Here is a 269003-nt window from a genome sequence, read left to right as displayed (position 1 = left end):
GTTGGTGGGCGGGGTCAGTTGATGGGTAGAATCAGATGGTGGTGGGATCAGTTTGTGGGTAGAATTAATAGGTGGTTGGGATCAGTTGGTGGGTGGGGTCAGTTGATGGGTAGGATTAGTTGGTGGGTGGGGTCAGTTGATGGGTAGGATCAGTTGGTGGGTGGGGTCAGTTGATGGGTAGGATCAGTTGGTGGGTGGGGTCAGTTGATGGGTAGCATTTGCTGGATGGGGTCAGTTGAAGGGTAGCATCAGTTGGTGGGTGGAGTCAGTTGATGGGTAGCATCAGTTGGTGGGTGGGGTCAGTTGATGGGTAGCATCAGTTGGTGGATAGGGTCAGTTGGTGGGTATGGTCAGTTGATGGGTAGATAAAGTCAGTGGGTTGGAAATGAATCCTGTGGTGATAATACATTTCTGCAGCAGGTTGTAATAAGAGGATTTATTGTGATACTTCTTGGAATTAGCTAGGCCTGGTTTATACTCTGAATGCCAGGAAAAGGAAAGAAAAGTAAACAAAAATGTGAACAAAGATTGATTAATGGGACAATGTATGTGACTCTATTTATATTACCTTCATGACAGAAAAGGATTTCCTTAAAATTGAGAGAAAAACACTTCTTATCACAAAATAATTGTTCAGTAGATGGGACTAACTGGAACAGTTTACAGATAAGTTGTCAAATTGTTCTGGAAGGAACACTAGCATAATGTGTAAATTACTCCACTGATGATTAACATAATTCATAAAATTCTGTTTTCATTTCATCTGCACTGTCCTAACATGCAGCAGAAAGGTGATCACACTAACTATTTAAATCATAACACCTTGTTTACTGCACTACCCACACAGGGGATGTTTTCCTAATTGGGAGGGGGGCGAGAGTGGAATTCAACCCTCAGAAGACACTTCTTGCAAACTAGGACTTTCAGCAATTAGAAAGAATGGTCCTAATACAGGAAAGATATTATAACAATTAAATTTGAGTATTTATAGGTCTCTTTTTGTGAAATTTAAACTAGCTCATATTTCTTTTGCTATAAAGATGATGGGGATAAAAGTAGAAGGGGGGTGGGGGTGAGCTTTAGCTTGTCACTTGGACAACTATGACCCAACATCACTACAGTACCGCCATTCCTAATGTTTTAATATTTACCACAATCACAAGTTCACAACATTAGGTGGGAGCTTTACAGCTGTACCAGTTACTGCACATAGCGCGTGTGATTCTGTTTGGTTTAAGTTGCGCAACTTCTATTAAACTAAAGTAAGTAATCAATCATACAACAGTTACTGCCTTTTACTTTAAATAAGCTGAGAAATAAAACAGGAAAAAGATATTAGGCTACATTTCCTTAGATTACTTAAAAATTGAATAAATCATAGAATATAAAACACAGAAACACTGCAAGTTCCGTTGTCATTCTAGCACACATCAAACTGGACGGAATGGCACTGAATAAGGCAAGGTGCATATTAAAATAAAAAGGAACAACTTTGGTGAATTTACGAGGCAACATATAAGGCAGAAAACATACATTTATAAACAAATAAAAACAGATCAAACGTGCATCTACATATTATTACATCTTTGGTAACAATCCTCTTATTAACCAAATTAATTACTATTTCAAACAATTCCATAATGACCACAAACTTCTCAAGACTGAATTTTTTATTTACAATTCAACTATAAATTGTATTAATTTTTCAATAAATAAACAAGCTTTATATGGCAAAAGATATATTAAAGATAACACAATGGATCTTAAATACAAACAGATCTTAATTTATGGAGAATGCTTTGATCCATAACAGCAGATACCAGACTTAATTGCTGTACAGTAAGGATACAATCAAAGAGAAAATATTACCAATAAAAGCAGGGTTCCAGGCCAATGTGCATTAAGAGACATTTTGCTGATTTGTGCAAACTATTCATGCAATTTTCTTTCCCCATTCTGTTCTTCATAACATGTTGGCATTTTAGTTCCTTGTTTATTGTTTACATATGATGGCTAACAGCAGGCTTTTCTGTGTAACTTACAACTAGGCTAAAGTTGAGAGAAATGCATTTAAAATAATTTGTATAGCTAAGAATTTCTTCCATTAAAGTTTTTTTCTATTGCTGAGGTATAAAACGGAAGAACAATTATTTAAATATGGAATTATAGGTTCAGTATTCTTGATGTTAGAAGTACAAAAGTAAGCACCATCTTGTTTCAAACTTTTACCTGATATGCTTATAGTTTGAAAACTTGATATCAAAGTTTTGAGGATTGATTTTGCTAATGAGATATATGATGGGAAAGGAACTTTTTTCCTTACAGACACCGTACAAGCAGACAAGTTCTAATTGGCAGATAACTAATTAATACATTTGAGGACACAATTAGTAAAGTGAATGAAGCAGACAAAATGAAAAATTTAATTGAGAATTATTTTTCATTATGAAAACTAGTTGACTCAACCCATGACTGGTTAATACAGCACTGTAATGAATGTTCCTCTTTAAGAACAAGCTACATTCAGGCCACATACTGGCTAAATACCAGCAGACTTTGCTATTTCTCTTCAAGAACGAGCTACATTCAGGCCATCTACTGGCTAAATACCAGTAGACTTTGCTATTTCTCTTCAAGAACGAGCTACATTCAGGCCATCTACTGTCTAAATACCAGCAGACTTTGCTATTTCTCTTCGAGATTGAGCTACATTCAGGCTATCTACTGGCTGAATACCAGTAGACCTTTCTATTTCTCTTCAAGAACGAGCTACATTCAGGCCATCTACTGTCTAAATACCAGTAGACTTTGCTATTTCTCTTCGAGATTGAGCTACATTCAGGCTATCTACTGGCTAAATACCAGTAGACTTTGCTATTTCTCTTCAAGAACGAGCTACATTCAGGCTATCTACTGGCTAAATTCCAGTGGACTTTTCTATTTTTCTTCAAGAACGAGCTGCATTCAGGCCATCTACTGTCTAAATACCAGTAGACTTTGCTATTTCTCTTCGAGATTGAGCTACATTCAGGCTATCTACTGGCTGAATACCAGTAGACCATTCTATTTCTCTTCAAGAACGAGCTACATTCAGGCCATCTAGTGTCTAAATACCAGTAGACTTTGCTATTTCTCTTCAAGAACGAGCTACATTCAGGCTATCTACTGGCTAAATTCCAGTGGACTTTTCTATTTTTCTTCAAGAACGAGCTGCATTCAGGCCATCTACTGTCTAAATACCAGTAGACTTTGCTATTTATCTTCGAGATTGAGCTACATTCAGACTATCTACTGGGTAAATACCAGTAGACCTTTCTATTTCTCTTCGAGAACGAACTACACTCAGGCCATCTGCTGAATACCAGTAGACTTTTCTATTTTTCTTCAAGAACAAGCTACATTCAGGCTATCTACTGGCTAAATACCAGTAGACTTTGCTATTTGCGATTTCATTTTTTCTGCAGTAGACATTAATAACATGAATAAAAGATAAGTTAGGTAACAATTGTTAGTAAAAGAATTGCATGATTTCCATCCTTAAAATAAGCCCTGTTTTACTGCATATTTATCCGAAAATATTATTGGGCAGCTCCCAGAGGCCTGACAGTGTACAGTAACTGACAGCTCGGTTAAAGTATCAAAGGTAAAACACCTTTATCATCCTATACAAGAACTGATTTACCCTGATCAATGTTTGGCATTTCAGTCTCATTATTAAACCATTTACCATAACAGTGTAGGTTTATAACACAGGTCGAATGGTGAATAATTCCCCTTCTGTTAAACTTAATCTGAATATTTGCATACCATTTTATACTACTAACAAGCACAACTGAGAAACACTGTGTAGGTTATGTGTAATTTTTTATGAATATTATAACTAATAACCAGATGAAGCTAGTATGGAGCATTGTCTTCTGTACAAGAGACAAACATGCTAAGCATATATCATAAACAGACTAAATGATCTTTACTTGGTTATTGCAGTAATTCAGGTACAATCATTGTCTATTCGAAATATAAAAATACCCTCTGCACAAAAAGCAGAGAAAATGATTATTTTGAATGGCAGAAAAATATAACTTTTGGTTTCTAGAAGTCCATTGTGAGAATAAAATAAAAATGTTTGTACTTCATGATCATATCAAAATAACTGCTCTGTTAACAAGGCTAGATATGACAACACTAAAAAATTACATCAAAGTACAAAAATAGGATATCATAGCTAGATGAAACACTAACATGTGATATCATCATATCAAAGCTATAAGTAAAATATGATATAAAAGTGAGGTATAAAACATTAAAAGAAGATATCATATTTGGGTATAAAATAGATATATGATATCAAAGCTAGGTACAAAACACTAACTGATGATGTCACAGTGAAATAAACACTAAAATATGAGACATAAAACACAAAAATAGGATATACAAGAGTGGTCAAAACTAGTTAACATATGATATCAAAGCTAGGTATAAACTACTGACAAGTGATCGCTAGGCTAGGTACAAAATGCTACTTGATATCACAGCTTTGAATAAAACCCTAACATATGATATCAAAGCTAGGTATAATATACTTACAAGTGATAGCTAGGCTAGGTACGAAATGCTACATGATATCAGAGCTTTGAATAATAACCCTAACATAAGATACCAAAGCTCCATAACTCTAAATAGCCTCTGAACATATACCCTGATTGTAAAAAAAATATCAAACTTCATAAAAATGATCAACCTCCAGTTTGACCTGGATGGAGACACAACTGAATATTTTATTATTTTCATCCAAATTTTATTATTTTATTATTTTTTTCCACGATCAACAAAGCAAAATTTATTTGCTAAATCAAAGTTGTAAAAAAAATTGAAAACTTGTTTTTAAAGCTTGCATGTCCTATGAAGTATTAGCAGGACTAACGCTGACATACATGTTGAATTAAAATTTCTTGATTAAAATTGAAAAGTGCTTTTTTCTTTACAACTATCCAATGAAAGACAGTGGAATAGGTTTTAGACATCAAATAAAGCAGAAGCACAAATTCATGTTACCTCCTCTTTGAAGTTGATGGTCGGGAGACATTCCTAACACCACCATTCTGTCCTCTCTGTTTACTGTTGGCAGCTGAGCTCACTCGACCTGTTCCCTTCTTAGAACCTCTCCCAATCCCTGATCCATTTTGTTGATCTGTCGGGCCACTCACCTTCTCCTTTCCTGGCTCAATCAGCGTCACTCTCTTCTTGGTTTTGGGAGGATGAGGATCAACTCCTTCGGATGTTTGACTGACGGAGACGATATCTTCTTCTGTCTTGAAGGAGACGTTGCCTTTAGCTTTAATCTTACCTATAATATCAAAGACATAAAGCATGTCTAAAACTATGAGCAAAGATAACAAGCAAAAAAAAGCTGTTGTCGCCACCCGACGCCCCTGACCTCATACGTACATGTGCAGCTTAAGCTTATCACTGGCTGAAATCATTAATCCAAAATATCTAGACTTTACATTTGGTAATTTTGCTGACACTACTACCCCAGTAACCCCACCCAGCCTTGTCATAGCTCCTTCCACACATTATCAAGTTTCTAATTCTTCTTTAATTTTAACAATTTTATTCAATATGCCTCACTTCAGTCCACACTATTACATCAGTTTAGTGTGTCTAGTTTTGTCCACACTATTACATCCATGTATTGTGTCTAGTTTAGTCCATGCTATTACATCTATGTGGTTTTTCTCAGTTTTATCCACATTACAATATCCATGTAGTGTGTCTAGTTTTGTCCACACTTTCACATCCTTACAGTTTTTATTTTAGTTTTGTGAACGCTATTAACTCCATTTATATGATTGCCTTCACTTTTCCAAACTACCATGATGTCTATGTATAATTTATTCTTTCCCACACCTTCCCATTATGTCTATGTATAATTTATATTTCCCACGCCTTCCCATGATGTCTATGTATCATTTATTTTTTCCTATTCCTTCCCATCCATGATTAAGTTGTTTTAATCTGTTTCTAATCCTCACCATTTACATCCTTCCTGTCTTGTCCCTGTTCCTTTTCGATGACTGAATCCTCTTCTTTCTCATCCATTAGATTGGTAATAGCTAAAACAGATAAGACATGCTGTCATTGAAACAAATCTCAAATCATAATCTAATCAGTCTGTCATTGAAACAAATCTCAAATCATCATCTACCAGCCTGTCATTGAAACAAATCTAAATCATCATCTAACCAGTCTGTCATTGAAACAAATCTCAAATCATCATCTAACCAGTCTGTCATTGAAACAAATCTCAAATCATCATCTAACCAGTCTGTCATTGAAACAAATCTAAATCATCATCTAACCAGTCTGTCATTGAAACAAATCTCAAATCATCATCTAACCAGTCTGTCATTGAAACAAATCTAAATCATCATCTAACCAGTCTGTCATTGAAACAAATCTAAGTCATCATCTAACCAGTCTGTCATTGAAACAAATCTCAAATCATCATCTAAGCAGTCTGTCATTGATACAAATCTCAAATCATCATCTAACCAGTCTGTCATTGATACAAATCTCAAATTATCATCTAACCAGTCTGTCATTGAAACAAATCTAAATCATCATCTAACCAGTCTGTCATTGAAACAAATCTAAATCATCATCTAACCAGTCTGTCATTGAAACAAATCTAAATCATCATCTAACCAGTCTGTCATTGAAACAAATCTCAAATCATCATCTAACCAGTCTGTCATTGATACAAATCTCAAATCATCATCTAACCAGTCTGTCATTGATACAAATCTCAAATTATCATCTAACCAGTCTGTCATTGAAACAAATCTAAATCATCATCTAACCAGTCTGTCATTGAAACAAATCTCAAGTCATCATCTAACCAGTCTGTCATTGAAACAAATCTCAAATCATCATCTAACCAGTCTGTCATTGAAACAAATCTCAAATCATCATCTAACCAGTCTGTCATTGAAACAAATCTAAATCATCATCTAACCAGTCTGTCATTGAAACAAATCTAAATCATCATCTAACCAGTCTGTCATTGAAACAAATCTCAAATCATCATCTAACCAGTCTGTCATTGATACAAATCTCAAATCATCATCTAACCAGTCTGTCATTGATACAAATCTCAAATCATCATCTAAACAGTCTGTCATTGAAACAAATCTAAATCATCATCTAACCAGTCTGTCATTGAAACAAATCTAAATCATCATCTAACCAGCCTGTCATTGAAACAAATCTCAAATCATCATCTAACCAGTCTGTCATTGATACAAATCTCAAATCATCATCTAACCAGTCTGTCATTGATACAAATCTCAAATCATCATCTAACCAGTATGTTATTGAAACAAATCTCAAATCATCATCTACACCATGCATTCATAAACAAGAAACAAACATACAGAAAAATCAGGAAGGATAAGAGAGAAAAAGATAAAAACATTCAACACTGTTAGTTAGTTAGCGAGTTAGCTAGAATTCATCAGAATGCAACTATTTGCTGCAAATATTAAGTTTTCTATCCAGATAAATGATTTAATTATTGACAAGGAAACATTCCAGCAATTTTGTTCATGTGGAATCAATAACAGCTGATGGCCGATAGTAGTACTCACATGACATGATACTGGAGGCTCTGTCATCTCCATTCAGCAGCTGCTGTTCTCTTTCCAAGCCGTTAACGTATTCCGAATATTTCCACTGGACCTTTTCTTCGTCTTCCTCTTCTTCTAAGAAATCTACAAATAAACCTGATATTCGGGACATCCTCCTGGAGCTGATGCTCATACGATCATCCTCCATCCTGACAGATGCTTTCAGCTCCTGAAAATAGAAACAAATTACTTTATCATGTTATAATAGTCATAATGTAAGGAACTAACAGAGTTAAGGCACAGATGGTGGACATACTGGGGTATGCAGGTTAATATGCCTGAAATATAGACAAATAGGACCAACATTATCCATCAGCTCAGTAGCCAACAGAGCTGGGCCAGGGTAAAGACTGCCATTAATAGATTCATCTCTCGTTTTTATTGTCGTTGAAGGAATCAATTGACTAAAATATTCCTTTCTTGACATTGTGGAGTGACCATTATGTCACATTTCCTTTCTTTAATTAATAATAAAAATGAATAAATTTTAATTAATACCTTTTCTTCATCAAGTCTCCTCTGTTCAGCCTCTTTCTTCTTCTGCCTCCTCTTCTTCCTCTCCAAATCCTCTAAAACTTTATCTTCAGCAATTGTATTTCTGTATTTCAGGAATTCATTCCAGTGAGAGAACAAGACTCTGAACACAGTCAACTGAAAGAAAGAATAATCATAATAATAATAATAATAATAATAATAATAATTAAAATAATAATCAACATTTATATAGCTCTTTGAGTAAGGTGTATCTCAAAGTGCTTTACAAAGAATGCAGAAAAACTATTACTAATAAAAGTACTTAGCAAAGAGAAAGGTTTTGAGATGAAAATTGAAAGTTTGAAAATGATTACGTGCAAGAAGAGACTGTGGTAAGGTATTCCACAGACTTGGCGCGCAAACATGGAACGCCCTATCACCGTAGAACTTAGTATTTCTGATAGGTTGGTGGAGACAATATCCATTTGAGGGGAGGGAACACAAACACCATTTACATTATATCGTGCTTCCTTGAAAAGAATATCTGAATACCATCAATATAACGACTATAAACAACAAGACAGGGATCTGAATCTACTGGAGGTATTGACTAGTGGGCTTACTTAAGACTGGTCATGATGAATATATAGAGGGGGTGTGGGGGGGTAGGGGAGGGGCAGGAGGAGGAGGCGACTTACTTGAGAATCTCTAAAGACGTAAGGCCCCATCTCCTTAGGTCGCTTATCAAGTATTTTATCAGCTTGTTCTGGGGTGATGTCGATATGTAGAGAGGGCTGGATCTCTGAATCAATGAAACATCGGATGATAGCTGTGATCTTCTGGTGGATCAGAGACTCCTCTGTGTGACTATGGTACATTTCCTGAAAACGAGGAATTAATGAGCAAATTTTATACTTCATTCAAGCTACTGTTACTTGATTTTGGGTAGTTAATCTTTTCCAGGGCCCTGTTGAGATATGCATCTGACATAAAGCAGTGAAAGAGCAAAAAACACAAGAGCGCATAAAACTGATTCAAAAACACTAAGAAAATATCTCAAGAATATAAACTGAAGTTAAATACAACAATGACTTAAAATAATATATAATTATTAATGATAATTAAATCAGCAATTGGACAAATATGCCACCTAAAATTATGACAATGTGAAAATAAACAAAAAAGCCATTCAGGTATACACATTATGAGGATGGTATATTGTAGGCCAGGTCTCTGTCAGATACAGCAAGCAGGGAGGTCTACTGATGGCCCAAATGTCAAACTTGGGCCCTAGCTGGAAGAAAGGGTTCGTTGGGAAGGGTTTCCCTCCCCATTTGGCAAAATCTTATTTAATTGAAATTTCTCATAATAAAGGTTTATTAGATTATTCTTATACCATTTTAATAATGAGTAACTTAATGAGAAATGGCAGGTGGAAAGCCGTGTGCAGATCCAACAGTTAGCATCTAAAGAAGTTCCTGCTATAGAAACGATCTTCGGGCCATTTAACTGTCATTTATTTATAGGGGCAAGGAAACTAAGAAAGAAAGAGAGGGCAGTAGTTTATTTTAATACTGGCTTGAATTACTTAAGGATACGGAAAACAACAGATGGGATTCATAAGGAAGGTTGGAGCAAACTATTATTGCTTTTTGTCTCTTTATCATAATACCACTTTAACAGGAGAACACAGGTGTACAAACCTTAAATTTCTGAACCTCCAACCAGAAAAGAACGTTGTTTTCTAGGTTCTCACCCTTGACGGAAACAAACTTTCGAAATTGTTGGCAAGTGAAAGGATTCTGTAAGGCTTGCCTGAAGGATATGATCTCTTTGGATGAAGATACCCATCGACTCTCTAATATCTGCGAGAAAGAGGAAATAAACACATCTTCACTGACACATTAGGGGTAAGAGATTAGTTCTATTAAGTATCTTCTGACCTTGGGTATAACAACACCTAGCCACTGTGTGAAAGCAAAATTAAACTCATCTTCACTCACACATTAGGGGTAAAAGACTAGTTCTATTAAGTATCTTCTGACCCTGGGTATAACAACACCCAGCCGCTGTGTGAAAGAGGAATTAAACTCATCTTCACTCACATTAGAGAGAGGTAAGAGATATTGTGTAGCATATTCTGGTCTAACATGTTACACTCAACAGCAGAAAGATTTGAAGATATTTTTGTGCACTCAAGATTTAACTCTATTAAACTTTGGAGAACTACAGTATCGTCTCAGCCTGGGGGGAACAACTAGCGAATCTCTTACAACTGTGCAAAAGAGCAGCTAAGACCATTCCACCGATGTATTAAGGTTAAGATGGTGTTGCATATTTTATATAAGTGTAGCATCTTGCACTTAGATACAAGACAGGGACTTCCAAATTTATTCTCTCAAATTAGTTTTGTTCCAGATTTGTAGAACTATCATCTATGCGTTTGATGGTACGGAGGATCATTCAAAGCCAAAAACTGTCATACTCAGTGAATTTTAAGCCACTGCTTCTGTTTGCAACAAACATAACATTGCGAGACAAAATTCAGTAAACAATACATTGTTAGTTAAGCTAATATTTTCATAAATGGATGTTTTAAAGTTTCAAAACCTCCGGAATCTTTCAAGAGTATGTAGCAAATCTTAAACCGAGCCTAATTGGCATATCAGATTCTGGGTGGTGGAGTTCTTGCAATTTAATGATAAGAATGCTGTGTTTCTTTGAACTTTTCACAATTTTATTTATTCAATGTTTCTCGCATATTAAATTCTGTCATGTAACATACAATGTGTCAACATATTCATTACACTTCATCGCAAAAATAGCAGAGAAATACATTAGGTACCTGAATGCTACCATAAGAAGCAAAATACTGCTTTGATCAGACAAGTGCAATTTAAAATTCTGATTCTTAATAAATTTACAGACATTTATTGTTTACTTTAATTATAACGATCACTTCCTTCATGACAAGCATTCTTTAATTTCACAGTGACATCTCTCCATCTCCAACCTTTCAGAAGCTGGCAGGTTTTTCGAAATTCCCTCTTGCAGCCTTCCCCTTTAACAAACTATCACGGTTCTACTACTTATTTGAAATACTTTTAAATTAAATATCCTTCTAAGAAAACAGAGATATTTATAAAAAAAAAATTAAATACTTCCCCAAGTTTGGCTACAAAAAAATCACAGTATTTATATCACAAGATATTTAACCTTCTGTGACTTGATTTTGATAAAATTATCGATGAACTGACCTACAAATAGCTGTCTAGCTGTGACTTAAGTTTGAGAGATTTATTTATAAACTGACCTTGTAAATAGCTTGTGATCTCTTCCTTCGATTAAAGAGTAGATCATCCATTAAATCACTCAGCTTCATGTTTGGACTCTGTCGGCTCTGAAATCCTTCCGTACAGATGAAGATTGGCAGCCATTTTCTTTCTAGTCTTTCTCTGACATGTTTCTGTACCTCTAGTAAGATTGGGGTCGGAGTTCTCTCCAGGAGTAACTTACCCCACCCTCCTCCTGCCATCATAGCCTACAAGAAAAGATATGAAAGCTCATTTCTAAATTGATTGCTGATGTACGTCCCAATGACATCTGCATGATAATGTTCCCGAGGGAAAAAATCACACATTTTGAACAAATGACTCAAGTTTGGGGGGGGGGGGAAATAAATCAAATTGCAGACATTTAATTGGGAAAAATGTGGGAAATGTTCAGAACGTAGTTTCCATTGATAAGGATTTTTTGCTATTTATATGTTAATTGTATTAATTAGCATATAATGTTTATTCATTTAATATAAAAGCCAAGCATGCTACCTTCCAAAGCAGACGAAGAATATAATTTACGTGATACAGTTCTCTTTGTGTTTGTCTGTTAATTGAGGTACTTTGAAGTGGTTAGGTTTGTTCCTGGGGACCGACACTACAGGGAAGTTCTGTACTTTACATCATTTGTTAAACCATTGTTCAGCCACAGCAATATTTTTCCTCATTCTAATTTTGATTTACAATATTTTTTTAAATATCTGAATATATATATCTGAATATCTGAAATTCAAGTAAAACTGTTCACAAACAATTTAAAAATAGAAAATTATGCTGAAACCTTTCTTATCAAAGGGGAACTATTTGGAATAATTGACTTTTTGCAAATAAACAACTTTCCAGAAAATATGATTCTCATTGCAAAGAAAAAACAGGAAAGGGGGGGGGGACAATACGTGCAGGCAAATATTGGGATGCAAACAAAAATGCAATTTTTACCTCATTTTGTTGTTTTCTTGTTGCTGGAGATTTCGATCCAAAATAGTACTTTTTATTCAGGTACTTTGTCTTGATGTCCTTGGCCTTCCCATCTCTCTTAACAGATTCTAGGTGAGGAGTCCGGCGGAAAGACTCGATGTCCAGCCAACAGAGTAGGTCCATCAGGGCATAATTGTCATCTGGCAAAATAGAAATGTTCATTAATAAAACGCATATTCATAGATATCTTTCATATTCATTCATAAAATAATGACACTACATGATTGAATAGACAACAAAACGAAAGCAATGACAACTGCAGTCCGATAACATGGAAGGCCGTTTGTGCAGGGTATTCAACAGTCACATGGAAATGTGGAACGCAAAACAAAAGGTCTATACATTACATCAGGATGGACAGTTTGGAAATAAAAGGATTTGTTTGGTTTTTACAATTTGGAAGAATATATCAGATGATTTAACACCATTGATTATCCTTGGAAAATAAAACATTTGTTACTTTGAAACAATCCAGACTCCAATTCTTGACCCCTAGATGGCATTTTTGTGGGTTTCATAGCTTGAAATTCCACCCGCTTTAACACTTAAAACCACTGGGCCTAAGTTGAAGTTAGCTGTGGGGAAGAGTAAGTTTAATAGTCCTCTTTGAATACAATCCAATTTTCCTTTACAAACCACAGTGCCCTCCTCAACTTTAGCAAAATAAATGTCTTATTGAAGATGCCTGTAACTAGATATCTGTTCAATAAGGAAGTAAACTCATATGCTACTTTGGTGTTAAGACAAAAAGAGTCTCTTTAATTTGTTTTATCTATGATTTAATATATTTTGTGAACTGTGATCAAACATTTTTTCCATGTTTTTTTTTTACATTGTGAAATTGTATGTTAAAGCCAACAGTATTTATCCTTTCACTGTGGAAATGTATGGGTGTATGTATGTATGTATTTTAGATCCTCCTGCAAGCAGGAACTCGTGAAGAAGCCTCATTGGCTTATCAAACCCGCAAGCTGACCGAAGTCAGTCTCTTACATTCATATTTAACGTCCATGATTATGAATTGTTAACAACTCTGTGACTAAATATCTTTTCTATTTTGCTGTTACTTTGTGATAGCAACTTATATAAGTTTGTCAATAGTTATTTTAAGCAAAGAAGGGTATTATTCATTCTAGATGACAGCAAATATTTAGATTTATAGTTTCATTCTGAAGTAATAGTATTGTTTGAGAAAACCATGATCCACCATAAATTACGAAAGTTGTTAGAGATTATGACCATATTCATCAAATATCTTACCAAGGAAGTTCCTGAAATTTTCCAATTCTAATCGATTGTGGATGAGCTTGTTAAAATCAAAATCACTGTACTCTGGAGGAATTTTATCTGCGAGAGCAGTGTAATACGCTTCTCGTTTTGCTTCCTCATCCTCTGAATCGACCTGGAAGTCTGGTGTGAACATCCTCTGAAAAGAGACGAGAGAAAAAACAAACATAAGATATGAGACCAAAATATTCTGAACTTGAAACTGGATAAGGATTCTAACCCAGTTTACACAAGATATTAAGGTCTGGAAAGAAGTACAGTAAGTATAATGACAAACAGATTTTACAAATGGATTTCACTTTATTAACACAAGCTCAAAACATAAGAACAGAAAGAATTAGGACTTCCATGTTATAGGCTATAGTGCTGTGTGAAGAGCATGAGATAAGCATGTGCTCTTACTTATAAATTGAATAATCAAAGACATAATTTGCATGATGCATATTCACATTGTAATATTACAATAAGGGTCACTTAATATATTACATTTGTCAAATTTAAGTTTTATAATATCCAGTAGCTAAATTTACATACATTTTATGAGTATTATTATTAAATTGACACATATTATACTATGGAAAACAGTACTCCTAAGTATTTGTGTAGAGTATACTTCAGTGTTTTTGCATAAAAATGAATATTCATAGACCACGCCTACCTCTCTGTTTAGACGTCTCTGTAACTTTTGGAGATGACGAGACGTCACACCCTCTAACTGTCTCTCTTCCTCTGTTAGTTGAATCTGCGTCACACAAAAATATGAGTACAATTTGAAACCAAAAAGAAAAGTAATAGCAAGTATAAGGAGAGGTGATAGGTGAAGGGGAGAAGTGGGGGGGTAGAAGGGTATTGAGGTACTCATTGAAGGTAATAGAAAACAGCTACAAATTAATTGATAGAAACAAATGCTATGACTGATTCAACATTTTAATGAAATTAATTTTTGCTACTAAAGTAGATTTTTAAATTTATTTTGGTATTATTTGATATGATGGTTCATTAACCCACACTTTCCCAGATAGTAGAGTTAATTTCTTCTTCAATACCACTGATTTAACCATTGCATGATCATTTAAATCTTGTGCTTTCCCTTCACAATTTCTTTGTTCATGCTTACTGTGTACGTCTTCCTTATTAGAAATAGTATTAGTTTATCATAATCTTTGCGTCACACTCTCTGACTCTCCCACTTATCAAGGTAAGGTCTCACTTAGCTATCATCTGCATCTTTTCTCTCAGCGAAGAGCTTTCCCCCTCTCCGTTCCTTGACCTTAGAACGAATGCACCAAATTACTTACAAACAAACGAACAAACCAACTAACCATCCAACTAAACGAACTAACCATCCAACGAATAAAACAAATTCTTTACCTTATCATAAAGCCCTTTATCTAGTTCTTTCATTGTCGACCAGGGCGTAACTAACACCTGAAAGATATGTTCTTCTGCCCCATCAAACAGCTCTTCAAAGGGTGGTATTGCTTCTCTGTAAACCTGAGATTTGATGCTTTGAGGACAGTTGATGGAATAGAAACAACCTTCTACTATAAACTTGGAGTGAATTTCCTGCAGAATGAGTAACATTGAAGACAAAAGACTCAGAGTTAAGATCAGAAGAACACAGAGAAATAGCTACAAAAATGAGTCAAAAGGAATGAAATATGTTGTCATTAGAAATAACTTTTTGTCAGACTTTAATTAGCACAGCAACCTTCAGTTGGTAAGGTTTATTATGTCATTTTTTATATATATTTTGTATGGAGGCAAACTACTCACTTTTTATTAGATGGCTGACTTAAGTCACTATGCTTGCTGTCCTTTGAAGCGGTTTTCCTGTTCTTTTGAATTTGTCTTTCAAATAGATGCATGGCTTTCCCAGAAAGAACAGTGTATAAAATATAACCATGTGACATCTTTCTAGTTTGTTCTTGGTGCAGTTCCACATGGGAGGTATACAGACCAATCATCATTAAAAAAAGTGTATCACTTTATGAATATGCATATCCAAATAAACAAGTCTTTGGCAGATAAAGTTTATCTTTCAATTTGTCCAATGTTATCAGGGTCAATTCATATTATGGGCTGTAGCCATGGGTGAATATAAAAGATACAAGGGTCTGATCAGCGCCCATGAGTTGCCAAAAAATCCCCTTAGTTCCATCAGATAATATGTCAGAGGTTACTTTCTTGAAGTGATATTGTGGTCGTTAAAATTGATTGCTGAATTAAATTGTGGGAAATTCTCTGAAAAGTTTGACCGGTGCTGTATTTAAGTGGATAAAGGCGGTGGCATTTGATAAAATTAGGCTTAGCAATCCGGTGATTGGGGGTTTGATACCGGGCCATTTCATTGTAAGGTAGGCTTATCATCCAAGAGCAATCTAGGGTTTACCCATCTGATAAGACTTTCTAACTTAAAAAGTTTCCAAATTTGAGTTTAAATATTTTATTGGAAGCCACCCCACGTGTAATTTGTAATCCATAAGCCCTTGCGGGCTTCTCCCATATTCGTGGTCGCTCAAGCGTCGTAAAAGTACCTGCCAGCGTTTTATATGGAGAAGATACAAATTATTCAGACTTAGTGATAGTTTATGAATAAATCAGGGAACAGCAGAGTGAGTGGTGTCATATCATGGCAATTCTGCTAAAGTTGGTCTTGTTTTACTTTGTAATAATTAACTCACTAAGTAAATATTTTTTTATTAAATTCATCATTCCCTTACCTGGGCTTTCCTTGCTAGAGCATACGTACTGAATGCATCAGTATAGAATAATGTGTGATACTCTTGTAACTCGTGCCAACAGCTGAGACAATTAATATAAACCTGGAGACCAATGAAAAGAAAAGCACTTTGAAGCTATAGTTAATTAACAAGTCATTCATATTTCAAGTTTTAGCCACCACAATATGACATTTTCGCCCAGATGCTAGACATATAGAAAAAAATATCAATGTTAAACTATACATCATGCTGCTTTCAAAACTTTTCACACGAAAGCCAAAAAAAAATATTCTTGAGTGTAGTACCATAGAAAGCAAGAAATATTTTGAACGTTACAATATTTATGATATCTGTGTCAGTTTCACGAGAATAAAATTAGTTCTGAAAATAGTATATTACTGATATATCATTACAACAAAAGGAGAGATGATCAAAGTATGAAACAACATTTCAAATTTCACCATGGACACAAAATCAAAAGTATTGAGAAAATAACAATGCAGGGAATTAAATCAACACTCTCAACAAGTAGAGAGGGAACATCATATTTCAATCAACGGCAACATTATATTGAGGAGTAATTGGTACTCAAAAGTTACCTCATTTCCAATTTTTTCTAGATATTTCATAAAGAAGCCCCCTGCTTTCTTCTCATGGTACAATCCGTCTAAGAGGCTCTCCATCCTCCGTCCACCGAGAAATTCACTCTCCTGCGAGGTCGTGCTCTCTGCAGCAGAAGATGGTCTCTTCTTATCAGATTTATTTTCATCTGCATTTCTGAAAGATGGATGGAAGAACCGTTAGATAAACTGGGAGTATTTTTTCTCAACAAAAAAACAGAAAACAAAGGAAAAAGACACAAAAAAAAGGAAGACTCCAAAAAAATCTTTATGAACACATAACATTATCTTGCTAGTTCCATTGATGTCAATTCACCTTTGTTACAACTCAAAGAAATTTTCTACATTTCAAGACACTACTCCCACAAAGTTTAACCCATCAGCCCAGAGAATGAACAAGATGAATTGATGAAGAACCCTAAAGGGTTGCAGTTGTTATTATCACTTTGATATTAATTAATGTGATGACCAGCTGATCAAATATTACTGTGGGGGTAAGGGATAGGGGTAGGGATAGGAAGTGTTCAGGGAAGATACTCATTAGCATTGGTACCATCTGTCCAATGCCCTACTTATTTAGATTCAGTGGGTAGTGAACTAAAATGTCAGTAATGTAATGTAAGAAATAGAAGACATAATTGATACCAAAGAACATGAACTCGAATTGAAAAGGTTACCAGGACAGAGATCAGAATTGATTAATACAGGCCTTAGAGGTACAAAGGAGTAGTTTTTTTCAAATTGTTTCCTTGCATCACTTTTGCATACTTGTTCAATACATCACTAGTACAATAGTTTTATAACTAATGTCTCCAAAATTTGATTACTGCTTAGTTACATCAAACGACCTTTGGTGTCTTTCTTTACAATGAGAGCCAGCTCTTGGTTTGACGTTATCCAGATCTACAGAAAATGTAATCTCTTGCCTTCATGAAATCAAATCGTGCCGAGAGTTGATAGATTTCTTTGCAATCACAGAATCCGAACAATCCTTTTAAAAACTGATGAATAAGATGTGTTTGATTTGTCTCGTCTGTATCACAGACAGTCAAAGATGCTGCTGATATTTATTGATCGATTAAACAACAAATCAATCAATCATTTCTTCAAACAGCGTGACATGTACTGAACGCAAACATCACCTTGACTCTTTCACAATGACTCAGAATAGCAAATATTGAGCTATGAACAATTATTGTTGTTTCAAAATTGAGTGACGGTGTCTTTGTTAGTCAGGATTAGAGCTAATCTGTTGCTTAGAGTACTTACTTTTGAGTCTGGTATTGTCAATGGTGAGTGATAACTTATCAAACATTTAATGTTTTTCTCTAAGAAGACAATGGTGTCTTATGTAAACTAAATATATTCTGATGAAAATGCCTGTTATGTGCAATACAGGTCTTTTATATTGTTAATATACATTGCAACCTTTGACCACGTAAGGATTCATCACATTAGCCATCTACTTAGAAGAGATAGACAGCGTTATTGTCCAGCTGTCAATGGAATGGACTTGCGATACCAGGATTGCTGGTTCCAGTCGTGGCCATATCGTAAGTCCTGTCCTTGGGCAAGGTACTTGATTCTCATGTGTATCTCTTCACCAATGTGGATAAATGGATATAACTTAAACGGCAAACTTGTAAATATACTCCAATGTGCAAGATATGGGCTGCACCCTATAGGCTGTCCCCTATGGACTGTGCTGATGTGTCGCAGGGTAGGGCCCCAGGTTTGACCTATTAAATTGTCCACATCCGGGTGTTAGGGTGTCACAAGTTACCAGTGACCGGGGATGGTGGGGGGTTAAAATTGTGCAGCCCCTGAGTATATTACCAACAAAGTATCCAAATTTAAATGAGATTTCTAACATACCTCAATTCTTTTTCTGCATTTCCCACCTCACTGCTTCCACTATTCTGGACATCTCTGACACTGAGAGGAGGCTTTAACTTTTCGGGGGCGTTCATAACCAACTTCCTACCTACCACTGGACCCAGAGTTTGGGTGTTCCCGTGCTTAGGTGAGGGGTTTACATCTTCACTATTGGCGAGAGAATTCAAGGCTTTTCTGGGTGGGTCTGCTGTGGGGGGTGCTGGTGATTTGGGCACCAAAGCAGTTGAAGCACTTCCTAGGGGTATGAAAGGAAGGCTCCTTCTACCTCCAGTCTGTATTTGTGGTTTGTTGATAGATGATCGTGGGGACTGGTTGGCTTGTTTGGAAGTAATCTAAGGAGGAACAGAAGCAAAGCCTTAGATAAACACATCCAGTACATCATATGCCCCTACCCCTCCCCCAAACCAAAAGATTATAAGTAATAGAATTTTGTATTGTGTAATAAAATATTTTCGGAATGTTTTCATGGTTATAGCATATATCAGAGGGTCCCAACTCAGCCCAACTCTTTCTCTCTCAATTAAAAGATTTCTGTACAGATATTGTAAAATGAATCTGAATGGGGCGTTTGCTTTAATAAGTTTCCTGAATTCAACCTACTGCCCTGCATCTGTTCAATAGATGCATTCTTTAATTCCTACAAAGACTGTTCTGACATTTTTAAAACCTAGATTGAATTTCAGAAACCTCAAGGTTATAAATGAATTTAAAATTTAAACTCCAACACACAATATACACTTCCATACCTCACTAGGGCTGGAAGGACCTCTCAAACGAGGCATACATGTTTTGGGTCTGAGAGGTAACAGGGTAAATGAACGAGGTTCTTGATATGCCTCTGGTTTGTGTTGAGCCTGTAACCTCCGCTGATGATAGGCATAGTGGCTTCCAGGACGACACTGGTAGGCTTCCTTCATCAAAAATCTGGGCGCCCTTGAGAAACAGACACCAAGATAAGCAGAAAAGTAACCATCAGAAATTATCTTAACAAAATATCTTGCTTTTCACTATATGCCAAAATCTTAGTTGTACAATAGAAACCATGGATATAGGAACTTCATTTGTACTTTCAAGCCAGGGAGGTACTAAACATTTGAACATTAATGTTTAGGAAAATGCTGACAGTAATAATTACCTTAGCCAACATATCCAACACAGCCAATATAGGGCTGGCTGCTTATATCAAATCTGGTGTTTGCTTAACTTAAGTTTCCATCTCAAATTTGAATGACAGAATTTTGAACTTTGTTCTTACAATTACAGTATCACAATTTAATTCTCATACCATTACACAACAAGGCTGCTGGATTAAATATAACATAGGTTCACATCATTGAGAGAGGTATTTGCATTTATACAAACACGAACATGATAAGCCTGTCAGCAATAGAAATCTGTTTATTTATTTACAATCTATCAGTCAGATGTTTGTCTCTGTTAAACATTGCACTAACATTAGGCAGTCAGAAACATCCAGTCCAGATTCATTCTCAAGAGGTAAAATGACAGAAGTTTAAAATGTGTGCAAGTCACAAAACACAGAAGGAAAGGCAATTATCACATAAATATATGTAGGAACATAAACCTAGATATGGTTGACAGTTTTAGAATTATTGTACCAACTGAGAAATTTATAGACCAATACAGGAAATATACAAAACAGCAACATAATGGTTACAGGAGGTGGTGAAAAATATGAAGTGAAGAAATACATAACAAAGAAAGTTTTTATCTAACGATGGACAACAGGATGGGCAACACCGGTGCATGGACAACAGGATGGGCAACACCGGTGCATGGACAACAGGATGGGCAACACCGGTGCATGGACAACAGGATGGGCAACACCGGTGCATGGACAACCCCGGTGCATGGACAACAGGATGGACAACAATGGTGGATGGACAACAGCATAAGAGAAATGTAAAACTATGGTTGATTGTGGTTAAAGCAATAAGTCAGAGCTGGGTCACTCAAATCCACTTTTACTCTGGACTCAAGACTTGATTCTGACTCCAGAGTAACATGGACTTAGACTTGGCTTGGACTCTGTAGCAGCTTTATTCGGACTCTGGTTTTGATCAGAAAAAGACAGTAGAAAGAAAGAAACAGGTAAAGCTGAAACTTACCAATACAAAAGTAAAGGTTTGGCAATCTTTGCTTGTATCCGTCCCAGTTTGGTAATGGATGTCAAGCGAGATGGAATCGCTAATCCAAGGGTATCTTTGAGCTCCACTGGAAGTTCACACAGACCTCCTGAGTTTAAGTACTTCTCCCTCAGTTGAGACAGATAGCTAATCAAGTGAAAATGGAGACGGCGTGTGTGTTAATAAACAAAGAATAGAAAAACGATGTAAACCTCCCACAGAGCACAGACCCAGACCAACATTTATGCATTTACTCTTTGGCACAATATGAGTTAGCTGCATGATGTTAGAAAGACATGTATGATGATAGCTTTTGTTGGAGTCAAAGAACAAGCTGGTGATACTGAAGAAGAAATGATATTAATACTTGTTTCTTACAATTTATGACTGAAAACTTAAAACTCACATTTGTTGGACTTGCGGGTCTTTGATTGTCTTCCCTTTATCTACGTCTAACCACAGATTCCAGCATTTTTCTCCCGCGGTACCCCATAGAAATTTCTTGAAGGCCTCAATTCCCTTTAAGGTGGTCAGGTCGTAAGACGGTGGAGGGCGACTGAAAAAGGTGTCTGGTTCTGCGGCATCATCTTCATTATCGCTGTCGAAGAGAGAATCGGTATCGCCCTGGTCTTTGCCTCCGACGGAAGATATCGTCATGGATATCTTGCTCACAGATCGTTCCATTTCGACAGCGGGTACTTCGATCCGTACGCTCTTAATATCTGGTGGATCGTCCCCGAAATCAGAGGCGAGCTCGAGCCGTTCCATCCAACCCTCATCGAGATGTTTGGTTTTAATATCGGACGTCCGTAAGATGTTTTCATCGACGATTCTCTCTAGTTCGTCCAGACTTGGATTGTAGAGTACTACAAGAGCCCCTTTCACAGCCTGAGAAATAATGAGCATAGCTAAATCATCCAGGCTGTGAACTCTCAGGGCATTGGTCTCTGACAGATTTAATTCTTCATCTTCTTCTTCTTCTTCTTCTTCCTGGTCATCTCCGAAGACTTGACTTCCAACGTCACACCCACTCTCTGCCTCTTCCTCATCTTCGTCCTTGGAATGTCCTCCTAATTGTTTGTGGCTTGCAGCATCATCTTCACCTAATTCCATCAGTATTGCTTCATCTCCAGATATCCCCTTACCAGAGTAACGTCTTCCCCCGGCACCATCAGCTACCACGCAGACATCTTCCCCTATGGGAGGTCTCCAAACAGGCGGAGTTCTTGTTCTCAACGGACTCCGGAGTAGACGATCCCTATTGGGCAGGTCATCCTCAAAGGTCACAGAGTAGCTGGAGTCCCCAGTGGCAGATATTCTACCCGTGGAACCAACTCCACTGTCTGCCAAAGTCTCCCTACCGCTGAGTTCACTCAAAGGTCGTGACCCACTCCTCACCCCCGCTGATGCTGTCGAGGGTCTTGTACCAGTCGAGGTGGTAAGGTTGGTAGTGGAGGACATCTTGACCTGGCTGAACCAATCATCTGTTTGGGTAGTAACAGCATCACCCATACAAACATACATATTCCTCATCGCCAGTTGCTTTTCATCTACCACCTCCTCCACCTCCACAAAGGGTTTCTCGATGGCAAATGGTTTGTACTCCGGGTCAATGTAAAGGTTCAACGGACAATCGGTTTCTTTGGATGCAATCTAATGAGCAAATAAATAAAAGAATATTTTAAAATATAGTAAGAGAGAATAAAATCTTCATCACAGCACCTGAGATAGAATGCTTGATTGCAATCACCACTTGTTTTGTCGTCAAATTTCCTGGAAATAACGATCAAATTTTTGGAACATATTTTATATAAATTTAAATGACAAATAAGTTAGAATGTTGATACTGGAATATTTCAGTTAACTTGCTCCTTTGGTGAAACTAACTTTGCAGATAAAAAGAACTTACATTAGCTACATTGATTATTACAAAAGTTATTGTTAATTTTCTGCACAGTAGCTTAAGAGAGTATAAGTCTATTTCTTGTAGTGAAAATTCAGCATCTCAGTAAGGATTGATATATTTAATCTGGTAAGAGGATAATTAAGTAAAAACATGTTGGGAGATTTAGTGCCTTGAATTTCCCTCAAAATGCACAAACCATTTCTTCACAGACAAATACAACATGTCATCAAAAATAGTGAAGGTCGTGTTTCTGTAGACATCAAAAGGTAAGTGAACATCACAACTGTATCATATGAAAACAATGAAATCCAAAAAAAAAATGTCACAAATTAAAGCGTTTGTGCCAAGATGGCACCACAAACCTACCATTGGACATTTTGTGGTGTAAGTTAGGATTCAAATATATCAAATTTTGAGATTTTTCTTGAGATTTACCTCTGTTTGAGATATCAACCTGGCAAGTCTATACTCTAAGTAACAATCACTCTGAAGGAACGCTGGCAGCCTCTCCTCTTTGATCCATTGTATACCCTGGTCTTTATTCAAACACTGGTGACAGAGGAGGAGGAGAAAATTACAAGAACAACAAAATACTAAAACAAGTTGGTACTCAAAAAAACAGATCAAGCCAAAGAAAACGTGACTGACTTGACAACGTTTTGCTTGAAGTCTGAATTTTATGGTATATCACAATAAATTTACTTATGCTAAACAAATGTAAACCGACTGTGAAATTATGAATGATTGAAAAGAGCAACAACTTTACGGCTAGAACAGGATTCAAACTAAATTCACGGTTAGAGTGCAATGGGATAGAATGGGATTGCAAACCCAGTTCTCCACTAACTGAGCAATCCAGTCCTTGGTTAGTGGCTTCCGACCTCCCCCCTTCCCCCGGAGGAAAGGAACAGCTATATAAGGATTGCCACCAACTGGGGAATGGAGAGCTCAGTTGGTACCACACTGGGCTAGTAATCCAGAGGTCACTGGTTCGAACCCTGGTCTCGCCATTAAACTTCTTTTACCCTTTGTCCACAATAAAATTGATGATAGATACAACAAACTATGTTTCTATACTTTGATAAGTCTTATCTGCATGTCATACCTGGACCTTGAAGCTTGTCTTCAGGTCTGGTACTTTGATAAGTCTTATCTGCATGTCATACCTGGACCTTGAAGCTTGTCTTCAGGTCTGGTACTTTGATAAGTCTTATCTGCATGTCATACCTGGACCTTGAAGCTTGTCTTCAGGTCTAGTACTTTGATAAGTCCTATCTGCATATCATACCTGGACCTTGAAGCTTGTCTTCATGTCTGGTTCTTCCTCCTCTGTGTAGTGCCAGGGCATCTTTGGGGGGCTCTGCTCTGTGATGACCTGGTGAGGGGCCTTGTATATCGACTTTCTCTTCTGCTGTGAACGGACCATGGCCCGCAGTCTGGATTTGAGATCAGTCTTGGCATCGCTGATGACTTCAAACCCTCCTCTGTCCTTGTTGAAAAATAATGGTTCAGGAAATGTCTGCAAAATAAAAACAAAACAAACGAAGATGTGGCAAGTTAAACTAAATCTTGAATTCTGAATTTGCTTCGAACGGTGCAATGGATTACTGGTTTCAAAGGAGTTAAAAGGTAAAGAACAGAGGATCCAAGAATTGTTGTCACATCTCATAGAACACTTCATATCATGTTGATCTTTGTTGGCTGATTGTTTTCTTGTGACCTTATGAATGAACTTAGTTAATAACCTTTAGATTAATTACCCAACTCTAAAGCTCAAGCACTTATGTAGTATTCATTTCAATCTTAACGTCTAATCCAGCAGGTTTCTCAAAACATTAAGTAGAGCTACAAAGGACCAATTTAATGACAGAAACTTCCCTGAGATTTTGCAGTAATTTGCTCTCCATGTGAGCCAGAGCAAATAGCCTTATCAATTTAGCTCATTGATCAGCAAAGGAGCCCATTTTGTTATATTGGGGGGGGGAGGTAGGAGGAGGGACACGGGGAGGAGAGAAGACACTGGATGCCGCCCGACAAAGGAATCACACATACTTCAACGATCAGCCAAAGTGGCCAAACTGTCCGAACACTTAAGGTGGTGGGGAATAGTCACCTCCCCCACTCCCATTTTCAGTAAGTTAATGATCTATGTTGCCATGGAAACACATGTGCATTATGAGAGGCTAAATATCGATGAATTAGAACAGCGTTCAAATGAAGGAAAGAGCAGTCAGCAACTGTTAATTAGTCATTTATGACAAGTAAAATATGATTGAAAAGAAATAAAAAAAACCTTTGATGATGACATATGTAGATGCAATGTGGATGGTACTTACCGGCAATTGAAGAAATGCATTAAAATAGTCGATAAATAAATCATCTGTAGCCAAAAAGTCCTCCTGGAAGGAGAAAGAGAGACAAGGTTTATTTTTTTCCATCAATTAAACTGCCCGAGTCATAAAGCAATGTCTTGCTCTCAGAGTAGGCAGTATGAATGCTTGGAATGATTGAAACTTCATTTTGTTAATACCATAGCTATTGACATTTTGAATAATATCAACAGGTTTGTCTTTGAGACATCTGTCCTGAATTCATGTAAACCCTGGAATGGTTTGATCAGTTATACAATTTCTTCATTCTTTCAAATCCATCCCCTTCCCCTCCCCTGACCCAACAGATACCCCACCCTCCTCATTCCTCTTGGACACACACACAGGCAGGCACTTAAGTTCTAGTCTTTACCAAATAAATGAACAATTCTGGGAGCAATGAAACATGGAAAGAGACAATTCATCTCAGGTGAATGGCTGTGAGACTCTGAAAACTTACCAGATCATCAAGAGTAACTTCTGGGGGAACTGTGGAGATGAAAAAGAGCAAGAAAATGATGTTAAATTATTTCTACAGCTCTTCATTAGCTATTTCATGATCAAAGTAATTTACAAAGCATTTAAAAGTAAGCAAGTGTGCAACCATCAATTTTCAAAGGGTAGGCGATGCAGGGGTGAGGGCTAAGGCGGTGCGGGGGTGAGGGTTAAGGGGGTGAGGGCTAATGGGGTTTTGAGGTGAGGGCTAAGACTCTTATGTCGTCTAAGTCAGGCTAAGAGAATCTGTAAAGTAATTAACACAGTAAGTAAATTGCAAAAGTGGCCCAATGAAAATTTTCATTAATAGCTAGTTGCTGAGACACAAGTAATTTAGTGTCCTAACAACATACAAGCTCTGAACAACCAGAAATTTGACCATAAACAACTTTTCTCTATCATAATATATATATAAATGGGAGGCCCGGGTTTGAATCCCGGTGGAGGCTGGAAGTTTTTCCACTGTTTTGGATTTTCCAACTCACTACTATTTCAATTGCATATATATTCATTTGTGGTTCACCTACTGTACATTTCATTAACAAAGTCTGTTCAAAGTATCTCTTTCGAGATCTGGCTTTAGGAATCACAAATGATTTCGAGTTAGTTAGCATTATGTTTTATCTATTATGTCACCATTAACAGAACTAGTATTGTTCGATACAGGTGTCAAACGCCTACAGTGGAATGACGACCTTCCTTACCCATTTCGAACCTCTAGACATACAATCAGCATCCATAGCCTAGTGGTAAGGTTGTCCGCATATAAAGAGAGAGGCCCGGGTTCGAATCCCGGTGGCGGCTGGAAGTCTTTTCACTATTCTGGATTTCCTACTAACTACGATTTCAATTATATATTATGCTTATTGCTATTGCAATTACTGCTTATTATCAGCAAATATTAGGCTGCTCTTCAAAAGCCTGTACAGTAACTGATGCGTGTTGTAAATTCAGGGAAATGCAAATGAGAAATTGATTTTAACCAGTAGATATTTTAATCAACGTTTTTTTTTGTTAGTTTTTTTTGGTGGCTAAAATAATAAAAATTCTATATCTGTAAGTTACTTCACTAGAATTTAATATGACTTTCATCTGAAATCTAAATACAGAACTATTAAAACATAAAAGCCTTTCTCTAACTTATACTCACCTATGGATAATTTTTTCTCCGGCATTTTGAATTCTCCTAATACTTTTTCTTGTATCCCTTAAAGGTTTCCTCTTTATTGCACATCTTGTCTGCAGCTCCGGCGACTCAGCTTCGTCTCATTTCCATCCATGTAAACATCTCACGCTGTGAAAGAGACGGATTCGTGAAGAAGATATTGAATTAAATCCTCGTCTTTAATTGTCCTGATGAAAGGCCCGTGCACCAAGATCCACAAGATTAGGGCCATGATGTAAATCTTTTTATCCTTTATGTAAATTTATGTCAGTCCTTGCTAAGTACCATAGTTAGTAGTCCATTGTTAATTGAGTACTTCTAGCACAGTGTCGTAAAACAATATAAATTAAAACTTGACTTAACCAAATATCAAAACATCACATTAAATCTGTTATCATTTAATATGTCTCATACCTGTATTTCTGCATTCAGCAGCATGTATCAAATCACTAATCATTCTCTTTCATTCTCTTTCTACAAAATGGCACATGTTGAAAACCTCATCATACTTTAAGTCGAGTGTGGCATATATTTGTAGCTAATTCATCATTATTCCTCATCCAGAATATTGTTCTGTTTCATGAAAACTATATTATGTAACTAGCAACCCAAGGTACTGTAGACAATGATATGTCACTACAATGACTTCATTGTTAGCATGACACAACTGTATCTCATTAAGCCCAATTAACTCAATTAGCAAATTTCTGCTCCTTGTTAGCTTTCTGTTAATTGGCATAGGCTACTAATTATTCTTTCATTAAGTTGGAAGTTGGACAAACTATAAGCTGACTGCATATTGTACATTATGTAAACAGGCTTCTAAGTGGTTTCTGCTGTTGCTAGGAGACGTACGGGTGTCACTTAATTGGCAACGCACAATTTAAGCTATCAGCTGTTTGCTTACCAAATTATTTACAAATGAGCTCTACGGAATCTCTAAAACTTTGTAACAATGTTAATTAAAGGAGTTTATTACGACTACCAAATTCTACTAAAACTGGTGTAAAGTTTTCAAAAGTACGTTTCTGCTACGTTCCGATACCATAAATCCCCCCCCCCCACATCCCTCCCCCCTGTAATAAGAGCTAGGTCACCTATACATGATACATGATACCTAGTTAACAGATCATAAACAGTTACAATTCCTCATATAACAAACACTATCGACCAAGCAGCAGTTAGTGGAAAATAAATAAACAGATTCATGCTTTTTAGTAGTATGTAGTATGTAGTACCTCAACATATGTTTGAAAGACTGAACTACCTTAGAGGAATTGACATTCAGAAAATTGTTGATCAAAGAAAAGACATGAAACACATAGGATGGAAGAAACAGAAAAAGATTTTATCATAAATTCACAAATTATTACCAGTATATCCCTCTGGTGTCATCACAAGGGTATAATGCATATATTTATTTGATTAGCTCAATGGTTTGAGCCCAAAATTTGCATGTGACCATAACTAGGCCTATGGTAGGCTAGAGGTAGCATGCAGTAGAATCTGTAGGGTTACTGTTGTGCAGGTTAACATTAACTGTAAAATTGATAAACTGATGTTGAATGTGGAGTTTTACGTTAACTCGATAACAAAAGACGAGGTTTGCTGAGTATTTTCTTGGTTTACATGTGGCATTGCCAATTTTTTGGATTGTTTTAGCCTTTCACTTTCTAAACAGCTTTCATATTGGGTTACCAATTTCTTTAATTGATAACAATTGGGACACTCCGAGAAATCAGATGGGCTAGTAACCCCACTAGATGGTGTCAGGGGGTGGGGGGAAAGCCTACTGTTAAAGCTGCAAACACTCTTTTCAACCTTTGAATGAAGAACATTTATGTTCTTCTTTCATTGGATTTAAATCGAAGTTCAGGAACTCGATCAGTTATCAGTTAACTCGATCAGTTATCAGTATAACTTTTCGTTTTGACACAGGAATGTCACTCATGCATTCACAACGATTTTGACCCCAAAACTATCAATACTTGGCATAAAATGAACCCTGTGGTATGGCTACCGCTACTGTTAGACTAACTTAACATGTAATCAAGCTTTAAATGTTACTTCAGCAGTTCTAGGCTACACAAGTAGCAAACTGTGTCTCAGTCAATGGTTCCCGTGTTAGCCCTATGTGTCACAACGATTAACATTAGCCTAACGTGTAACGTTAGGCAGTAACACGTTAGGCTAGAAAAAAAAAGGTAAATGTGAAGCACGGAATGGATTATTTCTGTTCAACTTACTTCTGCGATCGCACACAAAAGCATACAATAAAGAAAGAAGGTTACTTACATTACACGTATATGCCTTCCTGTCTACGACCATTCATTAGGCTAACTGTGTTGCGTTGTCATGTACTGTTTATGTGTGCTGAATGGTTAGCGTTTCAGCTCAAACTTGCAAGCACCCCAGGGCAATATAGCTCTACATAAAACGACTTGAACAAGTTAAAAGTTTCTGTTGCTAAGTTACTGCAGTAATGGAATGTTGTCGCACTTCCTCTTCCGTTTGACCGTCGAACGGTTTGGGAACGGGTTGCACACACTGATCTGTACACTAACGTTAGTGTACAGATCAGTGGTTGCACATTATTTGATAGCTACCAGTGCGGTATATAGACATAGTTACGAAAGAAGCATATACCCTAAAATGCATTAAAAACTATGAAACATATTCATGTGTGTAGATTGCCGCACGATTTATGCTAGTGGACTATTTTATCACAAAATGGAGCCGTGTTAATGTCGGCGGAAAGTCCAAGTAGCAGCTCCATTGGCAAACACATAATATTAAATCCAATTTGTCCAAGCAATAACGATGTCATGCCTTGGCAACGCATGCAGATTCGTCGTGAGCTAGATTAGAATCAGGGGCGAATCCAGGATTTAAACAGAAGCGATGAGCCTGGAAGCCATCGCAGCAGACTCCCTTGTTTGAGGAGGGGCGGGGGGGGCGGGGGATGGTTTCTCCAACATACAAAAGTTTGCCGTGGAAATGGTGATTCTGAGGCATTAATTAGGTTTAAATTAGGTGTATAAATGTATCCACAAACAAGGTTGTTCTAACAGCACTCTTCATTTTTCTTATGCGGTTCGAGTGGGAGGGAGGGGGGGAGGGGGAACTACCTAGTCATGATCAAATATGGCCATATTTTGTTCCTATTTTTTTACACCTTAATATTATTGGCTGCTAACCACATCTCACAGTTTTTATTCCAATATTCAGTGGCGGAGCTAGGGGTATTGGTCAGGGGGGTCGAGAATGGTCTGTAGGGGCGCTTTGGACACTATCTAAGCGGAGCGCCACCACAGGTTGGCGCGGAGCGTACAGAATTTTTTGAGTAAAGATACTCTCTAGATCGCCGGAAATGACCCTTTCCGGGCCTTGCTAATTTGCAGATAAACGAAGAATAAATAGGTGTCATCGCCAACAAAATGTGACAAATGTCAATAGGTAGATGAGAGCGCAATAAAAAAAGTCAATAATTGCGAATAAGTAAAAAGTGGTAAAAAGCTGAAAAGGGCGCCAGCAGTCCATTTGAGTCCGTCAGGGGGGCATGCGCCCCCCCCCCCATGACTGTATGGACGCTCCGCCACTGCCAATATTCCACTTAATGTTCTTAATGGACACTATAAAGTGTCTGGATGCAAGGGCAATAGTAAACACTTTCCATTGGAAGACTCTTGCTGGCCATTGTGTTAAACTTTGCCGTCTAAGGCATATGCAACTGCTGCCTTTGTAATGCCTGTATAGAAGTGCATGTTTGCTATGCAAATATTATGAAGAACTTAGCTAATGTTCTTTTTTTGGGGGGGAGGGGAGGTGGAGGGGGGCATATTGAACTACTCTTAGACGTGATGCAGCATATGACGAATATATCACATGACCACGTATGCTATTACATGCCTAACCAACGGACTTACGTGATACCTATATGTATCTTATATCACCGTATCAAAATGTGAATGATACTTGTTGTGTGAAGACTCGCGCAAAAACGTCTAATGCCGGTAATCTGACCTAGTTTCAAATGAGGTGTAACAGAAGTGTTAGACACCACCATCTATCCCAGAAAATAAACACACAGCTTGCTACCGTCGGTAATTAGACACTATAGTGTACAGTCAGTACATACAGCTGCGGTCAATACCCACAGCACAGTGTATAAACGATACAGCGATGGACATCTCAGGTCTAGATAAAAGATAACAAGGTATCACGTTTCATTACTGTCTGCATTTTGTAGCGACACTTACAAAACGTGACTTGCAAGCAACAGCAAGTTAACCTTTTCAGATGGCCGCACGCGGGTTGGGGTGAGTCTTCAATGACTTTACCAGTTTTATTTGCTGAAGCTGGTATCATGACGTCACATGTTAACCAACATACGTTAGTCTCCTGTCGTTTGGCCGTGGTGGGTTTCAACTTCACAAATTTCCCAGACCAAACTTTAAACTTTTCTCAGTTTATTGAAAGAGTTATTCAACATAATTATTTATGATGTATATATATAAATATATGTAATTAAAGATTTTTATTGGTTTTACTACTTCTTTTCATCTGCATAACTTAGGTCCTCTAACAACCATGATCGTAGTCTATGAACAAACACCTATACATGATCCACCCACCATTCAATTACTTGCACTGCTGTATACAGTCAAACTTGATAGTGCATTTCATGAACAACTAGATAAGGGTGCATGTTCTAGTTGCTTTAGTACCATAGGCCTACTTAGAGAGCATTGCACTGCGCATGCGTGCTTCTGTCAACGATTGATTTATTGTATCAATCTCTCTTTCAATGACTGATCACAGATAAAGGTGTTGACCTCTAGAATCCATTTTAATAAAATATAGAATCCATTTTAATACGTGTAACGTCCATATACAGTAATTTTCGGTATAAATATCGGAAAATATTGAAACTATAAATATTCGAACTTGTGATATATCGATGTATGACTGCCGTGACAAAAAACTGCTATATCACATATTCATATATATTTTCTACGTATTTAATATCATATCAAAATTAAAAAGGAATGTATTTTTTTCGTAATTTTAGGTGAACAAAAAATTAAACAGTACGTCTAGTAAAAATCCGAATAAATGAAATCAATGTATACTATATTGCAATCGAAACGTAGATAATAATTTTTTTAAATATATATTGACATTTCATAATATATGGTAATATTTAATAATATATATTAATATTTAATAATATTTAATAATATTTGATACATTGTAAATTTCAGTTTCTTCAAGACTCCGTAAAAACCACATTTCGAATCATATCGTGAACAATAACATTATGATTTGTTTTACATACTTGTGTTTTTTAAACAAATCTTTAGCACTTTTATACTAAGAAAACATATTTGTTGAAATTTATTCCTTAAAGATATCGGTTTTGACACCCTTAACACCGAGTCCTCTCACAGTAAATAGTGCTCCGGCGTTAGGTTGGGCTTTTGATTCATCATCGCTAAGAAAATGTTTGGCGGAAGTGACGTATAAAATATCAAGGTTTGGTCCACCCCAGCAGCAAGAAGTGACGTTTAAAGTTGGAAACTTTAACTCTAATAGCTTCTTCCCTGAGATATGAAGAAGAAAAAACAATAAAGAAACGTATATAGAGGTACAACCTCAAACAAACAAATTCAAAATTAGACAAGCAATAATATTTGTGACTATAATACGAGTCTTAATAACTGCTAGACTTAGGGATGAATAAACTTACTCTCAATTCATGTATATATAGATTGCTATATAAATACGGTTTATAATGGAGACCGTTCATTTAATAATTAATAAATGGAATCTTACCTGTACGTGGATTGTACCGAATCACTTTTCCTCCGTTGAAAATGGCGACCCAGAGCATATCCTCTGCATCGATGCACATGCCATCTGGCAACCCCTCTGGTTTGGTGTCTACGGCGAGGCGGCGCTTACCTGTATCGTTAAGAGTAGGTAAGCAATGGTTGGTATATATACACACTCATGAAATGTCAATCCCATTACAGGCATTCGGTCAGTCACTCATGTCATTGGTAAGTTGTTAGGGGAGACGACATCATCTCTCTTGCCCCATCCCACACCCCTCACCCACCACCGCCCAACCCCAAAATGTCCCTTACAGTTATTGAGGCAATTTATATGGCGATAAGACCGGATGAAGTATTTGATTGGTTGTAGATTAAATATCATTCCCGCTACTGGATCGAACTAGCTCCAGTCACTCATACAATTGGTAAAAGTTTAAGGGGAACGGTATCATATCTCCCTATCACCACCCCCCCACCCACTACCCCAATTGTTGACACTTTTCATGGTAAGACAGGAACCCACACAGGTTGATGTGGCGGAGGTGGGGGAGGTGGGGGTGGGGAGATGGGGGAGGTGGGTTGAGCAGGATTCAGTCACATTTTTAAGGGTATTGAAAATTGCCGCCGCGTGAAAATAATTGCTGAGATCATTTTGGGGGCCATGACACAACCCCCCCGCCCCCACCCTACGACTCACTCGTCGCCGGTTCTATATAATTTAGCTGATGTTTTGATATCTTACTCGTTTTTCCTGTCGTTATATCGTAATCGAAACAGTCCACGGAATACTTCATTGTGTCAATGTAGTACATATATTTCCTACAGGAGCTCCAAGCTAGACCGTTGGAGATGCTGATGTCATCAGCGTGGCGGGTGACAGTCTTGTCCTGATGTAAACAATATAGGCTACCTTCTCCTCGAGCGACCCCACCTATGACCTCCTCTGGACCCATGGAACCTGTCGAGATGACCACAAGGAAACAGTGAAATGTGTAGCCTTCAGTCTCACTGCTGGTAGAGATGAAAACATAACCAAAACAGCATCCACTGTTCAGTAAGAAAATCAGTAAGAAATAATTTCATGATGAACGGGAACTTGAAAAAATTCAAAAAGTTAAAGGATTTGATACGCATGTGATTCATATTATGTAAAGAAAATCTTTTGTAAATACAATAGGAATCAATAATATTTCTTAATTATTTGTCTTCATTTTGTGAAAGACAATTGATGTTTAAAGTTAGTCAGACAGTTAGTGGTAATTTCTGTTACCATAAGTAAACACTGAATGCAAACCGTGAATGCAAAACCTGAATGCAAAACACTGAATGCAAAACCTGAATGCAAACCCTTTATGCCAATTCGTGAATGCAAAACATTAAATACAAAGTACTGAATGCATACCTGCCCATAGTCTTCCAGCTGGATCGCATTTGCCATCGTTAAATCTATTCTTTGGTTTAGTTTTGCCTTCGACATCAACAATCTCTGTAAGTTGTTTGGTCTTTGGATCAAGTAAAGCGAATCTGTTGTGGACTGCGACTAATAGATTTCCTTTATCAGTTAAAACAGCAGCCCCAATGGATCCTTCTCCTGTTATATCGAAAGATGGGAGAAGACACGGTGTTCACATAACATAAACTAGTGCAAGAAAAGATTGCAGGTTAGTGTTCCGCTTCTCCGACCTCCCTCACCTCCCCGTCTCTCCGCCCACCCTCCCCTGAGTCTCTCATCCCCTCTCCTAGCACGCCAGGTACCCGTGAAGGGGGAAGCCATGATAAATCGAGATGGTTACATGGGATGGAGATTGGCATTTTTTAGTGGTTAAGAATTGTTATCACACTATATTTCCACTAAGTTGGGGGTGGGGGTACCAACGAGGGGAGGGGAGGGGAGGAGAGATGACACCCATACCCCATCCGGCACAGAATAAGATTTGACGATAGTGTCGAACAATTTAAGTGAATGACAGAAGAACATCTTATTAATTATCCTTGGCAACCCATACAAGTATTGCACTCGCCGCGCAGGAGGGCGCGGGTGTGGGGCGGGGGGGGGGGAGTTTGACCCATGGGATTTTTGTCGCGTTAATGGTAGACTGATACCCAGATTATAACTGACTTACCAAGCTCTGTCTTCTCCACTTTATTAGAGGTAGGATCCCATTTCATGACGTGTGCATCAAAAATATCGACAAAGTATAGGACTTGGTTACGGTCATCCCAATGTGGTCCTTCCAATAGGTACCCCTTGTGGGGGCATTCGACAGTAATAGACATGGTTACACAGTACAGGTTCCGGTAAAATGTTACGCTTTACCAGGGTGTCGGTTTTACTCGGCTGTTACAGCTCCACAGTCGTTCTTGATTCTGATTTTGTCATTCGACATTCATCATGTTTATATAGGATTCCATAAAGATATATAAATCGAGTCCAATCGGATGACACTCGGAACGTACGCGGTCAGCTCAGCTGTTGCCATGTGTAGCAGGCACAGAGAACAATACTTATCTGTTGTTTATTGGTTTACCAGGTACACATTCATGCTATTGTGTCTAGGCAATCGGAAGGCTATCAGAATGTAAATATGAGAGGGTGAAGGTGAAACAAAGGTCGTTGTTTCAAGCTAAGACTTAGAAACAATGAAGATAGAGTATTAGTCTATTAAGGTCACGTAGCCCTCAACTTTTAAGGAACTAGAGTCCGAATGAAGGGTAATAAATGGTGTTTGTACATGAGCTCCAATTATTCGTGGAGCTTGATGTAATGTCACCAGGGATAATGGCCTTACAATTTTAGCGCAGTTGAAAACAAACTGGTGCCAGTGATTCGAGGAATGTGATTCTTCAAGTTCCCTACGCGAGTGGGTGTACCAGGACGATGCGAACGCACCCACTAACATCCATCTTTAAAAGGTGCTGCAGATGTTCCTGAATAACGAATGGTCTTTCGAGCTGCGGGTGTGGGTGGGGGGGGGGGGATGCTTCACTTACGCTAGCTTCGTCACCGTGGTTATATGTCACAGAACCATTTAACATGGTTGCGAAATATAGCACAATTTTGCAGCTTATTGCCCTTAACTTGACAAATATAGACACCCCCTCCCCTAGGGACGGGGTTCAATACAAAGTGCTGCCGGTAAACGCAACATCTCATAGAAAATCATTTGTATATATACTTGTGACTCACCTTACTAGGTATATAGTGCGTTGCTTAGGCCAATATATCACATTTTTAAATAACTTTGATGGGTTCCTATACTGATGTGTCAAGTTGATGAGTTAAATATTGATATCGTAATCAGTCGTACGAACTTAAAGGTATGCTGTATGGGTCAAAGTTTGCTAGATATTCAAATATGGTCACCTTTGGTCAAAATTCTTAAACTGTTTTTATTACAACCTTCGAGAAAATTTTCCTCACTGGGACATTCGATAATCTTGTGTGTTCCTTAAAAATGTCTGAGAACAATTTGGAGAGTGAAGACCTCCAGGAAAGTACTTTTTGAAAACTTGTAGCAAATATAGCATACTATAATTTGGGCCTATATATAATGATTACCTTTAATTTGAAAATGGTATAGACGATCGGCTGTTAGTAGGTCCTGTAATCTTCGAGCCTATAGTAAATATGTTGATGTAATATTGACTATAGTATTCAATGGACGTGTTTGATCATGGAATGGTTACTGTTATTCATCTTAAGAGATTGAGAATCATTCTAACGCATGCACAATGTGTTCCTTCATTTTCTGTAAATCACTTGGATATAACATCACTGACTGTTACAAGTTTGACTAACCTTCGTGTCCGGCTTGAGTTCAACAGACATGTGACAAACAACGTATATACGTACCTAGTACATAGTCCACATGTATATTGACTTAGTGGCACATAAACCGCTATAGCAAAAATAATTCGGGTAGGGTTCTAAAAAGGTTCCACAGTAGCATTAAATTCGCTGGACACACGGAGATAATTTCCAAACTGTTGAGAGACCTTTCGATAAAGCCAATCATTCTAATTTACTTCTTAAACTTGTCATTTAATTTAGTTTTCTATGCATTAGACTGTTATAAAGTGAGTTTTGTATTTATTAAACTAAAGAAATGCATTCTGCCCTCGCGAACATGTTGCGTTGTGGTTACAACGTTATCGGTCTATTGTAGTTTTTCTTCGGGACTGGTGTAGGGGGTCGAAGGTCTTGTCAAATGAGACACAAACACAAACAAGATATAATAGAGATAACTGTCATTAACAATTTCCCTAAACATCCAAGAAAAATCTGATTTCATTTGGGAGATATCGCATATTTAATGTTCCATCAAGCACCGAGGCTGAAGGTTTGGTCAAGTCTATAAATATGACATCATCTGTTCATGTGTGCTACCTTTTTTTTCTATTTATTGCAATGTATATATACGTTATGTTATGGAGATTTGGTTTTGCGAATCTTGAATCTAACATAATGAACATTATAATTCTGACATGACATAATGGAATGGTATGGTGGCACTCTACACCTACCTTAATGTTCTAATGTACTTTTTTTTAAATATGAAGAGAAAACAAAAAGAAGGTACAATGTTTTAATTGTTTAATTGTGACAATGATGTGACATAATATACAAGAGCATGCAAAGCTCCAGAAGTCCAGCTAAGCTTCTATTGGAGAAATATATTTTGATGGGGAAATGTGTTTGAACTGAAATGAATTTCCTAAATGGCGCCGCTGCGTATCCTGAAATCCGGTGACTATTTCCGGAAATGGACTGATATCAACGGTTGTTAGTCCTAATTATTGTGGGGTTTTACGAACCGTGCCCTATGTTATTCACCGAAAAATTTCCGATATTGTCGTATTCGGGGAAATTTCCTTCAAAGTGGAAACACTTTCTCGAACTCACTGCATTCAATAGATCGATGTACTTATTACTAGGGATAAAATATGGCCATTGTAAAAACAAAGAACTAACATTATATCCACTTCGTAGTGTTCATTCATGCAATAATAGAACGAAAACGTAAACAAGTATTCCTCTGTTATATCTACTAAAATGTTGTGGATATCGCGTTTAAATTGTGCTAACCCAAAATTGCTCACGAAAGTTGCACCAATACAAATTATAGAATGATCTGCAACTTGTTTACAATCGACAAACCACAGAGAAACGTTTAAGAGCAGAAATCGAAAACATGTCGTATTCCACACACAAACTGTTGAAAAGTTCAAATTGCAAATCTGCCAAGTAGTCCTTTACAGAGAATGACATCGAACTAGATAGGAAGCCTGAATAAGAAGTAGATATTTGACTTGATCAAGTCTCCCGCCGGTCGAATTATTTATTTATTAGATGGAAGACAATTTGCTACTCACACCATGAAGGTAAAACAACTCCATGCTCACACCATGGAGGTAAACCTCCATGCTCACACCAAAACACATACTGGTTATGATTTCTAAAAAATTGAAAAACAACTTTCATGGTCATTGCATATTATGATCTGTGGCCTATATTTCATCATAACTGAAAAATCTACAGAACCCCTGTTTTGAACTCTCACATGACGACAAAAGTATTTCTTCCTGAACAACTTTTGTTCACCACTATTCAAACGTTATATCCACAACATTTCAGCAAATTTGGACAAGGAGTAGCATTTTTTTACGTTTTCAGAAAATGACCTGAGTTGACACACAATGACCTTCAAATTTATAAAATATGATGGCATATATGAAAACCTCACTCACACAAACCACTTACGAAATTTCAGCCAAATCGAACGAAAAAAATACGAAACGGCAGTCAATCAAACACGGTGGATAAAATTTAAAAGAATTTAGGGAGTGTCGCACGATCGCAATAGCTCACCTGAAAGCTTTCAGCTGAGCTAAAAATGACATCTCGCAGACACGGTTTATAAACTACAATATCTCCCAAACGGACCGCACAGTTTTCTCCAGCTGTTTGGGGGTTAGGGATTTGGGGTGGGGTTGGTGGGGGGGGGGGCTGGAGCTTTCTTCACAAAGATCGCCGCCATAGACGTTAAATTGAGGGCTGAGTTTTTGTCCCCTTAAAGTGTGTGAGTGGAGTTATGACTTCTTGTATATGGCAAGGAGAAGTACTAAACATACTCCGTAATGATCCAATGTTTGACTATTATTGTAAGTACTTGTTCAGATGTTCCAGGGAGTGGTCGACAGTTCCCTGGATGATCGGTCTGGTCAATTAATTCGGTGTGTGGTGGGAGGGTGATAGGAGGGGTATATAGTCCATATGCTGACCTATCCAGAAAGTCGGTGTCAATTGCCCTGTTTCAGGATTCTTACAAGGTGACTTCCACTGGGAGGGAGGCTGAACTGAGAAGGGTGAAAGTGAAGGTTGTTGTGTAGGGGTGGAGAGGGGGAGGTGAAGGGTGAAAGTGAAGGTTGTTGTGAAGGGTTAGAGTGGGGGTGAATGGGGGAGACGGTTGCGGCGGAGGTACAAGTATTACATATATATATATATATATATATATATATATATATATATATATATAAACGACTCACAGATAGGCTTATCTGAATAATGAGATACGCCCCTGATTGAGGGTTACATGGAGAGAGAGGGAGGTGAGGTTGGGTGTTAGTTGAATTATTTGTACACAAATCTGAAAGCCAAATTTGTAATGAGTTGCTTCAGTAACTATAGGCGTGTATATATATATATATCTTAACTTTAAAGTATACATTTATGGGATAAGTTGCGAGGTTAAGATTAACGTTAAATACACCGGGTTGCTGCTAATACAAACTATAATAATAACGATTTTGATACATAAAAATACACGAAAACTAATAATCACCATTCCTTAGTTATATATCCAGCCACTAACAGAGAGACAAATAGGGCAGAATAGCCAAACTCAAATCAACCATCAAGTTACATGTACGTAAGGTCTTACTGTAATTAGGATTGGCGCCATCATTTTGAAAGTATTTGTGTGAGTAAGCCAATTTTACTTTCGCTTGGGCTTATTCCTCATTGCATTCGTGTTGAAATATGGTGCTATGGAGTGTATGATGGCGCCATACTATATTATACCTGCAATCTTACAACTACCACCTGGCGGTTGAGATGATTGGAAAGGTTACAAACATTCCTCTCATAGCTTCAGTTTTGAAGTTGAATGTTACGAGGCTGATCAAAGAAATATAGTATTCATACATAATAAATACACCCCCTAAATCATAAGCATACGGTTAACGTCTAGATATAAGGGGACTGGGGTTAGGGAGTGGATCAAGCTGTTTGGTTTTTCGAGTCCAGACCCTTTCTTGACTTTTCTTTCAAAAGTATCTCCAAATGTAACAAGGTACATCCAGTTGCTTTTACAAATGACACTCTTGGACGTGTCTAACTGTGCTAAAGCATGAAGTGATGGCGGTATACATGTAAGAATATTTATCAGTGGGATATTAAAAAATGAAGTTTGTAAAGAGCCAATCTTCACAAGCGATAAAGTATCCAGTTAAGATTTCAGCTAAAAACATCGTTTTATTTCTGCCTCCGTCTATAATATTTATTTGTGTTAAAAAAAGCTTTTTTAAATGTTGCCGTGAGAGTCATTTTCATGTTAGTGTAATGGGTCCAGTCAAAGTATATATGCATCTTTCAAAAATATGAAAAATTAGTTGACTGGGACAAAAATTCATAGCCTATATAAAGCCCTTTTTTCATCTTTTAGAAATTCTTAAGTAGTCATTCTCTTACTTACATATAGCTGATGATATGGAAAAACCGCATAACCGTTGGCTAAGCCAAAATACAACCGCAATGGTTATTCGTATATGTTAGCGGTGCAGGCGTGGGTTATTACCCTACGAGTTATTATCGCATTGCTAGGAACTTCTTAGAAAGATAAAAAAAAATAAGTAAAATATTCAAAATTATAATTGCACTTTTATCATCTTGTTAATAATCGATAACTGGTGTATTTGTCTTAAAGCATTTAGCGGTTGAACTTTCTTACTTTCTGGACCCAGTTTTTCAAAGAGACATCTTGGTTTAAATGGAACTTGCGTGACAGTCGCGTGGTTTAGACAGTTCGTGTTGAATAGATGCATCATTTTAGGATTATGTGTTGTATGTATGCAGGCGAATACTGTATATGGATATTATATAAGGTTTTGTATTGGGACATGCATGTTGGAAGATATTTTGGTCGAAATTTTGAATATTAAAGGGAAAAATATGGAAATAGGAAAATACTAAAAAGGTAAAAATATTCAGTATGTAGAACTAAGTACAACGGAAGGACGTAAAAGTGTGAAATTAAGAAAGAAACACTCACTTGTTTATTATAATGTTACATTCTGTGTCTGGCTCTCTGATATTGATGAATTCATACAGAGCACCGTTTTTGATAAATTGTTAAAACAAAATGCAAATAACCATGATTAGAATACTGCGTTGCCTTATTACCCCTTCTCCTAAAACAAACATTTTGTGCTCACCATAAATTACTCTTGAATTGTACGATCATATTTTAGACTTGTCGCTGATCCATGATCAAAAATAATTCTCTGCTATATTTGTTTTTCTCATTTCTTTAAATTTACTTCGCCGTAAAAATTGGTAAACGATATAAATGAAAATATTTTGGTATTTAGTTGTATAATGTTTAGTAGATTGAATTACATTATGGTGTAAAAGGTTACCGTAGACTTACTCTAAGTCCATGACTTTGGATTACGTTGGGAGATGCCAATTTCGTTCATTTTGGTAACACCCATTGTAAATTTGTAAAGTTATGGAAATATTTATTTCTACCTTTCATGTATAAATTTTGCAATGTATCCCAAATTAATATATCGAGTTCTCATGGTTACATAATGTTATGACTTTTGGGTTTGAGTAGGGTTGGTTACAATCTTTCATAAAACTGAAATATAGAAATAACTTGATCTTGAAGTTAACAAACAAATTATAAGAAAACGTAAGGAATAAATAAGAAATGTTAATGTTACTCTTTCATATTTAGTTTCTAAAACTTAGCTTTGCTATATAACTGTAGCCTTGCTATATAACTGTGTTTTAAGCCCCCAAAAAATCATATTTTCTGTTTAAGTTTATCAAATTATATATTCAACTACGGCATTATACTTAAGAAGCGTTAATATTTTTTCCTACTCATTATGAATTTATGCAAATCCCCGGAAGGCATAAAACACCATCCTTAGTTTGTATGTTCGTGAAGATTTAATTAAAAAAAAAATCGGATTGTAAAGGAATCGCTTATCCTGGAATTGATACAGAAGGGATATATATATATATATATATATATATATATATATATAAATATCTGTATGAACCAAACAGTAGAATATCAGTCCATAATGAGATTCTTGTTTTCAAAAGATTCAAGGTCACGTGAATATAAACAGCTGACGTAACACATTTTGTTTTAGAAAACATATGTAAATTATGTGTTTTGGTTTATGAGTGATTTACTCTTTTTCTTAATTCAACACGTTTCTATGAATTTTGAAGGAGTTTGTAGTCGCAAGCGTGAAGATTTATCTGAGAAGAGATATGACAAAACCAAAGAGGTGTGAGTAACAATATCGAGGCCCTGAGGGTAGAGGTTTTTCATCTTCAACCCGGCGAAGGCAGTCCAAAAATTAATTTTTGTGTGATTAAAAGAAAGACTGTACTTATTAACGCTAAGGTGATTTCCAAAACTAAAAAAAAGAAAAGAAAAAAAAGGTTGCGAAAATTTTTGGAAGTAAATTACCAAAACCTTACGAATCTATCTCGCTATTTGACTTTAGTGAGTCACTTTCAAAGTGTAAAGAAAATAGAAATAAATCAAGGTTGCCAAAAAATTCCAACAGTCTGTGTATTTTTGTCCTAAACTTTATGAATAAATGAAAAGTACACGTTTTCTTATGTGATAAAAAAAGACAATGCTGTTGAACATGACATCTTACGACAAACGGATACATATAATGATAGAGAGACCCCACCAAAACTCACAAACACATAAACTCTATCAAAGACAATACGCGTCTTAACCCAATTTGTGAAGCTGAGTATATGTTTTGTTTTTGGTCTACCTAAAAATAACCATCCGTGTCTCCCATTCCATTCCCTGTTTTTATATAATTTTAAAATAAAACAAAACTGTTAAGTGTTAGCAAACTGCTTATCCACTAAATAGCCTGTGTAAGAGAATCTGTAAAAGTAAGTGGGCCTGACGTTTCGATCCGAGCAGGATCCACTTGTTGTTCAGCCTCTGAAGAAGATCCTGAAGCTAGGATCGAAACGTCAGGCCCACTAACTTTTACACATTTATATAATTTTCAGTAACGCGTTTTTTCTTCTTTGTCTTTGGTCGCAAGGTTATGATATTTAATTACCAAACCAATCGAACGTTGTTTAAGATAATATTAATCAGGTAAAGATACCTATAAACATATGTTATTGTTATCATTATTATCATTATTTATTTTCCCAAAATGATCGGTGTATATCGAAATCTGAAAATTTCGTTGCCCAAAAATATATTCCATATTCGTACTAAGCAAATACAGAAGGGGCAAAAAATTCCCAACCCTTTACAATGTGATAAACAAATAATATTGGATACTACTGCAACAGGAATTGTCACAAAACCACGGAACGGTTGAAAGTTGCATTTATAACTTTAAATTAACCTTTGGAGTTGAAGAAATCATCTCAATTAGTCACAAGGACACCATAGCAAGAGATTAAGAGTAAATTGACTAGGTCTTTAGGAAGTCTTTCGTTTCTGTCCAAGTTATATTAACAAATGAAATTGACGGGACTAAGTTTGCCGCCACTGCAACTTGTTTTGATCTTTGTTGCCATAGTAACGACTGTTACCTACGCAGTTTCCTAAGTTACTTTATATCATCTGAATTCAAAATGTATAGGGTTTTGTTAACAAAACATGAACACAATAAATGTGGGGTGGGTGAGAGATATGATTTATCATAACAACATTACTGATCGTAGCTTCATTTAGTATAAGTTTGAATACGTTATACGCATTGCTTTACCTTGAAAATGTTTTAGGTTACAGATAACTACAGAGATAATTCGTTATTTCTGATCAATGTTTAACAAAACGAAGAAGAAATGATGTTACTTTTCACTTCCACATATTAGTGATTTTTGAACATAGTCTTGATCAGTTAATCATGAAAATATCATATTTTAAGAGTATTTTGTTTTATAATCCTTTGTGTTTTTCATATTGTTGCGTTCCACTATATATTAGGTATACCATCTACACGATGGCAATTGGTCCATGGATGCAGGGAGTTGTTATGGTCCGTGACCATGCTAAATAATTCGACGTTTTTCAAACACACTTCGTACCTATGAGTTTTGTTTGTTTGGCCTTGTTCTACTCACTCTCATTAGGTCAATAAAATTCTCATTAATCCCTCCTCTTTGAGGTGGGCGTGAAATTATAGATCGTATTAGTTGCCTTCAAGTTAGCTTACAAAAACTTTTTTTTTATCGAATCTTTTAAAAGGAAACAAAGGCTGAAAAGGGCATAGGTGAGTGGGTTGTCAAACGGAAATCGAAGGCTAACAGTCAGTTGTGCTTTTGGGGCGGCGGTGCGTTTGTTATGCCAGTTGTTCTAAGCAGATGAAAAGATTTAGCAGTATGAATCAAAACCGTTTATCGATTTTTGTGTTTTGAATTTAGACTAAACCGATTTTTGTTTCATTGTAGCGAATTTAAAATGCTAAGGTAGACAATAACGTAAGAACAGTTTGGCTAAGGTCATGATAAGAAAGGAATATTCGAAAATCCTTTCTCAAAGATATAGGAGTTTGTTTGATATTCTGAGATTTCAGTACTGTTATACACCACTTGTGATATCCGCAGAAGAATGGCTGACTTGTAGCAAGTGAAAAGTGATATCAATTATATACAGTTATACACCAGTTTGTGTTAAAGGTCGTTTATCGGTGCCCCCACCAACCCAAACCCCTCCCGCCCCTCAATATGCTTAAACCATCAAAAGTGTTCAGCTTATGACAAAATGTGTTCCAAACAATAATCCTGACTGAGGCATTAGAAGTGTCTATTTTTCACGAAATAGCAATGAATGTAAATTGTGTGGACATATATAGATTTATATATATATATATATATGTATGTATATATATATATATATATGTATAAATCTATATAACAAGGAAGGGTCAGGACTGCAAGAAGAGTGCTCTATGCTATAAAAGCAGAGCCTAACCATATAAGTAAATGCCTTGGTAAGTACAGCTGTTACTCGGAGTTTCACGCCCTTAGGGTGGCGATCGTCAGACAATGTATAAATCTATATATAAATCTCTCTCTATATATATATAGGCCTATATATATATTTATATATGTATATATGTTATATATATATATATATATATATATATATATATATATATATAGATTTATATATGTATATATGTTATATATATATATGTCATGATAGTATACTCACTTGTATCAATGAAATAACATGTGGGCACGGTGATCTAACGCTTGAACTCTCAGCCATGTTTTATCCAACATAGTTTATCCAAAGGGAGTTTACTAAACTAGGGAGGAAATGATTTCTAGCTTGTATCTGTTTATTTTTCATTTGAGGCGGGAAATATTTCTCTTTTATATATGTATATATATATATATCTTTATATAAATATTAAGTAACAAATAAATATATGTCATCACTTTAATTCCCTAATGGTATTTGCATATTTGTCGACAACTCATAATCTACAAATATTTGTATTTCTTCAGTTCTTTACCTTCGGCATATATTTATATTTATTAATATATCCACTCAGCTAGTTACCTTGCTCTGACTTCATGTCCGTAGCAAGGGGCATTGTCCTGTCAATTCATTTCTTTGGCTTCTGTTTTTTGCTTCAATCAAGCGAATAAACTGAATGCTCCAGCGCCCAGACTATCCCGATGACGGAAGTCTCTGGACCCTTTTGCGCTGGCCCTCGGGCCATTTTGTAGCGCTTTTCGTATCATTGCAGATGTTTTTGAAATAAGCATCACCTGTAGCAGAAGCAAGCTATCCAAGGCAACGGCTTCGTTTGAACTTCAAATTCTAGAAAACTGGTTAATAAAAAAAGACTGTATATTGATTAGGTGATAAGCCAAGTAGTACCGTTGAGGACGAGAGATGTGAATCAAAGCTAGGCAACTTTTAATGGATGCCAACAATATAATAAGATCATAAATTGTGATATTTGAGACAAAACAACATGTTTCTTTTCGGAATAAAACGAAGAAAATAAAGAAACAGGCTTTAACGGCACGCACGTATTACAATATCATCTTGTGCTAAAATCTGTCTGCAACGTATAAAGTACCCCGGTATATAAGGATTAGACAATTAGATACTTAAAACTGTGTAGATAAACATCATAACTGACATTTTTAGTAAATAAGTACTGAACCGTTTTGTAAACAAAATGTCCATATAAGGAATCATAATAGATCGGATTTAAAATACAAAGAAAAATGGGAATAAGGAATGTGAAAGAAAGAAAGCGATATATATATATATATATATATATATATATATATATATATATATATATATATATATGTATATATGTATATATGTATATATGTATATATATATATATATATATATATATATATATATATATATATATATATATATATATATATATATATATATATATAGATAGATAGATAAATAGATAGATAGATAAAGCTTTTAAATCTCTCGTTGATGTATAGTCCTATGTATCAAAGGATGTAATAGGAAATCGAGTTGCATTTATATACAAAGACAATGGATTGAAGTAATATGAGGGCGTTTACTTATAAATATATGCACAGCTGATGCAGTGTCCATTAAAGACGATGCAATAACTTTTAATTCAAAACAATAGGTAAGGACACAGTAATGGAAAGCCGATTAAATTCTTTTGAAGTCAGCATATTGCATTTAAATTCAAGAAAACGTTAAGCACTGTGAGTTTTTTATTCTTGGTAATAAGTTTGAATTAAAAGGACGATGAATTCTTTTCATAAAGATAAACACAACTGTTCGGATGTTGTTTTCTTGCCTTAGAATTGTGTTTATGAAACAGGAATTAGTTATCTACACAAAACTTCGATGAGAAGCTGAAATATTGTGAAAAATAGTGATACGAACAGTCAATTTTGCCCCCCACCCCCCCCCCCCAGAAAAAATTCGATACTTCTATGAAAACGAAATATTATTCGTATTACAGATTAGTCCTTATTTGCTTTAAAAAAAACATATACAAAAAAAAAAAAATAAAATAATAAATGTAGATGATTTATCATGAAGATAAACAATAAACACTAAGAAACAAAGGCAATGTTTACTTTTTCGTTTTTAATAATAATAATAATAAATGTTAAATTATAACATACATTAGATAGTCATTTATCTCTTTCTGTTTGCTACTCAGCAAAACGTTATCCGTTATCTTGCTTGTTTCTTGGAAATCATGCGATGTGTTCCATTCCTTTCCATCTACATTCTTTCGGATTCTGTGCTATGGTATTTTAACTGTCTATTGATATTGTTGTCGCTATGTTATTTTGAATTACATTAGAAAATTTTCATTAATGTTACTTGAATGATATGATCATATTTATAACATGTTTTTCCCAGAAATAAAAAATAGACGTAAAAATTGTGCATTCTGCCACATGTTAAGGCTATAATATCTGTCTATGGGGGGGGGGGGGGGAGGTTACACCACCATAAATCCCTGGATCGGCGCCGGAGTATTCTACTTCGCTTATATATATATATATATATATATATATATATATATATATATATATATATATATATATATATATATATTGTGGCACTTAAAACAGTTTTAGTATTTTAACAAAGGCAGGGATGGGATGGGTACATAGTTCTAGTCATTGTAACACAATGCGTGACCTAATATATTTTTTCCCATATTTTTGTAATAAATTTACTCAAGTTAGAATGATTTCTGTGAATAATGTACTTGTTCGCGTGATAATTAGTGAGTTAATATCCAAGTTAAAATCATCTAATAATTAGGAATAAGCGGAAATGAATAATTGGCAAGAACTGGATATATATATATATATATATATATATATATATATATAAATGTCCCTGCTCAAAAGTAGTGACGTTGTAATGACGTCAAAGTTTCAATATACATTACGTAAATATCATGTACGTAAGTAAATCATGTATATGACGGATATTCTCATTCTTTTATATATATATATATATATATATATATATATATATATTTACACACAACATAAGAATCCTGTAAATTATGAAACAAAAGGTGAGTCATTACCGGAAAAAAGTTATTGTGAATTTAAAAATTGATTTACGTATGCATGTTGAACGACTTCGTAAAATGTCTATTTTTGAATTTTATTACGGTTACAAATTTGTAAAAAAAAAGAAGAAGAATACTATCCGTATGAGTTTCATGCTATTTTCAAGGATAAATACTTGCTTCTGTTTCATAGAACGAAAATTTGTTACACTCCACGTGGGTGTGAAACTAAGTGAAATTATTCATAAAGTTTGAAACGCCATTAGGCTTGGTAAAATTTCAAACGAACGAGTACCAAAGCCAAATAAAGAAACAAAAAAAAAAGAATATTTGTAGTTCATTGATTTGCTTCTTTCCTTTTATTAATTCCAAGATCGATATCCTAATTTTTGTCAAGTTTTGTTACTTTTTTTTGACTGATTACTAATGTATTAGTTGACACCAAATAACTTAAGACTAACATAGGCTTACGTCATTTCATTAACAGAAAGTGTAGTTTGTGCCACTTCTGTATATTCTGTGTGGGCTTTAAATAATTCAGTTCCCATGATGTCTAACCATACACTTATAAAAGGAAACCTTAGAAATATTTTACGAACAGGATCCCGAGAGGACCCGACCAAACCCAGAGCGCGTCAATTAACCTAAGGGCTTAACCCGACACTATATGTACAACACAAAAAGAGTTTATTGGCAGAACTTGTAAGTGTAACCTGTTTACTACTTGTAAGTTTTCCCTAATTTCTCCCTTTTTTTTATTATTTTCTTCCGTGATGTGAATTTTCAATCCGCATAGAAATAGGTTTTATCTTCCAATTTAGTACTTATCCCCTTCTTTTCTTTTTTTTCAATTTCTGTTATGCCTTTAGGGTCCTTAGGTCCAAAAAACAAGATGGACGCGTCTACCTTATGACTAATTGCCTTCTTAGATCTTTCCTCTTCTCAAAGTACTATTTATTTTTCCCCCCATTCTATTCTTCTCTCTCTATCTATTATGATCTGAAGCTTTTGTTGTCGAGTTGAGGAGATTTAAACCATACAATAATTAATAAGCGCATCATCTTCTCTCAAAAAAAGGGGACTTAAATGGACCAGGGTGTTGTTATCTCTCAAGAATGGCAAAGCTCAAAGATTGCTATCAATGGCGTCTACAGGTCTGCGATGAAAGTGCAAATACTATAGGGCAACGAGAATAGACTTTACGATAGACTAATCTGTAGTTAAGAGGTTGCGCATCCTCCAGCCCTGTTTGTTTACCTGCTGATCAGGGATGAGTATACAAATGTTTGTTCTTTAGTTACATTGGAAAAGGCTTCCTCCCCCCCCCCCCCCATCACCCGACCCCGTTCTGTGACAGGTTTCTCCATCAATAGAGGATACCAAAACAAAAATCCAAATCAGATTTGAGAGGCAGACAATAGATAAAACCTGGAAGAGGATATCTTCAGTTATAAGGTAAATCCGGAGAAGATGAGAGGGTTATCTGGTTATCCTTCGATAAAAGAGTTTTCAAATTCCTTTTTGAAAGCCTACTGAGTAGTTCTCAACACTTCTTTTATAGCAGTACTAATGGGTGTTAAGCTACTAAATTTAGCATGGACAAGAAAAACGTTTTACAATAGAAAACCTTCAAAGTTAGTCAATTAAAACGGGTTTTTTTAAATAGGTTCCCTACCACTAAGAGAGCTCCCTTTTCTATTATTGTTATAAGTCTAAGCTTATTTGTTAATTATAAGTTGGGAGTAAGTTGTGTCTGGAGTTTTTATTTTTTACTTTTTAAAATCACCTACATCAGCTATTTTCTGTTTGGCAGCAGATAAGAAGTTTGTTAACATGTGTGGTGTCTGCTCCCGTTTGATTTTGAATGAAATGTTGAATGAAATGTTGAATGAAATGTTGAATGGAATTTTGAATGCAATCGTGAATGAAATCTTGAATGAAATCTTGAATGAAATCTTGAACAGTTTCAAGGTTTAATGAATCTTCTTCAGCTTTTAACGGACATCGATATTATCTCAGATTTTAAGCTCGATGAAATTGGTGAAAGTTTCTCAAAGCAAAAACCTGATCAGACCTGTCTGGATATAGCAAACCAGGCCTATAATCGAGTGGATAAAGGTAGTGGCATTAGAAGCATTGAAACCTAACATACAGGAGCTTATCCTATCCCCCCCCCCCCCACCCCTCCTTCCCTTTCAGTTTCAACCGTCGACATGGACCACATTAAAGTTTATGTCTAAGTTGTGTGTTTTTCTTTCACAGTGATTTTATGTGCTTCAATTGACCAATTATGCCGCAATTCTATTTATAGCCGGTAGAAGTCTCGTATTTGAGTTCTACCAAGTAAAAAACTTTTCAAATAGAAAAGCCAGCTCCCGGAAGCTTGCTTCTTCGCTTTTATGAGAATTACAATCATTCAACCATTCACTGACACCTTAAGTGTATGCTGTACATTCCAAGAAAAGACCGCAAAATATAAACGGAACAAAATATATGGACAACAACATTCTGTAGGCTACATGCATTAGACAGACAGGACGGAGTAGTTTATGGAACGCAAAGATGCTAACACATATTTTGTCCAGAAAGATTAAAATAATAAAAAATACAGTATGAAATTTCCCCACGAAAGGAACTAAGGGCGGTATTGAAGAACTTAACATGGTCAGCATAGACTCCGGATAAGTGACCTGATTAATTCGAAGATGACATTGCAAGGGTCCTACCCGCACCGCGTAAGATTTGACACAGGGGTTGTACTCGTAATGCGTAAGGTTGGTACTTAATATACATTTTAGAGTAGTCGAATGAGAACTTTATTTCAGAATACATAACGAATACGTGTGTTCCTTATACGTCATCTGCCGTGCAAGCAGTTTTTTTTTTGCGTTATAGCTTACGTTACCCCTATCAACATAATGGACTACAAAGCTACTTTGATCATTTCATTGTACCTGCTGTGTTGCAGACCTTTAGATTTTAGTAATAGCAACCTCTTTGAGAAATGCTGGTCAAAGGATATGTACCAACGAAGTCCTCGGCTTTGAGTACAGCGTTTCTGCATGTTGCCGTGTTGGACGAATCTAACCGTAATAGTAAGTACCGACTTTGCAAGGTCGGCAAAAGCGACTCCATATTTTTCCCTGTCTGAAATCCAAAAATTGTTATGCGAGATCTCGACACCGGGCACGGATCCAGTATTTAAAACTAAAGGGTTGGGGTTGTCTGATGACTTACTTAAAATCGTCACAATGAGCGACGAACATGTTCACTATACCAATGCCGATGGTACAGAAACAATAACAGATGATGATTATCGTGGGGGCGTTGTAGTTGTTACGTAGCTGGCAAAGTCATCCTATAGCAAATCTCATCTATGAAGTCATTAAGAAGATCTCTCTAACGATGCCATTCATTACTGCATGTAATATGTCGTCTTCATGATCAACATTTGACCTTTCCGCGTTCCATAATGCCTGTCCAAAGATCCCTTGCGTAGAAGTGCGGGCTATGGTATTGACTGAAGACGAAATGTATGGTGCGCATCATGTTCTGAGATATGATGACGTCATATATTAGAACCATGAGTCGGTTACGTAATCTACAAATGGCCCGGCGATCTGTGTGAACTTGAATTATATAGTAAATTGTAACAAATTGTGTTTCTTACTGAAGTGCCGAGATAATACATGTATTTAAAAAAAAAAGATTTATAAAAGGAGAAAAATTGATGCATAATGATACATCGATGCATTTTGTGATTTTCACGTCTGACCTTTGACACTATAGATCTTTATGACGTCAGAAGAAGGTAACGCAAACTTCCATCGTTGTAAACGTTGTAATTTAGCAAAAAGCGTTCTTTTTTCCCCTATATTTGAGTGAAAATTAGGGCAAATGTCTTGATTCGAGTCTTGGGTCATGTTACTTTTTTACTATACATCACACAGAGTTTGACTTAAGAGCTTTTAAACTGGTTATCTGTTTCTTGATCTGGATTAATTGTAGTAGTTGGTCTACAAACCTAAATAAATTGGAATTCTTAGTTAAAACAGACAAAAAAGAAAAACAAGTTTAAATTAGATTGCTTTGATACAAACCTCTCATTTACTCTATGTCCGTATATCAAGTCATTTAAACCACTGCGTGGGATTTTTGCGTTGTCGTTGAAACAATGCAGTGAACTTTAAAAAAAAAAAAAAAAAAACTATTGGCTTTACTTTACTAAAGTGAACTAAAACACATGCTGTTTCGAGCGATGCTCCTTAATGTTTAATTATAGCCGGAAGCACATGTGTAAAACATTCAAAAATAGTAAAATATCCGGGACGAAACTAAAGGTGTATAACCTTAATACAGTACTCATGAAAGAAGGCCAAGTAAATGATAACTTACATTAAAGGGTAATAATTAATTAAAAAATTAAAGTTGTCTATATCAAATAAATTGGTTTAACAGTTATTGTATTCCTCTTCATCTACTCATGTGAAATGTTATAGATAATATTTAGTCAACAAGAAATCAAGAGAGACAGAGAAAGGGAGGGGTGGAGGGGCTGGGGTGGGAGGGGTGGGGTGATGTTACATTTACGATGTTATCATTTGAAAAGATGAAGAAAGTATCAGACTTTTTAACGTCGTATGTATTGTTTATTACATGCAAATTAAAGTAGATAAATTGAGTACATAGTTGTGACTGATTTAATTATTTTTCAATAATTAAAGAAAAACAGAGCCTATTTTTTTCCCATCAATTTGAGAGTATTTAAATAAATTCATATTCACAATAAAAGCTATTAATTTTTAAGTACTTTGCCCCACCCCCACCCGTCCCGGTCCCAAAGACACGTACTAGTGCCCCAATTAAACATATAAGGTTATGCATGTGCTCCAACTTGACCAAGTATTGTTCTGCTGGAGCATTTTGGCAAAATAGACTTTCGCGTAGAATCGAAAACATTCCGAAATAACTATTCATAAATAATAATAATAATAAAAATAATGTAATAATAAGCGCTGCTAACGAGGTTTGCTGATTTTAGGCGTCATTATTTAATCCATGTATACCAAATACATTTTCATGATTTTAAGGGGGCAAAAAATTATCCGAATTTATAGCCGCGATGTATGAAATATGATATAACTGATAAGCTGGCTTTGTGCACATCAGTTGATACCGCAGCTGACTCGGGGACTAATTTAACAGCAGCGAAGTAATAATATATATTAGTACTTTGTCACGAGTTTGACAGAAGGCTCAACTTGAACCTCTAAAACCGGTCTATTTGTGGTCAGTCGCGCAAACATGCTGTGGGTGCATATAACAACAAACAAACTCACTAATCCATGAAAGTATGTCCTTCAATCAGGACACGAAACTTGACCTCATATTTAAGGGTTAAAGCTACATTTTGTGTTACAAGATTAAGGTCACAATTTTATTGTACCATGTACATACAATAGTTAAATCATGCAGTTGTTGAAATTGGTCGGATATTTTTTTTACAAACAAAAAATGAGTATTTCTTCAAAGTCTTAAAATGAGATTACAATTAACAAATCTATGAATTCTTTCCATAGATTTGATGTTCCCAAATGAAGAAATTGAGTCATTAATTCATGAATTTGATATAATCCCCAATATTTCGTCGATCAGTTGCTTTTTCGTACTTTCACTTTAAAGTATAAAACAGGTGTAACATTAATTTTTTTCCCCTTCAAATTTCAAATTTCAAAAACTTCGACATTTGCTTCACCAAACTTGAAATGAAAGTAGACCATTGAAACGAATTAATGACTTAAAACAAAAAAACAATTGATATACTTTGTTATGAAATATTAATATGGGCTAGCATTGAAATATTGATTGATTTCATTAAAAAGCTACTTGAAATGCAAGATAAGTTACAAAAGAAGAAGCGTTGTCTGTTGTAAGGGTCTCCAACAAAATAATAACAATCTATGGAAGGCCGCTTTAAATTAATGATAACCTCAGCTCCTCGGTTTAGGTCTACATGTTGATATTATTATTTTATAATTTTAATAACAATAACTTAACCAAAACATGTTCTTTTAACTTCCCATGAGTATTAAAGCATATTCGCCGATTGACAATCAACAACCAGTGGTCCTTGACCGACTTGTATAAATGCACGATAAACATGTAATTTTAGTCTATCGTTGTACCTATAATTAATCCTTTCACAAAGTACTTAGTAATTGTGACTGCAATTCAAATCAACTCTTGCATGTTTTGCACATTTATAGGTTTCTCTTCTGGTTTGACGTCAACAGGCTCAAATGTGAAAACGTTGTAACCATCATAGCTAAGGAAATGTAAAATTAACAAAATCTCCTACTTCCATGAGAAGTTTTCACTTATAGAGTATAAAATGTGCTCATTTTTGTGACTGGTCAAAATTCATCAAAGGTCAACAATATCTGCAGAAATTATATAAACATAACCTTCGTCATGATATCTGACAAGGATACTAACATTGGCTCACTCCTGTTACGATGACGTCATCAATCAAACATCAACACAGTTTTGCATTATATAGTGTATAAAGATACTACGACGGTAGCTATTTATTTAAGTATTCAAGAACTCAACTTAGCCGTTAATTATAGTTTGACTTTTCAAAATTTATTCCACATTTTATAGTTGATTATTTCAATCGAAATTTAAAAAAAAAATACATTTATGTTTGTGTCTTTTCGTTTCAAAACAAACGTTTACAACTTTCTAACAAACTGTCTGCGAAGAGGAGCATAAACCGAGAGGAAAGGAGACGAAAGGAAACGACACTCTTATTCCGAGTATGTCTTATATTTATCGCCCATAAAAATGGATGAAATTCTCAGAAATATTGCCAATGAAACGAATTTCTCAAGTAGAAACTTAGCTGAGCTTCTGTAGCGTTGCTGAAGCCCTTGTGTTTTATTGTTGTCAATAATCCCACTAACACCCACACAACCCCACTAACACCCACACTTCACCCCACTAACACCCACACTCCACCCCCACTCCATGAAAAGAATAACATATATTTATAACAGAAAGTATCTTGTGTGCAAGGTCCTTGCGTTGATATACTGAAATATTTTGAATAAATATTTAACGAGACATGCATATTTGAAATGTTGTTGTGGCATTTTCATTGCATAAATAACGAATGAATCAAAACAGAAAATGATTCCCTTTTCATGAGAACATTTTATGGAATATCAATTTTAACTATATTTAGCATCTGGCCTGATATCACAAACGATGATATATATATATATATATATATATATATATATATATATATATTAATATATATATACATATATATATATATATATATATATATATATATATATATATAAATATATATATACATATATATCGCTTGTACGTCCACATTTTCTATGAAACATAACTAGTACACAGAACGACTTCACACTTGGAATTCAGAGAGGGGAATAAGAACGGCTAATCCTGTTGTAGGAGGGAAGATTAAGTTATGATGGAAGCTCATATTAATTCCGCTGGTTGCGTTTTAACAATACCCAATCTTAGTGGAGCAACTCGGCTACATTCACAATCTCTATTAATATAAACAAGCCAGCCCTGCGCATGAAACTCGAGTCACCCCGTCTCTGTGCACGCTTTTATTTGTACTTACAAGAGAAAGTGAGAGAGAGAGGTGGAGAGAGAGAAAAAAGGTGAACAAAATTGAAGGAACAAAATGGAGGGGGGGGGGGGGGGATTGAGAAATGAAAACTCGAAAATGTCAAAGACTTTTAAGTGAAATATTTTCTGGATGGATTATTTCGCTTCAGAGGACACGATTTCGAACAATATTTTGAAGTCTTTTCTTTTTCTTTTCATTTTGAGTGTGTAGAATGAAAGAAAATGTCTATATCTCTTTTTGGATGCCTTCGGGTTGGTCTGTATTTAGGCAGACAGGGCATTGCTCCTGTATCTATCGGTCATCGCCCCGGAAGGCTGTACGGGGAACTCTTGTGTTGTTATTGGCAATGACTCGATCCTTCCTTATATACAAGTTCAAAATAATATCCAATGATAAAACGTAATTAGATTTAGGCATGTTCAGTGTTGTAATTTGGAAGAAGACATTTCTTGACGGAGAGGGGGGATAATGATCTCTCTAAAGAGGGGTGGACTTACAAGGTGGAGCATTTCATGATTATTCATTCGTAAATGGAAAATGGTTTAATGAATGGAGATGCTAACTGATGGGTGCACAGAAGCCAAATCTTCTGTCAAAACCGATGTTTTTCTCATTCATCAAGGGGCACCGATAAGGGTTCATATATATATATATATATATATATATATATATATATATATATATATATATATATATATATATATATATATATATATATATAAACATTTATATATATATATATATATATATATATATATATATATATATATATAATTGAAATCGTAGTGAGTTGGAAATTCCAGAACAGTGATTAAACTTCCAGCCTCCCACCGAGACTTGAACCCGGGCCTCCCGCTTTATATGCGGACGACCTCACCACTAGGCTATGGACGCTGATTGTATGTCTAGAGGTTCGAAACCGGTAAGGAAGGTCGTAATTCCACTGTAGGCGCCCATCATCTGTATCGAACAATACTAGTTATGTTTTGGTTGCATATTTGCCTTACTCCAGAGAACAAACATGATGCTAACCAACTCGAAATCATTTGTGATTCCTAAAGCCAGATCTCGAAAGAGATACTTTGAACAGACTTTGTTAGTATATATGTAAACGGAGGACAACAGTATTATCCAGTGTTAATTGATATCTCCATCTCAATATTATGTAAGTAGAGGGCGGTTGTTAAATGTCAACTTATTCTGGAAGATAGACGTTTCCCGCCAAGAAAATGGATCACTTGTCTGTGACGTAATCATGGCTTATAATGTTCAAACAGTTTTACTTTCCTATAACAATCTTCTCGTTGATTTTATACGTGGAAAGTTTTCTTCGTTATTCTCCTCGTTCAATGTCATTTCATCACAATGCAACATGCTTTTAAGAGAGTCAGTTTACAATTTCGATAGATGTAGAGTAAACGTAAAAAAACCCAACAAATTTCCAGTTTCTATTGCCATGGTTACATCAGGTAGCTCTACTGTTGCCAAATCCATATATCTGCGTCACGACACAAATTATTATAGGGATGTAGTTTTGACCTAAAGATGCTGGAAAATATCAGTAAGTTTTTTTTTTTTCAATTAGTCGAATTTCTCCACCGAAATATCCCTTTTGCGTACAACAAGCTACAGGTTTCGTTGAGAATTGTGTGCATCCGCAGACTGCGCCGACACTATCGCAATAAATAAAACTTGTACTTGTATTGTATTTGTATTTGAATCTGTATCTGTATTTGTATTTGTATTTGAATCTGTATCTGTATTTGTATTTGTATGTGTGTATTGGTGTACAACGTTTGTACTGTTTGTTATGTTTAATGTAGACTAGGATAAGCCATATATACTATAAGAAAAATATGTTAGAAGCTTAACTTAACCACCAACTAGCTCCTTTAAAAGGGTGAAATAATTTTAGTCTTAATATTTTATAGTTCACATTATATTTTTATGGAACTGAAGAAAGAGTATAATGACTTCTACTAACATATCTATATCTATTCAACAGACTTCTAGAGAACTTTAAAAGATGTTAAATCTGTTGAATGCTCCTTTAATGATGCATTGGCGAGGTCTCTCGCCTTAAAGCGGGCGCATCTGATAAATTGAGACTGACCGATGAGAAGTCCAAGCAAAGGAAGTGTTGAGTTTCGCCACATTTGTCAACGTTTTCTGTAAGTACTTTACTCGACTTTCAACGTATAGGTCTGTTCAGTCATTTATTCTTATGTTGGTTGTATTTAAGTCTATACGTAACTGCATGAAGGCTTTTGCTTCTTTTCTTATTCAAATATTAGACTCTTTTTTTTCTTCTTATCTTACTTGTTTGTTAAAATGAACTTCTTAAGTGCATCTGTGAAATCAAAGAGATTAACTAACCTAATGATAGATTAGTTTCACGGCACGAAATGACATATTTTATTATCGTTCAATTTTCTTGGCAACCAGGTATATTGATGAGGCTTACGCTATTAACGTTAATTCTTACCAATGAATAAGATATGTAGATTCCTCTCGAGAATAATTGCCATATGCATGCTGTGCTATACTGTATCAAGTGAATTTTAAATCCACTATAATAGCGAAGGAAAAATGCGGTAAAAATGCTTCAAAATAGGAAAACAGAGAAGAAACAAAAGGATGTATGATTATCCCTAAAGGCCATTTGCATGTGAAAAGGAATTTAATAGGATTATGAGCTTAAGAGCCATAATTATGATAGTTTGTTCGTTATAAACACATAAACCCTGTGGTGTTAAGAAGTGAGCGTGCGTCCCAAAGCGATAATGTATAAGACATTTGAGAAGGACAACAAAAGAAATCCCGCGATATTTATCCTTTTCTTAGTGTTTTCTGAATGAATGATTTCTGTTAAAGTTTATTACATAATTCAAAACCAAAAGAAACAAAACGAAATAGCAACCTACATTTTTTTTTCGATTGACTTAAGGTATTTTCTTCTTTCTCAAAGCCACAGTATAACTTCTTCCCGACCTAGAATATGACATATATGAGTATATAACTATATACGGTAATGAGTCAGAAAATACAAAGAAGTGAAAAAAGTTCAAGCCTTCACCGGGATTCGAACCCAGGCCTCCCCGCGCTTTACATGTGGTCAACCTAATAAACTAAGCGATACAGGTGGCAAAATCCTACAGTGGAATTACGACCTTCCTTACCGGTTTCGAACCTCTTAACATACAATCAGAGTCCATAGCCTTGTTGGTAGGCCCGGGTTCGATTCCCGGTTGGAGGCTGTTATTGTTTCCACTGTTCTGGATTTTCCTAACTCATTGTCATTTATAAATAAATAAATAAAGACATTATTAAATATATATATATATATATATGTATTTATATATATAAATATATATATATATATATATATATATATATATATATATATATATATATATATATTCTTAATCGTTGTCAAGAATTTGAGGACCACGTGGTTAAGGAATGCGTCACAAAAAAAAACAAGCTATAAATCATGTAAAAATATGCATTGAATTGTTGACATGTTTGTAACTGGAACCCGCAATCCATGGAGGGTAATTTCCCCCCTCAGTCACACCTGGGCCATTCTACCACCCAAACGTAGATACAATGTACCCCGCTGATTTAGCTTGAATCCCCACGATCAGACTGTATTCTCTCTTGAATGGTTGTTGTGAGGTTGAATCCATCTCCATAGCAACGAATCAGTTACTCACCGTGGGGTTACCGAGCTTTCAATACACAGCCCGACAGCACGGTGTCCCCAGGCCGACCCTCGGGCCAAAACAGCCCATCTCACGTATCTAGGCTACCATATCGCAGGCGCGTGACATAGCGGACTTTCCCCGGTGTCTTCTAGTAACTTCTAACCGAACACACCTGCAAATCTGATTGACTTAATTGAACTCTAGCAGGCTCTAACGCTTAAAGGGATAGCAGCTGCTTGGTGTATCGACAGGCTTTAAAGACATAGGGAAAGAAGATGAGGAAGAATTAACAAAAAATGTATTCATTGAACAGAAATCTTTCAATCAGTAAACCCTACCTGGCAGACTCACTGATCCGTTGAAAAAAATGCGGTTGCAAACTTACCTTAATGTTTCAAAGTATTAATTGAGAATGGTTTTTGGTAGTTTATCGTGGTGTCACGTTTAGCAGATATAAAACAGAAGTTTACATGATAGCTAATATTTAGTAACATATATATATATATTCTATTGTATGATGTAGAAAATGAATATAGTTACTCGAACAAATATGGTTATAAGTTAACTGTAAACTGGATGTAAGCGCGCCGATCTTTGTTGGAATGGAAAGAATTGCTGTAAGAGTTAGCCGGGGTTTTTTTTGTTGAATTCTTTTTTTCTATTTTATTTTAGCTAAAACAATAAAGTATAGAATTCAATGACTTGAAATTGAACGAAGTACATAGTCAATTCCTTTGCATGTCTTTCTGCGCATGCGTAATTGATAGGCCTCGTCAACTATGTTATTTTGAACTCACACAAAGCGTCTGTTATTTTAAATTAGTCGATATATTTTTGTTCTTTCGATTGATGTTTGTAGGACTGCCTCTGTCACAGTAAGTGTATCACACAGTAAGACGACAACCATAATATTGCGCTTCTTTTGTAAATGTTTGAATTATTTCGTTAATATTTAATGAAAAATCGTTTAGTTGTCCAAAAAATATTAGTACAACATGTGTGATATTTTTAACTTTCTTACATTAGAGTTATATTCGTGAAAAATTCTGATGAGCCTCATTAATGTGGAAGAAAAAAGAAAAAAAAACAACAGACGCACCACAAAAAAAAATAATATGATAAATGTTGAAATATAAATGAAAAAACCCTTTTTTTTGCATGTATAGAAAATGAACAGTTGTTATAATATGTGCGACATTATCATACGTTTAGGTTTATTTATAAAAACCGCATTTGGTCCACTATAGTGAATTTGACGTCAAACAAAAAAATCGACGTCTAAATTTGATCGAATTTCAATCGAAAGTTAGGTTTAAGTTTTAATAATTTTGAGAGCGCTCGTATTTAGCAAATATACTAACAAATGAGACAGACGAGACGAATCCGATAGACTCTTTAAAGATGATTATTTCAAAGAAAACAATTTATATCAAGTTCCTCTCCTTTTTGAAGGAAATTCAAATGTCTTTTGAAAACTTGGTTAACGTCATCACTGTTCACTGTTTCTTTTTCAGTAATGATATTATTTTTGGTATAATTTGAGAGTTTTAATCCTCACCGATTGAAAAAGTCAATTTCTTATGCGTTTCGTAAAGTTGATTATGCGCACACTATTTTTAATGACGTCAGTTTTCAAAAAAATATTTCTTAATAGCTGAACTAAGATTTTGTCTTTTTAAAAATAAATAAAAACAAATATCAATAATCATGCATTGTTTATAATATTTATCTTTCATTTGTAAGTTTCGTAAAAGAAAAGGAGAATTCTTGGTACAAAGGCATAATGTTTTTCCCAGTCCCACACATATGATTTATATATGCGTTATTGTTATGTCTTCTACTCTCCGTCGTAACAATAAAATCAAAATAAGAAATAAGACAGAATTTAAACCTAAACTTGAGAATTCCGACTGCAATTCCTGCACTCTTTCGTGCTAACCTCTTTAAGAACGTCTCTGAAACAAGGCAGAAAGTGGATGGCTCGCAGGCTTGACAACAAAATGGAGAAATACGTTGACAACGTTAATTGTGCCTCATGGAGACTCTTCGCTGACATAAAGTTGGCAGATTATATCTTCACGCACTAATTTTTCACGTCCATGAAGCTACAACGGTAAGACCCCCACGGTAGGGTAGTTGAAAAAAAGTTAAAGTGTGAGCACCTGGCCACAAATTTCGCGGAATTGGTATATCAAATTACTATGACTTTATTTCTCTCATAAACAAATGTGAACATTTTCCCTGTCTTTGAGTCTCGCGCCAGTTCTGATATATTTTCAAATAAAGTCATCCCATTAAGATATTAAACCTGGATCGAAGTTATCAAAGAGAAGATATACTTCTGGTGTGGTTTAAATTCAAGATTGTCAAAATGTGTAACCGCGGAGGGTAAACCCTTTAAAGAGAGCGACTTTGCGAGAGGGGCGCAGCGTACAGAACAAGAACAAACCAGTTGGCATTTTGCTTAATTTGTTATAGTGTACTATATCAGGGTACGACCCGATTCTAGTCTGTGTGTGTGGGTTTTTTTTCCTGCTTTTTTCTTCTTCTTCGAAGCGTTAAATGTACGGGGTCAATGACATACAAGTTATTGAGCTTGCCATCATTCAGGACCAATCAGATGCAGGAATGCGGAACCTGGGCTTCAGTTGACTTCACCAAAATGATTGGAGAAGAAAGTATAAGAAGGCTTATTTACCTGAATCATTCACTTGATGTAAATTGCTCTAATGTCAAAACGGCTCTCCTTAAATAAGTTATAGCGAACGCGAAGCAACTGACAAGTTTAAAATGGACCCCTTAGGTAAACCATTGCGCAAAGCGTCGATCAGAAACTTAATTTTAGTTGATAATTCTAAAAAGCTCGGCTCTATGATCCGTGTAAGAGGGTGGGTTTTCCCCTCTATTAAACCGACAAGCTTGAGGGGGTAAGAAGGAATGGCTAAAAGTATCAAAAAAGAAAGAATGAGAGAAAGAAAGAAATAAGGAAAGAGAGAAAAGAGGGAGTAGTCCCAGGGGTAGAATTTAGGTGTTGAATAAAATGACTTTAAGAAAATAGACAATTAAGTGTAGATGATTTAACAGCTGGTATCAGTAATGGAAGAAATTCCTTCGATTAAGATGATTAACAGCTTTTAAAAGAACTAAAGAAAAAGGGCAAACGTTTCCAGTGCTTTATACAGTTTCGTTTGTTTCGAAAGTTATCTCATTTTACAATCACATGTATGTTACGGATGATTAGAGCAATGCAACACATATATCAACGATGACATTTACATAAGTTTACATGGCCTTCGGAATAGTCGTTATTTGTGACTGCCTATGCTTATGACAAGTCGATAAACTGAACAAATTATGAGATAATGATATCAAATGAAATGATAATGATATGTTAATGATTATTTCACGATGGTAAGTAGCCTCATGAATATGTAGAAGAAGCCCAATGTCTTATGACTTACACGTCACGTCGGGGGCTCAATCCAACATAGTTTTATATCTCTTGTTTCTACAATTTGGAAGAACATTTTATATTAAGAACACCGTTACTTTGGCCGACCAGGGCTCGAAACCACGTTACTTTGGTCGGCCAGAGCGCGAATCATCAGAGTACTTACTATTTTATTAATTGAACACTTTGAAGTACAACGGTGTGTGTTTATGTGGCACATGATTTCGTCATGATAATGTGATTATGTGATCATGTGATAATGTCATCATTGCATTGATTATCTAACAAATTATCTAATTAATGTAAATAAACTATCGTCACTTTTTATCATGCTTTGAATTCATGTTCATAACATTTCTGCCAAAAACAAACACGTTGTCTATTTACTGGGTTTTGCAGTTATTTTGTATTTCTTTTATACAAAGTAACGTCCAAACTTATCATCAAACAGAGCGGCGGAATATATATTCTCTGTATTCTTGAAAAACAAACCCCGGGAACTTTCTCTAGTATGTAAACTTGTAAAAGAATTTATATTTAAAATAGTAAATGCCGTGAGGGAGACCAGTGGAACAGAAATAGACAAACGTATCATACATTTACTTTCGTCAATTTTAGAATATATTTTTAACTCTTTGGAGGGAGTCACAAATCTCAAACTTAATCTTCGAAGGTAATGTCATGACCTGCCGTTTGAATTCTCATTTTTTTCTCTCTTTCTTTTGCCAGAAATTTTTAACCTTAGGATTCGATGCATTATAATCTCTTATGGGTTCAGAATTCATTTTTTTTTTCTTTTTGTGGCACTGGTTTTTCTCCGGTATGTTATCGAATGTTAAATTTACTAATCAAACCTGAGGATTTAATTTGGAATTAACGAGGATCTAAACACCTTTTGTATCTTCTAAATAACAAACATGCATGGACAGGTTATATTCGGAAATCAACCTGATTTGTAAATACATGGACAGGTTATATTCAGAAATCAACCTGATAAAAACATAGAAAGGTTACATTCAGAAATCAACCTGACAAATACATAGACAGGTTGTATTTAGAAATCAACCTGACTTGTAAATACATGGACAGTTTGTATTCATAAATCAACCTGACTTATAAATACATAGACAGGTTGTATTTAGAAATCAACCTGATTTGTAAATACATGGACAGGTTATATTCAGAAATCAACCTGACTTGTAAATACATAGACAGTTTGTATTCATAAATCAACCTGATTTGTAAATACATGGACAGGTTATATTCAGAAATCAACCTGACTTGTAAATACATGGACAGGTGATATTCAGAAATCAACCTGACTTATAAATACATAGACAGGTTGTATTCATAAATCAACCTGATTTGTAAATACATGGACAGGTTATATTCAGAAATCAACCTGACTTGTAATTACATAGACAGTTTGTATTCAGAAATCAACCTGATTTGTAAATACATGGACAGGTTATATTCAGAAATCAACCTGACTTGTAAATACATGGACAGGTGATATTCAGAAATCAACCTGACTTATAAATACATAGAGAGTTTGTATTCATAAATCAACCTGATTTGTAAATACATGGACAGGTTATATTCAGAAATCAACCTGACTTGTAAATACATGGACAGGTGATATTCAGAAATCAACCTGACTTATAAATACATAGACAGGTTATATTCAGAAATCAACCTGACTTATAAATACATAGACAGGTTGTATTCATAAATCAACCTGACTTGTAAATACATGGACAGGTTATATTCAGAAATCAACCTGACTTTTGATTACATAGACAGGTTATATTCAGAAATCAACCTGACTTGTAAATACATGGACAGGTGATATTCAGAAATCAACCTGACTTATAAATACATAGAGAGTTTGTATTCATAAATCAACCTGATTTGTAAATACATGGACAGGTTATATTCAGAAATCAACCTGACTTGTAAATACATGGACAGGTGATATTCAGAAATCAACCTGACTTATAAATACATAGACAGGTTATATTCAGAAATCAACCTGACTTGTAAATACATGGACAGGTGATATTCAGAAATCAACCTGACTTGTAAATACATGGACAGGTGATATTCAGAAATCAACCTGACTTATAAATACATAGACAGGTTGTATTCACAAATCAACCTGACTTGTATATATATGAACAGGTGATATTCAGAAATCAACTGTGACTTGTAACTACACAGACAAGTTATATTTAGAAATCAACCTGATAAATACATAGACAGGTTGTATTCACAAATAAACTTGACTTGTAAATACATAAATAGGTTATATTCGGAAATCAACCTGACTTGTAAATACATGGACAGGTTATATTCAGAAATCAACTGTGACTTGTAAATACATAGACAGGTTATATTCGGGAATCTTTGACATGGTCGGGGAGGGGGGGGGACCACATATTTACATGAAGTACGATTCGACAAAATTGGCCCCTCTTCGATACCAGAATTACAGCACCTGAATCAACAAAAGGGCAAGTTTTCATTTGCATGCTTCTCTTTTCTTCTTAATTTGTCAACAAAGTGCACAGTTATATACGTTAAATAACGTTACCTTGTTGCCGTCGCCAACTGCATTTGTACCACAACCCACCCATTTGGAACTGGATAAAACAACGATATGTGGACTTTCTATATATTTATGTGAAACAATGAAAGATAAACATAATACTTCTGCACTTGACGGAAAATTGTAAACAAAATTGTAAGAAATGTTTAAAAATTGTCTGCTTTTTTTCGTTTTCATTGATCGCTGACAAACGGAACGGACATGATAAAAGTATCACCCAATATGAGGAGGGTAGAAACGAAATTAGGCGGTGGAAAGGTATCATCATTACCTTCGTGATAACTGAAGGTTTGAAAGGTGATGAATGGGGGGGGGGGGGGGAAGGTTGGTGGGTGTGTGAAAAAAAAGGATTGATGATTCATCTACTACTTTCCTGGTATTTCTCTATAATGTTTTTCTTACGATATTTTATTAATAAAAATATGAGGCTATTAGAGCCCAAGAATAGAAGATTTATTTTCAAATACGAAGATGATTAACGTTATCGATGCCAAACCTTTTTATTTCTCAATTTCTTCGAGAAAAATAAAGAATTTAATTTTTAATAAAAACGACTTTATAGCGATGATGAAGACATTAATACACATCAATCAATGGAATTAAAATCCATCACTTGGTGATATTATCACAAGGTTTGTTTTGATTATTATTGAAATAAGTCCAAATAGTCATGGTCATTTAGAAGACAAGATTAAATATAGAATGAGCTAGGCCGGAAAGTTGATTGACAATTTTGAAAAAAGATACGAGCGATATGGTTCAAGTTATTGTGAGAAAAAAGAAAGAAAGACTATTAAATAAATAATAATCTTGTTTTTTTGTCCTCTTCTCTCTTTTTTGGCAGATAAAGTTATCAGATTAAAGATACTTAGAGAGTATTGTTTTGCCTTTAGCAAAGATTAAGATGATCTATCTTTAATCATTAATTGATAATCAACAAAAATAGAAAAAAAAACATTAATTAGAACTAAAAAAAATACTCAGATATATATTAATATTTTATAGCTATACGAGAATTTTTTTGAAGGATACAGATGGGGTAAAATAAGTATTATCTTTAAAAGGAAGAAATAAAAGGAGAGAAGAAAATAGTCAGAAAGTAATATATTGGTGGTGATAAGATATGAACGGTTATTAAACCCAATCAAAACTCAGAAATATGATCTCCCGTTTTTACGAAGAAAGTAAATACAGAAATATATAAAGAAAGTTTTTAATCCGTGAATTTTTCCTACTTATATCATGTAAGAAAATATTCTTTCTTTTAAATGTAAATTACATCAAATGACGAGATGAGTGAAAAATCTGTCAAATTTTGCTCTGAACTTATTCTTATAGAATGCTCTTTGTTGTAATTGTTTGCTTTGTTCTTTAATTAACAATATAGATAATTGTTATCATTTTTTATCGTTGAGTAATCCTCTCTGTAAACAATTGTCTTCACCATATTTCTTTTAGAACACTTTCTTGAACAATAGAATAATTATTAGTATCCGTACTTGATTTTTAACTTTCTTAGGGAAACGAGTATTGTTCATGCTTGCTTTAGATAATTTTCATGAACAATAGAACAATTGTTCTTGCTTTACAGCACTTTCATTAACAATAGAACTAGTGTTCCTACATCTTGACTAAATGTAATTTGGCATTAAAAATTAACTTCAATATTTGTTATAATAAATGTTTTAAATTCCTTTAATTGGCAATACAAGAATTGTTCTTGCTTCAGAACACTTTAATTAAGAATGGAAGAATTGTTCTTAAACTGAGGGCTGAGAGTTCTTCCATTAACGATATCATTTATTGTTGTTATAATACTTGCTCCAGAAAACATTAATTTACAACAAGTGTTCCGAAATTCATGACTAAATTTTATTTGTTATAATATATGCTTGGCATCCTTTTAATTGACTATAGAACAATTGTTCTTGCCTTTGATCATTTTCATTACTAATAGAGCAATTGTTCTTGATTCAGAAAGGATTTACCAACAATAGTTTGATACACTACACTGCAAAATAATGACCAATAGAATATATTATATTTTTCTTATCTTTTTTTGTTTCAGAACACTTTGATTTAACAATAGAACCATCGTTCCTGTTTTGGAGCACTTTCATTAACAATAGAGCAATTGTTTTGATACACTAGACTGAGATTACTTCCATTACACAATAAACTTACTCTTAACATACTTGCTTTAAATCACTACCATTGACAATAGTAAACAATGGTTCTTATATACTTGAATAAGGGTATTTATGTAATAACAGTCAAATTGTTATTGTTTCTCATACCAGTTCAGTGCACTTTTCATTCACAATAGAACAATTGTTCTTGCTTTAGAGCACTTCTTTTATTAACGAGAGAACTATTGTTCTTGCTCAGAGCCCTGTTTTTGTTTAAACAACTAAACAATTGTTCTTGCTTCAGAGTAACGATTGTAGTTTAATGGATGATTTCGTTATAACAGTCATGAAATAATTACAAAAATAAGAACTATTTTAATAATCCGTCAGTAATATAATTTCAAAGATACCTTTTGAACAGCATCGATCAATTGTGTTTTTTTGTTTTGTTTTTTTTACTAAAGCAGTATAAAATTGGATTTGGTTACAAAAATCTGACAAATAAACATGTTTGTTATGTTTAAAGATTTATTTATTGAACTCGAGGCGCTAATGAACCCACTTGACTTCCTCTTAGCCGGTCTAAAGTTACAAAATCTGGTGACAAATATTTAACCAGTTACCCCAGATGACGAAGAACTATTATTTCTACTTTCTTGAAAATCGAAAAGAGTTTATACATACAGCCAAATCACCGTTACTCAAATTTCTACGATATTTACCCAACGATCTAGTTTCTTTATGTACACACTTTCTGATCCCCTTTTCTCAAACAGCCGAAAGGGTATAAACGGCTGAAGAAGGGAGGCTGGTCATTTGTATTGAAAGACACCTCAAGGGGAGAGAGAGAAAAGAGAGAGATTTGAAATGTTAGCTTTAAAAAGAGAAAGAAGCTTAAAAGGGTGTATAGTTCATTGTAACAAACCAACTTATAGAGGAGAAAATAGGATTTAATCGTTAGATTTCTTTCTTTGAAACATCCCTTTTGACACTACAGAGAATAGTAGTCTTTACACCAATTCACAAAAAGTCAATTAAATGGTGGAGAGAGTCCGTTTGGTTTCTGTTTGAGATTGTCAGATTTTTAGCGCGATTATAGTCATCAGTTGGTGCCGCCATTGTTGAGATGAAGGACAGTCCATCAGGTAATTATCACCCGAGGCTTCAGAGGAGAAAATCTTGATCAAGATGACACTAACATAGGAGTAAGGTGCGGACGTTTGGGCTGTGGAGGGGGGGGGTGGATGGGCGGAGGAGCGAGGAGGGGGAGGTGTCGTCACTTTATATGAGCAGGATTCCTCTCATTGTTTACAATAAATCGTCATGGAACGTTTCGATAAATGAAAGAAAGCTATCCTCTAATATCCTCTGAATCCTGCTTTTTCGTCAAAATGAAATGATAACATGTTTAACACATTTCTCAAATCGAGAAAAATTTCAGTCAATGAGGAAGAAGTTGGATTAAGGTAACAACACCCCCCCCCCCCCCCCGCCCTTTTCACATTTACAATTTTACCGAATTGTAGATGGCGCCATACTACTGTGAGATTCAATTCAGCATACAGAACACCAGACCCCCATCCCTCCCTCCTTCTACCCCTACTTCCATCCTCTTCAAAGTGACTACTTCGTCTTGTAAAATATCCATACAAAACAGTACTTAGTTTGCTTGAATAGTCAAGTTATATTTCAATAGTTCGGGAAATCTTACAATTTTTCTGTTACTATAATGGTACTAAACCCACTGAGTATTGTGTACTTTATATACGGGTATGGGATAGTATGTTTACGTTCTGTGCTGTTTATCGTACTATAAACATGTATATGCATGTTATAGTGTTGTATGTACGCACATTAGTACTTCACGTACATACAAACGTGACAAGCATTCCTTAGTTGGAACAGGCATTTTCAGTAATACCTAGTTTACATTTCACAGTTTCTCAATAAATCGACAGCTTTCTCTCACCCATGAAGTAAACATTGTATTGCTACAATTTTACTATAAAGTAGTACATTATTTTTTTTCTGCAACAGTAACATATTGCTGTAATACGTAACAAATTTACGTACGACAGTAATAACATAGTATAGTAATATAGTCCACTAACAGTACAATAGCCTAACCTTGTACAGGTATATGCAGATGTATGCTTCAGTATATCTAGGCTACTACATTAATTTGAATGTAAATATGACATACAGAGGAACATGTGCTTCATTTAAATTATTATGATTTTTCTTCATTTATTAGGCTACAATGTTTTTCTTTCCTGTAATGGAAATGGCTTTTGATGGCATTAATTTCCGTGTCAACACTGTCAACATTTTACCTGGAAAATATGAAAAGAAAAACAAAGATTTACAAAATGGCAGCTTCCACGTACTGAGATGCGACAAGGTCTATAGACTATCGCCCAAACGGGGTAATATTTTTCTGAGTTATTTAGACCAGTTGTTCAACACAAATATCTGTGTCAGATAAGGTAGATATGATGATTTTTAGTGTGTCTCCTTACCTGTGTCACAGCTATGACACTATATTGCGACATAACATCATAGCCTAACTATGACATCACATATTTACAAAATGACAGTTTCCAAATCACGAAAACTAATAAAGGATATAACCCAAACGTAGTAATATATTTCTTAGCTGTTTGAAGGAAGCTTTATTCACAAACCTCTTTTCAGATAAACAAAATATGATGATTGGGGTCTCCTTTAGCGTACCACTTTATCTACGAGACCCATCAAATCCCGTGAAAGCTTCCAGACGGGGTAAGTAGCGATCGACAACCTTATGGCACGCGGAATGTGTATTTATTCCAACACCAGTAGTTTTACGATATTCCTTTTTGTGACTATGACCCAGTTTGTGAACTAGTGTAAGTACATCGTGTCACGGGGCCGCCGTATTCATCCTCTTCTCGGCTCGAAGATACAATACAATCAGATATAGTTTGTGTTTGTTTCAATCCTATCTTTTTATCAATGTAAACAAGGGATTCATATCACAATCCTTTGGGAATATATGAGCAGAAATGTAAAGATACGCAAAGATCGGAAAGCAACAAAAATTGTCCGAATCCTTATCCCCCCACCCCCCCCCCCTCTCGTTTCTTTCCCTTTTGTATATAAGTAAATCTTCGGCTGAAAATTTTGCAGCGAAGAAACGATATTATCAAAGTTTGCCTTTGGGTATATCATTTATGCATTTGGGGAAAAGAATTTATTTAGGAGATCCTAATCTACAAATAACGATGGATTAACCAGACACTTTCTGACTTTGTCTTTGGCCGTATGTCGATAACACTTTGGAGGGAAGCAACATCGATACGATGACGTCATTGCACGGTTTCAAGCTGAATTTATAATATCGTCAACAACAATTTGGTGGTAATATGTAAATTAGTTAAAGGAATTCAACAGTACCAGTGAATATGTTATACATGTTATGATAACTCATCAGGATTAATGAAACTGAGACAAACACTTTTACCAATAAAAACATAAAGCATTGCATTAAAATATATACGACATAAACATTGTGGTAGAGGTTTTATGGTGGCGTTTATTACAAAAGTAAATCAATTAATCGATTAATAAAACAATCAAACAAGAAAACAATAGATCTTAAATCAATAAATTAATCACACGTTCAATCTTACTATCAATAACACAATCGATCCATCATACAATAAATCATTCAAATAATCCATCAATCTATTAATCATCCATTCATCCATATATATATTCATTCATCACGCAATTCATCCATCCATCCATCCATCCATCCATCCATCCATCCATCCATCCATCCATCCATCCATCCATCCATCCATCCATCCATCCATCCATCCATCCATCCATCCATCCATCCATCCATCCATCCATCCATCCATCCATCCATCCATCCATCCATCCATCCATCCATCCATCCATCCATCCATCCATCCATCCATCCATCCATCCATCCATTCATTCATTCATTCATTCATTCATTCATTGACTCATTGACTCATATTCTCATTCATCCGTCATCCGTCCATCCGTCCATCCGTCCATCCGTTCATCCGTCCATCCGTTCATCCGTCCATCCGTTCATCCGTTCATCCGTTCATCCGTCATCCGTCCATCCGTCCATCCGTTCATCTGTTCATCCGTTTAATGTATCTATCAATGACCTTATCAAGACCAATACCAATTAACAATCGAACATAACTATGGGCTTATGTCTTTATCATATATGTAGAGGTGGTTTTAAGTCAACGCAGTGGATTGGTGATTATTAATATCATTCTTTTGTTTTTGAAGAATCAATAATATCAGTCGTTCTTTAGATAGAAACAAACCAATTCAGACGTCGAAACAAGAAAGAGGTTCTTAAGTTATCAGTAAATACTTTCGAAATGAACTTCAAGAACGTTATCATACAATATACAATGTTAGGATTTTTTTTGCACTATAAAAACGTGGTGATTGGCTGATTTGATGCGAGCTTAATACATATTTATGATTAGTGCGGATAGATTCAAATAGCTCTGAAGACAATTAATAACACGGTTAAAGACGAGTGTGTTAAAAGCAGGGAACTGGAAGGTCTTGAGGTCAAACACTGGACGGTCAAAGTACAACAGAGGATTCATCCATAAAACATGGTGTTTACATCTGCAATTGTCTTTCATATTGGGCAACAAAATTCCGAATGGGTAATGAGGAACGCCACACGAGGTGAAACGTACAAGCTAAGCCATGGTTTGGTGACATAGTACGTTTGGATTGTACTCGCATGGTATAGTAAGATAACCCACTTCCGAATGGTGCTATCTATTATATATATATATATATATATATATATATATATATATATATATATATATATATATATATATATATATATATATATATATATATATGTATGTATGTGTACCAACTCCTCATCAAGTTGAGAAAAAATGCGGTAGAAGGTAGTAATGATATGATTGGTTTTATTAACTCCATTTCCCTTTTCCGCTAAAACATAATGTAAATTTAGAGATTAAGTAAGGAATAGCAAAAGGGTAAATAAATATAACTGAGTTAAATATTGAAAAATGAATGGTAAGTTTGAATCTTTAGTACGTTTTGCCTTTTCATAAGCGTGAAAGTGAAATCACGTTTCGTAAAAGGAATTTAGGGAATTTTAATAATGAAGAAAAAGCGACCATTTTCAAAGCTTGAAAATCTCACAAAAACGGGAATATTAATTTAGCAAAACAATGGACATTTACCGGTAACATAACAGTAGCTTTTAGTTTTCATTTACAGATGAGAAACCTTTTGAGGATGAAAAATAAAAAAATAAAAGGCTAGTTTTTTACTCCGATAGCAAAATAATTTATTAACAAGGAAGAATTAAAGATTCAGATTTTAAATTCTTAATGAAATGTATAAGTAACAAGAATACTACAATTTAGTTAATATTGTCAAACAAACAATATCATGTTTAATCTTTCATATTGTTATTTTAATTTAATGTTTTTCATGTATGATGGGTTCAAATATATGACAAAAATATGAGGAACTAAGTTACTTGGTTTTGTTCATATATTAATATTGTTTCATTGCCAAACTATAATATATATTCTGCAACGTATTTTATTTCTTCATAACAATCTGTCATTTTTTAAATGATAACTTTAATAATAGTCAATTTTTATATTTTTTTATTATTTAGGTATTGAGAGGGTTGTAAATATCCCTTTTCGGCTTTGGGCTTGATGCATCTTAAGACATTTCGGTAATCAAGATTGCCAGCTACACATATTGTCATCTTCAAGATTAAACTCTTTCTTTAACCATAAATGAGCAATTAAGTAGGAATTAAGTGACACTTACAATTCTGCTATCTATTTATATGACTTTCCCTAAAATACTAAAATATTGTAAAGCTCTTTCCATATAATTCGACCCCCGGGCGGCCAGTAGTTTTTTCCTTCTTCTATTCCCCGTTCAATGTAACCTTTCGATAGAGGTCCCTTTAACTTATCTCAATGCGAACCTCCATCGCTACAGAAGAACTTCCACAATGTAAACACAGTTATGGAAATTTGTACGTTTGTCGGAAAAATGCTTGAAGCAAACTAGGAACGGTGTAAGCTCTAGTGTGTTAGAACCTTAGCGTCGTCAAAGTTATGTGTCTGTCTCGGTGCTATTATCAGTTGCAGGCATATCACCGAATGGTTGTACACACTATTACGGAAAAAAACACTTAAATTTGAAAGCTGTAACAGACACGCGGATAAGGTAAGTTTTAGTATTAAAAATTCGTTCAAAAATGCAAACAAATTCGATGTAATGGCTTCTTTTTAATTTAAATCTGGTTTATGAAACCCCTGATGTTGGTGGAGTTCTAATATATTAATGTTCGCGTTGAGCAAGTCGATTCTTGTGAAAGAATTTGATTGTCTTTACCACAAATTCGTAAAATAAAAATACTAAAATAAAAGTTTGGCTGGGTTTTTATACATGTTTGGAGAATGTTTTCATGTTTAAGATCAAATAAGATAAAAGGCTAAACGAATTCTTTATCTAGAATTTTTTTTAATATATATCTTAGTCGTTTATATTGAATACGGTGGATAATAGAACCTAATTATTGCTAGCGATGTACGTACTGCAAGTGCGATTTATCGTTCGACGTTATCGAAATAAAAAAATTATATACTTTGATAAACGTTTCAAATTAAATAAAAAATTAAAAGAAGGTGAGTTTACGTAAACAATGACTTAAGAATTGTAATTAGTTTTTGTTCATTTAATATAAGAAGTTATGAATGGTTTTATTTGATGAATTAGTTCCATAACATAAATCGTACATGTATGATCCCATTCTGACATATGGGCATTATGTACCTAATACGTACGCGTGTAACAGTTATTATCGCATAAGCGGTATAAGGATATTCCGTAGTATTCATTAGCAAATATTGAAAAAAATTAATGATTTATAAGATACTATTTACATATTCTTTGTCTTATGTCGTTACATGTCGAGTAATTTACATATACATTAGTTTTTGTAAATATGATTAACAAAATGATTACGAAAGTATTACGTAATATTTACATCACTAAGATATATAGATACCATCACGTGGGTCCGTAGAAACCACAACCCCCTCCCCTCCTCCCCGCCCCTTCCAAAGAGTCAAACAAACGAAGCGAAAAACAATTTCTTTTAATACAATTCGATATAATTTCATAATGCTGTAAGGGTATTGTCTATGTTTATATATGTTTAATTAAAGATAATTTGGTTTCATCCTTAATGCTAAATCTAGATTAAAATAATAAAATATTACTGCAGTTATTATAATTTAATAATTATAGCTTAATTGTTAAACTAATGACATTATCGAATTATCGTAGAATGTTAACGAAATGTAACTGAAGACTGTAGATGATTTTTTTGTTTTTTGTTTTTTGCAGAGTGATAAAAAATTCCAGGAATGCACAAAACTTAACTACCTAAATCTAATAATTTAAACACACATATAAACACACACACGCAGCCACATTTAAATTTAGAAAGATTGAAGTTAACAAATTAAACCACAAATATGTCATTTGATTTTCTTCCACTTATTCTTTTGACCTTGTTGGTTAAAATTTTATCAACAACTGTCTATGAATTATTTGGTTTCAAAGTTTACAGTTCATGTTCTTAAATTTAGAGATTATTTTCTCTTGTAATAGAATTAATTAACTAAATTTCTTCTTTTATAACAGCATTTTATTATGTTTTTTTTTTAATTTTGGTAATATTTCTTCTCTCTAGTTTTCGTCTTAAAGAATTACATTTTAGATCAACTTAAATTGTAAACTTTTTTTTACTTTGCAACGAAATCACATTTATTTTCTAATATTTTCTCTAATATATTAGTCCACCTTTTGTAAAGGCAGTCTTTGTCAACGAAAAAAAGGTCGGGAAAAAAAGAATCATAAAAAACTACGAAAGCTGACTTTTAACGCGTTATAAAGAAACGTTTTGATTTAGTTAACCAATTCATTAGATTATTATGCAAAGCCAAGCGATCAGCATGCAGAAGTTAGCGTCTAATTCAGTGTGTTATTCAAACAGGTGTTTCTGTAATATCCCTGTCGATAAAATCCCCAAAGATGCGCTAAGTGACACGAAGAATAGACTTAAATAACACGCATCAATGAGTGAAATTGTGCGAAATCGTCGGAGGAGAAGATGAAGAAGAAGATGAAGAAGAAGGCAAGAATTTGTATAACAAATCATTTAAAAATCTGTGGAAGAAATTACTAGTAAGCTTATTATCAGCCTGGGATTAGTAAAGCCTGTATAGTACAACATATACACGCATATCGTTTGCATGAACATTACCTATAGCTCTTACAGTGTTTAGTAAAGGCGACAGTGCTGTGATATGATGTGGGTTTTTAAATGATTTATATGAATTATTTTTCTCTTTATTTTGTGGGTTGATGGGTGAAGGGGTGGGTGATGGGAGGGGGAGGGAAGGGTGGTTCTTACAAATGAAACCAACTGATACGGCCTAATTACAGATTAACAAATCCCTTTCATAGATTCAATTGTATAAAATGAGACACTTAAAAAAAACGCAAAGAAGCTTTAACCCAAAGAGAAAATAAAAGGGAAGGGAGAGGGGGGACGGACATAAAATCGACTCTTGATTGTCGGTAATATCAAGAAACTGTGAAAGAATAGAATATACATAAACAAATATTTATATGGCGTAGAGACTACATAATAAATAATAATAAATATAATTAGTACATTTATTGTGACAAAATAGAACAAGTCTATTCATGTATAGTATGCCATTGAATTTGCTTCTAGTGAAAACAGATTCATTTCCTAAAAATATGAAGGGTGAATTACATTTGTGTTTAGTATAATATGATGTTGTGGAAGTCATTTTGAAATGATAAAACGACAACAAATTGAAAACTTTGATGTTCTTAAATTTTTATTAAAATCACATCTTCAGTTCGTTTAACTTTGTGTAAAATTGTCTTTTTCTCTTGTCTCTCATTTTGTATATGAAATAATGAATAATAAATTAATATATTGTTATTGGAAAACTTTGCTAGGATTGTTTGATATAGTAATATTGTTGATACCGTATTAACTGTTGATGCATTAAATTTGCAGGAATAAATAAACGTAGTTTAGAAATGCTTGCAAGAAAATCCAAGAGGATCCAAGCTTTGGGGGAGAGGTATAGAGGGTATACTCAGGATATTGGTTTGCACGGTTACATGATTTCTTGTCACTATTCTTATATTATAGAATGACGTCGAAAGGAAAGATAAATTCCATAGAATTTAATAAATTTTAGTTGATCAGTTTGCAAAAAATATTTCATGTAGTATTTTTTTTCAAGCGATATATTTTTATACATTTAATAAAGTCAACAGATGCACTTAGAAGGGAGATAATATTTGGAAACGTTTTCTTCTAACTGTGACATGGTAAACCAACACTTAAAGAACACCCTGGTATTCTACAACCGTAAGATCGTTTTTAATTGTGGTTGTGTAAATAAAATGGTTGTCGATATATCATTGGACAATAAAACAATCAGAGGAAACTAAAAGAAAAAGGAAAACGTTCCAAACTTTTATTCTCATTTATTGGACATGTATTCATAAATTTACAATTTTTTGCAATGTTACCTTAATTGTTAACAGGTTTACATGTTTTATCTGTTGACATGGTTACTACGTCAGAGTAATTGAAAAGAAAGTTGAATATGCAAAAATTAAAATTTGCTTCTGATTCACGCGTGAATCAAAAACAAAAAACAAAAACAAACACATGCAGGAAGATGACCTTTGAACTGTAAATATTATTACGTAACTACAAAAACAAAATATTGCAAAATGAAGAGGAAAGAAAATAATTTGTAGCAAAATTGTCAAAAATTGAAATTTGCGAATGTAAATAATTTTGAAATATGGTAGTTGGTCACCAAAACTCGAATTTGTCTGTTTATTCATTGTAATTATAATCGGTAGTTATTATGCAAGTCATTAGATGTTCATTAATTGTTTTACGCACACATGATGAATAACATACAAATTCGCCACATGCACAGTTATTACACTTAGCATGGGGTTCTTCACCCAAACCATGCCAAACGGACTTATGATTTTTACGGCTTGAAATAATCTCTGTTTTGATTCGAAAATATGTCGCTTGTGCTTCGTTAGGCAACCTTTAATTAAATCATCGGTAGAATTTGATCTCCTCGGCTAAATTCGTCATGATCACGTGACTTCATGTTGAAACACGTGACTGGGGAAGAGATTAGGAGTTTGGTGACGTCATGATGTCACGACTTTTTAGTCCTTCTCCTGCCTCTCGTCAAAAGGAAGGAATGCGATTTGTTCTTATTATTTTCGGAGTGGGAGCTGGGGAGGGGGTGTGGAGAGGGGAGGGGAGGGGGAGGGGTGTTTGATGTTGATGTCATGTTTGTACTTTTTCGTTTCTTGACAAAACAAAGTGTTTGTTATCTCAGTGCTCCTTTCAGCATAACATCGGAAGTAAGATAAATACGTAATAGACCGTTATGAAAACGTGATTACTGACCTATAATGAAAGATAACGTTACCTTGGCAACGCTGTGACCTCTTAAAAGACTTCCTTACGTACTTTTCTTGCTAATCAGTTACCTCAAAGTTTTGACAGAAATGACATGGTAATTAAGACTAGCTTTTATTAAGCACAATGCAGTTCATGAAATATTTAATATTTCGCAATAAAACACATTAAACCAAATATATTTGAAATTGATGGTATAAAACCTAACTTTGCTTATATTTTGAGCAGAAACAGCGGATAGACCCAAAACGCATTGCATCAAAGCCTTTCAAAAGTGTTTTGGTTTTGTAAATATATATAGTTCCATATGACATTTGGTTCTATTTGTCGACGTCGAAAGGAACATATTCTCATTTTTATCAGTTCTCCGGCTGCATCCTTTCTAGGTTGGACAGAATAGAAATGCGGCAACCGAGCTATTACCTACTGGCTTGTAAATCAATACCTGCCCCCCCCCCACCTACCCCTCTATCTAACCATCCCCTTTCAACCCCTCCACTATCTGAATTAAATAAAGGGAACTGCGATAAATTAAGGCTAGTGAGCTTTCGTGTGTACCTGAAGTCACCATGCATGATGGGTTAAAATCTCGTTAAATTATATTGTAGTTTTAGTGGAATTATCATTTCTGTGAAATTTCTGTAATGAATGAATAGGTTAATGAATAGGTTAATTACCGTTTATCTACTAATTACGTTGCTCTCTAGCAGCTGTTAGATTCTCACTGTTGTTAATTTATTTCTTTATTATTTAAAAAATAAAAATCAATTTTTTTTTGCTTAAATTTGAAGGTCATTGTCCTTTAACAATTACTTGTTTCAGGAAAACTGGATTAACTTTTTTATCCCTTTTTTGTACTTTTCTTATCTTTGCCTCTGTTCGTTGTTGTTTTCTTTGTGTGGTAGCAGAAACTTAATAATTCAACTGTCACGTGTCTCTACTAGCTACCATAGAGAATTTATCAGAATTCATATAAACCTTTAATCATGGATATTATCCTCCCTTGCTTTGGTTAAACTGTAAAAACTGCGCTTAACAAAATACAATGCGGACATACTTGTACAGGTCTTTCAACCCAACGTGCAAATTCAACATCGCATTACCTATTACTTTGCAAAACATCTGCTAAAAAAAAGTGATAAAAATTGATCAAAAATGACACTTTACAAGAAAATTAAAGAAGTCATTGACACAAAGCATTGCTTAAGGCAAAAATAAGTTGTTGGATTAAGCATTCCATTTTTTCATTTTCCGTAAATTTACTAAACGGAAGCTGCATTTTGAAAACCAAAAAAACGAAAATATAACTAAAAACGCTAAAACTTGGGGACAATCATCTCAAAATTATGTTTGATAAAAATGTTTTTTTTGCATTTAATAAACAAAAAAAAATGATTGCTTCATAATTTTAATTCTGATTAATTTTATTCGGAATTTATAGTTGATTACTTAGCTGAGATGCTGCAAAAGTGAAATTTATCAAAATATCGAATTTTTAGGACACAAAATTTGATCGATACCAAGGGCAAAATTATTTGAGTTATAGATATTTGTGAGTCAAGTGGCCAAATGTTTTCATGTTCATCTTTCTTTATTTTTTTTGGGCTTTTGTGTTTATATTTCTTTTCTACTTTTTAAGCTTTTATACTTAGTTTGTAATAAACGAGACAACTTAAAGGGGAACGATGGCAAAAGGCTAAAAAAAATATTTTTAAATTGATGGTGTAATTTAAAACCAATTGCAGCACTAAGTTGTAGCCTTCATAACTTGCTAAGTTCCTACAATGTAAAACTTTTGAATTTATGTCTTTTTTTCACCACTTCATTACGTAATAATATGTGACGTCATTTGCGACCAGCACATCAAGTTTTATCTGTTGTTCTTTGTTTTTGTTCTATTTTTGTGTGTTTTCTGTTCTATTCTTTCTGGTGAGATATCGACTCGTGGACATTTTTAGTATTCTATCGAATAAGTGATTAATTCTGTATAAATGCTGAGACAAACTATCACTTGAAAACTATAGAATTGGGCAATAATTCCAAAGATATAGAAATATATTAATATTAATTGACATCAAAGGCAATTTGCAGTGACGTCGCCGATACAAGGACAATGCTTCTTTGAATTCATGTCTGGTGTCGGCAACAACTAAATAAAGAAATGCCTTTACTGATTCTATAAACTTATCTCCTCATAAATAATATAATATCTGAGATCAAACGAAAGCCATCGTTGTTGATGATAATAACTGAGCAAACAGGTACATAGGTTTATTAGGCAAACGTGCTTCCCAGTGGTAAACAGATAAATGGATCGTTAACTTACGATTGTCATCTTGAATCAGTCATAACAAAATGAAATAAATAACAAATAAAATTTGAAATTTTGATCTAAAAAATTTATCACACGAACTAATTTAAAATCAATATATACCGACTTATGAAAGGACAATACAAATATAAATATAAATGATATATATCATATATACTATAGTATATATCATATTGTATATATATATATATATATATATATATATATATACTAACTCAAAAAACCAATCGCACAAAAGATTCAAACTTAGCCAAAGTCTCCATGAAAATTGCTAGGTCTTTACCAGTTTGTTTTTGTCATAATACACCAGTCACACTGTCTGTCTGTCTGTCTGTCTGTCTGTCCGCCTAACTGTGTGACGGTCGCACAACTTTCATTATCCAATCAGCTTGATATATTTTTTTTTTGATATCAGTATATTTCTGTATTTGACTATTGCAGTTGACTCAAGCATATTTATTTCAGTTGGTTTGTTCTAAAGTCAGTCATCTTTCGTCGCGATTCACAGCTGTAAAAGAACCTCATTGAAATGACTCATCAACAATATGCATTGAACATTGCGCCCTCTATTTAAGAGAGACCTTGACACCACACTTTGAAAAGCAAATTTCACCAAAGGAGCGGCTTCGAAAGTTACCAACATTAAACATTAATACGCACAAGCATATCAAAAGTGTTAAAGTTAAGTAATTAACAAATGCTCTATAAAGAAGAAAGAAACATGGGAATAAAACAGACTATTTTGGCGTTTCGTTAGTACGTCGGCTTCTCGCCTTTCGGATGAGAAAGATGAAGGAATAACTCGCATTCCTATGAAGAAGATGGGGACGGGTGAGGAAATGGAGTCTGATATCTTCTCCATCCAGTTAATGTGTCACATGATTTGTAATCAATCGGGAGATTCTCGTACGCTCTATGAGCAAACGAACAAGTTGGTTGTTTCGAAATATACGTACGATCATATAAACAATGTATTTGCCCCTATTCCCCCCCCCCCCTCCCACCACCACCTACATAATTCTACCGTTATGTTAAGATCCCGTCTTTTTCTTTAGTCAAAGATTCACCAAATTTATTTTTAAAATTCGTATCTTATTTTGACCCCCATGGAATTTAACATTTTCACCGTATAATTTTAACCTTATAGGCCTATTTTATTGTGTTATACAATTAAAACAAAACACCATTTCTGTTTCTTTTCATTACCAAAACAGCTATACTTTCCATAGACGCATCAACCTCGGCGCTTCCTGTAAGAGGGTGCCATCGGATTTGTGTTTCCTTTTTTTCTACCGAAAACACCTTTTTTGAACGGTTTTCAACAAGTTTGGAATTTGATACGAAGCTGTCTGAATTGAAGCAGTGTGAGATGTCGTTCTTGTCGTTTGAGAGTAATAGCTGGCAGGTGGGTCGCTAAATTCTTGTCTCAAATTTGGTCTTTTCTCCTTCCTTCTCTCCTTTTTTTTTTTTTCCTTTTCTTTTGTTTATCGCTCTTACGATATTATGACGTCATCATCAAGCGGAACATGAGGGGTAATTTACTCGCTGTTATAAGCAGCACTTCTAAATATGCGTGCTGCCGCGCTGCGCGTCTCGCTGATTTTTTTTTTTTTTTTCTGACTAGAATTCAATAAACGTCTATTGTGAAATTTACGTCGAGATATTCGGTGCAGGTGATTTTATGTTCTTGTTTCCGCGTCGATGGCCGTTTGTTTAGGCTGAAAAAGTCATTAAAATAAAAACGAATCGAATAGGTAGATTTGTTTAATGGAGACGCGTTTCAAGTGAAGTCACAACGGACGTGTTCAATTGAAAGATGTATCACTGGTAGCTAAACAATACACCCCACACCTCCCCAGCCACTCGGAATAACGCGAAATAATTTAAGTTCAGGTAAGGGTCAGGGGCATTATGAGGCATTTTGGGACGTTGTGGGCGGAGTGGGAACGTGTGAGATGATTAAAGCTGCTGTTAGTGTAGATCAAACCATATAAAGATGCTACAAGTTCATTAGTCTGGACACCCGCTTCTCATGGCTTTATCAGTTAAAACTGGTAAAGGTGAGTACCCGTTAATCAGTTAACACTAATGTGTGTTATTGCTCCATAACATGCGTGAAATTTATGATCAGTTGCTACTCAGAAGGACTTACAAACGCAGAAAAATACTAAAATACTAAAAAAAGCAATCCTATGTATAATGATTGACTGGAATAACCAGAATAGACTCTAAAGGAATCGTCAACATAATTTCGTCCACATTTGAACAGAAAGTGGATGACATTTTACGGCAAAACTCTTAAAATCTGCAATTTGAACCATCTTTACAAGGTATACTTACTAGTCAAACATATGCACAGATGTTTAGACTCCTAATCAGTCATTAGTTGAAAGAGACTTCGAGTAGTGAATTCGTCTGTTAGTAATTTTTTCCACAGTAGCATCTGTTGACAGATATAACATGTGTTACGGGGTTAATAACACACTTCAGCTATACTGATTAACGGTTTTCTCTTAGTCACAGTACAAACTAATCAAGCCATGTACATTGGATGGTCTAGGCATGCCCAAAATGACCCTCTAGTAGGGTGAACACTTAGTGCGCAATGGTTCTTTGCTGGTGTAAAGGTTGTACAGTATAACACATAGCATTACAGCGTCAGTTACTAGCTAACCAAACGGTTACGAAATGACCTTTGACACGATGTCAATATCATTCCTTTACTAAAGGTTACACAGCTCACATTATATTTACACTTCTGTATTTGTTCATACAGACCCTTTGGACACAAAACTGTAAAATATACTAATATTGCAGACCACATTTAGATTCTATCTGGTCTGATAAGGATACAATAATAAGACAAAGAAAAACTAATAAGGATACATTAATAAGACAAAAGAACTAAACGTGGCTTGTAATTAGCATCTTCATACGGTAGACAATAAGAAACCTTGGCATATTTTCAAAGAAGAAGTTCAAAGAAAATGCCAAGTTAAGTTAGGTGATCGCATTCATTTATTGGTATCGTAATGGAGCCCATTAACCTATTATTATGAATATGAAAATTGATAAAGCGTGTTATTGTTTACAATTTTCATTGTCAATTTATTTAATTTTATTTCAAATAAATCAATCGTAACAATGAAACGGTACGAAGAGATAAGATTAAACATAATCGCAAGAACACCAATACTGATCAGAAATAATATGAGATAGGTATTAACACCACAAAGAGTAAAACATACAGTGGTAAGATAATTGAAGGAATGAGGAAACTACTGAGGGAATTTAAACAAGAAAACTGGTGGATTAGAAGTCCCCGGAAGAGAGCAAGGAAAACAGGCAAAGAACATAAAAAGGAAGGAGAAAAAACTGACATCCTAAGAATGTAAAGGAGACCCCACCCCGCCCACCCCGCCCACCACGCCCACCACGCCCAACCCGGCCATCCCACCCACCCTGTCCACCCCGCCCACTCCACCATACACTTCACGAAACTAGGCTACAGTGAACTAGAATAATACGACGGAAGATAAGACAAGAAACGTTAGGAATATTTCAAATAACAATAGAGCTTTGTGTAACAATTTTTAAAGTTAGCAATGGTATGTACAGACTTAAAGACGGTCCCTTTGAGACTTGAAGATCTTAGGGCCTTTGAAAAATGATACAATGCTGAGTGGAATTCGAACAATTTTACATGCAGGCACGATGATAGAGTTGTTGAATCTAGTGCTGTGGTTGTGTACAGAATAACGACTGGGAAGGGAAAAAAAGAGGTCGAAACATTTAGATAGAGCCCCATTACAGAAATTGGAACATAAATGTTGCAGTTTGATGACTAATGATGTCATAAATATTGAGGGTGTTGAGTTTAACGAAAAGAGGATTACTGTGAGAAAGATGTGAGTTCTCTGTGTTGTAACGCTCTGTCCCCTTGTTGGACGTATATGGAGTATTGACAGATGGATAGGATAGTTGTTGACGCAGGCAGAACTTTACAGTAAGGTAGGATAATTGTATTAAATGTTAGTATGCTATATGTTTTTATAATGGTATATATATATATATATATATATATATTGGATGGATAATTTTTTTCTGGCAGATGAATTCTCAGTCGGTCTAAGTAGTATGTAACAGCAAATTACATTTTTGTAAACTGTTTAAAAAGAATCTTAGATATACTTTATGCAGATGTTATTGTGCTTCTACTGTTCAGTACTTACACAAGCAACTTTTGCATCGATTTTCAGTTGAAACCTTTCAATATTATAAAATAATGAGTCAGTCGATAATCTAGAGTAGTAAAGTCTTCGTTTCAAATACTGCAACAAAACAAAACTCAGATTTAAAGAAAAATAGAAATCAGATCGATTTATTTCTGGCATTTTCATTGTAGTTATGTGAAAGAAATTACCTGGATTATGATGGATGTTTTTTTAATTAAATGTAATCATTAAACACATATGAATCCCTAATTAGAGCTGGTGAATTAATTAGCCCAGTAGGAGGTTGTCTTAAATGCATAAATTATAATCTTGTTTTAATTTATACCTGAAAACTCGCTCAGGCTGGATTTGGTGGGCTCTGCAGGAAATTGTAGAAGAAAAAAAAAACATTTATAACTGCTTAGTAAGGAACAAAAGATCAGACTAAATCTGCAATTGTTCTTGTCATCAAAGAAGGGATTAGCCTAATAGAAGAATTCATTTCATTGTCTTTATCCTCATCTTACTCTTCATGAGGTTATTATCTTTCACCTCTCCCTCCCCGTCCTCCTACCAGCCCCCTCTCTCTGTCTTCCGTCCTCCTCCTCTCTCCCTCCCCGTCCTTCTCTCCTCTCACCCCATCGGGCCCTCTCTGTCTCCCGTCCTCCTCCCCCTCACTCTACCATCCACCCCTCTCTCTGTTTCCCGTCCTACTTCCCTTATCAAACAGCGTCCTTCTCCCATCTCAATCTAAGTCCTCCCCCTCCCTCTCACTCCACCAGCCCCCACTCTATGTCTACAGTCCTGCCCCCTCTCAATCCCAGTCCTCCTCCCCGCTCACTTCACCAGCCACCCCTCTCTGTCTCTCGTTGCACCCACCTGACATGCTCAGTATTATCCTAATTAAAGAGAAATTGAAACAATGCTCCTCCACCAGTTAACAGCAAAATGAACCGTTTCTTATATTTCAGTTTGAATTGTGTGACCAAACATGAAGGAATTAATTGAAAACAGGCTTCTCAAATATAATAGTATAAAAGATAAGGAAACAAAACAAACAAATGACGTCACTGAATGTGGCTATGACGTAAGTAGCAACGTAGTGTCTCTGCATGGGTTACATGCAACTGCGCATTTTTTTTTTTGTCTATACTTTCTGTCTTCAAAGAAAAGGGGGACATACATTTGCAGTAATGTTTCATAAAGTTCAATCGAAATAAAAGACAACATATATAAACATATGACGGACTAACAAACGTTGTATGTGATACACGTTAAGGATGTGTTTAAGTTCCTTACAAGAATGTAAGTCGAAATAGTTTCGCACCTTTACAATGATATTCTAAGTTGTGTTCGACAGTGTGACAATGAAAGAAGCCTTCCAAAGGTTGGAGAGATGACCCTTTCGGTGATATGCCGATTGTAACACCTTAAAGGTTTCCGCTTCTCGGCCCTTTGGCTAAGATCATGTGTAGTATCTGTTCCCTTCGGGAATGGTGATGCACACCTGACGATGATCACACAGTCACAGTCCCGATGCAAGGGGACTGGGGCTGAGAGCGGATCAGTCGTTTGGTAGTTTGGTTTTCGTGCCCAGGTTCTTTCCTGGGTGACTTTTTCTTAAAAAGTACCTTAAAGGTTTCCAGTGGCAGATCAATATTTTTGCATATGAAATGTAGTTTGTAGATTCTGACTTCATTATTGCAGATGATATTTTGAAAAGTTGATCTTTCTACAACATTTCTTAGTTTGCACTGAACGTTTACAAATTTGGAATTCTTTCATTTGTATCCTTTCTCTATGATTTATTCAATCTTTGACAAGTCAAGGCACATGTTTAGCTCAATTGCCGTGCTGACGTCACAGACTGTGGTATTGCCAGAAACCATCATTAATATTTGTAAAAAATTAAAGTTGTCATTTCTCCACACGCTATAAAGATATTCTCCCAACCTACACATATACTCTTAAAAAAAATAAAGGGAAAAAATGAGAATTTTGTTTATAAGGTTATTATTATTATTTTGACTCTTACATATGACATCAATTCTCCGAGCATATACATGCGCTGTTTGTAAGGAACCAAGGAATGGGAAACCAATCACAAATCGTAGACGTCATTTGAATAAAACATCCCGGAGTGGTTGACGTTAACCTAGATTAACACATGGCTTCGTAAAGCCAGTCAAAAACCTATAAAATTAATCAATTAATGTGAAGACAACAACGGTAAATCTTACCCCCACGAGAGGTGTGATCGCACGTAAGGAACGCCGTCTGTGATACAAATACCCTCCATTATGTTGGACATGCATCATACGTTTAGTGGGGGTCTGCCCCATAGAACGGCAATGACGGACCAAATTAAGGGCATATTCATTTGAAAACCCTTTTTCTAATACTTGAAAGGTCTCTTTAGGATTGTTCTCTTTAATAAAGCTCAATGGTTTCTTTGATTCCTGCTATTTTTGGTGGCGTGAAAAAAAAAAACGCAAAAGAATAATAATAATTTCGTTTGGTAATGAGATAGATGGGGTGTGAATTTCTTCTTAAAGAAGAGACAATCTTGATCTTTGTTCATTTCGAAATGATTTCTGCAGTATTCACTGAACTAAATGTAGTTTGTTTGTTTACAGAACTTAGAGTTTAACGTTTTAAATTTTGACATAATTCGGAAAGAAAAGTTGATCGAGTTGTTGGTTCTTTGAAAGCTATCCTCATCCACAAGCAGAATGAACTTGGTTCAGAGTGTACCATTACCGGCGGATCTTCACCTGTTAGCCAATAGTTGTGGTCTAAACAATGTAAGTTATGATTTCTTGTTTTATTTTGTATTATTTGTGTTATATTTAGTAAATTACATTTTGTTTTTATGTTGATTCCTGCAATTGACGATGGGTTATTGATTGCACCTCCCTCAAACGTAACAAGGTAAACGATACCACGTTCTGAGTCAGAACAAACCTATAGACATATGGCATGAAGCCAATAGACAAACGTATCGAAAATATCTAATACATTAACACAACAAAAAGTTAGCGAAAACCTTCAGAATATTAACCAGAGACTGCTATATATATCATATATCGAAATGTACCCCTTTCATTTCATTTATTTATCATCGGTGTAAATATAAGAATATTTATAAACATGAGTATGAAAAACTGACCTTATATGCATATAAAATATTAGCTTAAAGATAAGAAAGTAAAGGGTTAAAGATTTTAACATTGACAAGACTATATTAATGAATTGTGAGCAGATTGTGAGGTTTAACGGGGATGTGACTCAATGAAGTCAAGAGAAGTGATGATAAAAATGTTTGCTGAATGTTGAAAATGATTTTTTGAAGCATAAATTAAAGTGTTAAGAGTAAGACACATCAGTAAGTAAACATTTCTCTTTCAACTCAGGTGCCTTCAGTATTATAACTTGTACAGTGTAAGAGTAAAATCACATAGCCTATACCTATAGGTAACATACGCTTAGACATTGCAGTTACCCTGAAAAACAAAGGATAATGTACCGTACATTTGTAAGAGTATGATACATACCTATGCTTATTATATCTCTTTAACTGAGTTATCTTAAGTAAGATAACTTCACCGTCTACAAACCTTGACACATATACATAGGTATAACATGTATTCAATATAGAGTTACCTTGAACAGGATAATAGTGTAAAGAGCACGGTATACCTGTATATATAGCTGACACATTTAAAAATACTCACAGAGTATCAAGGTATAACAAATAACAACTAAACGAAATTTAAACCAGCTACCTCCAGTAGGATAGGTAACTGAACGTGAGAAACAAGGTAACTTTATAAATTAGCCCCCCCCCCCCCTAATAGAAAGTGATGGGTTAATCCATTGCTATTGTCATTATTCTTCTTCTATATTACATATCTTTCAGCCTTTACAAACTATAGTAAAACCTCATTGTTCAATATTTCGTGTCCTATTGAAAGCCCCCCCCCCTGCCCCACGGTCCAAAAAAAAAATAATAAACTGCATAAATACAACCTTAATGAAATTTGAACATAACATGAAAACAAAATCGCTTTAAAATAACTCTCCCTTTTTCATGTAACATCATTTCTTTTAGGAGTTTGATTTTTATATCACAATATAAATTTACAAATTGAGTGAATTTTCTTCTTCTTAAGGGAGATTACTCTTTATCAGAACTGTCATTTCCAAATACATTGGCAGGATTAATAAATATATCCCTATGAATATTTATTATGCCTCTGGGTAACCAAGGAAACCAAGTTAGGTTTACGGCAAAATTCGTGATATTTTGTTTTGTTTTTTTGGTCTCCTTGTATAAACAAGACAAAATGAGAACTATTTTTCAAGTTTAATCTTTAATAATTCGACATAACTGAACCTGGGTAGTAAACAACTAAAAAACAACAGAGAAGGATAAGAAGAAGAAGAAGAAAAAAAATAGAATAAATTACACTGGCGACTGAAGCATACACCCCATATGGAAAATGGAATTATTAAAAATTCCGGTTTGTTTTAGAATTTACCCCCAAAATTTTGATTGATTTGACGTTTTGTCGTTTTCCCGTAAATTTGTTTGCCAATTGAATGATAACTTCTTCTTAAATGTTGATCACATTTTGTTTAAGTGAATGTGGGTTATCACTGGGGGTAATGCCCGCTTGTTCTAATACGAAGACTCTCTCAATGCTTCCGGCGGTTGGCTGAGTTAGCAACCCTCGTCGAGTTTAGCTGTGGCTGTGTATATCTAATTGCGAATATTCGGTATTACTCGGGGCAGTTTGTACAATCACTTCATAATTATGCTTCTCCTACCCTGATAAGATTTTTGTCTTTTTTTTTCTCCATCTCCATCTTCTTCTTCTTCTTCTTCTTGTTCTTTCTCTTATTCTGCATCTTGTGTTCTTCTCTCTCTTCTCTCTATCGCTATCTCCTAGTCCTGTAGCAATGCGTCAGCTTTGGACGCAGTAAAGAAAAAAAATATATAGAATCATCACCAGTAGACAGAAACACATAAAAATGAAGAAGTAAGAGAGTATGAAACGGTTATGGGAGAAAAAAAGAGAGAGGGAGAAATAGAGAGAGAGAGAGAGGTGGAGAGGTATAGGGAACGAGAGAGTGAACGATAACCCCTTCGGCAAAACAGCTGAAATTGAGAAAGAAATATTTGGCAAGATTCTATGAACGTACAATAAGATTTCGTCTTAGCCAAGGAACTCTCCTTATAACGATAAATTTCACCAGTTCTAGATTGATCCAATTTACAAAATAGGAAGTTGAAAGCTACCTTAATAATCTGCTTCTCACCAACCAAAAAAGAAAAAAAAAATCTTGTTTGGGTGCAAAAGAGGTTCTTTATATTTTGGTCTCTTCGTCAAAAGTCCATCTTAACTCAAGGATACTGTGCAATTAATTCCGGGAATTTTAACAAATTTTTTGATTAACTTACTGGTTAAATTCTACTTGAATGGTATTATTTTGATTTCTATTTTAAAACTTCATTTTTACTTTATTATTTTTTTTGGATACGTTATAGGATTATCACATTATGTCAATCGAAATATGGTGGCGCAATAGATACATTGATTTGTGCTACAAAATATGACCATAGTTGTCGCCAGGCACTGCAGCTCTAGGGTATTGGTGGGGATGGGGTACATGCCTATTCTTCAATCTCACACAAAACTTTAAAGGTAGGTATTAGCACAACATTGTGTTTCTTAATAATATAATTGATTTAAGAATGCACCATTTCACGACTAAATTTTATTTTTATTTTTTTTCTTGGGATGGACCCACAGCCCCTGCAGAGGAGTTGACCTCCTTGACCCCATGGGTATCTCCCTATTGCATTAAACAGGCGCACGCCCCTGGTTGCGTCGTATAGAACCAACGATGGAATATAACGCCCGTATGAGTTATAGATTAAGTAATACAGTGTAGGGGATAGCAAGTCGTCACGCATTAAATTATGCAAATTAATAAATTAAAAACTAGTAGTTGGTGACGTACGAACCCACCTGCAGATTGCAACTCAGTTTATCCATGACTTTATGCAAAGAAATTATCAAAATATTATGCATAAGATACATAGTAATTAATAGCAAATTATTATTAATAATATGCAGAATAGATAACTAAATATTAAGCAGCCTGGGGTATAAATTCAGATTGTACATAATCATTAATATGCGTTGACATTTACCACAAAAATAAATGGGAACTATAACAACAGCCATTTTATCGATAATCGATTTATCGATTATATCGTTCATCGATTGAATTCTCTCCAATGTCGTAAAAGGACAGTATATCTTCTTAGGTTGCGTGATTCAACTGTTATTACTCAATTACTCACAGGTAAACTAGAAAGAAAAAGAAACCTTTTGTTGTTTACTTTCCTGTCTGAATCTCTGTAATTAAAATTGTGGAATAATTACACTCAAGTTAACAATAGAAAATAAAAAAGAAACCTTTCGTTATTGTCTTCCCTTACTGATTGTCACTGGACGGGTGGGCGTTTACCCAAAACTGTCAGTAGAAATGATACATTGAATATGTTAGTGTTCGTACCCAACAGCCGTCACTACAAACTATACATTAAATATGTTAGTGTTCATACCCAACAGCTAGAAACTATACATTGAATAGTTAGTGTTCTTAACTAAACCCTGTAGAAATTATACATTGACCCTGTTAGTGTTCGTACCCAACAGCCGTCAGTAGAAAATATTCATTGAATAAGTTAGTGTTCCTACCCACAAAACTCTGTAAATTATACATTGATCCTGCAAGTGTTCTTATCCAAATCCTGTAGAAATTATACCTTGACCCTGTTAGTGTTCGTACCCAACAGCCGTCAGTAGAAAATATTCATTGAATAAGTTAGTGTTCCTACCCACAAAACTCTGTAAATTATACATTGATCCTGCAAGTGTTCTTATCCAAATCCTGTAGAAATTATACCTTGACCCTGTTAGTGTTCGTACCCAACAGCCGTCAGTAGAAAATATTCATTGAATAAGTTAGTGTTCCTACCCACAAAACTCTGTAAATTATACATTGATCCTGCAAGTGTTCTTATCCAAATCCTGTAGAAATTATACCTTGAACCTGTTAGTGTTTGTACCCAACAGTCGTCAGTAGAAACTATACATTGAATATGTTAGTGTTAGAACCCAACAGTCGTCAGTAGAAACTATACATTGAATATGTTAGTGTTCGTACCCAACAGCTGTTAGTAGAAATTATTCCTTGAACCTGTTAGTGTTCGTACCCAACAGTCGTCAGTAGAAACTATACATTGAATATGTAAGTGTTCGTACCCAACAGTCGTCAGTAGAAACTATACATTGAATATGTAAGTGTTCGTACCCAACAGTCGTCAGTAGAAACTATACATTGAATATGTTAGTGTTCGTACCCAACAGTCGTCAGAAGAAACTATACATTGAATATGTTAGTGTTCGTACCCAGAAAACTGTATAAATTATACATTGAAACTATTAGTGTTCGTAGCCAAAATATATTTTTAATCAAATTCTGTTTATTCCATATCAGTTCCAAAATTACGAGAAGACAAAATATCATGACGAAAAGAACTAGTTTGTAAACGAAACTTTAAATCTACTTCTGTGACTGGGTAGCAGCAACATGCCTCCAAAATAAGCTTGTTATTTAGGGGAGAAATAAGATTGGTTACTGCAGGCAGATATGACGCGAGGGAGGGAAAAGGGGGCCACCGAATAGGCCATGGGGTCAATAAGGAGCCAGGGCAAATAAAGGATTAAGAATAATGTATTCTTGTTTTCATAGCATCATTATTTAGGGAAAAATACAAAACACTTCAACATATAGGAGGGGTGGTGGTGGTGGGTGTGTGTGTGGGGGGTGGGGCTTAATGACCTAATTGTTACATATCCCCTTTCGACGCACTGAACTCGGTCTCAAGATGTCAGAATACTCTCTAAACAGTTGGATACATTTCAAGACTTTCAACCACATATAAAATGTCCTGCGCCCAAAATTTACTACAGAAGTTATCTACAGGGCAATCTTTCTTTCGAGGTCTTTTATAAAGTATAGTCCCCCTCTTCTGCAAAATAGGTGTAAGTATGCTATCAGTTGGCCTTATTCCAATAAGTTTAAATCGCCTGTAACTTCTTGAACAACTTTTCTTCTTGAAAAATATACATACTAATTCATTAAGAAACAAAAATTTGTACTTTGACAAAAAAAAAAAATTGTTCCAACCAGCGACCTTGAATGTAAGGAACATGAATTATTACTTTTCCGAAGAACATCTATTGAGACATTCCAGGTTTATCAAGCAAGAGAACTGTATTTCCCTTCTTTCTCCATCCTCTCCATCTCCCTCCATGCATCTCCCTGTCCTTCTTTCCTTTCAAGTGCGACGCGCTCTGTGGTATCACCAAACCGAGCATAGAAATTTGTGCTGTAACGACTTTCTTGCTTAGATTTAAGAGTTGTGATATCATTTCCCCAGAGCAAACTAGGGTTTTTTTTTGCCTTCATATTGTTAGACTTGGAACGCGGTAACAAATCTCTCGTATTTTCTCCCCCCTGGCATTTTCCCCTTTTCCCCTTGTATTTATTTATTTTTATTTTTTTCTTCATAAAAGTTTCGTTATCCTAGGGAGTCATAGCTGATTAACGAAGAACATCCGACACACACACAAAAATAAAAATGGAAAACCTCCAGTGTATAGGAAAGAAAGTAACTTGAAGGAAAAAGAAAAAAAAATGAAAAAAAAAAATCTTTTTTTTTTCTATAATACGTACACTCACTATTTTATGGAAAATAATATGTATCAACGCAATTCTTACCTTCGCTTTTATTTTGAAGATTCTTATATAGAGGAAAAGAAAAAGAAACACAAAAAAAGAAAAGAAAAAAAGATATCCGGGTCCGTTTATGATTATTTCTTTAGCGATGGAGATATGTGTCATGTTGATATAATGAAAGTTTTGTCTTCAGGCTATTCGGTAAAATGAGAGGGAAAAAAAGTCCATATCTTTCTCTTTTTGGTGTAATTTCAAGAGAAACCATTAAGGCACTACTATCGTCGACATATGTTATACTATGAATACGGTGTCACCATGGTCCCCTGGGGGTAGGGGGTCCCACGTGGGTGTGGGGAATTATTCATTTGCCGCCAAAAGACAGAAGCCGCGGGTTACAGACAATTGAACACTCCTTGCGATAGTGATATCGTTCTGATGTATAGGACTTACAAATACTACTTTCTAACTGTGATAAAAGCTTTTCGAATTTTTCGTCATTACGGGGGGGAAAATATCCTTGCTTTGAGAAAAATCGTTTTAATTTTACAGTTTTGTTGAAGAAAAACTATGAAAATAGAAGAGGTAGCAATTTCAGGGTGCCAAGTTAGCTTTTATATGTTGTTTAAGGGAAGAGGTTATGTTTACGAAAATGGCAAAATTGATATAAAGGGAGATAGTACTTGATAAAATATTTCTAGCTATTTGTCGACAAAAATGGTTCCAGAATGTGACGTCATCTTAGGCACGCCATTAATGTATATAGCTACGTTGTAAACTATTCACAAAAACCTGTTATCGGCCTTGATTGTATTTCTACACTACCTCTTTTGTTTGAAAACCTTTAATCAATATTTGGCTCATCAATTAGAGTGGCTGGACTACTTAGACTACCACACCGACCGTTTGGTCAGTTGTTTAGTAACAGTTAGGCCTGCACGGAGAAGCCGACCTCATAATCATATTTTAAGCTTAAGCTGTCAGAAATTTAGCTATATTTAACCTTAATATCTCGAACTCATTTTCCCCCTTGCACTAAGACATGTCAACACTAAAATTCTGTTAAAAGTCATCTTTTTACTGTCTGAATTTGATCGAAAATAAAAGTCGAAGGTTAAATTTTCTCCCAGTAGTCATGATGAACGTACCGTAACCTTAATTATGAGCTAGCACATTCATAAACTATGTGCTTGTCACACTTTTAATATATACAAATTTCCAAAAATCACAAAATACCAGCATCTAAGCAATGTTGCTTTTGTGGTCTAACTTGACTCATTCCATTAGTGTTGACAATTTCGTATACGAAGAATATGAACCTAAAACCGAATATGTATAATTATAGGCGTTTAGCCATATTTACATGACGTTGATCAATACGCGAGTCTCCTTTTGATTTGAAATGTTCAAGTAGTCGATACAGAACTTATGGCAGATACTAAATTAAACTTGCAAGCACCTAAAGTACAAGCTTTAAAGATATTTAAAATACTCTTTGTTAGAATAAATTAAATCGGTGGATGAACAATATAGTTACTTTAGACTAATATGATATTACTATTCCCTTTATGTGATACTCCTGCACACTTTAGATCAAAGACATTGAAAGGAGGTACATAGCAAGGCAATGTAAGAACTATATTTGCCGGGGTTTTGTGACCTATTCAAATACAACATGTAACATAGGCGGGAGGCGGGAGTAGAGAGGTGGGGGAGGGAGGTGGGAGACTGGAGGCGGGAAGCAGGAGTAGAGAGACGGGAAGCGGAAGGCGAACTAATTTTCTGATCAATACACAGACCACTTCATAGTTTGACATTTCAAAGGCCATATACTTTCAGATCTTTCGGTTTTCATTTGTTAATTTTATCAACAACAAGGAACCCCACTTCTTACCATCTTAACTTTAGCCTTGATCTAGTAATTGATCAACAGGGGCCGATAATAGAATGAATAGGGTTACCTTAACTCCTTCTTGTGTTTTATTTTGTCCACAATATTGGGAGTCAAAACAACAGTCAAAGATACACAATCGAATTCAAACATTGTTATTAGCGGGTTGTCATGGATACCTAAATATTGACTTGCAGCATTCACAGAAACTGTCAATCTTGCATTAAGGAAATAATACGGAACAAACTAGCTGAAAGGGAAAACAAAATAGTTAAAATAAGAAAGTTGGTGATATCAAATTATTGAATGGCCTGCTTGATTTTATCCTCTGTTTGTGTAGTGAAAATGCTTCGGTTCAAAATACTTCGTCTTAAGTGATTTTCATAATAACCCTTGTTTTTAAAAGAAAATGTCTTTTAAATAATATGTTTAATTATGATCAGGTCATTGCATGTGCTGGTATTACTACTGAGGTTGAATGCACGGTATTTATGTTTTGACGTCAATCTTCGCCGCCAGCGGGAGGCAATGTATGGATGAAGGGGGAGGGATAGGCTGAGGGGTTTTGAGGTAGTGTGACGGGGAGGGGGGGGGGAGATATCTCGGTGTTGGGACGAACAGTTTAGATAGAAGCAACATTCTACGTTTGCTTAAAGGTGATAGGTCAGCAAGCTCTTATGTTGCCAAGGTTTTTAGAATATAGTAGATATATTGGCTACATGTTACGCTGTAGATACACCGATACTATGTATTTCAATGTATGACTGTAAAAGTTATGATTCCCCTTGAACTGATGTGCCCTCTGTATTCCTTGATATGACCGGCCATGTTTATAGTCATCATGGATACATTAACGAACATGAACTAACACTTCAACTTACATCGGTCGATGTGTATTCTCACAACGAGCTTGCCACTTTTCAAAGAAGACGTTAAAAGTTAACCTCAAAGAGATTGATTAATTCACCTGTAACTCTTACTCGCCTGATTTTCTGGATAGATAGGATAAGCCTGCAGACATATACTTTAAACTCAACATTCAGGATTTACATAACTGACAGAAAATGAAAGGAAGAGCATATTAAAATATAACCCGACTGCAAGTAGCATTTGACATCGGTGTGAGACACCCCGTATAAACAACCCTGCAACCTTTGCAAAATAATTGAACACGGGATCAAAAATTCAAAGCGAAACAAAAACAAGAGAGTAATAGAGAGAGAGAGAGAGAGGAACTACAAAAAATAAAAACATAAAACAAAAACGAAAAACAAATCAACAGAATCCGGTTTCTAAGTTACTTGACCCTTATCCGCCATAACTCACGTTCGATAACTTTACAGCTTTTGACAGACTATACAAGCTCTGTTTGCAGAGCATTTTGTTAATCTCTTTAAATTTTTCAAATGCCATCGCACACCAGATATCGAAGAAAGTAGCATCCCTTTAGTCAGTTAGAGGTTCTGCATCTTAACCCTCCGAAGGCTTTTCTTCTTTCTCTTCCCTTGAGACTCTAAGCTGAAGTAGCCTACTGTTCTACCCCTAGGGGTTACGGGCATGTAAAATGCAAACTCCCACTTCGGCCACTCATTATGAAACTCTTTGCTCCGGGCTTTCGGATCCATTTTCCCGCCAAGAACAAATTCCCGCGCAGCTTTTTCGCGGCGCAACAACTCTTCTTTGACTGTCTCCTTAGCGTGATAGATGAAAACCCCCGCGGCCAAAGATTCTATAGAGTAAGGAAATTGCAAAAAAGTCTGGAATAACAAGGAGATTTCTCTCTCTCTTCTCCAACACTCTCTGTCTCTTGAATTCCTTCTGAATCATTCCTTCTCGCGTTAGAATTCATCTTACTGAGATGGGCTCATAGAATGCAAGTTGAGCTTCAACAAATTGAATGTTGATGCCATCATTGGTAGCCCTGAGGTATATTCCTCTCTATTTCCTGTTTCGTATTGCCAAAAAACGCCAAGTAAAGGTTTTTCAGAAGGTGCGTTTTTAAGATATTCACTAACACAAGATGCTTCAAACGAAAATGTGGAAAAAAATATTTTTTTGCTTCACAATATCTTCAAGACAAGCAATCCAGAATTTTTTTGGGTATTTGGTTTAAGGCTTTTTTTCTTCGTTCCTACTTTAGTACCATATGTTCAACGTATTGTTTTGAGAATGATCCATGTGAATGCTTTCATACAGAAGCCCGAAGCTTTTTCTACCTTTTGAAATGAACATGTTGTGTCTCCGGGGTTACGTGAAATGTCTTCTTCTACTTCTTTTGAACAAACTAGCAAACTATTACCTAAAGGTATGACTTATTATTTATTCACTTAACCAAATAATGCAGAAAAACGTTTGTTTTCAATTGGGGAGAAATTAAATTTCAAATAGCATGGAACTGTCAATCGTGCGGGTAAAGCTTGGAGGTATTATTATTATTATTCTTTTTTTTTTTTGTCTTTAACGGTTCCTGGGCTTAAGACAGGAAAGCATTTATACGGATTCCGTTTTTATTTTGCCTATCGGCAACAACAATTTTGTTAGCCTGTTTGATTTTCTGTAGGTGAAATGTAAATTATAAAACAATTGATTTGGAGTCAGGTGAATTCAGGTTTTCCATATCCCAAGGGAAGTTGTTTTTCAGCGGAAGGTGCAAAACGAAGATATGTGATGAATACATTATTTGAACGAAATTATTAGTAAAGTTATTCTTTTTTGGGGAAGTTTGGTACATATATATTTATATATAAATATTATAATTATCTGACAAACTTTTTCAAAAATCGTTTAGTCGGTTGGCGCTGAAAATATATTGGTGAATGTGGATCTGTCATATTAAATTGACAAAGCAAAATTTGTTATTCATAACAAGAAGGTGAAGTTATTCCCTACATAATTTATCTAGGGCACATGTATAATATATTCACGAATATGGCAAATTATCAATTGAATTAATTCCATGACGCAGTGTGAATTTATAATAAACCAAAAATTATAGGAACTAAAGCAAACTTCATTAAGTTAATTACGTGGTGTTTCTGATAATTCGATGCCATTAGCTTTAGTTTTCACCTAGTTTTTGGATAGAACTGATAATCTTGCGTGACGTAATAGAGTAAAATTGCTATGTCATTTTTTTTTTCAGAACAGAATCTTTAACCCCATGACAACCAACATTATGTCTCGATTAAATTTGAAATAAAATATTCTTGCATAATGTTATAACTTTGTGTCATTTTGAACAAGCCATGCAGTAAACATTTACACCTATAATTTAATTATATCTCAAAGTTAATAAGAGGTAACCCTCGTTGGAACCTTACCTTTCCTTACTGGAGAAGTATTATTCAGATATATATCGCACTAGAGTGCGCATTGGGAGGTAGGGTGGGGGGGGGGCGGGGGACACATGCCCTCTCCTACATCGTCGGTCGGTGGAAATTTTCATTCGGTGTTTGTGTTTTTAAATTCAGTCGGGGAAGAATAACACCACTCCTTCTGGTCAAGGAAGCCATCAGTATAAGTTTTAGTGGTGGAGGGCGTTACAAATTTGGCAACTTTATACAAAATTTCAAAGTATTTAGTAGCACAACCGTGCGTTAGGATCTAATTATAGACCTAACTTTGTGTGTAAACAATGCACCGTTTGACGTCTAAACTTTGAACTTTACTAATATGGGTAGTCGGATCCAACTCTTGCCCTTACATAAAGCCCCTACAATGCACTCGAGGGAGGGGATATAAATCCCCTCCCCCCCCCCTCATCCCCTCCTCTCGTCCCAATCTTTAAAGTTATGTACAGGATGTGTATCCTATTGTTTGTAATTTCATCGTTACTTATGCGAGGCTGCAGGGTAAACAAAACTACGATTATTTTTAGACAACTTTTATTTCCATTTTTTGTGCTTGTTGTTTTTTAGTTTGTTCATCTACCATTTCCCGCGTTATGTTCATCGTTGCTCCTATCGTACATGATGAACCATTGCGCTGAATGCGGTATAAACGCCCGTTGATAAATTCAGCAAAGTACCGTATATGTTTTGTTGCATAGCTAAAGAAGTCAAGTTTGGGATATATATAATGCTATCTTAAGTTTATTGCTCGTTCTTAAATTAACAATAAAAGACTGACATAATAATCATTCTAATTTAACTTCCTTTTAAGTTCACAAGTAAACATCTTTAAAGTTATGCTAATAAACAAAAAACATCATCACAATTACATAACATAACAAAATATCGGCTATATGTAACCTAAATATTAGAGAATTGATCCTAATTTGGGCCAAATATAAACCGTTTGTCGGAATGTGGCTGTAGACTTAGGCATATAATTGCTGAATAAATGCAAGATTTATAACTCTTCTCCCTGCGGTATATCACTTCTAATCGGGCGTCGTTTTGGGTCGTTCGTGCAAAGCAACCGAACCATTCCTAATATTGTCTCGTTTTTCGTCTACTTATCGCCGAACTAAATTCGATTCTCGTTTAGTGATTTGAACAATTAAAGTAACCGTTCTGGCTGTTGACTGCAAACAAGTGCGGAGCGTGCCGTCCCCGTTGTCGTAATGCGAGCGTAACAGAGACAAAAAGCTTACCGAGTCTTCCCCATGGGAAAGCTCGGGTTTCGCGCCTAGCGTATTGGGAGTTAAACCACGCGTTAAGGGGATACGGTGTTGTCCGCATCCCCACTGATTGTTCAACTTGATACCCGACGTATTTCTATTAGCGTGAAAATTTGTCCTAGGTTCGCTTCCTCATTTGCATAAGACGAGAACATACTCGTTTATATCGAGAAGCGTGATACTTGCCACGGATCAATTTGTTATACTGATAGGTCTATTACGGTAATAGTTTGGGACCAATCCCTTCCCCCCTATTTAAAGTATGCAGAAAGGGACATTTGAGCGTTTAATTACAAAAACAATTAACAAATGGGTTTATTTTATACGGCGTCGTAAACTTCAAATGAAAGACGAAACACTTGTTCTGATTACTGTTGTTGTGAACCTTAGTGTTGGATAAGGTCCTCGGCGAGATGTGGATCGGAGGAGGGACCAACCCATCATTATCATTAAAATTAGAGTTCAATAAATTTTAAGAATATATCTGAGGAGGACAAAAATGTGAGACTAATATAAGAAAGAATGCCAGTGGGTGTGAAACAAGTTATATCTTCATATTAATAACTATTATGATAATAATTATCAAAAAAAGATGAGTTTTAGTAAAAGTAATTCTGGATTAAAACTAAACAGGAGAGAAAGATTTGAAAAGAGGGTATAAACACGACAGAAGATAACATAAATATACAATGTTAAGCAATTTAAATGTGGTGTAAGACGAGTGCTTAAATATATTTAAAGGTGGCATTGTTTTCACAAGAAAATGTTCTCTCTGAAACAGTAGTCTTTCTTTCAAGATTTTCTAAATTCAACTAAACAGGGATTCTCTCTTCAAAGATGCTGACTTGCTTTTGCTCTTTGTCCAAATTTACCGAGTTTTGCTCAAAACAAATTCACAGCAATTTGATCGAACTTATTGAACATTTAATGATGTAAGAAACACTTTTATCAATTCTCATCATTTCATAGCCCAAACACATTCTAGAATTAATCAAATGCACAAAAACAAACAAAATATGAAAGAAAATAAAAAATAAAATCAGACAATTTTGAAAAGTCTCGACTTCATTATTTGAGAAGAAAGTCGATTTTTAGTCATGATAATAACTCATATTGTTAGGAGATCTTAGAATATTAAGTAAGAAAAATAAGATGTAATGTATGACAAATATGTTAGCTTGCTTGAAGGTCACTATCGCTGTGGTTTTGGTTATTTCAGATGTTTCATATGCCTCGAACTTGAGAAGATATCAGCTCTTAGCCTACCACGTCTTACCTACTGCTCTACATATAGGCCTAACCACTTTTTGCTTATGTAAATCTGTATAGATGTTGTTATTGTAAGTAACGGTATGACTAGTTGCCAACTTATTATATACCTTCTGGCCACGAGAAGACAATACGATGTAGCGTCATCAGTAGAAAGCTTTTTACTAATTAACTGTTAATTAATTACGGACTTTAAAATGAAAAATAATTATGTAAACACAATTAGCTGCTATATTTATATTATCGTTGAATTAATAAATGTTGACAAAGCATAAGTAGATCCTTGTAAAATTTATAATATTAAAGCCAAGTAAATCAACATTAAACCTTATGCAATATTAAAGAAATATTTGAGACGATGGAAATATTTGGTTAAGTTTTATATAACCACTTCGTTTTGGACACAATATCTTACAATCATGCCAAGACTACGTGTGCTGGATGAATATACAGGAGAGATTTTGTTCTGCATTGACGTCATATGAATTGATAATATTGTTTTCTTTTTATTTTAAAGATTTTGTCTACCTGTTAACGTTTAAAACTCCCGCGAAGACCATTTTTCATCTTTTATCGAAAGTAGCTTCTTTCAATGAATTTAATTTTCAACTCATATAAATATCCAACATTATCAAACTATAACAGATGCCGGAAAACCTAAGTATAGCCTTCAAAACATTATTCTGCACTACACAGTTTTAAATATTTTATTATGTAAAAATATTGACACTTGTAAGCCAGTGAGGAGATGTTGAAAATACATTCATCACTATTGTGACAGTTTTTTATCTGGGCGCTGTTTGAAAATGTGTTTAAATACCTAAAGGGCCCATTAAGAACTGAAATGAACAGTTGTACGTTTCACATTTATTAATTCTAAAATTTTGCCTCAAACGATAATCCATTTCTCCCACTTATACGGTCATCTTTGGTTTCTCGTGTTTGGGAGAAAGCCCAAAGTAAGATTATGAACTATTTCGATAAAAGAAAAAAAGTAGAAAAGTATGAACCCTCTGGCAAGACACGTTCCAAAAAGGACGATGGTTTACCTTTATATCACCCAGGTAGCTGGATGCAGCATAAGCCGAACAGCGAAGATTATTAAAGACTAACTTAAATTGCATTTAAATTAAGATAAAAATCGTATGTCGGTTTCTTATGTATAGGACTTTAGCCAATCAAATAAGTAAGCAAGTGGACATTTCTGACTAAAAATTAGCTTTCTAATTCTTTAGATGATTTGGGCATTTACCCTAGCTTCTTCAACTCATTCCAATAATTAATAAATAAATTAGACGCCGATCAATCACTTACTAACGTAGATTCGTTCATTCACCTCTCAGCCTAGCTTTACAATAATGTGCCTTTCAAAAAAAAAGTATGACGAGATAAAAGAAGAAGGAAGAAAACATAGCCAATCTAAGGGTTTCTTATCAGGATTTTCATTAATTTGAAATGCTCGATCTAAGATCAAAGGGAGATAGGCCTAAGTGATGACGAGTTCAACAGCAAACCTTTGCCAAGATACTGTGCTAACGTGTTTTGGAATATATATATATATATATATATATATATATATATATATATATATATATATATATATATATATATATATATATATATATATATATATATATATATATATATATATATATATATATATATATATATATATATATATATATATATATATATATATATATATATATATATATATATATATATATATATATATATATATAGGATGAATCGTACACGAGAATAAAATCCGTGGTTTAATTCAGCGCCGCGGTTCTAGCATTGCCTCCAGGCCCAACTAGACGCACAAAGCCCCACAGATGAGAACTTCATTTTTACGGTTTGTAACAAAAGGGTTACAGGAACCAATTTGAATCGGTTTTTGTAACATAAAATATGTTAAAAGGTTATTCATGGCACATGAATGTTGGCCATGGCTAGAGCAAATTCTTTTCAGTTGTCAAGTTTGAAAGTTTATATTCTTATCATAGCTATCGCACGTGCTACGATATCACTGCCGATAATTTAGTAAAGGAAAAAACAAGACACTTATTTGTTTCTATAGCATCTACCCATTGCAAAAACACATGTATTGTATCGAGTTGGAAGGCGCGAAGCTGGGGGGGGGGGGAGGAGGGGAGGATGGGACTACTAGAATACACAATTAGCAGAGCGGGAAATTAGGCAAATCCTTTGCTTTTCGCCTTTTTTCTGCATGGTCAAGGAAACTAAACTGTAGGGAGATATGTACAAAAGTTTGGGAAGCGCGTTTGTCTCCTAGACGTAAACGTGATTTTACTTTGGTCCCAAATTTACGCTAAGAAATGCTTAGGTTCATTAAAAATCATACGCATAACAGATGTTTGAAGCCATGGCACTTAATTTCACTTTTTAATATATGTTATTTCATCTTTCAATGTCATTCAAAACAATCATATTTCTATCTCACTAAGACAATATGACATATATGAATAATCATATTCCTTATGACTATTCATCACATGGTTGTAACTAACTAAAGGCTGGGCAATTTAGCCAAAGAGAATTGGCAGTTCCCTCTCTCAGTATTGCGACAGTTCAGGTGCAAACGTTTCCTTTCAAAGTTAGATTCTAATTTCTCTTTCATCATTCCAGCCAAGACGTTTCATTATTTAACACGTAATAAATATGAAAATTGCAAAAGATATTGTTGAGAGTGAATACCTTGACTTCTTAATTGACAGAGAAGCTGAAAATGCAAATTGAAAGAGATCCGTTCCGGAAATGCGGTCACTCTTTTGAAAGAAAAAAAAAAGATGCCTGCCTACCAATTTAAGATCAACTTCGCTTGAAGCGAAACAATTTAGAACCAAGAGGGGATTTCATTTAGATTGTTGATATACACTGAAGGTCTCTTTGAAGCAATCCGGCTAAGGGAGTTTACAACCGACAAAGAAACAAGAAAAAGGGTCCATTATTTTGGTCTGCGGTCCAAAACTACCGCGTATAGGATCAGTCAAGCTCTATGCAGGATAGATGCTTTAATCAAGAGGATCAGTAACTCTGCAATTTCAACAGTAAAACCCGGGCTTAGAAGACTATTTTTTGTTAGAATATATAGAACAACTGACGTATAGGTATATATATATAAATATATTTACGGGGGGATTAACGCCTCTCATTGGCAAAATTGAGTTGGATCAATGCGGTGGTAATTTAATTGCTAGTTCTTACTCTAAGAGTATAGAAGGATAACATAGTCAAAACTCTTGAGAGCTCTATAAGGAAATGAATGATTAAAGATATATAGGTGTTTATGACGTTAACATGATCAGGGGAATATTAGATGGATAGAATATTTGACAAATTAATTAAAAGATTTACGATGTAAATATTATGCACGTGAATAGTTGTATTTATATGCGTCGATATGCTATACAATAATGCATACATGACGCTTTCTTCCGTGGTATGTGCGTGTACGGTATAGGGTACGTGCCATGTATATAAGCAGCATATAGTTATCAGCGGTATATAGTCTGTTCCTAGACAATGGCTTTGTTTTATTGCTATCATTAAGCGTATAACTTTTGGGGGATTAAGCCACAGATATCATGAACGGAAAATTATAATCATCTGATTCTGATTGGTTGTGTAACAAATTATTAATAACTGATGAAAGAAATCCACATTTCATGGAAAACTAATCAATCAAAACATTTCATGTAAGAATAATATATTTAATTCCACTAACTTATGCGTACGTTTGTCCTTCAGTACACGGACTAGTACGCCTGATCTGCTAAAAAAGATCAAATTATCAAAACGAGAGTAAACGTGGAATTTACTCCACAGTAGATAACTAAATTCACGTTTCTATACATCAAGGCCATAAACACACTGATTGTTAGAGAAGTGATTTGTGAAGCGTTTGAAGATATCTTTTATAATTATAGATACAAGTATATTAATTTTCTAGTATTCTTGTCAAAGATGAACACAGTTTTCAAGAGCAATTTTAATCTGAGTCTTCATGCGTTTTTGTTTTATATAAATTTTTGTTTGGTTTTTGAGAAGAGATAGTAGTGTTAATTGACTTTGAAAGGTTATATCAGGTATTAATTTTAAAGTATTCTCGTCGAAAATTTAAATTTTCACCAAAGTAGTTTTTTTCTGTCTTGTTGGGTTTTGAGAAAGGTCATTAATGGTTACCGTACTTGATCAGTTCCATCTATGTGCAAAACGTATTTACATTTTTTAATGATTATAAATGCCACAATGTTCGATTGTTTCAACTATACTAAGCCCATTTTTGCATCGCAATGAAAATGTCAACCATTTCACGAAGTAAATTGAAATTTCTTTTCTAGGTAAATTGTATAAGGTAAATCAATATAATCCTTTTAATCTGTTATTTTCGTAAGCATGAACAGCTACTGCTTACGCAATCTGGAACACTCAATTCCTTCGGTTTGTCCCTGTCGAGAGTGTCACGTGATCAATTTGTAAGTGACTTGTATAGTGATTCGGTAGTGGTACTCGTATTCACATATACAGTTACATGCACTTGTACTCGCTTTTCGTGGATGTGTACTCGGACTCGTGTCTGTATAATTTGATATAAGTAACTTTTAGTAAGTCCGTACTTGGTACTCATACTCTAACATGTATAAGAAGGCCTATGTATACTTGTACTCGCCCTTGTGGGTGTTTACTCGGACTCGTGTCTGTATAATTTGATATAAGTGACTTTTAGTGAGTCCGTACTTGGTACTCATACTTTAGCATATATAAGTAGGCCTATGTATACTTGTACTCGCCCTTGTGGATGTGTACTCGGATTCGTGTCTGTCATTTGATATAAGTGACTTGTAGTGAGTCCGCACTGGTACTCCTATTCTAGCATATATAAGTACTTGTACTCGCCCTTGTGGATGTGTACTCGGATTCGTATTATTTGGTTATAAGAGACTTATATTCAATCCCTACGTATCTTTTGTATCACATCCCTTTATGTGGTTCGAGAAGTTCCTAACCATAAATACTACTGTAATGTTGTTTACCCAATAATGGGGTTTTCTAACCGTTGGCAAACTGGTAGAGGGCGCTGTAATATCGATCCTATCTAATCCGCGAAACTTGACAAGCAGTTGGTATGAGGTTTAGAAGCATGGTGGTGTAATGAGTTGATCACTATAGTAGCACGTACAGTGTGCTGTAACATATAATACTATGATGATTACCTTGGTTGGAACTTTAAAATACTAAACAATTTGATAATGTGTGAAAGATCATCTTTTAAATGTAAATAATTATATGGGAAATAATGCAATAGCCTATAGGCCTATGCATACTTTACGTTACTGTAAAAAAAAAGTTGAATTAACTATTGCACCGAATTTCATGAACTCATATGACCTAAGTTTCAAGATAAAAGTGCCATTCCTTAACTCACAAAACTCAATTAGTTTCGTGAGCTTGTAGCTTCATCGTAATAAAACACAAAAACACAGAAAGTACGTAAAAGGTGAGTCTCCTTTTCAGTACAATTACTGTTTAAACGTCTATTTTAATGCAGAGTTATATATCTAGGCATGTATATGAAACACGATACTCGTACTACTTGGCTCTGTCTTCGAGTTAAATATTATGTTAAGTAGTCCCATACCCTATCATAGCCTAACCTATCGCTGTCGTCGGTATATAGTAAAACTATCTAACTTATACCTCTATATACTTAAACGTCCGTGCTCCTTGGGGTCAATCACACACGTGGCAAGACAAAGAAGGACAATGTCACAGCCGGAAATTTACCACGGCTTCTAAACACTGACCTAGCGTTAAGCCTACATCTTTGCCTATCATTTAGAATTAATTAACGTCTAACCACAAACGTTCAACGATTGTGTAAATTCGACCGATCACGGCGTAATTCAATCGCGTGTTTAAACTGCTAATACGCGCTTCAGTCAGGCTAAGATTGTCACACCTGTGAATACTAATTTTTCCTTAAAACCAAAACTTTTACTTCTGACCATAGAATAGGTTAAACATCTTTATGCTGGTTAAGGTGTCGAATATCGGTGCTTATTTTCCAAAGGTGTAAAATTTCACTACAATCTTCGAGCAAGACCATCACAGGTTGACTGTGCGTGTTTTTGTGTATTTTTTTTTTGGCACTTGCACTTTTGACTAATAAACAATCCATAACAGAAAGGGGGCAAGAGAGAGGCCCCAAAAAAACGAAAAAGTATCTCAATTAACAATGATCACTTAAATTTAATTGAACCTCTGGCCTACTTTTTTTTTTTGATACAGCGTCACTAATTGCAGGTATGGTTTTGAAGAAAAAAATGCCAACATTTTAAAAATGGAAGTCCCTTGTATTCCCAGATATTCCTGATAAACCAGCGTAAACTTGTTAAACTCGGTTGATGAATTACTTTGAACAAATTTAACTACAGATCTCACTACTAAGTAAAGTATAAACGCTTTGGGAGATCAATTTAGAGAGAGAGAGACTAAATTTGCCGGGTGCATTAAATTACATAAACACACCCAGTATAGGGTGCCCAGTATATAGTTACAATACAGTGTATTGCGTTTACCTTTCGAAGTGTTTGTCTCGACCAAAGCTATATCTTTATGTTTGAATGATAGTTCCAGTAAAGAAAACAAAATTATGCCTAGATTTTAGTTAATGTGAAAAAGTAAGTTGGCCTGACGTTTCGATCCTAGCAGGGTCTTCTTCAGAGGCTGAATGACAAGTAACAGAATAAACAAGGATAATAGTTAAGATGTTAATGCAAGGATTTTTAGTTAAGTAAATTAAAATGGATAGGCTTGAGTAAATCGGCAACTAAAATGATTGGATTTTCAGTTCGTATTTTGGATGGTACGGACTATTCTCTTTATCATTCTGTCATTTAGAGCCCAAATGTTTTCGATTGACGAAGAGTTTGCTCTCAGTTTTTCCAATATTCAGCGCTTACTGCACTAGAACTTTACACAATAAATCCTTGCTCAATACCAACCAAATACTTTACGATTATTCACATTTTGTAACTAACTGACGAATATTTGCCTATAAGTGGGTCAAAGAATAGGTTTGGTGACCTTATGTTTTTGTTTTTCGGTTTTTCTGTATTTGAACAAATACACGAGTGCTGTCTTGCATGTATACTCATCTGACAACAAATTTCTTTCGCTGTTTTCTTCGTGATCCGAGGGCTTTTTTCGCTTTCGTCTCAAGGGTACTGAGGCCCGAGAAAGTTATGTAAATCCTCCATTCGATGCCTCTAACCGTTTCAAGAGGTCTAGACCATTCAGGAATCATCGAGGTCAAAGGACATTGGGGCCAACTTGGAGATATTAGTGACAATAACAAAAAAAATATAAAAATTTAAAAAACAGAGAGAGGGAGAGAAATAAAAACGACCACGATCTTCAAACAGGACTTGAACAGTATTTTAAGAAACATCACAAGATTTTAAGGACAAAAATAATACAGTTTTTCAAAATAATTTAACAAATATGTCTGCATATCTCGATTTACAAAGCTTGCAAGCAATTCTTCCTTTTAAACTCCTGATTTGTCAACTATATATGTTTAAGCTTCCTTTCCCAGGATCAGAATATAAGCTAGTTGGTTCCATTCCCGGGACAATTGTTCTATTACTGAAGAAAAAGACAATTCCGTTATATTTCCTGAAGCATCTAACGCACTTCTTCTTTCTATAGCAACTCTCTGAGGCATTTCAAACGCGTCTCAAAAGTAGTTTAGGGATGCACATTTTCTTATAAGAAATTGTAAGATACTTCTCTGAAAGTTGGTTGCAATGGTTGGAGAATTACATCTGTTGAGGCAATAATGGGAGAAATGTATATGTTTTCGTGTTATCAACAACATTAATTTAAAACTACACACATTTATTGCACGTTGTACTAAGGGTGTTATGGGATTTGAAAATGCTCATAAATCGCTGTCTTTAATAACAAGAGCAATTATATTTCTACGTTACGGATTACTCAGTGTTAATCATATCTATACTGCTCCTTGAGACCTCTGATAAATATCTTTGCTATTTTATATAATTCATAGAGTAAAGCTTCCAATTTTGGAAAGATTTCAGCTCCAGTCATCGGCAATGTATATATTTGATCATGACTAGGTTGATAAAGTAGACTAGAAACAGTATTAATCATTCTAGCAAAGCCGTTAAATTAAAAACATCCAAGCTAAGAGGACAGCTTTGTAAAATTCAAAGCTCTGTTCTGTATCTTTTTCCCGTCCATATAGTTCATTACTGCCTATAGATTTGTATTATGTAATGGGATAGGTTGTAAACTAATACACTTTGCCTCGCGGGCTCAATATAAGCGTTGTCTTTACCTCGACTGTCTCGGGTGAACCTTTACGTTACGGCCGTACACTTTTAGGGCAAAATTAATCAGTATAACTAATTTAAATCCTGTTGTGAGGTTCCAGAATGCCCTCGCATGAATAGGGGCTTCTAATTTCATTTTATTCTCCTTAACGGGGAAGAAAACTTCGACTAAATGGCTGGTGTGTATCTGTTTCCGAGACTGGTGTAAAACGCCAGGGGTAATGTTTCGCGCAATTGGTATATTATGAAAGTCAATATTTTAATTAGCGTGAAAACAAAGGAGGGATGTTCCTCGACCAGGTACGTTCGCTTACCAAGCAGACAGCAAGGTGTTGAACAGGTGTTTTAGTCCAGTCATTGAGCAAATTAGTCGGACAGGTTAACGTACTCTCAGGTGGGTGCCGACGACCCTGACTGGGGCAGGCAGTGACCGGAAATGGTACAGGTTAAAACTGTGACAAAACCACTGCGCATGACTGAAACTTCACATTGGAGCAGGCCGAAAAACTTTCATAAAAATATACCATTGTTAGTGAACCATCTTATTCATAAAAAGGTTTGTTTTAAAAAGGTGTGGAGGAGGGTCGAGAGGGTTGGGGTGGGGGCTTGGGGTGGGGGCCTGGGGTGGGGGCCTGGGGTGGGGTGTTATACTGTTAATTTTTCATTATTCAAGTGCAGGTTTTTCTTTTCTCGATTTCTCAGAACCCTTGGGTTTTTCTTTACGACAAGTTTACTTTTGGTACAAAGTGCACACCATCAAATATGTTGGTCTCTAAATTTAAATCTGGGCTTTTCATTTTACTTATTAGTTCTTTTAAATGAATACCTACTCTGGAATTCACTGGATGGTGACTGTTGTTACTATAAAAAAATCAAACATAAAAGTGTTTGTTGACAAACAAACAAAAAAAATGGTTGAGAATTTGAAATCCGGTACTATTTTATTTATTTCAGCCCCTTCTTTCATCGGTCATTGACCTTCTAGTCGCAAAGTCGAAACGTGATTGTAAGCTAAAGGCATGATTTTCTCATTCAGTAATAACTTTCAATCAATTTAATTGTTTTTTCTCTTGATATTATTCAAGAAACATGTTTGCATCAATCCTTAAATGGGGCAAGGAACTGAAATAGTATCCTAAATAGGACATATTGTTTTCCCGCCCTCCCCTACCCCCTTCCAACCTCGCAAATTTATCCTTGGTCCAGCCCGCTCTCCGGAAAAGTTAGAAAAGAAATAACAGAGCGAAATAAACCGCTGTATTTACATCTAAGTATCTTAAAATCTTCTACGTATCATAACTATACTGCCACTGAGTAAGAAAGAACCTATTTCCGACTTCATGATGAAAGATCGAATGACGTAATCATCAAAGGGGTTACAAACTCATTAGAAGAACCCTTAAGCCTCATGCTCGACTGTCGGCCCAAACGCAATGCATTTTTGTCATTTGAATAGGTTGATAAGTGAAAAGACTTTGTAAAAAACAAAAAACAGGAGCTTGATAGAGAGGCAGGCAGAGCAGAGCAAATAATGGGCGAAAGATTGAGCCGTTATAAGACGGAAGCAGCTGTACTGTGGGTTCTCAACATCCCTAATTAAATCACTAGCATGTTACATACAGATAATACGGCCGGGGGACTTATTTATTCGGCCTCACTGAGTTCCTTTCTCTATATAGTCAATGTCGTACGTGAAGTTGATTAGCAGGAGTTCACTCCTATGTATAAATACTGTACTCAAAAATTCGTCAAAGATAGTTAAAATATTGCGCCTCGGGTCCTGTTTTCCCCCCTTCTCTCTCTCTCTATCTCTCACTCGATAGATCCCAGTGTCTTCAAGATGTTATAATACATATCTTGTATATTTTGTGATTTCTCTCTTTCTTTTTGTTTGTCCGGTTATCCGTTCTGTTTCATTTACGAAAGCCCAAAGTTGTTGCTGTGATGTATCGCTTGATGAAGGATCGTGAAGCGGGCAGAACAAAGTTGATACCTCGGGGCACGGTCTTGTGGGTTGTCGTATAGTCAGAGATGAGTGAGCTAACAGTACCACAATCATGGTTCATATAACTGTACCTGTCTAGCTGCTACAGTCTCCGTATTATAACCACAAAATCTCCATCTCCTCCCCTCACCCATGCACTTGCAGCCGGCTATGGTGATGCATTTAGTCTCAATTCTATATTTTTCTTTTTGTTCTAATGCTGACAGATAAAAAATAATAATAATAATACTATGCCAAGTATATAGTTTTACTAGCCAAATGGTTTTCGGTGACTCATTGCTTGCAGAGTTGATACCGTTTACCCAATAATCCTACAAAAACACAAGCAGCAGCAGCAGCAGTATAGAGAGAGTTGTCTTGCTTAAGAGGGAGCAAACGATGGTATGGGCATATACACCGGGATAAATAATATTTCTATCCCCAAAAAACCCTATGGCTATTTTACACTCTAGCAAGAAAATCTCTTCCGCGCTTAAAGATCCCCCGCGGTTAAAGTTACAAAGATAACCTTAAAGCATATATCCAGCACAATCATCCCAGTATAATATGATTTCTGCTTTTAGACGGAAGTCACTATATTAGTTTCGGTCGTTACCCCCTGTGGGACTATAGTGGCCAACTCTACCAGCCAGGTGCACCCACTTGCGCCTTCTTTTATATAATAACTACAGCCCTGTTACATAGTTATTGTTAGCCAAGATTAGTTTTTTATACTATTAAAACTGTGATAACTTCCATTCTTCAGCGATCATATATTTTAATCCCTATGTTTCTATCTTGGAGGGATTTACTCCTACCCCCATTCAAAATCTTGTATCCTTTCTCTGTTGTTAGTGTTTTCATGCTAGAGGGGTTAGCCTAACAAACAGGCCCTCGTTGTGTGCCGTGTCTTTTGGCTATTAATATACAAGGAAAAAAATAAGAAAAAAAATGCTCGGAGTACACTCTTATGGATAACCTCACCGAACATATAATAGACGGGCGTCTGACAAACAAACTTCATCTTGGAGCACCTGCACAGTGACTTGATATAAGAGGTTGTGTAGAGTTGCTCCTTGAAACCGTTATACGTTACACCTCTATTATCAATCCTCCCTCCACCCTATCACATGGTTCCATGTTTAAGATTTTTTTTTATTAATTTCAAAGTCCTAATGAACAGCTTTAAATTCACTTCAGGGTTTAGAATGTCCACAGTAAACTGATGTTTTATGTGTATACGATTGTGTGTAAATGTCAAGAAATCCGACGTACGAAGCTAGTATAATGATAAATTTATTAATATTTTTAGAACTTCCAAAAGTGAGTTTCGTCCTAAATCTTGTCACAGCTTATAGGTTAGTCGAAATGTTCATGGCGTTGGGTGTGTTTTTTTTTCTAAGTTAAGGTTCTGTGGACATACAAGTAGCTATAAGTTGACCAAATTCATTAAAGAAAAATAGCTATTTACCACATCAATTTACACGCTGGTTTAACAAAATCTGAGTCTTTTATTATTTGTCTCTTTTATGATAGAAATTTGAGCAGCTTTTTACTTTAATGTAAATTTAGTACCACGGCATAAAAAGAAATATTTATATACTTTCAAGCGACACTGCTTTAACATGGTGTAGTGTGGTGGCTTTCCCTAACCATATTACACTTACAGATTCATGCTGCACTTCAGTTACTAATGCACGTGAAACTTCTGTGCGATTTTATGTTCTTTTAATGTTCGTACAATAAGAAATAATTTAATTGTAATTAGCCTAACAATTAATAATAGACGTCTGCACATAATCGGTGTCTACAATTTATATGCTACGTTTATCTCTTTTAGAGTGTGATAGGATATCTTAACATATATAGCCTATTCCTTTTATATTTTAATAAACAAATGTAAATTTCTTTTGGGGTGTTTTTGGGTAAACTAATTTTATAGGCTTTGTTTTAATTCGAAAATTAATTAAACGCTCTACGAGATTTTAAAGCTTTTATTTTTAATACCACAAATGATACTTTTTTATTGGATTCCAATTGAAGATATAAGACAGTATGTTGCTACATATTATTTACATTACCATAGTAGAATGACAGACAATAAAACATGCTTTATTCCGAAATGTTCGGATATGGCCACAAATTCAGAAGAAAAACAAAACAAGTTTCCTTTATTCTATGTTATAGCTTGGTTTTTGTCGGTACATCGACATTGTTATGAGGCATATAACAAGAATGATACAGAAAACAAATGTGGCCATATTACCTGGTTTTACTTCTGAATGGTATTGAAGAAGGGGAAAAAACGGTTTTAAATGTTCTTTATTGGAAATTATTATCCTCTACATTTTTCATAGACAATGACGGCTACAAAATGCTTGAAAGTGGCAGTTTAATACTCGATACATGATTGAACGGTTTTATTATTTTCATTCCATTCTGTACCATATTGATAGTCAATACTGATCAACTTAACTTTACGCAAGCACTGTTCTTCTACACAATAGTTTCATTGTTACTCACGTCTGTGAACAAGTTGCTCGCCACAGCGCAATCGAGTAGCAGAAGACATGAACAGAATATTACACACTGCTCATGCCAGGATAAAACAGAAACATACACACACAATATCTAACTGTGTGGAGGCTATATTTTCTTTCCCACACCGCTCTTTTCTACAAAATCAAGTCTTCTATTTAAGTCTTAACATTGTGAATTAAAACTCTTTATTATCCTTTTCTTATCACAGATTGAAAGTCTTTGTGTAAAACACATTCCCCCCAAAAAACAGATTAACTGACAAGTAGTATATTTCTTAATTACTGGTGGCAATAATTCCGAAAGACTTGCCTCTTCTCATTCTCTAACATATTCTCCATTAACACATGCCTGAGCTGGTCTTTCGTGGTTTTTCCCCCTTGTCCATTACTCTCTCTCTATATATACAGTCTTTCTGTGTGATCGGTAATACATGTTTTCATATTGTTATTTACTCTGGTGGCCCTTTTTGTCAGTGCCTTTAGGTAAATATAATCAACAATCTTTGTATATAAATTAGCCTCACCTATTTTTTCTTCCTTTCCTTTTTTTTTCTTTACATAAGGAGTTTCTTTTAAGAAAACTAATTATCCAAGCAGCGTGTCCGATTTCCACCACGTGTTGGAAACTAATCAAATCACTGAATTATACGAATAGGGATTGTTAGGCTTAATCGAATCACAGCAATTCACTCACCGTGGATAAATTTAAGCTTAGGCTTTCTTTAACGAACGATTCTTCCATTTGGTAAATTGCTAAAGAGATCGCTGGTAACACATGCTTCATCGCATTCGTCTTTCCCTCTATTCATGCTGACTTGTACAATACTACTCTTAATGTCTATTTCGTCGGTGGTTTTATCCCGGATTCCAAATCTGATTAACCAATTACCGATTTTTTAGGGCAAGGTATATGGAAAATGGCTGATACGTCAAACCATGGATATCAGGTAATATTAAAACCGAGATGTGACGTGAAGTCAATGACCTTAAAATTGTTGTAGTTGACGGACACTGAACCGCGTCTGTATCACGACCTATGACATTTCCCAAACGATCCCCCAGTTAGCTCAAAACATTTACCCTATATATATATATATATATATATATATATATATATACATACATACATATTTATTTATAATCGCGCTATTTTCTTATTGAAAGCTACGCACGTTGATATTTGCTACTGTCGCACATTTATGTTTGTCTCGAAATCACCGGCGTTAAAATCATTCCCAGGAGATGTGTCGATTCGTGTGATAATTGCCAACATCTAAAGACGTGTTTTCCTTAGAGAAGGCATCGTGTATGTCAGGTCTGTTTAAATTGTATTGATTGGTCAGATAGACACATCAATCGGCTATGTTTAGCTAGTTGGGATATTTGGTTGAAACTTTAAAGTAACGCCGTCATTTCAAGAATTTCTATGATTGGTGTACCATGCATATGTTATTTTAAGCACTGTAAATAGTAAATTAGTGTGGGAAGTGGGAAGTTTATCAATGTATAGTACATCAAATTTACCTGAAATTACTTCAACGGTATAGCTCACAGCATAACACAAGTAAACTTCTAATAAATACAATTAATAAATACAATTGCTTAAGATTATACTGACTAGATAGTATATCCCCCCACCCCCCCCCCCCCCGCGAGAAAAAGGCCTCCAATATTTCCGGAACAAAGCAATCAAACTAAAGGCACTGAGGAAATAGATCACATTGTTTTAAATATGTTGGAGGGTAAATTCATCTATATATTTTACATTACGGCCAAAGAGGACAACATTTATTTTCGTCTATAGTACCAAATTGGCAATGATATCGTTAAAACTATAAGTCAATGTCGATCGGGTAGACGGAATGATATGGAAAATTCTCCATGGGAAAGACTATAACTTCTGGGTTATTTCAAGTCTGTAAAATTTTTCTGATCAATTAACTTAATTACCAAGTTCTGCATAGTTTTCAACATTAAGTATTAAAAGCCACATTGTGGTAGAATATTTTATTGAGAATATATTAGAATTTTTCATATATATATATAAGTTTACTGGCAATATGCAAATTGACTTGCGAACATTTTTGTCACATGTTCAATATAAAAGTACCGTAATAAAGGCAGAAAACCTTCCAAAAGATGTGCTTTAAATAAATGTTATTTGATTTTTAAATTTCACTTTATACTGAGTGAAGCGTTTCCATATGCAAGATTCGGAAACGTAAGCAAACTAATATAAATAATTAACATTCCTGTAAAAATTAATCAGAAGATGTCTATAATGGCAAAATTCTGTTACGTATGTGTTAGTTATAAACCTCACTATTGAGGCCTAAACAAAGGCTATTGTTCTTTATAATTCTTTTGTTAAAAATTCGTTGTAGGCAGCGCATGGTTAGATATCATTTCCTATATATATAAATATGTCAATATCGCAATGATTAAGAATGTTATCCCGTATTTGCATACATTTACCATTGTCCAATGACTGCTATACAGACTGTAACTCAAGAAGTACAATTTTGCATTGACCCAACGGTTGTTCACCTTCAACGTCATTAGTTGTACATTCACCTTATAAAATATCTCTGACGTCACAGGGGATCACGAACCCTGTGGCCAATAACGCAGTTAGAACTTGCCAAGTAATTAGTACATGGGATTCATCTTCCGGGCTTTTTTTTCTACCCATAGCATATTTTTCTTTGGCGTATTTGACGGCGAAAAATAATTAGTGATCGGACGAGATAAGGTTTTTGGAAGACTTAAAAAAATAATAATAATAATAACATGAAAGAAAAATTAAAGAAGAGGTTGGCCACCCCCTTATGCGATAGCCCGAATGTGCTATGACGTAATTTGTGACAAATGTTCATTAGTTTGATTGCGAAAAGCTCTTAAAAGTTAAAAGGTATTAATGTAAATAATATCTAGATTGTATTGGAATGAAAAAATGAACTGTTGAATTAAGTCATCTTTGACAAACCACAAGATACGTATTACCAATACTGTTGGGTAGAAACATTTCAGAGAACACTGCCGTAGAGTAATTAAATTAGTATTAAAAAGTATCTCCTGATTGATTTTTGTTTTAACTTAAATGAATATATTTCGTAGATTAAATATTTGGCCGTTGATTGATTTGTTTCATAATGTCTCTTTCATCACCTCTTTGGTCTTGGAGAAGAATACCCATCCAACGTTTGATAGAAGTCTTCTGAATCAAGATGTACAAATAGGATATCCTGTTCTAGTTGCAAACAAATGAATTAACATGTCATAAAATTATCTGGAAACTTATCAAATATATTGAAGTTGATGTTATAATGACGTCAAAAATGAAGCAACCGTCTCAATTTCAAACCCTTATTTCCTTATGATACCGTATAATATTCACGATTACGCTGTCGTTATAGGAACATACGGTCATGGATAGGGCACAGACTCACAACATCAGACCTTACAGATTTTCGAAAATCTAAACTAACTTTTCATGAAAGAAAATTATGCCAAACCAATCTCAATTATTCGCTAGCGGCCTAGCATATATTTAAGCAGAACTTAAAATTCGAATTGTTTTATAGCCTATACCGGAAGTGAGTCTAAAACCATCTTATTTCGTCTTAAAATGGAAGGTATTTATCATGAAATGTGTATTAAAAACAAAACTACAATCCATTTTCTAAAAGTTTAACGAGTAAGAGAACATTTTCCCGACTATGGAATTACACTAAGAATAATAATAATTACAAGGAGACGAAAGTTTCACAGTTTCCCTAAAGTTCTTAATGTTGAACGTAAATAACCTCTTTCTTAATTCAAAGGTCTCTTTAAATTATGCATATACAGATCCTGTTCTGATAATCCATGGTGATTAAAATAACAAACCTCCTGGTATGTTATGTTATTTAATCCTTTGCTAGCCTTGGTAATCTACCATACTGAACGTTGCCCGTGGATATAATACCTGTTTTAACTACCAAATAACCACCCTTCTTTCGAATTACATATTTATTCCAAGTTTGTCTCGATTTTCCATCCCTAAAGCCAGTAACTTGTGACGTTGCCATAGCAACACATGTCTTCTCATACCAATGAACCGTAACCTAAACCTACACACAGTATTTCCTGCCTTTTCGTATGTACCTCAGTAAACTTTTTCCCTCATTAACGTTGCACACGATGGAACTTTATTTTAGTTCTGTACACCTTCTACCCTGTAGCAGTTCTGCAATGGCACGTTGTAAAGCTATTTTTTCTTATCTTTTTGTCTTCTTTCTTTCTTTCGCCGGGGGTGTTGAGCGGACTGTTTTTCGGGCGGGTTTTACCTGTTTATCGCGACGAATTAGGCAGGATAAAAACATGCTCTTTTACCCAAACTAGCTCTCGGGCTGTTTGTCAATAGATGCTATTAAGGCTTCGTTAGTTGGAATAAAGTCTGCCCCGCAGATAAACTGTTGGTAATAGAACTCTAGTTCACCCACTTACCAACAGTACTAGAATACCACGCTCCGAACTACTCGAGGTTGCGACCGCGGGTAGTCTTACCTACTCAGTCATATCACCTTAGAGCAAAGAACATTAGGAACTGCATAGGTATTACATAAAAACTTAAAAAACATTCTGTTTGATTCCAAAGCAAAGCACTGAGGCAATTTTGGAAACAGAATGCCAAGGTCGAGTTTCCCTTAGCTGGGCAATGATTTAGATTAGTTCCGAGCTTAAGGCTGGAATCAAAGATGAGAAGTAAGTATATTATTCGAGGGAGAGTAAACCCCATAGGCCGTTCTGACACTCTCATTTCACACTACAGACCAGTAATTGTTTTGAGTGGCTTAGGAGAGCACGCCCTCTGTTTTCTCTCTCCCTTCTCCCCCTTCTCTCCCTTCTCTCCCTGTCTCCCTGTCTCCCTGACTCCCTGTCTCTCCGTCTCTCTCTCTGTCCCTCTCCAGCAGCAGCCACACGGTCGATTATTTTTCGTCTTCTGTTTGACTGAACCTAAACTCACAAGACTTGGTGACGAAGTTACCACTGAATTTCTTTTTTTTTCTCTTTTTTTAAGTTGATCACAAAAGGTGAACTTTTCTTCTGGCATTAATCAATGTGTTTTAACAAAAAGTTGCTTTTAAATATGTGCTTGAAAATGAGAGAAAACTTCATGGTTTATCTAAAAAAAAGTGGTCATTCTTTTTCTTGGGGGGGGGGGGTATAATATTATAAACCAATAACTTGCAACAAACTAATAGAAGTTTTAACCATTTTACATAAGTTTAAATTATCTATCCGATCGAGTTTTAATGTAATTGTTGTTTTTATTTATGACTTGAAATAACAAAGTACTATACCGAAGTTGCTTTTTCATAAAATGTCAAGAAATTAAGAAGTAAATAATTAACGGCAAAAACAATAATACACAATTGAATATTTTATGTTGGTAAGTGCGCGTTTTGTGTGGTTTTAACACTGATTCCCATCTAGGGTTATTCACAATTTACTCATGAACGGGGTAATCATGTGGCAGTCAATTTAATATTTATCTTAAAGAGGACTTTATTCTACAATTTTTAGTTAAAACACCCATGTCACTGGCCTTTGGAATTTTATCTTAGATGTCAAGGTTTTCTGTGTTTAGAATTTCCTCCAAATGCAACTTTGTTGGGTGTAGATGTCTTATTTCCTCTCTGAATAAGTGAGTTAATATATGATCAAGCAAACCACAACCATATCAGCTAAATTGCTGTGATAACCTCGTTCAATCCTCTTCTGTTGCCAGGTGTTGTCATTTTCACAAAATATCACCATAGGTGAAAGAAAAATCATATCAATGCTATTAAGATATGTGATTTGATTTGTAAAGATGCGAAATATTTTCAGTAGTTTTGTAGCTAGCAATAACTACACCCACCAGGAGATCCCTTTAATGAAACATATTTGCTGATATTTAAGAAAACATATAAAGTTCCAGTTTTTACTCTAATCATAAACTTAAGGTTTTGTTTCATAAATTTCTGATTTAGAAACATCTTGTTTAACGTAACCTGCAAGAGAACTCATAGTAAAAAAGTTTCGCCAGGCAAGATTATAACAAAATATTGATTCACATTGTTATCGAAATTAAAAACTCAAAAGGGTTAATTAATTACAACTGCTTACAAAAAGACAAAGACCAAAGATATAGACCTACATAGAAAGGAACAGCATAGCGTTCAGACAGAAGTAATTAAAAAGATATCCAACATTTCCACAAACACATGTAAAAATTGGTAGATTGAAGTCAGTGCATGGTTGAAAATGGAACAAGTGAAAATCAATTATCTTTTGTACATACAACTTTAAGTTTCTATCTCTCTCGCTTTCTAGTTAAACCAATTTCGCTGTCCATTTTAACCAGCCTGGTATATATATATATATATATATATATATATATATGTATAGACAGTAGCTTTCAAATCTGAGTTTAATCAAAAATCGTTTGGCACCATCTTGATTCTTAGGAGATGTGAAATCTTGTTACTGGATTATATCTGAACCAGATGGAAACCTTTAACATGAGAAGTTAATGAGATTTAAATTAACTTTTAATCTTTTTTTTAACTTAGTCCCGCCCTCTGTTTTGTCTAGTCGGCCCAATAAGCGACTTATTAAATTTTATGTTAATTTTAACACATTATACAATAATTCATACTCCCTCTCCTAACAGTCCGTGTACACCCCGTGGAGAATCGTGCCAACATCTTCATCACCAATTTTTTTTTTCTTTTTCAGTTTTCATTTTTCATTTATTTTTGGTTTTTGGTTTTATTTATTTATTTGTACAGAAAAAATAAGTAAACTAGTAAGACTGACTGGTTTTTCCTTCCCGCCTTCCTAACCTGACCCAACTCTATAAGAACCCTGCTGTGATGTTTATCCTATTACTATCGTTTTAAGCCTTCTGTTTAATCAAGAAATCAGAGGAAAAAAATTGTGATTTCTTGCGCCATTTGTTTTCCGGTTCTGTTAACTTTGTACGCCTTCTCGTGCATATTAGATTCATTATTTCATCGTGGTTTCTTCACACCTTTTTGGTCATTCAGTTAAGCAAACTTTAAAAGTCCGTTACATGAGGGTATGGGTAAGACTTTAATTTGGAAACTAGCTAACTATAAACCGCGTTTAGCTGGTAAAATCGAATCTTACTAATCCCTAGGCCGCTCGCACCCGTTGGCTGTAGCCATTCCTCTCGAAGCCTCGGGCTAATGGCTCGTTACCTCACAGTTTGAAGTCAAAATTGTTCACTCGCGATTTAATAGAGGGAGAGAAATCATGGGGAAATTTGTGCATGTATTCAACTCAGCGCCAGATGCTAAAGCTGGCCAAATAATCTATTTTTTATCTCTTTTATATAACTTTAATAATTCGTTCTCGTTTGTAATTCTAGAGCTTTCTAGATATCTGCAATGAATTGCTACATTTGGTGCCTGGTCGCTGCTATTGTTTGCGGGTCACGTGGTTGTTAGATTTGGGCGCTGTTAATGACAGCATTTAGTTCCCGATAATAAGTTAAAGCTTGAATTGGTGCGTATAAGTAGGCTTGACGCTGCTTGAGTTCTAGTTCACATGCAACAACCAAATCTAAGCAGAAGGACCACCTGTTTGCTATGGATGCCTTAAAGGAGCATACATGACATACTTGACAATTCAGTCAAACCATAATTCTGTTAACGGTCGATACAATATCAATAGATTTGGTTGTCTATACTGTACGCCGTGCAATGCTGCAATTTTAATACTGTATATGAGTTATTAAAAGTGACAGCAATATTGCTATGTCTGGTTATAGATTGCAAAATTTTACTCAAAGATGTTATAAAGACGATTGGTGTTTGAGGAACAGACAGACCGACGTATACGGACAGACAGTCAGGCAGGCAGATGGACAGACAGACAGATAAAGAAACAAACGAACAGACAAATAATTGTATACAAAGAGAAAAGATTAGAACCATAACTTTAATCCTCCGAACTAATGCAGATATTGTCACGAGTGACGTGGGCGACGATACTTTGTTCGTTATTGTATATTACGGAAAATTGTATCTGTTTATAGATATATTTAGAGGTGAGATAATCCACATGATTAATCCACTCGATGACGTCCGATGTATGCAAGTGGACAGCATTCTGCGAAAAAAAACATTCTTTCAAAATTGGTCAAAGATTTATAAAGATATAGTAGTCAATTAGTAATCAAAATTTCAGCATCTTACCGTATTTTGCTATCATGTGAACTTGAATAATTCTGTCCTGTCCACTGATGGTGAGTTTTTTCTTTACGTACAAAATAATATTATTTCTTTTAATTATTTCGAGATTCAGACATGCAACTAAATGTCACGTTCTGTTTCCTTTTCTCTTTCGTGCTAAATGTATTAAAATAGAATAAAAACATAAGGAAGTTTTCTGAGAATTTTATTCCACGGTCTACTAAAACAAAGTTTACCCTTTTCTGAATTGAATTATCATCCAAATCAAGTGTTTAAATCCATTAAATATTTAGTCGATGCAAAAATAGGTTTCCATTTTTGTCAGTAAAGTTTACGACTTTCATAAGTATAAGATAGCCTGTTTTGTTTCTGTACAATATAATAATACTAATACATACGTACATACATATACATACGTGATACTCCTTTCTACTTCACAAGACAGTCACCTTCTGTTTAACCTATTTTTAAGATCTTACCGGAAATGTCAAAATCCCTTTTTTCATCTGCCGGCCCTTAATTTTTCCTATTTTTAAGGCTGGATCAATCCCGCGTTCACAGTTTTACTGATTGCGTATGTTCTGATTAAGGTATGGTATATCGTTAGATCTGCTAATATTTGCATGGATGCATCATATCGTACAGGTCCCCACGACCTTTTTCATATAAGTACCTTTCCCTAGTAGAGAATGGTTGCGCCCCGAGGCGCTCTTAGATGCAGAATTAAATAAAACATGCCAAAGAAGAATGAGATAACAAATTTCCATCTTCTAGAAACGCCTTTGCGAAAAGGAAAACATCTTTTCTTACTTACGACTGACCAGTTACAATTGAATTACTTTGATAATTTAGAAGGTACGGAGTGCTACAATTAGCCATTTGACGGCGAGGTTCGAGATTTTCTGCTCTTGATGTATAGGTGGAGACGTGATAAGGACATCGCCTTTTCTGCGATTTGGCGAGCGCCCGAGGGCCCCTTCCCGGTTCAACAACCATCGATTTTGTGGCCCCCGTGTTTGGGCCGCCCGAAGCAAAACAAATGACAACACCGAAATGGAACAATGCTGCATCACCGCAGCCGGAGGGAATCATCGGATTGCCTCTCCACAAGCTAGCTTCAACTCGCTCGAACTTGTTCATTTGATATTTGAGACGCTGCCCTTACTTAGTACGGTGACTATACCCATAACATTCATCCTATGCGCACTTGAATACGTTGGACTCTATTAAACCTACACTAGGAACACTTCAGTGGTATCGGATCGCGACCATAGAAAATCTAAGGCAAAAAGAGAGTCGGTAGCCCGGATTTTCTGAAGAGCAGTGAATTTAACGGACAACCCCCTATTGGCTTCCGCATGTCTATGAAACGACGACTTCAACCCATTGAAATGGAACCAAATGATAGCAGTGTATCGGAAGTACGCCTTGACAATTAGTCGTATACTTACAGTAGTTTGACCGCCACGCATTTTGAAAACTCAAGAGTTTATCCCGACACTAGATCGTCTGCTCGAGTGATTAGCAACGAAGTTTTGGCGCGAACCGCATAAGACAAAACATGCCTAGTCAGACTCGACTCAAGTTGCTATGAAGAGGATTTTCCTTACAAGGGTTTCGCGGTTGATTTATAAGAGCACTTTTAGAGTTGATATTTAAGGTGAAGAACAATTACGAACGAACAAAAGAGATGTATAAGACTAAGCAATTTAATTCACCTTGAGATAATCACCCTTGACTTTATAAGGGATATGATGGGCATATTTCGCGTAACTAATCCCCTTCATGGTAGTACTATAATATTAAACGTTATTCCGGGGAAAGGTCAAGGTTAAAATCAAGAGGGGAAACAATTAGTCGTGGTGCTACCTCTAAGTAAATGAATTTAAAGAAGAACATCGGAATAAATACATAAAAAGTTAGATTAGAATATTAATGTACATCGTCTGTCCCCCGTGATTGTTAATATATAAGTCATTAATAGAAAGTAAAAATAATAATCAATGTGGTGAAACGCGAAGTTTGTGGTTTTATTCTTTGCTTTCATCGTAAATTATGAATGAGAAATGAAAAAGAACATTTTAACGTCAAATGCATTGAAAATCCATATTTTCGATTTTAGTTTAGCAAAGACTTAATATAAGTTTGTTTGACAACCTTGGATTATTAAAGAGGAAACCTATTTTTGGTTTAATTATTTTCTTTATTTAGATTATTACGTTGGCTTTTACTCTTTAATTATGATGTTTGGTTTTCCAAACAATCAGAGATATTTTACTTCCTATCTCACGAGGATGATAGATGAGGCAAAACTCTTTAAAACCATATTAAAATATCATTGAGAAAATATGATGAATATTCATAAAGCTACAAGAAGAATTGGACTTTACGTTGATCACTTATTTTATAATGGCAAAGACTGATTTTTTTTTACGAAAAACAAAATATATAAAAGACATTGTTTACATCAACCGAAGTGAATATATATTCAGAATTATTTCTGATCTCATTGAAAAGTTTGCGAGAGAATGCGGCTTTTATCTCGTTTTTCACAGTCCAATACGGACTTATTAATGCAATTATTTCATCTTCTTTTCGTCCATAATTTTCGTCAAAATCTCTCGTACACATTTTTTGGGTGAGATGCGAATAATAATAACAAAAAAAAATGGCTCTTATGAAATACCCGATGCATAAGGAGAAGAATTTGTCCGTGCTTATATTTAATCTCACTCTCGCGTTAATCTTTCTATTAGCCCCGATTTATGCTTTTCTGAACTTTGTTTTTCAATATAAGTCACTAAGGAAAGACAAATGCACTTTTCAATTTGATATTAATATTATGCAAAACCCTTAGGCTACTTGGGTTATTTGCACATTTTTTTTTTGCCTTCATTTGATAACTGTAAATGGAGCACTAATACGTCAAACAGGGCCTTGTGGGGAACCGAACCAAAGAAATCCTATAAATTTTAATTTTTTTGTTTTACAAGGGGCGATGCAGTGAAGCTATACGTTATGTTGTAAGGTAACATATGTATGAAACAAAGGTATCGCAAAGAAAGTAAATAAATTAGTAATAATAAAAAGAAAAGATAGTTTCACATGTTAGGCAGCTGTCTGCGGTTAAACAGTTTTTTGTTTTAGTATTTTTTTGCACGTTTGTAGTGTTTTACGTTCATTTTGGGTATGTATGTTATAGAACGGCTATAGATACGACCAGATGTATATATTATTGTATAATCTGTGTTAGTAAGGTGTTAGTGAGACAACACAAGGTACTGCTTCAAAGCAGCTTTAGTAACGGTAAACAGTAATACTGTAGCAGTGTATAACAACTGTGGTACAATTTTCAATTGAAAACCAACAATTTTAGTCAATTTGTACCGTTTTATAACTCGATTAACATTGAGAATTATTCGTATCAAAGTTAAATGCGTAAATCATTTTATTGTAGATGAAACTATCATATTTTAAATTGGAAGAAGAGTGCAACAAAAACAAGGCGGAAATGCAATAATAGAAAGTATGCCTGAAAAAGGCAGCATTAACGAAAACGTAAATAAAGTAGAAAACGTAATAAGTCCAGCAAAAGATTATTAATCATTAAATGTTGACTATTTATTTTTAATTGAACCATCCCATTGTCCTGCAGGGGTGTGGTGTGGGGGTGGGGGTTGCAATCTTCCAAATGGAAACCATTTTGAATAATAACGAGCCGAAAGTTTGATATTATTTTTATAAAGCAAACTCTTCTTCGACTTTAGATTATATATCAAGTTATATATCAAGTTAATGTAACAGTGTAAACATCTTTATCTTTCGTTCCTGTTTTTCTGTTGTTGTTTTTTTTTTGTCTTTCTTTTGTTTTATTTTTAATAGACGATATTGAAATTAAAGGAAAATTAGACATCAAGCTCCTTCACATCTTTTCGAAAGCACCTTAACAAAAAAAAGGAAAATATCAAGTTAACAATTTTGATTTTGAAATAGCATAAAATTTCAGCTATATTACTAGACACGGACAGAAATACCAATATATAATGATATCAAATAAGATTACATTAAAATGCGACGTGGTTCAGTTTATCTCATAGATTGGTTACTTTTGACATTTTCGTTAATAAAAAAGGCTACTTTTATTACCTGACCAAGATTTACGTCAATCTTGAAATGTTGATAAAAACTGAAATTTCTTATCAAATACCAGGTATTAACGTGTCTTTGGTATCGTATTAAGGAAGTCTTAAGAAAGATTATTGAAATGAAGAAAACGTTTCATTTTTGTCTTTTGTGCAAATTTGCTTCCCTTCTGTTCGAAGCTCTGTATCAATGATATGATACACTCGTTTCAATTAATAAAATGTTTATAACTTTAAGTTTTCTACCGAAACTTGACAAAAATATTAAAAATAATGAGTGATAAGTTTCCATGGAACCCCAGGTCTGTAGATTGTAATTTCACTTCAATCACAGACAGAAAGTTAGAGTGTCTTTTGTTTCTTCTGACGTCACTTCCTGTACAACGTCAAATATTATATTATATGGCTTAAAATGAAACTTAGTTTTTGCAATATATTCAGATTTCGTCGTTAGATTGATTTTCACTCATTTAGATTGAATTTTCAATAAACAAAATCCCAATTCAATAAATTTTCATTAAAATTTCATTTGATAAAGAGATAGATCAAACCAACTGTCCAACTTTGCGTTTTAAATAGATTCCAGTATTCATTTTGTTTGTATCTCCCCCACCCCCCACCCCCACCCCCCCCATCTTTATTTTTATTTTTATTTTCTTTAATATAACCGAATTAAAATGACGTGCACATATACACAGTGTCTGTTTTGTTCTTCTGCGAATTACTAATGCACACAATATCTCGTTAGTCTATTTAACTAACCATTTTGTGTCAGACGCTCCTGACACAATAATAAATCCACTCGGTATTAGAAGCTCCTTTTCATATACGATCTGCCCGTCGGCGTCCGTATGGAAAGACAAACAAAGTGCCGAGCCAATTTCGCGAGACTTTCTCAAAAGTCCTGTTGTCCAAACAGGGTGTAGATCTAGTATTTAATGATTTTCATTGTTTCTACCGATTTTGGCGTTATTTATATTTTTTCGATGCGACTTAGAGTTTGCCAGAGGGGTTTTGAATGAAGGGGGGAGAAAGTGTTAATATTCGATATATAGGCACTATTAATTGCCCATGCCAAAGCCCCTGATAAATCTGTACATAGGTATCGTTTGCTCAAATCTCTACTGGGAGTTTTAGCGAATGAAAATTAAATTAGTAGCCAGTCTTGATCACTTCATTAGTTTTGTTTTTGTTCTAAAATCAACGGAATTTTTCTCGTTTGATGGTTGCTGATTGACACGTTTGTCTGACTCCCAACAGAGATGTGGATTTCACACTTGATTTATCGGCCTGTGTCGATCCGATCTCGTCCATGATGTATAGCGAATCTGTCGACCATCAATACATCATTTCCTCACGGGTATTGCTTCTAATCCGGAGGTTTTCATTCAGAAATAAGGAGAGTCATTTTCCACTCATCATGTTTTGATATCCAGTCAACTGAAAAATGTCGAGATTTTTTCATTTAATGTTACCTTGGTATGATTTCAAGCTGCCTAAGTTCATACGATGCCTTTGTCGCTAATATTTTTCGTCGTCGTCGTCGCGGCCCGAGAGTGTTGTAGTGTTTTTGTTAATGGTTATTCATACTTGAGATGTGTTTTAAGTGTAGATAATAACTCGAATTGTGGAAAGAAAGATTCTTATCCTTTGATTAATTAGGAATAAATTGACATCGGAACAGGGACAAAAAATAAATTCCCTTGACAAATGTTATGGTGACTACAGGCATGACTTGTTTCGTATGGGAACCGATTTCAAATATGTTTAAAACTAGGGCGTCCAATCCTTTCTTTATCTAACCTGCTTACGTCTGCCATTTTAAGTCTGTCTGAAACAATAAACAAGAACATGGACGACCCTAAAGTACTCTGGGTTATCTGCAAACGGAAAGCAACATTTCAAGCTGTTTTCTACACCTTTAAACGACACAAAAACATACTTAAATTCATCTCTATGTCTTCACGTCTTACCCAAAATCTTGAAAAGTTTGGTAAGCAAGATGAATAAATTCGATGCTAAAGATAATTTCTTCTGGAAGTTTGCTTAGTGCATGGCCTTGCTCATAGTTAAAGAATATTTTTAAACAATTTCAAGGTTTACCGTCTTGTATCAAAGCAAGGCCTCATACGACGCTTAAATTGAATATTGTGTTTACGTGAATAACTTGTCTGAAATTGATATTACTTTAAGTAACAGAGTAAAATATTTTTAACATTACTTAATGCTGAAAGAAAAGTTTCAAAATGTAAAGTTTTGATATTATAAAGACCTTCTTTGCCTTGTGTTGATACCCATTGCAAAAACAAATAAGTTAAAAGAAATATGGATACCAAAGAATCCGTAAATTATGACTAAGATTGTATGTTTGCGTCCTTTCTGTAAACAAACCCGCATCATACGTCAACATTTGCGTCGAATTTTTAGTAGCAAACAAGAAATGAATATCCCAACAACGGAAAATATGACAAATTACATAAATATGACATTGCCTCATCATCTTTAAATTTTAAACTCTAGTTTATGAAAACTTTTCTAGTTCGCTTTAAAGTAATTTTTCACCGCCCAAAAGAAAGAAACTTTCAAGAAACGAGACAATACCTGTTTTAGTGCACTTGGACTTCTCCAAATCTTTCAAGACTATTTTAGTTTTGTTATATGCATACATAAGTGTGATAACCAGTCCACGAGAGCGTGCTTATGAGATTTACCGTAAAAGAATAAAGCAATAAAGGGGAATTAAAGGCAGAAAAAAAGAACCTGAAAAAAATTAATCAGAAAAATAATATGAGACCAGTTTGAAGAGAGAAATAGAGAGAGAGATACGGTTCAATATCTTATTTAATCCTTGTAATAACATTCCCCCAAAAATTGACGGTATTATATATTAAAGTTGATCTCCTTTTCATGTATTTCTGTACCTTTATACGTTGAAACTATTCAAGGTCGTTGAATGATAACATCTCATTCAAACTAAGCGTTAGTTCATCTTCAGTAGACGAACACGAAGTCACTTGACTTTGTTATTACAAGGAAGCAAGATTAGTGGAAAGATGAGGCTGCCTGTCTCTTCGAGGAGTTTGATATTGAGATGAAGGAAGTATGATCTCGTTATATGATAATAGCCTCATATCCTTTGTACTTTTCTCTTCTCTCGATAATTTTCTCTCTTTTTTTTCTCTTGTGGATTCATTAAGCATGCCTCAGTTACTTTTGTTATTTTAGGTATCGTCGGTATGAGAAACATTCGAAATCATTGGTCCCAAAATACATTTTAATGATTAAATTTGTCCGTATCATGCAAATATGTCTTACTTCAAAGTAAACTGGCGATGAAGGAGAGAGTATGTTGTCAAAATGTTATAGATGGGAGAGGAGAAGAGATGGAACATGGAATGTAGGGTACATGGGCTTGGAGTCAACAATACCTATAAAGTTGATGAGAAGTTGAAGGAGATTATGTGTACTAAGAACGATTCCAATATGTCCTAAATTGATTTGTGAAGGAGATCAAGTGAATGGGAGCGGGGAGGGGTGAGGGAGGGGGTATGGGAGGGGTTGCAGTACGCTTACGTTAATTTTCATGGTTTGTAGTAATATTTGATACAACATATTGAACTGTGAAATGTATACAAGTTTCAAGCAAATTCATTTCAATCCTTTTAAGTCTTGCTCTATTTGCATACATAAAAGAAAGCTTCTTTTTTTTGCAATTGAACCAATTTGAATTTAGTTATGGGATCGTAAGACTCTATCTATAATATTATCAAAATGCACCCTTGCAAGTACAAGTAATATTTGGCGGTTTTTGTTTTAACAAATGTCTAATAATTGGCAGCATACTCGTTCAACAGGTTCAAGATGGCCATTGCCATTTATACCTAACCTGTTTTGTCATCTTTTCAGAAATATCTACATTTTAATTCGCCGTTTTAATCCGATTAAACTTAATACGTTTATCACACCTCATAACAGAAGAAGTAAAATATCCTCTCCAATGTGAACCATAAAATTAAAGTCAGGTTCATAATTGCTATAAATAACGGAGATATTTTCATATTTATCAATATGTGTAAAATTTGAAATAAACTTGACTGTTATATAGCAACAGAAGGGGCAAAAAAAGCTGTCCAAATGTAATTTTAAAGCAGTTCACAATATTTAAGTTATAAAAAGGTTTATTCTTATCTAAAGTCCACATATTTCAATTGAACGATGTGTCCTCTGTTTCATCTCCATTAAAGGTAAATGTATTGAAACAACCCCCTTATTTCTTTTAGAGTTTCTTAGGTTTAATTTGGGACGGTTTAATTTAGCTGCTGCCTTCATATCATTACATAACAGAAAAGAAACCACACTGACATGTAGAACTGTTCCTCAATCATAAACTTTAGTTTACTTAATTTATTAAATTACAAATTTACCCTCCTTTTGTTGTTGTTGTTGTTGTTGTATGAAATTCAGAAACCAGTAACTTTCGGCATTAATGAATGGCTTCATGCAGAATATTACGTAATCTCTGCAGGTTTCTATTGTACTTTGTTCTTAATTGGATCTCTTCCCTGTGCATAGTATTAGTTAACGATAGTCACTATAAGAGTGACCATTCAAATAGAGACAGACAGACAGACAGATAGACGGACAGAGGAGGGCAGAATGAAGGCAGGATAAGGAGGGTAGCCAATGGTTGTCAAGAACCAAATTGTTTCTGGTACAACAAAAGGGCATTGCCAAAAATACGGCTATTCAAATACCGCGAAAAGTTACAGTTTCAGTATAGTATGCCTAAATAGAGCATATTTTGTAGTGAGCATATGATGTTTATGAATATTTATAAATATCAGGGAAGAAATATTGGAGAGGCTGAACATATTGTATACTGCGTTATGTTACAATATTTACTTGGAGGTCTGGAAAGAAGGGTGAACAATGTGTAAAGAAGAGAAACGAAATATTAAAATTCAATGTCTGAAATGATGGCCAAAACATTCACTCCATTATTATTGTAAAATGAGTTAATTAGGACTGTGCATAATCTATAAGGCGTTACGTTTTCAGTAACATCTCTTAATACCGGGCTGACGGGCGGCGGGAGGGGTTTCGGGGTAGGTGGGGGTGGGACATGTAGGTATAGTAAATTGTCATTTTGTGAGAAAGAATTGATGGTAGATTTGTACCATTTGGACATTTCTGTACCCAAAATCACTCTTTGTACCGCTGAGTAGTTTGCATAGAACGTAGCACACCATGTACAGCGTACGTATGGTATGTCATTCCGCTTGGCGGTATTCAAATAATCTGTACCACGTGGTATTATCTACCCCCAAATAGCTCATATACCGCCTTGTGTACTGCGTAGCAAACTGTTGAACCATCGACTGCTCTCAGATTTTAGCGTAACGTCTTGATTTTGGTCTTTTGGTACTTTGTACCGCGTAGCAGTTTATACACATCATATTATCCTCCCTCCAGTTCAAAAAAGCTTCATATATATATAAAATCTGCGATGCAGAAAAACGCCGCCGTTGTGCCGCTTCGCTGTTTTGCGTCACAGCGAATTAATGAACGCTCGCGTTGTAAGTTCAAGGAATAGATATGAACTTTAAGATGGCCGCGAGTACACGGTGCCCGGTGAAGCACCCCATCAATACAGTTCATCATCTTCATCAGTCCAGGCTTTTGTCTGTCAGGTTCTCGACCGGCAATCTAACCTCATTTTTTCCCCTCCTTCCTTTTATTTCATCTGCCTTCTCCTCTCTCATATAGTTTTTTAAGATAAAGAAAAAAAGTGAGGACCCCAGGGGCTGTTTGTACGCCATTTTCAGACATTTCGGCTGATTACCTCCCTATCTGCCGTTTTTAGTCTCTATGTTTTATCATACTGCTATTGCACGCCTGAGAATTTTTTTCCCTTCTCTAACTCTCTCTCTACGAGGCATGATTTCACAGTTTGTTCCTACCGTCCACTTCCCCAGCCTTACGGTGTCATCGTCGCCTGTTCCCGGACCCTGCAGCTAAAACACTGTTTAGCTAAACTACCTTAGCCGGAATAAGTTCACTAGTCATGCTGAACATGTGTAGTACACAACAGAGCAGAAGAAAGGGAATGATACGGCGGGGGTAGAGAGAGGGTAAGGCACAGAATGGATCAAACACATCCTCTACGATCATGGAATTAAACAACTCTTTGTTTTCCTTTGGTAGGGTGTAAGAGGAGGAGGAGGATGAGGAGGAGGGACAAGCGTCCTCAACCATATCACTCATTTCTCCTTTTGGCGTTCCTTAATCGAACCTCTTTTTTTTTCTCTGCTCACCAATTTCGCTTCTGGTCGAAAGGCAGCTTTGAGTGTTTTCATTCATTCAGAACGTTAAAAATTGCCAACGGAATGAACAAATTTTACTTAGCGAAATCTTTTCTGAACGGGGTGTATAGAGGTCACGGGCCAATGACCTAAAGGATAAGGGGGCGTTTTTTTACACAACGAACAAGTGGACAGTAAGACCAAATAACTAGGGCATAAAATTGACATGATTTCTTATTTCTGTAAGGGTTGAAAAAGCCGAATCTTTGAGCAAAGTAGGTTAATAAACGTCGCGAAAGGTTAATTACCTCTTCACAATAAAGGGGAAAGGCAAACAGTGTCCACTTTGGTTATGTAATATTGTTAATATTAAAACGAATATAGTAACCCGTTATCAGTGTAAAGGGTCCTCGGGTTTTTTGTTCATGTCCTTAGCCTACAGTAGCGTAAGTATTATATATTATTATTCAAATATAAACAATTATCAGAATCAAAAGAAATCAAGTTTTGATAACAAGTAATATTAGAATGTGGTCAGAGAAAAACAATACTGGTTTTGATTTAAAATCTGCAGGTCAAATGCAATTGGATTTGTATTTTTACATAAATAAATATGAAATGAAATATCCATGACAAATGGTTACATAATCATTGGGCTTATCAATTAAGAAGTTTAGTCACGCCTCCGAAATGATCACAAAGAACATTAAGTTATACTGCATGGTTATTTTTTTTCAATCTAATATCAGATTGGAATCCAGACTTAAAGTATGAACATGTGTGGTAAGAAGCGCACCTGCGAATGACTAAACATGTATAAATGAGCTAAAGTGAAAAAATACAAGCTTAACTCATACAGCGAGAGTTGAATGTTTATAACTAACTTCTACTTTATAGCAATTTGTAATGACGTAATGGTTTGTCCTTTACACTCTCAATATACATTAATATCGCAATTCGCATTCAATCACACACACAGACACATACACACAGATATCCACAGAGAAAAGTCTTAGTTTTCCTTTTTAAGATAAAGAAAACAATCAACACCTTCTCTCAAGTTCATATGTTACATTTGCGTTTGACCAAGCTAGACTAAAGAAAAAAAAACATCGTTGCGTGGCTGGTCGATTCTCACGACACCGAAGTACTAATTATCAATAATACAACTTTATAATGGATTAATTAAGACACCTTTCAGAGGTGTTGTCACCAAGAGGAGATTAATCTATGAGAGATTAACAAATTTCGATTCAAATCGTAAATGTCGTCGCCCAGCCGTTTTTTATTAATATTAATCACATGCTAAGGCAAAAGAGAACCACTTGATTTTTCTATTCTTCTCTAATTTAGTTCATTATTTGATATGAAAACTTAGTTAAATTCAAGCTAATTACTTTAATTATTATGCATGGCTTTGAGTATCGAGTAACAGCAAGACATATTAAACTTCTTTCAATATTTTAAGTTTCTTCAATTTCAACTAAAACAATTGCTCTAAAAAAAAGTGCTGCGTAAAAAAAAAAAATAGACCAACATTGTCCTCTTACAAATCTGCACATGTTTCCAATATTTATAACATCTTAGAGGAAGGTTCAAGTTAATATATTTCAAGAAGAGGGAATGTCATGTCAGTTAGAAAATCCTTAAACTTTTCAGATGAATCAGTGGCGTGCATCAGGTGTGGGTGTGGGGTGCTGCGGGTTGTGGGGTGTGGTGTGCATGCTGCAGGCTGTGGGGTGTGGGTGCTGGGTGTGGGGTGGGGTGGCGCCCCCTAGTGAGAATCAAAAGTCCATCTCAAATCGATGGCAAGTCGATTTCAATAATTAACCTTTATTAGTGAAAGCATTTTTACACTGAGAGGTCGTCAGTTTTGTCACCAACTATGCTAGAAAGTTCAAATTATGGTCACCCAGTCTCATATCTTAAGAAGCATTATCTTGCCAGCCTCAGAGACTTTGATCTTACTGACACAGTTAATTGTCTAATTGAACTTTCATCAATGCCTGCATGGGAATAATTTGGACGGTTAGACCCCCAGGAGATGATTGTTTAGCATCCTATACGAATGATGAACTTTAACTTGATTAACTGTTTATTTTTGGGAGAGTAGTTCTCGAAGAGCTTGGGATTTTTTTTTTAGGTGGGTGGGTGGGGGGGGGTTCCAAATGAAAAGAAAAATTTAATGAAAGGTAAACACTTTAGAATAGTGTCAGCCTAAATATATATATACTCAAATTAGAATACAATTTGAGAGTATCATCTATTAATTTCATTGTAAAAACATCATGCGTATTTTATAAAATGGTATGTGCAATTGATTAATTTTCCAAAAGCTGAACACTGTAAAAAAAAACTTCAGTTTTAGCGTTTTCACTATTTTAGAAGAAGGGGAGAATTGGGTCTTGTTCCGTTATCATAAAATATTACAGTTGGCTGCTGTACAAATCTGTATACTGCGTTTATATGTCTTTCCATTTAAAGTAACATTGCGTTATCGACAATCCCACTCCCCCCACCCAACCAACACCACCTCGGCTCCCCAACTCGTGTTTTCATTTCGGCATTCAACAATACACCGTACTCTATACAAACGGTCCGTACACTATATGGCGTGACGCAACATCAATCCGTATAAGGGCTAGTTAGCTTCCATGCATTCTGATCATGGATTCTAAGGGGTGGGGGAGGGGGGTAGATGTTGGTCAGGTAAGTCGTGGCTCAATTCCTCATGGAAGTTTCTAGGTCGTGTTCCTAACAGTTTGCGGACAGCTGTTCGATATCTATAGCTAACCCTATATAGTGTGATTGTTATACTGCCGCCGATTCTGTGACCGTGTATACTAAACCTATAGTTAATATACTTGCGGTTGATTAAAGGTATTGTTCAACCAAAACTTAAATGCAATATAAAAACATAGGAGACAAATTATATTATTAATTAGCTTGATACTCCTGTGTATATGCCGCGGAAAAAAATGGGGGTGAAATTAAGTTTTAAGAATTGTGAAGTCTGTCGTAGCATTTAAGCGAAGCTGAAGACTATACGCCGAGGCATACTTGTTATAAAACTATTTCGAAACTAGTGGCGAGTTGTTTGTTTAAGTTTCTCAAGCTCTCTCCGACTGCCTACTGTCGGCACACTACAAAGACCACTGCTTTCACGATTATGCTAACACGAAGAGAGGTACTGACCTTATGTAACCCTCTTTTCCTTTCATAGTCAGAGAGATTTCCTAAGTTCACCAACCTGAGCTTTAAGCTGGACCCTTTTTTTCAGTCGTTGCTTCAGCTTATTTGTTAAACTTTAATCCGGTCAGAGAGAGAGTGAGATAAATAGGTGGATAGTAGTCTATAAATGCCAAGATTTCAGCATTACCATAGCTATCCAAATATGGGTTTGTGTTCGTTATAACGCTATGGAATTTACAATAGCAATGCTATAAATGAAAACTACAAACACACACCACTAATCAGTTAGCATGGAAAATACTCCCCTCTATTCATCAGCGGTGACAGGGTAACAACAACGAAAAGCTGAAAGTTGGCGAGCGGTGAACTTTCGTCGGCCAGATTTCTGAAAAACTTGGCCGTGTAATATGTTTTGACAGTCGAACAGACTTGGATTGTCGGCGAAGTACATGAATACCTACCAAACTGATCCCCGTATACCGCCATTGTTTGCCAAAGAAAGCGTCAAACTTCCATCAAACATGTTAATCGCGCGCTACAATTGGTTGTCATGACAACAAAGAATATGTAATAATATTTTTCTTTGGGTTTGAGAATCGTGAGAAACTAGTTTGCCTCGATAATGATCAAAGACTCATTGTAACGTTATTTCAATTTACGGACGATATTTTTTTGGCAACCAGCAAAAAAAAAAAAATAATAATAAAAATAGCAAAAGAGAAGGATGCCTTTCATGACGAATGTTTACGTTGAAAGTTAAAAGAAAACATGTTTCTTCTATTTAAAAAAAAAAGTGGGAGTGTATAAAGCAGTTTATTTTATAGTTATACTTTATAACATGAAATCTGATTATCGGTAGCACTCACGGTCCATCGATTTATTCGATGGATCAAATTTCTTAGTCAGCTAGAAAAATAAAAGTCCTGTTATATTTCTTCAAATTTACAATAAATTAGTCTAAAATTGGGTACATTGAAATATGAACTAATTCCATTCATTTCGAAACTCAAAATATACCAACGGTACTGCAAAGAAAGAACTCTAGTGTCCGAAATCTTGTCGAAAGCACGGTTTGCATTTCAAATGTGATTTTAGCCTAATCTTTGATTGAAATAAATAGAAACTTGTGTACAGTTTGATTTGCAAGTTAAGTTATACGTGTAGGTACAGTTATATTAATTTCACATAGCCAGTCCAAAGTGTTTAAGTTAGTACATGCTCTTTTAGTACATAATTGTACTCATATTGAAACATATATGGTTATACCTGTACTCGGCCTCCGTGGAGTTGTACTGGTACCCTTGACACTTTAGACATCTCGCACCAACGTTTAGAGCCTTAACTTGTACGCATACTGCGGTACTCAGTGCTATAGTACATACTCTTTTAGTACATAATTTTACTCATATTATAGCATAGCTACATGTACTCGGCCTCATGGAGTTGTACACGTATTATTGACATTGTAGACATCTCGTACCCACGCCGAGAGCCTTGTACGCATACTGGTACTCAGTGCTTTTGCCGGAATATCAAATATTAGGATTGACTCAATATTTTGTTCCAGCCGAAATGTCAGGAAGCATCTCTAGTTTTATGTGTTTGGAACCTTTTGACCGCTCTTAAACATAGAGTTAATAAAACGTTCTCTACAGTACAAAAACGTTTGCGTGCAAAACAAAAATATTAATATAGCCTAATCTCGTGATTTCTTTGGTTTCATTGAAGACCTCCTCTGGTTTACTCTTAATTTGAGTGGTTCTTGTTTTGATAATGTCTTCATGCACCTTTTCTGCCTTAACTTGGTGAAGCTTGGTAACACAGGAGAATATGACTATTTCACACACACACACAAATAATCAACTTTAAAATTAAAAAAATGGTAAATATTTACATTTGTTTACAAAGCTTTCACATTTTAATCCCGCTAAAACAAAGCCTCTTTGACATCCTAGTCTATACTTTACCAACAGTATACCTTCACTGGCTTCCCTGGCAACGGCTTTTTGACTAATAATTTTACTTTGCTGAAAGTTCACTTTTTATTATTGAACTAATAACTTATTATCACTTTGTATTGAGCTTTAAGAACTGTCGAGAAGAAAAAAAATATTGCACCTTACTGACGGAAGAGATATGTTGAAGTTGCAGAACACTTTTATCCAAGGTATATATATATATATATATATATATATATATATATATATATATCACCTTACAATTTAAATTAAAAAAAACTCTGAAAAACAAAATTGTAACCGGGGTATTCCTTTATAGCGTTTACCAATCTTACTGAAAATGAAATGCTAGAATGAAAGAGAGTATGGCGCCCTCTTTTATGATGCGCGTGCCTCAATCAGGTGTGGTTACTATGCGGTACACAAGTTACCTCGGCGAATTCGGCGCCAGAGCTTGTAACAATTTCTACGTCGACTTGTCAATAGTTTTCCCACCTGAATGCGTACCCCCTAAATCTCATCTCATCATTTTTCTTTATTTTCCTCTTTATTTTTTTGTCTTTTTTTTCCTTCTTTTTCTTCTTCTTCTTCTTCCCCATCTCAAGTCTCCAATCTCGATTTGTACGTTCTAATCAAATAACCGAATTAAGGTAACGTCAACGACCATGCGAGGGTGACTTTTCGTTGTCAATTAAGAAAACTCAATACTTTTTGGATTAATTTTCGAAGCCGTAACCCGCGGCAGACAGGTGTGTACAGACAGGTTAGACCTATCGGCTACGGACCGAACTTTGCCGATTTATTCCAAATGATCAATAACTCTATATATACTACAAACGGGCAAGACAAAAAAAAAAGTAAGAAAGGTGCAACAGAGGACTGTATATTGCAGCACCATCCACAAATGAAAAAAAGAGAGAAAAATACAAGAGGTTAGAAAGAAAAAAGGGAGACAAAAAAAAAATTGTGATAAGTACAACAGCTCATCGGAGAGACCAAAATAAGAAGATGTCGTCGCAAATTGACAGGCCTAGATTGAGAAGAAACTTAAGGATATCTAATAAAAATAAAACCAAGAAAAAAGGGTAATAATAATAACCAAAACCAGGAAAGAGGACAAATGAATGGACGGTATGGGATACAAGAGTAAAGTAAGATGGAGATAACTGATAAATATGTAGAAGACCAGAAATGAAAAACCGACAGGAGAAGAAATTATTGTTGCAGTGTGTCGTACGTGTTAAATTGACCATCGGTGCATTGAATAAGTCTAAACTTATTTCAAGTTAGAATTAGGACATTAAATAGAAGAAACCAAACAAGTCGTGTCATAAAGTATAGCTTGAAGAACAATAACAAGGCATTCTTTTTGGAAAAAAAAAATAAGAGAAAGCGATCACCACCTAACCCATGTGCAACGCTATACTTATATTGTTACAGCTCACGCACACCACTAATGTCATCTATTTTTCTCCTTATAATGACGGCACTTTACCAATGATGCTTGTTTTAATGTGAGTTACAAATTCCACTATTGAAATTGACCTTCATTTTTTCTTTTAGTTCTAAAAGTTTTTCTCCACCAGAAGTTACTCAAAACAACGTCACATTAGATCAATATAAGATATTTCCCCCCATTTTTATTTTTGCACCAAATGAAAATTATTTATTGGGTAACAAAATATTCTATGAGATTCTGAAATTTCATCGCCAATACACGGCTTACGTAGTGCATATGTCACTACGAATATATATAACAAATCGACAAGTTCTTATTTTTTAAAATATTTTCTACTACAACTTGATATTAAGCTCAACTACGGTATAGTCCAGTTATATGATCAACTGCGTTGTTACAATGTTTGAATATTATCTGTGCAGTACTGACGGTCTATCATATTAAAATATCAAAACCTTGTTTGAACTTCTCTAGGTTAAACTAAAAATGATAATATTGCTTGCAAACAACAACAAAACATTAGTTTTTGCTATTGACGCTTGCAGAAAATGAGTAACACGTACCGTAGACCGATGAATTGTATATCGCTTGGACGAAATATGATAACTTCTCTTATTTATTTATTTATTTCGTGAGACGTTAAATCCACATCAATGAACCAATCTGATTATTTTGACGAATTTTCTTTCGTTACAATCTTTGGAATGACGCATAACTAAATGAAAATATCAATAGATTAAGCTTTGTAAATTAACATAAAGTTAGTGCCAAGTAGTTGTGTAGTTCTCTGCCAAAAGCAGTTGCTCTGGTCCTCAGTGTCACCATAGGTATAGGCTACATACAATTGTAATGTACCTCGTTCGACTCTTTGAAAGCCGATTATGACTTTAATCACTTTTAGTACGAAACGAGTGACCTTCTAGGAATATCTATACAGCCCCCTCCGACCCTCTCCCCCTCTCCCCTGCCCCTGCCCCTGCCTCTGCCTCTGCCTCATGTTCACTTCACGATTGCGTGTTTTGTTTTTTCCTTCATGGAGGTCTATTTGCTTTCTGCCTGCGATGAACTTGAGCGATCGCCAAACTTCTATTTAGCCTACATTAGTATTGTGTCAGGTGTAGGCTATAAATATAGGCCTATATATATGTGTGTTTGTGTGACTTTTTAAAATCATAAGAGAATTGAAGGCATCTTGCAGTAAGCCGTGATTCTTTTGACGTTTAACGGAATTTACTCGGCCAATAATTGACGCGGTGTATGCTACTCCATGTCAATTGAGAGTGTAATTAAACGTTCAGGGAAAATACGCGTTAGAAAACTAACAGGGTTGAATGACCGCATGTCAACACCGCTGACATATTTCCAATTGTAAGCTTTCCCTCAAATATCCCTATCTTAATTTTTGGTTCACAAGTTGTTGTTTTTTTTTTTAAGTTTTTTTTTTTTCTATGTACATCTTGAAAAGTTAAATTTCACCAGAACGTGCTTTTACGTTGGTCTCATACCGGCTTTGCCAGTAATGTTTGGGACACCTGTTAGCAACGAAGTGGAGAAGTTGTGTATACAGTGTTGGTGTAGTAGTTATACACTTCTTTCCCGTACCTAGTAAAGCGCACAGAATCCGTCGTATCCCTTAAGGCGCTTACCCCCAACTCCTACGCCGCGGGGTCCATATAGCTAGCAACAAGATCCGTTAATGCACAGCGGGTGATATGGAGAGTGAATTCAACTCCTCCATTGCAATCACTCGGCGTATAGCGTTGGTGTTCTACTGTTTACAAATGCTGAGAGTGGGATTGGGAGAGATTGGCAGGGTTACGGAGAAGGTCAGAGTCGATGGAAGGGTCGAAGTGTTAATATGTGGATCAGAGGGGTAAGGTGAGTGACCAGGCAGACATCTGGGAAATTGACATTCCAGAAAGCTTACACAGAATTTAAAAATAATAAATAAATAAAAACCAATAGAAGAAAAATGGAACAGCTCAAAATAGGGTGAATTTAGAGCTTATGTCGATACTTAAATACACCAACACATTTTTTTTAAAGAAAGACGGGGGGGGGGGGTGGGGGACATTTTCACTACTCTCAGCTCACTTAACTTTGACCACTGAGCGGTAATGAGATTGTCTTAGTTGAGGTTGATGCATAAAGAGTATATATATATGTAGCTCAAATTGAAATGATAATAGGCTAGTAATAACAAAGTGACCAGTGGTTGGCCTATTTTAGATTTTTAGAAGTATAAACATAGTTTGTTTTTCTTCTTCAAAGACATCATGGTTATCATGGTTTCATATCTACCAGTGTATGGGTGGGAAATGAACGAAAGGCAGGATTCGTTGCTTCGTTAAATTTCACTGTTTTGAATAACTGGAGTTTAGAGGCCTCCTCCAAGATGGAGTAACCTACTTGGTGGGGTTCATAGTTTTCATAATAATATCTCCTTCCTTTCTGTTAGCAAACACTGGAGTAAATAACCCTTCCCTAGTCATAAAGGCTATAATGTAAAGTAGACTATCAAATCAGCCTGCGTCATTTGCTACAGTATCGGATATTATGATTTTATTTCGTCTGTGCGATTGCAGCTGTAAGATTGTATTGTAAAACCCTAAAATTTAAAAACCCGTCGCAGAGTAGGCATCTTTAACAGCGAATAGTCAGAGAACGAGCTCCGCCCAATTTACGGTTAAACTGAAATTGTTAGTTACGTCAGCAATCATAAAGTGTGGCAGGAGGAGTAGGGGGCTGCTCTCTAAATTTGTATGACTGTGCATGGACTTCTTATCGATGGTCAGGTTAGCCCAGGTTAGGTTATGGTCAGGTTAGTCAGGTTAACTACCAGGACTCCCTCCGTTTTTAAAGATATCTCTTGTAACACAGTACTAACGTAATGTTCATCAGAGAGGTTACTTAGTAACTTAAGACTGGCTGTTTTAAGGTACTCTGAATCAAGGCCTTCACCAAAAACAAACAAATAAATAAATAATTAAACAACCATTTTAATACACGTTTATTTTGCCACGTATTTATGAATCTTTCTATTATTCCAAATTTATAAAGTGACACTATTTGTTGGGGGTGAGGGGGGGGGTGATCAAATTGAAGCAGAAAGAGATTTAGAGTAAAAATAACAGAATTGATGAGATTAAAAACGTTATCAAAAATTGATCGATTAAAACTTGTTGTTTCATGGATAAGTTTTCGTTCGACGAATTAGTAAGTCAAATAAAACGGCTGGTGAAGTTATTAAAAGGTCTCCATCTTTTGGCAACAACCTCGCAAATTATAAAACAACACAGAGAAAAAATGTGAATTTCGTATCTAATTAATAGATCGGTCAATTCTGTAGATATTGAAGCAGAACTGATAGCCTACAGCGGGGAGTCGGGGCTAGCCGGAGGTCGATGTCCCCTTCAGGGGTACAGTTGAAGGCTGTATCACTGATTTTAGATAATGTTCTCTAGGAGTAACAAAAACATTTCGTGAAATGTTCAGTTTCAAGATTTTGACAAGAAATCCAGAGTTTCAGTGTCCTTGGTCCCCTTCGCTTTGTGTTTCACTTTCGGCCGTTCGACCACAAAGTTTTTTAACCAGTCCTGGGTTTCCACGAACCATATACCAACAGTCTGTGTACAGCGCTATTTTTATATCAATATTGCTATGGGGGTAATAAGCCTATGGCTACTACTCTTACACTGGTGGTATTATGCATTTAACATGAATCACGTAAATCATGCTATGGGTAACTGTAGTTGACAGTTAATACGATACATAATGATGAGGTGCATTATGATATGGTTAAATTCATTTTAGTGAAAATGAAATCAACCTTCGTCGACGGAAAATAAGATCTTTCAAACGTTTGGATTGCATATTAGAATAAAATCTATATGAAAGTTATAGCTATTAAAGTCTATCATAACGAAGAAGACTTTTTTTCTTTAATTTGGTTGGACAGTATCGCATTCGTTAGACAGATAGACTTTTGAATGTTAAATGAATGGAGGTACTTATAACCATTTAGGTAAAAACATGGAGGTAAAAACAGATGTTACAAAAGACCAAATTAAGTTATTTGTGTTGCATTTGTAGTATGCTTTATGAATTGCTCTCAGCATTCAAAAGTAACATTCTTATAGTTTTATAGCTCTTGAAATCACACTCATGTAAACACTTGGTGGTGTTCGTTTAAGTTTGGTTAAAACTTAAATCTCAGTTAGAACAAATACTTTGAGGGTGGGAGGGTGTTGGATGGGGAGTGTATAATGTTTGTTGAAGTCTTGAGTTTTAAAATTATTTGATTTCGTACCAGATGGAGAAGATGGGGGAGGGGGGGGGGGCTGTGGTGTTGTCAACCTATATGGTAAGTTTAGGAAGGCACTCCTATAGTTAACTTTTTTTTTCGATTTATCCAATGTCGTGAACTGTTTCGAAGATTTTGAACAGGATGCTGAGAATACGGTCCTACTTTATCAATGACAAAATAAATCTTACTCTAGATGTATCGTTTTACTCAGCATTTCGCCCGAGCACATGCGCTTCCACTGTGAGTCTCATGTTTCCCTTTAGAGGCTTTTGTTTCATCTAAGAATCTGACCCAATAGTCTGTGTTTTAATCACTTTAATTGATAAGCCGAATATGTTTGAAGGGACATATCTCAAAATTAAAAGTGGTACAAAACTACAAAATGGACTGAAATCAGTGGATGTTAATAAATTATAACATATCAAAATAAAATTTTTGTTGCCAAATTCGTCCTTCAATGCTCAAAGATATGATCCATAACGTATTTTCTTCAGTAGTTCCGTGAACTCTTGTGGGCGGTGTAGTCGAGTTAGCGATCATTTGTCGCAACTTGCCCTTGGTATGAAATGGTATACCAGTCATGAATTGTAATCCCAGTGTTTTCCAATTACGAACTGCTAGCTTCAAATGCGGGTTACAGTCCCAAGAAATATGCGAGATAGTGGGAGGCAGTTGAATGGTATGATGAAGTCGGCGAAAATGACTGACTAACTTCAACACGGTTGGAAATGTTATTATTATAGGCCTACACTAGATATACTGTGTCACCATAATAAATTCGCGGTTAGTACGTCATTTCTTAAATTATGTTAAATGAATTAAAAACTAAATGTCGCATATAAGCTAATAAGAAAACTTTTAATATGTTTTTCTGACAAATTTGAACCTATTAATAAAATAAGCAAGCATCTGAAATAATGGTCTGAAATTTTATATACTAAAAACAAAGTAATAATTTAACAGATTTTTATGTTTCAAACTTTACTCAGGTGATTTTGCAATTCGATTTTAGTTAGTCTTGTTAGATGGAAGCAAGTCTAAGTCATTCCTTAGCAAGTTTCCATGCTAGATTGAAGAGGATCTCAAAAGAGGAAATATATCTCTAAGAATTAATCTTACCTTGTACAGACTATTGTTGGAAACTTTGGGCCATGGTACCATATAGTATAACTCGAACCACATGAATTAATTACGGGCAATGTTCAAACATATACTTTGCCAGCAAACTTCACAATTATATAAGTACATACAGTGGTTACGTGGAGATGTAAATAGGAAGAGGCGAGAGGAGGGGGGGGGGACTCGACAAGTTGAGGGACATAGGAGGTTAGAGTGGCTACAAATAAAGGCAATTGTGCTAATGCAATTTGTGGTCTGTATAATGAAGGACGCCCTCGTTACAATTAAGTCACCAAGCGGTCCCACTGGGAGGCTTTCTCAACAGAGGCTAAAATAGACAGATTTTAAGAAATGTTTGTAGAGGACTAGTTGTGGAGGGACAAGTTGATGTTTCAGTAAAGTTTATATAATTCGGCGAAGATGACTTATTTGACCCAGTCAGTCAGTAAGATTTAAGTTCTCCTGAGTAAAACCTATTAGCGGTGTGATTACACGCTGTGAAGGTAAGTCCCCTTTACCAATGACTAACCTCTTCTCATCCGTCTTCCTACTATTTCTTCTTCTTCTGGGTAAGTTCAATGCCCGTCCGTTTCTCCTTCCCACTTATTTGCAGGAAGAAGAAAAAGGAAAAAAAAAAGAACCGTCTGTAGAAAACAATCGCCCAAAGGAGTATATAGTTGGCGAATTGCTACTTTTCTCCCCTTCGTCTGCCTTTAGCAAAGAAAAATGCAGGCCTCAACAGGCTTACTTCAGAGTTATGAAAAATTTGTACGGAAAACATAGTGATCACAGGAGATGGTTAAGACAAGGTGTTTAGACCCCTAAGGCCTTGAAGACATAGTCGGGCAAACCCAAATAGAGGCTTATTACGTAGGTCCCAGGATTGTAAAATTAACTCCCTTGTTCAATTCACTTTATTAATTGGATTATAAGATTCCAAAATAGGTGTCAGAACGGTAAGGATGAGGTAACTTTTCCAAAAGGAAATGTTTGATCGGAAACATGTTGAAGGTGGCAAAACATATCTTTGGTACGATAAAACGCCGCGGGTTGCGGTGCGAAACCTCTGGTGGCATAAGGCAAAGGGGGCATTGAAAGCTGACAGACAAGTTGTTGAGATATTAATTTGTGAGATTTAGCCTCTTACAAGGTTCGACTCCTTAGTAGGAGGTCAATGGACATTCGTTCAAGAAAAGTTTGACTTAATTTGATAAACTTGTCCGTGAACTGAGAGAGAGAGGGAGAGAGAGATACTTTTTTTTCATGTCAGATTGGTTTCCTTTTACATATCTCTATTGTGTAATTGTCTGTGTATTTGGATATTTGGCGAGTTACAACAGCTTTGAATATCGCACTGTCATCTACACAGCGCCCTCGCTTAAATCAAGTCATGGCAATAAACGCGTTAATTTGACAGAGACCTACCTGTAGTCGCTTTTTGTTCTGGTTCAATTATAACTGTCATTGGTGACGTCAAACTTACCTAACGAGTGAGATTAGGAATGAAAAGGTGTTATATTATTAAAAATTGTAATTTCCAGAATGAGAATTTGAAAGTGTTTTTGTTGTTGTTGCATAAATGAGACAGGGAAACACTGTGACGGATATCTTAGCAATTATCAATTTTTGCCCAAAAATCCGAATTGATAAACGGCGTCTTTATCTTGTTTTGATATTATACAGTTAAAGTCGTTGACAGTTTTAATTTGAATGTGATCCGAACTCCCAAAGGGACCTATAGCACATTGTGCACGTAGTTTTATGTTTTCTATCGAAGCTGGGCTATTAGTATACCTATACCTCCGATCACGTGACTCTGTTTAGTGATGGTGCATCTCTTTAACAATATGTGTTCGAGAGGATTTTGTTTTTCATATTCCCTCTGCTGTTGTCAGTCCTTCATATGTTTGCTCAATATGCAGGTTATGAACATTATGGGAAGTAGGTGATGTACCGCTGTAAGGTATAGCTAGGCATCTAATATAAAGGTCATCTCTGTAGTCGATAGTTATCTTTTCATACACACATGGGCCATATGATCAATATCAAACCACTGTACACCCAAAGCGACTCAATTCATCTTATCATATTTTAAAGACATTATTTTACAGCGTATTTTGCTGTGTGTTGGTGTGCGTCATTATGATCAACATCCACCCCCCCCCACCCCACCCCCACAAAAAAAAATGGATTCATATCATTCTTTAAAAAAAAGGGTCTTAAAATGAGGTGCCATAGATGAGTTTATCCTCCAGACTGGATAGATTTTCGTTAGCTAAAGTAACAGATTTTGCTTAGGCACATTATCGTAGCCATGTTCAGTATGTTAGGCTACATATCCACCGCTCGTGTGCCGCATAAACGCCAACTCTCTCCCTTTACACTCATTATTTCTTTCACCATTTAAACTGCCAGTAAAAGGGAAGACTATATTGTCACAAAAATGGCCAGCCGTTTCTAAAATGGTTACATTTTTATCTACTTGCATATCATTCATAATTTGGGGTAGTGATTATTGGTGATTATATACTGACATCAGGTGAACAAGGCGGGGTGTCCACAGATTATTTTGGCAATATTCAGTTCTAATTCTTTGTATAATCCCTTTACGTTATAACTTGAACGATTCTATGTGAAAACGATTTTAGAATTCTTTTCATTTCTTAGACCTATATTGTTTTTTTGTTTTTTTCCTGTTTCAAAAGAAAATCACTTTTCAGCCGTGAGGGATCATTGACCTTACAGAGCCACTTTTTAGTCAACAACCCCTTCTTTAATTTTCAGATAACACCCCCTTCTGCCATTCTCCTTTGTTAGTTCTTCGAAGACCACTTGGTTCTATTCTGTCAGTTATTGACTTACAAGCATGTGAACAATGGCCTTATTCGATCTTACGCGCTTGGTGACTTCCGAGCTCCAGGGAAGGGTTATGTCACTAGCCAGTAACTAGCCAGTCACTATAGCCAGTCACTGATCATATTATAAACTATCGTGGTGGACTATGGTCAGTAAGCCAGTGCTCATTTGGACAGAAAAATTACAACAAAATGAAAAATTACTCAATTCTTGTAAGCATTCATCTCCGCCAAAGATGTACCTATACAGTTACGCTAATATTGGTGGCGGTGTGTGAAAATGCAGTAGTGAAACCAGGATCTAGGCAAAGCCATCCGAATTGAAGTTAGCGATCGTACATGAGTAATATTAAATTGTCTCTGTTTCTTTCGCAGTTCTTGCATGAAGTTTAGTATGGTAGAGCTTATCTATTGCATAGTAGACTACTGCAGCTTTAGCTTTGAACAAGTTTTAAATTTTGTTTAAGATAAATGAAACATGAATCCAGTCTGTAACGAAATTGTCTACTTGACAGGCACCCTCTTTAGTTCAGGTTTATCTTTCTAGAGGTTGTCCGTTTTGGTTGCGATATAGACAAGGTAACGCAAACCACATTAAAGTGTGATAATTCGCTTATCGAGTCGGTTGTAGATTAGCAGGTCTGACCCACTAGCCCGTGTGCGGTTTGATATGCATCTTGAAACCAATGCACTGTGCATAACCGTGGAAGCCCTACCGAAAAAAAGATTCATTTTGTTAGTTCACTGCTGTTATAGTTTGATCGTGTTGGCTTCTCACTGAAACAAGACGCTTTATATTTAATTGCACGTTTATCTTTCTGTTAAATCTGTACTTGAATGTTGATCTGCAACTAGAATAATACAGATCACTGTATTACCACGAGAATATGAAAACGGCGAAAGCATTTCGTCTGATGAGATGAAACATAAAAGACATAATTATTGGCAAAATACTATGATTTATTCAACTGAATATACTTCTTATTGGGTCAACAGTTCGGTAGACTGCTGTGACCGAATGGATGATATGACTGAATATTCTGAGAACTATTAGCATTGATACCTTTAACACGTAACCTTGGAGGACATGGTTAAGTTAGTAAACAGTCTGACTTCAGCAAGCGACACTGATAAACTATTAATTATAACAACAATAAAAACTAATACTGAAAATAGTCAACAAACCATATATAGCATTCATTTTAACTGAGCAAAAATATAACTGTTTCTTTCTTTGTGTTGAACTCTATACAGTCGGTTTCCAATATATATATTTGGGTTGGCTTTTTATATCTGTAACTGTTATTCTAGATTAGTCCCGCAGTACTAGGCCCATGATTACTATCCATTATCCAAATGTTAATTCTGATCGATAATGAAAAAGTTAGCGTTGAAAAGATTTACCCTAGACAATAGTTGTTTACTTCTCCTGAATAGCTCAGGTACTTTGTCAGTCTATACCGTGTTGTGAACTTTAACCATCTAGAGTGGGCGTGTCCAAAACAGACTCGTGAATATGCATAACCAGAGGCGGTGCGCCGCAGTGACTTTTCACTATTGAATTTGGTCACCGTTCAGAGGGCTGTCATTATGAGATATGTGTAAATAATTACAAAGACGTATCTGATCAGACAAAAACAAAGTGAATTAATTTAAAACCAAAACAGACGAAAAGAAGATCATATTTATTTATTTTATTATTCTTTCTTCTTCAGTAATTTCAAGACTTTAAAAAGGTTTTATCTCAGTGAAAATTTCATTGACATTTATATCATTTCTATGCTTCATGTACATCCCTTTTCATATCATTCTTGCGCTAGCCTACATATCTTTTCATATCATATGGTAAAGGGTGGAATTATTATCACATGTTTTAAACCAACCTAGCTTAATTTTGTTCGTTTTTTTCTTGCTCCGGTTCACTTTTTAGTTGCCGAGAATGCCGGGGGTCTCACCCTATCTGTATATAACTGCTGTGTCTATGCTTTACATCTTCCAATCTTTTCTCTTGTTGTTGTCTTTAAATAAAATCTATAATATTTATTATGATGATAAGTATATATTTTTAGAATTTTTAGACTGTACAAACTAGACATATAACGTTGTCTTATTCACATACTCAACAGTCCAGTTACAATTGACAAGGCTAGCAAATCTGGGCCAATGGTTATACCACGTTAGTTTCTTAAAAAGTATTAACCATTTCAGACAGGGCCATAGTTTAAACTAGAATTGCTGACTCTTATGTACCCTTAATCGATTTTTTTTTGGTTATAGGCCACCCTTTTCCCTGGTGATAAATCTAGGGAGGTGATTAATTTTTCTTCAGTCTATTTTTGGGGGACGGGAGGAGTGGGGGGGGGTAAAGCTAGTCTTACATAATGTCCGTGCTAGTTCCGATCTTTGGGGTATGTGATTATTAATGGCATCACATAGATGTGTTACCATGATATGGTGACGTCCATGAACGGGTTCAGCCTTAATTCATAGATTACTTTGTGATATACATTCCGTTTCCTGTCCTTAACTCCCATGTACTCCCCTCGGGTTACCTATTCTATCTATCCTCTCCTCTCGGACTACCCCTCACCCCTCCAACCAGCCCCACCCCCCTTCCCCTCCTCTCTCCCCCCGTCCTCATCATGTCCAATCCACCATTCTAGACTTTCCTTTTATCCCTTTTTCTTCTTTACCGATCAGTCTCTTGAAGTCAGAATTAGTTGTCAATCAGTCAAGTTTTTCGTTCCATCTTAGTCATTAATTACAGTAAATATTTCATCACACGTCACAGAAGTGTGAACACATTCACTATTTCTCTCAGCGAGTAAGTGATTCAGCCATTACACTAAATTTCAACCCAAGATTCCCTTACAAAACGAAAGACAATCTTAGTGGGAATTCGGGTCATATAAACAAATGTCATGGCCTTGTTGAAACATCCAATTAACCAACATCCTGCGTAAATAATTTATGGTGTTCTGTTCTGGTAGCTTCTGGAGCGTACTGAAATCGGCACCTCGAAGCCAGCTGGTACTAGGGCTAAAGTCAACAGGAATATGACGTAATCACATTACAACGTTCTAAGCTAAATCATGTGTGAGAATGGTCGAACGCGGTATATGTTTAACAATGCGTATGAATCTGATAAATGGGCGAGGATTCATTTGTTAGTCTAGGGTAACCCAGACGTTATCTCGAAATTATCTCAAAGATATGAAGAGACACAGGATAGAAAAGAGACACGTTATATGTGGCTGACGAAGGATGTAAACCTATGCAATAGAATATATGGATAGAATTACAACCCCCTTCATCGCACTATCACACTGTCTTTAACGATGTTCCAAGGTCCCGTGAGGGAAACGGTATCCTTGTGCAAGACTGAATTTCTTTTTCTATGGAATTCTTTCTATTCATGTTTGTGAAGAGTATCAAATTAAGAACAACAAGTGACCATTCGAAAACTGATTTATTATATAAGATTTTTGTGTATATGACATGCAATATGAATACAACAGGAGTACCGTACGAGCACAATAACATGGATACGAGTACAACAGCATTAGTACGAGTACAATAATATGAGTATGAGTACAACAGTATGAGTATGAGTACAACATCATGAGTACAACAGTATGAGTACGAGTACAACAGTATGAGTATGAGTACAACAACATGGGTACAACAGTATGAGTATGAGTACAACAGTATGAGTATGAGTACAACATCATGAGTACAACAGTATGAGTACGAGTACAGCAGTATGAGTACGAGTACAACAGTATGAGCATGAGTACAACATCATGATAACGAGTACAGCAGTATGAGTACAAGAACATGAATACTAGTACAAGAATAATTCCCCTTTGTATGAGTACAATTACAAAATAGTATCAGGCTATAAGCTCGAGTACGTAATACTACACTGGTATGTAAAGCATGCAGTTTCCAAACATGTTCCGAGTGCGAGAACACATCTATGAAGGTGAATTCAAGTACATGTAACTATGCTAGAGATATGAGTACAAGTATGTACTCACTACTGGTTAGAATTCTCGCAAATCAATTCGAATTGTCATACAGCTGTAGCAAGGCATGCTGTAAGAAGAGTCAAAAATATAATTATCATATTTATCTTATTTATTTATATGATAGATATCTATTTGATGATAGAGACTTCAATCAATTTTGATTGATCCTTGAGATTTCATCACTAAAAGGACTCACTTCATAGTAGTATCAATCACACCCAACAAAGCAAAATGTTTAAAAAAATTCCTTTTCCCTTTTTACGTTTACTATATTATTTGAAATGAAATGTTATCTATTCAAGGTAATGACCTATTTGTGATGGGAATTGATTATCGAATAACCGCATAGAAGAAAATTACAAGGGATCAAAACCAACTCAAAATGATGTTGTTTGAATTAACAATAGCGGACCAATATAGGCTACCATTAAACATATCACCAAACGTAATTGTAATGTTATATATATGTACGTGACATGATATTAATATAGGAGATAATGGAATGGATATAATACATCATTTGTAAAATATACTGTCAGAAATAGTTTATATGCTTTAATATAAATTTTTTTTAACTTCTGGTGGGTACGACAAAACTTAGTCTGTTTTTAATCGAATCCAAATCAAAATTTGGCAAAAAGTATTGAAAATGAATAGAAAGTGGTTTGAATCTGCAGGAGACCATACCTATCATTTTAATCATAAAAGTAGTATCCTGCTTTAATAGTGAGTGAGTAACATCTTAGTATTACGTAATTGTTTTTGTAACGTGTGTTATACTGGATCTGATTGTAAACGGCCTAACCGTGCTACCATAAGCCAAATAATATTAATATACCTACAAATGTTGCTTTATCAGAAATAAATCTCTTCATAAATAAAGCAAAATGGGATTTAGTCGATGATCATGTTTGGCCATTAGCTCCCCCTCTCTCAAGAAAGACGAATTATTTAGTTTGAAAGTGTTTTTTAATCATAATTCTAACCTATCTTCTGGCGATGCGTACATTTTGAAATCCTCGAAATGCAATATGATATCACAAACTATATTTGTACTTGGCACAACCAAAGTCTGCGAAATCTTCTAAATCTAATTTAAAGTGTCTATTAAAATCCATTTCACTGAAAATGTTCCGGTAAATTGAGTTATATACATTTCGACAAGGAATTGTCTTAAAAAAATGAATTATTATTATTACCTCCTTTTTTTGGGGGGGGGGGGGGATATTCTTTCCAACTTGTGTGAGGCTGTCTTCCCTATTACATGATAGTTTGCAAACCGCAAATCCCATAGAGATGGGGGTTATACACGGTATGATCGAACTGAAAAGTTTACCAAGGCGAACGAAAGCTACGACGCAATGAACTTGGCAGAAATAGTACAGAGCTTTACTCGACGATAAAACTCCCCTGTTTTGAAATAATTTGAGAAAGATTAAATTACAATTCCCGTTGGAATATAGTTTTGATAGTGACATTTTGTAATGACATGAGCTGATACCGATATTCATGTTTAACTCTTGAGCAGTTTTTTTCTTGGTAACAGTCATAGTCAATTAGAATAAAAGAAAAAACATAAAGGAACAATTTTTTTGAAATGGGTATGATTTTGCTTGGGAAGTAGGGGGAGAGTATCATTACACGTTAAATATAATAACATTTTGAATAACATAATGTTACGCTGTTTATACGCACTGATTATGATTTTGTGAATTTGTTCTAACATTATCGACATAGTTGAGAACATTTTCCTTGACCATCATTGTCAAAGAAAACAATAACAACAACAAACAAACAAACACTCTAGAATTTAATTTTATTAAATATTCAATACAGAATTATTTACAAGAATAACGATTATTAAGTTAAGAAAGACAAGTCAGCGAGTTATTGTTTCTGGACTTCACTTATACTCATACACACTCACAGACAGGCCGCTTCGAGAGTCAGAGCGCCCCCTATTACGCTCGGAAATTTTCCTGAAGAGTATCATGTAGCAGAAGAATCTACTATTCGGTATCCCATAATTCCCGGGGTCTCCTCTGTACTTCCCCGGATCCCCTATTTGACCTCTGGCCCACGGGGACGGTTGTCCACCTGATCCCCCACTCGTCTACAGGTCTGTACTCTCAGCCCTATAATACCCTTATATGGGGACTGTTGATCACGTGATTACGAGTATGTGACGTCAATGACAGTATTACATTTCTCTTCTAGTATACTACAAATGATCTTAGACAAAGGGAAGCCATTTTGACAAGGACGGAAACTTTCGTGTCGGATCTGATTAAAGTGTACTAATAAAAAAAAAACGGTTTAACACAATAACCATTGGAGAAGTCTATTTATACTGTTACAAGGGTATACACGATACATATGTTTCACACAGATCTCGTGCCCATCATTGGCATTAAGTCTGTTTTGCGGTTGACTATGTACAATCTCTTGCAGAATATAGTCCTCGAAATGGGCAACTAGAATAAATGAAAACAGGAAAAAATGAGCTATTCACTGTACAGAAGGAGTATAAATTTATATTAACAACCTCATAAATATTAATTGTTGCGACACAGTCAACGCAAAAAATATGTTCATCTATCTTCTGTGATAATTTTTTTGAATATATGTCTTTTCGAGAAATGATGGCAACTTACTGATATTGATGGATGGGCAGTACATACACAGGACTATGTCTACATAGTACCGTAACCCCTTCAACATGTATGGGACAAGTTCATCTAATAATTGTTACGAGCAAACCATCCCGTCCGCTTTTAGTCTTGTCTGAGCATGCGCACAGTTATATACTTTAGCTAGCCTCTGCTCATAATCTTTCTGTGAGTGTGACTACCATGATTCGAATTTGAAATCTCATCACTGCAGCCTTTCATGTGGAAAAATGTTGTCATGAGGCACGTTTTTGGCTTGCAAATTTTATGAGTAGGGGGAACAGAGGGTATCAATTCTACATTCATCGACAGACCAAAATAACTTAAAAACGGAAGAGATCTCAAGTTCTGACATTTCTGTTTTATTGTGTAACTGGGAAGTATAAGTTGGTCTGTGCGTTATTTACTGTATGACCTTGGCTTGGTCGAAACAATATGACACCGTCTACTTCTTCAACTTGATCACTAGAAGAAAATAAAAGTTAACATTATACGTAAATAAATTATGAAAGAATGTAACAGAAAAATAAATAAATAACGAAATATTAGTCAGCGCTAAAAAATTGTTATTATTATTATCATTTTTGAAGATGATATTTCTTTATTGTTTTTAGTGGTCGATGTGAAATTCGTAAAACAAAGGGATATCTTATAGAATAACATGAGAATAAGTAAATTAAAAGGAACACAATTGTAGGAATTCATACCTAATATGTATGCATTTAAAGATTCGAATGACGAGAGATATGGTTTGAACCTTTACCGTCATTTCATAAGGATATTTCTCGATTTATAACAAAAAATATGCCCTATATTAATGATAATTTAGGTCCAAAATAACAATAGAGTTTCGTGATCAGACTACCTGTTTCAACGTAGAAATTTATCAAAATGTAAATATGAAACAAGAATAAAAAAATGACATAAAGATTGTAAGAATATGAACTTTTGATGAACGCCAATCCGAGGCAGTTTTACAGAGTGATTTTGATATCAGCCCAACTTGTGATTGGTTTATATTTGAAATAAAAATAAAAATAAAATATTTTTTTAGCTTGTTTAAAACTTGACAGTTAAAAAGATATAAACCTCAAAATAAAATAAAGTGTATTTTTAAGTTTGGTTAAAACTCGACAGTTAAATAAAAAACTAATTTCACATTCTGGTTGATTAAAACCAAGACAAAAACAAAATACTTAAAAGGAGAGGTACACCCAACTGTCTTCTTCGATTAAAATGATATTTTAAATATTAAAATATTAAACAAATTTGACATATTTGCGATAAACAACTGGCATATACCTCTCAGGAAGATATCCTGCTCTGTTTCGGGGGAATTTCGGAATTTAACAGTTGTGCTAAATGGACAGCCTGTTTGTGAGTCTGTGATATCATAGTAAATACCACTAGGGGGTGAAATCTGTTCTCTATTCTGTGTTTTTATTTTAATATTTTAAAATGTGAAAATAAACGGTTGAAATCAAAACCAAGGCCAGTAATATATTATCTTTAATACCTTCAATACTCTAGAAATCAGCTTTTTTAAACTAATCTCCATTACTGAAAATAAATATTACAACAAACAAAGAAAATAATTTAAGACTTCAAGCATATGTGTTCCACCGAATACTGTTATATTAAACTTTGTTTAGGTCTCCAGCACCATGTGTGAAGGAACATGTAAAAACTGAGTTACATCGAAATATAATTATTCTTTTTGATAGCTTGTTGGGAGCATTGCGCCTAAAACGCATTCTTCTCTAGAGCATATGTTAGTCTAATGTTCCTTTTTATGATTAACAATGGCTGAGACGAAGAACATTGGTGACATTACCAATTTCGAATCGACAACCAGAGATTTCGAAGCCAATCCGAATAAGGCCTTTCTCTAACATGATGCTAGTACGTTGAAATGTTATCTTTTAACTAAAAATGAACTTTTAAAAATTGGTAACTAAAAGTTTTTATATCTTTTATACATGAAAAAAATACAAATTAACCATTACCAAAATGCCATTGGTTTGTTTTAATTATTCTCAAGTTTATATTCAGGGGTCTGTTCTTCTTTAGTAAATTTAAATCGGCTATAACAGAAAAACAAATATTACAACAACAACAACAATAATAAAACCAAATGGAGATATTTATTTTAGTTAGCCTATATATAACTACGAACAAGCCAGTAGCTCCCTCTTCTTATAATCCTTCCCCTTCTCCCCCCCCCCCCATCAAGAAAATATTAACCGAAATGCAAATATTTCATTGACATTGAGGGGTTAATACAAAAAAGTGGCAATGTTTGCTCAAAACATATACTATGGCCAACGCTAAAAAAAAACATCAATATAGAAATTTTCATTCAACATCCGAAATATTGTTTAGTCTATCAAATACACGAAATAATTGTAAAACAATATATACCAAACTACATGTGGCTTTATAACATTGAGACCGACAACACACGACCAAAACAAAGCATTATCACCACCCTTCGACCTATACTGCATATTCAAGAGTAGGCGTGGTTTCAAGGACCTCCCACTACTTCGTGTTGTTATTTTACCCAGCCGATTGGCTCGACCAGTTCTGAATGGCGAAAGCCCTGTGTACAGATTTTAAGCGCGGTTCTTGACACGGTAAGCGATTATACAGTGGCAGTTAGTTAATTAGACAGAAGGCTCGGCAATGCCTAGCCTCCATTTCTAGTTGTACATATTTAGTTCACCAATTTTTTTTTTCGGGGACTTTCGAGAGATCCGTAGAAAAGTCACGGGAAGTTATTGACCAGGTCATTCTCAGAGACAAACTTTTCCTGAAGCAAAGTCTACGTACATTTGTTTTGACCACTGCATGGAAACAGACACAAACCCTCTCTCTTTTATTGGGCACGAGAATTCGCATGCTTTTCAACATTTCATCGAATAGACTTGGTGCTACTTTTGTACTTCAGTTTTTTTTTCCTTAGTTCTTTTAGAAAAAACTTTGGTAAAAGTTTCTGTGCTCAATTTTTTTTTTCGTTCTTCACTACAACTCCAGTTATGTTGACGACACATTTCATTCAGCAAATTAAGTAATCCAATTTCCGCTGACAAAAACTCTGTTAACTTGAATCGCAAAAGTCGAGGCTCTCACACAGCCCAAAATCGTACGGACGAGTTCCCTATATTAAACCCAACGTGAGTCCGCCGCAGAGGGGAACCGTGCCTTCTGACTCGCTTTTGTGTTTTTCTGTTCTGTTTGTGCTTGGAAAGCGATGCTGCGGTAATACCTTGAAGTGACAACGCGGTAGTTTCCGTGTACATTAACAGCTAACTTATCCCCTCGTATACCTGCGATCTAAGCAGGAGTTCCAACTTTTCTTGTGTTATTTGTATACTTTTACCTGTTATATGCCGGTGAATCTGTCCCCGCCAATGGCTCAGGTAAGTCCTCTCTCACTATCAATATTGTCAAGCTCAATATACAAACTATTTAACCAAAAGTATTCAATTGTTTTCCTCTTCAATTTACAGCTTGGTTATTCCTGGCAACCAAACATTTCATACAAATTAATTTGAACCAATACAGTACATGGAGAGACACAGAGGCCTACTGCTAGTTTATTTTCATAATTTTGCAAGCTTTCAATGATTATAATTGTTCATTTTCATTTCTTGAACAATATTTAAAGCTGCCCTTATCAACCTTTCGATGTATGCATACTTTAACTACAGATATATATAACAGAACAACAATCTTAAGTTTAAACTGCCAAAACTAAGAAATCAATAATTCTTTCAAAGTAATATAAGCAAATTTGACCAAAAAAAAATCAATTTATTTTGAATCAATTAACAATAAAGCCTTTTTGGAATAACTCAAATCTGATTATCGGGCGTTACATTTCTGTCTCTTAAAATTGAATGTGAAGAAAAAAACACGAACGTTTATTGAAACAGAACAACACATTAATGTTAAAGCCTTAAGACGCTGAAATTTCAGTGTTGCGTGGTTATTAAGATCGACAAATTAAACGAATCATATTACTTCAAACCATGTTGAGAGAAACACGTCGTGTTTTTCTTGTAACTATAGAAAATATTGATTTTAACAACAACAACAACTTTCACACCCGTCGTTCTCTGCAATGTTATTCTAGAATGTGTATCGAAATATGAAAACTTAAACAAGCAAAATTCGAACGTATCCCGTAAAATTGACAGCCAAATCAAAAGAGATAAGCTAAATGACATAACAATCATTGTCAGACAAAAAAATGTGTCAACCTTGTCTAAAACTATGATTTCACTTATGATTTGTAAATTGATGTTATAATAATCCACACAATACATCTTATCAAATCAGAATATATCATATTTGTAAAAATAGGAAACAAACGACAAATTTAAGTCATGCATAAGAAATGTGTAATGATTTTAACAAGGTCGTTTGGAAGGGGCTCTGTTACGAGTAAATGTTGAATACATAATGCATTCGACACGAATCGTGGTAGTAAAATCACCATCCTCTCTCTGGTATCTGAACCACCCCCTGGTCATTATTCCCGGGAGCTATCCACACACTCTTTATTGGTAACAAAACCATTGTTAATTCCCTACTAGTCAACACTCAGTCACTTGCTTTTGCTGAGTCGGCATGTCCAGTAATTAACCTCAACAATTTTTTTTTCTTTTAGCCGACTGACTTCAAATATTTTTGTAATTTTTTTTCTTCTTCTTGTTGAAGTATTATTTTTCATTTATCGTTTTCGGTTTTAGATGTCCCTATGCATACTATGTTCGAGGTATGTTTTCTTATCTGATTGGATTTTTATATTTTTTTTTCCAAAAAAAATATCTGTCGGTGTTTTCGATATTTCAAGGATTTATACAAAGCGATTCATTTCTGAGCATTTATTTCTTGGATTATTTTGAAACTATTAGACTTAATTTCAAATTTTATGATAAAATTTGTAAATTACCTCTCTCTTTCTTTTTCGGAGAATATTCACGCCGTATGTCCCACATAATGCACTAAATTATTTTCCTTTTTTGGTTTCTTGGAAATTTAAAACAAATTCTTCGCTTGATTTGTTTTTGCTTTATTTTTTATCGGCCAAATATGACTTGGATTTTGGATGCAATTTGGTCAAGCAACCTTAGTAAATAATTCCATACGTGACATAATCCTCATCTGTGTTGAAGTCATGCGTTTATTGCCGATTTACACACAATATTTCCTCTGTAATTATGCGATACTTTCAGCCTTTCTATTTCAACTTGCCAGTATAAAGTCAACATTCCCTGTTGGACCTAGCTCTTAGCTACATATATATTTATATATAGGCTACACCAGTCTGTCGTCGAGTTGTAATTGAAATCACCCGTTACAGCTATGAATAACAGTGCTTTCGCATTATCGTTTCCATTACAGGATCGTTCCGACCTGATAAGCCATCGCCATGGCTTCAGTGCTAGCGCAGTGGGGGCCACCAGCTCCTTTTCACCTGCCTCGCGGATTTCTTCACACCCGCCCATCACCGCCACCGATTTTCAACCGCCGTATTTCCCACCGCCCTACAACCCCACTCAACCTCAATCACAGCTCGATTTCCACCACGCACACGTGAATGCCGATCCTTACTCTCATCTAAACCCCATCCACCCGCAAGCTCAACATCAGTTCCAGTTACACCCGCAACAGAGGGGCCATCATAACATGAGGGAAACCGACCACCTCCACCTCCAACATCCGGGCATGCAACTGCCGTCGGCGAGGGATTATTCGGGGGTTCGACGTCCCGATGTTCTCATGCATGGAGGTCCCCATGGCTTAGTTCCGGACCAGACGGACCTTATGCTTCACCATGCACCGGGTATCCATGGTATGGAAGAAAACGCAGTAAGTAACTCATATACATTCTGCTATATTTACACCCCTAAAAAAAATCCTTCAGTAGCTGACATGAAATTCACCAAAAAGAAAATTTAAAAAAAACTTGAGCTATTAAACCATACATTTTGCATCATTTTCGTCCTTTCCTTAAATGTAACAATGAAGATATCATAGTCACTTAAAAGAATATGATTTACTATATATTTATTTATATTTGGCGTTCCTTGTATCTTGATATCATACACACGAGCCACTTACAACCATTCAGTATATAGTGCGTTCTATTACATGTACGACGAATAAACATGGCAAAAACATGCTCCATAGAAATCAAAAGTGAAAAAAAAAATGTTGCGCTATAGGGAAACCTTATCGATTTTGTTTTTCCATCTGTGAAACATTAAATCTCGATCCTTCGTATTGTATATGTTCCTCATTTAAATCATACTCTAATTAATCGCCAATGTTAGAGAGATTACACACTGGTTCACATGTTTGGTTTCCCACTTTCCCCCCTACCATATTGAATCTCAGCGGGTGGTCTTTCATTTCATGTGCTCAAAATTTAATTAACAAAATTATTATTATCGATGGATACATACGAAAAGAGTGAAAGTATGTTGTTGCATCTTGAAGTTGTCTTAAAAACTCCTTATTTTAATTTTTTTTTAATTTTTAAAATTTTGTGTGTGCAGAACTTGAAAAAGAAAGAATTGTAACATTTTTTCCCTTGAAAGGGACATTCTTTTTTAAAAAAATTAAAAAAAATAAAATAAAATACATGGAACGAAAAGAAAAATTATTTCGAACCAGTTTTGTTTAAATATTTCTAGATAAACTGTTTGCTTAATAGCAGCTTTTCATAACTAAATTATTAAATTATCCTAATAATTTTCTAAAAATATATAAAATAATGCAACTTGTCGGTGTATTTTCCAAAACCATCACAAAACGTATACAAGGAAACAGGACATCCTCGTAAAATGTATAACAATATTGTCTTTAAAAGTCATTTCTGAAGTTGCAAATTTGTTTTTATAATATGTTTGTCCTTCGCGTAAAAAAAAGAAAAAAAGTTGGGGTATTAAAATAAGCAGCAATAACTTATTGACTTAACAGAAGGATCAATTACTTTATGTCATCAATTTTATTGTTATTATAATTAGCGAAGAGAAATTGAATATTATAACATATAAGGAATGAAGAATTTATAACAGAAAAAGAAGATATAAACATGGCGAATATTAAATTTATTTTTAGAAGTTCAAAGGGTTGTAGGCACAGATGTGAAGACAACTTATTCAGAATAGTGCAAACTAAATCAAGACTATTTACCTTGTAAATGCCTCTTTGAATTTCTAACAAAAAACAACAACAACAACAACGAAAGCAGGAGAAATAAAAATAAAACGTTTCACCCTTTTCGTAGTCGTTAGTCACGTGTGGTGACCTACTAGTACTAGTTCCATTTAAAATCATGTTTACGCTTGATGTAGGGCCTACGTGTTATTTATAAGTTTTGTGTGCAGACTTGATTGGACAGTGAAATAGGCATCTGCTATCGAATGAACTGCACTACAAAACATCTTCACGATTCGAACGACCAAGTTTAAACAGGTTAAATGATAGATCTTCTTGGACATTTCGATCGAATTAACATTTTATTTGCATTTTTCAAGTCTTTAGTTATCGTTTTAAGTGAATGATTTGCAGTCCAACTAGAATGTACGATTTTCGGTCAAAGAATTAAAAACCGAGCACTCTCTGCCCTGGGGTGTTACTCTGATTTATCAGGAAAATTTACACCAAATATGAAAAATTCTCCTTGTTTTGTGTGTGTTTGTTTTGGCATTTGTTGAACTGCTATAGTTTATATGTATGTAATATAACAATCATTAGATGTTTTGAAAAAGAAAATATACAATTTAAAATGTGTGTATATATATATATATATATATATATATATATATTTATGGTATTCTAGATCTAGATCTTAATTTGCAAATTTTGGTAACTAAGGTTTTGGGTACCAAAAGCTGAATTAAGTAAGTCTAATGAAATATTTACAGGAAATTTGTACTCTTTACTTCTTTCTTATTTATTACTCCTTTGTTTGAGTAAATAAAATTTCGTAGCATATAAACATAAATAAGCTGATTTGAAAAAGAATTTGTTCTAATATTTAAGAATTCTTAAATTCAAGATCTTATACGCTTACCGCTAATCAAGAAATGTTTTTGGTTTTAGTATTGCAGCTTGGTTTTGCTCACAGCTCTCTCTGTCCCAGACGTCCAAACAACTTAAAATATGAAATACGAATTTACTAGATTAACAGCTAGGAAAAAGCTACAAATTACCCCCTTTTTTTTAACCACAGCAACAATTTATCTGATTTTGTTGTTTTTTACAGATTTTGTCCCCCTTAAAACACATATGTAATTTCTGTCGTGTGCTTAATGTGGCTATAGAGGACTTTATTATGCATGGGTAACTCGCGAATCAAAACATTTTGATTAATCTGATTGAACGATATGATACTAAAATCGAGGCGACGTTTATCCCTCAACCAGTCTGAACGCTGCAATGTGATTTCCATCTATAAAGTTACTCTCATGACAAAACAGACTGAATTTCAAATTCATGATCTTTTCTGCAGGGAATTTGTGTTTGGACTTATCTCATTTATAAAAAGAACAATCTGTATTCGCTTTGTTTGATTACACTACAAATAAAATCTTTGTAATCTATCAAAGAATAATCAGAAATCGCAAATTCGAAATGACAAGATTTTCTAAAGCTCAAAACTGGGAATTAAGAAAAAAAGGTAAAAATCGTAGTCGAGTACCTTGAAGATGATATCAATTTTGTCCACGATAAAACTTAAGAATTACTAAACACCGAAATTGTAGTAACCTTTAACCTTTCCCAATAACAAATAGCAATATGTAAAAAGAAAAAAAGCAATACGTCATTCCTCTGCTGAGAATCTGGTGAGAACTTAAAATAAAATAATATTTAATATGGAAACTGAGAAAAAAGCCAGATTATAAGTGTTGGAGTTAAAGTTGATAAATAGCGTATATTTGGGTTTAAGAAAGAACGACCAATAACAAAATAAATCAATAGATGTACAGGATCGCATATATGAGTTATTCTTTGAAATAACATAAAAATCCAAATATTTAGTTATTTTCACTTGGTAATGTCACAGTCGACAATAATGCAACTGTACGTTTGAGTGAATTCTTGAAAGAGAGGCATGCTGTTGTGTCGAGCTTGTCTTGCTTATCAGACATTTCTTAAATTCCAAATGATGCAGGGATCCTTGCAGACGAAGTAACTTGAAGAAAGAGTCAAAACGCATTTCAGATTTCAGATTTATTCGGTGTCTTAAAATCTGGAACCCAAAAAATGGGGTATAATAATTTTGCCTTTTGTATTACGGAAATTACCAATGATAAATATTTTATTAAAAACACGAGGAAGAATCTGTTTTTGTTATAGTTTCGGTTTTAGTTGAATATTAACAACATCAACAACAACAATGACAACAATAATAACAATAACAATAAATAAACTCGTGTGGATAAGGGAGAGTTTCTCTTCCCTAATTGATAATCCTTCCAAGACCCTTGCCGATATAGTTACCTGTTTCAATACGGCTTATAAAACCATGGCGATTTTCGACAAAAGTGAACAGTTTATCTGTAATGAATGGTAGCTTTCTTTCCCACCGAAACTTTTGGTGAAATTCCTTCTTACTATTAACTGTTCAATTGAAATGAAACTAAGCAGAACATGACATTACAAGCCTGTGAACAAGAGAAAGCTTTTTAGACTCATTGGTAAGGTGAATAAGACCAGATACAACCCCAATCAATTCAAACAAGGGAAAGGATTTAGTTTGCAACCCTTTTAGAGATTAGTGTTCTCCTGTAGTCCTTGAAAGTACCTTACGAAGCTAAAAAAAAAAAAGTGGAAACTTTTAAAGCAAGGCTATTTATCAAAATTGGCAGCTTTGTTTGCCCTCAGCTGTTTAAAAAGGGCGGTTAGTTGTTCTTCTTGGTAGTGGAAGGATATAATGATAAGTGGACTTAAAGATTTCTTTGATACTAAGAGTAAAACATGTCATGAAAAGAGGGGGGGGGGGGGAAAGTCGAAACTGTTATTGAGATATCAACTAGAATTTGTGTTGCATTGTATCCACACTAAAATAGTTATAGCAAAGGAGAACCTTTATATATATATGGATCTCCAAGGTTGGTATTTTGGTTTGCAAGTTGTGAGCAGTAATTGTAATATCCGTTTCAATATACAAACCTTTTATAACATTGTACTTAATACAACAGTCTTGTTTGCTTGAAAGTAAGGTTGTAAACCACTGAGGCGACTTATTATTCTAAAATGTCATTCAAGTTGACAAGAAAAGCTAGCCTTAACAATAACAGAGGGCAAACTTCTATATCCTACGTATTGACTCATTGCTTATTCACAGTTTCAAGTTTACATATACCTTTTTAACTATGATTTTCAACGTACTGCTTAGTATTGTAACCAGGTTTGTTATGACACTAAACCATATTGAATACCTTACTTTAAATAGTGTTTCTTCATCGTTGATTGATTTTGTTTATGTTCCTCGGAATCACCAAGTTATGAACCCAAAATTTCAATGATCTTTGGATTTCAGAAAGATATAATTATGCACATAACGTAGAGAAAATTTATGTTTGTGGTTAGATTTTTCCTAAACTAAAAGAAGCAACAACATCAACTAGGAAGGTGCGTTTTGGGTACGGGATGTGCGTGGAAGGGGGGGGGGGGTAGGATACTTTATTTAACCTCCCAAACCTTATTCCGTTGTGTTTTGGACTAAGCATAGGATCACTATTATTTAAGTGATGTTTGTTTTGTTTTCATATGTTGGAAATTTTCGATATATGGAAGTAACCAGTTATCATTGCTTTTGGAAAAAAACTAATTCACAAGATACACCCTCATATGCTCCTTATTTTTAGTCGCCACGCCTTAACAGTGCATAGAGAAAGCATTAAAAACCAACAGTGAAATGTGGGCAAATACACTTAAATTCATACTGTTGACTCAGCACGTCATTACAACTTTTTAAAACGATAATAAAATTGATTTACAATACATAATATAATGTTAACTCCTATTGGAAGGATTTAACGAGACCCCTGACTGTTTCTCTGTAGTAGTACTATCGCACTGGTTGCGTTATACTATCATTCTATCCCCTCCCAATTCAGGTACCCCGGTGCGTGACGCACCCGCGGGCTAGTCAACTATCCGCCCCGCCCTTGAATCCATACCCATGTATCTGCTTTACACCGAGCCGGGTCGTAAAATCTTTCTAGTAATTTGACTCTGGAATATTTTAAACGTTGAAAAACGGTTGTTAAGTTTACAAGTATAGACGTTAGCGCCTTTATTTTGCGCTACGGGGTATTTGAATAAAACTATCAAGACATTGTAATATATATAGAGATAGATTTATATATAGAGATAGAGATAGATACAGTATATATATATATATATATATATATATATATATATAGATATAGATATAGATATGTATATATATATATACATATATATATACATATATGTATATATATATATATATGTATATATACATATATATATATATATATATATATATATATATATATATATATATATATATATATATATATATATATATATATACATATATATATTTATGCAGATTTGGAATATGAGCTACGAATATGAACGCCTGAAAAGAAGAATTCGAAGCTGAAAGCTAGGAAATAATAGCTACTTTTCAGTCAACTTTCGCCCTGTATTGAAAACACATATATCTCCAGCTCCCTGCAAGGTATACCCTTTCAGTTTGGCGGTATACCTAGTTTTAAAATGAATAGCTTAAACATTTCTCTTACAACTTTTAATTGCCCATACGTACGAGCTGCCATTCTAACCAGACATGTTCTTTCTTGTAAGAACTTTGAATCCTCCTTCCAAGTCGTTTGCACCCTCACATGATTGAATTTAGTAAACCCCCTCCCCTCTCTACTCCTTCCGTGAGCCTCGCCAATTTGAATTTGCTTCCTTACATTTCACATATTTTAAATCAATTGTCGAATGTGCAAGATACTTTTTTTTACATCTAGAACACTCATTGTTATGATTGCATTATTTGAAAAAGAAAAAAACCAAAACATTGACTCGAAGGGTCGATACGGTTCCTACAAATTTTCACTGACTTTACAAAAAAAAAACTGTTGTAAGGGATGATATGGCGTTTAAATGTAACATCTCCTTATATGGTCTGCGGAAATCTGTTGAATATCTAGTTATTAATCAGGAAATAGTATTGTTTATCTGTTATTGATCGGTGATCAAGAAAAGCTGCAGAAAGTAAGGGTAGAAAAGACTGCTAGTAATGATATGATTAGTTTCTTATAAGTTTGCATTTATATTTACATGTCATCCAGCAAGTTCAAGTTATTATAACAAACTACAAGTAACCTCCAAAGGCAAATGCCTAACTTAAAAAAAAATTGCATTGTTTGTGAAAAAAAAAACTTTATTTTAGACCTACTATCAAATAACGAAAGTATCATTTCGGAAGGAACGGTTTGCACATGACCTCTCTTTGTCGAACAGGTTATATATAACAGTCTCATTTAACTGATACACGTATAAATGTTGACATTTTTTTGGAAATAAAAAATATTATCACATTTATATACGTGTGTAATATATTATATCGTTATAATTTGCACGTGGTGTATAATAGGGTAATAATCTATACCTTTTACATAAAATATGGTCTTATTTTACGTTTGTACAGTGTATAAAATGATCACATCAAGTAACGTATAATGCGATACGGTCATATGTATAAATATACGCCTAACACTATCATGATTATTATGACATATGACTTATGATATGGACATATTTTACCTATGACGCATACCACGGTAACTATTTTCACCTATCATATACTGTATACATATATACATATATACATATATACATATATACATACATACATATATACATACATACATATATACATACATACATACATATCTACACTTAGCACTGAGTATTCAAGCCGTCGCCTCAACAGGAGACTGGTAACAAAACCGATCATACTTGAATTGTATTAGAAACAAACAAAGTATCAGAGCGGTGTGTATATTGTAAGCAACACCTTTAACTTCTACTTAGAGTGTAATTAGAACAGCAAATGTAAACCTAAGGTCTGTGGATCGTTTGCAGTTAAACAAGTTTAATTCCTTGTCAATCGTCAAGCCTTATCCTAGTGTTAATATTCAAGGTAATGAAAGATCCATTGAACGTGGGTTGTGTTCAATATATACAGCTGCTTGGGTTGTTCATTCCCTTAGTTCCTTGTAGTAAGAGATTCGCCGGAGAGCAGTTAGTTGTGGGAAAACACATGCCAAGGATCAGACGCGCACTGTAGCCCTATACACTGTAACGGCCACCTGACATGCTTTCAATACACAAAAATATGTGAGTCTTTCTTTGATGAATAGAGGAAAGCTTGTGTTATTCAAATGACACTTTGTCATGTGATTCTATTGTGAGCCATATACTAAAGAATCGTCTCTTTAAGTTAAGGTCAAAGGTCACTTGGTTTGCCAGATGCAATCTTCGAGTCCTTCATGTGGAGAATTTGAGCTATTCCAAACTTGTCAAAAGGGTGAAAATAACTTGTCATGGTGAAAATCCAATCAAAGGGTTTTACTGACAGTCATTTTTAATGGTAGAGCGGTGACTACTACAAGGACTAGGGATTAGGCTATTTATGACTCAAACTTCATTTTATGGTTGTTTCGTCAGGATTTAGATGTTACCCTGTATACAAAACCCACCTATTGTATCATGATCACATTATATTTGAAATTCAGTAAAACACCATCACAGCAGCCATTTATATCAAACATTATCAACGATCAATGCAGGTTGTGTGGTTAATTAAAAAGTCGTCCCCCAGACACTATTTATTTTTTTTTTTTGCAGAATACTTTGGTTGACATAGAAAAAGTCGGTTATGGACTTTTGTTTATTTTTCTACATTGTTTCAAATGACACATAGCTATAGCCATATTATTAAGAGGACCTCAGATGAAAATTTTTTGAATACATGTTGACTGTCCATAATACATCTGAAGTCTACGAAAATGATTTGCTCGGCAATGCGGTGTATGAACATTTCATATTGTGTGTCCAGAAAACATATTTCCCGCTTAAATGGTCGTTGTGTTCAGTTCTGCCAATCTTTAACAAGGGTGAAAGTCCATTTTTTTTCTTTTGTAAAAAAATAATCCCTATGCAAGGTCCAGGTAAACGTGGAGGGGGTAGGGTGAGGGCCATCAACTGTTTTATCTCGAATAAAATTTTAAAAAGGGTTAAAAGTAGAACTTCAGATAATTAACAAAAAATAATCGCACATGGCGACATGCTTGTGGAGTGACGAAAGTTTGAAACACCTATACCTATAGAGAATAACAGCACAAATTTCACCCCTCCTCTTCTATCCGAATCGAGAACTAGGTGGAGTTTAAATTTCTTGTGATAGGTTGTAGGAAAGAAGTTAAAGGCATATCATTTTCTAGTTGTTGCCCCAGGTGTGATGTTACTTTGTGGAAGAACTTTGATATTGATGTCTCCGTGGGAAACCCAATTTAATATTTGTTCGGATTCGCGCCTTGTTAAATGCCGATCCCGAGATATTCGCAACTTTTTCGTCAAAGTTGCCTTAAGCCAAGCCATCGAAGTGGCTCAAATTGCTTGAAATGCTCCACCCCAGAATAGAAGTGATCGGTTAAACCTTCATGATAGAGTTTAACGTTGAAAGTTACTTATGATGATTACCTCGGGTTATTCTGTCATTAAAGAAAAGAAAAGAAAATTAAAGAAAATAAAGCAAAGCAAAACAAAAACCATTGTTCCAAGGAGACTGTGATTTTTGGCTATAGAGTTAAGATTTTACGTACTTTACTAATGCAATTCTAGTTTCCAGTTAGCACCTTGTAGTTATAAGTTGGTACAGCGTTATAGGACTGTGTTCTGAGAAATTAAAAAAGGAAATATCTATATATGTTAACATTTGGTCACAAGACAAAAATACTAATTTTATTTAACAAATTCCTTCATAAAATTCAGCAGAAAATATCAAAGATATATTGATTAGAATGTCATCAACAGTGAATTCATACTCCACAGAGAGCTGAAACAAGTGTTTGAAGACCGTGAGGGATTTAAACTTTGTGCATTTATACTCTTAGAATACTCATCCACGTGCGAGGTATTTGCCTAGGGAGAGAAACTGTGTACGAAGTGTGGTGTGTAACCTGCCTAGGGCTATATATAGTATCCTAACACGGTATCAGTCTCGTTGACAAGATCCTGAGTAAACCAACCAACGTTTTTTTTTTCTTTTATTTCTCCGTCAATGAGACGACCTCTGATTTCGTATTGTGCAGGTTTTTTTTTCTTTCTTCAAATGAATACATGGGCTCTGGTTTCATGTCTGTCTGTAAATATCAATGATATTTAGTGAATAACTTTAGATACCATAGTAACGACATAATCGGAGACAATTATCGATGATATGAAAGCCTCTCGTCAGTTTCCTTAGTTGAAGAAATGGCAGAATGGATAAGAAAAATTTCTCTTTTATGCAAATTTGTATGATATATCCAATAAATTAATTTTGCATTATTTTACAACATTACAGTAACAATTGTATATTTTGAAAATATAGACACGATAATGGAATACCTTTATTTTCTTTTTTCAAATACATAGAAGGCATACTATTGTATTTTGTATTGAGGACTCCTCTGGAAAGCAGTGCTTCTGCACTGAGCAGGACTACCTCATTAAAGATGACAATGATAAAATTATAAAAAAAGCAAACAATATTTTAAGATTTGCATCCTGATTTAAAACATTTAAAATGGTAACTCCTGAATCGCCCTTACATCATCTTATTATTGTTTGTCAATTTGAAAGCGCGATTTTTGAAACTAAAATATGATTACAATTTTTTGGCAGATTATTATAATATAAAGCATATATGTATATAAAAAAAACCCTCTGATTTGAGTGGTTGTACGTTTATCTTTGGTGTTAGTGCAAATGATTATAATTTACTTGTTTCTTTGTTGTCAGCCATATATTGTTTCTTACTTTGATATGTCGACAAATCCCTGAAATTGTTATAGTAGTGTATCATTTTCGTACTTTAATGCTTCCGTTCAAACTCTTGTTTTGAAAGCTTTCCTGACACATTAACTCAGTGTTTGTTCTCAGTTTCATTTGTGATAAGGACTGATTGATCCTATTCGATTCATATCAGTTCCTTGTTAACCAAACATAAATCAATTCCATAATTTAAGACAATGCATCGAAGGAGGAAATCAGGTATTCAACAAACACACACACACACGCGCACACACACAGTCAGACTGACTCATATCTGATTCGTATCGGTTGAGGGACTAGAGAAGGAATAAATGAAGGAGAAAACAAATCGAGAATTGCCACTATTTTGAAATAATAATTACCTGGCAACTTCTTCAGGCTGATTAGCTTTTGGCCATTTAGCAGTGCCTGACAGCAAAGCATATGTGTTCTGACTTTCAAGTGTCTTAATGTAACTCTATAGTACGGTAATGATCAGTGCATGCGTTTGACATTATAGGCTAAACTGCAACTAGGGAAGTGAAAAATACGGAGACAGGCAGAGAGAGGGAGAGGGAGAGAGGTGGGTGGAGAGAGAGCTTTTTAGTCCATGATTCAGCAAAGAGGCAGTATTATTACATCGAAACGTGTTAGATATTAACAGGAGCTCTAAATGACATTTTCCTGATTGTATTAGCAGATTACACGTACATAACGTGTAGTTAAGTTGTTATATTGTCTTGTAACGCGCAACCCATCATTGGTGTGGTTAGAAGTATCATCTCCCCTTTAATTCAAATACTTTACAAGACCCTTTGCGGTGGTAATGTAAGCCGTCAGTATAAGTAATTCACCTAATCCAAAGCAGACCAGTCTGAAAAGCTTGCAACTTATGAGGTAATTAGACATAACTATTATGACAATTGAGTACTTGTAGCCGCTTTAATAGGTAGGCCACCTCTTGTCCTTTTCACCAGACTGAATAGATAATACCCAAAGATTATTCGCTTTGCAAACTTTTTCATCGGTTTAATCACGTGTTGTATTAACATCTGGTTAAGAGCGTCCTTCTGCATTGTCCAAAGAAACCCGACTCAAGTTAAACGTCAGGCAATGAAGAAGTAATCTGTTAGTAAACGGTTCCAATAACACTGGAATAGTCCACAATAGAGGTCCCCATTGACTATAGATACCCTTCCACTTAGCATCTTTACACCGCAGGCGAAGTGAAGGCTAGGCGAGGTATTTTACGTGTCAAAATCCACGATAGGCTACAGCCTGGGGGTGAATACCTTAGTTTAGCAGGAGAGTTTTAACAGTATTAGACACACTTCGCTACAAGGCAATTTAACATTTAGGATATATGAATAGAGGGAGAACGGAGGTTAAAAGTAAGCCACGTTATATAAAACACCTAAAACCACTACTAAGAGAAAGCATTCTTCAAAGTCTGTCAGACATGGCAGTATATAATAGCTTTCTTTATATATACCAGGTATACAGTATTCAACTAAACCCTATTCGCTTTGTGCAGCCAAAGTCTATTGTGGTAAGTATTATATTGAGGGTTTTTGAATAAAACAATTCTCATTATTGCATGTTTCCTTCCGTTCCATTGTCAAGTTTGGTGATAAAATCTATTATTGTTTCTTTGAAGTTTGTAGCCATTTTCGGGGGTCTTTTTTTTGGGGGGGAATGGTCGAGCGATGAGAGTATTAGACAACAGATTGATAAAAATAGACATACGATGGCCTTGGTTTTATTTATTTTGCAGTAATATTGAATAATAGAATATGAATCAACCAATAACAAACGATTTATTTATCTAAATTCACCATTGCTTAACAAGTCTACTAAAGAAAAAAATATAAAGAATGATCGACAGTACAAATGTTAAACTTTCAACAACAAAAACAGGTCTCAAGACAAAATAATGGCAAGGGTTATATTTTAATCCAATTATTCTGTGGACACCATTCCAAGTGATACTGTACGTAATATACCTTACAGTATTTCCATGTTGTACGTCCTCTTTTTGTGTTTGGTTTCTAGCAACTATTTATTCTTACAATACTTTCTAACTAAATCATCTCTGCTTATCACTACACCATCACATGACACAAATTAACACTTTGATGAATACCAAAATACGACTGAAAACTTCTCTCTGTTTCCTCCTCGGCGATTTTCTTTTTGTACTTTTTTTTCTAAACTAGGTAATCAGTGCAATAGGGTGATATACCTACATTATAGCACTCCCATATCTAAACCACCGAAATGTAATCCCCCAATGAATTCTATTCTTCGGGAAAAGAGGCGAGATCTTAGCAATCAGAAGCAGACCTCAATCCGATTTGTCCCCAAACTCTTTACCTATTCATAGCCGATTCTTGAGATGAAGCGCCTTGGTTTGCTTAAGTGCTTCACAACTGTGAAACAAATTTGAAGTGGAAATGGATTAGTGTTTTCCCTTTCCGATTTCAAGTGGGTAAAAAAAGAAAGTTCTGCTTGTCGACACGCCATATGTAACCATGTATTTCGATTTACAACGATAAAGTTTTTTTTTGTGGATTTTACTTTTCTTATCGGTCTTCATTCCAGGTGTACATGTCAAGTAAAGTCTTCAGTCTGTGTAGGAAGTACACTGGAGTGTTAGTAGTGAGACTGCGTGACGTGGACCGATTGTCATTTTGAAACATTAACAAAAATATTGATGCTGGTTATGTTATAAAATATAGGTATTAAGTATTAACCATTCGTGACAATGTCGACTTGGTTATTTAACGGGCAAATGGGAGGGATGGAAACTATTGCTTAGCTCACTGCATTTGTACCACAAACCCATTAATATGAAAATGAATTTTTAATGAATAATATTTAATAAAAGTCGTTATATATGTTCTGTCTCTTTAACTCAGAATTCAACAAAAGGTATTTCAAAGGCTATGATGTATTTAGGTTTGCATAGCAAAATTCACTGTTTCAGAAATTTGTGTGATAAATAATAACACAGATTCCTGTAAGACTATCCTCCCCATCACCACCACTCGAGAATAATAAATAATAAGAGAAAAATAAAACTTCATCAGTAATTCTAATAGAAGCTTGTTTGCATTAACAGACATATACCAGTGTCTGTTCCATAATCCGATGGATTTTATCTATATCCGAAGACAAACGCCTTATATATCTTTTGCATCTTCACAACTGGTATACCTATCCGCTATTGCCATCTAGTACATACATGAGACTTTGTCTTCATAACTTAGCATCAGTGACTCGGAAGCGACGGTGTTCATCTTATTCGTATGTTTTTTTCTTACTGACTAGCGGTACGCCTCATTTGGTAGAAACGTCTTTTAAGATAAGGTATTGAGCCAGTGTTAATCAAAGCATTCCAGAAGTGAAAAACGGTTAAGTAAATACTAAAGGAGGAAAGGTTTTCTGCGTCTTTGATGAACTGTTCAGGATTTTTTTCCCTTCTCCTCTCTCTCTCTCTCAATAGAATGAGGTTTCTTGCAATTCATGAATCTATCAAGGGAAAACAGGTTGCTTTTGCGAGAACGTGTTAAGTGAATTCCACAGGATCTTAGATGAATAGCATAAACACAGACAGATATATACTTAAATTATGTAACATTCAGAACACAAAACTTTCGGCAGTGTACAATAAATACTGACAGTGCTACTTAACAAAACATGGTTCAGAATAACTTAAATTTGTTTCGATTTGTTCAAGACAATGATAGATTTAGATTTCGATTAAAATTATCTAATAAATTGGAGTGTTTACATCTCTTACAAGTGTGTCAATGTGTTTCAATCTTACACATAATTAACTTAATTCAATCACAGGTATACTTACCGACTTAAAAATATGATTATTATTTTTTTATGACAGGGTGAGGTTTGGAGACACTGTAAATGTTATTAGGCAAATATATTGCATGTTTCTCTTCCCCCCTTCCCTCCCTTTATTTACTTGCAAATTTCTAGCTTTACCTAAGTATTCAGTAAAATATGTTAATAAGTATCGATTTAGCTATGGCGTTTGATAGCAAAACACTAGTTAAACTCAGTTTCATACACCTTCAGAGTTTCTTGTTTTTTTTGATACATATTGCTTATTTCGTTCCTCTCCATTGTTTTTATTTTTCTATTCTGATTCCCCAATATTTGACCTTGTAGTTCCATTCTATTAGTTTTACCGTAGTCTCATCTTACTGATAGCAAGCTAGCTTGTTTCATCATAACTCGCCGTTTACGAAAGAATATGATAGTCAACCGTGCGGTTAATTCCTACTTGACTCTTCCGAGGTTTTTTTCTTTATTTCCGCTAATAAAGCTTACGAGGTCTACATCTATGAATTTTGCTTTGTATTGATTTGTTTGAGCACATGCTTGATAGTTTGTTAGGCATGAACAAATCGCAAAAATGTCTCCCTAATAAGACCAAAACCGATTATTCTGCCGAATCAACATGTTGAAACAACCCGTAGGCGCATATATACTTACATGTCAATAGGCAGATATTGAAAATGCCAGCAAAATCGCTTCCCGAACATGGCGACTGTATAACTAATTCTTCTGTGCATCACATATGACGATGATGATGATATGTAACTTGTATTCACTACACAGACAACAACAAATGAAAATTTAGGGAAACTGTTGGTTTCCAATAAGCACTATGAGATAACATCAAATAAATAAATGAAGAGAGACACATATGAGGTATATATATAATGATATATCGATGTATTTATATATATATATATATATATATACAGTATATATATATATACAGTATATATATATACGTATATATATATATATATATATATATATATATATATATATATATATATAAATATATATATATATATATGTATATATATATATATACATATATATATATATATATATATATATATATATATATATATATATATATATATATATATATATAACAGAAAAATGGATGTTCATTGGACTGAAAAGTTTAGTACAAATCTTTCCATATAGTTAAACTCACAAATAAATAAAAAACGCAATCATGCAAAAGATATTTAACTCGAAAAAGAATTTTTGAATAAATTTACATTTGGTTAAGTGATATGCGTTATTTTCTACATTAACAAAAGAAGAAGGGGCTTAATTTATACAAGTCAACCATTTCATGGTGAAACGGTGACTGGTGGGTGGGTGTATAGATTTCACTGCAACACGTTTTCTGCAACACTTTACAGGCGCGGTTAACTGTTAATTGTTCTATATACTCATACGTCAAATAAATACGTCAGAGATTTCTAGAATTTTATAATATTGTTTCTGATTGATTCCAAAGGCCATTTTTGTTTTTGTAGCTCAGTAGAATTGTTCTTTTTATTTTCGTACTAGTGTTATAACTTTGTTTAACGTAAGGAAGGATAATCTCTACTTTTGTGTGTGTATGTGTATGTAAATATGTCTTCGTATTTCAATGTGTGGCAACACTTTATCTGTAAACCTTTTCGTTCAGTAAACTAAAGTTTTAAATATGAAATATCAATTCGAAATTGTTATGTTTCATATTTTATTTTTTTGTAACAGAGATAACATACCAAAGTTATTAGTTTAGTTATAAGAACCAGTTCAGGAGACCAGGAGTCGCGGGGGATGTTTCGGTGTATTTGAACTTAAACAAAGACGTTTCTTGTTCATATCTATAACAAGAAGGAAAAAATTTGTCAATCGTCAAAGGGACTTAAGATCGAGAGAAAACATCTCTCAGCAGCGAAAGAGGAAAAGGGATTGGCTGCCAAAGCTATTGATGTTATTTTATAATTTTCTAAGGCTCACTTGTAGCACTTGTACCAAGAAAACAGAAAGCAAAGAGACGCTTCTACAACATGTCGATAAGCAAATCAGAACAGCGCTACATTGCTTAGACTTTATCAAAAGTGAAAGTCAATAGTTAAACCTTGCGGCTTTGCTTGACTGTAAAGAGCAAGTATTATTCCCCTCACTCGTAAGATGTTCAAATGTACAGTAGTACACCATGTTATGTTCATGAATGTCAATAGTCTGTTATTCAAACAATGTTGAACAATGTTGTTCTCAGTGAAGTGTTTGATGTCTTCAACTTTGGCATTTCAGTTTAATACAATTGAATTCATAAATCACTGTTCAGTTTCCTGTACTAGTGCAACAAAGAGAGAGAGAGGGGGGGGGGGGTGGGAGAGTTACAGCAAAACTTTAAAGAATTAATTCAGGTGTTACTGTTTGAATAAACACTCCTTCGTGTATATATTAAACGTGGCAATGTTTAAGAAAAACAGCTGCATAATCTTTCAATTGTAACCAAGATTCTTCGAATTTCAAAACAAAAATATGTGAAGTCAGGGGAAGCGATCCACCCACACATGGTCTGAAAACTGACCTTCTAAAATATAAAGGTTTGTTTTCCAACAAAATACACGGTAGCTTTCTCAACAATATTTCGTAAATAACCATATTTTAAACGTCAAGGGGAAAAAAAAGAAGGATTTCAGGTAAACTCCTACTCAGATATCTTGAGTTTATAAGTGTTATAGTTCTTTTTTAAGTCTGTGAGATATCTTATTTGATATCACAAATATTGATACAGCAGTCTCTGAGTTCTGATCCATCCTCCTATATCATAGTCTTAATGAATCATAATATCTACCTGGCTCACTTCTCTCTGTCTGAATTCACTAAACCACATTAAGAACGAGGTGTAATTTCTCTCCGTGATTTCACCATTAACTCCCCGGGCCTGTGGGGTTCTTGTGGCGACGAGGACAGCGGGAGTCGACGGGTTTTCAAGTTAGTATGACTGACTGTTCTTGGAAATATTCGTGTATTTGGATATGGGGAATTGTAGTCGGTGGGTAACGTGACATAACGGCTCAGCTTCTCTGAGTGTTTACAGGTCTTTATCTAAGCTCAACCATCACCGGTAGGTGGTATAACTCTTTCTGAGAAAAGGTGTGACTCTTACCCCCTTTTCCTGAATCTTGAAAAGTTACAGCCCTCGCTTTTTCTCCCTTCCCAAAGCCTCTCAGAAAACCTATAGTAGCCATTTCGATAGTAAACTTGAGTTCAAATTATTTCAACATTCAAATTGTCTTCAAAGTGAGCCATCCATTAAAAGGCCCATTTGATGTTGTTTTCAAACTGAGGTCTTTGTAAACGATAATGTTCTCTATGTTCAAGAGGGAAAGGGGGGGTGGGGTCATTTTTTATTAATTTGTTGGCTAAACATTGATTGAGACGTGCAATATGTTATACAAAGATAAATATATTTCTATGAAAACAAAGAAGTTATTTGAACCTTGATGTCTTAATGTGATTAAGTCAACCGAGATAGATTATGTATCTAACAGGTGAGAAGAGTCAGTTTGGGCAAAATAAATTGCGTTACTTCTAAATATACATATAGTTTCAAAGGCCTTAGTGTATCTTGTTTCTCTATTTTCTTGGAGTGCTAAAACACAAACCTTGGATTACACGTTACGTTAGCAATGGATCATAATATTTATTATATTACTCAGCACATAAATGTGTCATTAACCTCTTAGTTCCGTTCTTGTTCAAGTATGACTAACTTTATCACCTTATTAGAGACGGCCAGAGCATTTCGTCCGAAAAGCGGTAACTTGTCAACACCTCTAACGTGTAGGTAATGAAGTCACTTCACAAAATCTTGTTCGTTAGGGTTTTTCAGCAAACTTTGAGCCTTGATCCGAACTAGCCGTGTCCTGCCCAGGTGACTCAAAGCCAATTATAGGCCATTAATTGTCTAATGTTCATTAACTAAATAGCGGTCACTTTTCCTCTGACCGAGGGAATACGGACGATCAATTATAGTGCCTCACGATAATGGGTCAGTAACCTTGGGCCATACTAAGTAACCCCATACAGTGGAAGGCGCACGCGTTTAATTGTTACTTAGTGATCCCATGCGCAAAAAGTAGGCTGAAAGGAAATATTTCGTTTGCAAATTGATTGTTTTCAATCGGGCTCTTTATTAATGAGACCGAAGGTGACATAAAATCGATCCGGTTCTAAGCATTTCCGACATTGTGAATTAAACTGGGTGGTATGCACATGATAATATAGGTTAAACTTTTTAACTTTTCCAACTGATTGGGTGTGCTTTTGTTTGTCTTAAAGAAACGTTAACAACTCTGTGACCTTAAGGGTCGTATGAGATAATCCTAGGAAGCTGTAGATTTCATTGTGAAGTTCGCAAACGAACCTTTACCCCTCGCTGTGTGCGGTGTGTTGTATTATCACTTTTTCATTTAAAAAATATCGCTGTTCACATCTGTCGAGAAAAAAAAAATGTTTCTTTAACCAAAACTGAAAGAGCAAGAAAGGGGGACAATATAGGCGTTTTTAATGCCGTGTGGAATGTGTTAATTTTCGGAACGTAACTTACAGTTAATGCTAACGTGGTCTTTAGCAGTCTAGACATGATAAATAATGTTTCTGGTTGTTTGTTTTTATGGCATTGCTTAGTGTAATTGTTCTAAAATCTATTGTTGTTTCTAGCTAGCTATCTAGTAGTAGCTAAACTCTTATTGCAGTAAAATGTCCAAGTTGCAGTGTTCATTTTCTGTCCGTCCATCTTCCTCCCGATAAATATCGCTAGATATTTTTTTATCTTCTTTTTCGAAATTTCGTCCCATTGGTTGATGTAATATGAACCATCTCAATTTTTGGATAGGTGCAAAGAGTAAGACGAACAAAAACCAAACCATCTCAACTTTGAATCTGTCGATGACTTCATGTCAAAAATTCTTGTTTTAAATCATCGTTCTCCCCAAGAAAATCAATCTTTAAAGATCCGTTACTTCCATATGATGAGAAATGTCGCATTCAACATTGTCATATTTAAGTTCATTCCAAATTGAAGGTAAGCTTCAAGGAAAGTGCATGCGTTCTTCATTTTATGAATATAAAAGATCAGAATATAGAGATTGTCCGGAACGAACCTTAAAATCAAAGCGTTAAGTTCATATAACTCCTGTCAACAGAATGGAATGCTAGTCTTTCTCTGTGACCTTTGACACTTAGCATTCCTGCTTCAGACTTCTATCAATATGAATTCTCAGATTTTATTTGAGCTACTTTAGATGAAACACCATTTTGAGAAGAAAAATAAACTCGATTTGATTCATTTGGGAACCCCTTGCAATGAGATGTTTGACACATCGGGTGCAATGTAGAAGGATTTACCAGCACATAAAGTCTTATTCCCTAAGCACTACACAGACAGCATATATCTATATGTCTGTGAAGGTGAAGGCTTTTAAGGCGCTGTCATAGTTATATGGAATTTCAGTTTTCTGATCTCATATATGTTTCTAAATGCCTTCATCAAATTAATGTTTCGAAAAGCAATCGCAACATACTCAAACACTTACCGTTTTGTTTTTCTCTTGTTTATTTCAGTTTCATGCATTTTACATATCTTAACAAGCGAACGAAATCAACCACTTAATCTACAGTTGACTGAATTATGTATTGAAAGTTTCACAGATTTGGAGAAATATTGTGCATGAATTGTTCTTGAAACGGATTCCAAAATTTATCATATAAGTCAATTAGTCATAAGCAAAATGCTGGGCGTGGGGGAAGATAATACATTAAGTGTTGGTCTTATCTCGAGATTAATATTTTCATATTGAGATTAATATTTTCATATTAATCTTAAGTGCGATTTCACATTCAGTTATTTGCGGGATGAGATTGCTAGCATTGTTGCTGACAAATTGAAAACAACCAAACTGGGAGGGGGAACAAATTTAAGCGATCATGATCAACCCCCCAAAAATTCCGATCCTTACTTTGATAGGGGGAGTGATAGATAAGAACCTATTCAATCTGTCGAAGTCACTTATTCTCATAGCAGTGAACTTAGTGAATCGTTTGAAGTTTATAACTCTCAGAATACCACTCATAGCTTTCAGACGGTACCCTAAGCGTCCTCCTCTCGACGGTACGCTGTTCACTCCATACCCCCCACCCTACCCCCTCCCCTTCCACCCTTGAAGCGTGCTCAAAGTTTCGTCATTGTTCAAGCGGAGTTTATCAATGAATTTGACTATGAACAAAACAAGGAAGATAAGTGGGATAATCTTTCTTTATAATTAATTATACTAATTGCTCCAAAAGAAGAGATGAACTTTAGTTTTGGTCGAATGAAACTGAATAATGTGTAACTTGACCTGATTTAAGCATCAAACTCTCATGGAGTGTGCACTTGAGAGTCATTTACAAGTAAAGGGCGTCCCCAGCAAAGTGATCCCCGTCTCTATAGACGAACATCTCTATCCGGAAGTTATCTCTTGTTCTACTCAGTCAGAAGAACGTTTTCATCTTTGATCATGAAGGTACCACTTTGAGGGGATATAAACAGTTGTTGAGGTAACCACAAGTGCTCTTCTGGAGATCAATGGATCTAAATTCTGCCTGATGGAATTCAAAAGTCATGACTCAAAAAAAAAAAAAAAATTCTACTCGATATAATAAAATGTCCGAAATGAATGAATAAGTTTTAAGCGCCTTTTTGTTTGGTTCTTTAAACGAACCGAATATGGCAAATAATATCAAGAGAAAAAGGAAGATAAGTTGATGAATAGAAAAAAGAAAAAAAAAAGAGAATTGAAGATATGGGTGTCTGGCATTGTGGAAAGTACAAACGTGATGGGAGAATTCAGTTGTAGGGTACGGGAAGGTTCGGAGAGATCTTAAAATTCCATAAGCTGTCAATTATAATAATCTAGCTTATAGGGTCCCAAGAATACCCAAATTCGGTGCCCTCAAAGAGTTTGGAGTCTATGAAGTCTTTACCAGGAGAGGGGAAGGGGGGGAGGGGCTACAAATTTGATAAAACATTGATCCTGAAGAGAACCTCATTAGGCCAAATACAACCCTCAGTCATAAACTAGAAAGTACAGTTCACATCATTTAGTGTAATTAATAGTTAACTAATTAACTAATTAGCACTACTTGCAACCTAGGGTTTCTCCTTCTTCTCGCTGTTTGATTTTTGTTCATTTTAAGGATGTTTCTCTGAAACCACTCATTTATTGACAGATCGATGTTTTTATATAAAATGACAAGTTAGCTCGACATATTCTAAGCAGTGTAGATCTAGATGAGATTTTTACAAGCTAACTTCAAACTACTATTCATCAGCCTTACAGGATTAATGAACGTTGGCTTAACCATAAATATTTGAATGGTTTTATATGTCAAACCAAAGTCTTCTTTTTCAGTCTATCATAAATACCCAGTAATCGTAGACTGCAAGTGGGTCAGCTCAGAACTGATCCCAGGGATTAGGAACCTAGAACGCATGCTGGGTGACCCTACAGGGTCACTGGCTCCGCAGAGTTGAGGTTGATAACCTTAGGTATCGCTGGATTGATAAGGAGACTAAATGCATGTACACCTGATTAATGGTGACAACAGATGTATGGGATAGGGTATTCTTATTGTCACTAAATGTCAAAGAATTATATTCCCAGATCACCTGACTCATGTAACAGAATTTAGAACATTGTCCACAGTCTTATAGACTCAGGGACATATATCACGAGATTATTTCTTACATTGTATCCATTAAACTGTCCTAAATATTATATACCAGAATCATCTGCATTGTTATTGTACGTCATGTGGGGAGGTTCACCCCTACATTATACTATACAAGGGGATGGTATATTTATAAATGAAATTGTCGAAGAATTTACTAACTGTTGATACAATTTTGTGGGTCATATTTGGAAACTGCTTTTGCTGGAAAAGAAGTGACACAGTTATCGTATATTATAATTATCATTATTACTAAGTCATATAGTAAGTCTTATAGACTATAGTCAATCTTATATAGTAAGTCTTATAACAAGTCTTATAGCAGTCTTACAGTTAGTCTTATAGTAAGTCCTATGCTAAGTCATATAATAAGTCGTATGCAAGTCTTATAGTAAGTCCTATAGTAAGTCTTATAGCATGTTATTTGAAGAATCACAGGTACGCATTACATTTCGAGTTCCCGGGTCGTTCCGAAAGAAAGAAAATTCCCCAAGTAAGGTAAAATATTTTGAAGAACTTATACATTGCATAAAATATTGGTGATAGCAAAAACGAAAAAGACAAAAGGGGTGTGGACTAGTCTACTAAGGCTACTTAGCATGGGGTACATACGGGTGCCGGGGTGTTGGAATAGGGTGGGGTGGGGTGGGCTGTGTTTTGTGGAGTGGTGTTCAGAAAATTTGTAAGATTGCTCTCTGTGACAACATGAAATGCTGTAAGATGCATTGTAATACTAGTTATTTGCCTCTTAATCTCATGAGCAGTGCATTTCTCGTCAGACATCTATCAGTAAGCACTTACTAGCTTTGCTTAAACGAATGACTATCGTCCTCTCAATCTATGAGGGGAAAAAACCATCCCTTATAGTTCTAAGTTACTTGGTTCGTCATAAATGAAATTAAGAGTTTGGTTAATACTAAAAGAAAACAATTCTTCAAGCAAGAGCTATCCTGGTATCTCACAAAGACCAAAGAGTGATTACCAGTTTTTTTTTTTGTTTTTTTTGAAGCTTTAATTTATATTATCATGGAATCAGTAACGCTGTCATATTTCACTAACTTTAATTATCTTTGATCTTTTCTACCGTCGGGGCCAAATTTACTAAGACACCTCTACTTTCTCGTATATACCAAATCACTGTTACCAGTTTGAACGCTAGTAAACCCCTCTGTGGATTGAATGCTTACTCACGCCCGGGTGTTTTTATCAGGAGATATGGCCCCGGGGCTGGTTTTCCCCGCCGTGTCTAACTCAAGTTGGGAGTTGGATGATTGTATTGTGCCCAGGTATGCTACAGTACACAGAACATTGTACATATAGTCTCTTTAACAATTTAACACGTTTAACGTCATATAGCCAAGTCGACTTCCTTAACGTCACATCCCAGGGTTCGTGAACTCTGTTCACCCCGGACATTGGCCCATATAGCCGATATTCGAAGTGTTGCTTCTGAGTAAAAAAGTTAATAATTTGAAGTTTATGGAACGGCTTAGCAACCAGTATATAAGCCTTTAATCACATCATCTTCCCATTCTTGAGCTCCCCTGATTTTTGTGGTGCTATGCAGTTCTCATACCATGATATAGGTTTGACAGAGTCCTTATAAAGAAAAGCAACCACGTGTATATTTCAGCTTATCAAAATCCTATCAACCCTTAAATCCGAGTTTTATGTGATTAATTAAACAAGAACCAGAGACATAACTGAAACGGAACGTTTGGAAAACAGGGGCAGGTAGTCTTTATGACTGCAACCCATTTCAGCTAGGTTTACCACGGACCTGTCAAGCAAGGATAAAATTCTCTATCGCCTTTAAATCCATCGTTGAACTCTATGGGGTCGTATTTCCGTCATAGAAAAACTTCGATCATATATAAGAGGGGTATAAAAACTAGGTTGTTTTTTGCAAAAGGGCAATTTTTTTTCACCCCATATATTTCGTCATCAATTAAGTATGTTCCCAGATAGCAGTCCGAGTAAAAAAATTATCCAATTACGTTAAATGACCGAAAAGAGGGGTTTTTCATTTGGTTTTTTGTCTTGAAGTTTTATGACTGACCTTCGACGGATTCCCTGCCATTTATGTTAGTCAATATGTACGTATGTCTGATTGTTTATGAATATATATGGTATTCTCTGCATCCAGCCGTATGGTCGCTCCCCCCCCCTTCTCCTCCCCTCCCCCGGCCCCTCTCTACATATTCCCACTTGGCATATTTATATGCCGTATATAGCGTGATAGTGGAAATTCTAAGAAACCCGTTCCTGCCGTGGAAACTTTGAGGATGGGGTTCGGGGTTGGGGTCTACTAACTGCCGTTGTAGGTCTTAAATATGTTTTCTATGGCAGTAATGAACCATCGAATCAGACTGAAAATTAAAACTGAGTCGAACTGAACTTTTTGCATCAGAACAAGTTTGAATTGTCAGTTTTAACTTCCTTCATTTGATCAAAATAAGAACGACACAGGGATATTTCTTAGTTTGATTTTAGTATTGTGACATTTATGATTTCCCTGACTTGTTAATATCACTGATGTAAGGTTGAATCAATCGTGTTGATATTTCCTTGATATCATTTTTGCCCTTCAAGCAAATTAATTAATGTGGTTGGGTATTAAAGCGTTCGTTTTTTTTCATACATATAACCAAGCTTAACTGGAAGTAATTAGTCACTATAGTAGGCTACTAGGACTCTAACAAGTCATAAATTAAGACCCTTCCGGAGAAGGTCCCCTCCAACAGGAAGATGATGAGGATTAAACCTTCATCTTAATTTTCAATTATTTGAACTGATGTTTCTGTAACGATCTAGCGCCATTCGACTCTTCCTTGATAGATGATCGACTTACGAGTTGCGACATTTAACTGCCACGAAAGCTGTGTTGAATTCCAGGTTGAACTCGCTAACAGTCCACATCTTAAAAACAATATCCAAATTATGTATTACATTTAGAAGAATGTCGTGCGCGTGCTGGAAAATCTTCGGTCCATCTGGGAAGCAGTGTAAGCCACATGTCCATGGGTACAGTTGCTATGAACAATTTAAAATCAACAAGAAAACACCATACACATATTTCAACATATCTAACACATTTATGTTAAATTACCTTAAATGGAGTTTCATATGTGTCGGTGAGGGCTGGGTTGACGAAGAGGGGATCTATAGGGCCTGGCAAATCATCTCTCTTACTGCTGTTGTCAAGTTGTCATATTTTAATTCTTCATATGTTTTGCTAAGAAAGAAGAACGCTTATCCTGTGTAGACTGAATGCTTTTAGTACCCATTCTGCGAATAAACTGTCAACAAGTCGGGTCCTATGCAGGGGAAGGTTTTTTCTAATTGAAAACTAGTATACGTGTAGCGTCACAAACAAGAATTAAACTATTGATAAATCAATGCACCCTTGCGCTAGACAGAATTGAACCGACTATATAAACACGTCACAAACAAAGACTGTATAACAAGTAGCGACAATAGAAGGAATGTCTGGATTTGGTAAAAACATGTTCCCCTTTTGTAACCTGATTGCGGGTATAATCGATTGATAGGGGGGTTAACCCAAATGTCACCCCAGACGCCAATTTGTGCACAGCCCTAGTAAGCATCGGATAATATGTACCCAACGACTTAACACATTCATATTATATATATATATATGTATATATATATATATATATATATATTATGCATATTCATAACTTTGAATATATCTGTCTCTGTTTAACATTTTTAATTATTCTTTTTTAAATTATCTTTGAGTAAATCTATCATACATTACTTAATGTATTCCATATAATTGATCAAGCTACGAATTGTCTGAAATTTATAGATATAATACATATTTTTGCCAGTTTCGATTGGGACTGGTGTTGAGAGTGGATCAACATATATATGGATCGTGCCCAGGCTGTTTCTTCGGCCACTTTCTTAAAAGTATCAAATTTTTCAAAAATTGATACTGCCAGAAACAGGTTGTTTCTTCATATTTACTAAATGATATAGATAGTGTCCCTATAGGCCTGCATAAAACTACAACTCCGGCATATAATAATAATGTCCATTCTTTCTTTGTTTTCCTTTTCCTCCAGGGTGGACATGACGATTCTTCTGGTTATTTACACGGAGACCATCACTCAGTTATTAAGAGGGGTAAGTTAAAAATCTTTGTTGTTCATTACATTCAAAAGTAAACGAAATTTATACACTTCAAAACAACTGGTACATGACATCATGTACAGGAAAGTATTAGGTTGTATATAACTTGTAAGCAAAGAAACTTTCAATTCCTGTGTGGCATTGCTTACGTCACTATAGACAATAATTGAGTTAAACTACAAAATGAAGATTTGTTCACATTAACTTCATATTCATCTTTTTTTTTCAAAGATTTTCGCTGATATTCCATTTTAAATTCATTGTTTTTTAAAGGTGACTCTTAATTAATGTACTTTTCCCCTCCTGCATTTTTACCGAAAGATGTGTCACGTGATTAAAAATAACTCCATTCCTTTCACGGAAAGAAGTGGTTTCATTCAAGCGAAAAGAATGGTTACAATATTTAAAGACCAACTATGGAGACATTTCGATGAACATAAAATCCCACCATTTTTCATGTATGTAATCCTTAACTGACTCCAATCACATTGCTGTAATTAACTTTACCAATTTCGGACGTTAAATAAGTGAAAAATGGGACGAAAAGTCAGCTTCTATTTCAGACATTCCTGAAACATTCCTAAGACATCAGGTGACCATGTGACGTCAACGTTTGTATACCTCACTCACAACTATACTTTTAGTGTGTAAAGTCGTATACTTGAGCTGCCAAAAACATCAACGATATTACTCCTTTTTCCTCAAAATGTCACAATTCTGTGTTGTTGGAGGTTGCAGTTAAACCTCATCCAACAAAAGCATCAGCTTTTTTAGATTTCCGAGTAAAAGAACCGACGTAAAACGCCGCAGACTTTGGATCAATTTTTTGAGATCCACGCGGAAAGATTTTTCAGCACCCGGAGTATCTCATGCCCATGAGTCCACATGCATGACCCTGCTTCTGTGTATGCTGCAAATGTCTCATTCTGTGAAAATTATGTACTGTCGATAGCTGTGTCGGACCATGGTCGGACATAGCTAATGTGAAATTGACCGTAAACACGCCCTGGACGTCCTTACATGTAACATTATATCACGCAATTGACAGTAATATATTTACTGTAAGAGATGACCGTATATACCGTGCCAAGGGTATAGCATTGTTAGTACATGTACGGTAGTTAGTTACAACTCTCGCCGGCGTTGGCTCACAGCATGTGTAAATAGCCATGTTAGGATTTATCTATTTCATTTGTTGTATTCCAGTATCGTGAGTTCCTGATACATGTGTAATATTGTCCGTTCTGTTTATTCCGACATCTGCATGGTCCAAGGAGTTGAATAAAAACGGTAGTATGTAGCGATCGGACGTTTTATTTCGTTAGTGACTGTCTTGTGATTGTGGGATGTTAGTACTGGGCAAGGCTTGTTTCAACTAGACCTAACTCTATGGAATTACACAGACTCACGGTAGATTTTCGCCCAGGATTGAACAAGAAACGTGGATTAGGATATTCACTGCTAAATTTGTTTATTGACAGGATACTTTTTCTGTGTTTGTATACTTTTGGATATTAAAACGAGTAAGTACTATGTAAGTATATTGTACCGTACGGACCTATTGACGCTACGCTATGTAAAAGATGCCTCTATTTGAGTGGAAATTTTGCTAAGAAAATAAGCAATTTAACTAAAATTTCTGCTTATAATTGTCTTAAAACTTGTTGTTAACCTTCATGTGTTCTTGTTTTAAGCTAACAGCTTTTCAAACGCTCGAAATTGGAAATCAAAAACAGTACAATTGTTCGCTATCTGTGTACAAAAAGTGCCTATATCAGCGTTTGATTTTCGCGGTATACAAACAATGACGTCACACAGTGACCAGAGGCTCCTTTGGGTCAATCTCTGTTTTCAGACATTCCAGAGGTTCATGTCACGTGACTACCCAAAATGTCCATTTTCGTGGTCGTTTTTGATGGGTTATAGTAGGTTTTCGAAGATTATTTTTTACACATGTTGATTATGGGTATGTAAACTCCTAAATTAATGGAAAATCTCAAGAAAAAAAATTGCCTCCATATTTGGTCTTTAAATTATTCAGGAGCTACTCCGCTAGTCTGTTACTAATACCTGAAGCAGACTTGGTTTCCGAATAACGTGTCAGGAATTGTATCCTTCCTTACACATAATTTCAAAAAGTTTCTCTCTTGCAGTTACTCACATAGTATAGTTTTTAAATAAAGCCATACTGAACGACTAGCGTATGGCTGATACATATCAAGTATACTATACCATAAACTCATTGAAACACATTAACTCAAGCCTATTTTCATTTTTGTCGGTTGCTTACATTTATTTCTTTCATTTGGAATCCAAACAAATTTGTCTCATTTTGTCACAACTATAATTTTCTTTTATCTACATAGTACATACACTGTTATTAAATCGCTTGTAATTGCTTCCAACTAGAAATCAAATCTTGCATTTTGCAATTTGAAAGGATACTGCGTTTTCCATCACAATTCTCTTGAATGAAAAATATTTATCGACCAAGGTAAATCTAGGCTACATTACTGAGAGACGAGATCTTACATGAAGTAGTATAAAGTAGATCCTTTTGTAATTTTTGGAAAAAAATTAAGAAACATATAGTAGAAATGATATCAATAAATATAAACTATATACGCACCTATTTCTATTTCTATTTATTTATACATAAAGCAAAAGCTGTTTTCGTCAAAGCAGACAAGAATTTAAACTTCCTCAGAAATAACTTTAAATATACAAATTTTATTATAAGTTCCTCTGAATATTTGTAAAGTTGTCAGTAATCTGTTGTGTCACAGTTTAACGAATACAAGAAAAGAGGATTTGACATGAATTAAAATCTCAAAGTCGACATTGCCCCCCCCCTCCACGCCCCAGCCCCCACCCCTTCCATAAATAATGAAATCATTGCAAATAATTTACCTGCAATACATTTTCCTAGCTTTAACCGCTCTCGCAATCTTCTTCAAAACATTATTTATGACGCTTTGTGTTACCTCGGTCAAAGGCAGGAAAATGGTGTGATTTTGTTCATCTGTCGAATGGTCAACGTTGCAAGTCAACGGCAATCGAACCCTCTGACCGATCATCCTCATAATTTAATGCCTCGGGGTCTCGGGTGTTCTTTTTATACCATCATTTTTAGAACTCTTGATATCACGTGTTGTTGAGGTGATAGCGCGTGAAATAGTGCGCGCTAAAGCTCGTTGTATTTGCGCAGAATATGACACCTGAGTCTCACATGGGTAAATGAGAGGCAAGGGCTGTTGATGACACCGCGAAATTACATCAGCATGAGTTGACGACGACGGCGTGCGTGTTGGTATAAGTCACCAAGGTATGCACTCCGTTTATCTTCGACCCTATACCAGAAAGAACCAGGTTCATCACCGAGTAGCCTTTTCATATTTTTGACTTTCTGCCATTATTTCGCACTTGTGAGATTTGAGTCTATATACAGGTATTGTGCTTTCTAGAGCGGAAAATCGTTGAAAAGACCAAATTGTGCTTATGAATGCTCGCTGATATAAACCGAAAGGTGACCTCGGCAACTTAACAACGTCCCCGGTAACTCCGGCCATCGACCCGATGATGGCAAGTTGGAGGCAAGCTACGAACGTGTAATCCCCCTTTCTCTCTCAATATGGGTTTGACAGCCATCGTCTTCCTCAGAGAAGATGTAATAGACGAAACTAGAGAGAATTAAGGGACATGACTGATGAATTTATCAAGGCGTGTAGTACCGAGTCCAATCAACCTCTTGGATGCCTAATTAAGCGGCTACCATCTTCGAGCTCTGAGCGAGACTGTCTTGCTTTTTTAGCGAAATGAAAAAAAAGGGGTTTTTACTTTGTTTTTATAGAATTAATGGACGCAGAACACTGTGAAGTGTTTTAGAGATTTCAAAGTACATCAAGTAAAAACAGAGATATTTTATACGCTGTAGACAGATCTCCTAGCTGAGCTTTGGATCCCTCTAATAGGTTTTCTGGGGAAATAAAAAAAAATTGCAAGTCTTTCGAATACGTTTTGTTAGCATTACAGTCGATTTAATTTACTCGCACTGACGAATCTAAAGGCTTACCTCGTCAATGTCTTTGCTAAAACCGTGACTCTTGGGTAACAGGTTAAACTCGGCATATCATTAACGAAGAATATGTATCTGGAAAAAAAATCCATTTACTGACTTACATTAATATTCTCAATGAAAAGAACATTTCTTGGAGGATTCGGTAGCATTCTTTAGATATTGTCAGCACTATATAAACATATATGACACTGTCACACGTTGAGTAGTAACCATTACCCATATACCTTTGGTTAAAGAAAGGAATCTAGCATATTCTTTTCATTACGTAAACGTCACTCATTTGACCTCCCCCCCCATATGGTTACATTGTTTTTACTTGTAATATAATTTTCTTTGACATGACTCTAACCCCAAAATCAATGTCTCTTTGTCATAACATGACATTAGCTGATCACATACTTCTTATCCATGACATCATGTGTTATTACATGACAAACTGCTTCAATACATAACTCCTTTCATTACATGATACTTCTTACATGCCTGTTACATGTCGTTTTATGACCCTTGTTTCATAATCAGTGCCTCTTGGGTAACGCATATTGGTTAATTATATAACATCTTATACTCATTACCAGACCATTAATGTCTTGAACTTCATGTCCTACAGGTACTCATTAAACGGGCTCACCAATGACATGAAAATCTTTTTCGTTGGATGATTCATTGTGTTCTGAACATTTTCCTTCCATAACATAATGAGCCAATTAAAACAAAGTTCTGTATCTTACTTTTCATTTCAAACATGAAGAAATTGATGTTGTTCTACATACACTTTTTGACAACGAGTTACAAATATTCACATTCGCACGGAATCATTAAACATTTGTAACTTCATTTTGCTCAACTGCAAATATGTTAATTTTATATAAACCCGGTGTTAATAGTGCATGAAGCTATTAACATATGCTGCTGAAATATGTACATATTTCCGATGTAAACATTTCCAAGCACTTTTTGAAATTTACACTGAAAACAATAGAATTCCCTGATGTCTTCAATAACAATAGTTTCCCAGTTAAAAAACTTTGGTGCAAGAACAACTCCTGTCATTGGTTGAATTCCGCTTATTTATTATTGTTACTTTTCATCATGATCCACTTCAAACTGATATCAGCTTTTATAATGTTACATTGTAAAGAGATCAATACAGGTTACGTAATCTGATTCGGCACTGGTAAAAAAACCAATACATTTCATCCCAATTGATCACTCCCCAAATACCAACCATATATATGTGATCATAGAAGATATGATTATGAATAATTAAAAACCTCTTTTTACGTATGTAATCGTTCCCACTTATTCGGTAGAAATTCTCTCGTTTTGGTGTAACCCACGACTTCGTGCTTAGCTGCGCATGACGCATTGTAAATCCAATCCGTGACAATGACTCTCCTACGAGAATACGAGGAGGCCTGCTGTTCCATTCCATCAAATTCCCTCAAAGTCAGAGAGGAACGTTATAAAGCGGAGCATTTCTAAACTTGTTTGAACATAGACGGGAAGCAAGGGTTTACCTGTTCACTTTCCTTGTCAGTCTATTACACCTGAGTGGGTTTTTTGCAGTCAAAACTCAATTAACATTATTTTTCAGCCAGGTGAGTTTTCTAGGCGATTGGGTTAATTTTCGCCATTTCTTGATCGAAATTTCGCGCCTCTTCTTTTTGGCTACCGCTACCTGTCAATCACCTTGTGTTAGTACACTCACCTTTATTAGCAAATCTGACAATAGATATATTAAGAGTTGCTGGATATAATGCGATAAATGAAGCAAGACAAAGGAGAAGGATCCACGCGCCATAGCAGGCATGCGCTGGTCATTTTCACAACTTTGGTGTGTTTTCTACTCGATTTCACGTAGACCCCATGTTGGCTATCACTTCATCCATGTCGTAGGTAATTTTGGAAATGACAACACGAGGCTGTTCAATATCGGTCAATTTATTAAAGCAGTCATGATCCGTTCCCTTTTATTTAAATTGATGATTTAAGCAACAAAAAAAAAAAAAAGTTCATCGCATCTGCGAAGTAATCCATCACACATTCGGTTTTTGTTTTGTCGGTGTGTGTGTTTGTCGAACTGTCTTGGCTGCGGACGGCCAAATCCTTGAATTGTCAAAAAGCCACAAATAAACAGAACTGCAAGCCTCGTCGAATGGAAGATATAAAGTTTAATAGCTGCCGTGAATATTCTAATTTTGTATGTACATCCAATACGATTAAATCATACATGTACCATGACTTTGGAGCAAGAGAACATGTCATGAGATACAGTATATACGGTTTTCAACATCGTCCGATTCGGTTAGATTGAATAGATGTATGGTTTTCCTTAGATTCATTGCTTCTTTCTTTCGTGAACTTTTACTTTACAAAATCTGTATTATTTTGGGAAAATTGTGTTTACATTTCTCGTTTAGTTATTGAGCACTTGTATTACCAGCTACATGTTTTAAATGAAATCAATAATTGATCTGAGCATACTTTGTTGGCTTCTAAGTTCATAAATAGCTGTACTTACATAACATATCAGAGGTACACATAGAACTGTTGCGACAATATGCATAATACAATGTATACAATTGACATTAAAACTAGGTCACTGGTTGACCTCAACGAAAAGATACAGAGAATTATATTCAAGTTTGGATGTGGGAAATAGACAAACAAATTGCTCTGGTAAACATTTGAGAAAGTCCAATTATATCATAATGATATAATATCCGGTTTCGTACAGGTTTAGCAAATTCAATATGAGTCACATGCCAGTATTAATATCTCATGTTCCTGCACATTAAGGATTTATGGTACATTTGAAAAAGTAGTTCAGATAACATACCAAGTATGCATATCTTTGCAACTAAATTTCATGCAAACTATAATGACCAATTTGAAACCTGAAGAGCATTTCTACCTATATATATATATATATATATATATATATATATATATATATATATATATAAGCTCAGTAAAAACAAGATATTAACATTAATGATAATATTAAGGTTATTGGCTGCTAATAAATAAAAAACTAGCAGAGAATCAGGATATAAGGATACCTGGGCAATTATTTGAAGATAACGGGTGTATCCCCTGCATCGCTGAAGACGTGTGATATGATACACCTAAGCTTCCTGTGGAAGGGGATCTAGTGCAGCCAAGCAAATAAGTGCCCTATTGGGATGATCTGCAGAGGTCGCACGGTTATCCCTGTCCGTGTACATCCAGAGAGAGTCTGCTACTTGCATTACGTGCAAGCATGATCTAAGAATTGTGCTAAAAGTAAAGTATGAAGACGAGGATTATCTCATCAGCTCGTTTCATTTATCTCTAATTGATGTAAGCTGCAAACAAAAAGAGAGTATAATAACCCAAATCCCTTGCCATTAATAGCGCAAGCAAATGGTTGGACAAAATGGCTAGATGATATATTCCTTTATCGCTACAGTCATTGAATATCCATCAGCAGTCTGTCATATCAAACCTTATCGACAATTTAGTACATTTCCAAAGACTGGATTGATGTTGCTTAGAAGGGTGGACAGTGGCTATATAATGTTTTACTAGCTACATAGGAAAAACGTCTATTGAACAAGATATCTACACGACAGCCAATTCTTGGTTAAGGTCCTCCAAATGATGAAGGTCGTAGGAGATGGCCTCCATGGATGTGGTTGCGTTTCATTTAACATTACCAATGTACTAGATGTACAACAACTATATTTTCATCAAGTGTGTGTGTAGTACCTATAGAAATATGGAAAGATGGGTCTCACACTGCATGTGAAGATGGTGCAAGTATCTGCATGGAGTGTTGCTTTTCGAAAGACACAACCGGCAACCGACATTGAATCGTTGGATCTGAAACAATTCCCCCCCCCCCCCCCCCCAGAAGGTTTGGGTATAACATAATACCACAAGCGTCTTGGTAAACTTTGCAAATAAGATTTTGTGAGAAGTCTTCTACACTTGGTTTGTCTGTATTTATTTCCGCGCGTGTCTAGTGAGATGCAGAACTATTTTGTGGATATATTGAGCACTGCCGTTTGAACACAAACATCAAAAGTATTGCTTCTGCAGTCTGCTACAAATTACACAGCGAAACCAACATAAAAAAGTATTTTGCACTAATCGATAAAACATTTTCCTTCAAGGAAACAATATTATACAAGTTGCAACCGTCCTAACTGTACAGCAACCGATCGCTTCGTGTTCAATATAATATGGACATATGAAAATATCAAAGACGTACCGCTGTTTACTACCCGAATAGGTTTGTGTGTAAACGAGTGCGTGCCACCGGTGTGCGGTGGGTCTTAGCAAATACAGAGAGAATTGCGTAGCGAACCTATTGTATCTCGGCACTAAATTAAATATTTATATCGGTTCTTGTCGTACAGTGTTGTATTCAGAATCCATTGTTCTGATAGTTGATGTGTAAGCGAACAGTTGATACTCATTAGATATGACACCCTGTTGTACTTTCGCCCGAGGGGCAACGAACCCTATGAATAAGTTCAACTGTTATAAAACGATTAGCAGTAAATTGAGTATGAAAAGAAGATTGAGACGGATTTATTATATCACTAAAACCAACTGTTTATATGTCATTGTAATGAACAAATGGATTGTATATCAAAGCAAATCATCATATTAGATAATTGACTGTAAACACTGTGACATGGAGGCCTTGACAATGCACGAAGAAGATATACAAAAATGTTCATGATATGGTGAAGATAAAGGTTGTAACGAAAACAACATTAAACCATTTTAAACCTGAAGTCCAAGTACAGAGTTACTGGGTTTGCTCTACTTGAAAGCTCATACATACGAATAATAGTAAACACTTAGTCCTCCAAAAAAATATGACACGATGCAGTGAAAATTGTTAATTTTTCTTTATTCTTTTCTACATATAGTGTACCAGGATACATCATTTCGTGTGCAAGGTAATATACATCCACCGTTGTTTCAATTATGACATGTTCGTTTCATAAAATCCATCCGTCCAAACATTTTCACTAGTATATACTCTTGCATGGAAATATAGTCATCATAATTGATTTCATCTCTTCACTACTCATAGGTCTTACGCTTTGCTTAACGTTCATTCTAGTAACATATTTCACACATGACAAAACACCATTAACGCATCGGAGAACTGAGCTCAAAACGGCTAGTTGCTACACACTCCCCCACTTGAGTTATGTTTTTGGCAACGTCGGGCGACCGTCTGTTAATCTTTTTCAAAATCATCGAATGCACTATGTATTTAAATATACATATATTTAATGTCCCGAGTTTCACTAACATTTTACACCTCTGCTTGTAAGTCTAATCACAGTCGGCTGTGCCTTACTACACACTTCCATGGATTATACAGCTGATTTTCACTTCTGTCATGTTATTCACCTATATACTCACTAACTATAGTATATGACCCTATACACATTACAGGTCCTTTGTTTCGATTTCTCCCCAAAACACAGGCATCATCTGCATATTCTATCTCTCAACTTCCAAAGTAAAAATCCGTCAGTCCGTATCAATTTCTCGATTTATCTTCCCAAACGATTTCCATCGTTAACTTGGAAGAATTGGTTGGACTGCTTATTAGTAAATGCACCGCGTGATAGAGAAAGCTTTCTTGCTCATTTCCGCTGTCATTTGCACGGCTCTCGGCGGCTTGCCTTGCTTTCATTAGGAGCAGAACAAGATATAATACATGATCTAGCGTACTCTTCCTGCATTTGGTTTGTTTCCTCGCTGAAATTGACACTGCATCTTGTTCTCTCCGTCCTCTGCAGACGAATTACTTCTCCTCATGATTTGTTATGTACAAAATGTGTCAATAGACAGACTACTACTGCTACAACTTTATAGTTGGCCATGTGCATGTGTACATCCGATGGTTGTTGCTTCATTGTTTGTAAGGTCTTGACGACTGTCCATGGAAGGTGGAGATTGTAGGTTACAAGTCGCTGTACTTTATCCCCGTGTAATCTCCTCAGTACAGACAACATCCGTGAATTTCAATTGTCAGTCCTTTTAAAGACGGAAGTTTTTGTTCAAACAGCTCAGTAGAAAATAAGAAAACAGTCCAATGTTTACAGCTTTACCGTGGTTTTATTTTTGCTGGTATTTTTTGCTCAAAGATTTAACAAGTCACCCTGCAGAAAGTTGATACCATCAAAATATTTTGATGGTAGGCCGCGGTTTTGAAGGAGAAGAATTGTTCCGTGTTATTACCTGAGTTAGTCTTTTCTCTATTAATCTGTTCTCTTCGCTGACACCTTGATCACAATCGAATATAAAACCCTTTTCAGAAGAAATATATTTTTTAAGCTTCCGACAGCCCCGAAACTTGATCCATTTGGCACTGCTCAATTATACACGCTGTACTTAACCTTCAAACACTACTAGGCCCTTTGAATCAACATTCCTGCCTGTGCAACGCCATGCCAAGTATTTGGGAAACCTTATTTTCTTAAACTCGGCGTTTTCACCAACAATAATAACCTCTTTGTCCAAGAAGTGAAAAGCTAACGTTTTGCTGAAAAGCTAAGAAAGTCATGTCAGACTCGCTAGGGAATAGATTCGGGTCGTTCACCCTTTGTAAAAAAAAATCTTTCTATCAACTCGTCGAGTTAAAAAGCCACCAAATGGTTATTAAAATCACCAAATCTTCCCGCGAATATTTTAAATGAAAAGTCGGATTATATCAGAGATAGGTCTGAGATCATTTGCAGGCACTCGGGACGCTTCATCTGGTCGGGGTCTTTGCTGTTTCGTGATATCGACACATGAAGTGGTTTTAGTGGGTCTTAGCGAAGGCATTCTAAGCACACATAGATCATCTTACTTGATAATTAGATGAGGATACTTCACTTGAACGGCTGACACGACAATCTGTATCGAGAAAGATCTTATATAGTGTGCCTTGTTACTTAAACAGCCATAGGATTAACAAGTCTTATTTCTCATCTTATGAATCGTTTTTGAGCGAAATGGCTTTTAAGAATGTAAACTAGATTGCCGTTAAAATATTCACTATACATCTTATGCTCTTACGCTTAAGCAATCCCTTGGAGACCTCTTGCCGTTTTAGCCTATTCCTATCATAAGTTGTCCAGTTTTATATATGTCATAATAATTGTCATGGGTTTGGGCAAAGCGAGTAATTGTGTAAGATATAGTCAAACGACAAAAAAAAAATCAGAAAAGGAGTATCTAAGATAACAAAATAACAGACATTGGTGAAATGCATTTTCAGGTTTCGATATCATATGAAATTTAATCGCAATTGGCAAAATTGCTTGCACCGACGATGATGGGTAAAAACGAACGTGATGGCGATGCAATGGCAATAGCTCCATAAGGTTACATTCAAAATCAATAGTTGAGTCGCGCTTTCACGACCAAGACAAGGTCACCCATGGAAGGCGCTTCTCACACAATGACTTAAATTAGTTCCAATGGGCAGATTGATCCCCCCCCCCAAAAAAAAGGAATTTTGCTTGACACCATATTCCAAGCTTTCCAGTTATCGTACGTCTTCCAAGAATACCCAAATTAGAACTCATGGTTACGCGATATGGGAATTGCGTTGATATGACCCTACAGCATTAACGTACAATATTTATGGGCGCAAACTATTACTTGTGTGACGTTGTTGACGTCATACATAAACCTGTCCATCTGAATAGTGTAAAGAGAGTAGCCTACACATGGCAAGGGCTTCAATAATATGACTTTGGGCATCTTATTTTTTCCTTTTGTTCATCAGGTATTCGTCCAAAGAACGACAACGGTAAAGACGGGCTTGTAGATACAGTGACGTCACCCAATGACGTTTTCTGTTCCGTACCGGGACGGCTTTCGCTCCTTAGTTCTACCTCTAAATACAAGGTTACCGTCGCAGAAGTCCAAAGGAGGCTCTCCCCGCCAGAGTGTCTAAATGCATCATTACTCGGCGGCGTTTTGAGGAGGTATGTAGCCCATGTACCTAATATAACTAAATGAGTTTTTAAGATTCTTCAATATTTTCCCTGGCAGACGTTTGAGACTATCAAATAATGGCAATGGGTTTATGGTCACTGACACTTCAACAATCAGTTAAATGCCTCTCAAATCATATTACCTCACAGTGACAATTTATTTGCTAGTTCAAAACTCATCAAAGCTTTGTAGGAAGGATGAATTTGGCGGGTCGTCATCTCCAAAAGTGTACTTTCATTTTCGGGCTCTCTAAAATCTGAGCCAATGCTTACCAGTTTGTCAGTAGTTAGTTATATTAAACCCCATTTGAGTACTCCAACCGTTGATACGAATTTTAATTCACTTTATTCACTTGCAGTTAAAACCTGCATATATAGAGAAACGTTGCTACATCATACAACATGTTGGACATGCACCGCAATTGTCTTCTGCAGAGACCACACAGCCTTATACAATCTTCCCGCCCGCTCAACCATCACATGATATTCTTTGTTATTAATTAGTGAGTTCATTAGCTTAATAATTAGTGTTATAGAAAACATTGATTCTCACGCACTTGTAAAGTTTCTTCTGGAAAGGAAATCATATTCTATTTGTTGAATGATACCTTGTACAGTTGGTAGCTATTGTTGTTATCTCAAGATGCTAAGATGACGTAGTGTATCCAGCAATCTCTCCATCTTGTGTCTGCATGCGCTATGTCTATCCGTTATCACAGCAGCGCTGGATTTCGTAAATTGAGTTAACAACTTAATGAAAAGAAAGAAAGAAAGAAAAAAAAATGTCCGAGTAGACGCGACACGTTTTCCATGTATTATGATGTAGATGTAAAGGTTGAGAATGAAGATTCCCTTTTTGATCAAATTGGATTGATTCTTTGCTAGTTCTGAATCACATCTCGTTAGAAATCGCTCGTTTTCGCGATTCAGTGATCACTTACGGGTGGTGATCCCCGATGAAATTGTAATTTCGAGTAGCTCTGCCTGCGCTCCCCTCATTGTACGTATTTGGTTTGACGTTAATTGACGAGATTTTGCGTTCGGTCCATGTTCAGCCTGATATATCGCAGTGTACTTTGTCAACTTTCCAGTGGATAGCCAAAGACTCTGGGGGAAACCCAGCTTGTCTGTTATACGAAGTGAACGCCTTGAATGATTCTGCTCACTCAACTAGAAATGAACCTCGGCAGGTAAACCCAGATCTAATAAAGACACCTTGACAAGGGGGACAGGTAAAGATGATGGTAGGGGAGATAATGTGCCGAATTATCATTACTAAACTAGCCATAAAAAGGGTGAAAAGCCCGTGAAGGTACATTAAACGCGACAGGGTAATAACGAATATGGTGGACGATTAGACGACAACGACAAATGGCAATGCAAAATTGGGACAGCAGACAACCTTGGATAAAATAGTACTCAATATAGAGTATTGACAAACCAGTCGAGAAAGAGGATATTTTTGACATGGAGAACGAACGAAGAGAATAGAAACACTGCTAGACTGATAAGAACTTCAATTGACTTGTTGACCTGCAAGTACTGAACAATATTGTATAAAAGTATATGAGATTTGATAATGTAAATCACATGTCTCTGTAAGCTGTGGAATAAAATCATTAAAAATTAAGAAAATAAATGATTTACATAAATGTGCGGACTATCACGTGACAAATATTCACAACATCACAATTTTTTTTTATAATCTTGTGTGAAGTGGGGGTATATTTGGCCAAGTTCGGGAAAGTTACATGTTCCAATACATTACACTTTATATGAACCGATTCTAACAAAAATTTGAATGAAACCTCGTAGAGATATACCGAAACCAATGACATGAAAATGACTTAACTGCGAAATAATCGCTTGTAAGTTATTTTTGTCTGCCTCTTGAGCTGCTCAATAATAGCATAGTACCATATAAACGGAATCTAGATAATATGTACGTCAATCAACATTTACTGTTACATTGACTGATCACAACCAATCCACGATAGAATCTGTAACCTGTCCACACTTGTTTCTTACTATACCACTTAGGTTCTTCTAAATTTTCAGTCTAAAAGCGAAACAGAAAGTAATTTTAATACTTAATTCATTAAAATATCCGCCTTTCTTACGTCTCAGTCTAGTTCTCGAAACCTTTATAATTAGGAAGCTTTAGATATTTATAATTTAAGCCAATTTGTAGTCTCTTTGAGAGGCTAGAATTCAGGGTTTTTTTATTATTAGACCCTACTCTTATACTTCAACGATAAGCGTTGACTATGCATAACTAAGCTTTGGTCATACTAATGACTTTAACTTTTGTCTACGTCTTGCGTTCACGCTTTGAAAACCGCCGCAAATCCTTCTTAAATTGATCACACGAGTCACCGTGGAGGTACTGTATTCCTTGCGTCAAGTGATAAACATATATATCCCAAAACCTCTATTATGCGGCTTGTTTCACAAGGTCTACCAAACTAACTAAATTCAGCAACGACACTTTATTTTATTGAAATGAATTCATTGTGACGTCACCATTAATTAATTCTCGTTCAGGCTAACGTTGTTATAATGGCGAGGTCAGTTGTACTTTCTCTCAAGGAAATATTCCAAGCGTTATTTATTGTTGTTTGATCGAAAATGAAGCTTGGAAAATATTCTGCCATTTCTCTATAAAAATTGTTTAACCATTGATTACATTGAATAAAACCAACGCCCAATTTTGTTTAAGAGATCATAAAATTCACCAAGGGTGCTAACAAATGGGATATGAAAGCAATATCTTTTTCTGTGTCGATATTGGTAGCAATTTTGCTAAAATAAACCATCACGGAGCATGAAGAGCATAGAGTGTCATAGTCTTACCTAAACTATAACGCTGCTTAAAGCTGTAACATTCAAAATATGTGCGTTATGGATTGCAATGTTCCTAATATACATAACCCAACACAATGTATCGACGATGTATGCGACAAATTAAATTCACGACTACATGTGTTTATCATTTATTCTGGATTTACCGCGCACTGTATCAACTTCCAATACGGAGTGCGCGCTTCCCAGTCTCTCCACCAAAGTTGTGGAATGAATTATACCGAGTCTCTTGACACTTTCAAGAACCTCTTTAAGACTCACGTGTTCAATAATGCAACTTTATAATCTTACTGATTGTCCTGCTTCTAGTGTACGTTTTTGCTGCTTCTGTTGTATTTTGTATACATATTTTTTCTTCCTGCGATGATTGCTTTAATGTTACATATATGAAGATTCTTAACTTTTAGACTGATTGCATTAATCTGGTATTTGTCACTGAACTATATGCTCTGAACCGAGTACAAAGTCGTTCATTGCGAAATTACATTGATAAAAGATATGCATAAATGTTTCACGGTTCACGATTTGTGCCATTCTTGAAGAGGGGTAGGGGGGGGGGGGGGTTGAAGGAAGTGACGGGGAGGATCAAAAACCCGTTATGTTTCTCATGAAAACCTTTCCGATAAAAGGACCCAGTCGAGTGACAAAAAGTTCTCGACATTAGACAAGTCCCCCCTAGCTGCAGGTAACATGTGACCTTACGACATGTTCTAATATGACAATGGATTAATTCGAAACTGCTGTTAGTGCGATCCATTGGCAACGGTTCTTCCATACACATCATAGTCAGTCACCAAGAACTGAAAGTTCTTCCGCGAACGTATGAAATGGCATTGTCAGAGAAGAGTCAAGTTACTAATCCTGAGCGGGAAGTAAAATCTGAATTTCCTCAATGAAAAACCTGAGACAAAAATATGCGAAAGCCTTACACACCAGTTGTCACGTTAATTCTTATACGGAGCAGAGTACTAACCATGCATGACATGTGTTTGTACTTCGTAATTCCAACCTTAACGCAAAATTAGGCTTCCACTCATGCTTATAGGTATTGGCAAAATTGGTAGAAGTGATAAAAACAAGCTGTTTGTTGTTAGCAAGTCTTGTCAAAGTCAGTCGAGTTGAAACCACACCGTTTTGTTCCATGGCAGAGTACCGTAAAATAGTGTTACTTAGCATATTATAGTATACTACAGTGATTCGGTTTCATTATCGCATATCCGCATAGATTTCACAGACAAGTATATGGTTTCTGTACGTGTTATTGTGGTTAGGCTATACTTCGATAGTTTTATAATTAACAATATATACACCTCTTCTTTCTTGTGTTATGCTTTGCTCCATCAACTGTCTAATTTAGTTGTCTCTCCATCTGTTTCTGTTCATGTGTACTTAGTTTGATTTCGATTCAGTTAGCTTCATAAAAAGATCCTGCTAGCATCGAAACGATAGGGCCCTTTAAGTTGTATATTCATTCCTACAAGAATCCAGTATTAGCTATGATTTAGCCATCATAAGTATACGGTTAGCTTACTTCTGAGCAGTTTAAAGCAGTTTTGTTTACTTTGATACTTCGGTTGGAATTTTCTCCAAAGAATATTTCTTAAAATAAGATTACAGTTAACCAAACTAAGACATCCTTCTAGATTATCTCACCAACTGAAGGAATTGATTGATTAATTTATGCATTTGATTAAATTCACAACATTTCGTCTGTTGGAAACTTCTAACATATATAGGCCTACACGTGAATGCAAACTTCAAAATTTCTTTTTGTTTGTTTAACTATTGGCGCCACTACTTGAAATGCAATTTATTACACAAACAAATGAGTTACTTTGCTATGTGATTTGACTATGGACTAGCATTGCATTTATCAATTATCAACTCAATAAAGCTGATTTATAACAGAAATATCGGCGCCTATATAATTAGGTGCAGGTGTTTAGGTGTGTGTGCAAGATATATACGGTATACATTAACTTAACCAGGCCTATCCCTTTCATTGCCACATTCCTATTATGATAACTGACATTTTCCTTTCGGAAGTGGCGTTAACATGGAACAACAAGCAATAACATATATGTATCGCAGGTTATCACGTCTCGTTATCGATGCACACTATGTAATGGGATTGCCTGGTATGAGTGTAGGATAGGCCTGACTATGTTATAGTGTTATAGCATACATCGTGCGGCACGATGGTTGTAGTGGACAATGTATATGGGGCCTAGGTCGTTCGAACCGAAAAGGAGTAGAAGGCTGTATTCAAAAGGTTAAAAACACCTTTCTTCCATAATAAACAGTGACTACGGGATAAGAGTATAGTCTATACACAAAGCCTCATACGCATGACTATGTGTTTGTATATAACGGTATCGTCTTTATTGGCTTGGATAGTAAGCTGTATAATATGCGACCATGCGAGTGTTTTGTTTTTTCTTTACCGTCTATGTCGTATACTGTTGTACTTCACTGTATTCTGTTTTGGCGCTCTTTGAAGGTCAACGATGCATTACGAAACAATACCTGATCAAAGACTAAACAGAAACAAGAAATACTTTGATATTTACGTGTTCTATGTGTTCCAATCAGCGGGTTAGCTGTTTATCCGACAAAAGTTGCACGAGTTCAAAGCGTCCCCGGCCATAACTACACGTCTATTAGCTATATATAGGCCATAGATGCCCATTGTGGTGGAACGCGCTCAAACTATTTTGTTACCAGATTGGACTCTGGTTAGAACAACGTGCAGCCAGGATGTGTTCGTACACACTGTGCAAGTTGATCAGCTGTTTCTGGGGTAACGGCGTTCTTGCAGTCATTCACCCTACGGGCGCGACGGGGGGCTAATATGCCCTAAGCTTGGTGGCATGCCCTACTGCATGTTTGCTTATAACACAGTATTGTGTATATCCCTTGTGAAACTGCGTGCTATGTTTAACCTAGTGGCAAATCGTGTTTTTGAACGATGATGCATGCATGCTTTAGTCGAACTTCAAAACCTTTTGAAATCAGGTTCAATCAAAGATCACAGCCGTGACTCGAACTGATAGTTGATGGCATACCATAGCAATCACTGGTGAATCGGTATTTGGTAACGTTTTGTAAGTCAAAACCTGTCTAAATGGCTAGTACTTCGGATCCCTCCCCCAATCCACCTCACTCACTTCTTAAGCGCCAAACAATATTAAATGACTTTGGCTGTCCACGATTAGACTATACTAGGATACGTTTACTCCAAAGTTTCATTAATGTTTCTGGGTTTTTTTTTCTGGTAGGTTCCTGCAACATTACATTTACAACAACATTCGGTACATGTCTGGTCTTTGTATTGCTATCCCAGATACATTTCCACCATCGCTTCACACATTTGTAGTGTATGTTATGTTATAATATACAGAGTATATACATAGAGTAAACAAACAACACTACGCAGGGACGTTGCTAGAGTCTTGTGAATGTGGGAGAGGTGGTAGAATATAATACTATTCTAACTAGAACCGTAGTTTCCAACAGGGTGGATTCGTAAGGAGGGGTGCGGTACCGTAAGTTAGTGGAATTGTTGGTGCCCAAACTGGGTTGTACAAGGGACCAAACATTAAGATTTCGGTTATTTGTGAGTTCGAATTTTGTCAAATAATAATGTAAGCCAAAACTTAGAAACAGTCTAATATTCATCGACTCAGAAATCAGCATTATCCTGCCAAGAGTGCGGTCAGCTTAAATTACTTTAAAAGATGTTGCATGGATAACATTTTCCATCAGTCATACGTTTGACCACCGACTTTCCACAATTGAAGATTCAAGCCAATTATTGTGGGGGTGGGGGAGGGATTGACACACAAGACCCCAATCACCACACCACCCACATCCCACCACCCTGTGGCTAAAAGTCCCTGACTCTACGGCATTAATGCTCCGCAAGAAATTAAGTTCACTGTATTACCAACATCGTGTCGTGTTCCCTGTTTGTAGATTAGTCATTGCTTCTGGCGGATCATTAAATGTAACATGAATGTTATTTTGACACTCTCCTAGACATGGCAGCTCCTTGACTTATGACCTCCTAACTTGTAACACACGCCGTGTTGTCACCTATATGACGTCATCGTGAATTATACTACATTTTGCTTTGAATATTTCATCATATTTTTACCTTCAACGAAGCAGACATATGATGTGTCGAAGATTAATACAATATACGCCTGCTAGCTTCAAGTTCAATGTTCGGGACCTAACCTCTAGTAACTCCCAAAGATCTATGGTTCTATTTTCGTACCACTCGGCTCCTCCAGTCTGGGTCACGCATATTTCCAAGTTACACATATTACTTTGGAATGTCTATGGCAAATTTAAACACAAACGAACTGATCAATGTTTTCATAAGGAGGATCGGTTACCTCGCATTTCATTCGTTAACCCATGTGTAAGACCCTCTTTCGATGAATATTTGGAATTAATTAACATAATTAATAAGGGGAGTCACATACGGGTTTTCTCTGTCTCAAAACCCCTTCCTGGTACCCCCATAGGATATCTCCTGATTTTATTAACATCTAATTATTGATTTTAATATGGAGAGTGCTTTTAGTTTTCTGGTACAAAAGATCCAGAATTTTATTTTCTGTGGCCAAAAAGAATGGTTACCGTAAAGCAAAGATCATTTTCATGTGGTAACAAATGTATTGAAAGATGATTCATCCGGCAGATAGTTGGAAATCGGAAGTGGTTCTTAGGGTTATGTGGTGATAGTTATAATCACAATGTATAACGCCTCTATTCTCAACTAACAACACACAATCAAGCACTAGTTGAGCGAACTAGTTCCTTAGCCTACCATGGAAACAATGCGAAGGTTTATAAGCTTAGCATTGTGTCAGTTGACCTGACGCACTTAATCCAAGACTTTGTACACTGTATTGGTATACCTCAGTACGAGACATTTTTGTATGATTTTCAGAACTTCTGCTTGTGTTGCAATATGGTATTAAATACACAGAACGGCGCCACCTATATAAAGAACGGTTCAGATAAATAACAAATTACAGTTTGCTAGTTTATAGTTTCAGTCCAAAGAATATGAGTGTTTAATCGATGAAACAGTTCTTGATTGCTTGGTTAACAATGGTCCGAAAAAGGGGGCATAAAACAACATAATACACTGGAGGTAATGTAAAGATCTCTATGTTATACCTAATGGCGTTTATGAACATGATATATACCACATAACTTACAATCGTCGGAATGTCAGTTTACAAGGGATTTAGGCAAACTACACAACAGAAACTTAATTTACATCATCATTTGGAACGATCAACTAATACCCAATTGACCCAGGATTAGTAAGGTTAACGAGCATGCGCAGTCATGAAGTTGTTGTGGTAAGAACAGAGCATTTTACTGTGAGGAGTTTTTGACTCATCATCACCCTTCCATCACCTGTTATTATCATCTAGGACTCTCTTAATAGTTGCTGTTTCCCCCAGACGGCCAAAAGTCTCGAACTCGTCAGCCGTTCAGACCAAAAGGTCTTTGCCAGAGGCGAAAATCTTTCATTGATGTCACTCTGCTGCAAGACTTAAAAGTATCTGCTCCGAGTTTGATCGTTACACAGCAAATGGGCTTGAAAAATGGTTTTAGTATCCAGACTGGTGGAGTGGCTGGTATATGAACATATCTGACAGCCAATGTAGTTATATTTGTTAACATTGACATAGAGCTTCACAGAGTAAAAGTGGTACCACATTATCTGATTATCAATAGGAGAGTACTAGCGCCCTCATAAAGAGACATGTTCAGTTGTTTCGTTCCGCTGTTTGTATTTAAATATATTTGCTCTAGAAGACTTTTAAAATAATTGTTTCCTAGTGGAAGTAGAAAAGGTTTTTTTCAGAGACAATTAACGTCTCTCATGGCTTACCAGTGTCCACGTTACACCTGCTTTCTCGTCTACTATAAATGTAAACTATGGTATATGTATAAAAAAATGTACTGTTAATGTAAATTAAAAAAAAAATTGCATTCATTGTGACAGGCTGAGTGTTGCTTTAATCTAAACAGGACATTGTTTAGTCAAACTAGTTTCAGCTCAACCTTGAATAAAAGGATATCACACATGCAAACGGAACTAATACAAATAATTAGCATATGAATATAATGGAGGTATAGTCACATATTGATTTATCGGACCAGTGTAAGACAAGTTCAACAGAATTCAGGCCATCACCAATAACTTTGTGAATGCTCATTTCACTTTCCAGAGCCAAGTCAAAGAACGGTGGCAGATATCTGAGAGAACGGCTCGACAAGATTGGCTTAAATCTTCCAGCAGGCAGAAGAAAAGCTGCCAATGTCACATTGTTTACGTCATTAGTAGAAGGTGAGTGACCTTTGACCTTTTCAATATCTTCCAACAAGTAAGAACTACTTTTAACCTCTCTCTCTAACAATATGAGCTTTTCAGGAGAATTAGGGGGCGTAAAGAGGAGGGGAGGAGAGGGGAGGAGAGGGGAGGAGAAGTATACCATTCTGGTTGATCAGAGTATTGAGATTCAGCAGCACTGCTGCTCAATAGTTTGCAATAACAAACATGGTGTGACGAACGAGTGACCAAGATGCTTCCTGTTTAACCTCTGTGATTGAATGTCAACCAAACATGGAATGTTTTTGTATTTACTTCGAACGTGAATCTAGTCACACTGTTGTATGACGTAACATGTGAACAGCTTTCGCGTCATTAGCTGTAAACAACTCTATCCTCTGTGGTTTTGTCATATTAGGTAATTTTTTATTTCCTCCGATATCAAGTAAGTTTATTTTACGGTATTCTGAACACGTCAATCCAAAATGTCAATTTATTTTTACTGCTTGTAACGTCAACCTCCTTGGAAGCTGAAATCCTTGACGTTTCCAACTCAACAGTTGAGAAGAGAGAAGGTCTCAATTTCACTTTTAGTCGCTAATTTCAATCTAAGTGCCACATTCCTGTGGTACCTCCACGTATGGTATTTAATCTGACCATTTATGCTGGTACCGCTATGGCTAGAATGCATAGGGGCTAGCCTATCATTAAAGCCAAAAGATTTCATGGCAACTCTCCAAACTTTAAGTAATTGTCTTAATATCATTGGGAGTAGTTCCGCTATAGTTTATTGGAAAATATCACAGACAGTATCGTCGGGATTGAGCACATTGTGGTTTATCAATCAACTATAGGTAATGATTAGTTAGACTAAAATTTAAGTAAAATACCCCTCTAACCTTTAGAGTAGGAGTAAGACAAACCATCATCACATGTGATATACAAGATGCAGATCAAATGAACAACTCTCAGTCATTAAGAGTTTTGTTCTGTATAGGCCTCGATGCTTGGGAGATTTTAATGTATCATTTAAATGTACATAACTACACTAGAATGAAGAGTTAGGCAAATGTTTGGAGAATTAAGATGTATTTCTTAATCATTTATTGCTTAATTTACTTTCTGAAGAAGCCAAATAAAAACGGCACGCATTTCGTTAACCATGAAATGAGACGAGCAAAACATTAGGATAAAAAATATATAAACGATTTCTTCTCATAGAAGCACAAAAGAAAACATGAGATATAAATTTTCAGCTTAAGCATCTAGTCCACAATATATTGTTTGTTTACTTTGTTTTTGAGTGATGGGGGATGGTGAATTGTTTACATGTTCATCCTATCATGTTGATATCTGCATTATTATAAGGTTATCTCTTACAACGTGGTTAATTAGTTGTCTATACCTTGAATTTTACTTGTGTCTTACTAATGAACGAAACAGCTAAGCATCATTTCAACACTATTAATACATGTTTCTTTCGCTGTTACTTGAACTACTTTCCGATTTGGGATTCTTACTTAATCTGCAATATGTTTTCAAGTATTATCCCCTCTTACAATGTTCTCCATCCATCTAATTGCGATGGTACGGTTATTATTTGGAATATTTCGAGACTACGTTTATGTCCATCAATCTCATAGTGCCATTCTGCCATTCTTTATCTGACTCAATAATCAGCAGTGTGTTTATAGTGGCCTCAAAGACGGGACTCTAAACCAGTCATTTAATCCGGGAATATTTTCAAGAGTAAACACGTCATTCGGTTAGGTTTCATGGGAGCATGTTGGTCCACCACGTAGCTATCACGTTACTGTAAGGTTCACCTTGAAATTAACCATCATGCATTGTGATGCCTTTACACACTGATTTTCAAAATTCTGTGTTATCAGGTTATGGATCTCTAGTTTGCAAGTCACCCAAACAGTTTTAAATTTGGCCCCTTCATTTACCCAGGGAGCTTTTACTTGGACCAAGTCACAGCTCCATTATTTGCCATAAGGTTGAAGTTGTTGTCAATACTTGGGCAGAGTTAGTCCAATCTGTTTATAACTAGATAGTGTAAAATGATAATATTTCACCTTGTACACTATATGAGCCAAGAATAAGTTATTTCAACACTGGGACATTATAAAGAGTGTAAGAATAGTCATACATTAGAAAGGAGAAAATCGCTTGAAAATTGCTGTAATATGGTAGGACATAAAAATTAAAACATTCTAGTATAGACCAGACCCAGAAATCCTTGGTGGGCAATTGTATTAATAACAAGTTTGGTGATCGACTGGTGAAGCGAAAGCGTCCTGATTTTGTTTGTTGTGTTTTGTTTTTCTTTTCTTTTCTTTTCTTTTGTTTATCGAACAATACAAAATCTTCGTCATTGCTATGGCAGGTTGTTTTCATAAAAGATTATTTAATACCAAAAGAGTAATTCCTACTGAAACCAAATGACACATCAATCTTTATTGACGTCAAACAACTCACGTCTTCTTGTTTGGGTGTTTGTATGTTTGGGTTTGCTTTTTGTGTTTCGTTGTTTGCTTGTTTTGGGGGTTTTTCGCTTGATACTTCGTTGTTTGTTTATTCTTGTAATAAGCTTGGAACGGATCAGCGCAATACTTTTTTTTACACGAATATATCACAGTTTTCTCCTGGCTATATGATTTTTGCCTTATAAATAAAACTACAAAAAGAAGAAATAAATATCCATACGTTGGCCTGACTAATTAAAGAAGTAAGTAAGGCTCTTTAATCATTAAGAGAAAAATAAATGTGTTCAGTTTACTCAGAGGCATCTATCAAGATGAATCCTCTGGTCAGAAACCTTCTTAAAAAACTCTTCTCCTATTTCTCTTGTCGATCACTATTGTCTTGTAAATTATTGCCTGAGGTTACTCCATTAGAAGATTTCTTTTCTTACTCACGTCACAATATTTCAAAATAAGGGCTTCCACCTCTCGGTCAGAGCTTCCTCATAGAGCACTCGCTCTCAATGATGAAACGAATGATGTCGCGTACATAATGGTTAGCCCGCGGGGCTCACCTTAATGCTATAGCCTATACCGTAGATCGTGTTCTTGCCTACCGTGTAATTAGTTGTTATTTAGTACCCCACGTATTCTTTCCCGCTGACTTATAAAACCAAGGGATCAATAATAACATATTTTTTCCAAAGTTTAATGAAAATATAACATCAACAATAATTGCATGTGATGGTGTTCAGGAACTCTGAATCTGACTAAACCTGACAATAAATCTACATAGTAAAAATTATGGCTTATATATGGATGCTCATTAATCTATTCGTAACAACCCTATTAATTACTGATTGCGATAAATGAAGTAATTTCTTTGTATATATACTAGCCTAGTTAATTACACAATAGCATAAACCTTATAATGAAAAGGTATAGTTTTATTAGGTTATAACTTATGCAATATCAGACTAGAGAAAATAGGCATATACATATATGCGTATGCATTATACTTGTAGATAAACAATGTACAGATATAGAAACAGAAACACATACGTAAACGTGTATATGTATACACACACATATCTATACATACATAATATATGTATTAAATTATATATATATATATATATATATATATATATATATATATATTACGATTTTCATTTATATATATATATACATATATTAATATACATATACAAATATGAACGCATTTACATGTACATTTGCATATACATATACATATGTACATATTATGCACAGACACAGACAGACAGACATATGCATATACATTTACATATACACAGACACATATACATATATAAACATAGTCTTATACATATATACATGCGGGTGGCTTATTCGACCCTATGTGTACGTTAATGACGTGTTCAAAATTCGTGTACCATTTAAACATGAAATATTTTCAACTGAATTCGTGTTAGTGATTCACTCCGTCCAAGTCCTTACCATTGATCCTGTTCGGTTTTTACTCCAAATAATTCGTCTACAAACTTGTCAGGTTTTATTCAAAAGATTCGATTTAGTGAATGGTGCAACTACGTGACTATAGAATATGGCTAATGAAGCTTGAAAGCCGCTGAATGGCTTTAACGAAGGCATAGGTACTGATGGGTGCAGAATATGGTATGATTAAAAAAAGTTCGAAGGAAGGTGAAAAGGGTTATTAACCTATAAATTGGATTAACGCATAGAAGCCCTTAATATAACAGGGGCTTATTTATCAGATTGCGAAGATATATAGAGCTAGTTAGGATGGTCACCAGTGGTCAGACTTGATGGATGAAGATTTCGGCCAGCAAACGCCTGCAGCTAATCAGGACATCCAATTTGACTTCTTTGCAGTTTGTATTCTACACACTCTGTTTTGCTTCTTTTTATTTCGCGCCTGATGAATCCTTTGTTCTTGTAGATGTTGCTACTGCTATAGTTTAACCTTTAAAATTATAAATCAAAATAAGCAGTTTGGTTATCGATTTTTGTTCAAAGCGTACGCGAGATTAAGAAAAGGCAATGTTGGTTAATAAACACGATAAGAAAGGTAATAACAGCATTTATACGGCTTCCGTGTACGTTTAATTGTATTGTAGAACAAACAAAAGAAAGACAAATTTTGCAAACAACGTTGTCGGAGACTACTTTGACAAGGAAACTATTATATCGACGGTTATTTTCTTAAGATTCCATCGAAGATATTCACTTACCCTCCGCCCAGCCTTATGGAATATAAAACTTTGAATTGTTTATATCCTAAAATACCAGCATATACTTATAAGTTACACCCATTGGTAGTAACTCTCACATACTTGTACTTCCCTGGGAGTGTGTACCCAGTATATACAGTGTAATATTTAATAGGTAGTGGTACCTCTATAAATTACATTATACTAGTCTTCTTCTTCTCATTATTATGATTATGATTATTATTATTATTATTATTATGATTATGATTATGATTATTATTATTATTATTATTATTATTATTATTATTATTATTATTATTATTATTATTATTATTATTATTATTATTATTATTATTATTATTATTATTATTATTATTATTATTAGTATGTTTCCTATTAGTATTATTCATATCAGTATTAATCATATTAGTATTATTTTAATTATTATTATTAGTAGTATAACTTTAATTATCATTATTCCTATTATGATTATTCTATTATTATTATTCCTATTATTATAATTGTTATTATTATGCCTTTGCTAAGAATGACCAGGATCATACACAGGACTCCAAAACTAAAGACAAGATAAGGTAGCATCGCATCATGATATCACAATTCAGTGAAACCGTGCCTTTCTCAGTTATCGTGCCATCATGAAAACATGTTAACACAAAGATTGTCACAAAGTCATAAGTATATACACAAACGCCGTCAAAAAGTGAGTTTAGGTTTTTTATTATGGAATCCATTCAACATATTTAGTCCCTTGTGTTTGCATGCCAATACATAGTCCCACTAAATAGATAGTTTTGTCATACCTGCCTATCGGTATTCGAAAAGTAAAAAATTAACAAGTACAGAAATACATAGATACACACTGACACACACTCATACACACAAAAAAACTGATCTATTCTTCTGGCTTGTTCTCATAAGCCTCTTTTCTTTGATTTTTGTTTTTACCGATGTGTTCGTTCCTTTAACGCGTTATTATTCACACCTGCCCGTATGCATTCAATACGCAATATATCAAACCAGACTTTAAACTAAAACGGCAGTGGTTTTCAAACCTGGTTGCCTTTGACGCCGTTTCATCGTGCTTTACCATCCGTAACAAAGCCCACAGAGACCAAGCGTTGGCCAGGCGTTAAGTAATGACTTATTTATACTGAAAGTTTCAGGCATAGATCAAAACGAAGCGAAAATGAGACACGGTTGTTCAGAAGTCAACAAGTGAAATTTCAAAGTTTTTTTGTGTACATTTCCAAGATTATGTATGCATATAGGCAATCAAACTAAATCTATCGAAGACATAAAATGGATAACCGTTGCCTAGCATTGAATAAGAATGGATAAGAATCTAATTACTATGCTAAATAGACTCCGAGCGATTTAATGCCCTTGTTAGTGAATCCTTTAAACTTGAACTTCCAGTCGTTCCCAGTAGAGTTAATCTTTTAACTATTACAGTGAATAGTTGTATATAATGAGCCATGCCAATAGTCTCTTAATTATAGGACTGAAAATTCAATATTTGACTTAAGTTTGGAATTTAATGAACCGTATGACAAGATAGCAAATCACAAATTTGGCAAGAATAACGTTTTATTCTGAGAGTAAAACTGGTTGATGGAAAAATATAACTCCCTGTAATGTTTATTATGTCATAGCGTTTACCTTATCTTACATTATACTGTATCTTTCAAGTACCATTAAAAGAAGATTGGTTTTGGTCAATTCCAGGCCAGACTAATACCCAAACTCAGTGATGATTTGATAGCAAAATCCAAGCAAAATCAATGCAAATTAGAAGAATAAGCACCAGCAATAAAGTTATGATTTTTGAGACTAGAATATTATGCAATATTGAGGCATTGGTACATATACACTTACTAACGTTACTGAATGTCAGCGATGAACTATTTATTCCTTGTCTTAAAGATGAATAAGAACCCTATATTTTCTCCTCTGTTTTCAAGAGAATTCGGTACTGGTAACTCCCAGATTAAGTTACACTAGTTAAGGAGCATAAATGTTCGACGTTCAGTTTGTATGTTGAATGCAATGTTCGTGGCTTCAAGTTACCCTAGCAGGCAATATTATTCTCATTCCCAAAACCACCACTTCAGCTTAAAATCTTCTCTAACTTTTTTTCATTAACCAAAATGAGGGCGCAATAGCCTTTCTATTCCACAACTCAGTGCTTGGCGATACTGCTATCGTGTATCGTTATTCTAATCACATGACTTAACACATTATTTTCGGATTAATTCCACGACGCATCTTCTGACCTTCCAGAACCTGCTTTTATCAGATTCATTTCAAATCAAACAGTCTAAATGTGCAAGAATATCGAGAATCGAGGACAAGCCACCAAAAACATGCGAAGCTGACAAACGTCCGATCTATTTTATCGTCAGTCGTTCGCTTCCGTAGATAGTGCGAACAGCGACGCCGTCCTTAACCAATCATAACGCCTCTACATTAACTAAGTCGTTCATGTGACCAATCAGGCGCATGTTTCTATGTAGAATATATCACAGCGGGAATCTCACACGCAATATCACCTTTGTTTACACGTGTCCTATTCTGGGATGTTTTCTTATGCCAATATTGTCATTTTTTTGCATGTAATTAAACGCATTAAGCCACCTGCAAGCCTCTGTCTTCTTTCCAACAGGAAGCAGGTTGACTCTTTCAAAAATTTAGATCATCGTCATAGAGAGAAAAAGCCGCCTTTTTCTTACAGTCGGGGTATTTTTTTTTTTTTTTTTTTTTGATTTTGCTTTCCTTGCTCTGCAGTATATTCTTTGTTATCCGTAACGATTTTGAAATTAGTCATTGAAAAATACGTGTTTAGTAAATTGGTATAGTTCAGTTTGAAACGTAACCGATGACGTGGAAACCTGAAACTGGCACATAACCTTATAAAAATTGGTTGTACGTCCTTGAATTTCTTAGCATGGTTGACTTTTTGTCTCTTCTGCCTCGCTTTATTCTCCTTCTATAGTTAATTTCCTTCGCTTCAAATAAGAGCAATGGAGAGAGTGAACGTTCTTGTATAGTGTATGATAAAGAATATGAAAAGAGGAATAACTAATATTATTTAAATAAACAAAAATTAAAGAGGCTATACGTATAGCTTAAGTTTTAAGACTTAAAACAAACTCTGAAATCAATTTGGATATCGCTAAGTATGTTTTTGTGTTTGTTTGTTTGGTTGATTTGATTGATTGATTGATTCTTGCAGGTGCTTTTTCTTCTTCATTTAAGCAGTTTTTTTTCTGTCTGTTATTATGGTAGATGGAATAAATTTGAAGTTAATTCGTGGTTTGTAATAACTCAATAGTGCAGCAGTAACGTGTAACGGATTGATTAAAAGTCATCGCAAATTCTGTTTACCATTGTCTACCTTTTCTTAAGTATGGAAAGCGAATATCCTTCTCAGTGAGAGTATGTTATACGATATTGCATACTCACTTTTCACCTCCCCCCCCCCGCCCCTTCACCCTCTCAGCTCCACCATTCAGCGGAGTTTGACATCGAATGTTCTTAAGGGATGAGAGATATTTGTTGCTAAGTGCACAGTATCTGTTCCATCGGGAAATGTTCACACTTATTAGATTCAGTTTATCCACCCATCAATGTTTACCCCCCCCCCCCTCCTTATTATGTGACGTCATTACACACCTGGAATACAAACAAGTTTGTCTTGATTTACTTCTACTTCCATAAACAAAATCAAAAATTTAAAAAAGCAGTCCACGGTAACGTGCCCCGGTGTTGGTAATGGGGAATGTTGGGCGAGGGGGGTGATCGGGTTGGGATATGAGGAGAGGTGTATGAAAGATGGATAACATTCTGTTAAAAGGCGTTTTACCGATCACACTTTGGTTATATAGTACATTAGTACTGCCCTCTATTTTGTACTATACGGTTGTGTGACGTCAGCATATTGTAATAAATCCATGAATACGGCCTCTTTCGTGTGACAATTAATATCTTCCAAATAAATTTATATGTTCAAATCAATCTTGATTTTTTGTCACTTGCAAGGGGTGAACATATGTTCCATTCTTTTGCATCAGAAATGGAACTTTTCTCCACATGCAAATTCTATGTCATCGTTCCAAGGACCCCTTACAAAGGAAGCCCACGAATTCAGTACTTTATTTTTATTTTTTGATCTTTTCACAGGTGAAGCCATTCATTTAGCGCGAGATTTTGGCTACGTTTGTGAGACTGAATTCCCCGCAAGACAATTAGCTGAATATGTGAATAGACAACACACGGATCCCACAGAAATACCAACTCGAAGAAACATGATCTTAGCTGCCAAGTAAGTATGCAATTACATTTGAACGATGGCTTCACCTTCAAGATACTGAAGCCTAAAAATGATATTTTAAAGGTCAAAAGCTACTTAAACTAAGGAACACTCTTTAACCTTGATATACTGTAAATGTAATCATGTGAGATAATATAACTCCTTTTTGAAGTTGTGTTATTATATATTATACGTACCTAATATTTTAAACAATTATATCCAAAACAAATTAAAGATTTAAGCAAATTGAAGCGATTATGACATAGATCTTGAAACAAATAAACCGTTCTTCCTACAAAAACTGCTTGAAACCAAAACGTGCTCTGATGTTGACGAAAACTTCCAAAGTTTGTTTGTTTAGTGTGTTTACATCAGCAATACATACCAAGGTATTCAAGAAACGTAGTCAAGGGACATATGTTCAGGTTTGCTTGGCGTTCGGGTACATTATATATCATGCTAAAACTGATATGTCGGTATGTATTGTGGATTCCATATAGTTGTCAGCCGTATTTACACAAATGTTCCGTTCGGTTCCTTCGTTAAAGAGAGCTTAGTCCCTAACAATTAGAGAAAACATCCACATCCACTAAGTACCTGAAACAAAACATTTTGTTTTGATCATAAAAATTAGATCCTTCCGCACATAGTGACGTCATTCTTTATCAAGGCCTAACACATTTATCACCTTAGGAATGAGTGATGTTAAAATTATATTTTCTGACATTGCGTCGTAACAACAAGAATAAATATTAGACTGATGGTGTGGACCACGAGCTTAGTAAAGACAGCTGGAATGTCACTTATGAGTTTGTCAAGGTTAACACATGAAACAGTTTTCGTAAATAGAATCTTATGGTGACCAGTATGAAGCTCAAAATAATGCCAATACAATAAAAATGAGATAATACATAAAGGTTAAAAATGACCGTATTTCTATATTTTATTACAATCCACAGACAAATCACTAAAGAATTGCAGGATGTTTTGTGCCAGGACAGGACACCAATCGGTAATTCTCGTCCACAACCAATCTTAGAGCCGGCCATGCAAAGATGTTTGACCCATTTCAGTTTGATTTCACATGGTTTTGGGACTCCAGCCCTCTCGGCTGCATTTGCAACTCTCCAAAACGCTTTTACCGAAATGCTGAAGTACTTGGAGAAAGCATTCCCAAACAGCGTTCCGCCACATTCCACAACGCCAAATGGTAACGCGCCACCCTCTAAAATGGACTCGAACAACACATCGACCAAAGGGGACAAGGTGGAGGACACGCGGGGTAAGGAGGTGGTATGAATAACCGACTATACCCTTCACCTCCACTCGTAGTGGAGCAATACTCAAGGATGAGCGAACGTTTTATGTCAGATGTACAGGGTATAAATTGATGGCGATTCGTGTGGGTTCCCACAAAAGAAGGGACGGTCGAATGAATCAGAAATGTGGATAATGTATCCCCCCTCAGACTATGGAACGCCAAGTTGCTACCGTTTGATTGCAACACGTGTACTAGACTTGCAAGCATCGATGAGCTCAACCCACCGTTTTAAATATTTATTATTCATTATATGCTTGCAATCTCTTGTACTACGCGATACGTCCGGAAAATTCTCTACCAAACTTCATCCCACCTAGCAACAAAGACTTCGTGGCCAGCTGCATCGTGTGTACACGATAGGCTATATGCCTAGTGTTATCTCGATGTATATACCCCAATATTCGTTTAGGAACACAGCGATCTGTTTCTAACTCACAGAGTTAACAAAGACGGAAGTTCCTGTGTACGTGTTGTGCTTTTCATGTTATTTCCTAAGGCTCATGTGAAAGCCAGTATAGTTATCAATGATAGAATCTCAAACTATAAAGAGCATGATATACATACAACTTGTGGTACTGTTTGGGACGCGTATTGTTTTAGTCAGAAACAAACCCAGAAGTGGCATATGTTATGTCGGAAAAAACAGAAAATTCTACAAAATTATCTTCGCTGTAAATTACCTCAAGAAGTAAAATATATTGGAGTTCGGTATGTGATTATGTTCCCTGACTTCAAATCACATTTTGTCCTGTCCAACGTTTCTTTTTTTAAATTTTTAAGATTCCGTCAAAAGAGGTCGCACGTATAAACATACACACACATGCAAATTGGGTTCTATCCTTGCTTTGCACGACTCTTCAAATTCTTGGTAAAGCTTATATAAGTTTTCTTGAAAACTAGGACAGTGACATAAATAAATATCAAAATTGTCACCGTTCGAATGATGAGACCAAGATAAGAAGTAACGCTGTCGCAAAATGACCTAAATCAGAAACAATCTTACAAAAACCTTGCTTTGATAGTAAGAAAGATATGGCCGCAGAGTACTGGTCTGGTGTGTCATATGATCTTTCATAACACTCTTTTATAAACAATACCATTTTCTTGCTCTCAGCGATGAAGTTGCACATATTACTTTTGTAACAAAAAATATAATAGTGTCTGATCCTACCGTTGCTAGGGCCGATATGTATTCAGTCATGTTGATTTAATATGACAAATGGATTTCTCACAGAATTGTTTTCCATTACCCAAAAAAGTAAGACCCATCTGCCAAGGAGACATTTTGTCAATGTGAATAACGTAAATGGTCAAGTCAAACGAGCAGTATCACATACCTTAAAGTGCTTCATGAATAATCATATCTGATTAATTATGAATATTTATCTTATAAAATCTCACGATACTATCTATACGCATAGAAATGTTCTGCTTCTCTGATAAGAGCATATTCATGTATGTAACGTTTGATACGCCAAGATAAAATTTGAAGGTGAAATTCACAGAAGCTTTGAATCTGAAAAATGGTTGATTGGCGTTTAAACTCGATTTCAGACAATGATGTATTCCGTAACAAAATGGTGACGATTTTTACTCTTTTTTGTCAGGTTTATTAAAAAGAAAAGTCCGGAATGAAATCTTTAGGTCAAACCTTTCACCTTGATCGAATTGCTCGACTTATACCGTTGCTTAGCAACAAAAGCTGCTTGCTCCAAGTCTCCATGCAGTATTTACTAAAAAAAAACTAAAAATGTGCAAGTGCCAAGTATTTTCTTCCTAAGTCCAATGAAACATGATGACGTCACTAACATGAAAGACATTAATCAGGTTGGACTCTCGAAGACGGAAATTTTACTAAAAGATAAGAAATGTGTTTTCTTTTGTAATGTGTGGTAATAATATAAGATGAAACAATAACTTACGTATGGAGGAATACAATTGTTATATCTTACGAAAGACTAGAACGAATTAAGAAAAAGAGAACCAGAATGGTTAGTAATGGAATAAGTATTGTTTCTCACCTATGTAGATGTACTCAGAGGACTAAGATAAACAACTTTATCAACTTGTCATGACTTAAGTACATCAAGTCATATTCAAGTCGAATCCTACCCACATTGATTTGTGAAATTTTTGCCATTTTTAAAAGACAATCATTATAAGTTTTAATTCTGAATACTACGTCGACCAAAAATCGACACATTTTTTTTTTGTATTGTATAGATAATGATACTATGTTACGTGTTGTTCATTGTTAACCCATGTGAAGCTATGTCAGGGCGTAAGGGTAGTGCGGGAGCGTGTTTTCTGACCGTCGTCTCAACTTTAATCCTGTTTGGGGTCTCCAGCGTGGCATGTCAGAAACTTATTAAATTCATTAAAAAGTATTAGCTCGTTTTTCAACATATATAAATATATATGTACAGACAATTCTTACCAGAGCTTATTCTAATATTTCTTCAAGAAGGCATTGGATACTGAAACAATAACTTGCAAGTCAGTCACACAAGCAGAGGTCTATATACCTTCCTTACTATCGAACGCTTTTGTCATGCAGAAATATTACAAAGACGGCCTGCACCTTATGAAAGTTTCTTGGCAAGGGGCAATATTATGCCAAGGTTATGCTTAAATATGTAAACAATGAAGTTTCTAAGATGACCATAATATCATATTATAGGTACGATTTTCCTGTTTATATTTAGTGCAGAGGTAAATGTTCTGTCACTGCACCTTTCGGGTCCTTTGATAGAGCTGATCACTCATAGCCCAATCCGCCCACCCCTACCCCCTTCCCACCCCCTAAGTATTACGCAATTTGACCTATACCGTTGCACTTCTAATTTGATAATTATATGTTACGGGTACAAAACTTACTTCCGTTTGAAGCCCAAAAAAAAATCGCTTCATTCTCTCTGACCTATGTGAACTCATTTCAGAGGACCTATAATATATCTGTGAATGATAAAGAAACATCTAATGGTCACGACTTTTAGAATGATTTTCTTGAATAGTACTCCAAAGAAAACAAGCGGATATGACGTAAGCAAAAAGGAAGGTCCAATCGTAAGGACTGATTTCCGAGAAAAAAATTCTCTTATGTTGTAATCAGTTCAGCGTTTAGAATTGCATTTTTTTTTTGCAGTGCCAAATCATTTTAGTCGTTTCAATTATTATTATTATTATATGAACAATTAACACACTAACTTAACAAATGTGTCAAAAGCGGATTCCTTTATATTAATTAACGTTAATATTTTAAACGAATAAATACCATTGAATTAAAACATTTTGGGCATGAACTGAAAAAGAATTAGCAAAAAGAAGTGAAATATAAAGACCGTTCACTAACTTGTCTAAAAACACTGCATTCGCAATTGACAAATTCGGCTTTGACTCTTATCAGACGGGGAAATAGTCTAGCTGTCATTTCAACCGAATGTGTTCATTGGCTAGCATATCATCACGTGACTTCAAGAATATGTTTATTCATTACATCAGCTTCCAATGGTATTAAGACCCCTTATTAATGGTCTAAATGTCATTTCGTTCAATATCTTTCAAACAATTATGCAGTTTATTGATCTTAACAAGTCTATAACTGTTTTGACCACAAATATGCTAAAAAGTAGAATAAATGGTCACCCATGCTCAAACTTCATTAAGCATGTTGGTGATATCCTCATTTGGGGGGGTGGGGCGGGGGGCTTACTGAGAGATTTAATTGTCTTTTTTTGAGACTCTTATTTATCTTGTGGAATTATTTTGAGAACCAGAGCCTACAAGAATTACCATTCAAAACTGAGGACATGTAAGGGGTAATGTGATCCGAGCAATTCAGTATATCAGTGTAGTAAACTGGATTAGTTTTACGTGTGCAGGCTCTGTCTTAGAGGAAGTTGTTAAGAAAATATCGTTTCTAATGAAAAAAATAACATTCATTAACTTGTAATAATGTCATAAAAACAGTACCATTATCTGTGGGACTAGTAGGGAAATGACGTCATCTTCGCATGGTCCGTCCCGTTTCTTATATAAGTGACTTTTCGTGAATAGTATTGTTTGTAGTTTGTATTTAAAGGTCCGTTTGACCGGTACTGTAAATTGACATTTAATATTGTCATGGTTACAAGTTCAATCAAGGTGTCGGAGGAGGTTTATGGGGGGGGGGGGTAGGTGGGTGAGGGCGCACAAAATGAGGTCAGTTTTACAAGGAAGCTGCCATTCTTGATTAAAAATGCCATAAACTTGATCTTCCTTTGTAGGCCTATAAATTTCAACGACTACTGCTCTGGAAATATCTGATAATATTTGTCAACCTGGTTTGGTACCCAGTCCATATCTCAAACCGTACCATGATTACGTTTTAATGTGTGACGTTTGATCACCATTGTTTTAATTTCGATATTGTCCAAACGCTATAGTTTGTACTCCTTTAACAATGAATGTTTTCTTAAAGTATAGGTTTGTGTGCCATGAGAAGCCCGTATAATGTGCAGGGGGGTCTATTTATTTCTGTCATGCCACGCTAGATTTTTACATTGTAGCACCACTCCCAAACAGTCTTAATTGTAGCAGATTATGTGCTTTCGTAGAGTTCCTTTCTGTTTTATACAAAATGTCGAGGCAGAGAGGAGAGTGATTTTATAATAAAAATGTGAAAAGATTATAAAAAAATTGGAGTTTTAAGATTATTCTTTTTTATTGTTTTGTATTTCTCTTTTGGGAACGGTTGTTCCCCCCGGATACTACTGTGGTGAATAGTTCAGGCCCATATGATCAACATAATTATTATACTGATAATCTCCGAGGACCACGTCGACTAGCGTGACGTCATTCGAACACGGAGACAATTACGTCACCAAGTGACCTGAAGTGTATTACGAAAATTAGAATATGATATTCCTATCCCATATATTCCATGGTCCCTTCCGTATATCTTCCAGGGTCCCTAAGTGATCTCGGGGCCCCCGGGATGTATTCCCACTTACCCCCTTTCCAACCCCAACCCCCCCCCCCCCACACACACACACATTCTCGTCATACTTGACAGCACTAACATATATGAAGACGACACCAAAGCTAACATATTATTTTTTCGATAGTGGGTCCTGTCCTCTTCAAAACATTGTCTCCGTGCTTACCTCGGATATTCAACTGAACCCCGCCACCCCACAACCATAATTGGGTAAAGGGTGGCCCCAAAACAAGGAAAAAATGCAGCTAATTTTCATCGCGATTTTGATAATTATATTGGTTAAAAATGTCGTAATTTTACTTGTTTGGGGCAATTATCATTGATCTTTACTTAAACTATTTTATCATGAATGAGACAAATTATAAAGTAATATCGAGAGGAAATATGTTATCAAAATTGACTGAAAGATGAAATGCATTAGCGGGACACATTTCTTATCTGATACAGAACTCACCTGCAATAATGATATCCGTTATAGATCTGGCACCATTAAACGTATATACAAGTTATCATACACATCAGTTGATTTATAAGCAATAAACTATTTTAACCCATCAATCTATACACTCTGTCAATTTAATATCGTGGCTCCAATGTTCACAGACCCATTGACACCTTCTGATATGAGGCATCAAAATATTGTTTGCGAATTGGCTCAGTTTGTGAAACCATTTTACTAAACTGAAGGGTAGACTTAAAACAAAAGAAACTGGATATATGTTTGGGAATAATACAGCATCTTTACGTACCTATATTGCATGTCCCTGTAAGTAAGTTCCTTAGTGTATTTTCATAATAGTGGTTGCATCTCAAATCCGTCTGCTCAGATTTTACCAAAAGTCGTTTCCAGAATTTGGTTTTAAGTGTTTAAAATTAACAACATTAACCCTTTTCTTCCAACGTACTATAACGTTAGCATAGAAGGTTATTTACTATTTTTCTTACAAGTTTGTCGATAAAAGTTGACTATTATTTTGTTTTGTTTTGTTTATCTCGTGATTTTTGTTGTTTTGTTTATCTGGTGTTTTGTTGTTTTCTCAAGTTAGCCTATGGGCTCTGATTTCTTTTATCCGCTCTTTCCGTCCCTCCCATTGAACCAGCCCTCCCACACCCCACCCCTCTCCCTCTCTCTTACTTCCATTAGACAGTATATTCAAAATGGAATTAAAATTCAAGCTTAGGCCTAGTGCTCACATCAACAGTGCTCTCATTGTGTCACTGCAACCTAGGCATATGCAAACAAGCATTCCTAATACTAATAGCATGGAAGTTTTAATGTCATGATACGCTATGCCTATCACGACCTTGTAGGGTTAGTCTTACGATTGCAGGACACCATGGCAAATTTTCGATAGGCCAAAGATAAACTATGTATATTTCTAGTAGTTTTCTTTAATTCAAAGTTGTGTCAAATACTGCTTGGTCAATAATATGCAGTATATTTAAATTTGCTCCATGTACGTATCTAAACATGGCCGTATATACATAGACCCCTGTACTGGAAGTCTGCTGTTTAACCGCCTTTAGGGTTTTTAGTAAATTTAGGAATTTGTTTTTAGGTCAGACAAGTTTACTGGCAGGGTGCGAAACAAGACAGCCCTAGTTATGCCAATTGTAATAGAGAGGTCCTCAAAAGGATATCTTCATCCCTTGTTTAAAATGTGAAGCGGTCACGTGCGACGCCACCGCCATACGTGCCTGCGCGCCCAAGACGTGCGAATCTTGGGATGGCTTAATTTGGCTCCCGCTGTGGACTTTTTGCAGTCCGTCATTTGTTGACAGCTTCGTACGAGTTGGTAAATAACTTCGCGTCAAAACTTGGTGTTATGATATCAAATTTTAACTCGTATATTGAACCAGTACCGATGGATTATTAAGATGCAATTTAGAGGAGTATCGACCTCATCAACGGGTTATGAGGGTGGGGTGGGGGGGTTGGGGAGGGACGTTTGTAGGGGTTGTAGTTGTTAGTTATATTCCTAAATCTTTTTTGGACGAGTTCTACTCTTCTTGATGGAAAGTTCGATATTTGTCTAAATATTGATTCTGAGAGACTTCAGTAAGTAAACGCGACTATCGCCACCCCTACCCCACCCCTTACTCTTCTCCACCCCACCCCTCCCCTTCTCCACCCCACCCTCCCCTTCTCCACCTCCTTCCCGCCACTCCCACCATTCTTGAACCATCTCATTTCAGTTATTCGAAATGACATTCCTTAACTTGATAGATCCCTTAGCTTAACTCTCAAGTTTTATTTCAAGTAACAAGGTAGAAGTTTAGAAGTTGAGATTTTTTTATAAGTGCGACGTTTTGCAAGTGAATACATCTACCATCGGAAAATGTGTCGACGCAACGAAATGTGGAGAACTAAATGACATCATTAATTTGCTCGCTCATTAAGTTTCACTTTTTTATTTCAAACTTTAAAGGGTGCTTTAGTTTGATGTATTGCAAACAAGTTTTGAGTAATAATATTTGGTAAAGGGTTGGTAGAGGGTTGGTAAACTTTTCGAACAAACTGTTTATAATTGATGAGGAATGAACAGATATCCAAGTCGTCGGTTTTGAAATCAATCATATAAATAGTTCATTGAAAGCAACATTTTAAACTTTACACACCAAGTCTTTGTTTTTATTCTACCGCTGTACATATAACGCTATTTACAAAAATGTGATACACGTTGGAGGAAGTTGTGGCACTTGACCAGACTGGACCTAGGCTGCGACACATGTATACTAATATGCACATGTGTACAATGGTATTAGTTTTGCTATTAAGAGGAATCTGGTGGATTGAAATAGATTTGGATATGATTTGGAAATACTTTACCTTCATGCTTTCTTGATTGTGTGTTTGTTCTTTTTATGTTTGTTTGGTTGGTTTAATTTACATACGTGAAGCAAATTGACTTTCCGAAGGAATTTTCTATATGTCAAGGGAGGTCTGTTTTCATACATTGTACCCACAAACTGAATATTACAAAAAGTGACGGATGACGAATAGATGGCGCTAGTTCGATTTTACAAAAGAATGAGGAAACTCGGATCTTACATCACCAGCAAGCAATGCGTGGAAAGTCTTATAGTATATTATGAAATGTTTTCGTCTTGAATGCGACTCAAATACTTTAAAGAATACATATATAAACTAATATGTAAAAAGATTTTTTAATTTTAGACACGCTCCAATTGTAGGCCCTGGTTTTCATTCTCTTCTATAGCGGAAGCTGCTTTTAAAACATGAATATTTCTCATTGCTATTTATAACATTGTGATTGCACTGAGAAACACTGTGGGATGTCACACCACTTTGAAAACACCGCTATCTTGTATCACATCTCTGTTACGTGTGGGTACAGTGATGAGGGATGCGGGATCCTGGGTGCGAAGGGGGGGGGGGGGTGCGAAGATTCAGACACCAAGGTTAACCTTTACCCCCTTCCTTCCACATCCCGCCCTCGTCGTTCACTTTTAGAATTATTTGATAAAACACAAGTAGAAAAGATATGAAATAAGTCAAATGAACTGTCTTAGTCACTTAGATAACGAAGGAAATAAACTTGTCCGATATCCAGAGGTGCTTTCATTAAGCTGCTACTTCTCCTTTACTAAATTGGTCCATATATTCGCTAATACCGTTGTTGTCCATTGATGGGAGCATTTCCTTTTCATGTTCGTTCCTTGCGAAAAAGGGCGAAACAGATGGAAGACAGGCGCGTATCCAGGGGGGGGCGTTAGGGGCGCGCGCCCCCCGGGTAAGAAAAAGAGGAGAGAAAAAAAGAGAAGAAAAAGGGAAAAAAGAGGGGGAAAAAGAGGAGGAAGAGAGGAAGGAAGGAAGGGAAAAGAAAAAGAAGAAAGAGAGAAAAAGGAGAAAAGGAGGGAGTAAAAGAAAAACGCCAAGACACCGGGAAGAGAAAGAGGAACAGTGACATCATTACAGCGCTGTTCCCTATTATAAACACAGGGTAGCCAGTGACGGATCAAGGATTTCGGAAGGGGTGTGTGCCTCACCCTACCCCTTACACCGGCAACTCCATTTTTGACGTTTCCATTTTTCCTCTCTCACTCATGATCTATATATATATTATATATGGTCTATCATAACGCGTGTGTGTGTATACGCCTTAAACAATTGTAGAATTGTGCTATGAAACCAACTGTGGCTGGTCTCGAACTCGACCGTGTCGTCGGGGAACATGACGCATTTCGGGAAGGGGGCGACCGCCCCCCCCCATTCAGCATATTTTTTTTATGATATCGCTAGTAATTTCAAAATAGAAAGTGCTTAGATGCAACTTACAAGGCCTGGGAAGTGTCATTTCCAGCGATCTGGGAGGCATTTTCAGCCAAAATTTGCTTGTACGCTTCGCGCCAACAAATGGTCCTGGGTAGTGCCATTTTTCGCGAATATTTCGGAAATATATGCTATTTTTTCATTTCCTTCAACCAAGTTTTATAATAGCCGTTATAAGAGGTTTTAATATTTGTACACCAATAAGTTAACTGTGTCTGAATTTTCGAAAATTTATGACCAACATTCGTCATCACACTTCCCTCTACTCGTGCAATTTTGACCGGTCTGTTAGGGGTTCAAGGAGGATTTTCTTTATTGGTTGTCCATAGATGAAATTACAACATTATGGGTATGTTTTCAAGTGAGTTTATTCACGAGAATTGTGAATTTTCAAATTCTGAACGAATAATGGGCTTAAAACCTTGAAAAGTGGGGCTGACGGATATTGTGTGCCGCGACGTAGAATCACCTACAAAAGCAATGATCCACAGGACATGCGATGAGTTCGAACATGATTTGTGACTGGTGAAAATCTTCAAAAAGGTTATGGATGGAAAAAAACTATTGGGAAATACTTGGTTCTCAGGCAAAAAATGTACATCTGGTTGGTCATTTTCAAGCCCGAGAAGTGCCATTTCCGGTGATCTGGGTGGTATCAAAACAAGAAATTTTCTTGTACGCTGCGCGCCAACCGATGGTGGCGCTCCGCTTAGATAGTAATTCGCGTCCCCCGGGTTAGAAAATCCTGGATACGCCCCTGGAAGAGGTTTAATTAAATGGGCGATACTCGCTAATCAAGCACAATGGTCGTGAATATTGTAAGAGCTTATTTCTTAAATAGCGCCACAACATTTTGTCGCGTGTTCAGTTTGTTATTGTACATTACAAGCTTCCGTAGGTATTACATAATTTCAGTTTATCACGAGTAGTTTTGTTTGCATTACGTGCATGACATTCGCAAAACTTGTACTTGCTTATTCAGTGCAAGATATACAGACCGCAGGCATTCGAATGGTAATTACTAGAACTGGTACGTGGGGCTGAAAATAAGCTCCTGTATACACCGATTACAGCGGAAAACCTTTCTCTATAAGATTTTAAGCCACCGCCCAAGAAAGTTCCAGAAGCCAGGTTGCTGATTGAGTAAAGTGAACTTGCCGAGGCTATTACAAGCCTAACTGTTAATATCACTTTCGGCCATGCTGTAGTGGAATTGCAGTCTTAGTTACTACAGTAGTTTAGGGATAGGAGAGTTTCAGCGCATATTGACCAACGAGCAAGAATTTGTGTCATGCGGTAAGAGCAAATGAGAGCTAAATTAATCATGGATGCATCGAAGATAGCCAATAATCTAGTGAAGAGTGTCAGTACCGGAGAGGTGAGATAATTTTATACCATTCTGCTTTTTACTGATAAATTTGTGATTAACCTCTCTGAGTCTGAATAGACCTAGTGTAGTAGTAAGTGCTACTAGTGTTTTAGTTTTTACAAAGTAAATTTAGTTCTACAGTAGCCTACTCTGAGTCTGACAGTACCAATTTCACGAATCGAAAGTAAATATATGGCCGTGGCTATTCTTACGACGAGTCGTAACAATTATTTATAAACTATTCTTACAACAAAGGCAAATTCAAGCGCAGTAAAGTAAATAAAGCAACTGCGCGTGTAGTAGGGGTAACCCTAACCCTAAACATAACCCTAAACCTCAATCCTAACCCTTACCCTAACCCTAACCGGAAATTATTGTTTCTCCTCGTCGTAAAAATAGTACGCCTGGTAATGAAAATAGCAACTGCGCATGCATAGTCGGGAATTATTCTTACGACTAGTCGTAACAATAGCCACTTTGTAAATATATACAAGAATATGTTGTACATTCCTACCTGAGATTTAGTACATGTACTACTTTTAATACATTTTGCGTAAGATCTGCACACTGCTAGTTTGTACAGAAGCAAAGTTGTAACTTTTAATGTGACACACTTGTAGTAGTACAGTAGGTTACTACTAGTATTGGTATAACACAAGATATTGACTTCCATTCCTTTCACAATTCACATGGACATGCTTCCTTATGTTCAGTACCTTCTTGTACTGTAAAGCAGCATTGTTACGAAGGCAGGATCAAGCCAAGGACAGAGTGGCATAACCATAATGTACACCTAAATGGAATGAGATTTCAAAATCTCATCCTACAGGAGGACCAACTCCTCATGATATTAACCTAATAAATCCATTTGATACTGTAGAAAATAATTACTTGTATATTACTGTAATCTACCAAACAATAACATTAAGACAAGTTCTGTGATATATGGCCCTACTATAGGTTAATAGAATTCAGTTTGAAAAGTAACAGTCTGTAGGTTCCATTCGTCGCTTGTATTGAAGTAGTATCATAATGCCTCCAAAGAGATGAAATCCTTTCATAGGATCCTTTGTTTTCTTATTCATCTTTCTTGATTACCATGATAGTCTTAACCATCCCATAGAGTATGTATTACTGAAAAGGAAAATTGCATTAAGAAACTCCCTCAAGCACATTTTCACAATGTAGAGTATGAGCATTAATTCCATCACAAGTTATTGATGATTTAATGGAAACTGCAGATTCTTACTGCTTACTGTATCAGTTGGTTGCTAAGTATAAGCAGAATGCAAAATCAAATATCACTTACAGTGATTATTTTGTAAATTTGCAACCTGATTGAACTAGTCAAGCTATAAACAACACTTATGTAATTTTAGGAGTAAACATAATGTTTCTAGATCATGTGAAGGGCCTCTTAATCATTACTTAACATCTCTATCACAAAGTTGAAATGTTAGGCTGCAGCTCTGTGTTATATTAAATTAAAAAATTAAAATCAAAAATATCATTTCTTCTCCTTGCTTACAGTACATCCTCTGTTTTTTGTTGCCACAATTTGATTTTTTTTCTTTTCTTTGCAAATAGACTGTCAATAATGCTGTTTCAAACATGATAAATTGTAATTCCTTTGATCATTGTTGAAACCAATCACCTCAAAACTACACCATATGTGCAGATTGTATTAACTACAAGAATATTCAGTGTCACCTTCTACATATTACATTTTTCATTAGACCAAGTGTCACTCTAAAAAAGGCCTGACTTCTTTTCTGGAAAAGTTCAAATGGCTGTCCTGTTTGCTTTCTGTTTTTGAGAATTGATGTTCCCATAATGATATACTGTCCTGTTTCCCTTTCCTGCAGATGGTCAAACTTGGATCCTTTTGGGAAAACCAGGTTTGCGTCATCCATTTCCTGAGGAGATTTGGATGACCCTTGTGTCGGCTGGGCGCTAAGCAGCTCAGCGCTATCAAGCCTCAGCTCGACGCTAATAACGTGCGTCTAGTTGGGGTAGGGGTCGAGGAGCTCGGAGTGGAGGAATTTGTGCAAGGCAAATACTGGTCAGGCGGTAAGTTTCATACAGTGGACTATACAGCAGTGGACTATACCATGAGTGACCTATGCTCAGGTTGTGTGTAGAGTGGTCTATACAGTGAGTGACCTTAGCTCAGGTTGTGATACAGTGGACCAAACAGTGTGTGTCCTAAGCTCAGGTTGTGTCACAGTGATATCCCATGCTCACGTTGTGTGTGTAAGTAAAATTTACAGTAGTGTGATACAGTGGATTATACAGTGAGTGTCCTATGCTCAGGTTGTGTGTAGAATAGACTATACAGTGAGAGTCCTATGCTCAGGTTGTGATGTATACAGCACTTGGACCAAACAGTGTGTGTCCTATGCTCAGGTTGTGTTACAGTGAGTGTCCCATGCTCAGGTTGTGTGTGTAAGTAAAACTTTACAGTAGTGTGATACAGACTATGCTCAGGTTGTGTGTAGAGTGGACTATACAGTGAGTGTCCTATGCTCAGGTTGTGATACAGTGGACCGAACATTCGAACAGTGTGTGTCCTAAGCTCAGGTTGTGTTACAGTGAGTGTCCCATGCTCAGGTTGTGTGGACTGTAGCTTCAAATGTATTGCATACTATGAAACTGTACACATGTAACCTACCTGTAAATATGTCTGTTAATTTGTTCTATCATAGTTCCTGCTTTGGTATCGGTGGTAGCTGATGCCTGTTTCTTCTATGTTTATAGCACATGTACTGTACCTGTTGGTACATACTGTACAGGATCAGTACCTCAGACTTTGATAACCAGTTATATCATAATGTGCAATTTACAGTAACGATCAACAGCTATTTTTGTATGGGTCAAAAACTACAATGCTCTTGGGGCATTCAGAATCTCTAATACATATTATTGCTCTCATTTTCCAATTATTGAACCATTTAAATTTGGCTAACCTAAGCCTCCTTGATGCCTGGGATTAATTAATAGCAGGGGAGGCTATATATACTGTACAGTAATTTATCTAGCTGGCCACTGTTAAAACTTTGTAACCAATCGACAAGTCACAATTCTGGGTGTACCCTGTGTATCCTGTAATATAATTTAAAAATTACATGATTAGTAGAAAGTTCTGCTGAACATTCATGTATACCGGTAGGTCAAAGCTAATGAAAGGACCTGCAAGTTGTGAGAAAGTATGTGCAGGCTTTAATGTCATTTTAAGTATTCATGCTAATCACTTGATTGCTTGCTTGCTTGATTGCTTACTTCCCATCTAGTACTGTAGATGTCATGGAGGCATCCAGGAGACTTAATGCTTTTAATAGGATGGTCATTGTAAGCTTCCGTAGGCCACATTTACATTAGTGGGGAATTTGAAAAACATTACAGGATTCAGAAAATCTGTCTGCAAGCCTCCTGTTCAGGATTAATTGATCATAGGAATGTACAGTACTTAGTTTTGTTAAACAATTACTAGTATGCAGGCAGTAGGAATATCTTGCAGAAGTCACAACAGATGACCTGTAGCTGGTTAGTAAGGAAATGCCTAAAATAAGAAGATTAGGTTTATCCAAACGGATAAAAGCAGTGGCATTTGAAGCAATGAGGCTTGAATCTGGTTTGGTAAACGGGAGGTTCATAGATTCGATTCCCAGCCAGATCATAGTAAGGTGGGTTTTTCATCCATGAGAAAGTTTTCCATCTGAAATGACTTTCTAAATTTTTGAAAAGATTCCAAATTTGAGTTCAAATATTGAATTGGAAGCCACACGATCTGAAATTTGTAATCCATACAGTAAGCCCTTGCGGAATTCTCCCACATTTGTGGTCACTTCAGCTTTGTGAAAAGAAAACTGCCTGATTATTTACAGTTAGTTTAGTTAATTGAGCCCCTCAGACAGAAGTGTACACACAAGATGCTTTGTAAGCAGAAAGATAAACAGGATTTTCATTCGTCGCCATGTCTCCAGTTTTAGGGAATTATAATTTGGTATGACATAGCTGTCTTAACCGTCGTAACCATTGCTATAGCTAAAGGCTAGAGTTAAATAAAGTTAGCATTTTCTTCATCATCAAGTCTCAGGTTGTAGGGAATTATTTATAATTTGGTATCGCATACAGTGGCTGTATACAAAACAGGCAAATTGCCACACCAATGTTATTAATACTGTATGGCAGTTTTTGTGTACTGTACATGTCACTGATGCATGCTAGTATCAGTATTTTATGTGAAGTATAAAATTAATAAAACCTAAAAACTGCCAGACGAAATGTGAACTTGTTAGTTTCCGTCATAACCATTGCTATACCTTAGGCTAGAGCTAAATACAGTTAGCATTTCCTTCATCATCAAGTCTCAGGTTGTAGGGAATTATTTATAATTTGGTATCGCAAAGCTGTATACAGACAGGCAAAATGCCACACAAATGTTATTAATACTGTATGGCAGTTTTTATAAAATTAATAAAACCTAAAAACTGCCAGACAATAATGTGACCATGTTAGTTCCATCCTAACCATTGCTATAGCTTAGGCTACAGTAGATCTAATTAGTTATCATTATATCCTAACTTCCTTCATCATCTTACTGGTAATGTAATTTACAGTGTAATTCACTTTCTTCTTTCAACAGAATTGTACATCGATCAAAAGAAGTCATCGTACAAAGCCTTAGGATTTAGGCGTCTGGGTTACCTGGCCATAGCTGGTGCTGTTATGTCCAAGGCTCTGAGAGCAGGATTGGCCAAGGTACTGAAATGCTCTTTCATGCTCCGTCATATGTCCGTGGAGCTTCTGACCATGTATGAAATGTTCTCTTTTAATGTCTGAAATAACATCGACAAAGGATGACATAAGTGAAAGTGGTAGAAAATGTTGTGAAAGATATTTCTTTGATTGCAAAGAGTTTCATCGTTATCGACCTTAAATATGTTAGTCGAGTAACGGTCACTTTTAAGTAGTCCTGGGTTCTCGATTTAAGTTACCACGAGGACCAGACGATGAAAGCTTCTTAAATCGAGCAACGATAGGCTGGTTAAAATACTCAAGCTTGAAAAGGGATTAACGGTGTCCGCTGACCCAAGTTGTGCAACATTTTGGGACAATTTTTTCGCAGGCTGGATATAAATCTATCGCAGACCGAAATGTTGTCAGCTGGTGTTTTCGTAGAGTGCATCAGACTATTTTGACTGTTTAACAGTTTAACCTGTTCTTAGAGCTTTGTGTTTACTATACAGTATACAGGGTATGGTATGAAATATTCAAATCTTTATGGACTGATTGTTTTCTTAAATCTTGCACACCTTCTTTACGATTTCATACTTCCTCTGATATGAAATGCAGAGACGAACAGACGACCAACGACAAACCTTTTGCCGTAGGTCTCTTGTTACAGGTTTAATATCTGTACTGTTTATTTTAAATGCAAACCAACTGTCCAGGGAAGTGTTTAGTATACATTATTTCACTATAGATCAACCTATTAAAACAGAGTTCATACAGTGAAAGGTCACAGGGTTAATAACTTCTTTTTACTTCCTTCCTTGAATAGAACGAAAAATTGTAAAGTAACTGCAGAATTTTGTTTTTGCCACCAAAATAAAAAAATAAACCTTAAATCTCATTACTTTACATTGTAAAAACCATTTTAAATATATACACACTTGTTGATTGAATTTTTCTACATCCCTACCGACAAGTGCTGATGCTACATGTTTTTTACACAAGCACAGTACCCTGGGAGTGACTGAGTGAATTGTGCACAAACACATATGTGGTTGTAATAATTTACCAGTGGGAAAGATTTGCAGTGTGGTAGAGTATCCATTATTTCTGGCACTTTATAAGTATTCAAATCTCTAATTTACCCTCCCCCCGCCGCCTCCCCCTCCATCCCCACCCCCCACACTGAAAACAATGAGGGAAAAGTTACACAAACCTTTTCATATTCAAGGCTTGGAAAGGGAATAAAGATAAAATTGGCGATAATTCCTTTGCTATTTCTGATGACAGACTACTGTAATACAATTCAAACTCCAGTCCTGATACAGACAGATATTTTAATTCATGCAGGAATGCCTTTAAAAATAGATAGATAGTGTTAGCACTTGTAGTTTAATTGAACATTGTTCTGTAAACAAATCATTATCATGGCCAGTTGAAACCATCATTTTACTGTTTCAACTTGAAAGCCAGCTTGTGAGGTAAATATCACACATGCGTACAGTACTACTGTATCTTCATTATCCAACTCTTCATTTACAGACACAGTGGTAAGGCAAGTTTGTACTTTAGCCCCTTGAAATTTACGGCAAAAATCCTTTTACCTTGTTTTGAATTCTGCTTTTCAATGCTAACAGTAGAACGATTGTTATTCTCAACTATAGTTTTGGAATAATTGGATCACTTTGCTACCTTCACAGCATATATTGTTAATTATGTTACTCTATTTTATATTTGAGTTTGAGAACCTGGAATTATTTCTCGATTTATAGCAAACCATCCATCCATAACCTGCACAGTTTCAAGATTTTCAGACTTTTGTAAAGATTCAACAAATTGTACCATCAAAACAGGTCTCAGGCTATTATCCTCTGTTCAGTATACCTTCATAAATAGTAACTTTTTGTTGGTAGATTGACTTTATAATTTATAACAGTTTACACACATGTATACAGTGCACTATACTGTATAGGGTCCCCTCCTAACACACAGTGTGCAATGAAAGATCCTTCCTATTGTATTTCCAGTAGAAGGTCTGAGGCTTTGTTCATGTTTTATGTTTCATGCCATAGTTTTACTTTACCATTGAGCAATGATTAAGCAGTGTTAAAGGGATTACTGCGTGTCATTTGTAGCAAAACTTTGTATAGCCTTATCTGAAAGCCATGTCATGGGATAAAGGTCAAGCTCCCCTCCCCCCCAAATAAGATCATCTTTCCACCCTTCCACCAGCAGACAGAAAATTGCAAACACACACAAAAAACAGTGTGCAATCTATACAACCTAAACAAAAAAATTTGCAAAATATACGTTAGCACCGTCGATTTTACCACAATTTCTCAAACGGGAGGGTTGCATCCCTCCCCAGTGATAACGTAACTGCTGACTCCACCCTCCCCCTCCCACCAGTACAGAAATGCTGGTTGCACCCTTCAATAGCCACACAGTACTTGTACTTTTAACCACTGTTTATTATGTATGTTATACGTACAGTATCTTGCAGCAGTATAAACTGAAAGTAAGACAAATTCTCTGAAAAGAGCTTTCTCTCAAAAACAATTTTGTGAATATGAGCTCATTATCATACCAATTGAAATCCACCACTCACCACCACCTGATTGAACAGGATTGATTTTTTAATTGAAGCCAAGATTGTTTGTCGTACAGATAAGAAACCCGACAATAAAAGTCATTAAACTTGGAACTTAAAATTATGACGATTAGTTTCGTCTCAATGAAAGATCGAAAGAGGCGAGTAAATTTGCAAAATACGTATGCACTGCTTAATTGTGTCTTTAAAAGCTATATATGCAATTAAACATGCTATCCCATGATTCTGCAATATTCGGATTTTAGAAGTTTCATCCGATGGATTGGAAGAAATTTTGGTTACTTTGAGAATCAGTTTAATTTTCTTTAAAAGAAAGATGTTCATTCAAAACTGTGCTATATATTTTGCATAGACCTAGTTCTGAGTTTGTACTTGGGGTTTGTTTCTTGAAAAAAAAAAGGCTGCGTCTGCCGGACGCAAGCAATTTGAAGATTTTGTGTCCCTGGCTAAAACATTGCGTCCCTAACGCCGCAGAATCCTGAAATACTGATTCTCTCATTCTTTCATCGGAATTTGTTCAGGTCAAAGATTAAATATAATAGGTATATATTGTAATCAGATTTAAATGCAGCAAGTCTGAAGATTTGGAACTTACAGTATAAAATGACAATACAGTACATTAGGTCATTGAAGATATAAATGGATGTCCGTGTTTCAATCCCTAGCAACGACTACAAGATAAGTCAATTCGTTAGGTTACAATACTTGTATTTCGGTTTCTCTAGTCTTTCAGTACAACAATTACGCTTACTTTTAGTACGTACAACTGTTACAGTCAGAATCAAAATGTCAGTAGATGAATCTTTGCCGAAAAAAGCGTCCTTCCTTGGTGGGGTTGTAAATGGGATCCTTGTCTGTGTAGATATACAGTAGTACAAGTTACTACTACTGTGTCATCATGACAAAGCAATAATAGCAACACCATTGCAACAAGCAAAGAGAATGGCAATCCAGTCCGATCTCAAATTATCTCTTTCATTGGTTCTTGAGAATATCTTTACCAGTCAAGACGGGTATTTAACTAGTGCGAGTAATGTGCTGTACGGTAGCAATATCAAAGCAGTATAGATTTGTCAAAAATGGTGGAAAAAAGAGGAGAAAATGTGCCTTTTTTTTCTGAACCATGGTTTGTTAAGAAATTCTTAATAAACTGAAATTTCGGTTTCAGTTTGTATGTTGTCGAGTTTCAAAGAAAGTCTTCTCTACTCTGATTCATTTAAAATTTCAGTTATTAATAAACAGCACTTAAATGAAAGAAACGCCCCTTCAGTTCCGTACCGATTGGGAATCTCTTTGTAGCCGTTGTACTTTTACAGGATTGCAAGCTGTCATGTATTTTCTTTTGCAGTCTACATATTACAGTAGCATTGTTACTGTATAATGGTGACAAATGCAAACGTAATGACAGTTAACTGTGGTTGCAAATCCTTTCTTCCATTGAAACTAACTTAAAAAATTATTCATTACCCTGTCTGTGTTCTATGCTTGTAATTGTCCCTTGGTCTTTCTGTTACTTGCCATTCAGCCTCTGAAGAAGATCCTGCTGAGATCGAAACGTCAGGCCAACTTACTTTTACAAATTAAAAGTATTCTGTCGATCAGCTGCTGCTGCTAATTCTCATATTAAAGATTGCAATTCCCTTTGTCAGCGGAGTTTTATGTTGTGTGTTATCATTACAGATTTTAGATTATAGGTATAGATTAATCACATGTAATCCTGGTGTTTGAATGGTTAAATTGCAATCTCTAAGGGAACTCTATATCAAGCTGTATCAAATTCCTAATAAACCAATTCTTCAAACAGGAGTGGATGTTCAGTATGTACAGCAACATAGTACAACCAAGCCAGTTTTCATAAAACAACGATATAACCGAACCACACCGGCCACACTGGAAACTGGTGACTGTTGACTATTACTTTGCAGAATTCTACCGTTCACAACGCAAACATTGATCAGTGTCTTCAATATTTCATTCATAACTGCAGAATATTAACCAAGATGTTTGAGTTACCATGTAGGTGTAATAGCAGAATAGGTAGTGGTTGCTACTCACCCAGTTAATAAAGGGCTTCACGTAACAAACATTTATCAACGGTTTGCATCATTAAGTAATGCAAACGGCCAGCTACCCAAATACACTTAGGACCAAAATAGCCAGGAAAAGAACCAGGAACTATACAGTTAATTGTTAGTTTGTTTGCAAAAAAGCTGTAAGGGAGAGTTGTTTATCAATAACCAGCTAAATTAAGATGGTTGGTTTTTGTGTCTCCTAAGTAAGTACAGTAAGACCACTGGATTATCCTGACACTACAGTGCGCCAAGATGTGTCATGTCAACTTCTCTTAGAGTGTGTGTGGGATTATGAACACAGAACACACCTTACCCTCGGCCAGATGGATGGCCAACAGTTTATGCTGGTCTTCAATCTTCTAAAAGTTTGAAACTCTGTAACGGTTAATATCACTGTAGTTCTTTATTTAAGGCAGAGTTCCCCAACCCCTTTTACCGACAAACCTGGTTCTTCCTGGAGGACTGAGCTACAACTCACCAGCCCCCCCCCCCCCCCCACAACACAGAATTGATGCTCAGATTACAGGAAAGCTAGCTTGAACTATATTGTGCTGTAAAAAATACAATTTTTTATATTTTTATATTTCTTACATTGAAATACTACTGTTGGTACTGTAGACAATATTGATATGAATGGTTTTCTACCTTTTCCCCTTTTTTCACCCCATTCTTGCAGGCAAAGGAAGCAGGAATTGAAGGAAATATTAAAGGTGACGGTTTCCAAAATGGAGGATTGATCATTGTCAGCAAAGGTCAGTATGAATATTTATGCTTTAAAAGCATATTTAACATTTTTGTCACATAATGAATTCCTGCCAGGAAGCGTTTTGAACTATTGAACAAATTAAAAAGTACTAAGGAAGGATGGTAGCTCCTGTATGTTTCTAGATTGTATATTACATAAAACAACATACAGGGCTGTATTTAGATATGTGTGTAACCTGTGTCTTATTTGGCATAGGCGTAGGAGTGGGTTGAACTGAAGCCAGATATTTCCATCAAAATCTCTGGCAATATGCCGATATTGTTTCCGGGCCCTGCAAACAGAAATAAACTCTAATAATCTGGTTTGTTGAGAGTCAGTACAGTAGTTCCGTAGAAAAAAAACTCAGACTTGCCCGACTAATCTGACATTTGATGTTGGTGGCGTTTTGACACAGTTCACACTCAATGCTTTCCTTAACTGTCCCAGACAGTGTTATCATATGTATCACTGTTGGCATTACTTATATAACCTACTCGAATTTTGAGGTCTACGACTCTACGGCACTGTACCCCCTTCCATATTGGTTGCAGTTTTTGGGCCATTTATCCCTCCACCCCGCCTCCAACCCTCCAAATCAAATTGGGCTCCTTCATACATGTTTCTTGGTATCCTAAATATATTAAATTCGCCCCTCTCTTACCTGTCTCCAGTTTAATTAAGCCCTTTCCTCATTTACCGAACCTGCTAACTTGCACACCCGACACACCACTGAGCCTCTGCCCACGCAATCCTAATTCGGGAACTTTTCCAATTGGGAGAACTACCCGCATGTTGTGCTGCAGATTCCTCTTTGTTCCTGGAATCTCGTCTGGGCTTAGATCGTTTATATACAGTACAATATGAATATAGGTTTGATCAATGGTCATTTGAACTTATGGTGGACTGGATGCTTGCTGAATAATGTTTGACCAAAGAATTATGATCGGGCAGTTAATATTTACGACGCTTAAGCGACCACGATTAAAGGAGGACCCCGCTAGGGCTTCTGGATTACAACTTAACAAGTCGGGTCGCTTCCAACTCAAAAATGGAATCTTTTCAACAGTCATTTCAGATGGGAGAAACATTAGATTGCTGTTGTATGAAAAACCCACCTTACCTGTACTATGACCCTGCCAGGTATCGGAACCTCCCGACTTTTAGCCTCATTGCTTTAAATGCCAATTGATGCCTTTATCCACTCGGCCAATGCACCAGTAGAATGAATAGTGGGATACATCACTGATTTACAGCTAAGACTTTAAGTCTTCCACAATACATTTTAAAACATTGAGGTACCCCCAGAGCACAGACCTTTACTACTATACTTATAGAATACTGTAGCTCCACCTGTTTGACTGTCACTGTTATACAGAGCTACCGAGGAATTCTCTACTGTACAACGATTGGCAAGCTATAGGGTAGTCTAGGTAGAGTTAATGTTAAATATGTTAGGTAACTCAATCATAACTTCACAATGTTCAGTTTGCCCTTTTCATAAATGCCAGTAAATAAAAGTGTTGTATCGGTAAAGTATCAAGTAAAGTAAAGGTTGGTTTCATGTTTCAGGATCGTAACAAAATTTGATCTTTTTCAAGAACGTATAAACTATCAGGTCATGTCCTTCAAGCAGGTGAAACGATTTCATGACAGTAAAAATATACAAGTTGTTATTTACTTTGTCTTGAATATCATTTCCTTGTGTGATTTTGTTCAAGATAAGGTTAAAAACCACAAATATCCTGTGCTGAGTATAGATTGCAGGTGTTTTGTGCTGTTTGTTTGCAAGTTGATTTCCGTTCATTATTTCCTTGTGGTTGGATTTATAAATCAGGTTCTTACAATTGGTGATAACATGTTATTTTACTGTTACAGGAGATTAACTGAATTGTCAATCAACAAAAACAACAACAACAACAACATAAAGACTGTCATTGGATTTGAATGATCATCCGTAATCTGGATGAGATAATCCACAACTAATCCCCTCACCCCACCCCTAAACATAGTGGTTGTAACAGTTTAATTGATGTACAGTACATTGACACACATCTGTAGCCTTTTCAAAATGTTTGCCATTCCAACCCCTTCCCCCCTCCCCCTTCATGCTCCTCTGACACTCTTCACCATGGCAAATTTTTTCGAAAAGACTCCCGTCTTATGATTTTGATTTTCTGTAACAAATTAGTTCACTCTCTCCTTTGTTTCTTGTTTCGACGTCACAGAGGGCAAAGTTCTTTTCGAGTACAAACAGCAGGAGCCATCAGACCACATAGATCCACAAGATGTTCTGAAAGCCCTGAACATTGCCAACGATGATTCCTCTTCAAAAGGAGACGGTGAAAAGAAATTGGAATGCGACGAAGTTGTGTGTACCGTAAAGTAACTTTAATTACTAGTATGTAACAGAAAAGATAAAATAATCGTATAATTGTTGACCATTAGAGTGTGATGTACTCGTGCCAAGTATCTTAAGCAGGGATACCTACCTATGAATCAATACCATCAATTATCTAGAAATTTATCTGTGTGATTGTGATACAGGATTTTATTTATTTCCAAAAAAAAACAAATTAAGGTGCAAAATCTAGCAATCTTAAATTAAAGTGTTGTTCCAATGTAAGCAGTGAGAAATTAGTTATGTCCCTCACGTCAAAATACTTATTGTGTGTCTGCAGTAATAAAGTTACTGAATGTTTACTCAAACAGGAAAATATTAATTTATAAGTTCTTGTTGCATCAAAGACTATACCGCAAATCGTTGTAAATGATTCATATTAAACTATGGCAGATATTTTGCGAACAGGGTTCTAAACAATTACTTTTAAATATATCAAATAATACTTTGTTAAAACTTTGCAATATTTAAGATGCCCATGGCTTCAATATTTAAAACGAGTAAGGACACCAAATGTTTCTTCCAAATGGCTTTATCCGACACTATGCAACAGGAAAACTTGTACAACAAAACTAAAGTTACGAGAAGTTATAGCACAATTTTGCATACAAGCTCCTTCAACAACAAAAAATGTTCTGACCCCTCTTCTTAGACCACCTGGACAGACATCCATTAAGTTTGTGCTCTCCCCCTCCCCCTCCCCTCCCGCTTGTACCCATTGGTACCCATGGTTGTCTTTCATACAGCCTTTCATAAATATCATTTCCTCCACCTTGGCTCATTCCATCTCTTTACACTAGCAGTTCATTTAATTGTGAAATTGGTTATTGGCAAATGTTGAACATTCACACATCTTAGTAGCAAGCAACTTGATAACCTGTAACTACCATTAGGAATTTTAAAACTGTAGGTGTGGAATGTAACTGTTGGAAACTTAAAATATCAACAGCCTCTTATTTGTACTATCATCTGTGCAATTTATTTGTAAGATGCAAAACGACTTTAACACAGCTGGGTTAGAGTACAGGCTATTGTATTTACAAGAGTTATAATCAGATAATTCATAGGTCTTGATTTGATATTAAGGTTACCTCTTTATCTCCATTTTATGTTTCTAATTAAGGTTATTAGTGTATCATTGTTTAATGATTGTTTGCAGCTGACCCAAGTGTGACATAAAGTATTCAAAACCAAACAATTTAAAGAAAAAAAATTAACCCCTTGTTGACTTAATGATGTCTTGTTTTGATCTCATTGAATGTTGATGAATCTTTCTTTCAACAAAATTTCGCCAAATTTAAAATATCTCAAAGATATTTAATTAAAAGTATGACTTCATGTTTAATAATAGTTTATGTTACAGCAATTTATTCGTAATTTTTCTTATCATTTGTTTTATCATTCTTTATCAACGTTTCATACCAAGTTCAGCCGATACCATTTTCCAAATGTGACAACTCATAACTTGTACTTATGATGTCATTCCTGTAAAACTCCTACGTACGGAATGCAGAATGACGGATGGTAGCGACAGGTTTTGATTTTCACGGAGATTGGTATCGGATAATCCTTTGTATGCTGATGTTGTATGAGCAGCCAGTATTAATCGAGCATGAAAATAAATCACGACTTGAAAAAAACCGAAACGACCTGTCTGTTTTTCTACTCATTCCTGTTTTTAATGAACTCGTTGCGATGGTTTAATTTATAGCAGCTCTTTGGTGACTTGTGATGACTTTTTGATATTATTTGTCGAACAGGAATGTATCATTAGCATGACTGACCAAGTTCCATTTCAAGTAAATGAAGAAGAAAATTGATCTTTTTCTACAATTTATTTGGGTTTTAACAAAACTAATGCTACGATTGAGTGGGAAAAGGCTGTGGCATTAGAATCAATCAAACTTAGAAGGTGGAAGGTTTTGGGTTTGATCTCTGGTCGGCCAATGTAAATTGGACTTTTCATCCAGGAGAAATCTACGGTTTTACCATCTGAGCTGGTCTAAGAAATTATAAAAAGTCCAAACTGAGGTAAACTGTAGATTAGATAGCCATACAATATGTGAAGTGCAAGTGAGAAGCCATTCAGCTTTTACCACTTGCATACCTGCCTGCTTAGCATCATAACATAATTGCTCGGTCCAGGCTAATTACGTTATATATTACTATATAAAACTAATATGAGAAAGTGTCAGGATCAAGTCATTCTAGGAAACCTAATCCATTCATTTAACCCATTTTAGTGAATACTAGATTGGTTTTTTGCTATCATGCCAGAAATTGGTTAGCACATGAAGAAAGCTGAATTTACAGATATATGAAGAAAGCTGAATTGAGACAAATACTTATAGGCATTGAAGACTCGCCCCAAACCGCGTGGGGCCATCTGAAAAAGCTAACATTCTGTTGCTTGCAAGTGACCTTTTGTTCGTGTCGCTACAAAATGCAGACAGTAATGAAACGTGATACCTTGTTAGCTTTAGCTGGAACTGAGATGTCCATCGCTGTATTGTTTATACACTGTGCTGTGGGTATTAACTGCAGCTGTGTGTACTGACTGTACACTAGTGTCTAATTACCGACGGTAGCAAGCTGTGTGTGTATTTTCTGGGATCGATGGTGGTGTCTAACACTTCTGTTACACCTCATTCGAAACTAGGTCAGATTACCGACATTAGACGTTTCGTTTTGCGCGAGTCTTCACACCCTTTAAAAGTTGTCCACATTTGAGCCAGATTCTTGTTTTGCCATTCAGTTGCAGAGTCTGATCCTGTTTTACTTGAGATCCCTGTGGAAGATTTCTACCCACAGATCTTTTTTGTTACGTCTGAGATACATGAATAATTCAAAGCCATTGCTTCGTTTTAGCGATTCTAAAAGCTCGGTTTGTGACATTAACTCTTACCTTTCCATCCCAACCCTGAACCATTATGAAGGAGTAATATATTGTGTTCTTTAAGGAAATTCCATGCTTTTGAACCACACGCCTATAGAGATGGTTGTGCGACCACTTTAAGAGAGTCTGTTACATTTCTGTGATCTAGTGGTCTTACGAAATGAACATGTTGAAAAACTCTCAAATGTTCGCGAGTTGAGAGAAGTAAAAGTCCCGTGTTGGGAAAATTCCAAACGCTTCGCTGAATGCTTAGCGACTAGTTTTGTACTACTGCCCTCCTTTTTTTGAAGTTACGGTAAAACGCGTGGGTTTATTGACTGGCCGATTTTACGGTTAAAAATGTATTGTCTGCCGTGTTCATAAACTTAAAGAGGAATATACGAGTAATGCATGTTAATGTATCATTGCTGCGGTTAGAGTATCAGGGTAACCGACAGGTTGGGGTGTGGAGGGGTGTGAAATGGGGCACTGGTTTTTCCTACCTTCCTCGTAACGAAGAAGTCGCTTCTACTCACTTCTTTAGAGGTCATGTTATGTATGATACAGACTTTCGTACTCAATCACGTTCAGAGATTTAATGTCTGAAAATCCCAGCAGACAAATTAAACAGTTTATTTCATTTTTGTTGGCATACAAACTAACCTTACAGTTATACGAATCTCAATGTGTTAGCAACATAGTTTCCGGTTGCTCAAATATATGAGCACAAAACATATTACTTTTTGTAACATTGTGAGTCGACCTAAGATCGACTTAACTTATAACCTAAATATCCCTCAAATTGTACAATTTAAAGTCTAAACGTTCACTCTTTTTTTTTCTACGGATGAACAGTTTAGAACCACCACTGGCTATTCAAACAAGGTTCATGCGCCTACCTATATCTGTCAGGGGAAATTAAGAAATTTGCCCCCCCCCCCCCAAAGAAAAGGGCGTAGGCCTTAATCTGCCACTAGCCTCCGATTACAATAGTGCACTCGCGCATCTATATGTGATTCTCTCCATCTGGAACTAGCCATCAACTTGTCCCAGTTTTCCTCCTAAACATGTTTCGTTTTGTGACTCTTCTCTACTCAGCTTTTGGAACGACGTCCAGTGCTTCCAAAGCTGTGCTTAAATCGGTAAATTAAAAAAGGCTTACAACTGCGTTTACCAAATGGTAACCTAACCACCGACGTATACATAAATCATATTAAATTCGATGATGGTAACAATTAAAAATTCTCGGTAACTTCATTTGTGGCTTAGATAATCATTCTGCCTTCCTACAAATCTTCAAATCTCTTTAAAAAAAAAGAAAGAAAAAGCTGTTAACAAGCTGTGTACCTACTGCTAAAATTCGATAGCGTTCAAATACATAAATGGTGGGTGCCTAGATCCTAGCAGTGTAATTTTCAAAAAGTGCTCTACCGCCATGATCATATTGACATTCGTGGGGTTAAACGCCATAATTGATGGGTTGATTCATAAGGAGAGTAAAACTGGCCAATCAGAGTGACTGTCTTAAGAAGGGCTGTGTACAATGCGCGCGACATGTCACTGCTCCGCGTGTCTTGACGGTACGAATGTGGAATCGACATTATTTGAATTGAATCCAATTCATTGTGTGCCTCACGTGGATCGGGTGTATCTGTCACGTCAGATTCAAACAGGAGTCTTCTTTATCGTTCCTACGAAGCGACTTAAAAGTTACTATTTACCTGAGGGAAAGGAAGTTAGGAGTGAGTATTTGCCATGATCTGCTTTTCGATGTTTCTTATTTTTATTTCCACAAATAAACGAAATTGAGAAGGAGCGTTGATAAGCAAGTAATTTCATTTTTGAAACTTTGGGTGCGGCAATCTTATCAGTCACGCCCTCCTTGACTTGAGCCTTGAGGATCGCAATGTTCTTTCAATGTTGTAGGGCCTAGGCTAGGCCTATGTTAGGCTTGTGTTTAAAATGTAAGGCAGTTAAGCCAAGCCTACAGTTGGCATTTTGCAATGTTTTTCGTTGTTTTCTAGACTATGCCTCAACTTATCGATATATCTTTATTCAAGTAAGAAAGTGAAGGAGGCTGCAAAATAAGAAATTTATGATAGTCCTAGGGTTAACTGTAACTAGGTCTAGGGTAATTTGTAACAGTGTAGTTTAGTTTTATACTTTTTAGAGACACAAACTCCAAAGATCAGGGCCTTACACTTAGAGTAGTTTATATCAGACCCTATACGCGTTAGATCGTGGATAAGCACTGGCTTTTTTAAGCCTTGTCTGAGTTTGATCCCATTCCTGCTCCCAGGACCACCATGTAAGTTGTAACGATCCCATCCGACGGACAATACCAAAATTGGCAATAGGGTATCAAGGCATACCTCAGCATGTGACCACTTTCTCAAATACTGACAAACTGAGGTAGGCAAAAGCAACCCATTCATGATCACTGCAGTGCAGCCATTACAAAAAAAGTTGTTTGGAACCAAATGAAGAACAGAAACAAACCCCTTTTCCCAAGTTCAAAAACCAGAAATACCATATCCATGGAAGACTCCACACATCACAATTGCACTGCAGCAATTTTTGAATAGGTCAAGAGAATCTGGCACCTGGCCAAATTTTGATCCTAAGGATTGTGTGGCAGACACTCTTAAGTGTTGAACCACGCCTTTGAGTGCGACAAGTATTACTTGTTGGGTGGGCATTATGACTAACTATGAAACAATGTAATTTGTACTCCTAACATTAATTAGTTTAGCAGTTGGAAGTAAGAAGTAACCATGGTAAGTAAACATTGCCAAAAATTTCACTAATTCATTGCTGTCTAGAAGTTGCTGTGGTTATGTGGAAACTCCACATAGGATAAAGGCTTGTTGTAATTTTCTATTTTCTAGCAAAATAGGAAATACCACTATTACTAGTATTAGTATCACTACTACTAGGCGTACTCCTAGTGGTAAGACTGAATTTTCTATGGTAGGATGAGGTGACCAGTGTTATGAACTGCTTGGAAGTATATACCAGAAATAGTTAACATGGAAGTGATCTACAGTAGGCTAGGTTTTAAGCAAAGAATCAAACAGAACATAGATTGCTACAGTTAGCATGACATTGGCATGTACTTAGTTTTGTCTTTAACTTTGTCTGTAAGATGGTCCACAAAATATTAACTTTCAATAATATGGAGGATCTTAATTGTATGCAAGATGATGCTTTGATTCTAAAATAAGGTAACATGTGGCCACTCTGTAGAAGCCATATCATGGTGTACTGTCAGGAAACACTTTCACATCAAAGAATCGGCACTGATCGTATCATTAAAGAACGCCCTAATGATATAAGTCTGATTCACAGCTCCTTTGGCGAGTGTTCCCAATTTCATTACAATGCGCCAAATTCAGGAACAATTTAATACATTACAGAGTTAAAAGTCCCCTCCTAAAATAAGCCGCAACTTCTGCAATTTTGAACAACTTTTAATTTGACCATTTTTATATCAATTTGAAGATGCCAAAGAAACCATTCTAGTGTTGGTTTTCTTTCAAGGTTTGTTGTAGTATTTAAGTCAATATTCATGTTATAACATTTATGTTCAGTGCACTGTTGTCCATATTTATAACCATGCTACATTGTCTTGTCTAGAAAAGTACTTATTACCGCCTTATTATGCAGATTTGAATAGTTTGTTGTCCCAGCTTACAGACTATAAATACCCATGCACTGTTGAAACTTCCTTGCACATTTGTACAGGGGAGTCGGCGAGTCGCACGATTACTTTATTTCACATTTGTAAACCTTGTACTGTACGATTAAAATGTTTACTTGATTAATTTATCCAAATGCTGCATGCTTTCCACTTAAAGCCATAAATATACAGTATGAATACAAATGGTAGAACTACAGAGAGCAATAATAGTATGTATATACAATACATGTACACAATGTATTATATAGTAATATGTACACAAATATGATACTATACTTGCCAGTTATTATCCTTTCCTTTCACATTGTCGCACACAGTTTTCTTCCTTTCCAGCCTCATTTCAATGTTCCTTCCTTCCTTGCATTGTAAATACTCATACATTCTTAACCCCTAATAAGCTTCATAGAACACTTTGTTTCACAAAACTGCTGTTCATGTATTCTATTTGTACAAAGTGTATCTTGTTGTGGAAAAATTATTAGCATTAAAATTTATGCAAATTTTACATTTTATAAGGTATTTATTTGCATGGAATGTGACCTTGTTAGACATTGAAGGGATATATATTACATGTATTAATGGATGGATATGTATTACATTGTATTAATGTACCAGTGTGGACAAATGGTAGCAATTAATTACATGAGTTTTACACATGATGTATGAGTGACCATTATTTCCCTTTCCTAGCATATTTAAGGATAGTACCTGATGATATAGTCCTCTCAAACATGTTAAGCAAGGAATAATGTAGTGTTCAAAGTTTGTGTGTGCCAGTTTTGAACACTTTTGGAGCCTGTCTCTTATACAACTTATGTATCTAAAATTATGTGAATTTGTTGCAATTCGTACAGTTTGGATACAGTGGCCTTTTTGCTATGCGAAAATGGTTGAATTATTCCCAGTTAAGTGCCTAGTACGTTACTTAAATTTAATGTATTCTTTAGAGGATGTGCATTTCATCAGTAAGCCTAACTGTAAACTCAATAAGTTTGGAATTTAAGACTTTGACAGCTTAATGTCAGCTTACAGCTTGGACAGCATACAGTACTTCACTGCTTAACCTGTATGCCAGCTGATTTCACTAAGTCTTCTATAGCTACTATACATGTTACAGTATCTGGATTCAATGAGATATCATAGTGTTTGTTAACTAATTTAGGAATAACCAACCCACAGTTTATCCTGTTTTGGAATTACCTCCTTTTTTTCTTTACTTTTAGTTTGGACTTGGTACATGTATTTAATGGTACTGTACAGTGCATACAGTCTCTTTAAAATTCAGTAGTCTATAGTAGACCTGTCATTTTAAGGATCATGTAAAATAATAAAGTAATTGACTGTCTGAGACTATATTTTTAACCACATACTGTATGGACAATCAGAAAATAAGATGTAACAAAAGCCAAGTGAATATATCTGGTTTTCTTGATTTATTTCAAATGGAAACTAGAGTTTTGAGTAAAGTGTTGTGTTACCAGTGTGGGTGGAAGCACATTATGCACAGCTTTTAAACGAATCTCATGCTTTGCAGAAATGCGCTACATGATCTCTTTACATGTAATCTTGTGGTAAGATTCGGTAATGCAATGTATAGACTGATCCATTATCATAATGACAAGTTGTAGATTAGCAGTGAGTCACTAGACTCATCCAAGGGAATCATCATTGTTCATCTTAAGATGATGAAGCTCGATATGCAATTCACATCATACTTAAGATGAGCAAAGAGATCTTAACAGTGCTCACAAGTAATGGCCAAGAGCTGCGCAGTCTGTCGTCTCGACTGCTTTGCAGTTTGACTGCACACGTGCCTGCACTAGCTCTGCAACAGTCTGATACACTGTAGCGCTCGGACGATCGGGTGTATCCCGCATGGCTGGATGAATTAATGAGGAGGCCAGCGCTACGTCAATACTACTGTACAGTCACTGACTTGTGGTTGGTGCATCATGCGTGTAGTACATTAGTCATTAGTAGTAGCAGACATTTCAAGTTAGGTGATGGAATCATTACTCAGCAAAGATGACAAAGAATCAGGAGCTTGTTAAGACATGTTTCCAGTTTAAATCTGAAAGATGGTATAATTATATTTTAGAAAGAAATTAGACTACTGCAGATGATATAGTCTGAGCACTCTAAGTACAGTATTGTACTAGGAGGTATTATCCTACAGTAAATACAAGCACAAATTTGGAGGTTTTGGGTCAACAGATATGGTAAACTTCAAAAGTTTATTTAATATTGTAACTCTGTGACTGTAAAGTTGTGGAGCAATGGGAGTTTTGTGTGGACGGTGCGGAACCATTGTGGTAGTTTAAACCCCTTGGAATTATATAGGGGTTATCGCTCCTGGCATTAAGTAAACCAGATGTAATTGTTGGCAGATTATGGCTTTTGGGGCTGCTCCTAGGATCGGCGTGTGGTGTCAGGCTTATCCTGGGATTGTGATGTAACTAACATATTGTGATATTTTCTAGGGATACTCATGTGATCACATTCATCTCTGTAAAGGAGTACAATTGCTTGGGGATGGTAGGAATGCACTGTAGTATTTGTGTATTATGTAATACAGTAAGCTAAGTTGTAGGTTAAAGTTCATCATTTGTATACATGTGGTATTTTTATGTATTGTTAAGGGATTTATATAAAATGCATTACCTGGGAGGGACAGAACAGTCTACTTTGGTTGCTGTTGGACGAAACACTCTTGTAGGTAGGCTTCAGGGCCACGTAGCTTCAAGTTTGTACAACACATCCAGTACAACACACTCAACCTTACTGTAAGAAGTTTTCTTTTCAATATATCGCTGTTCAAAATACCATCACCTCTGGATTTATTTTGTGTACATCTTCATTCTCTGGCCAGTTACAATACTACATCTTAGGCCAAGAACCCTTAATCGGCTGGCCGGCGCTACTCACAGAGGAAAATGTTACAATGTGTATATTTTGAATACATAATAATGGATATAGCTCTATTTGAGAACATGTGACTGGCACTACTTAAAACACAAAATGTTTGTAAACTTGAAACCAGAACCTGGCTTACTAGTGACTGTGCACAAATTGTGTTTCAGAAACAAACCTTGTGGTAATGTAACAGTCGAAGTTGTATGTACTGTACAACATTCATAAGGTTGTTTTAATAGGAATAATTTAGTGTCGCAGTTTGAACTCCCTGAGTTTTGTCTCTTATAGGGCAGGTCCAAGCTATTTGCACTGTGACGTACGGGACATTTCAGAGACTTAAATGTGTCTAAAAGTTATAAAAAATCTATTTTCCAGAAACTTTTTCAGGTTTTCATATTTGTTATTGCTGCTACTGTATTACAAACTCATGAAGATTTCCTACACTTTCTTTAATTAGGTCCCATCTTAATTAATGTACAGTGTGACGTACGGGACCAGAGAAATTTGTGTTTTTTTTACTAAAGAGCAAAGCTGAAATCGCTCTGAAATTAGGAGGGCAGTGATCAAGCTGTTATAACTAGTGAATAGCCTAACCTTCCAAGGGCTAAGCTGTAACATATTAGAAAAAAAATATGAAGCCATTCCAGTTCAGTGATTACACAAATGAAAATTGTCCTGTGACGTATGGGACATGTGACGTACGGGACAATTTGTCCAAATAAAAATTGACTATGAAAACTCATATTTTTATTTCAGAATATACCATAACAAGCTGATTTCTACATAAAAACATCAATTTGGATATGCCAGAACAATGTCATTGGTAATTTCATGCCATATTTCCTTCTTTCTGGGATCGAAAAGAGCAGTGACTGTACTTGTGAGATCATTCCACTACATAAAACATGGATGGCGTAAAGTATACTGTAAATCTACTCTACACATTCATCAAATACTCATAATATCAATTCTAGCTTTGTTCGACCACAAATGATCCAAGATGCAAAGTTTTGGTGCAAAACTGTTTTGGTATATACTGTACAACACTGTATCATACGTACTCCCCACTATTGACCCTGAAGTTGAAATATGATCCATCCCATTCAAAACATATCAAAATCTCCACAGTAATGTCCACATAATGTCCATCTATGAAACTAGTACAAGAAAGAAAACTCTATATAGACCTAATACTGGTTACCAGACCAAATACTCATAACATCAATTCAAGCTTTGTTAGACCACAAATGATCCAAGATGCAAATTTGATGCAAAACTGTTTTGGTATATACTGTACTGTACAACACTGTATCATACTCCCCACTATTGACCCTGAAGTTGAAATTATGATCCATCCCATTCAAAACATACCAAAATGTCCACAGTAACGTCCACATAATGTCCATCTATGAAACTAGTACAAGAAAGAAAACTCTATATACATATACTGGTTACCATGCAGACCAAATACTCATAACATCAATTCTAGCTTTGTTAGACCACAAATGATTCAAGATGCAAAGTTTTGATGCAAAACTGTTTTGGTATATATATATACTGTATAACACTGTATCATACTCCCCACTATGGCACTATTGACCCTGAAGTTGAAATATGATCCATCCCATTCAAAACATATCAAAATCTCCACAGTAACGTCCACATAATGTCCATCTATGAAACTATGACAAGAAAGAAAACTCTATAGACCTAATACTGGTTACCAGACCAAATACTCATAACATCAATTCTAGCTTTGTTAGACCACAAATGATCCAAGATGCAAAGTTTTGGTCCAAAACTGTTTTGCTATATATATACTGTACAACACTGTATCATACTCCCCACTATTGATCCTCAAGTTGAAATATGATCCATCCCATTCAAAACATATCAAAATCTCCACAGTAACGCCATTCGTAATGTCCATCTACTGTATGACACTACAACGAAGAAAACTCTATAGACCTAATACTGATTATTGAACAAACTCATGAGTGATTGTCCTCTGCAAAAATTGGGCGAGCGAAACTCTACACTTGTAACTAAAAATCTCAATGTCCACTATCTAAGTTCAGGACACAACATTGTTGCACAGTCATGATAGTCACACTTCACAATAGGCATACGACATGTTGAAATGCAAACTCAACATTCTTGAAGTCGTCTTCATTCAATGTCAATGTTGAATAGCATTGTAGATGATTCTGTATCCCACACACACACAATTGACTTCCCGATAGTTTATTGAACAACACCTGGGCTGTTGGTGGTCATCTGTCAATACAGTAGTTTATTTGAAGCCATGATGTGCTCTTCAGGCATGCAGGGATTATTAGTTGCAACTACCATCTTTCAACAAAATAAATTTGTAAGCATTGGAAGGTTTCCAGTAGAGGTCCCCATTGGAGCCCATGTATGTTTATTATGTATAAATACAGAGTTTCCCCACACTATGTCCCGTACGTCACATTTTGTCCCCTACGTCACATTTATAATTTTGATAATTAGATTTGCTGTGAATATTATTTTCAAATTTTTTGGGATGGATTTTGGTGAACAATGTTCTTAATAAGAACTTTACAAAATATCACCAAAAAAAAAATTGTTCGTCCATATCAAAACTTGAAAAAAGTGCTGAAAATTGTGACGTACGGGACATCAGTATTTGGACACTAGCTAATTAGCATATTTAATTGATGAACCCCCAAACATAATATGTCAAAATTATTGGAAGGAAGGGTGTATCATGTCCCACATAACTTATATTCAATTAGTTCATATTGCTGGCAGGGAAATAGGATTCCAAATGTCCCGTACGTCACACTGCAATTTGAATTTATGCAAATTAGCTGGCTGTAATTGTTCGAATAGGCAAAACAATTAAAAAAAATTATGAAAATCCAAAACTTCAATAATTCAGCTTTAACATGACACCACATTTAGGGTGCTTCAGTAAAGTTTAAAATTTGGCTTCTAGGGATACAATAGCTTGGACCTGCCCTATAACATACTATGGTTCTTATTTTAAAAACTGAGAAAAACAGCTATACATCTTTGAACTTGTAAAGCAACTTTGATCGTTTATGGGTAGCATTTTGTGATGCGATACTGGTTACAATATTCCCTGTTCAGCACATGCAAAATATCACCGCTCATAAATATAATTTATTTAATCAGATCCAAGAGGATATGCATCCATAAACAAAGAAATATACCCCATGCCAGGGATACAAATTTAGGTATCCTTCTACGGACAACTTCAGAGAAAACCTGAGATCCTGGGCTTCTCTTTGGGCACTTTCATGTCGTTTTAACATATCTAAAAGTCCAGTTCTTTATATATTGTTATTGTTTTTTTTTCTGTTTGTTGACAGGGTCTTTGATTTGTGCCTTACCTACCAGCCAGTATAATCAACCTTAATTTAATAACCACTCCAAGTGGACTTCATCTTGACTTTCCAACCTGTCAGTTACCGAGTCACAAAACCATAATGCCATCTGGTGAGTATAGTACATGTACCCCGTCAGAAATCATTACAATGCGAATATTGTGGTAATAAACTCCTGTAATTTTCGTCACATTTTTTTCGGTTGCAGGTGGAAGTTAAGCTGTTTCAGCTATATGTTTGTGTACTTGTTTGTTCATTACTGCCGTTTACAGGAGCCCTGGAAGTTTTGTTTAGTGCGGCCAGCATTTGACCTTAATTATATCATGCTACGTTGGCCAGTGCAAATATGGGTATTGGGCAAGACTCCCAAAATAGGGAAGGCCAAAGTGCCCACAGGAAAGATATTGGTTTTCTGTCTAGGCCTATATTGTAGTTTGTTGGTGTACAGAATCATATCCCTCAAGTGACATGTTCATTATCAATCTGGAAAGTCTCTAAATTTCCTCTAGCTTCCACGGGGTACAGTAGGTGTTTTATTGCCCCTAAAACTAGGAAATATGTCTCAAGTTCAAAACAGAGGCAAAGAACTAAAATGGGCAAGCATCTGAACTGCCTCACATGCTTTTCCTGCTACTGTACATGCGTGCCTCATCTCACAGAACTCCACCCACACAAGTCGTTTTCCCTTTTCTTTTTTTTTCTTTTTCAAATTTCCTTTGCTATGATCTCATTATTAGAATCTGAGACCATTACGGTAGATCTTCTTGAACAACTATTTACAGACTCATGATTAAAGAAACAGGCCGAGTCTGTCCTCAGCCGTAAACTTTCAGGCCGCTCTGCGTTGGAGTATAATTGATCCGCCTGTCACATTCTTGGTTGTTTTTGCCAAGTCTGTTTCGGCTTTCTGGTGAGAGATCTCCTCACTACAGCTGCTAGTTCTTACACAAATTGTATGCACGCTACAGCGCCCCTTGAGTAAATGTTAAGCACTTAGTCTTACGGAAAGAGCTGAGCTGCTTGCCTGTCGTTGCTTTAAAGAATTGATGTCTAAGTTTGGTACGTCATTCATAGGCAGGCTGCATAGATGACGAGAATGGCAGAAGAGGTGGATGGTGAGTCATAATATTACTACTGTGTGCGGTTTGTTGCCTACTCTGGTCGTTGTTGGGCGTTGTGTGTGCACTGCTGCATACATGTGCAGTACAGTTTGTGTGTACTTCCTTCCGTCTCAGTCGGTGCGACACAGTTGTGCACGATGCTAAGGAATGTACAATTCTGGGGTTTTGTTCAAACATTTTTAATGGATCCAGATTAGGGTTTTGACTTTGGAATGATAGTACGGCATGTTCTTGAGACAGTTTGTTTGTTTCTAGTTTACTACATAAATTGTTTACTACATTAATGTGCTCATGAACACAAGATGCAAGTCTTGAATGAATTTTTCATGTTGTTTTTTCACTAGATATCTCTCAGACAATGAGAAGGTATGTGGTAACATAATAAAGACACTGTCACATCAAACAATTGTAAGCAAACACATGTAACATAGTTTGTATTAGAACAAAATATTGGTATTTATTTTAGCTGTGAATAAGTGGAAACATTAGAAATTAATTTTGGAGAACTATAAAACAGTTGGTGAAGTATTATATTTTATCAAATCTTCCAGTATGGTATTTATCAATCCTAATTTAGGGTAGGTGTGTAGGCTAGTGTACTGTAATTTAACATTACATTACTTCTCCAAAATGAAGGTGTATGTAATGAAATTAACAGCACCTCTCTGAAATGAATGATGTATATAATGACATTAATTGCATCCCCTTGATATGGATGGTGTATGTAATTACATTAACAGCATCTCTCTGATATGAATGGTGTATGTAATGACATTGCTGTAGGCTTAACTTTTAGTCATGAATACACCTTTTTACAGTGCTAGCCTGATGGCATTAAGTATACTGTACATACAGGGTACATGTGTTCCAGTTTCGTCAGTGTTTTATAGTGTTTGCACAGGGTATCCAGGTACCCCCCTAACGCGATATTACCCGGTTCCTTATTTATTACCCGAATCCTACGCAAAGTGTGTTTTTTTTTCTTTTGCACAAACCGATGCTTAGGTAAGATTTTTCCATTGACTTTGTGTGGTGTTAGCCTACCATGCGGTCAAAGATAACAGCAATAATGAAAGTATCCATCCATGGATATCTTATAACTGCGTCACAATTTCAGCTAATAAACATATGGTTAGGCTAGATTTCCCCTACTGACTTAGTGTGGTGTTAGGCTACCTTGTGGAAGAAATTGAAAGAATTCTCACAATTATTAATATTATTTATTCATTCGTTTATTTCATAGATGGAAAGACTGACAAGGAATTTTACAAGATGTTACTAATGGATTATAGACGGGATAACTAAAAAATAATAATCGCAAGTGGCTTTTAACTACAAGTTTATTCCAAATGAGATCAAATTGCGAGAATCGCGCAATCTCGTGGCTAATGCGAACCCTGGGCCTGCATAATAGATAGTAGAAGACTTGAAGTAAAAACTTTTTAAGGGCTAAATTGGATATTTATATGGTCTGATCCAATAGAGGTGGAGAGCAAACATAAGCAGTAGCGGCAGTGCGATGTTAGTACATGTTAATTATATAAAGTTAGTAACAAGTTAATGAAAGAGACAAAAGCAAATTATAGAAATTATAGAGGAAGGTTTCATACCTTATCTTACACCTACGTATTTGAACATGAAAACGTTGTCAGTGGAGAATATAATTCATGAATTATAGCATCCAAAATGTAATTTCTTGAAAAACTTGATACACGAGGGTAAGCAATATTTCCTGGGTACCCAGATACCCGATGGGTAACAACTCTCGCGTACCCGGTTCCCGATTTTTGGACCTGTGTAAACACTAGTGTTTTAAATTTCATCGGCCGGAAGAAAATAAAATGTGTGGTCAATTTATGAGAAATAAAAGCTAAAGATGGTTAATAATTCTCCCAAAGAACATTGATTTCAGCGATTCCATATTGTTCAGACGTATTCTGAGGCTCTGAGCCTATACGTACGTTGGTAAAAAGAGTTAGATTATAAACAATGTTTCACGGTCCCATAATGTTCATCTATGAGACTTGAATTGCAAACCTATGCAATTCCTGTCCATACGCAGCATCGTTTGTCATAAAAGAAGAGAAAATTCATAAAATTTGGCATTTTTTCACCCAATTGGCCAGTTGCATCACAGAGAAACTGGCAACCCTAATGTTTATGCATATACATTGGATTCCGGAAATTGTTTTACTGTTATGCATACGATATACTGCGCAGTACCTTAACACATACAGTATGCTTATAATGTTAATTTTACATCAGGCTCAAAATTAAGGTTCAAATTTCCTGTAGTGCTTAGTTTTGAACACTGATTTTCATCTCAGTTTACAGAATTCAGTGGTTCATGCATAAAATGTTGCTGTATGTTAACTTGTACAGTATGGCAATTTGCAGTTTTGCATAGCATATTTCTGGGTGATACCGCATAAATTATTTCCTACAAAATATATTAATCACTTAATAGATACTTACAAAATTACTTTTGACTACTGCATACATCAGTCGCTGCTCAGAATGAAAAGAGTTTTGTAGTTCTGCAACCTGTGGATGAGGCCCCAAATTTTATTAGTGTAAAACCCAGTAGACTGAAAAGTAATTAATTGTTACCATGGTAGCGTGACTACAGTACCTTTCTAGCTCGGAGAAAGAAAGTGATTTTAATCCTAAAGATCAAATGGCACGTTCTTACTTTAACTTTGAATTTTGGTGAGCACTCAATGTATATTGTTGAGAAGTGTGTGGGAGACAGCTGTAGGACAGTTGTGTACAGGGTTCCACACTGCACTAGCTATGTACAGTAGTTTACGCAGAAAAACGAAGGAGAACTTTGTTCTGTATTACAGTAAATACTGTTATGGTTTAGTGCACAGATCTGTCATTTAACTTTGGTTGTTGGAAATCTTGATGGAAGTGAAGTATTTATAAATCCCCACATACATCTACCAACTCTTTTCCTTGGGGGAGATGGATGGGGGGGGGCAGCAAATTGTTATATTTAATTTACTGTTTGTTCTGTCTCTCTTGCTTGCTTCACATAAAGTAGTGGCTTTTGAGGTAATTCCTCATCACACACACTTTTCTCTGCATCACATCTGAAGACAAATTATTTGATTTTCAATTTGTTTGAGTTCATCAAGGTACAGTAGGAAACAAAATGTGTAGGATGCATTGTCTCTCTTTGACATGGTATTTGAACTCAATAGAGACTGGGAGATCCTGGCTGTGGTGGTTTGACTTTCTTTAGTTGTCATGGAAACTTGCCTCTAAATTAAAGGGTACTTTGTGCACTCCTTGTATCCTAATCTTCCTCCATTCATGATCTTACTAAGTGTGATCAACCTTAATAGACCTGCATCACAGCTTACAGAGAGCTGTTACCTAATATAGAGAACTTAATCTTATGTACTGTATTGTGTGTTTGTGTGAGGCTATTCATCTAAATTGGATGGATGTTATTGGATGGGTCCAAACAGTACTGGCTGTACAATGAAGTACTGCAACAAGCATGGACTTTAATGTACACAGGAAAGGTATTATTACTGACAACTGTGTTTGCTTGGAGAGATTATTAAATTGCAGGAATCTGATATAATTAACCAATTTGAAAGATACATACAGTACAGTTCGATTGGCCAGATTGGGTTACAGTTGCTTGACGAGTTTGTGTGGTTTCCATGATGTGAACAGAACCCTTACAGCTTTATGCACAGAACTGACAGATCTTTAGATGTACTTAAATTATTATTATAGAAAGTTCCCTTGAGCACACATCTGTTCAATCAAAGATTGCTGTTCATCAGTAACCGATGATCATCCAATATTTGATTCTGACAAATTTCTAGCGGTGACACCTTGCAACCGGTTACATGATGTGTATATAGTACCGTAAACTGTACGAAAGCCGTTATTCCAGAGAAACGCTGGTGATGTCCTGAAGTAGCAACAATAAGGCTGGATATAGTAATTTACTTCGTTCCCCACTTACCTGTCTCCCCACAACCTAGGCACCGCATTCTACCGTGTCTAGAATGCCCTGGTAATCTTTTAACACTGTACTGTACACCCTCACTGGCCCTAATGGCCTTCCTTCATTTTTCTACCCACAAAGTGTCTCACTGGCAAAACACCCTCCTGAAATTTTTTGTACAAACAGGGTGGTACTATATCTCTTCCAGAAAAAATTATCAATTTTGTTTAATTTGACGCGTTTTGAGTTATTGGCCGTCAAAAACGACCTCTTTTGTACATCGGAGCAACTTAACAACATCATAAATTAATATTGAGAACAGCTAGAACCCTGAAATTTGTTAATGTGTAAGAACTTTATACTTATTAATAAAGTATAAACCCTGACACCTCTAACATGGTTACTTTGGTAAAAAATTGGCATCAAAACCCCTACCTCATGCTGAATTGCAGTATGAAATAGCAACTTTAGAGTTGCACAACTTGCAAACATATTCAAGGAAAGCATTGTATATAATCATTATTTTGTAATGTTTTTACTAGACATAATAACCTCTGAAAGAATCTAGTACCCTGAAGCAATGGTTTAGGAGCAATTCATCACTAAAAATAGCACATTTTTTAGTGAAAAGTACAAAAATTAAATATTTTGACACTTTTAAGTTGACCTAACTCCACAAGACAATATTTCTGTAGCCTAATTTTTCATTTTCCTGTTCTATGGGTTAGACTCTATAGGCATCTGTAATAGAAAGGTAGTAGAATGTGTAATTGCTGAGAAATGAGACCTCAAAAGTCAAGAAAATGCCAAATTGCCATGGTGGCGACAAATTGCGGAATTTCAAAGAATTTTAAATCGGCCAATTGTAAAGCAATGCAACTGAAGTTTTCAGAATATGCTTATTTTATGGTGGTCCACTCATGCAATAAATTTGGGAATTTTTCAAAAATGTCGAACTACAACATACCCCAAAATCTGGTGATTTGATATGGAATGACCCAACTGTAAAATTATGATCATTGTTGTGCATTATAATGCTGTGTATACAGGCTCTATCTTTATTCTTTCTTCGTGTTGAATAAAAATGAAGACTGAATTTACAGTTTGTCTCCAAATTCAGACACATGACACCTGGTGACAGCTTCAGTATTACCGTAGTACTATACTGTACAGTAATTCATAATCTATGTATGAGCTTCATTTGCATGGAGGTCTCTTGGCAGTTGTAGCTTCAAGTGTCTCTTGAGACAATAGAGTATGACACTGCGTATCAATTTTAATTTACAGACAGAAAGTTAGAATGCGGTGAGCTCTTTCCCAATTAAATTTTGACTAAGTCTTAAGGGCTCCTCTGGAAAGCAGTGCTTCTGCACTCAGCAGGACTACCGTCGTCATTCATTAAAGATGATGATAATAAAAAATATAATCAAATTTTAAAAAGTCTCATTTTTTTCTTATAAATTTACATCCATTGATGATATTTAATCAACTTTCAAAATTCTCTCTCCTTTCGTGACAACCAATTATGATTCAGTTTAGGTATGTACACATTGCGTTGACTCTAGTACAACCCTTAATTAGACCTGTTGTATCGGTACGTGTCCTACTAAGGCGTAACCTTTGCAATCTGCCAATGACTTTGCAGTGGTTGATACATTGAACATGTGATGCAGTACAGACGATATTACTCACGTTTCCCGCCCTGTGCCCGTGAAAGCCACATGTGATTGCTTCACTGTCTCTGTGGCGAGGATGTCTGCATATATTATTGATACGCTGACTAAAGCCCTGACATTCATTTCGTATCGCATTAGTCTGGATTACAGTGCTTGTCACTTTACAATTTTAAAGCTTGAATATTTGAATCTTCTTTGCAGACTACTGTAATCTATTTTTGAGAATTGTTTGGCACTGATGATATATCTTGAAAATGTAATACTATCATGTACAATTCATATATCTCTTCATATAATTTGCATTTTTCAAAGGCTGGGTAGTCTGCTTTGATTTTAATCAGAAGACAAAAGTTTCTGCCTGGGAGAGAATGTGGGAAGATCTGAATAAAGTTTATGATAAAATACTTGGTTTTAATCTGCTTGGTTGGATGTTTTTGTGGACTATTTGAATTTTTATTTATACTGGATTCTACACAAGTGCACTACATATTAAACATTGATGTTCCGTAGTCTGTACGTTCAACAAGAATATATGGTTTGCTTGAAAATGTGTTTTGCATTTTTTCTGTCATCAGGATTATTAGGAGGGGTGTAAGGGGGTCTGATGGGGTACAAGTGAAGTGTGTAAGTGTACTCTGGTGTATTTATTGTTTGTTTTTTTCTTTGAAAGTTTCATTTCTTAATTTTTGTGTCTTTCATTGCGTTTAGAAATCAAGAGCCCTGGTGGAGTAGCCTTTGAGCTTGTCTGGGAGAAGCCATCAAAGGATCCTGCAAAAGTACTGAACTCACCTCCGTCCAAAGATGACATCAACGTAGAAAAGAGGATTAAGGAGAAGCAAATAGCAGCTGAGGAGAGGAGGAAGGTAACAAACCACTAGGAGATGGGTGGGGGGAAGGAGGAGGGAGGGGGAGGGGGGAAGGAGGAGGGAGGGAGGGTGAGAGAAAATTGAAGAAATGGAACCTCCAAGAAAACTTAAACATGGTGGTTGTAAGAGAGTATCTCTTTACAGAAACATTTACAGCACTTGGTAGTAAGGGATTGAGGAGGTCCTAGTAGTTACGAAGCCAATTAAAACTTTGGGAGTAGAGAGGTATAGAGATAGCAAATTTTAGTAGTTTCTTTACAGCAATTTAATTTTATGTATTGCTTAGAAAATATATCTATAGCTAAAATCTTAAAAGCCAACAGTTGTAATTATATAACTCTTTGATAGATAACTTTAAAATCGCATCACTAAAGCAAGTCCATTTAACCATCGGAATACCCTATGTCTCCAAGTCCTCTGCTCTTGCCTCAGTTATGGGTCGCCTACTTAGGTCCCAAGGGAAAAGATGTTTACATTAAGAGACCATGTTGCATATATGCTGTTAATAGGGAGAAACGTTGGATCAGTCATTCATACACTCGCAGCCTGTGGGATTTAGGCATTTCCTTGTCAAATCTTTGTAATTAGTTTAAAACTCAGTAACCTTATGATGTGAATCCAGATTCTGTGATGCCCGTCATCGTTAACACTAACGAATAAAATTCTTATGTTAATGAAACGTTGGGAAGCACATTCCAATTGGACAGAATGTAGCATGTCTCCGGCCAAATCATTTCTTTGATTTTCTTTAATCTCGTAGTCCATGGAATGTTCCCGCCAGCAGCAAGCTCAGAAGAATAATCAAAAGATCATGGAGGCTAGAGCTAAAGCCGAGGCGCTAGACAAGAAGTTCAAGGAGGAGGCCGAAGTCAAACTGATGGAGAAACTACAAAGGATTGAAGGAAATCAGAAGGCCTGTAAAGAAAACCTCTTGCTGAAGCTGAAAGAACATGTAAGTCAGAATTCAAAGTGACTGGTAGTCCAAGACTAATCGTTCATGAGACAGCCAAGTGACTAATTATTATGCCAAACCCTCTTCAAATAGAAAATTCTGCTTTATAGATTAAAATTTGAAAGATACACAAACCCAAAAAAGTAAAGCAGTTGTCCCTAATCATCAAAAATTATTAATTATTCTTTGTCTGGGTTGTTACAAACTTAGATTCAGTCTGCAACAAAGATTCCTCCTTTCTGCAAATGTCATAAATCAAAAATCATCTGCGGCTTTTATCTAGGAAGCTCTGTGCATCTCGTATCATTGTTTTCAATCAAGCTCTTGAACGGCTTTTATCTACTAAGCTCTGTGCAACTCATATCATTGTTTTACATCTTGCTCTTGAACAGCTTTTATCTACCAAACTCTGGTCATCTCATATCATTGTTTTAAATCTATCTCTTGAATGACTCTCATCTTCAAAGCTCTGGCCATCTCATATCATTGTTTTATATCTTGCTCTTGAACAGCTTTTATCTACCAAGCCCTGTGCATATCGTATCATTGTTGTGAATCTAGCTCTTGAACATCTTTTATCTACCAAGCTCTGGCCATCTCATATCATTGTTTTATATCTTGCTCTTGAACAGGATGAAAAGATAGAAAAGGTCCAGAAACGCAAGAAGGTCATCGGAGATATTGGAGACGACGGCGACGCATCCTCGACAAGCTCGTAAAATGATGTCAGAGGTGTTTTCTGTTTCCGTTTCTGTTGGAGCTGTACAAAAGATGTCCAATGAGGATGATAATTGCTAAAACTGTTTGTAATTATTGCAGTACATGTTGCAAGCAGGATGTAGGTGTGTTTAACAAGCTGGTTTCGAACCTTACGAGTCTCATACCAGGAGGTAACAATAAACGAAACAAATTACTACTTTGGGGCAAAAAAAAGGAGAGAAAAAAAGACGCATCTCTGAATTTAAGGCGGGGGTTTAAATTTAGTCCCCCAATCACAAACTGTTGTTTGATTTTGGGTGAATTGTTGGAAATCAAATCCATTTTGTAAGTATCACTGTGGAACGCTTGTCTACGCTAACTGGTAATAAATTAAGGTTTTTTGTCTTTCATTTAAAACACAGACAACTTTGAAGCATGCATGCTACTTACGTTCTATCGGATCTTGATTTTGGTGCTACATTTTGAAAAGTTGCAACGATTTTTTCTTTCTTCGAATTTGTACGAACATTCAAGCAAGACTACATCTTCTTATTCGTGGTGAAGTTGTCACAATGTGTCTGTCACTCTGTGTGTGTGTAAATGTGTGTGTTTGCCAGATGCTCTATTATTGAGGACTTTTCTACAAAATTTGTCTCTAAAAGATTAAATAGATGTTATTTACTAACGTTATCCTTTCCGAACTGCATGACAACTCTCAGCCGATTCAAAATGAGGAGAGAAGTGTGCATAACCAACAGGTTTCACAGCTGGGTTGATGCTATGAATTAACATTATTCTTACCACTTCCCCCCCTCCCCCCCGCTTTCTCCCCTCCCTTTAAAAAATGTGTTTGTTCAGTATAAGACAAGACTTGTTGTTGCTTGCCATGTGCTTAGTGGAGGGAGATTATGTGGCCTAAAATAGTGTATTATATCTGTTACAGAGAACATGCAATGTGAACAACAATATGGTCTCAGCTGACTTGTGGCAATTTTCCCTTTTCTTTATTTATTATTATGATTATTTTTTTGCTGGGAGATGTGAAGTAGGACAGGAGGGAGGGGGGGGGGGTGGGTGGCTTGCCTTTTCATAAAATAGGTTTCACATTTCTGTCCAATCATATTCATGCCTTTTTGTTTCCTTAATTAAACCTTTCAAGTTAACAAAGCTCTCAACCCATATTTACAAATATATGCATTATTTATGTGCCTGGGATTTAGAAGGCACTTTAATTAGGCCTGTGAGAGGCTCACGTGACGTTTCTTTGATATTTGGTAGCCTCAGAAGATTTTTTGCACAAAGTGCATAAAACAAAAGGAGAAATATTGTTAATTAATTAGGAGAAAAAAATTGGAGTTTTGTGTAGCATATTGTCAGCATTATCTTGAGATGCCTGTTTCCTTATTCAGAGACCTTATTCAACTGAAATATTATATAGATGATAGATTTTCTTTCCAAATATCAGCTGCTTAATAAATAAATATTATATTTGGCATTTCCAGGATGTATTCAGCTTATTAAAGCATTCAGTTTGTATTTTGTTTTCTTTTTTCCTTAATTTTCATGGATTTAATTTTTTCTCTTTATCTTTTGTTCCATTTCTGTTGCCAAAAAACATTTATCACAAGAGTAATAATTTGCTTATTAATTGTTTGCATTTTCTTTTGTTTTCATGTAATTTTTTTTTTTTTTCACATTTCATTCCACGTTTCTTCCAACTTATTTATTTTCCAACAAAATACTTGTACATTTCAGAGTGTTAATAAAGATATTTTCTTGTTCATTTCTCTTTTTTTTTTTTTCCCACCGTTTCTCTCCGTTTTTGCACTTTTGCTACAAATTTATTAGCATTTCATTATTTTGTACTTTTGTTAAGGATTATTTTGATGAATGAATGATGGTGGATTTGATTACTTTTGAACCATTGTGAATTTAAGTGTTATTGTGAAGATGTAGAAATGAGCTTGCTGTATTGTTGTAACCTATTGTTCTCTAGTTATCAATACACAGAGAAACCGATATTACTTTGAATGCACCCAAAGGTTAACAACCGCGCATAAAATAATGTGATCTTGCAAGACTTTCATTCATGGTAGAATTTGTAAGGTATGTCGTTTCCTGACAACGGAAAATGTAAATGGAACATTTGTCCTCTATAATACAAAATATGTGATTAAACTGAAATAATAGCCCTAGTGAATTGATGCTGGACATGAGCAATGACTCTCTAAGAGGATAAAATGGAAGTTGAACTTGATGAAGAGCTTTGTGGTCCTCAAGAATTATTCCTATAAACTAGTATGACTTAGTATTTATGCATATTTGGGTCAAACGTTTTGATTGGTGCTGTTTTCTGACTACATTGGAGTGGCCTTCATTCCTGTTTTTCGATTCTAGCTTGAAGTCTCTCAGGCAGATGTGACCCTAGTCACATGAGCCAACAGTACATTGTCTTCCCCCCTGTCCTAACATTCTCAACATCTCTCAAATTTATTTCAAAGCGTAATTTTCAAAACTGTGAGGCCAATCCTTTGTTCTGATTAAGAAAGTATTAAGAGAAATGCATGTCAATAAGATTCCATGGACAGATTATCTCACCACAAGTACCCTTCCGAGAAGGGAACTCAAATAACATGGTTCACTAGCTTAGATGTCGCAAAAACCAATTTACATTGTTCTTGTTGTTCATCCGTGTCAATAAAACTTGAAAAATTGAATGTTTCATAATGTATTTAGTTTATTGATGTTTTTTTTATATTCAACTTCAATGGGCGAAGATATGTCACACCCTCCTCTCCCTTCCTCTCCACATATCTTCCTCGTCCCCCCCCCCCCCCCACCGCCTCATCCTTCTAGGCTCTCTCCTCTATCGTGACTCCTAAGTAGTATGATGGATATAGATTGATTAGCTTAGTCCTAAATTGTTTGAGGCTTATGATGGTTCTAAATGCAATAACATCGCCGCTACATTGCTTCACTATAGTCTGTTTTGTATATGAAGTACAACGTAGTTATATTTCCGATTTGTTGCAAACATTTGATTAAAAGACTGCAGGCACAAAATGTTGGTATGTGATTGACGTTGAATACTATTGGCACATATACTGCAGGTTGTATGGTTACGACATTCTCTTGCTCTAAAGGATTAATTTAGGCACGAATTAATGTTGATATGCTGTAGACTGTTAAAGCAATGAGGTTGTACTACAAAAAACCTCCTTGGTTAAAGGATGACCTTAGGTATACACAGTTACGATTTTGCTAAATTGTAGATCGTCAAACTACACTCACCGCGAAAAGTGATGAATTTATATAGAAATAACCCAATCAAAATAGACACAATAAACACTAGCATTCCAATGTGCTTATTTTGTTGTTGCACAATTACATATCAGGTTAAGAATAAGCTTCTGTTAAGTCCACTCGCTTCTCTTATGAGAAATTATGGTAAAATAGAGGGTGTTTAGATACAAGATGGTGCTTTATTTATAACTTTTGAAACAACGTTGAAGAATTTTAAATGTTTCAATGTTACCGAATAACTACGTTATATTTATGTGCCATGCACTATAATTTTTTGTTGTTGTAATATCCGCCTGCCAGTTGGTGATGAGCCCCCTCTCCCCCACTAAAACTTTTGCGATGCTGCCTTCCTATCCAGTATAATGCACGTAAGATAGTAGTGACCACAATCACAGGAGGATAGCTGCATAAGCCTCCAGCAGCTAGATGTTATCCCCCGCCTCTAACCCCCCCCCCCTAATGAGTCTTCCAGAAAGAAGGTGTGTCTTCCTGGGGGTATATAAACATACCTGTCTGGAATTATATCGCTTAAATATCAAGTTGGTCCTTGCAATAAACTTAACTTCATTCCCGTAAGTAAAACTTAAATGTGCCTTCTGTGGAACTACATGAGTCAATCACTTCGCTACTCCAAGTATGTTCTATTGAGACAAAAATATTTAAAAATATAATCCAGCGTTTTTCTTCAGCCTTAAAAATACATCGGTCTACCTACATGCATTGTTCCATCGTTCGTATTCGATCCGATAATAATGTTGTCTAATCATGGATGAGTTTGCTTCAATGATCTCAGAAACACGTCGCCTTCATTTTGTCAACCCCGATGACAAATTACGGAAGCATGGAAGAGCTGCCACATTTTACGACTTGCACGTTGCAAAACGGTAAAAAAAAAAATTATAAAAAATCACTGTTTAACAGAGTTCGTGTCTATGCCAAAGCGTCAAATATCTGACAATTATCGTTTTAATGTTCAGATATTTGACGCTCGTGTAAAACGGTTAATAAAAAACAATTTTGTTTACGTACTTTGTGTACGGTTAGTGTTTGGATTAAACGTGTGCAACGTGATGTAGGTTCTATGGTTCCGTACAAATTTGATACAATAAGGCTGAAAAAAAATGATCTCAGAAATCATGTTTATTAATGTCAAGGATTACCAGCATTGAAGTATATCCAGCAGAGAAGTGGGTTGGGTTCAATTGTGACGGGCTAACTATAATTTATTAATGTCATGAATAATTAAAAGGATCGGAACACAAATATAGAGTAGCAGATATATCGTTTGGATGCTAATATATATAGGCCTGGGACTAAGATACAAACATTGTACAAAACAACTGAAAAAAGAATGGTAAACTGAATTTAATTGGTTTGAATTATTCTCCCGCTGGCTGCACGCAGTAATAAAGGGTATAGTAAACTACTAAACTTAAATCAAATACTTTTAAAATACATTTGTTCCCTTTTGGTTTCCTCTCTGGAACTGAGTCTGCAAGGTTAAACTTTGTCGTGTGTCTTAGTTCAAGGTAGTGGGCATATAGGCTATTGAAGTACAATTCACAGTATTTTGTACACGCAGAAAGATGGAAACAAACCTATATAGTATACAGAGCAGCGTTAGAGCAGCCTACAGAGCTTCTTTGGAATTTAATTCTCTCAGTGTAGCAGGAAGGCACCATGCTTGTACATATAGTAACCGTATAGAAACGTACAGTCTTCCCACATGGGAATTTCCTTTTAAATCACTAGTCCCACACATTTAACGTGATTTATAAATAAACATATATAGGCTAAACTACAGTATGAAATGTTTCTCCGGAAGGAGTGGGTAAGAGCTACTCCATTTTTTTCCTTCGGGAAACCAAAAGGAAATATTTCAGACTTTATCCAGATTTTGTTCTCGATGGCTTGTTTTTGGGGGGATCTTTTTGGGAAAGTTTTCAATTTGACTTAAGATTGGAGCAACTTACTCATAACATTTGGGAA

At 35.7% G+C, this 269003-nt stretch overlaps 5 protein-coding genes and 1 pseudogene across 10 annotated transcripts; 4 read left to right on the top strand and 2 right to left on the bottom strand.

Annotated features, from left to right (window-relative positions):
• Window positions 1–532: 532 nt before the first annotated feature.
• Window positions 533–29632, bottom strand: LOC139973569 (regulator of G-protein signaling 22-like). Of its 2 annotated transcripts, XM_071980351.1 has the most exons (23): window positions 29379–29632; window positions 27069–27212; window positions 25884–25912; window positions 25391–25453; window positions 24343–24573; window positions 23490–23603; window positions 21555–22801; window positions 21131–21295; window positions 19748–19934; window positions 18981–19333; window positions 17085–17262; window positions 16486–16587; window positions 15134–15328; window positions 14421–14504; window positions 13736–13901; window positions 12437–12615; window positions 11476–11703; window positions 9866–10027; window positions 8861–9043; window positions 8187–8339; window positions 7650–7857; window positions 6036–6116; window positions 533–5347 (listed from the first exon to the last, which is right to left on the bottom strand). In XM_071980351.1, the coding sequence occupies exons 2-23, from the start codon at window positions 27091–27093 to the stop codon at window positions 5052–5054; spliced, it is 4629 nt and encodes a 1542-aa protein (XP_071836452.1). In that variant the 5' UTR covers window positions 27094–27212; window positions 29379–29632; the 3' UTR covers window positions 533–5051. The 2 variants fall into 2 exon arrangements, with proteins under 2 accessions (XP_071836452.1, XP_071836453.1); XM_071980352.1 differs by lacking the exons at window positions 24343–24573; window positions 25391–25453; window positions 25884–25912; window positions 27069–27212; window positions 29379–29632 and adding an exon at window positions 24160–24255.
• Window positions 29633–31535: 1903 nt separating this feature from the next.
• Window positions 31536–35426, bottom strand: LOC139974057 (regucalcin-like). Its single transcript, XM_071980972.1, has 5 exons — window positions 35044–35426; window positions 34323–34511; window positions 33663–33878; window positions 32919–33047; window positions 31536–32686 (listed from the first exon to the last, which is right to left on the bottom strand). The coding sequence occupies exons 1-5, from the start codon at window positions 35195–35197 to the stop codon at window positions 32481–32483; spliced, it is 894 nt and encodes a 297-aa protein (XP_071837073.1). The 5' UTR covers window positions 35198–35426; the 3' UTR covers window positions 31536–32480.
• A 38590-nt stretch (window positions 35427–74016) lies between these two features.
• LOC139973474 (transcription factor AP-2-alpha-like) lies at window positions 74017–220217 on the top strand. Of its 4 annotated transcripts, XM_071980172.1 has the most exons (9): window positions 74017–74153; window positions 82051–82241; window positions 160248–160715; window positions 186641–186701; window positions 195714–195743; window positions 198581–198782; window positions 207914–208032; window positions 216896–217037; window positions 217985–220217. In XM_071980172.1, exons 2-9 carry the CDS (start codon window positions 82206–82208, stop codon window positions 218322–218324), a joined length of 1398 nt encoding a protein of 465 aa, XP_071836273.1. In that variant the 5' UTR covers window positions 74017–74153; window positions 82051–82205; the 3' UTR covers window positions 218325–220217. The 4 variants fall into 4 exon arrangements, with proteins under 4 accessions (XP_071836273.1, XP_071836276.1, XP_071836274.1 ...); XM_071980175.1 differs by lacking the exon at window positions 195714–195743; XM_071980173.1 differs by lacking the exons at window positions 74017–74153; window positions 82051–82241 and adding an exon at window positions 157441–158257.
• LOC139974609 (U2 spliceosomal RNA) lies at window positions 86490–86721 on the top strand (annotated as a pseudogene).
• Window positions 220218–228554: 8337 nt separating the features above from the next.
• Window positions 228555–243193, top strand: LOC139973446 (prostamide/prostaglandin F synthase-like). The gene is given in 5 exon segments (XM_071980132.1): window positions 228555–228996; window positions 230853–231057; window positions 233633–233748; window positions 239081–239156; window positions 241375–243193. Coding segments are annotated over 5 exon segments (630 nt in total). The 5' UTR covers window positions 228555–228924; the 3' UTR covers window positions 241536–243193.
• Window positions 243194–246005: 2812 nt separating this feature from the next.
• Window positions 246006–266428, top strand: LOC139973489 (uncharacterized). 2 transcript variants are annotated; one of them, XM_071980220.1, is made up of 5 exons: window positions 246006–246164; window positions 254413–254539; window positions 261903–262057; window positions 262821–263012; window positions 263645–266428. In XM_071980220.1, exons 2-5 carry the CDS (start codon window positions 254530–254532, stop codon window positions 263729–263731), a joined length of 444 nt encoding a protein of 147 aa, XP_071836321.1. In that variant the 5' UTR covers window positions 246006–246164; window positions 254413–254529; the 3' UTR covers window positions 263732–266428. The 2 variants fall into 2 exon arrangements, with proteins under 2 accessions (XP_071836321.1, XP_071836320.1); XM_071980219.1 differs by lacking the exons at window positions 246006–246164; window positions 254413–254539 and adding an exon at window positions 255428–255542.
• Window positions 266429–269003: the final 2575 nt, after the last annotated feature.

Source organism: Apostichopus japonicus, chromosome 9 (genome assembly GCF_037975245.1).
Source record: "Apostichopus japonicus isolate 1M-3 chromosome 9, ASM3797524v1, whole genome shotgun sequence".
Classification (NCBI taxonomy): Eukaryota; Metazoa; Echinodermata; class Holothuroidea; order Aspidochirotida; family Stichopodidae; genus Apostichopus; species Apostichopus japonicus.
This window is presented reverse-complemented; position numbering and strand designations above follow the sequence as displayed.

Bases quoted from the DNA above. Each gene is read 5' to 3' on its own strand.
- LOC139973569 (XM_071980351.1), bottom strand. From the start codon at position 27,093: ATGCCGGAGAAAAAATTATCCATAG. The intron at 25,454-25,883 runs GTAAGTTTTCAG...TTCTCCTTCCAG, and splicing joins AAGTTACTCTTGATGATCTG to GAGGACTTTTTGGCTACAGA. The intron at 24,574-25,390 runs GTAAGTACCATC...TTTATTTTGCAG, and splicing joins ATGCATTTCTTCAATTGCCG to ACATTTCCTGAACCATTATT.
- LOC139974057 (XM_071980972.1), bottom strand. From the start codon at position 35,197: ATGTCTATTACTGTCGAATGCCCCCACAAGGGGTACCTATTGGAAGGA. The intron at 34,512-35,043 runs GTAAGTCAGTTA...TCGATATAACAG, and splicing joins AGTGGAGAAGACAGAGCTTG to GAGAAGGATCCATTGGGGCT. The intron at 32,687-32,918 runs GTAAGATTCCAT...TTCATATCTCAG, and splicing joins TCGGTACAATCCACGTACAG to GGAAGAAGCTATTAGAGTTA.
- LOC139973474 (XM_071980172.1), top strand. From the start codon at position 82,206: ATGTCGTTCTTGTCGTTTGAGAGTAATAGCTGGCAG. The intron at 82,242-160,247 runs GTGGGTCGCTAA...TTTCCATTACAG, and splicing joins TTGAGAGTAATAGCTGGCAG to GATCGTTCCGACCTGATAAG. The intron at 186,702-195,713 runs GTAAGTTAAAAA...TTCTACATATAG, and splicing joins TCACTCAGTTATTAAGAGGG to TGTACCAGGATACATCATTT.
- LOC139973489 (XM_071980219.1), top strand. From the start codon at position 255,515: ATGACGAGAATGGCAGAAGAGGTGGATG. The intron at 255,543-261,902 runs GTGAGTCATAAT...CATTGCGTTTAG, and splicing joins AATGGCAGAAGAGGTGGATG to AAATCAAGAGCCCTGGTGGA. The intron at 262,058-262,820 runs GTAACAAACCAC...TTAATCTCGTAG, and splicing joins CAGCTGAGGAGAGGAGGAAG to TCCATGGAATGTTCCCGCCA.